This window comes from Desmodus rotundus, chromosome 4, assembly GCF_022682495.2.
Source record: "Desmodus rotundus isolate HL8 chromosome 4, HLdesRot8A.1, whole genome shotgun sequence".
NCBI lineage: Eukaryota > Metazoa > Chordata > Mammalia > Chiroptera > Phyllostomidae > Desmodus > Desmodus rotundus.
Genome location: NC_071390.1, coordinates 47689750 through 47964876, shown reverse-complemented (window position 1 = coordinate 47964876; position 275127 = coordinate 47689750). Strand labels below are relative to the sequence as shown.

At 40.1% G+C, this 275127-nt stretch overlaps 6 protein-coding genes, 1 non-coding gene and 3 pseudogenes across 22 annotated transcripts; 7 read left to right on the top strand and 3 right to left on the bottom strand.

Annotated features, from left to right (window-relative positions):
* Positions 1-29871: 29871 nt before the first annotated feature.
* Positions 29872-32473, top strand: LOC112305524 (COP9 signalosome complex subunit 7a pseudogene; annotated as a pseudogene). Its single transcript, XR_011651166.1, has 2 exons — positions 29872-30019; positions 30729-32473. The product of XR_011651166.1 is annotated as a COP9 signalosome complex subunit 7a pseudogene (transcript).
* A 10413-nt stretch (positions 32474-42886) lies between these two features.
* Positions 42887-42993, bottom strand: LOC112305683 (U6 spliceosomal RNA). The gene has a single exon (XR_002974841.1). It is a non-coding gene; the product is annotated as a U6 spliceosomal RNA (small nuclear RNA).
* Positions 42994-47091: 4098 nt separating this feature from the next.
* On the top strand, positions 47092-74166 carry SLC25A16 (solute carrier family 25 member 16). Its single transcript, XM_024561036.4, has 9 exons — positions 47092-47358; positions 50878-50970; positions 56356-56489; positions 57411-57474; positions 64147-64268; positions 64504-64570; positions 68455-68617; positions 71764-71832; positions 72882-74166. The coding sequence occupies exons 1-9, from the start codon at positions 47235-47237 to the stop codon at positions 73036-73038; spliced, it is 993 nt and encodes a 330-aa protein (XP_024416804.3). The 5' UTR covers positions 47092-47234; the 3' UTR covers positions 73039-74166.
* A 9256-nt stretch (positions 74167-83422) lies between these two features.
* Positions 83423-131327, top strand: DNA2 (DNA replication helicase/nuclease 2). Of its 2 annotated transcripts, XM_024561399.3 has the most exons (21): positions 83423-83562; positions 84867-85049; positions 86597-86780; positions 91848-91993; positions 96954-97085; positions 102612-102831; positions 107142-107259; positions 108103-108268; positions 110008-110202; positions 112695-112925; positions 116965-117081; positions 117160-117269; positions 117546-117655; positions 118287-118511; positions 123626-123819; positions 123909-123998; positions 124081-124285; positions 125764-125853; positions 126457-126639; positions 128593-128739; positions 130040-131327. In XM_024561399.3, exons 1-21 carry the CDS (start codon positions 83489-83491, stop codon positions 130106-130108), a joined length of 3189 nt encoding a protein of 1062 aa, XP_024417167.2. In that variant the 5' UTR covers positions 83423-83488; the 3' UTR covers positions 130109-131327. The 2 variants fall into 2 exon arrangements, with proteins under 2 accessions (XP_024417167.2, XP_053778908.1); XM_053922933.1 differs by lacking the exon at positions 130040-131327 and having other exon boundaries at positions 128593-128832.
* A 6408-nt stretch (positions 131328-137735) lies between these two features.
* On the top strand, positions 137736-181864 carry RUFY2 (RUN and FYVE domain containing 2). 6 transcript variants are annotated; one of them, XM_053923314.2, is made up of 18 exons: positions 137736-137995; positions 139895-140068; positions 142535-142652; positions 146756-146857; positions 148379-148502; positions 148691-148752; positions 149777-149842; positions 153010-153076; positions 155228-155329; positions 155450-155566; positions 156389-156556; positions 157233-157330; positions 159739-159858; positions 168419-168548; positions 168860-168954; positions 175319-175367; positions 180149-180226; positions 180318-181864. In XM_053923314.2, the coding sequence occupies exons 1-18, from the start codon at positions 137992-137994 to the stop codon at positions 180459-180461; spliced, it is 1818 nt and encodes a 605-aa protein (XP_053779289.1). In that variant the 5' UTR covers positions 137736-137991; the 3' UTR covers positions 180462-181864. The 6 variants fall into 6 exon arrangements, 5 of the variants coding, with proteins under 5 accessions (XP_053779289.1, XP_053779290.1, XP_053779288.1 ...); XM_053923313.2 differs by having other exon boundaries at positions 137737-137995; positions 153007-153076; XM_053923316.2 differs by lacking the exon at positions 137736-137995 and adding an exon at positions 138301-138424 and having other exon boundaries at positions 153007-153076.
* Positions 181865-182929: 1065 nt separating this feature from the next.
* Positions 182930-194367, bottom strand: HNRNPH3 (heterogeneous nuclear ribonucleoprotein H3). 5 transcript variants are annotated; one of them, XM_024561192.4, is made up of 10 exons: positions 194182-194367; positions 189000-189134; positions 188338-188476; positions 187641-187825; positions 187115-187201; positions 186693-186808; positions 185632-185767; positions 184458-184553; positions 184292-184384; positions 182930-184184 (listed from the first exon to the last, which is right to left on the bottom strand). In XM_024561192.4, exons 2-10 carry the CDS (start codon positions 189109-189111, stop codon positions 184108-184110), a joined length of 1041 nt encoding a protein of 346 aa, XP_024416960.1. In that variant the 5' UTR covers positions 189112-189134; positions 194182-194367; the 3' UTR covers positions 182930-184107. The 5 variants fall into 5 exon arrangements, with proteins under 5 accessions (XP_024416960.1, XP_024416956.1, XP_071077329.1 ...); XM_024561188.4 differs by having other exon boundaries at positions 194201-194355; XM_071221228.1 differs by having other exon boundaries at positions 187686-187825; positions 194201-194355.
* PBLD (phenazine biosynthesis like protein domain containing) lies at positions 193521-238702 on the top strand. Of its 5 annotated transcripts, none has more exons than XM_024561401.3 (11): positions 193521-193651; positions 204839-204988; positions 220160-220298; positions 230483-230582; positions 230948-231046; positions 232550-232659; positions 232743-232772; positions 234232-234320; positions 234587-234765; positions 236646-236708; positions 237832-238702. In XM_024561401.3, the coding sequence occupies exons 3-11, from the start codon at positions 220215-220217 to the stop codon at positions 237942-237944; spliced, it is 867 nt and encodes a 288-aa protein (XP_024417169.2). In that variant the 5' UTR covers positions 193521-193651; positions 204839-204988; positions 220160-220214; the 3' UTR covers positions 237945-238702. The 5 variants fall into 5 exon arrangements, with proteins under 5 accessions (XP_024417169.2, XP_053779295.1, XP_053779292.1 ...); XM_053923317.2 differs by lacking the exon at positions 193521-193651 and adding an exon at positions 194483-194615 and having other exon boundaries at positions 204827-204988; XM_053923318.2 differs by lacking the exon at positions 193521-193651 and adding an exon at positions 194495-194615.
* LOC112305341 (small nuclear ribonucleoprotein-associated protein B' pseudogene) lies at positions 195388-217377 on the top strand (annotated as a pseudogene).
* A 29052-nt stretch (positions 238703-267754) lies between the features above and the next one.
* Positions 267755-268609, bottom strand: LOC112305340 (tripartite motif-containing protein 5-like; annotated as a pseudogene).
* A 4082-nt stretch (positions 268610-272691) lies between these two features.
* On the top strand, positions 272692-273778 carry ATOH7 (atonal bHLH transcription factor 7). The gene has a single exon (XM_024561035.4). The coding sequence runs from the start codon at positions 272815-272817 to the stop codon at positions 273271-273273; it is 459 nt and encodes a 152-aa protein (XP_024416803.3). The 5' UTR covers positions 272692-272814; the 3' UTR covers positions 273274-273778.
* Positions 273779-275127: the final 1349 nt, after the last annotated feature.

The window sequence follows — 275127 nt, the reverse complement described above, 5'->3', positions numbered from 1 at the left end:
TCTTTAAACCCTGCATTCACTATAAAGCTCCTTTAGTTACTGTGAGAACTGATTAAGTTCATGAAGTTCTCTGAATAAAGGGGTTTCTTGGTATTAGAAACACCACTCCATCTTGTTACATGGAGTGTAAAACTCAAATCTTAATCTCCACAAATTTGGATACTTAAGTTATTTCTTAGTCTCTTTCCTTAGCATTTCACCACACAAGCAAAGGTATCACTGATTTGACAGCAAAGCAGGTCTAAAGCCAGAGGAAGAAGATGCTTATATAATCCAAGAAGCTCTACTTCTTGGAGACCCAATAATATTAGAACCACATTCCAGCTAACAAATTTTGAGCTTTTCACATGCACACAAAAATAGCATAAAGTCGAGGAGGTAGTATTAACGGATTAGGTTACGAGGAAGACTCACTAGTCCAACAAGTATCTGTTGAGTACCTACTATGTATAAGGAAGACACTGTGGTTGGTGGGCAGTGGCCACACCCAGAAATGATATGCCTCTTTCTCTTTCACCTGACTTAACCCAAAGACTGCTGGTTCTAAAATCCCTTCTACCAGCGGTCCCAAAAGTCTCACCATGAATGCCTAAGCAAGGAAATTGGAAATAAAGAGAAAATGAAATAATTAAAACAGCAAAGGATACCAGGCAAGCAAGATAAGCAAGAAAAAAGAAAATGAAAAGGGGCTGACCCAGAGCCATCCTCAGTTGCCTTTTCATCCCCTCAGACTGCCTACCCTGACCCAAAACAAGGCCAAGCTCACCATACAGAATATATCAACAGACCCTCCAAAGATCACAAAATCAACACTCTGACCACAGACTGGGTGATAATTCATTAACAGGCGACAGGTTGTTGGATTTGTGAGAAAGCCTGGTGTAGGAGAATGATTACCAAAAACTGGTCTGCAACCAAGTGATCAGCAGTCTGTGGCAAAATCAGGCGGGAAAGGATGCAGTACAAAGTTTTTCATAAAGTTGAATTGGTTCATCTTACTTAACTCTCCTTTATTCTGAAATTATGCCTTCCTGTTTTCTCCCATTGAAATGTCTTTTCTTAAAAATGTCATAGAAGTCTTTTCCTCTGTCAAAAGGTATGGGATAAGCTCGTTTCTTTTAATGTTATTATTACTTGGCAAAGCAAAAATTTGACAGCTCTCTGTCATTCGCAAATTTTGCTTTTGTTTTTGCTGCACGGACCTCACCCAGGTAATCCTGGGATTCACTGGCTGGTTTAGTGGCTTGAGCTGTGTCACAAAAGCCCTGAATTTGAACCTGTGATCACCAGCTGTGTCCTTCAGCAAACCACTAAACTGAGTCCAGATTTCTGCATCTGAAATGAAATTGTTTGGAGATATCAATGGGCTTCTACAGGGAAAGCCTAGAGGCACTGGTTTTATCCTTGGGATACCTGAGGCTGAAGGGCAAAGTGAGGGAAGGAAGGGTAAGAAAAAGGACTTTGGAACTACGCAGACCTGATTTTGGTTTCCAGGTCAGAACCATTACTAGCTGTGTAATTCTAACAAATTCCTTGATCTCTCTATAACTTCAGTTTCCTTATGTGTAAGTGGATAGGAAGCATATAGTACTGGCCTCCCTGAGTTACCATAAGAATATAAGATGTTATGTATAAAGGCTTAGCACAGGGCTGGCACATAGTAGGTGTTTAATAAATGGTGTTTAATAAAAGGCTACTTATAATTCTAAAATACAAAAAAATAAGAGAGAAAATAGGCTAACTGGTAGTTATCATTAATATAGAACCAGCTTAACCCACAGTCTGCCATATCTTGCAAAGCAAAATCTAGTTCTTTTGTTTGTTCCCCCCTTACACACTGTACAGCATACACTGTAAGGTCCCAAAGCACAACATTTAGAGTCAAAGCGTTTTGCCTGTAAGAAAGACTTTAAGTAGACAGTAATGATAACATTAACCATAAGAATAATAACATTTTGATATATCTGTGCCAAATACAAACACTAAGCCAGAGAATAAATATTTCACTTGAGTTCTTGGCACCTAAGCTTACTGTTTTTCCTTTTTCTTAAAAAAAAAAAAAGTGTTTGGGCTCACACTAACTCTTTGGCTGTGAAAACTTATCAGATATTTTCTCTAAAGACCACTGCTTTTTGTACCAACATTTTTAGAAAACAAAAGCCATTCCAATTGCAATCTCCAGAAAGTTAGCAATCTTTTGGGGTTTTTTTTTTTTCAGATAATGAAAAGCAACCCATTCCATTCTCTAGAAATTCAACAGTAGCAGTATTAGCTTTCTTTATCTCTTGTACTGAGATTATATTGCTAACAAATTATGCCCTGGCTGGTGTGACTCAGTGGATTGAGCGCCAGACTGGGAAGCAAAGGGTCACTGGTTAGATTCCCAGTCAGGGCACATGCCTGGGTTGTGGGCCAGGTCCCCAGTAGAGGGCGCACAAGATGCAACCGCACATTGATGTTTCTTTCCCTCTTTCTCCCTCCCTTCCACTCTCTCTAAAAAAAAAAAAATCAATAAAATATTTTTTAAGATTATATTGCTAAAAAATTATTAGGAACATATAATCGAGGTATTGTAATCAGCCATGAAAATTAAAATTCCTATATGAAGGTAAGTAATCTGGATGTGCCAGAGGGTGTCATGGGATCTGGTTTTGAAAGTACTGTATAAATCAATCTGTCTCATATATTCTTTTATATTTTTTAATTGAATTGCTTAGAAATTCAGACTTGTAATTAAGATAATGTTTACCATTCAAACCTTATCTCCTGAAAAAGAGCCTGGTAAGGAAATGGAAAAGGTATGAGTAACATGGATTGGAAGATGTGGCCTCTTTAAACGGTAACAGCCTTTTTATGAGATCATTAAAGAGGCCAATGACCCCAGAAAAACCAAACTGCAGGGGAGAAACCACTGGGTACCACCAAGCCAAGAAACAGACAATTGAACACAAAATAAGGGTTCCTACAAGATTCTTATTTTATCACCCTTGGCTCCGCTAGTGAAACATAACCTTCTTTAGTGATAAACCAAGTTATCCCCAGAGATGAACTCTGGGAGAAGAAGCTGCAAGATTTTGTTTTTGTTTTTTTGAAATTTTAGAGGAAAAAATGTAGCTTATTCTATTGAATAGGTCCATACTTAAATATGGGATTATTCCCACAGATCTCCTTAAATTTATTCTCCTTAAGGATTTGTAAATGTTATAAAATGCTGTTTCATTTTTTTGGTTCTTTTATTTATTATAGAGTATGTAAGTCCTACAAAAATGTACGTTTACAATGGAATACTAATTCCACTTTTCACTTCTGATGAAAACTGACATTTCAATTATTTCTCAAAATCAGTTTTATCCTACTCTAGAATGTATTCAAGAGCCCGAGTGCTACAGATAGCTACAGGATAACACGATCAAAGCAGAAAACGAGAGAATGGCGTCCCTGTTATTAAGCGTATATAGTAGGCCCATGAGGGCAACCATAGCTAACTAATTAACACAATCTTCTGAGTTCTTATTTTTCTGGAAAACAAAATGAAAGAAACAAAAGACTGTGCGGTGTAAAACATTACTTATTTAACCAATCTTTTTACCAGAGGGCACCAAGACCCCTAACGCGCAATAAAAATTTTTCCTTCTAAAACGTCCTTGTGAGATAGGGGACTGGAATGTATGAGATCCAGATATCATAGGCCAAGCCCAACGATGCCACTCAATCTGAAACGTAGCCGACACGAAACACGCTAGCCCAAAGTAGAGAATGTAAGAAGACTGGAGAAGTGGCAGGAACCGGCCCCAGGGGGAATATAATAAGCATGGCCCGTGCAAGGATCCGCTCACTGTTCACACAGTGTTTAAACTTACCTAACCAAACAGGGTAACAAACTGGATCGGACTTTTGCCTCCACATTATCTGAGCTTACTAAGTAATCAGTCTTTCCCTAAACAGAGATTTTATTTTATTTCTTACAATTATTGAAGTAATCACCTTGCCTAGAAAAGGAGAAGCTGACTTCCTAAACGGTAGCCCTTGTCTGTAACGGACAATATTGACAGCAACATGTCAGCAAGGCCCCTCTGCCTATGTCCCTCCCTCCTCCTCCTGGATGTCCCCAAGTCCCCTGGGCAAGAGTGGCTGAAATGAGGTAACCACCCAGCCTGCATGTCAATTTAAAATTACATTGCAATCCTTCTCACTACCAGCAGTGGCCAAAAAAGGGCTGAGTATTTACATACATAGAGTTATGCTGCAAAAGTAACACTGATTCATAGTCACTCCATTCAGCTCCTGGGAATTTAAAGACTACTGCCCTTGACTGAGAAATACAAGACTTTAAACACTTATTTTTAAAAGGCACCACCTGGCTTAGTTTCCTCCAGTAACTAAGTTCTACATCTGAAGGAAGAGGAGGTGGGCGGGTTGCTTGCTGTTCCTAGATAGTTTTCTACCACAGGAAGTGTGAGAGCCTTCAGCACATGGAAAGGCTGTTCAAGGAAACTCACTAGAAGGCCAGCAGATTTAGTCAAAGGCTCCTTCCATATGTAAAACAACCCAGCTGCCCTGCAGAGAGCAAGAAAAAAAAGGCCAAAAAGGGCCACAGAGAAGGAAAGGGAGAAAAAAATGGAGACAGAATGACCCTTCTAGAAACAAGGAAAGCATAAAACACATTGGGAAGAGGAAAAAGCACTGGAAAATGTCTAAGAAGGGGAAAAAAAAGCCAAAAGACAGAGGAAAGGGAAAAAATTTATAGTAATGAAACTAGAATATTAAAAAGACAACTGGGGTCAAAACACTACAGACTAAAGGTAGAAAAACAGAGGAGGGAAAGAGAAATTTAAGTTTGAAGGAAAAGAGAATTTTAAGAAGAGAGTGGGGGAAGGGAGAGAGACACACCAGATAAGAGTAGAGGAACAAAGGGCAGAGACCACGGTGATCCAAACCTCCGACCCCATCAATTCTGCTAGACCGCGGACGAAGGAGAGTTAACTCTCCCTAAAACGGCGAAGTGGTGGACCCAGAGCTGGAAGTGTGAGCTACTCACCTTCTCAACGAAAGAGGGACACTGTTTGCCACCTCCCAGGTCACTGGCTTCTGAAACTTAAGTGAGCTCAGTGCATGGCATTAAATACTGTCAGAGGTTGTCATCTGACCTTCCTGAAATTCCTTAATTGGGGAGGGCAGGGACTTCTTTTTTTAATCAAGTAGTCAATATCCATAACACTAGGAAACGTTGTGCTATCCAAGTCTTTGTAATACGGACAATCTCCAAACATCTCCTTATCTCCACGCCTACATACTTGCATGCACCCCACCCCCGTTTAATTGTAGTCATAAATTCCTAATATGCTCTGAATAACACTGGCCCAAACTGGCTACCAAGAGTCTCTCCCATATTCTTTTTAACATCCTGAGGCATAAAGGAGGCAACATTTTTATTCCCCTTGGAGATCGCCGGGCGGGGCCGGGCGGAGGAGGGGCGAGGGGAGAGCACATTTCGGGTCCCGCTGCCCCGCCGCTACGGTCCCGCAGCGCCGCCCTTCCACCGGTCCCTGCGCGTCGCGCACCCCGCTGACACTGGCCTGTGCACAAGCTAGTCGTTGCCTTGTTCAAGATCCTGAAGCACTTTTCAAACATTTCTTCAGAAATTGATCATGACCCCAATGGATTATGCAGCTCATCTTGTGCCCGAGTGGAACCGAGGAAGGGGGGGGGGGGTGGAGGCACAGGAGTGACCAGTGCAAGATGGTTAATTTGAGAGGACGAAGAGTTGGGGGCGGGGGACAGACTCCTGGATCAAGCAAATCCGTTCTCTCGGTGATATGTTAATTTTTATGGGGTCAGAAATACCCAGTCGGGGCTCCCCATTCACGTAGAACGGTCACTGAGACACGCCAGGAACCACTTCTTGCAGAAGTATGTGGTCCGCGCACAGGCTCTCAGGAAGCTAAATCGTTGGGAGGGTGGGTGAGAGACGGAGGGGAGGGGAGGAAGAGAGGAGACGGGGAGAGGGGAACGGGGCTGAAAGGGAAAGGGGGCGAGCGAGAGAGGGATTTAACCGGGTCCCAGGCGAGACACCGACCAGAAGCGGCCGCGGCCGCACCGCGTCCCCGACGGCCGGTCCGTGCCGCGCGGCCGCGGCCGCGGCAGCACCCGGCTCCGCACGCCTCCCGCCCTGGGGGCCCCGCGCCGGGACAGCCCCTGCAAGCACTGGAGCAGTGGCAGCACCAGTGCGTTCGGCGACCAGGTGGCGCTTAAAAGAAGTTTTTTGATTTTTGGTTTTTTAAAAAAGACATTTTGATAAAACACGAATTCTATACCCTAGTCCCTTCTTCCCGGATCTGCAGAGGTCCAGGTAAATCCCTGGCCAAAGTTGTGTCTGTGAAGCCCCCTCTCCGGAACGCTGAGGGGAGGCAAGGGCGAAAACGTGTTCCCAGCGACCTGGCCCCTGTATCAGCACGGGGAGGGAGAAAGGTGTTTGGGGAGTACACCTGGGCACAGACACCCCGGGTTCCCCATCCGAAACTTACCCTAATTCTTTTCTCATCTCACCCCGAAGCGCCCTGACCTCCGACTTTCCTAAGAGGCGCCTCAGCTGCCAGCAGTTCAGGGACCCTGGCAGGCCACCCCTGCACTCCCCACCCCAGCCCGGTTTGCAGGAGAGCCCAGGGTCCGAGTCCGAGGCATACCCTCTTCCCCCACCAGACCCCAAAGTCGGGCCTCGGGGGCATTGTTTCCCACCCTCGACGAAAGGTCCCCAAGGGACCTGGAGTGGGGGGTCTCTGCTGGGAGCCGCCCCGGAGGACCCACGGACTCGGAGCCCCAGTCCACGTCCACGTCCAGCGCAGCAGAACGCCGCCCCCGCACCGCCTTCCGGCCTCGGCGTGCGGCTACCCTCTGCCAGCGCCCCAACTCACCACTGACGGGCTCGGGCTCCGAGAGCAGCGCACGTCCCCCCGGCTCCAGCCCCGCTCCAGCCCCGCACCAGCCCCGCACCAGCCCTCGAGCAAACTTTCCAACTCGCGCTGGTCCCCACAACTGTGAAGCTGGGGGCCCTAGCGGCGCGAGGGACACGAGGAGCGCGGGCTGGCCGGGACGGACACCTACCAGATCCTGGGACAGTCAGGACGCGATCCCTCTGGGTGGGTGGCTGCCTCCCAAAGGTCCAGAGTGAAGAGAAGAGGCAGGTAAAGTTGCATGACTGGGGCGGGGCAGGGGCGCGCCCCGGGGGGCGGACCCAGGAGCAGAGAGGCTGGTGGCTGCGCGCACAAAGCGTCACTAGAGCAATCTGCCCTGCCCCTCCCCGCCAGGTCAGCCCCCCGGAGCTGCAGTGTCTCCCTAGGACAGACCTCGGGGAGCGAAGCTGGGGCTCTGCCTTCTCTGGACCCCGCACCGCTGTGCAAGAGACAAAACGCGAGCTGGATTTCCCCAAACTGGAGTTGGACTCCCCCCTCGACCCTTCCCCTTCTCCTTCCCTTTCGCTGTAGGGTCTCTAAATTGAATGTTTGTAGACACATAAAGGGGTGTCAGGTCAGAGATGACACCATGGAGCAGCTATCAGGGTCGCGAGCAAAGGAAAACTGCCCTCAACACCAAAGACAGAGACTCCAGAAGAAGGTTGTGTTCTCTTGACTGAGCGCTGGGTGTCTGCAAAGGTCACCATAACATTTTTGTTAGTTCTTTGGCCCCGTGCCTAGGCGGTGGGCTTATTTTATGGATGAAGAAATTAAGGTTCAGGAAGTAGGTTTTCAGCATTAGGAGTTATAGCCACTGGCATTGTGCCGAAATTAATACTAGAGCATCTGAATTTCTCCTGAAATGTGTGAGATGGATGTTGCTTCTTCAAGCAGTCAATCATTACACAGACATGGGAATCCAGGTCCTTAATGGGATCATCCTGTGAGGGAAAATTGTGTCCTGGAAGACAATTTCTTCTATCATTCTTCTCAGGTCCAACTTCAACTGAAGAGAAAGAGTCATTCTGTCATTGCCTTCTGCATCGTTTTACCCCCATTCCGCACTTAATTTTTATTCTTTGTTACGCTTTCTTTCATTCTTCTTTTGAAAAGATCCTAGATTTTCAACCGTTCTCACTGATTGATTCATTTAAATATATATATATACTTATTATTGATTTTAGAGAGAGGCAAAGAGAGAGAAAAAGATTAGAAACATCAATTTATCTTCACCCAAAGACATGCTTATTGATTTTAGGGAGAGGGGAAGGGATGGGAGAAACATTAATTGGTTGCCTCTCCCAGAATGTGCCCCAATTGGAGCCACAACCTGGGAGCCTGCAAATTTTCAGTTTGCAGGATGATGCTCCAACCAGTTGAGCTACACTGGCCAGGGCTCATTGGTTGAGTTCTGTAGCATCCTGACCAGAGGTGGAGGCTGCAACCTTGGCATATCATCGGGTAGACCCTCGGGTAGAACCAACTGAGCTGCCTGACCAGGGCCAAACAAATTCTTGACGTAGGAACTGGACTTACAGTGCTAAATAAAATTGGCCTCTTACCCAGGAGGAACATATATTCCAGGTTTGCAAGCAAAACAAACTAATGACTTCCCTACTGAGTTTCCAATGCTACACTCAGATAAATACCTTGGTTGGAAAAGTCAGAAATGTAGCATTTGAAATAAATCTTACCTGCAAAAACGGACTCTTCTCAGTCAGTGTTTCCAAAAGCCTAATTGTAAATACCTTGTTAAAAACAATTTCCTTGGGTTTAGATGAAAAGAATGTTAGATGAAAAGAGAGTTTCAGTCAAAACTTGTTTTCATAAAGAACTAAAGGGAAAAAACTATCGTGAAACAGCAATATCTTGGCTTTTGGCAATTAATAAAAATGATTCAATTTTAAAGTACTGAAATAGTAAAATCACACAAAAACTTAGAAAACTGTCCTTGGTAATACTCATTCTCTTCATTCCATAAATGTTAGTTGAGGCTGTGCTATGTACCAGGCACTGTTCTAAACTCTGGGGAAACAGCAATGAACAAACGGAAACCTCTGTGCTTGGAGTGGGAATGAGGGGACAGAAAATAAAGAAGGCAAATATGTCAGATTGCTATGGTCAGGGAGAGAAGAAAGCAGGAAAGAGGACTGGAGGGCTGGGGAACTTTGCAACTTTAAATATAGCAATCAGCACATTGAGGTGATCTGAAGCTGGGAGTTTTTAATGCACAGAAAAGAGCAAGGGCAAAGGCCCTGTGCTATTTCAACAGTTGAAATACAACTATTTCACAACAGTAAAAAATTGAGACTGTCCATCATTAAAAAGTGGCAAGATTGCTCCCACTGGCTAATTTTGGGACAATTTGGAGTTTGGAAAAGAAATTTAACTTGGGAAAGCAAATTTGGGAGTCGTCAGTGTATAGATAATTAAAGTCACCTTGGAATCTGAGTCTTAAACACAGCAACAAACCGGTGTGATATTTGTGATACAAATGGAAAGTTTGAACAAGTGACGGGAAACAATAAAACGAGATGTCTACTCAAGCAGAAGAAAGGAAAGTATAATTCTTTCCAGATTTCAATATCAAAAAATAAATGTCAAGCAATTTCCCACTATCCTTACAACTACCTTTCTTCCTTAATAACAAATACCTGTCTTATTTCCAATACCTGTCTAGAAAAGAGATATGAAATATACATAATATGGGTATTGGAAGAGTGCTTATCAAAATTCCTAAGGATATAACTCTAATGTTGTCTTGGCTGCCTTGCTTACTAATTACACTGGGCAGTGCCCTAGGGAAAAAATATACTCCCTTCAAACACACACATATGCACACACACACACTATCTCTTTGCTAAAGAATATCATTTCCATGGGCAAACAGTTACAAATTTAGCAATACTTTGGGTTGGTGAAAAACTCTTATACATTCTGGAAATATAAATGGTACAATGTCAAAGGAATACAGACTCATTCTCTGTAAGGAGATCAAGGATGTAATATTGCAATATGTGTGTATGGTGCCAGGGGGGTACTAGAAATATCAGGGGGTACACTTTGTAAAGTATGTACTTATCTAACCTACTATGCTGTACACCTAAAACTAATATGAAATAATACTAAATGTAAACTGTAATATTAAAAAATACTTAAAAAGGAGATCAGGGGTAGATAGATAGATAAATAGATGATATATTAGTGGGTAGGAAAGAAGTAGTTGTTCCTTGGGGATCTGGCACAGCACCGTATGCATCATCCTGGGGGACATCCAGGGGTTTTGAAATTCAGGGAGTGTCAGGTAGAAGAAAAGGCAACATTTCTGTCCTGGGTGGTTAGCCATTCCCAAGGACAAGTGGTCGTTTGCCCCTCCCTGAATCACAATAGCCTGGATGCCTCCACTTGTCCCCAGGAGGTCCATCCTGGAGGACAACAGGGGAGGCTGTGCAAGAGAAATTTGCACTAATAGTTTAGCATTGGAAAAGATTTAACGCTGTCATTTCTGCTACGAGTCCAGTAAAGCAAGAAAAACTTAGATTAAAAACAAACCTAGGACTTCTGATCAAGATGGCAGCATAGGCAGATATGGCTCGCTTCGTCACATAACCACAACAAACGTACAACTAAAATATAAAACAACCATTGCTCGGAACTGATAGAAATGGACTTAAATGGAAGTCTGACAACTATGGAATTAAAGAAACCATATCCATCTAGACTGATCTGGCAGACTGGTGCATATCTCAGATTCCATTAAGCTGGCTAACACTATTTGACCCTCCAAGGAGATCCCCAGAGACCCTGACCTGCCTAACTTACTGGCCCACCCAAGCTGCTTTCCCATATTAATGACTGGTCTTGGCTCATGCTTACAACATCCTAAATCCTCTCAAATAAGCAGCAGCTGGCCTCAGTGAGCCTCAGTCCCGAATCTAGCAGCCTAGATTAACAGCTTGTCTTCACCTGGGAACCTCCAAGCCCAGCACAAGTAGCAGCCATCTCCGTTCACTTTATAGCTCAGGCAGGGTGGCCCCAGGAAAAAAAACAGGTGGGGTTTGATCTTAGCCTCTACCACCCGAGAAACCCTAGGGTCAGCACACCCAGTGGACAGCTACAGACCATGTTGGTACACCACCACCCTGCCCCTGCACAGCTGATCCTCCCCAGAGGGTGGAGGTCTGTGGTCACTGGTCACAGCCAGTCCTTGCAGCTGACTCGCCTGGGTAAATCTCTCCCAATTGATCTGCCTTCAGTAACCAAGGCTCAACTACAAGAGGAGGGTGTACTTGAAACATGAAAAGACACTGGAGTTCGGGCTGCCTGTCACTACCAAACCCAATTAGCAATGACAGCGATGAATCTTTATGGGCGCTTTATTCAGATGGCCAGATGGCCGGGGATTTGAGAAGATGGCGGGTTCATACCCTAAAAGGCCATCTTGTCTTTTCTTTCCAGGCCAAGGTTTTTATGGAAGGGATTAAACAAGGTGCAGTTAGGGGTTTTGAAATTCAGGGAGGGTCAGGTAGAAGAAACGGCAACATTCCTGTCCTGGGCGGTTAGCCATTCCCAGGGACAGGTGGTCGTTTGCCCCTCCCTGAATCACAATAGCCTGGATGCCTCCACTTGTCCCCAGGCAGTGATCTTAAGCAGTGCCCCAGGAGGTTGGCTGGTTTCCCAGGAGCCAGGGTGCGCCTTATCTGTAGTTTCAAACAAAAAGCTAGAAACAAAAGCTTTAACATATACATTACTTGCTAGGCTTATAATGATTTACCTTAAATTAAAATTTTCCAACACTCAAGTCCCCAATCATTCTCATCCCACACACAGGGTGCACCTCGAGTACCCAGCTTGGGTGATAGGGGAGGCTGTGCCGCTGGACCCTACAGGACACCTACTACATTAGGCCACACTACCAAGACCCAGAGTCAAAGCAGCTCTACCTAATACATAGAAACAAATGCAGGGAGGCTGCCAAGAAGAGAATACAAAGAAACATGGCCCAAATGAAAGAAGAGATCAAAACTCCAGAAAAAGAGCTAAATGAAATGGACATAAGCAACCTATCCGATGCAGAGTTCAAACCACTGGTAATAAGGATGCCCAAGGAACTTAGTGAGGACCTTAACAGCCTAAAAAAGATCCAGTCAGAAGTACGTGATACACTAATTGAAATAAAGAACAATTTATAGGAAACAACAGTAGAGTAGATAAAGCCAAGAATCAGATCAATGATTTGGAACATAAGGAAGGAAAAAACAACCAATCAGAACAACAAGAAAAGAGAACCCCCCAAAATGAGGACACTGTAAGCAGCCTGTAGGACAACTTTAAGCAATCCAACATTCACTTTGTAGGGGTACCAGAAGGAGAAGATAAACAGCAAAAAATTAGAAATCTATTTGAAAAAATAATGAAAGAAAATTTCCCTAACTTGGTAGGGGAAGTAGACATGCGAGTCCAGGAAGCACAGAGAATCCCAAACAAAACGGATGCAAAGAGGCCTACTCTGAGACACATCATAATTAAAACGCCAAAGGTTAAGGATAAAGAGATGGGGGGGGGGGGTGGCGTATAGGAGAATGGGTGAGAGGTGAGGGGATTAAGTAGTATGAATAGGTAGTTACAGAATAGCCATTGGGGTGTAAAGTGCAGTATGGGAAAGGGAGAAACCAAAGAACTTACCCGCATGACCCGTGGACTTGAACAAGGGCTGGGGGATTGCTTGAGGGAGTGGGGGGTGCTGGGTGGAGGAGGGTAAAGGGGGAAAACCAGGACAACTATAGTAGCATAATCAATAAAATATAATTTAAAAACAACAACAACAACAACAAGGAAATTACCAGAGAATTTGCACTGAGCAGATATGCAGTAACTGACATTTACTGGTCAATTTACCAACAGACACAGACCTAAAACCTTTTCTCACTCAAGTTTCTAAACTGAATCTGAAGATTGTCAAGAATACACAGGTTACGTGCAACACAATGGTATGTACAAACCAAAAAATACCTCAGAGGAGGTGGAAGAAAGAGGAAATCAAATCAATATTCTGAGGGAGAAAAAAATACGATTGGTTTTAGAAGGAAGTGGAAAAATTAGCCTGTCTTCACAATAGAGCATGAAGATATGTTTTTAGGTATGATGATGAAACAAAGTATTTTATATTATAGTCTATTTCCAAAAGGAGCAGACTCCAAATCAAGAACTGAGTGAGTAGTCAAAGTGAGTCTGTTTCAGTGCAAGCTACATCCCTCCCCACCCCCAAAACACACAGACACTTTCTATAACAAGATTGGGCCATTCTCTCCATTTGTGCCTTATCCAGTAATTTCAATGATAAGTTTCCAACCTAATAATTCAAGCTGTCTGATCCCAAACTCAACCTGGATGCACCCACACTTGACCCCTATATCTGTATTATCCATTTTCTCAACTGCTTGCAATGGAGAATTCTATTGGAGCCTTAACCAGCTTCAAAATCTTAAGACCTAAATCCGCTTGAGGTTTTTCACCCCTCCCTGCCCTGAGGTCTTTATTGCTTCTCAGCAATCCTTACTGAGGAAGAGCTTTTTAGCCTCTTCCTTACATGGAATCTGTTCTAAGCCTTCATTTCGCTCACCTCCAAAGCTGCCCAGAGCCTAGGTTATGAAGAGAGACCTTCAAGCAATAGACTTCCTATTTACCTTCCTCAGCAGTACCACTTCCCTCTTTCCCTGAACTTTCTTCCCCGTACTGTGGCTGTGCATTACTTTGTGCCCTTGAGCCCACAGCCTCCACATTACTTTATTTAAACAGCTCTTACTTCATTAATGAGATTTTCTTTCTAAGCATCTTCAGTCTCTTCTTCATTAGCTCTTTCTTCTCTGCTGTTTAGAGGTTTTTTATGTTTATCATGCCCAGGTTACCTCCTTTCCTTGGCCTTGCTCTCCCATCTAAGTTTAGCCCTATTTCTCTCCGTAACAAATTATAATTGTAGCTCTTTCTTCTTCCCATAACATCTACTTATCCCTGAGTCCACTTGACCTACTCACCTGAGGTTACATTCATAGCACAGCTTCATTCTCCTTTATTACCTCTTCATCTTTTTTTTTTTTTATCCTTACTAGAGGACATGCTTATTTATTTTAGAGAGAAGGGGAGAAATAGAGAGGTGGGGAGAGAAACATTGATTTGAGAGGGAAACATCAACATCAATGGCTGTCTCTTGCACATACCCCAAATGGGGACCAAATCTGCAACACAGGTATTTGCCATGACCAGGAATCGAACCCACAGTCCTTAGGTCTACAGGATGATGCTCCAACCAATTGAGCAGCCAGGCTAGGGCCCCTCTTCATTTGGAAATGTCTCCTCCCTGGAATTCTGTGACACTATAGGCCACTTAATTACTTTCTATATTCTATATGTCCAATCAAAACACCTTCACTATCTTCTCCTTCTTGTTGCTCCCTTCTTCAGACCACTCTTGGCACTACAACCACCTCAGGCCTCCTAATCCAGCCAAAAACTTCAAAGGCTGAATCTCCAGCCCTGAAGATTTTGATCTACAGCTCCAGTCCCTTATCTCTAACCTCCCAACCCATATGCCTTGTTCCTGATCTGTTTTCTTTCATTTTTACCTGAGACATGCTGGGGCCTTCTTGGCTTTGAAGTTTCTTTTTCTGTCACATGTGGTAGCCTCCAGGTAGTAGGCACTTTAAAAAAACCGACTGGGACTTCCCACCAAGATGGAGGCTGAAGTAAATATGCTTTGCCTCCTCACACAACCAAAAGAAGGCTGACAACACATTTAAAAACAAAAAAACAACCAGAATTGCCAGAAAATTGAACTGTATGGAAGTGTGACAATCAAGGAGTTAAAGAAGAAACATTCATCTAGCCTGGTAGGAGGGGCGGAGATGGGCAGCTGGGGCAGAGAGGATGCTCTGCAAGGCAAGTGACCGTGCTGGTGAGGCCTCAGCTGGTGGGCGGTCCATGTTTACTTGTGGATACCCCTGGAGGAACAACTGGGGGGACAAGACAGACCACAAAACCCAGGGTTCAGGCATGGCAAAATAAAGCCTCAAGATCTCTGACTGTAAAAATCTGTGGAGGCTGCAGGGGCAGAAAAAAATACCAGCTTCACAGGAGAGTTCATTGGAAATATCCACAGGGTCCTGGAATGTACACAAACCCACCCATCCAGGAATCAGCACCAGATGAGCCCAATTTGCTTGTGGGGAGCAGAGGAAGTAACTGAAAGCAAGGAGAGAGCCAAGCTAGCAGCATTGTTTTCTCTCTTGTGGGTCAATGTATTGAGTGCCAGCCTGCAAACCAAAGGGTTGCTAGTTCAATTCTCAGGGCACATTCCTGGGTTGTGGGCCAGGTTCCCAGTAGGGGGCACTGGAAAGGCAACCACACATTGATGTTTCTCTCCCTCTTTCTCCTTCCCTTCTCGTTCTCTAAAAATAAAAATAAAAAATGAAAAAAAAACCCATGACTGAATTATTTCTAGACATTTTCTTCTTCCCCACTGAGAATTCATTTAAAGCTATTTAAATTACCAGGTGAGTCTCTCCTAACAAACATATTTTCTCCAGGTTTATGAATAGAAGGGATGAAAAGTTTGAGATTGGTACGGGTCTGCCTGGAACCTCCTTCTTCCTCTTCTTCTGTCCTCCCTTTCCTCTCTATTACTCTCATTCTTGTGAACCTGGCAACCTTACCCTCATCCCTCAAGGCCTAGCCCACAGAGCTCCTCTTCTGTGAAGCCTCACATAATTGCCCAGGCAGAATCAGGAGCTTTATAGTTCTCTCAACACTGCTTCAGCAGCATTCCCATATCTCTGCCGTAGTATTGAATACTTCTCACACACTCTACTCCAGTTGTAACAGGGTCTGAGCTGAAGGCCCCCCTAAATAGAGAAAGGCCCCATTGCTATCACTTGGGGAATGAGGGAAGCAGAGCAAGGCTCTTGAGAACTACTTTGTGTATCTAAAGAACTTGGCAGGTGTAATAACATGAAAAGCTGTGCCTGTGAGCCAGGGAGATGGAGATAAGTGTGACTCTAACCAGTGATTTGATGTTGCTGGAAAGGTGTCTTCTGGTTTAATTAAGGTGCCTTCTGGTTTTTGTGACATTACAGAGCTCTGTCTGGTAGAATCAGGGGAACAGCTTCTGTTCCGGGAAACAGCCCTTTGGGGCAAGTTTTGGCTAATTGGTCAACTTATGCGTATAAATCTATGACTAAAAAGAAAGTGGTTTTTATTGTACTGTTTGGCTTATGTACCGTACAGACTCAGGAGAGCACTGGCCACTGAATGGGCCTTTCAATTACTGTGTTATACTACAACTAGAGTTGTTTTGTCAGAGATTGGGGAAGTGGGACAGAATGCCTTACCTAGAAACTTTCATGAGTTTATATAATCAGGATATAGGATTAAAAGGAAACAGATGAATGGTCCAGAGAAAAGGGAATATGCCTGTGAAAGACAGCAGAGGCTCAAAGGAGAGGGCCCAGCAAGGTCTAGATATTATGGCTGCTGTGAGCATGGTCAGAGTTCCCACTGCCCCTCCCATCCTAGGGAATCTTCCTCCTTACTCAGCTGAGGGAACTGGGGGATGTGAGTCTGAACTGGAACCCATCAGGGAACCAAGGAAAAGCCCTGCCAGGGCAGGGCAATACCCTTTGTGAAAACTCCCAGTGGTGGTAGGGCCAGAGGGCCAGCCTGCTGGATATTATGAGCACATGCTCCATTTTCTACATCAGATCTGTTAAACCGGAAAAACTCTGAAAGGACCAGAGTATATCTCTTTAGAATGGATGAAGGAGTGCACCCAGGCTTTTGAGTTCTTGAAGGTGCACCTGGCTTCTGCACCAGCCTGGGGGCTTCCAAATCTGCTAAAGTCCTCTCACTTATGTGCTCACGAAAGGCAGGGCATTGCCCCAAGTGTCCTCACCCAAATGCTTAGTGGTATTTTTCAACCCACCTCATACTTTCCTTGTCAAGGAAACTAGATCACACTGTCCAGGGGTGGCCAGCCTGCTTTCGAGCTGTGACAGCCACCTGTGAACTCTTACAGGAAGCTGGAAATTTTTCTTGGGACAGCCTATCACTGTTTATGCACCCCACCGAGTGTTGAGCCTGCTGGAACAAAAGGGAGATTTATGGCTCACTGCTGGAAGAAAGGGCAGGTACTGAGCCATTCCTCTCCACAATCCCAACATCTCCCTCACAACTGTAAGTTAAATCCTACCTCCCTTCCCCCAGACCCTGACTGGGCTGCACTAATACATGACTGTGCTGAGATAACTGATGAAGTTTATTCTAGCAGAATTGATTTACAGGACCAACCCCAACCTCTAGAAGAGGCAGACTGGACTCTATATGAAGATGGAAGCAGTTATATGGACAAAGGAAACAGAAAGGCTGGGTATGCCATTGCGATTGTTGAAGGAATAGTAGAGGTCAAGGCCTTGCCCCTGGGAACCTCTGCTCAGAAAGCTGAACTGATTGCATTGAGGAGGGCACTGGAATTGTCACAGGAAAAGAGAGTGAATGTGTATATCGACTCAAGGTGCGCTTTCCTAATTTTGCAATCACATGGCTCCACCTGGAAGGAAAAAGAATCATTAACCTCCAATAAAAAGGAGATTAAACATGCAGCAGAAATTTTAAAATTATTAGAGGCTGTTCAAGTACCTTTACAGGTGGCAGTTACACACTGCCTGGGGCATCAGAAGAGGACACTGAAGTGGCTAGAGGAAACAATTTGGTTGACTGAGCAGAGAAAGAGGCTGCTAAAGGAACATTTATAATGCCTTTGGTACCTGTTCTAGACTTGTCACAATTTGACCCTGAATATTTTGACTACAGAATTAGAGAAAGCTGAAAGCTGCTGTTTTGATGAAGAAGGAGTTGATAGTGGATGGAGAAAGAATAAGAAAGGAGTTAAACTGTTTCCTGAACATTTAGTAGAGCCAGTCATGAAGCATTTGCATGAGGCTACTCACCTCATGAGGGACCCGTTAACCGTTCATATTAAACTGTGGCCCACAGGTCCTGGAATTCCTTAAGCCATGCGAAAAGTAATTGCTAGATGTGTCATGTGCCCAAAGAACAACCCCAAGACAGATCCCCATCAAAAGAAAGAAGGGAAACAACGCCAAGTGTCACAGGTGGGGTAACCAGGTTCTTGGTAATCACAGACAAAGAATTGAGCCGAACACACAGAGAGTTTTAGCAGAAAGAGAGAGAGCAGATTTATTAAGGATAGTACATTCCACAGAACATGGGATCCAGTCAACTCGAAGCAGAGATTGACTTCAGGGGCTGGAGGGATTCTATTCTTTTTCTTTTTTTTTTTAAGATTTTATTTATTTATTTGTAGAGAGAGGGGGAAGCAGGGAGAAAGAGAGGGAGAGAAACATCAATGTGTGGTTGCCTCCCACGTGCCCCCAATTGGGAACCTGGCCCACAACCCAGGCATGTGCCCTGACTAGGAATCGACCTCTCAACCCTTTGTTTTGCAGGCCGGCACTCAATCCACTGAGCCACACTAGCGAAGGCAGAATTCTATCCTTATAGGGTGCATATTTGCTAGCTAGTATTGGTGGGGTTGTATTGCGCATGCAATAAAGTAGTAGTTATATTACTTTAAAGCTACTGCTCATGTGGTGTCCCATGATTTTCTTTAATTGGCCACTGGAGAAGGGGGTCCTGCAACGTTAATTTATTATAGTACTATTATAATGAAGCAGGGTCATATAGCATCTTCTGCGCAGGAGCAGTCATGATTCACTATGATTCAGCACTTTTCCAGAAAGTGGGAACAACCTATCTTAGAACAGGGTCTTTGTCCTGTAATGAGGTCTTTTATCTTAGCCCTGGGGCACCTCTGGAGTTTCCTCCTTCCTGACTATCTCCTGGCTCAACTTCTCCCTTGAGAGGCAATAGTTCTCAAAAATCTTTCTGGGGTTGTTGAAGGGCAAAGATCATTCTTTAACTTCTCCTGGCTTAGATAGGGCAGTAGTCCCCACCTATCGAGAACCACAAAACTCTCACCCTATTCTGTCTAGGGGTTCAAGAGGAACTCCTGAGGCCATCACAGATGCTGTATGTTGGTCAGTTGCAACATCACTCTCAGGGATTGTTTGGAAACCCTGGAACATCGTCAATTTGATGTGGAACTGCTTAAGTCTAAAAGATACAAATTTAACAAGTAAATTAAATAAACAAGGTCCTAAAATAACAAGAGCAGCAATGCTATTAGAGATCTAGGAGGGGTAGTAGCCATGTTAAGGTCAGGGTATCCCTAATTCCTTGGCCCAGTTGATTATATTTATGTAGCCACTCTGCCTGTTCATAAATTTTCCTTATGTTAGTTTCAACCCTTCCAGAGCTATTTACATAGGTGCAGCAGGTCTCATTGATAACAGCGCATATCTCACCTTGTTCTGCTAGAAGATAGTCAAGGACAAGGAGGTTATCTATGAGTACCTTTGCCAGTGAATGTACTGATCTTGATAGTCCAGCTAGATTATCAGCGGTATCTTTGGAGACTTCTTCTACAACCTTAGTGAGTTCCCTTAGAGTAGTCTCGTGGCAGGCAGAGCCTCTCCAGAGGCCTGCAGCGGCTACAGGGGCAGCAGCTCTGGCCATTATTAGACCAAAAGCTTGTTTTTTTTCTTCTGAGAGATTGACTTCCAGGACCTTGGGTAATGTTTTGGGGTGCCAAGGTCCCTAAGGTCCCCCCATGTTTAGAGTTGCTGAGATGTGTATAAGCAACAGCTTCTTGAAGTTCTGAGTGATCTGTTAGCCAGTTATGGGGAGTCCCACAGAGCCGGACAAGGCCCGGGGGTGCTGCAATGACTGGCATTGGTGGAGTTATACTTGTTGAGGAGGGCGTATGGCAAGGGGGAAAGGCAATCCTTAAGGGGGCCTAAATTATTTCCCCGATCTTCCTCTCCTGCAGGAGGCGGTAGAAATTTTGCTAATACCCCTTAAGGAGTTGGTTCAATTTCCAATGAACACATTTTGAAGTATCGTTGGTATCTGCATTATGAGTTTTGTCAAAGCAGCAATGGGTACTATTAGGAATGCAGTTAGGATCATAATTCAGGTAGCATCCTATATGTGACCAGTTCAAAGGTTTGAGCATTTCTTGCTCAGAAAGATTCTCTAGAGAGCTGGAACTTGAAAGAGAGACCAGGGCTTCAAAGGGGTTAATGGCCCCTGTGTGGGTATTATTATAAAACGGGGTGCATCCTATAGTACTGTTGCATTTAAGAGAGGTACTGGAGTAACTAAATGACTAATTCTAGTGGGCCCGTACAGAAACACAGAGGAGGGTTCTGCTCCCACCTGACTCAAAGAAAAAGAGGAATGTGTGTAATTAGCAGAATAATTCTAAGTGTTGATTAAGGATTCACTAGCTAGTGAAGGCTTTTATGTAAGTATTATATCTGGAAGGAGTTACTGGGTTAGGATGACATATCCAAAATTGGGCCAGGTTTTCTCGTGTTGCTAAGGTTTGAGAAGCATTTACTAAGAAATTTTCATCCCATTCCCCTATACAGGGTGTAGGTGAGTAGAGAATGGTCAGTATAAACAACAAAGAGATTTTCATTTTGGACAATCATAGATATGATTCCACCCAGAAGAAAGTGAACAAGACTTCATACGGAGGACCAGTACTAATAGAAACGTTCCAAGAAGGGTAACTAGAACAATGGTGATTTTAGTACATTGTCATCAATCATAACTTATCTTTTAGGGCTTCCTCCTTTTGAACAGGAACCTGAAGTCCTCCAGTGACTCGCACGTGTAGTCTTGGCTTTGGGTCTCCAGCTGGTCCGGAGTCAGATCGGGATCAGCTGGGGCTTTACCCTGGGAACATTGAACCCAGCTATCGACCCCTAGAAGTTTTACAGACATAGGGGCACTCAGGGCTACCTGGCAGGGCCCTTTCCATTCAGGGTTGAGTTGGTCTGTTGGTGATCCCTCCTTCCAAGTTTTAAGGAGTACCCAGTCCCCTGGAGATATGATAGTTTGAAAGTTCCCTTTTGGGGCTGGTAAAACTTTATTTCCATATTCCTGTAAAGCTTTCTGTACTTGCCCTAAGTTTATTATATACTCAATTGCTAGATGGGTCTCCGTATCAAATATTAGATCTAGAGCTAAAAAGGGTCAGTCGTATAACATTTCAAATGCGCTGAGCTTAGTATTGGCCTTAGGGGAGCCCCTAATTCTCATGAGGGCTATAGGTAGCAACTTAGCCCAGTTCTCAGAAGTCTCCTGACAATGTTTTGCTAATGTTCTTTTTGAGGTTTGATTTGCCCGTTATACCTTTCCAGAGGACTGTGGTCTCCAAGCGGAGTGGAGATAGTATTTTATGCCTAGAACTTCAGAGACTGCTTGAGTGATCCTAGAAGTAAAGGATGGCCCATTATCACTTTGTAGGGATCGTGGAAGACCAAACTGGGGTATTAATTCCTTTAGGAGAGCTTTGGCTACTTCTGCGGCCTTCTCCATCCTTGTTGGAAAAGCCTCAATCCATCCAGTAAAGGTATCTATCAGGACTAGTAAGTATTTGTATCCTCTGCAAGGAGGCATTTTGGTAAAATCAATCTGCCAGTCCTCTCCAGCATACATCCCTCTTCTCTGAATAGGTTCTACGAGCAGGTGCAGGGATGGCTTTTGCCCAGGGTTGTTGTAGGCACAAAGAGTACAAGCCTGGCAAATATTTTTTATGGAGTAGCTATTTCCCTGCCTATGAATAATTTATTAACCATTGTCATTTTGTAGTATCCCTTCCAATTTGGAAGGAGTCATGCAAAGCCTTTAAGAATTTCCACTGGGAGGCCTGAGGAAGAAAGCCTCTGGCCAATATATTATATCCAGGGTCCTTCATGGATACATACCTCCTTGCTCTAAAGTGCAAGATGTGTCCTCAGATGTATAGCTGGGCTTGATACCTGAGCCATGTACAGAGGGGAATAAGGCCATTTGTTTGTCAGTCCCTAGTGCTGCTTTCTTTGCTTCTCGGTCTGCTCTCCTATTTCCCTGGGAGATAGGGGACATATCCTTTTGGTGGCCTTTGCAATGCATGACTGCCACTTGCTCAGGGAGCCTAACTGCTTCCAACGGATTTAAGGTTTTGGGTCCATGTTTAATGGGGGAATTCTTAGCAGTGATGAGCCCTCTTCCTTTCCATATGGCAGTGTGAGCATGCAGAACAAGGAAGGCATATTTGGAGTCTGTATAGATATTAACCCCTTTTCCTTGTCCTAGAATGAGAGCTTGAGTAAAGGCTATAATTTCAGGCTTTTGGGCTGAGGTCAAGGGTGGAAGGGATTACGCCTCAGTGGTGTTATATAAACTAACTACTGCATATCCTGCTTTTCGCTGCCCATTTGTACAAACCTCCAATCAGTGAACCATTCATCATCAGGGTTTTCTAAGGGTTGGTCTAGGAAGTTAGTCCTGCTGGAGTGAGTAAGATTAATAATGTCTGAGCAGGAATGGGTCAAACCTGGGGATGATTCTGTAGGCATAAAGGAGGCTGAATTTAAGGTGTTACAGGTCTTTACAGTTACTTCAGGATTGTCCAGAAGAAGGGCCTGGTATTTGGTCAGTCTGTTTCCTGTTTGCCAGAGGTGCCCTTCATTTCTAATACCCTTGGTACCTGATGTGGAGTTAAGACCTCTAACTGCACCCGAGAGTTAGCGTAGCAGCTTCCTCGGTTAGCATGGCTGTGGCTGCAACTGCTCTTAGACACAGAGGCCACCTGGTTGCTACAGTGTCCAGATTTTTAGAGAAATATGCAACCGGTTGAGGTTCATTCCCTAGTAATTGGGCTAAAATCCCTAAAGCTATTCCTTTCTTCTCTGCTATGTATAGAGAGAAAGGCTTGTTTTAGTTAGGCATGCCTGAGGACCGGGCCTCGACTGGGGCCTGCTTGATTTTATTAAAAGCCTGACACATTCATTTTCCCATATAATGGGTTCAGTGTCTGGCTCCTTAGGAGCTTTGTATGAAGGTTTGGCAATTAGCCCGAAGTTGGGGATCCAAATCCTACAGAATCCTGCCATTCCTAAAAAGGAACGAAGCGGCTATTTAGTAGCAGGTGGAGTTAATTCAGCAATAGCTTTAATTTCCTCCTGTGATAATTGCCTAGACCCAGGAGTCAAAATATACCCTAAATAATTTACTTTTTGTTGGGTAATCTGAGCCTTCTTTGATACCTGATATCCTCTTTCAGATAGGAAATTCAGAGTCTGGATGGTATTTTGATTGGAAGCCTCCTTGGAGGGGCGGCAGATTAGTATTGTATCTATATATTGTAAATCTATATATTGTAAAATGGTGTTTCCTTGTAACTGTAGCTCTCTAAGGTCCTTTTCTAATATGCTAGCAAAGTGGTGGGGACTGTCCCTGAACCCTTGTGGCAATACAGTCCAAGTGTATTGCTGACGTATCATCGTCTTTGGACCAGTCCACTCAAAAGCAAACAAGTACTGAGAGTCAGGATGCAAACGGATGCAGAACAAGGCATCTTTCACATCTAATGCTGGCTACGACTGAGCATCATCAGGTGCCTGAGAGAGCAAGGTATAAGAGTTAGCTGCTATTGGACGAAAAGGGACCACCGCCTCACTGACTCACCTTAGATCCTGGACTAGCCTATATTCTCCACTGGGTTTTATCACTGGTAAGATGGGAGTGTTGCAAGGAGAGTGACAAGGAATTATGAGCCCATGTTGTATAAATTTAGTTATGATAGGTTATAACCCCTCCAAAGCTTCTCATTTAATAGGATACTGCCTCCTGTGAGGATAATCCCACCTGGGATTTAATTGGATTTTAACCAGTAATGCAGTCTTTGCTCTTCCTGGAATCCCTGACTCCCAAACTAGCAGGTTTACTGCATCCAGAACCGAACTTGGGATTTCCTCCTGGTTTTGGTTATAACTGATTATCATGACCTTGCTTAACTCAAGTAGTTCTTCAGGGAACAACAAGATGATTCCCATTCGGGCTAAAAGGTCCTGGCCTAACAGAGGACTAGGGCACGGAGGAACAATCAAAACAGAGTGTTTGAATATTTGACTCTCAAACTGGCAAGTGACAGGGAATGTATAGAGATAGGCCTTAAGGTTTCCTTTGACCCCCATTATATTAGCTGATTTGTAAGAAAAAGGTCCAGAGTAAGAGTTAAGGACAGAGTAAGTGGCCCCAGTATCAACAAGAAAGTTGATTTCCTTACCTGCCACATCCAGAGTTACCTGGCGCTCCTTGGTAGAGATGGGAGTATTCCCTGGGACCAACCTGTTCCCTGGGCACCCTTAGTCCTCCAGAGTAGCCATGGCCTTGGGTGATGACCCCTTTCCACTCTGGGAACAGGGGCAGTCTACCTTCCAGTGCCATGTGTTAGAACTGATATTCTTTTATTTATGAATTTATTATTATTATTTTTATTTTCAGAGAGAGGGGAAGGGAGGGAGAAAGAGAGGGAGAGAAACATCAGTGCGTGGTTGCCTCTCATGTGGCCCACACTAGGGACCTGGCCTGCAACTCAGGCATGTGCCCTGACTGGGAATCAAACTGGCTACCCTTTGGTTCACAGCCCATGATCAATTGATCATTCACTGAGCTACACCAGCTGGGGCAGAACTGATATTCTTGCAGAGAGGACAAGGTCCCAGAGGTGGTCAAGTGCAGTTCTTTGCCCAGTGTGCTTGCACTTATAACAGGCCTGATCCTTTTGCCCCTGATTCTTTTGAGGCCTCCCCAAGCCCCCCTGATGGGGCTCGTTTCCACCAACAACTCTACTAGAGGATAGTGCAAGGAGCTCAGCTTGCTTCTCCCTTTCCTGCTTTCCCTGTTTTCTTTCCTCCAAATCCCTGTGTTAAAGATCGAAAAGGCCACATCCATGAGCTGGTCTAGGGAGGTCTGTGGGCCTGTTTGTAATTTCTGAAGCTTCCTGCGAGTATCAGGGGTGGGCTGACTTATGAAATGGTGTCCTGTCAAGATTTGACACTCCAGGGAGGATGGATCCAAGTTTGTACATTTTCGGAAGGCTTCTACTCGTCTGTTTCTGAAGAGAACTGGGTTCTCTTCCTTGCCCTGGGTGATTTCCCTAATCTTTTCATAATTACAGGTTTCTTGATGCAGATTCTCATTCCTGCCAGTAGACAATCTATTATTACATCCATCTGCATTCTGGATTCCTGCCTGAGTAGTGTATCTTCACTTGGGATCCTGGTCTGAGACAGCTTGGGCAGCAGGCTGGTTTGTGCCGGGGTTCTTGATATGTAACTGGTTTGCATGCTTACAGGCCTCCTCCCACATCCACTGTTTCTCATCTGGGGAACAACAGGTGGTCAGAATTATGTACAAATTCCTCCATGACATACTAAAGGCTAAAGTAAGAGTCTGGAAATTACTAGTGAAACACGAAGGGTCCTCTGAAAAACTCCCAGCCTGTCTGTACGTGACTGTAAATCAGTTATAGAGAAGGGCACTTGTACTCTTACAGTGCCTTCAGTGCCTGCTAACTCCCTCAAGGGTAGGAGTGTAGGAGTGGTAGGGAGATAAGAATACCACTCCTAGTGTGAGTTTTTCCTCACCTGGTGGCTTTAGGTTGTCCATAGGATAAGGTGGTGGAGAGGTTGATCCCTGTAAGATAGGGGCAGAAATTCCTGAACTCTGGAATCCCCTTAATCTCCCCTGAGAGAAAGGTGGGGAACTAAGGAGGAACTAAGGATCTTCTAATTGATCAACACTTGGGCCTGTAGGTTCTATCAGGGTGGGGCCAGAGCAAAAAGAAGAATCTCGGTACAGATCCGTAGATGCCTGCACCTAAGGAATTTCAGGCCTTTTGCCTTCCCTCTGGCAGAATAGAAAGGAGTTATACTGTTTTCTGAACATTTAGTAGAGTCAGTCATGAAACATTTGCATGAAGCCATAATGAGTCACCTCATAAGGGACTCATTAACCATTTATATTAAAATGTGGCCCACAGGTCCTGGAATTTCTAAAGCCATACAGAAAGTAATTGCTAGATGTGTTATGTGCCCAAAGAACAACCCCAAGACAGATCCCCATCAAAAAGTATGGAAACAATATCAAGGACCGAGGCCATTTGAGGACTGGCAAATAGAATTTACCCAGATGTCAAGGGCCCAAGGGTGGAAATATTTGCTAGTCTTTATTGATGCCTTTTTAGGGTTGGTAGAAGCCTATCCTACGAGAATGGGGAAATCCTCGAGGTAGTAAAAGACTTACTGAAGGAAATAATTCTTTGCTTTGGCCTCCCCAGAAACATCCAGAGCAATAATGAACTTTCTTTTGTTTCAGAAATTAAAACAGAAGGTTGGTAAATTTTAAAGAATCAAGTGGAGACTCCACATGTCATGGAGACCTCAGGTTTCTGGGGAGGTAGAGAAGATGAATCACACCTTGAAGAAAAATATAGCCATATAGCCATATATCCAAGGTGTGCCAAGAAACTCATCTTCATTGGGAACAAGTTTTGCCTATTGCCTTGCTCAGGTTAAGGGTGGCTCCTTGGGATTCAGCTGGGTCCTTATCAAATTGTGTATGGGCAACCATTTCAGGTTATGACTGGGATGAGAGACATGTATATAGATCAAGGAATGAAGATAAAATATACAACATTTAAGTCATACCTTAGCTATAATTAATGAGCTTGCTTGTATCAGAGACCTCTCCCCTGCAGGTCTGCTACATTCCTGTGAGCCTGGAGATAAGGTGCTACTCCAGCCTTGGGTAACAGCACCTCCAGAAAGCTGACTAGGACAAAAGCGAACTGAACCTTGGGATGTACTCCCACCACGGTGAAGTTGGCAGAAATAAAATCTTGGATTCATCACACCAAAGTAAAGAAATCACTGGAGGAACAAGAAAACCTGAAAGTCACCCTTTGAAAACAATAGCTTATATTCTTTATATTACTTTTGTTGAACCCCATATTATGGAGAACTTGTCCTTTCAAATGAGCTAAAAATATTTGGGTGTATTTAGTGAAAATGGTCTGAACATCTCCGAATTTTGTCTTGTAGGAGGAACTTATGTTGAACAGACTTTCACTGCATAGGTGTTCATACTCCCCTGGAAAGCCTTTGAAATTATACTTTGTTTAGACATATCAATAAGAAAATAACCTACTCCAATATTTATAATTGGGAACCTGTGGTAATTCTAAAGGACAAGGAAATGTTTTCCTTAAAAGTCACTAATATAGCCCCAGCTGGAGAGAGTGCAACATTTGTCAATTGTGCTGGAAACTGTTTTGTGCTTTATCAGAAATTGTTGTTGCTACAATGTCCCCCCTTACGTGGATCTGCAATTACATGGATCCCCAAACCCCTTACCAGATGGACTAATGCTGAGATTCCTGCTCAACAACAAAGTAAGTACTTTCATATAAAACTGATCTCATAGAAATAAGCTAGTTTAAACTTACAGTGGGAGAAAGATGAGGAATTCAGATGGAAAAAGTTTAGTTTCAGGTAGTAGCTAATAAACTTAGTAATCAAAGTATGCAAAAAGATACCATTTCAGGAACTGAAGGTAGGACCCACCCTGACTCCGGGAGAACATAAGCATAAGTAGTTCCACCTTTCTGCCCAGGAGGACAGAGCATAAGCATAAGTAGTTCCACCTTTCTGCCCAGGAGGAGGGGCTAGCCATCAGGATGTATCAGGGTCGTTGATGGCAAGCCATTATAATTGTATCTGGGCCATTGAGGCAAGCCATCAGGATGGTATCTGGGCCATTGTCCTCCAGGATGAGACGCCCACCGCCCAGGGCACAGACAAAGACCACCGCCCAGGACCCGGATTGCAGCAGCTTTTATCTGATAAACTTTTTCACTGAATTCCAATCCCTTTACCTACAATTTTCTTCTTATAAAACGGGTGGGTTTAAAATGGAATTTTAAGTTGGTCTGTTAGGGTACAAACCCACTGTCCTCAAAAAACTGGCCATCTGAATAAAGCACCCATAAAAATTCAATCTCTGTCTCTGCTAGTTGGGTCTGGTGGGTGACAGGCAACGGGGACACCAGCTTTTCCAGTTTCCACACGACCCCCCAGGGGTGGAGGGGGCGTCTCTGTAAGAGTGGCTGGTGCCACCGGGCAGTGGGACTGAGCCTGCGACAGACCCCTCAGGAATGGCAGAGGAAGGCTGTGAAATTCCCCGGTCTCTGCACCCCTCCTGAGGGTGTGGGCCCCCTAAACACACCTGGAAGGTAAAAAGAAACTGATCTGGGAAGGGACTGGAGAGGTCAGATGGTTTGGCTGAAAATTTGTTTCGGAGCACTGATTTGGAGTAAGGGAGTTGTGAATCATAGTTTGGTTATATGCTGCTTCCAGGTTGCTGCGGTCTGGCCACCTACAGTTTTGTTGAGCCCAGATGGGACTGAAGGAACCTGGACTCCTTTCCAGGCACCTGGGGCAGACCCACCCTGGAGCATGGCTCTGGGGACTTCCCATCTCAGGGAATTGCTCTGCACCCCAGCTCAAGGTGCCAGTCACCAGGAACGCCAGAATGGTGCAAAGGAACAGGCTTAGGGAAGAAGGGAAACCCTAGGCTCTGTAAATTGAGCCGGCAAGCATGTTAAGGATTGGATAGCAAGCCATGTGGGTGCAACGCCATTTTGGGTAGAATGGAGGGTGAGTCACGTGGGTGCCCCTCCATGGAGGATGGTGTGTGCATGGGCTCTGCCATCTTGGATGAGTCAGCGTGTGTGTGCGCTGCCATTTTGGACGTGGCACGTGGCCACTGCCATCTTGGATGGTGGGTCACATGAGACTTCCGCCATCTTGGAAGTGGGCCAGGTGGTGGGCTCAGGGTTCCCTTCAGACTATGGGCTGTGTGTTGTTGCTGCGGTGGGCGCACTGCACCACTCAGGTTCCCTGTGCAGCTGGTTCTGTAGGGAGGGCTCTGGTTCTGAAGGCCATGAACCGGGGTCCAAGCGTGACCATCTGAGTTATAGGGTGTTTGCAAGGTCTCAGCTTCAGAAAGCTGCAGGATGTCCCTGCAACTCTGGGGACTTTTAGTGCGAGATGCCTGTGCCTGTAAAGACAGGGCTCTTAGGTACGAAGCTGCCAGGTACGAAGTTTAAGTATAATCCTTCCCAGTGGGAAAAAACAAGGGCTGAAAATGTATTATAGTTAAATCTCAATGGGTAAAAACATGTAGAAGGTCTGTGGAAATTTTTTAAAAAGGAAGGAAAGGATTGAAAGTTTCAAACATGGAGAAAAGAAAACCTCGACTACTTGTTTTTCTGATTTTACAGGAATGTGATTTAAATTTTGCTCTGTTTCTGATTGAAATCCTCTGCATCTGAAGCCCGGGAAAGGTCCCCGGTAGCTGGCTGGGGAGCATGCCTTTGCCACCCGGGACCCGGGGGGGTGGGGGGTCACTCATGGCTGGTGAGTATTTGGGCCGGAGGAGAAAGAGCGTGTCTCTGTCAAGAGACGGGGCCTGAAAGGACCCCTCTCTGCCGGAAGGTCAGTGGACGCCCTGGCGTGGGTAAGAAAGTAGCTGTAATCAGATTTAAAGGGCATGTCCCTGCCAGCAGACCCGTGGACGCGCTGGTGCCAGAGAACGCCCCTACCTGTGTCCCGTTCTTCTGGAACTCTGCCTGTGTTTTGGATTTTGCTCTGTATCTGCTCTGAAAAGCAATTGAGGTTTCCCAGGGAAAGTTACAACTTCACACTATTCAGGAAAGCGAACCAGGGAAAGTATAAGACGTGGAAATGCAATCTTAGTGAATATTAGAAGGACAAGGATTTTCTTTCACACTTTGTATTTTTCTCCCTACCTGATCCCTCCAGAATTGGGAATTCTGAAGAAGTAAGTCAAGTCATAATGTTTCTTCGCTTAAAACCAATAAAGCCAGTGGTTAATGGTGGTTTTTGCCAACCGAGATTCTAACTCAGATGTTGTGTCTGAAGGAGGCATGCCTAGGTTCTGGACGTCACCAGGAAGCCCTGAGGAACTGGGATGGACCCGCAAAACTAGTGAACGTCCACAAGCAAAAGCCTGGTTCCTGGGTCAGTTGTGCGGTTCATGGCAGCCTTTCCAGGGGAGGAACGAAGGTTGCTGCTCTGAAAAATGGTTTAAAAAGGAACCTGCAGGCACAAAGGAAACCCGAAGGACTTGAGTGAAACAACTGGTTCAGGTGAAGCCAGGTGGCAGGCGTGTGGCTCAGCTTCTGTGCCCTGACGGGCAGACCGGAGAGGCAATCTAAAGGTTTCTTGTGTGGATTCCAGCAAAGCAGACTTAAAAATCATGTATGATCCATGACCGCTCTTGGTGTGTTTATGCAAACAAATGGGAAAAATTAAAATTGGACTCAATATAGTCCTTTTAATGATAATAAGGGTAGTCTTAAGAAAAAAATTGCAGTTCAAGGAAAATCACAATGCTCAGTGTTGGACACTGGACTGGTGCAGCTGTCTTGAAAGTTTATTTTCACTTAGAAGTTAAAATTGGGTATGTGACGTCATCAAAGATGTTCAATAGACAGGCACGAAGGACCTGTCAAATTGCCACTGTTAAAATTCATTTCAGCAAATGCCTTGCAACTGGGTGTCTTCCCAAAAGACAGTCTCACAGGCACAAAGATTGGTTTGTGGGTTGTTGTGTGAATTAACGTGTGTGTTCTTCCTTCTGTTTTCATAAGGCATGTGCCTATGGCCTTGTTACCTGAGTGATTGGTTGCAATATAGACCTCACTTAAGAAGCCAATTTTTGAGGCAGCCATAGAGTTTAGCGGCCAGAGTGGCCCTGTGGGGAGGTGGCAGGAAAGACTAGAAACAGCTGCCGGAGGTGACAGAGTGGCGGCCCCACCTGGGTCTCTGGAAGACGAAGCTTGCAGCTCCAGGCATCCTGAGCCCAGGTCCCTCCAGCTCAGTGCAGCCGTGAGTGCCGAGGTGAAGGTCACAGGGCAGAACCAGGAGCAATTTCTGCTCCTGGCCAAGTCAGCCAAGGGGGCAGCGCTGGCCACACTCATCCACCAGGTGCTGGAGGCCCCTGGTGTCTACGTGTTTGGGGAACTGCTGGATATGCCTAATGTTAGAGAGCTGGCTGAGAGTGACTTTGCTTCCACATTTCACCTGCTCACGGTGTTTGCTTATGGAACATATGCTGACTACTTAGCTGAAGCCCGGAATCTTCCCCCACTCACAGAAGCTCAGAAGAATAAGCTTCGGCACCTCTCTGTCGTCACCCTAGCTGCCAAAGTCAAATGTATCCCATATGCAGTGTTGCCGGAGGCCCTTGCCTTGCGAAATGTGCGGCAGCTGGAAGACCTTGTCACTGAGGCCGTGTATGCCGACGTGCTTCGTGGCTCCCTGGACCAGCGTGATCAACGGTTGGAGGTTGACTACAGCATTGGGCGGGACATCCAGCGCCAGGACCTCAGTGCCATCGCCCGAACCCTACAGGAGTGGTGTGTGGGCTGTGAGGTAGTGCTGTCAGGCATTGAGGAGCAGGTGAGCCGTGCCAACCAGCACAAGGAGCTGGGCCTGAAGCAGCAGATTGAGAGCGAGGTTGCCAACCTTAAAAAAACCATTAAAGTTACCACAGCAGCAGCAGCTGCTGCAGCCACAACTCAGGCCCCTGAGCAACACCTGACTGAACTGCGGGAACCAGCTGCTGGCACCAACCAGCGCCAGCCCAGCAAGAAAGCCTCAAAGGGCAAGGGGCTCCGAGGGAGCGTCAAGATTTGGTCCAAGTCGAACTAAAGGGACTATCATTTTTTCCCCTGGAGATAGGGGGTCCCAGCTGCCTGCCTGACCCTTAGGAGTCCTCAAGGAGCCTTCCTGTGCCCCTGGCCAGCTGATAATCTTAGGTTCATGACCTTTCACCTCTCTCTCTCCCCTACCCCCAAGCATAGGTCACACACACCTTCTTTAGGGGGAAGGCAAGTATAAGTCATGTTTTTGTTGGTACTTTTTGTTTTCTGTGACTTCCTTATGTGTCCCATTGTCCCCCCCAACCCTTCCTTCCATGCTCTCCCTCCTATATTTTTAAGAGCCAGCGTCTGTCCTTGTGTCATTAAATAGGTGGGGCTGCTGTGTCTCCAGTAGAGCCCATGTGGTCCTCGTCTTACCACCCCACCCCTGCATGACTAATCCCCAATTCCTGCTCCCTACCCCCAGCCCGTTTGGGCAGCATCTGCAAAGCCATAGGGCTTCCGCCTTTGTTCCCACCCTGAGAGTCCTTGGAGCCAGTCTGCCATTCTAGGAGTCACTGGACACTTTCATCCTAGAATTCGGTCACACTACAGTCCTGTCCTTTCCTCTCACCTCCCCTTGGGTCCTGGGAATACTGCTGCCACAGTGACCCCAGAACCTAAGAAGGACAACTGTTTCTTGAGATGTCAGGAGATGGTTCTTTCTTGGCTCTGGCTATCTTGGAAAGCCTGATGGCAATCCTGGAAGAATTTATACTTCCTTTTGTGAGTTTTGTGGGGAAGGGAAAGGGATATAGATTGTATTAAAAAAAAAAGAGCATATATGCATATATTTATATATAACGTAATACCGAAATAAATCTATGAGAAATCTATCTACAAAAAAAAAAAGCGCCAATTTTTATCATCGCCCCCAAGACTCAACGGTTTGGCTGAACTAAGCGGCTGTGTTGGTGAAGTTCCAGGGCAGTCTGTGGGCTTCATTTGAAAACTGATTTTCCTTTTCTGCTTTAATGGCTTGGACAGAAAAGGCCCAGAAATCTGAAAGGGGGGACATCCTAAAACATTCCCCCCAGCCCGAGCTAAGTATAGTGGGCAAAAGGGCTTTGGACAGGTGTAGCATGCCTTGCACACCATCCTCCAGGTAAGCCATTCTTTTCCTAATGCAGGACATTGAAGAATTAATCCCTGCCTTTGTCACTTAGTGGTTATGGTTTAACTGTGCTTTCTAACCCTCTTGCCAAATCTGTCACCTCCAGAATACAAGTATGCCAACTGTCCAGTAATGCCAGCCTTTGGACATCAAGCCTGCTTCTCCCCAGTAACAGCCAACTGACCTGGTCTCTGCAAGGTCCTTCCCCTTATGGGAAGGCCACCCACCTTCTATACCACATCCCACCACTCTTTTGGGGACCCCTGGATCCAAGGGTAGGTAGGACAGTGGCCATGTCCAGCAAGAAGCAGCTACAAAAAGATAATAAGATCTTTGGCCATTGTCCTTTATAAGATTATAAGGGGTTTTATCTGAAAGGGGGGATTATAATGGGGTGCTGAGCTGAAGGTCCCCCAAAATGGAGAAAAACCCCATAACTCTCACTTGGGGAATGAAGGAAGCAGAGCAGAGCCATTGAGAGCTACTTTGCATATCTGACAAACTTAGCCAGAGTTTTAATAATATTAAAACCTGTGCCTGGGCATAGCCAGGGATATGGGTGTGTCTCTAATTCATGATGCAATGTAGCCGGAGTGGATTCCTGAGCCCGTACGAGTGGCTTGGAGGCAGCCTCTGCGTCATGGGGCCACACTTACCCGGACTAACAATGACAGATGAGAATGGCAGAAAGAGCCAGACTGCTGGCAGTTGTAACCCGGTGTGGGAGAAGTCGGAAATGGGGTTACTGAGGAAAATCCACGCCGGAATGTAAACCCAGGCGAGGCAGCCATGCAGGGGCTTAACCACGTGGTTGGGGCACAGAGAGGGGGCTCTCTTGATCATGCAGCTTAGAAAGAAGCAGGAAAGCAGGATGTAGGAGCCATGTGGAGCTCTCTCTCTTGGCCACGGGGTTTGAAAGAATGCAGAAGGACTCCCACTGGCCCACCATGAGGATACGGTTTTGAATTAAGAATGGAAGTCTAGCCAAGCTATGGACTTATATGTCTTTTCCTAAGATACGGTACCTCTGATTTGGCTTGGTTTGGCAAGGGAAGGCAGGACTGTGTGTTTGTGGGTGTTTTAAAAGAAGTTTGGAATTTGACAGCAACATTCTGCCATTACTCTGAACCTACACAACTTTTAAATAAATAATTCCTTTGCTTTTTACCAAACTCTGGCATTAAAAGCCACAGTTCTTAATCAGTGGTGGGAAAAAAAAACATTGTAAGTAACAAGACCCCCGGGGTGGGGGGAATTGTTTCTGTAACACAGTTACCAAATCCCACGTCCCTCAAAGGGTTTATTTTTCATTTTTATATTCCCGGTGCTTAATTCAGAACTTGGCACAGAGCAGACACCCAATAACTCAAGAAATTTTTGTTAAATGCCTCTCTGAAGTCCTAGCTAAACAATATAACCACAGTTATGAAATTCAATGTTTGCACAAATGAGTTTAATTTCTTGGTAAACTTTACAGTAACACAATACTTTGAACATAACAACAAATGTAAAGCACCTGCTACAGGCTTACCCAGGGGCTCTGTGGATCCATTTCCAATCCCCTCCCCTAATATTCAAGAATATTTTCAAAAATATTTGTCATTGCCTTGAAGGTTTCTAAGGCCTTTACCGCCTCTGAAATCCAGTCACAACTCAGTTCCTTTGGGAAATTGTTTTTGAACAACCTTGCTAAATGTAGATAACCTCTGAATTACCACCCTTCCTTTAGCATTCATGAAAAAATACCATTGAACTTTATGAATTTGTACTCACTGATATGTAAATTTTTTAAACATTTCTAATTTAGTGAACATCAATACTCTTTAAGATTTTATTTATTTATTTATTTATTTTTTAGAGAGAGGGTGAGGGAAAGAGAAAGAGAGGGAGAGAAACATCAGTGTGTGCCCCCCCCCCAACCCAAATTGGGGACCTGGCCCCCTACGCAGGCATGTCCCCTGACTGGGAACTGAACCGACAACCCTTTGGTTGGCAGGCCTGCACTCAATCCACTGAGCCACACCAGCCAGGGCTGATATGTAATTTTGACATGATTCATTAGTATTATATCTGTCAACATTTTATTTCCCTAACTGAAAGCTTTAAGGTAAGATTTATATTTCTATTTACTTATTATTTTTAAAAAATATTTTAGATTTATTTTTAAGTAAGGGGAAGGGGAGGGAGAAAGAGGGAGAGAAATATCAATGTGTGGTTGCCTCTTGCATGACCCCTACTGGGGACCTGGCCTGCAACTCAGGCATGTGCCCTGACTGGGAATCAGACCTGCAACCCTCTGGTTTGCAAGCTGCTGCTCAACCCACTGAGCCACACCAGCCAGGGCTTATATTTCTATTTCAAATTTTTAAAAAAATCTTTACCCAAGGGTATTTTTTCATTGCTTTTTTGGAGAGAGGAAGGGAGAGAGAAACGTCAACGTGAGAGAGAAGCATCTGTTGGTTGACTCCCCTGTGCACACAACGACTGGTGATCCTTTGTGCGCTCCAGGACCAGGGATCACATGCACCCAGATGGGTACTAAACCCACAACCTAGGTGTGTGCCCTGACCTGAAATTGAACCTGCAACCTTTTGGTTACAGGCCGATGCTACAACCAACTGAGCTACGCCAGCCAGGGCTTCTATTTCTTTTGTATCTTATATTTATTTCTATAGGACCACATACTATAATACCCTCCATAAATATTGCTGATAGTCCAAATATTGATTGACAGATACAATTGCGTAATATCTCCAAAATGTTTTTTTCTTTAAAATTTTTTATGTATTGATTTGAGAGAGAGAGAGAGAGAGAGACATAGATTTGTTATTCCACTTATTTATGCATTCATTGGTTGCTTCTTGTATTTGCCCTGACTGGGGATGGAACCTGCAATCTTGGTGTTTCAGGATGATGCTCTAACCAGCTAAGCTACCTAGCCAGGGTTCCAAATGTTGTCTTCTGGGAGAAAAAGGCTAAGTAAGTCTCTCAGTGTTATTATTGTTCCTCTGTGAATAATACTTGCTGCTGTAAATTGAGTACCATCTTTATACATTAAATGTGTCTTGAGTTGCAACTTAAATGCTCCAAACTTCCAAATTTTCTCTCTAGCCTAAAGCCCATTTTTGAGCTCCATACTATTTCAACTTAGATCCTTTATAAACCTTTTAAACTTGACATTCCTGATGCCACCTTATTCTTAAAAACTCTTTTTTAAATTGGCTTTTATAGCTTCTGTTTTCCCCTACATCTCTAGCCACCCCTTTCTGTTCCTTTGCCAGCTCATCATTTTCTAACTAACCATTTAGTTTTGCAAGCGCTCAAGGCTGAGTTCTAAGTTTTCTGTCATTAGCCTTCATTTAGTAATGTTATATACAGTCTTGTCAGCCCAGGCAGCTGCTTATTCTTTGCTGTTCAATTCTTTACTATCTCCTAATGGATGTCTCCAAGGCCTCTGCATACTCAGCATGTCCCAACCAAGCAACCCATCCTCTCCTTTCTGTTTCCACCTCATCCTAAATGAACAAAAAAAACTAATCCTCTTCCAGCATCCCTGCCTCAGTGAGTCCATCCAGTTATGTTAACCTAGATATTCTCCCCAGCCCCCTTATTGAATCCATCACCAAGTCCCATCCTTTTAATCCCTTCGGTGTGTCTCAAATCCATCAGTTTCCATGGACTTTACCCTAAACCAAGTGCTCATCTTACAATAGTCTACTCATGTTCACTTTTGTCCCCGTTTCATTACCCAAGCTATAAGTAGAACGATCTTTTTGAAACGTACCTGATCATGACAACCCCATCTCAACACTTCAGCTTCACATGACTTTTAGGAGAATGATAAGACCCCTACACTGGCTACCACTGGCTGTAAGTTTTGACCGATATTATTCTGTCTCATCTCACAAACCTAGGTCTTCCCACTCTAGCCACAGTGGGTTTTTTCTGTACTTGTAAGCCAATAATTCTGCCATTGTAAACCAGTGGATTTCATTTGCAGGTAAGTTTCATTTTAGGCAGGCAAGAACTTCTATAGTTCTTCAGTCTAGTAGCGCCCCCTATTGCCCTACACCTTTGTCAATGTAAGTGACCTGCCTGATCCCGGGGAAGGCCCCTGAATTCCTGAGCCTTGAATGACTGAGTATGGTAAGGCCTCCTAGGTTCTGATCAAACCCTTGAAGACACTGAACTCCCTTACAATAGGTACTGTTTCCTTTTCCTCGAGTGCTTTTTCTTTCTTCTTTCCTCAGTTAACACTTCCCCGCTATGTTCAATCATCACTTTCTTCAGGAAGCCTTCTCTAACCTTCTCGTTAGAAACAGGTCATAGTCCTGTTTCATGGTTTTACATCATTATGAACTAAGCCTCTTCTCAGAAGTGCTTACCCAGTTTCAATTTTACATAATTAAGATCTGTCTCTCCCTCCAGAATATAAGCTCCCTAAAAGGCTGGGACCAAGTTCTTATTTACTATTGTGTCTCTGAGAAAGAAATACCTATGGACAAATGAAAGAACAGATTAGGTCAGTTCTGTAATAATTTTTAGTTCATTGCTATATCTAATTGTAACTACATTGAGATAATGCAGTTCCTCTTCTGAAATATTCTTTCTCCTATAACTTCCTGGAAAATTCTTACTCCTATTTTAAGATTCAGCTCAAGTCTTGAGCTTTTTCTAACCTCCCAAGCCCTCCCAAAGAACTGATCCCTTTCCTCTGTACTTTACAGTACTCCCATGCACAAACCAAACATAGGATAGATAACTGATACCTTGTACTTACTTTTTAGTAGCTGCTTGCTCTTTTACAAAACTTTTTACAGGAGTTTTATGGTACTCATTTTTTAAAATTTCTTGATTTTTAAAGAGGGGGGAGAGAGAGATTTGGTGTTCCACTTATTTATGCATTCATTGGTTGATTCTTTCATGTGCCCTGACTGGGGCTCAAACGCACAACCTTGGTGTGTGGGGATGATGCTCTAACCAACTGAACTACTTGACCAGGGGTACCTTATTCATTTTTATTTTTATATCTTGACTATCTAACATAATGCAGGACACACAGTAGGTAGACAGTAATTGTTTATTGACTGAATGAATAATGATATATTCTGGTCTTGGCTAGAGTGGCTCAGTTGGTTGGTCATAGTCCTGCAAAGTCGAAGGGGTCACTGGTTTGATTCCTGATCAGGGCACATTCCTGGGTTGTGGGCCGGGTCCCTGGTTGAGGTATATGCAAGAGGCAACTGATCGATGTTTCTGATCAATGTTTCTCTAGCATGGATGTTTGTCTCCCTCTCTTCCCCTCTCTCTAGAAATAAATTTTAAAATATTTTTAAAAATAACAACCTGTTCTGCAGGTCCAGGGGTGCACATACTAAGGAAGTGAGAGAAACATAGCACCTACTATGTACTGAGCACAGTGGTAGGTACTATGCCCAAATGGTCTTATTTGATGTTCATGTCCTATCTGGGGCATTTTACAGATTAGAAACTGAAGATCAAAAATTAAAAATAGAACTACACAGGGCGGCTCCAAGGGTCCCTGTGTTTCCCTACCCTGCCAGACCCCTGGCCCAACCTAGGCTTCAGCCTGGGCTTTTCACTCCAGGAGCCACATGTCTTCTGACTTCAGAGACTATGAGCAGAACTTCGGGTGCCTGCTGCAGAGACCACAAGCAAGATTGTAACGGTCCCCCGAATCCTGTCTGCAAAACAGGGTTAAGAGCCATGCTGCCTAGATTCAAGTCCCAGCTCTGCCACTTAGAAGTTGTGACATTCAGGGACATTTGCTTGAAGCCAGAATCTCTGCACTTACACCCCACTCATCTCCCGAAGTCCCAGTTAGTTCTGGAGGAGGTAGATGATGCCTTTATGAGTCGCAGTGAGGGAACAAGAAGAGACAACGAAGTTAGCATGCACCACAGATCTCTGCTGCCTCAGAGATTTTTTTAAAAAGATTTTTATTTATTTATTTTTAGAGAGAGGGGAAGCGGGGGAGAAAGAGAAGCAGAGAAACATTAGTATACAAGAGATACGTCAATGAGTTGCCTCTGACATGTAATCAGACTGGCGACCCTTTGGTTCACAGGCGGGCACTCAACCCATTGAGCCACACCAGCCAGGGCTACCTCAGAGATTTTTGTGGAGTTGGTGGCTGATGGCCTCACCTCATGACACATCACCTCTTCCGTTCTCAGTTCTGCTTTTCTCCACCGCCCAAGATCATTTTGATTTTTCTTGTCGTTATTATGGGAGACTACTGCCTTTGACTTCAGTTCTAGAGCCTCAGAATACCAGGATTTGTGGTTTCAGTTGGATATTTGTTCATTTTTAATTGTAATGATTGTAGCAGTAGAAAAAAATTTTTGTTCGGGCTAATTGTTTTTTTTTTATGGGAAGCTGTTTTATAAAGTAACAAAGTCATCCCTGGATACAAACTTATAAAAACTGTTTCCAAGAAAACAGCATGTGTTACAATTTATTTTTTTCTTGTCCTTATATTTTAATCTAACCATTGTTACCACATAGAAGGAAAATTTCAAATTAATTATCTTAGCAATAAAGGCTTGCTCTGGCTGGTGTGACTCAGTGGGTTGAGCACTGTCCTGCAAACCGAGAAGTCATCGGTTTGATTCCTGGTCAGGGCACATGCTTGGGGTAGGGGCCAGGTCCCTGGCTGGGGACATGTGAAAGGCAATCTATTGACATATCCTATTGTACATTGAAATCTTTTTTTAAAGATTTTATTTATTTATTTTTAGAGAGGAAAAGAGAGGGAGAGAAACATCAAGGTGTGGTTGCCTCTTGTGTGCCCTCTACTGGGGGCCCAGCCCACCACCCAGGCATGTGCCCTAGACTGGGAATCGAACCAGCAACTCTTTGATTCACAGGCCAGCACTCAATCCACTCAACCACATCAGCCAGGGCAAAAATCTTTTTTTAAAAATCTTTAAAAAAAGAGAGAAAGCCTTGACTCTTTTTAGCTGTAGTATAATGTAAAGCCCAAACATATCAGCTACATTAGAATTGAAAGGAGTCTGTGTAGTTGGCACTGGAAGAATGCTTACCAATTTGAATAATTAAATACTAGTAATTCTTTAAAATGCAGTGGTTTCCCTCTTAATAATTACTTGTACTTGCTCACTTTATAATCTGTTGCTAATTCATAAACTTAAAAATGTGAAAAATAGTCCTGACTGCTGTGGCTCAGTGGGTTGAGCGTTATCTCACGAACCAAAGCATCGCTGGTTCGATTCCCAGTCAGGGCACATGCCTGGGTTGTAGGCCAGGTCCCCAGTTGGGGGCATGCAGGAGGCAGTGGATCAATGTTTTTCTCCCTCCCTCCCCCTCTCTCTAAAAAGAAATAAAATCTTTTTAAAAAAGATGAAAAATACATGTATGCAATTATGAATTTCAGATATATGTCTGTGGACTAACAAAAGTTAATATAGCAAGAACTGGCTGAGTGGCTCTGTTTTATTTATTTATTTTTAACTGACTGGGAACTGAACCCACAACCTGGGCATGTGCCATGACCAGGAATTGAATCAGCGACCTTTCTCTTCATGGGATGATGCCGAACCAACTGAGCCACACAGTTCAGGGCTATGGGTTAAATTATATATGATTAAAAAAATTATTGAAATTAGTAAGATGGTACCATAGACACCCCGGGTTGCAGAGTTCATCTCAGAAGTAATCAGCACGTCGCTGTAGACTCTCCCTGTTGCAGACTTCGAATCAGAGCAACCTAGAAAATGACCCTTATATTTTTTAGCAAATGTTATTTATTTTTTAAAGATTTTATTTACTTATTTTTAGAGAGAGGGGCAGGGAAGGAGACGAGAGGAAAAGAAGCATCGATGTGTGGTTGCCTCTCACATTCCCCCCACTGGGGACCTGCCTTGCAACCCAGGCATGTGCCCTGCCTGGGAATCAGACTGGTGACCCTTTGGTTCACAGGCCCATGCCCAATCCACTGAGCCACACCAGCCAGGGTGAAACGACACTTACATTATATAGAAGGTATGGCCCCGCAGCCTTGCCCAAATCTCTGATACCAGAATCCTGACTATAATCCGTCCTCTGTTCCTGGGGCAGGATTCAGAAATGGAAATCTTTATTTTCCGTACTCAGTGGTGCCCAATGAGTATCTGGACTCCCTTGTACCTCAGTCCCCTTTGCCCACTACACCTAACCAAAGACTTATACTCCCTGTGTGTTGTAATCCAGCATGATTCTGGCACTATAGTGGCTATGGGGGAAACATGAGAACAAAATGGGCTCACACTGAGTTTCAGCAGGTGCAACACAACAGGATTTTACAGAGTTCTTGTGGAAGTAGGGGTGTACTTAACGACCCTCGGGGGGCTGGCAATCCTCAGAAGACTGCTCCATGGAGAAAGTATAAAAAGAGAAGTTGGAGAGAGGATAGCTACCCCAAGGGGGCTGTTCCCACTGCTGCCTGGTGGGTCCAGTTTAACAAAGTCAGTGAACCCATCCAGTGTGATATGAGCTGGTGGCAGGATGCAGAGCTGGAGAAGTTCCCTGAGCAAGTGCCCTTGGTAAATGAAGAGTCGTCTCCACTCTCCATAACAAAGGAGGCAAGAAAAAAGTTGAGGAATAGGACATGAAACCAAGTCTGGAGTGTATTCTTATATCACAAGAGAGTGTATTTGAACAAAAATGCTACCTTGAATATTGTACTTCTGATGATTCAGAGGATTGTGAGTTGGAAGACAAGTGTGTAAGGTAGAATCGTTCTCTGAAGAACTCAGTAGTCTGAGTTCTAAAGAAGGGTTTCTTTCGTGAGGCACGCAGGGCAATTAGGTTGTCAGAGAGCTCTCTCTATCCCCAGCTCGTCTGGCCCAGCAGCAATAAGAACGACAACAATAATTATGCTGAATATGAGAACAGCCCTTTGATTAGCGTGTTGAAGAGATGGGAGGGCTGTGGAATCATTTTATAGCAAGCTTCACACAGAACATATCATGGCTGGGCAGGAGGAATTGGAGTCCAAAGAGCATCACAGGAGAGGCTGAATGAAACAAATTGCTGAGTTCCAGCTACAAAGAACAACTAAATGTTGCATCATCATGATGGGCTATAACACGTAATGTCTTGATTTGAACTAATAAAGCTGTCATACCGACAAAGAGGTTAAGCCTTTGGAATTATAAACTGTAAAAGTAAATAAAGTGCAAAAAATTGTTTTAATAATAGGGCATTTGTGATATATGATGCTTACTCCATATAAATGTAAGTAAATGAAAGTTAATAATCTGTGGCCTAAAAGAGAACACCTAGTAATAGAAGACCTCAAGATATCAAAGGTCTGTGATACGTACATTAAAATAGCACACTGACTCCTCTCTGTTTCATGAAATGTCAGGGTGTGTGTGGGATTGGGGGAAGCTTTCAAAGAAGACCTTAAGGTAGATATTATTAAATATGGTCTATATGGTATTCACATATAATCTACATTTTAAAGAAAAAACCTTTGCCAAATAAATCTTTTTTCTTTGTGCTTTTGTATGTTTTCATCAGCTTTACAGTTGGTACCAACATCCCTAACCCCTTTCTATACCTTAATCCAGTTCTTTCTATCTACGCTATTCTGTTAGTGCTATAATCAAGCCTCTTAACCACCCTATCAAAAACTTTACAGCAAATTCGACTTTTCCTATGCCTTCCCCTCAACGTCTCACTCCTCAGCAAGGCCACCAGGTGCTATCTCCTCCATCCCCTTCCTTTCTGATCACTGTGTTTTCATGTTCTCACCAGCCCTCTTGCACGGATTGTTGCTAAAGCTTCACAACTGGCTTCCTTGCTGTCGGATCTGTCAGTGTCTGGCTTCCCAATTGTCCTATTCATCTCTCCCAGATTAATTTTTCTAAAACATAGCTGTCACCAGCTACTTATTATGCACTGAATTACATCTAAACTCTCTAGACCAAGTTTAAAACTATTTGTGATGTAGCCTTGCCCTCCTTCTCCAATGTTACTGGTCGTGGTCTGACATACAAGTGTTCGGGAGTCAAAAAGAGGTGCTCGAGCATCTTAAGATAGGCAAACTTGATTATTCTTTGTTTTTTGCCTGTTATCCTTGAGCAGGGGACATGCTAATCTTCTCTGTATCGTTCCAATTTTAGGATATGTGCTGCCGAAGTGAGCACTGTTTTTTGAATATATTGAATTTCCATGTTTGTGTGTACGTGTGTTTGCCTTGGCCCGTGCTTAGCCATGTCAGACGACAATTCAGTTACCTCTTTCCCTGATGACCACTGAAAAATACAGTCTGTCTTGTGTTATCTCCATTTTTATCTATGTAATATATTTATTTTATTATTAGGGTCATATTTATTCATTTATTTATTTTTTCCAAGGGATAGGGCACAAACAGATTTCACTGGATCTTGGTCACATGGTTAGAGCAGATTGCTCAGTTAATGCTCAGAGGTGCCCAGAGAGTGTCTGGTTAAAACCTCAGGATAACACCAACCTATAAAGAACAGAAAGGGGGGAGAACCAAGGTGGCAGCGTAGGTAGACACACTGTGCCTCCTCGCACAACCAGAACTGACAGAAAATTGAATGGCAAGGAAGTCCAATACCAAGGAAATCAAAAATAAACATTCATCCAGACCGGTAGGAGGGGCAGAGACGGGCAGCCGGGGCGGAGAGGACTCGCGTGGCCGTGGCAGGACCGAGACTGGCGGAGTGTGGGACGAACGGGGCAGGCAGTCTGACCACTGGCAGACCCTGTGGCCCCACATTCCTGCACAGATCAACCGAGAGGGCCGGACTCAGAGTGGCGGAGAATGGGGCGGGTAGCACCCGCGGCCCCACATTTGCACACAGATAAACTGGACAAACGGTGGGGAACAAAGCAGACCGCACAAACCAGGGCTCCAGCACCGGGAAATAAAGCCTCAAACCTCTGAGTGAAAACACCCGTGGGGGTTGGGGCAGCAGCAGGAGAGACTCCCAGCCTCATGGGAGAGGTCGTTGGAGAGACCCACAGGGGCCTAGGGCGTGCACAAGCCCACCCACTCGGGAACCAGCACCAGAGGGGCCCAGTTTGATTGTGGGTAGCGGAGTGAGAGATTAAAAAACGGTGGAGAGTGGAGCGGGAGCCATTGCTCCCTCTCGGCCCCTCCCCCACGTACAGCATCACAGCGCAGGACCAGTGTTACCCCGCCCTGGTGAACACCTAAGGCTCCAAGATGCGCCAAGACCAAAGCGGGGGGGGGGGGGGGGGGGGGGGGGGGAAGGCCCAAATGACAGAACACTTCAAAGCTCCATAAAAAATACAACTAAGCGAGGAAGAGATAGCCAACCTATCAGATGCACAGTTCTAAACACTGGTTATCAAGAGGCTCACAGAATTGGTTGAATCTGTTCAAAAACCAGATGAAAAAATGAAGCCTATGCTAAGAGAAACAAAGGAAGATGTACAGGGAACCAATAGCGATGCAAAGGAAACTGGGACTCAAATCAATGGTGTGGACCAGAAGGACGAAAGAAACATCCAACCAGAAAAGAATGCAGAAACAAGAACTCAAAAAAAATGAGGAGAGGCTTAGGAACCTCCAGGACATCCTGAAACGTTCCAACATCCGAATTATAGGGGAGCCAGAAGGAGAAGAGGAAGAACAAAAAATTGAAAACTTATTTGAACAAATAATGAAGGAGAACTTCCCCAGTCTGCCAAAGGAAATAAACTTCCAGGAAGTCCAGGAAGCTCAGAGAGTCCCAAAGAAGCTGGACCCAAGGAGGAACACACCAAGGCACATCATAATTACATTACCCAAGATTAAAAATAAGGAGAGAATCTTAGAAGCAGCAAGAGAAAAGGACACAGTTACCTACAAAGGGGTTCCCATGAGACTGTCAGCTGATTTCTCAAAAGAGACCTTACAGGCAAGAAGGGGCTGGCAAGAAGTATTCCAAATCATGAAAGGCAAGGGCCTACATCCAAGATTACTGTATCCAGCAAAGCTTTCATTTAGAATGAAAGGGAAGATAAAGTGCTTCTCAGATAAGGTCAAGTTAAAGAAGTTCATCATTACCAAGCCCTTATTATATGAAATGTTAAAGGGACTTACCTAAGAAAAAGAAGATCAAAAATAGGAGCAGTAAAAATGACAGCAAACTCACAGTTATTAACGACCACACCTAAAACAAAAACAAGAGCAAATTAGGCAAACAACTAGAACAGGAACAGAACCATAGAAATGGAGATCACATGGAGGGTTGTCAATAGGGGAGTGGGAAGGGGAGAGGGGGGGAAAGGTACAGAGAATAAGTAGCATAGATGATAGGTGGAAAATAGACAGGGGGAGGGTAAGAATAGTGTAGGAAATGTAGAAGCCAAAGAACTTATATGTAATACCCATGGACATGAACTATAGGGGGGAATGTGGGAGGGAGGGGGTGGGCAGGATGGAGTGGAGTGAGGGGGGTGGGAAATGGGACAACTGTAATAGCATAATCAATAAATATATTAAAAAAAAAAAGAACAGAAAGGTACTGGAGTGGAGCCCAAGGAAAAGTGATCAGAGAAGCACAGAGAATGTATAGCAAAAAATAAGAGTTTCAAGAGAGGAAGCCAGCAATGTTAAATATCACAGAGAGGTCAAGTACCAGGAAAACTGGAAAAAGTCATCGGATCTAGCAGATAAGGTGACTTTCTAAGAGCAGTTTTAGTGAGGTCTTGGGGGAGACACTGCTTATTACTTACCCAAAAGACATTTTTCCCACTCTTCTTCCTTACTAGGTAAGACTACCTCCCACTACAGGGACTCAGAAATGCCACATATTTTCTCAGTACCCCTTCCCTCACCACTTCAAACCTAAGGGTAAACAAGTGACCTAATTTTGGACAATGGTACTTGGGGGAAAGTCTAGAAGCTTCTGTAAAGATTTTCCTCCTCAATACAATTGATATCTTCCACCCCTTTATTTCTTGCCTTGGAAATTGGTGTGTGAGCTCATGCTGTTCAGAGCTGTGGCAGCATCTTAGACTATGAAGGGACAAGCCCAGGAATGGAATAAATACCTGAAGATGGCCAATAAGAAAAGCCTGGATTCTCGATGACATTACTGACTGCCTAATCAATCAAACCTGAAGCTACTTACCTCTGGATTTCTTGTTATGTGACATAAAGAAATGTCCTTATTGCTTAAATCAGCGATTTCCAACTGGTGTGCCACAGGAGTTCCCCCCCCCCCCCGCCCCCAAACTACTGACGCTGTGAGCAGGATGGAGTTTTTAAAACATGCAATACCTATTTACTCAGGGGCTCCGACCTCTTTTCTCTTAAAACATCAAATTAAAAAATGACAACAGACAACACAACAAGAGCCATCCTATGTGAATGAATCAAAATTATACCTATATTTTCGTCAGATCAGCAAAAAAAATTTTTGATGTGCCGCAGGATTTTAGTAATTATGTGTGCCATGAGGTGAAAGGTTGAAAATCACTGGCTTAATCCACTGTTTGTTAACTATTTCATTATTTGCAACCATGATACATGGTGGACATGGAAGCCAGAATTACATTTACCGAAAAAGGAGTGGGAAACAAAAAAGTAAATATTCTAAGGATTGTCCAGTGATTTCCAAAAGCCAATTAATCAACTACCTGCATTAAAACTACATGGGGAACTTTATAAAAATATAGCTTCTGACCTTTTTATCCTGCAATATTGTGATTCAGTAAATCCAGCATAGAATCCAGAGATCTCTCTTTTTAATAAAGGCACCACTGGTACAACATTTTGGAAAGTTGTTGTCACTTTCTTATAAAGTTAAATAAACAATTTCAGGTACCCTAAACCTGCAATCCATTCCTAGATATTTACTCTACAAAAAGAAAAACATGTCCACAAAATGACATGTACGAGACTATCCATGGCATTTTTTATTTTTTATTTATTTTCTTTAAAAAATATATTTTATTGATTATGGTGTTACAGTGGTCCCATTTTCCCCCCTTTATTCCCCTCCACTCTGCACACCCTCTCCCACGTGGATTCCCCCACTTTAGTTCATGTCCACAGATCATGGATTGGGCAGTTATATATCAATGGTCAATACAGGTCAATGGACGAGGAACAGCTTCCTGAGTTGGTGGGTTATGCAGGGACTGTCCCGCGGGCTACGCTTCACCTCTTCGGTCTGAGCAGGAGACTGCAAGGTGAAGCCCACAGCAGTGACGTAAGGCAGAGTGGGTGGGGCGGGGTCGAGCCCAAGGCCCCGCCCCTCGCTTACGCTATCAGCCCGCGCCTGCCGACGGCTGCAGCTCCGCCCCGCCCGCGCGGCGGTCGGTGCCCTGTAAGCACCAGCAATGGCTATGGCCTCAGCCTTTTTGCTAATTGAAGACTAAAGCTCCCGACGCGGCCCAGGTCCTGATGGCGGCGGCGGCGGCGGCCCTAGCAGCGGCCGGCGCCCCTCCTGCGATGCCGCAGGCGGCAGGAGGCGGAGGGCCAACCGCCCGCCGAGACTTCTACTGGCTTCGCTCCTTCCTGGCCGGAGGTGGGTGTCCGCCGGAGGGACGCGGCCACGCCCGAAGTGGCACGGGCTGGTCGGGTGCTTGCGGCCGGGAGGACATTCTTGGACAGTGGCTACTTCAGTGACCTGCCAGATGTTTGTCCTGATCTGCTATAACCTTTTCCTAATAATCACTTTACTAGTAACAGCAGGATCCTGGGGAGGAGGGCCCTGGAGCTGCCGTGGAGCTGCTGGTGGAAGGGCTGAGCCAGTCACCCATTCTTCAGGGTTGGATGGGAAAATAGGGGAGTTTTTTACAAAGACCCGAGGGATTTCAGTAAAACATGCTGGGCTCTCCTTTCTCTTATAAAGACCATAGGTGACTGAATGTAGAATTGGATTTTGTTGTTTGCTTAAGAGAAAACAAATAGCTTTTAAAACATGATTGGAAAATTGTGCAAAACTGTCTACAACCCAAACTGATTCGAACGATTCTAGTAAACTCTGTTACAGTTACTCACAATTACTTGACAGGTATCTGGCGCAGTATTATTGTTGGTGTGACTGTAGGACCAGAAGGCTCACGTTGTCTATCAGAAATTTCCTCTGCCTTCCCATAAAGAGCTGTTTCAGTCTCTACCCTTTCTTAATTGATTATGTGGGTTGTCATCACTTATTAAAGCTAGGAATTAAAAAAATTCCTATAGAAAGATAATGTCTCTCTGCTGCAGTAGTATTAAGAGTTTATTCTGCTGATAGAAGGACATTCATTTATTTATACTGGAACATTTGAGTGCCTGCTGTGTGCACTTTACATGTTCAGTGTACGTCAGGGAACAAAATAATATCCTGGAGCTACATTAGTTGTGGAGAAAGACAATAAACACAATGAAAAACTAAGTTATATAGTTTGTTACAAAGTGATGAATCCAATGGAAAGAAGTAAAAAGAAGAATGGGGCGAGGAAATGGAGAGGCTAAGTGGGTGCATATTAAATAAGACAAGTCATGATAACTCTCATGAAAAGGATTACACTTGAGAAGACTTGAAGAAGTGAGGGAGTTTAACAAGTTGATGGCTAAGAAGAAGCATTTCAGAAGGAGAGAAAAGCTAAAGCAAAGGCTTCAAAGTGGGAGTGGGCCTCCTCTGGTCAAAGAACAGCAGTGGCTGCAGCCAAGTGGCGTTGATAGGAGAAGGAGGTTAGAGACACAAAGGGGGGCAACAACTGAAGGACCTTGCACACCATTGTAAAGAATCTGACTTTTACTTGGAATGAAGTTGGGAGCCATTGCCGGTCTTGAGCAGAGAAGTGACATGATACGACATATTTCAAGCATCACTTTGGCTTCCTGTTGAGAGTAACTGTAGGAAAGTAAATATGGAAGCAAGGAGACTAGTTTGGAGGTTATTGCAGTAATTCAGATGATAAATAGTGGCTTGGATCAGGTGAGTAACAGGAGAAGTGGTGAAAAATTGTGATAATCTGGATACAGATAGAATGAATAGGACTTTCTAACAGGTTAGAGATGGGGTAAGAGTGAGTCAAGAATGACTGACTCAAGGTCTGAGCTGCTGAAAGTTTGAAGCACTCACTCACTGGCTGCAATGGGAAGGCTGTGGTTGGAGGAATTTTCATGATGGTTGTAGGTGGAGGGGAGATGAGCAGTTCAGTTTTGGACACGTTGCATTTTGTGATGTTGATTAGACATTAAAATAGAATCATGGTACATGTTGGTGGAGATAGCAACCAGGTCTCTTTATGTGCTACTGGTAGTAATGCAAATTGGTGCAGCCGCTTTGGAGAACTAGTAGGGCAGTTATCTGTGAAGCTGAACATTTTATGTCATGTGATCCAGTAGTTCCACTCCTAGGTTTATCCCAACATACATATTTCTGTTCATGTCCACAATATTCAGATAGCCCCAAACCAGAATCAATCCAAATGCCCATCAGTATTACAACCTATTACCAAAATATGGTATAATCACACAATGAAATACTATAGCATTGAAAAATGAATAAATTCCTGCCACATGCAACAATGTTGATGAATCTCACAAGCTTAATATTGAACAGAAAAAGCCAGGCACAAAGCAAGCCATTCTATGTGATTTTATTTATATAAAGTTAAAAAACAATAAAAACTGAGTCCATGTTGTTAGAAGTCAGAAGGCCATTTGGTTATCTCTGAGAATGAGGGGCAAATAGTGATTATGGGAATACAGAAAGGACTTCTGGGAGGCTGGTAAAGTTTCATTTCTTGACTTGGGTGGTCCTTATGTGATTGTATTCACTATTCATTAAGTGACATACAATTTGTGCACTTTTTTCTATGTATCTAACAGTTAGTTAGATACATAAAATGAACTTAAAAGCTAATAAAAAGAAGAAAAGAATTGCAGATAGCAAGTATCAGAAACTCTGCAAAGGAATCTTGATTAAGCTTTGTATTTTTTAGAAGCTTGCATAGTTTTTGTTTTGTTTTTATATAGTTTTCTTTCTTTTAAAATCAGGTTTATTAAGGTATAATTTATATACAGTAAAATTCACCCTTAATTTAAATGCATTTTCTATGTATGATATTTTCAGTTTACAATGGGTTCATCAGTATGTAACCCCATCGTAAATCAAGGAGCATTCATGCATATAAGGTACTTTAGAAAAGTGTCTTAGTTCATGTGGACTACTATAACAAAAATGCCTTAATCTGATGGCTTATAAACAACAAACATTTATGTTTCATAGTTCTAGAAGCTGGAAAATCCAGGATCATGGTGCCATCAGATTCAGTGTCCAATGAGGACCTTCTCCCTCATAGACAGCAAATTCTTACTGTGTTTTCACAAGGTCAGGGGTGTCTGGGGCCTTGTTTATAAGAGCACTAATCCCACGGTTAGTTGAATAGTTGACCCATATTGCATTTTATATAAATAAAGATGCAGAGCCCTCCAGATGTAATCACCCCCTAAAAGCCCTACCTCTAAATGCTATCAAATTGAGAATTAGTTTTCAACATGAAATTTTGGGGGGATGGGGCACAAACAACATAGCAAAAGAGCCTATATATTGTTGCCAAGCTAGCAGGGCTGGCCTGTATGGATGCGCTTTTGCACTTTGCTGTCATCTGCATGTCTGCAGGGTCGCATGTAGTAGGGAGCAAATACATAATTCCTGAATGTATGAGAGAATGATTGAATTTTATGGGTAAAAGTTGGTTATTTCCATGCAAAAGTTATACACAGAAGAGGAGGTTTCTTCAAACAGTGCCTTAGAGTTGAGAAAATACCTTTCAAGTGTCTCTATAACCACGTTTAGCAAGATTCCCAGAATTCATCAGGCATTAGGGGACAGATTTACACTCTTCAAACTTATTTTTAGGTATGACATGCCAATTAGTAAGTTAAAGAGAATGAGGGCCAATGATCTGCACATCACTTCTACTGGAAGTTACACCTATGGAGACCAAATTAAAGATCAGAGGGTATGTGTTGGCTGAACAAATGATGGCTTCCATCTGGAAAGAAATGGTATGCAACATCTCCCTGACCTCTTAACATTTTTTAGGTATTGCGGGATGCTGTGCTAAAACAACAGTCGCTCCTTTGGATCGAGTAAAGGTTTTATTACAAGCTCACAATCACCACTATAAACATTTAGGTGAGTTAATAGATGCTAAAGATTAAAATGAATCATCTGGGGGCTTGGTTTCCGTTTGTGAATTACACTGGAAAGAAGATACAAAAGGGAGTTCAAATTTGGTAGCAGATTTTACAAAGGATAGATCTCTCTTGTTTATTTTAATCTTTTAATTTGCCATAGTATTTATAATTGATATCCTCTAAACCAAAATCTTTGAATCATTCAAGTGCTACTATTTGCTTATTGGGATTAACATGTTACATCCTTGACAGACACACGTTAGTAGCTCAGCCAGATTTTTTTCGAAGAATCCAGTCAGACCCTGGCTGGTGTGGCTTAGTTGGTTTGGCATTGTCCACAAACTGGAAGGTGGGCGGATTGATTAATTCCTGGCACATCCTTGGGTTGCGGGCCAGGTCCCCAGTAGGGGGTACGCGTGAGGCAACCACACAGCGATGTTTCTCTCCTCCTCTTTCTCCCTCCCTTCCCCTCTCTAAAAATAAATAAATAAAATCTTTTTAAAAAGTTCTAAAAGAATATTAATTGACTGGGAACGAAGTTTGTAATGTATTAGTTAATTTAAAAATATTACAAAATAGTGGAATTATTTGCATTTTATGGAAATAAACGTGTTTAGACAAAAGACTAGAAAGACTAGACAAACATTAACATTAGTGGGTAATATTCAGTGGTGAGATTAGAGGAAATATTTTTCCTCTAAGCTAATTTGTAACATATGTTGAACATACATGTATCACTTTTTCAATTAGGAGGGAAAAGAGTTTTTAAAAACTTTAATGTGTTGCCCTGGTGGAGTAGTTCAGTTGGGTGGAGAGTTATCCTGATATGCCAAGGTTGAGGGTTCTGTACCCAGTGAGGGTACATGTAAGAAGCAACCAATGAATGCATAAATAAGTGGAATAGCAAATCCATGTTCATGACCTCTGTCTCTCTTTCTCTCTCCTCCTCTCCCTCTCTCCCCTTCTCTCTCTCTAAAAATTAATTTAAAAAATTATTGTGGACAGAGACCAAGAAGGAAATTAGGTCAAGGCAACCAAGTCATATCACTTCATTGCTTTAGTTTTATGCTTCAAAACATAGGAATGATGAGTGTTCTGCATGATCTATGCAAGATCAGTGTAGAAGGAAGATGATTAACAGTACATAAGAATTATTTTTTCAATTGGATTTTTCAAATGTGATGTTCCTCAACAAATGTAATGGCTGTTTATATTTTATATTAATTGCAGCTCACTTTGTTGTCAATATTTTTAATACTAAGTCTGTACTTAATATTGAAAAAAAAAAAGTTACCATCTTTATGTCCAGCAATAAATTCTGTGTGTTCACAGTGTGCTCTTCATGTATAGAAAGAATCAGACTTTTGAACTTAAGAGATCATATAAAACTGGAAAGGAAGGAAATTACTTTCTTTTATTATCTACACTGAGGGTGAAAGGGACATGAATTATATTACCCAATATCTTGGAGCGTTCTGCAGTGACTCAACAGACCAGTGGCTGAGCAGGGTTGTTTTTTCCTTTAACCTGCTCCCCATGCTGATCTGTGTTGTTTTGCTTCCTGATTTGTAATTATTCGATTACATATTCACATTAGATTTCACGCTCTACAGGGCTGCATACCGTGGGCTCTATAAGTGTAGCCTAGACGGCATGCAGAATTTGAAATGGAATTCCTGCAGTGGTGTAGTATATGGAATTTCGTGTATCTTTGAAATATACAAGCTGTAAAAAAAAAAAAAAGCACACAAGCCATAAAAAATGTATTGTTTTTTTATTTTTGAAATGTTTTTTGGCATTTTATTCTAGATACCTCCTTTTTTTATATGTATGCATAAACATTTTTAAAATTTTGGTTTTTTAAAGCATGAGTTTTCACAGTCAAATAACAGATGAAGGTACGCTATTGAATAAAATTTCTACTTTAGCTTCTTTTTAGAATTGTGTGAACCATCTTTTCCTCGGGGCTGCGCTGCCGTCCCCCTGAGCACGTAGTGAGAGCAGGACAGCTAGTGCCTAAACACTCACAGGACAGCATGTGCCTAAACACTCACATCGCCTAGAGCTCTGCTTTACCTTGGTGTAGTTTTCGGAAAAAAAGAGAAAAAATTAAAAATGTGTGACATTACTTCCAAGGCATCAAAACCTACTTTTTATTTTGAATCAAAATTATCGTGGCCAAATGAAAAGTAAGGAGTATGGTAATTAGAATTTTTCCTTCCCTGTAGCTGCAGTTTGTGTGAAGGATTGTTTCCTGTAGTATATTACAGATCTTTCACCTTCATTTAGCTTTTTACAGTCAGATGTGGTATAAAAATAGGTAGATGAATCATAATAGGATTCTTTTAAAATCTTTACTTTTAATTTTGTTTCTTTTACACTTTATTTAAAATTTTTTTTAAATGTATATTTTTAAAAGTTCTTAATTCAGGAAAGTACAAAAGCAAAATGTCATTCTCTGTCCCTATTCCCTCCTTGGAATCAAGCATTTTTCCAAGTTTCTTCCACTTCCTTTCAGCTAATGAGTACATACACAAGCATATGCTTATATTTTACCAACCGTTAGTTCCTTCTAATCCTAGCTTGATGTTAAGTGAAGATACAGAGAAGGATTTAAATAACACACAAGCTTGATATAATAGATACACTGAGGATTTTGCACCCTACAGGAAACACATATTTTTTCCAAACAGTTTCATAACATTTGCAGAAATGGGTCCAGTATTATGCCATAAAGAAAAATCTCTGAAATAACTATGTATGTTGTCAGATTGGTGCTAGACTTACTGCGGTGATCACTTCATAAGTTATGTTACTATTTAATCACTATGTGGTATACTTGAAACTCATAATATTGTGGGTCAGCTGTAGTTGAAAATTTAAAAAATATTAAAAAAAAAATTTAACCCTGGCTGGATTGCTCATTTGGTTGGAACATCGGCCCGTGCACCAGAAGGTTGTGGGTTGGTACCTAAGTCAGGGCACCTACCTAGGTTGCGGGTTTGATCCTGGCTTGGGAGCATGTGCAGGAGGCAATCAATCAATGTTTCTCGCTTACTATCTCTCCCTGCCTCCAGCCCCCCAAGCCTTTCCTCTCTCTCTAAAATCAATGAACATATCCTTGTAAGGATTTTTAAAAAATAAAAGAACGAAAGAAAATTTCAGTTTATTTCCCAAAGTGAAAACAGATTGTAGGTTGAAGGAAAAAAATAATACAATTATCTCAGTAGATATTTAAAAGCCATTTGAAAACATTCAATGTCCATTTTTCATCCGTTTGTCTTTCTCAGTTATTTTGTTTTAGGTGAGATTTTTGTAAACATCTGGTTAAATAATGGCCTTTTAACAGAATTTGAGAATCTTTGGCTTAAAAAATTTTTTTTCCCCTTTTATCGATTCCAGAGAGAGGGGAAGGGAGGGAGAAAGTGAGGGAGAGAAACATCAGTTTGAGAGAAACACCAATTTGTTGCCTGTTGCACCTGCCCCAATTGGGGACCCAACCTGGAACCCCCCAGGCATGTGACCCAACTGGGAATTGAACCTGTGACCTTTCAGTCTGCAGGACAATGCCCAACCCACTGAGCCATACCTGCCAGGGCAAGAATCTTTGGCTTTTCATAGATGACTTTGTCGTTCAGCTTTTCTTTTTTGCTGTCATTGAGTTATTCACTCACATTCTTATTTTATGCTTTCTGTTTATTGTGCCTTTTTTGTCATCTCTAGTTCCCCTCTACAGGTCTTTCTTTCCTAGATTTCCTTTTTTTTAAAGCACTGTATCTTTTTTGCCTATACTAATGGTTTTTCTTAAAATGTTTCCAGTAATCAAAAAGTTTTAAAGAATAATACAGGGTCCAGCACAAATAATGCCCCTTTGTTATTACCAATTTTTTTATGACAAAATCATAAACATGTAAGTCTGTAATATAACAATATTGCACTCAAGCACACCATATGACATTTTAGGTAAAAAGTTCAAATTAAAACTATGAATTATTATACTCACATTATTACTACCAACCACACTCCAGCAAACCTTACTTCTTCCGGACCCTGTATAATAAACATGTGGACTCAGTGCTTCAGAATAAGCATTATCAGTACAACTGAAACTTCCTCTGTACTTCCCCTTCATCATCGTCGGCCTTCCTGTCCCTACTAGATAGATAGTCCTGTTTCTAAATTTAATTGCCCTTAAATTGTTACTAACGCATTTGAATAAATTTAAACAGGACTTAACTTTTGCTCCGTCTTCCTGCAAGGGGACACTATCTTTAATAGAATTTCCTTTCTAGGTGTGTGTGTGAATATATTTAGTTGTATTATTCATGCATTTTGGGAGAATTTTATGTATTATGCGCATAGCCGTATGTCAACATAATAGAATTCTTTTTACTAGACTGTTAGTCCATTTAGATACTTGCTTATTAAAAATGTTTTTATTATCTATTTTGTCTTGGATGTTAAATAAGTAATTTCTGGGAAGGGATCAAAAGGTTACTTGCAGTCTAAAATTCAAAATGAGCCTAGTGATTTACTTTCATATTTGATCAGATTTTTGTTTGAAAAATTTGGGAAGGAACCTGAATTTAAGTGGTTTAATAATGGAAGTATTTAGTGATATGCTTATTGAAGTCTTTACTGGAAATGGGACTAGTGATTAACCTTAATAGAATAATAAACATATGAATATATAGGATCAGAACTGAGGCCTTTGTTTATCAATATTCCTAATTAAAGTCTACTAATGATGAAAAATTGCCCCCCTCCAATTTAAATAGTTTTAATAGTTCTTTGTTTCTTTTAGTTAGCAATATTTTTTTTTCTTATCCTCACCTGAGGATATGCTTATTGATTTTTAGAGAGAGGGGAAGGGAGGAGGTGGAGGGAGAGGGAGAGGTTCAAACCTGTACTGGTTTACAGGGTAACACTCAAGTCAACTAAGCCACGCCAGCCAGGCTGGCAGTATTCTTACGTAAACAAACCACACTTGTATCTGGGTCAGTCTGGGAAACTTCCTTCGTCCTTCCAGAGAGAGTTGATCATCTGCCCTGCAATATACGGACTTTGAATGTATTTCTGTTGTTGATATTTTCAGATAGCTATAGTTTAATATAATTTGTGATAATTATAAATATAATTTATTTGTAGTTCTTGCTATAATGTTTTATATATTTACATGCGATATATTTATATAATTTGAGCAAATGTATATTTTAAGTAGTATTAACTTACATAGAAATTACTATTCATGTAATTTCTCAAACAAAATTATATTATGTATGATGACATTAGTAACCTTTATCTGATTGTCATGAAAATTTGAATTTAGATAGTTTTCTCTGTTTTAATAGTATTTCTCTTCTAAAAATCTTTCTAAAAATAGGAGTATTTTCTACCTTGCGTGCTGTTCCCAAAAAGGAGGGATACCTTGGATTATATAAAGGGAATGGTGCAATGATGATTCGAATCTTTCCCTATGGTGCAATCCAGTTTATGGCGTTTGAGCATTATAAAACGGTGAACTTTTATTTCGTTTTCTTCTTTTGTGTCCTTAACCGTCATACTTAGTTGACGAGGCATTTGCTTTGGCCTTTAAAGTTACTTTGGATGAATGGGTAAAGTAATGCCTTTTTGAAGGAATAAGACTTATGATAGTTTAAAATTTTAAATGTAACTTGGATTTAGAGTTATCTATTTCAGAATTGTTAGTCATTTTTCAGCAAATTGTTTACATTCACACGTTAGAAGAAGAGCCAAAGTATTCTTCAAGTAGATAATAATAAATCCATAAAATATGAATAGCTCTTTAACATTTTTTGTTTCTCAGTTGTAGGAGAGGAACATTGTGGCTTTGGATTTTCTTATATAAAATAGTGAAACCATATTGTAAAAAAATCTGTTTTTAAGTAATGATCTAAGTTAACAGCTTTTCCCATCTTACTCATTGATCAAATTTCCTTTTCTAGCTGAGTGAAAGTTTATCCTGTCAAACATCTTAACATAGAAAGGATTACATATGTTAAATTTCACAGGGTATCTTAAAACGCAAAGTAAACGACAACACTGTAAGCTAGTCTGTCAGATAGGACGGATGCCTTCAGTACATGAAGACTTCATTGTCTGTAGAGGCGCTTTGTTCCTATTTCTCCAATTTACACTTCATTTGTGATCATCAGCATGTAGTATATTTGGTATCCGAAGCTAGACTGCTTCTGTAAAAATACAAAATTAGAGCACAGGCTACAGGGAAAATATCTGACCTGTTTATGGCGTGATATAACACGGTCCAGCTTCATACGATTGTAGTCATTTCACTCATATTTAATATTTTATTTTTACTAGTTCTGTTACTCTTTTGAAATGAGTCTTCATTATTAAACAGTGAAATGGGTAGCATTTTAAAAATATCTCATTTAATTTGATGTTTTTGGTTTCTAGTTGATTACTACAAAGCTGGGAATTTCTGGTCATGTGCACAGATTAATGGCCGGATCCATGGCAGGTAAGAGGAGTGGGTTTATTTTATTTCTGACAAATTTATTTTCTATTAAAACACTTAATTTGGTTTAGGTGATATGTGTGACATTGATTAACAGCATACATTTGTTATCTCTCTATATTCAATCATATAAGAAATTGTTAATGTCCTGCCCCAGCTAGTGTGGCTCAGTGGATTGAGTGCTGGCCTGCAAACCAAAAGGTTGCCCGTTTGATTCCCAGATCAGGTCACATGCCTGGGTTGTGGGGCAGGTCCCCAGTGGGGGGTGCGCAAGAGGCAACCACACATTGATGTTTCTCTCCCTCTGTTCTCCCTCCCTTCCCCTCTAAAAATAAATAAATAAGATCTTTTTTTTTTAAAGCAAGAAATTATTCATATCCCAACTCAAAGTATTTTATAGCAGGAGATGGTAAGGAATAGTCTAAACTTACAACTGTGTGAAAACTATGTCATTTCCTTTGACAATTCTCCTGAAAATGTTTATTTTTTTTCTTTAAAAATTTTTTTATAAATTAGTCCCTGGCTGGTGTGGCCTAGTGGGTTGAGTGCCGGCCTATGAACCAAAGAGTTACCGGTCCAATTCCCAGTCAGGGCCAAATCTTAAAAAGTATGATTTCTTGTATCACTTTTCAATTTTCTGTCTCTTAAATTTAACTTTACAGGTGAATGGTCAAAATTGGGGGTTGTGGGAAAGATGAAGTAGGATTATGAATATAATGAATATGAGTTAAATCCTAAAGGCTTTGTATTATTTCCTTTTCATGACACTTGATTTTCGAATAGCATGTTCATTCAAATGGTGTTTCTAGTTCCATTTTGCTGAAACAAAAGACATGTTAACCTCAAGGTTTCAGTATATATTAGAAAACAATAGTAAACAAGAGGAGCTTCAATTACAAGTTTTTATTTTAAAAGAAGAAAGTTTAAAAAGTTCTAGCTATTATAAATAAGACTAGTGATTCCATTATCCAGTATTTCCTTTTTTTTTTTTTTTTACCATGTTTAAGTAGGTTTTGTTTCTATGATTTTAAATAGTTGAAATGAATGTTCTGGTTAAATTTATTTTTAGCTGGTATCTTTGCTCCTCTGCCTTTGGTGGTGGCCTTTGAATCTAAGTTTGATTTTTGTATTTGCCAAAATAAAAATGGTATGTATGTTTTCACTGTCATTTCAAAAGAGCTCATTTTAGCTCTGGCTGATGTGGCTCAGTGCATTGATCACCAGCCTGCAAACCAAGGGGTTGCTGGTTGGATTCCCGGTTGGGCACATGCCTGGGTTTCTGGCCAGGTCCCCAGTGGGGGGCGCTTGGGAGGCAACCACACATTGATGTTTCTCTCCCTCTCTTTCTCCCTCCCTTCCCCTCTCTAAAAATAAATAAATACAATATATCTTTTTAAAAGAGCTCATTATAAATATTTCTTGAACTTTAATGTTTTCCCTCATCCTGCAACTGGAGTCCATACATGTTGAATCTCAGTCAGCCAGAAAGAGGAGAACCTGGAGACTGAGAATCAGGGTTTGTATATTGAAGGAAGTGCTTCTTCTTTCCTTCTTTATGTTTCAGGTATTTGAAATCAGTCTTAGTTCCTAGGTGTTTGAAATCAGTCTTAGTTCCCACGGAACGAAGCGTGTCAGGATAAAGAGAAGAGGGGGAAAAAAGGAAGTTGTTGGAAACTAGGTGTGATGAGCTGAGCTCTGCTTGCTGTCTGTCCTCTCTGGTCTACTCCAGTGTGGTGTTTTAGCTCAAGGCCAGCAGGGTGAAAGGACAGAATATTTCCTGAGATCCTGGCTGGCCTGCATTTCATACCTGTCCTTTGACTCTCTGCAGGCCATCCAAGCTTTCCACGGTTCATTTATCCGTCTGTTAAAGTGGAGCTTGTGGTTGGTCAGCTCCCTGTCTGTGAAAACACTGTGAAAGATCTAGGTCCTCTGTAAATATGAGGTAATATTATTAAACCTTCCATGGCAATGACTTGTTACATGCTTTTAGCCAGCCACCTAAATTCTTCTTTTTGTCTTGTTTGTAACAAAGGGAAATTTTTAGTCATAAATAGAGGTGGCATTCAAAATATTTAACAACCAGTGTGACGTGGGCAGCAACCAATCAGGGCAGAGCCTGGATATGAGCAGTTAGAATTGCTATATGGTGCGCCCAGTGATTATTAAAACAGATTGCACACTCTTCTTTTGAGAATTTCTACATGGCTTTGAGGCACCTTCCCTAGATAACTTTTATTTAGAAGGGAATTCTCTCTCTCATGAGCCCCAATCCAGACTTCAAAAGCAACAAGCTTCCTATATATTTGGAGAAATTGTTCTTCTGAACTAATAGTCCACCTCTTGAATTTTTTTATATCAGAACTAAGTTTCTTTAGTTAATAGATCCGAGGCCTGATTTGTGCGTGCATGGGGGTGGGGGGGGGGACATAATGTTCAGACATCTGCTCTCTAGCCCTTTGGCTAGACTCACATGATGTAGTTACCCGAGACCTTCGATTTCCACATGAGACTGTTGTATAAAAGGCATCCAAAGTCACAGTTTTTCTTTTGTGCAATAATGATTGCAGATGTAGTTCCTGAATGTCATAATTGAATTATCTCTTCCTAAATATTCTCTAAGAGCACTATTTTAATTACCATACTCATCAGAGGTTGTACGCAGCTATGGACAGGTGTATTTTAGTTATTTACAACTGATAATTACTTATCAGGCTCGAAGAAATGATTTGCATCCAAAGGATAGGATATAGTAGAATTGTATTACCGTGGACATCTACTCTAGGCCGGTTTCCTTAGCTTAGCTTTTATGTTCCTGATGCTGGAGCCCTCCATTTGTCTAAAGTATTTACTTGGAAGTCATTTATTATTGGTTGAACTTCAATCTCTAGATGTGTATATAAATTTTGGATGCTGCTCCCTCTGGAAACCTCAGAAGGGAAAGGACAGTGGTAAGCTGGGAGGAAAGCCAGCTCTGAAAACTCAAATCTACTTCCATATTCATTGATAAATTGGGAAAGAAGGAGATTGATGAGAGTCAGCATATGCTCCTCTACTCCAGCCCTGGGTTCTCCAATTTCTAAAATTTACTCCTCTCTTCTCTCTACTATTTCCTCCTTGTAGTGTTAGTTCTTTTGTGAAGAAATTCTTTATGCTTCTTGCTTGAGCAGAATAAACAATTATGTTTATCATATTTTCAGAATATAATCTCCAGAATTTTAATAACCCAGTGCTGCAGATGGAGACAGGCTCCAGGTTCTTGGAGGTTGCAAACAAAGATATTGTAGAGCAAAGCAAGTGGAAATTTATTAAGGAAAGTACACTTTCCAACATGGGAGTGGGCCATCTCTGGCCAGGAAATGGCCCTCTTCTATTGAACGGCTACAGGCTTTGTAGGGTTTTTACTTAAGCTTCTGTACATGCAATTTCCCACAATCCTCCTTGATTGCCCTCTCGGGAAGGAAACTACAATGCTAATTACTATCAGGTGTCACAAGACGATTATCGGAAATCAGGATGCTGACTGATGACTGCTGCATTGTCTCAGGATTTCCTATTCTATCTCCTGCCTCACCGGGACTGCCTTTGGTGTTGTGGTTAGAAATGTAATTTCCCACCAGAGGTTTTTTTGCTTTCTATTTAACATATAGTAATTTTGGAAGGTAATGTTAAATGCTTCTAAGCTTTCCAAATCACCAAATGTAATTGCTGACTAAAGTATGTTCTTGGGTTACTACAATTCCTGGGATTCTAGGATTTAGAGATAAGAGGTTGAGACTTTAGGGAGAGTCTCATCCTGTAGTCTCAGTTGGTTTGAATTTATCATAAGTCCTCAGTTTCTTGACTGAAGGGAGAAAAAGAAAAGTTTGCACATACACAAAAATTGCAACCACATCTCAGCTTGACTAGTGAGAACGGCCATTCTGCCAACCATGGGTTAGAACAGAGAATGTACCATTAACCTTCCCAAGTGCATTCGTAGAGTGAGCTTCAAGAAACGTGCCCTTGGGCACTCATTGGGGTCTGGGGATTTGCCGTGAAGGAGATGGGAACTCCAGATGTGTGCGTGTCTCAATAAAGCTGTCTGGGCCAAAGGAGTAAGGAATGCCCCATGTCCTTGTGCACATGTGTTCGTGTGCAGGTGTCCAGAAAATGTAATGAGGATGAAGATTCACCAAACAAGCCCTATACTCTGATTACCTGTGTACCAAATAGGTAACCACTTTCAAAAATCTACAGTCACTGTGGATGAGAACTGACTGCTGATTGACAAGTAAAGTTATAAAACCACCACCACACACACAAACAAAGCCATATGAGAAACACGCCAAAATAACAGCTAATGCTTTTTTCCTGTCAATTGTTGGGAAAATGATCGAATAATTTAATCTTTTAATTGTCTAATAGTTACCTAATACTGCCAAGAAGTCAGAGAAATAGGATTTTTATTCTAATGGATGGCATTATAAATTGGCACAATCATTTCAGAGAGCAGTTTTTATTAAAAGTCTTGCCCTTTGACCTAATAATTCTATTGTAGGAATTTATCCATAATGGGAAAGATGCACAAAAATATTTAATAGTTACAAGGACATTCACCAAAGTGGTGTTTGCTGTTACAATATCAGTGGAGCAAACAATGGAGACAACCTAAATGTCTAAGAAGATTGTTTTAATACTATAGTACATCCGAGTGATGTTTTTCTCACATGGGAAGATGTTCACAATATAAAGTGAAAAAGTGTTGACTACAAAATAGAATTGTAAGTTTTAAGTGTGTGTGTGTGTATTTACATGTGTGTAGATGTACACATAAAAAGTTTGGAATATACTAGCCATCAGAGAGATGCAAATTAAAATCACAATGAGATACCATTTCACACTGGTCAGAATGGCCATCATAAACAAATCAACAAACAAATGTTGGAGAGGATGTGGAGAAAAGGGAACCCTAGTGCACTGTTGGTGGGAATGCAGACTGGTACAGCCACTGTGGAACACAGTATGGAATTTCCTCAGAAAACTAAAAATGGAACTGCCTTTTGACCCAGCAATTCCATTGCTGGGATTATAAGAGCCACTGCTAAGAGCCCTGGAATACCAATCCAAAAGAACCTATGCACCCCAGTGTTCATAGCAGCACAATTTACAGTAGCCAAGTGCTAAAAGCAACCTAAGTGCCCATCAGTAAATGAGTGGATCCAAAAACTATGGTACATTTACACAATGGAATTCTACGCAGCAGAGAGAAAGAAGGAGCTTATACCCTTTGGGACAGCATGGATGGAACTGGAGAGCATTATGCTGAGTGAAATAAGCCATGTGGTGAGGGACAAATACCATATGATCTCACCTTTAACTGGAACATAATCAACAAAAGAAAAAAACAAACAAAATAGAACCAGAGACATTGAAATTAAGAACAATCTAACAATAGCCAAAGGGGAGAGGGTAGGGGACAGTGGGGAGAAGGGTTTTCAGGAACTACCATAAAGGACACTTGGACGGAAGCAGGGGAGGGAGGTGGGTTTGGCTGGGGTTGCGGGGATTTGGTGGGGGGGGGAATGCAGACAACTGTAATTGAACAACAAAATAATTTTTTAAAAAGTTTGGAATATGTATTAGGTAGTTATTACTGGAGGAAAAATATGTATTTAATTTTTTATTGTCTTTATTTTCTAGTTTTCCTACAGTAAATGTACATTTCTTTGATTCTGTACAAAAAGATTTTTTTTAATTAAAAAAATAACAGCTGGGTAGTTTATAGAATTTGAAATCATATTGATGAAAATCTAGAACTTAGTATTAAATTTTCTTACCACATAATCTTACCCCTAAAACAAATTGTTTCTATTTCCTAGGACATTTATATTTAATGTGTTTAGTCAATAACAAATTTACCTAAATTCAAAAATGAAAATTATGATAATGTTTTAAAAGTTTTAAAAAGCACCTTTATTTATTTTTATAATAGTTTTATAGGTAGGTAAAGCATCTCTCCATTTTAGGATTAGAGAAAATGAGTCAGATATCTTGTCTAGTGCTATGGAAATAGTTTTTCTTCTGATATCTTACCTTGGAATAGACAAGTAATAGAATTTTTAAAATATTCACCATCCACTTACACTGTACTATTTTGGTGCTAAAAATATAAGTTCACAATGGGAATAACTTGAAGAGATTTTTAGAAACTGACCCTTTATTTACAAGGTTTTTTTCAGCTGATATTATGATACAATTGTATCAATATCACCTTTTTTTAAAAAAAGATTTTATTAATTTTTAAAGAGAGGAGAAGGGGGGTGGAGAGAGAGAGAGAAACATTGATATGTGAGAGATGTGTCATCCATCAGTTGCCTCTGACACGCCCCGAACTGGGGACCAGGCTCACTACCCAGGCATGTGTTCTGACTGGGAATTGAACCAGAGACCTTTCAGTTTGCAGGCCGGCACTATGTCCACTGAGCCACACCAGCTAGGGTTCACTTTTGCTTTCATTGGGTTTTCATCTTTGCTATAATTTTAGAATAAAACAAATGACAGGATATATGTATACACACATACATATATGTATAAAAATGTCTTTTATATATATATATATGATATGATGTAATGATAGGAAAGATATGTATGTGCCAAAAAATTTCTTGTACATCGAAGTTCTTTACTTTTTTTCAGGTATGACAGCAGTTATCTGTACTTACCCTCTTGACATGGTTAGAGTACGCCTAGCATTCCAAGTGAAAGGGGAACACACTTACACAGGAATTATTCACGCATTCAGAACGATTTATGCAAAGGTACATATTTACTTTTTTCATCTATGTAACATGTTTTTTGTATGTAGGGAAATATTTTGAATGTTATAGAAATAATTCTTTTGCTTACAAGTAATTAGTTATAATTATGAAAACACATCTATGCTGCAAGTTTGGTCCCAGAATAATTTTTTTATTATAATGCATGCTTTTGTTCTTTGATGTTTAGCATAATGAGAGCAATGTAATCTTGCTTCTGTTGTTTTCTTCACTCAAGGAAGGCGGTTTCCTTGGATTTTACAGAGGCCTGATGCCTACTATATTAGGAATGGCTCCATATGCGGGTATGTTTCAAATTTGGCAGATCTTTTTTTTTTTTTATTCCTTCTAAGAATGATTTTTAAAGTTTAGCATTTTATATTTAAGTCACTAATCTGTCAGAATTACTTTTTTTCCTCCTGAAGGTTAACCGTTTGATTTATCACCATTTACTAAGCAATCAGTCCCTCCTTTCTCCAGTGATCCTCAGTGCTGCTTTTTAGAACAGGGATAGAATGCAGTTTTCTAAAAAGTCTTTATATTTGGTAGGACGGTCCCTTGACTTTATGCTTTCTTTTTTCAGGAATTTTTTTAGCAGTTTTTGATGTTGCTCAAGAACTTGTTTGGATTTTGAATGAAATTTTATAAACTTTGTGGACATTTTTGCTAGATATAGTCAGAAACCTTGTAAGCTTTGTAGTGTCTTTTAGAAAATTACATTTTATGTTTATGGCTTGATTTAATTTTTATGTGATCTTAGAACTTGCTGTTGTCCTACTTGTTGATACTATAGCCAGCCAGCATGTTACGTGTGGAGGTTTTGAGTTTTCTGTGTGGGCAGTCACGTCCTGTGCAAATAATATTTTTCTTACTTCATTCGTATCCTTATTTTTTAAAAAGTTTTATTTACATTTGTCTTATCTTACTATACTAGTTAAGGACCTATAGTGCAGCAGTGAGTAAAAGTGATAATCCTGGGCATTTTGACTGTTACTGATTTTAAAGGGAATATTTCTAATACTTCATTTAGTATAATGTTTACTGCAGTGTGTAGTAATTACCAGGTTGAGAAAGTTTCGATAAGAATTTTTATCTGACTCAGTTCATTATACTATTGTCTACTGTTGAATTTTATCAGATACCCTTTTCTGGATTTACTGAGGTGATCATATAGTTTCCTCCTTTAATCTGTTAATATGGTGAATGACATTAATGGATGTTCTAATGTCAACCCAAATTGATTGTGATATAATGATCCTTTTATATGTTGTTGAATTCAATTTGCTGTTTTTATAGTCTTACATCTATATTTATAAGTAAGATTACTTTGTAATTTTCTTGGAATATCCTCAAGGTCTCATAGAATGAGTTAAAGAGTATTTCTTCATTTTCCATCCTCAGGAAGACTCTGTATAAAATGCTTACAGTTATCTGTTATCTTGAGTTTTAATTATGGGATGACTTTTAAATACTGGTTTAATTTCTTGAGTGATTGTAGGACTGTTCAGGTTTTTGTGAGTCATTTTGGTAATTCATATTTTTCTTTACCATTATGAACTTGACTGTTTTGTGCTGGTTTTCAACTTTTTGTTAAAAGGTTTTCCTTATTTTTTTGTATCTGCTCTATCTATAGTTGTCTCCCACTTTTCATTGTGTTTATTCTTGCTCTTCTCTAGTCTACCTTTATTCTCCATTAATTTTTGTTCATGTCTTAATTATCTCCTTTCTCTGGGTTTATTCTCCAGTTGGATGCTTACCTAATTAACTTTCAATCTTTAGCTTTATTTCCCCTGATGTAAATATTTTTTCCTAAATACTGCTTTAGCTGCTTTCACTGAGTTTGTTATTTTATTTGTTTTTACTTAAGATTTAGAAATTTTCAAAAATATTCTAAAGTAGACAATAGTATAATGAACTACCATGTACCTATTACCTAGCTTCAATAGTGACCAACTCATGGCAAATATTGCTTCATCTAACCCCTAATTACTCCCTCCACCCTCATCTCAAATTGTTTCAAAGCAAATTCACTTTATTTCATCCACAATGTATCTGTATTTAACTCTTTATGCTTTTTTTAAAAGCATGGCTACATACCATTTGAAACTTGGAAAGAACTCCTGAGCGTTGTCTAGTCATTGTTCGAATCCCCACCCATCTCATAGTTATTTTTTGGCCATATCCAAGTAAATATTTGCCTGGCATATCTTTTTCGATCCTTTTTATTTTCTGCTTTTTCATGTCTTTATGTTTTAGGTATTTCTTTTGTAATTATCATAGAGCTACATATTTTATTTAATCCAGTCTGTAAAACATTTTAGTTGTCAATTAGTCCACTTGATGGTTATTATGATTATTGATGTATTTGGACTTGTTTCTATACCTTGCTATTTGATTTCTCTATGTTGCTGTTCTTTTTTTTAAATTTCTTTCTCATCTTGTTTGCTTATTTTTATAAATCCTTACTCTCTTACTCTTTATAAATATATAAATTTATTTTCTTCCTCCTATGCATGGTGGTCTTTAATTATGAGCTTATTACTAGATCTTAATCTCTGAGTCTGAAAGTCTCTTCTGTAGGACCAATGGAGGATCCATCTCAACGGCTTCGCTGCTTTGGCGTCAATATATAGTTCTTGCACGACTCTCATAAGCCCACACCTCCGAAGTGGCCTTACCTTTTCAGGAGGTGGTGGTTCTGGGGTTCTGAGATACTTTATACTTCCTGCAGTGGGTATAGTTGTTCTGCAGTGACAAAGTCCCTCAGAACACCTAGACTGCCATATGCTGGAAGTAGAATTCTTTAATTTTTTGCTGTATTTTCTTCTCTTTCTATCTTTTATTTTTGTTTTTTCAATTTTTAAAATATATTTTTACACATTTATATGTACATATATAATTTCTTAACTCTTCCTGATTTTCCAAGTATTTTTTATATTTTTGAATACTCTTTACAAATACCATTTTTATTAATTGTGTCATCGTATTTTATTGTGACTCCACATCATTTAGATTGTTCTAATTTTTTTTACTTATGTTTATGTTGTTATGAACCTTCTCGTTGTGAGCTTTTTCTGTATACAGATTAAGACCTTAGACTAGATTTTCCAAATATAAGTGTATGAATATTCCAAAATTGTATATCATTTCCAAATACTATAAAACTAGAAGAATTTTATATAAAGAATAAATGTGTCCAGGATAAATATCTTAATATTTATCCTGGGCTGAATTTTTGTTAGTGCTTATTTGTTCTTAACCATCAAGTATCTCTTTAATAGGTTTTAAAATTTAGTAGATATCAGGATATCTTGATTAATGCTTAGGTGATAGGGATGTTTGAATTCTATTCTTTTATTAAAGGTTTTATTTATTTATTTGTAGAGAAGGGAAGCGGGGGAGAAAAACATCATTGTACAGTTGCCTCTCATGAGCCCCTCACTGGGGACCTGGCCTGCAACCCAGGCATGTGCCCAGACTGGGAATGGAACCTGTGACCTTTTGGTTTGCAGACCAGTGCTCAATCTGCTGAGCCACACCAGCCAGGGCTGAATTCTATTCTTGATTTTATTAATATACAACTTTAATGGGTCTATTATAAACTCATGTAAATTTTCAGCAATACCAACTTCATATTACCAATAACTTAATACAGTGTTCATTAGATTTCATGTGGCTTGTGAGCCAATATGAACATTTCTCTCCTGATCACAACTCTTGAAGACAAAAGTAGATACTCAGTTAAAATAACAATGATTTGTCACTTCTGAATTTTTTTGCTTCTTTCTTACATTGTCACCATTATTGTTATTATAAATGGAAGTTGTCATATTTACTTGTAGTTATTAATCATGAATTTAATATTTATTCATGTAAAACCTTGGAAAATAATTTAATTCTATTCCTGTATGAGGTGGCATTATGTTCACCAACACCTTTATTCAGTGACCTGAACTACTTCTGTTAGTGTGTAAAAACCAATGCTATAATTTTTTATAGGTGCTAATTTTGTTGTCTTTAGGTTAGTTACAGACATTAATTATTTTTTTATCTTAGATTAAGTCATACATCAGGAAACAGGAAATGCATAGGTAGTTCCTTGAGTTAATTGGTTATTTTGTAAGATTGGTATCTTTTCACAGCTCATGTTCTGTTTAGCATCGTGGTGAATTTATATTTTGTTTTTCAGGTGTTTCATTTTTTACTTTTGGTACCTTAAAGAGTGTTGGGCTTTCCCATGCTCCTACCCTTCTTGGCAGACCTTCATCAGACAATCCTAATGTGTTAGTTTTGAAAACTCACATAAACTTACTTTGTGGTGGTGTTGCTGGAGCAATAGCACAGACAATATCGTAAGTTTCTTCATCGACCTCATTCAGTCAAGTTGCCCAGTCCTGATTTTTACCATTGGTTAATCATTTTTTCTAATAGATTATTAAAACATAGTATTCCTTGCAAAATATAAGTATTAACTTAATACATTTTTTCAGATGTGCCTGCACTTTTACCATGTGAGAAATAATTTTGTGCCAAATTAACCAAATTAGTGAACCCACCCAAATTCCTATACATTCATTCAAAATAAAGAAAGGTAGAAAGAAACACAACGCATAGTCTTCATCCATATTTTCTCATGAATTTGCTTTGCCTGTACGAAGTTTCTGAAATTTGAGCCATTTATTGTGTTTGCGTATGCAAGGAGGCACAGCTTCTCTTGCGCTAAAATCTTGAAGGCCTGCTTTGTCAGTGTGCTAGGCATTGGGAGGTTCACTGAAGGAAAAACACAGTTGTTGCCTCAAGAAGACTATATTCTTATTGAGTCAATAGCAATGCAGTGGAATTATATATTAAGTTCTATTGGAAACATAAAGGTACTACTATATTGTAATTGGAAAGGTGGCTTAAAAGACTTTCTCTAGACCAAGAGAGATTGATTAGATGAGATAAAAAGAGGCTGGAATACTCAGGAAGCAGGAACTTTTCAGGAAGAGGAAGAAAAGCTTTCTATGACTGAGTGTCCTGTAAAACAGAAGACAACAGGAAGTGGTAGAGTCACAGACTCAAAAGAATATCCAAGGGAAAAAGAAAAGTCAAATAAGATAAGTACTGAAAAGAAAGTTGTTCACTGGATTTTACAATTAAGTATTACCTTAAAGCCAGTTTGGTATACTTGTGTGAGAGAGCAGATCATACTACAGTGAGGGTAAAGAAGAAAACAGGTGTCTGGTTTACTTTTAGAAACCTGGCTGTGGAACCTTGTACAGTTGCAGAGACAAGATCACCTCTGGCTATTCTAATCCTCTTCTTGGTTTGCCTGCCCTTTTTCTTTGTTGCTCACTTCCAGCTTAGATCCTTAAAATCTGTCTTCTCTTTCCCACTTCTCCTCTTAATCTATATTCTATACCCATTGATTCTTAACAGATCCAGTGGCTCCTTCTCAGGTCTTTTACCTTCCTTCCAATTGTTCTAGTTCCTTGGTTTTTGTAACAGTGCCCTTTCTTGGCTATCATTCTCTCTAGCCTTCCCTTTTCCGGTACTTTGCTGATTCATGTCTTCCTCTTCCAACCTATCTATCTGTGCCAATTTTTTTAAGGCCTAGCCAGATGGTATTCCTTTTGTTCTTCCCTTAAATATCTAGAATAGCTTATCTGTCTTTATGGTTTCATAAAGAGAACCAATTCTCTACAGATAACCAGTTCTATTTAAATCTCCATTGTTGACTCACTATTGCTTCTCCAGCAAGCTCTTGGATGTTTCTACTTGAACTTCTGCAGTTAGTGCCCACTCTGTAATTCAGATATATTTTTCCGCTTTGTGACATCCTCAGCTCCTAACTTTCCTCTTTGTTATTGATGAACATTAATCTTCTAGTCATGATAATGCCTCAAAATCATTTTTACATTTTACATACCCGTATACTCACTCAGTCTTACTGTTTTTTACTTCAGAACATTGCCTACAGTGCTATTTTCTTTCTTCCTCATTTATTTCCCTCGTTCTGATCCTTGTACCTTGTCTCCTCACATTCTGTCCTTTATACTAATCATCTACCCACGTACATCTTTTCCTGCTTGGAAACTGAATCCTTCAGGTTTTGGTCCCTTTATCCCCATAAAGTTTTCTCCTCTCCCCACGTCCCATTAAAAAATAATTCCTGGAGATAGTATTGAAGTACGTAGGGAGTTTCAATTGTTAGTAATGTTACTTCTTGACCTGTTTGGTTCGTACATGGATTTTTAAAAATTACAACTATTTTATAATAAATTTAAATGTATACAAAAGTATATAATTATTTTTGGTATATATCACTTATGTATATACTAGGTACCATGGAGAACTTTGAGTTAGAAAATAGAAAGCAGCTTTGTGACACTAGAGAATGTCTCTAAGACTCAATTTTTGAACCTTTTTTTAAAAGATTTTATTTACTTATTTTTAGAGAAAGGGGAAGGAAGGGAAAAAAGGCAGGACAGAAACATCGATGTGCCAGAGAAACTTTGATTGGCTGCACCTCATAAGTCTCCAACCAGGGAGCTGGCCTACAACCCAGGCATGTGCCCTGACCTAGAACTGAACCAGTGATTGCAGGCCAGTGCTCAGTCCACTGAGCCACACCAGCCAGGGCCTCAATTTTCTTAGCTTCATGTTGGGATAACAGTACCTACTTTATGGAATTGTTGTGGAGATGGAATGAGATAATGTACATAAGTTGTGTAGTACAGGATCTAACATAAGTAGTCAATATTAGCAAAATAAAATTTCTAAAAATCAATAAAATAAAAATTTTAAAAACCTGGGATTCTACTCTGAAAAGAGATTACTTTTGTATATTTCATTTCAGGCAGTCTTTACACAGAATTTCCTCTGTTCTCTAAATGTAATTATCTGTATTGTTCATTATACCCCTTAAAGAAGTTATTTCTGTTGGTCTACTGTATACAGGGGGACTTGGTGGGTATTCTTAAATGACTGGGTCTCAACTGGGGTGATTTTGTCTCCAGTGAACATTTATCAATGTCTAGAGACATTTATTATTGTCACAGCTGGAGGTGTGTTACTGATTTCTAATGGGTAGAAGGCCAGGGATGCACCTGAACATCTTATAATGTACAGGAGGGCCCTTCTTTACCAAGAAGTATCTAACTGAAAATATCCGTAGTGCCAAGGATGAGAAACCCCATCTTAGGGTTACAACTACGAAAAGCACCCAGTTCGCTTTCTTCAGGAGGTGGCATTTAATTTGGCCTTAAGGAATTAATAAAAATTGATAGTGTGATGAGGGAAAGAACCATTTAACCTTGAGGGAGCCACATAATCAAAAGCCAGGAGACCTCTGTATTGTTATTTAACTTTATTTGTGTGCCTGTATCCTGACTCCCAAACAATAAGAGAATAGGAACACATTATTTCTTAGCATATATTGGGCTTTGAATTCAATAATTATTAAGCAGAAAACTAAAAATAATTTTTAAGTCCTTCTGCCTTTTTCTTCTTTTAGCTACCCATTTGATGTAACTCGTAGGCGAATGCAATTAGGAACTGTTCTTCCAGAATTTGAAAAGTGCCTGTAAGTTCTCCATTTATCTTTGTTCATTTTCTTTAGGAAATATAATGTTTAAAGGAAGTAGGGAGATAGCACTGTGTCTCATCGGGAGTCTGGAATACCCATTTTATCTTCCATAGTTTAATTACAAGGTTTCATTCAGGTCCCAGTCCTCCTACTGAGATTTTCACTTCAGAGCAGCTCGCTGTTAAATAGTAATAGAACATGAGCCATGTGTGTATTTTTACATTTTCTGGTAGCCACATTTAAAAAAATGTATAAAAATAAACATGAAATTAAAAAAAATATTTTTCTTTAACCTATTAATCTAAAGTATTATAACATAAACATTTCAGTGTTTACATACTGTTTTTAGACTGAGCATTTGAAAGCCAGGGTGTGTTTTGCACTCACAGCACATCTCAGCTTGGACTGGCAACATTTCGAGTGCACAGGAGCCACATGTGGCTAGTAGCTGCCACTTGCACAGCACAGCTCTAGAGCTCGCTGTCATCTATAGACGTTAATATTTAGAGTCATCCCCTTTGATTGGCGATGTGTTGTCCCTCAGGGGAAGAGCTGGATGTTTGTTCAGGACCCTCGATTGCCTTTATTGACCCAACAGGCTTTTTTGAAGATTTCAGTCCACATTGCCTATTGAAAGGTAAAGGCAAAGCCCAGAATGTTGGTTTGAAAGGAAAAAGAACACCGTTTGGAACAAGAAAGTCTTTACTGCTGAAATGTGAAAGATGGTCCTTCAAGCTTTTGTTATATAACCACCTGCTAGTTACAGTATAAAACTGGAGCTGAAATGAAAGCTTCAAGGATAACTCTTCTTACATCCTTTAAACCGAGTACAACAATATTTCAGATATTATTATGAAATAGTGTTATTTGTACTAGTTTAGAATTCATTACTGCTTTATTGTGAGTTTTTAGCTTGTTTTAGCACTTGCCTTCCAAAAACTATTCAAGATGTCATTTAGCTTGTTTTAAAAGAGCTGTCATGGATCTGAACGTTGTCTCTTCATGAGCGGGCCTAACGGTGTCACCGTTTAACCGTTGTCTTTCAGTACCATGTGGGAGACGATGAAGTATGTCTACGGACACCATGGAATTCGGAAAGGATTGTATCGGGGCCTGTCTCTGAACTACATTCGCTGCATTCCCTCTCAAGCAGTGGCTTTTACAACATACGAACTTATGAAGCAGTTTTTTCACCTCAACTGAAAGAAAATTATGATTTCCCTTCCTTAACAAACTCTCAGAGGGATAAATAAAATGTTACGTTAATTTGGGGGAGAACATTACTTGAAGGGGGATATTTACCCTGTCACAGGAACCACTGGTATTTAGTACTTGACCTTTTTTATTCATCACAAATCAAGAGCGCTTGCTGTACCTTCAGTGCCAAAAGCTGCACCATAGAACATTGAGAAAAAATTCCTAAGCTGATGCTGGCTAATCAGTTAGGTTGTTTGAAATCATTTAAAAGCGTTATTTGAAAGTAAAACTAACTTAAAATGGGATTCAGAAGGTTGCCATTAGCTTATAATGCTGTCCCAAGCTTTTAATTGTAATCATGATTTTCAAAGATTCTACTATTGGTTATTATTATTATAATAAACAGGCATTGCAGCAGAATGATAAGAAATGAACTTTTAAGTTACATAAATCATAGCTTAGAAGCCAGCATTGGGATATTACTATTTGTCTTCTTAAAACTGCTCCATTGGATAAAGGGACAAAACTCTTTTTCTCTTCATTAAAAAAAAAATTGTTGTATTTAAAAAGTAGTCATGTAGAGACTCAGCAATAAATGAAGAATTTTCCAGTATTGCTCTAATGTTATTACCAGGTATTATGACTGATTTATGTATTTTAAAAAGTCAGTGTATTTCCCAAAAGCAGTAATGGTAAATACTGACTTTCTGCTCTAAACACAGATTAGCATTATAGATTTGTTTTGTTAAATGACTTGGTGTATAGTAGGAAATATGTGTAAGTGGACCATGAAATATCCATTAACGTAGACGTGAATGTCAGAGACTGTTTCTGAAGTACTGTCATGACACGTGCACCGACTAGTTCTTCCATGTACAGTAATTTTAGTGCAATACAAACTTAAGTAGCAATGCAAACATTATTTGAGTTGCTATCCTTTATATTAAAGTGGTTTAAAATGTAAGAATTCCATGTATTGTGTTTAGAGTACTTTTTATGTTTTATTATAAGCATGACAAAAATGGGAGGGAAACAGTTATAGTTTAATCCTCAGAAATAGTGATTTGTAGAATTGATGTGTGTTTAAGACATTAGAAAACTAAGTTGAAAGTGTTATATCTGCTTCAATTCTTATTTTTTGCATAAAAAATTTCTTGTCACACCTTAGTAAAAATTAGATGAACTGGTTTCATTTTCAAAATCTTTATTTTAAAACAAATGTGTCTTTGTATGATTTGTAAGTGTATGTGCACATGGAGATACATGTGTTCCTAAAACTGTTTCTTAATTTTTATTTTCTTCCTTTTTATTGAATTTATTGGGGTTACACTGGTTGACAAAATTATGCAGGTTTCAGGTGCACAGTTCCACAACACATCATCTGTACACTGTGTTGTGTGTTCACCACCTGAAGTCAAGTCTCCTTACATCACCATTTATCCCCCCATGCCCTCCTCCACCCCCCCACCCTGCAATCACCCCAGTCCTCCCTCCCCCACAGCTGCTCTCTAACTGTGTGTCTGTCTCTATCCTAAAACTATTTTGTATATTTTAATTACTGGATTACACTGTAACTAAATATTGTCATCAAATCTTAAGATAATTTAAATGTATAAAATAAGTATCTCAGTTATGTATGTTATCAATAAAGAGGACTGAAAATATTTTTAAAATACATTTGCATTTTTGTCTTTTATAGACTATATAGAATATTAAAAATAAATTCACATTTCAACAATTATTCCTCTTAACTATTTATATTGTTAAAGCATAAATGTTAAATATAAGCAGTCAGAATTGAAGAATATATAAAATAATAACTATTTATATCTGTTTTATTTCAGATTGATAACCCAAGTGCATCTTGCCGGGTTATCTTCCATTTAAAGATGGACTATTTCTGTTTCGATCTCCATTATTACTCTCCCTGCCTTTCAGTGGTTACAGCCCTCTGATCTATAGAATGGGACAGTGGTCTGGTCTAGGGATTAGTCGAGGTACTGCTGCCCACTCTCAGTGGTTGCCTGTATGGAAGTACCTGTAAAGTGAGTGGGTATGTATAATATCTTACCCCATGCTCCCCCAGGGAATTCCACATCTGTTTATTTAGCACCTGTATGTGCCAGGAATTATATCAGCATGTTAGGGGGCTTACCTTAGGAGGTCTGTTAGCTTACAATCTGATTTGGATGCCTAATAACATCTAACATGAGGTATTTTTCTAATATAGTATGTACCACACTTTATTGTAACTGCCTGTTTACTTATGTTCCCCCAATTGGTTCTCTCAAGGGTAGAGCCATGCCCTCACCCCCTATAAGGAACACGGGCTCTGGCACCATAATAGGTACTCAGTGATGTTTGCTGATGGGAAGAAGGAAGGGTTGGCCCATTTTTTGGAGACCTTATGTTCTAGTAAGGAGAAGTGAGGCACAAATAGTCCATGGAAAAAGCAATTTAGAAAGAAAGTCATTTGGTTTGTTTCACAGAGATGTTTTGTTCCCAATTTGAGCCAGGAAGAGTGGCAGATAACAAAACCTCTATTATATGAGTGCCAAAACCTATATTATTATAATATTATGTGATAGTATTATATTATCATTGGCCTTACAGAGTTGAGCCAATGATATGTGACACACTCGTATAGCAACTGCACACTAGTCACACTTTCTTGCATGCATTCTTTGTTTTGTTTTTAATCCTCACCCAAGGACATGTTCATTGATTTGAGAGAGAGAGAGGAAGGAAGAGGGAGGGAGAGAAAAACATCAGTCAGTTGCCTCCCATACACACCAGACCCAGGATCAAACCCTCAGTCTTTTGGTGTACAGGGTGACACTCCAACCAACTGAACAGCCCAGCCAGGGTGTTCGGCACGTCCATTCTTTGAACATCAGACACTGTGTTAGGCACTAGAAATCAATGACAAATAATGTCATGTATGTTTTCTGAGGACTTAGTATGTTCCATGCCTTGTTTTAAGTACTTTTGATGCCTTAATCTCTACGACAATACTACTAGGTACTATTTAATATTCCTTTAATACAGATAGGATAATTAAGGCCTAGGGAGATCAAGTAACTTGTCCAAGTTCACACAATAAAAGGTGCATGTAGGATTTAAATCCAGCCAGTTTGAATCTGCAGCCTCGTCTACTAGCTATGATGCTATATTTCAACACTTTAGTATCCTATTCAAAAGAAACTCTTAACATGTCAATAAATTTGAACATGTCAGTGAACATAAAACCAATCAATGAAATGATTGAAGTTTGTGGAAATGCTTATTGAGGAAGTAAATAGATTATGCGATAGAGAATACTTGTGGGATGTAAAGATCACAGAGCTACTTTAGAATGGTCAAGAAAAATATTTTTGATATGCTAAACTTTAAGCTGACACATGGAGGATAAAAAGGAAACAGTCATGCAAAGAATTGGGGGGGGGGGCAGAATGGCTCAAATAAAGAGAATAGCATACAAAAACCCTGAAATAGGAAAAAGCTTGGTGTGACATAGGAAATGTCAAAAAGCCAGTGTGATCGGAGGGTTGTGAGTGAAGAAGCAGCAACAAATTGGATCGGAGAAGTACACAGAGGCCAAATCGCGCAGAGCTCCACAGGACATGGTAATGATTTTGTCTTCTACCCTAAATGCAATGTGAAGCCCTTGAAAGTTTTCAGCAGAGGGGTAAAATGGCCTGATTATGTTTTTACAAGGATCACCCCACTTGGTCAACAATGGTTTGCAGTTAAAAAAGGAAATCAACAAAAAACAGACAATAGTAAAATCACAACCCCCAGAATGAGTTCTTTCAAAAGAACAACAAAATTGATAAACCCCTAGTTAGACTGATGACTAAGAAGGAAAGGATGTAAAAGACCATTACCAAGAATGAAAAGGAGGACATCACCATGGATCCTGTGGGTATTAAAAAGATAAGGGAGTTCTACATAACTTTGTCAAGGAATCTGACAACTTACAGGACAGATGTCTTGAAAATCACAACAAAAGATGGCGTAGATGAAAGAAAATCTGCATAGTCAATTAAAGGAATTGAATTTATCAAAAATCCTTCCACAAAGAAAACTCCAGACTCAGATGGTGAATTCTATTGAATATCTAAGAAAGAAAGAACCTCATACACAGTTTAAGGAATTAAAAGGTAGAGAGCACTTCCCAATTCATTTTATTATGCCAGCATAACCTTAACCAAAACCTGACAAAGTTACTACAAAAAATGAAAATTTCAGACTAGGATCCGTTAAGAACAAAGATGGAAAAAAATCCTTAATAATATTAGCAAACCAAATCTAGCAACATATAAAAAGTTTGTTGCATCATTACCAAGTTGGGTTTATCCTAGGAATGCTAACTTGTTTAACAATCTAAAGTCAATAGTGTAATTTCCCATCATAATAGAATAAAGGAGAAAACCCACAATCCTTTAATAAATGCACAAAAAGCACTTGGCAAAAGTCAACATTGATTCATTATAAAAGCTAATTACATTAGAAAACTTCTAACTGGATACGGGGCATTTTGTCAGATAATAATTTCCAATAACACATCCCATCTCACATGCTCTTCTCGTGTGTCATGTCACACATCGTTTCAAGAGGTAGAGAATGTGTTCCTTCAATCTGGCTGAGTGGGCCTGTGACTGAAGTGGAAGTGATGCTGTGTAATTTCCCAGGTTACTCTCTGAGTAAGCCATCTTCAAAGTGGATCCTCCAGCTCCCAGCTGATGCTTCATGAAACAGAGACAAGCACTCCCATGGAGCCCTGCCCAAATAGAAAATTCATAGACTATAAAATGATTGTCGTTGTTTTAAGCCACTAAATTTTAGAGGTTTGTATTTTTTAAAAGATTTTATATATTTATTTTTAGAGAGAGTGGGAGGGAGAAGGGACAGAATCATCGATGTCAGAGAGATACATCGGTCAGTTGCCTCTCGCAGGTCCCCGAAACCCAGGCAGGTGCGTGCCTGCATTGGGAATTGAATGAGCACCCCTTCAGTTTACAGGCTGGTGCTCAACCTACTGAGCCACACCAGCCAGGGCTTGTTTTTGTTTTACACGTAGCATTAGATAACTGTAACAGGTGTCCATGAAAAACCTACAGCTAGCTTTACAGTTAATGGTGAAATACTGAACACTTTCCACCAAGATCAGGTAGAAGGCAAGGATGCCAGTGTCACAACTTCTCTTTAACCAGTGAACTTAGGTAAAAAAACAAAAAGCATAAAGATCAGAAAAGAAGAAGTAAAACTGCCTCTATTCACAGATGACATGCTTATTTACATAGAAAGTCTTCATGAATTTACAAAATAACTAGTAGGAATTATAAGTAAATTTAGCAAGGTCTCAGGATATAAGGTAATTATAAAAACTACAGTTTTATGTACTAGCAGGAAGCAATTGGAAAATAATTTTAAAACAATTTCATTTATAGTAGCATCAGAAAAATATACAACACTTAAATTTAACAAAAAATGTGTAAAAATCTGCACACTTACAATGACAAAATGTTGCTTAAGGACATTAAAGAAGATGTGATTCTAGAGTTCGGGCAAAGATGGAGGAGTAAGTAGAAACGCTTCACGTCCTTGCACAACCAAAAGAAGGAAAACAAACAATTTAGAAACAGAAAACAACCAGAACTGCCAGAAAATCAAGCTGCATGGAAGTCTGACAACCAAGGAGTTAAAGAAACATTCATCCAGACTGGTAGGAGGGGTGGAGATGGGCAGCTGAAGCAGAGAGGATCCTGGGCAGGGGGGAGGACTGCGTGGGTGAGGCAGCAGCTGGCTGAATGGCAGCCCCACATGTGCACGCAGATAAGCCAGGAGGAACAACTGGGGAATGAGACAGACCACGAAACCTAGGCTTCCAGCACAGGAAGCCAAATGACTCAAAACCTCTGGCTTTAAAACCTGTGGAGGTTGCAGTGGCGGGAGAAACTCCCAGTCTCACAGCAGAGTTTATTGGAGACGTCCACGGGGTCCTAGAACCTACAAACCCACCCACCTGGGAATCAGTACCTGAAAGGGAACAATCTGCTTGTGGGAAGCAAGGGAAGTGACGGAAAGTGGGGTGAGAGCTGAACAAGTGGCACTGTACCCTCTCTGACCTCTCCTCCACAGACAGCACCACATGCAGAAAAGAGGGTTGCCCTGCCCTGGTGGTATATACCTAAGGCTCTGCCCCTTGTGATGTAACAGCTGTGCCAAGAAAAATAAGAATGGCTCAAATGAAAGAACAGATCAAAACTCCAGAAAAAGAACTAAGCAACAAGGAGATAGACAACCTGTCAGATTCAGGGTTCGAAATATTGGTAATCAAGATGCTCACAGAAATAGTTGAATTTGACCACAAAATAAATGAAGAAATGAAGGTTATACAAAGTGATACAAAGGAAAATATACAGGGAACCAACAGTGAAGGGAAGGAAACCTGGAATCAAATCAACGATCTGGAACAAAAGGAAGAAACAAACATCCAACTGGAACAGAATGAAGAAACGAGAATTCAAAAAAATGAGGAGAGGCTGACGAACCTCTGGGACAACTTTAAACATTCTGACATCTGAATTATAGGGGTGTCAGAAGGAGAAGAAGAAGAGCAAGAAATTAAAAACTTACTTGAACAAATAATGAAGGAAAACTTCCCCAATATGGTGAAGGAAATAAAATTCCAGGAAGTCCAGGGAGCCCAGAGAATCTCAATGAAATTGGATCCAACAAGAAACACACCAAGGCACATCATAATTACATTACCCAAGATTAAAGATAAGGACAGAATCTTAAAACAGCAAGAGAAAAGGAGACTGTTACCTACAAAGGAGTGTCCATAAGGCTATCAGCTGATTTCTCAAAAGAAACCTTGCAAGCAAGAAGGGGCTGGAAAGAAGTATTCGAAGTCATGAAAGGCAAGGACCTATATCCAAGATTACTCTATCCAGCAAAGCTATCATTTAGAGAGGAAGGGCAGATAAAGTGCTTCCCAGATAAGGTCAAGTTAAAGGAGTTCATCATCACCAAGCTCTTATTATATGAAATGTTAAGGGGACTTATCTAAGAAATAGAAGAAGATCAAAAACTAGGAACAGTAAAATGACAACAAACTTACAACTACCAACAACTGAACCTAAAAAACAAAAACTAAGCAAACAACTAGAACAGAAACAGAATCTCAGAAATGGAAATCCCATGGAGGGTTATCAGTGGGGAGGGAGAGGGGGAGAATAGGGGGAAAAGGTACAGGGAATAAAAAGTACAATAGGTAGGCACAAAATAGACAGGGGGAGGTTAAGAATAGTATAGGAAATGGAGAAGCCAAAGACCTTACATGTACGACCCATGGACACAAACTAAGGGGGGAGGAATGCTGGAGGGTGGAGGGGGGTGCAGGGTGGAGGGGTATAAAGGGGGAAAAAATTGAGACAACTGTAATAGCATAATCCATAAAGTATATTTAAAAAAAATTAAAGGTCTGGCAGTTTCTTATAACCTGAACATAAACCTACCTATGGCTCAGAAGTGCCACTCCAAAATATATATATATATATTTTTAAAGATTTTATCTACCCATTTATTTTTTTAGAGAGAGGAGAAGGGAAGAGGAAAGAGAGGGAGAGAAACATCAATGTGTGGGTGCCTCTCGTGCGCCCCCTACTGGGGACCTGGCCCGCAACCCAGGCCTGTGCCCCAACTGGGAATCAAACCAGTGACCCCTCGGTTTGCAGCCCACACTCAATCCACTGAGCCACACCAGCCAGGGCATCCAAAATATTTACCCAAGAGAAAAAAGAGCAAAAAAAGTCTTGTACAACAATATTTGTAGCAGCTGTATTTAAGACAGCAAACTACTATAAATAGTCCAAGTGTTCATCCACAGGAGACTGGCCTAGTGAACTACCACTCAGCAGTAAAAAGAAATAAACTACTGATTCATGTAATAAAATGGATGAATCTCAAAAACATTATATTGAATGAAAGAAGCCAGACACAAAATACTAGGTACCAAATGAGTCCATTCATATGAAAGTCTAGAATAGACAAATCTAATCTCTGGTGAAAAAAAATCAGATTGGTGGTTATCTTTCCAGTAGGGATGGATGTGGGAATTACCTGGGCAGGGACATGAAAGCATTTTCTGGGGTAAGGATAACATTCTGTCTCTCAGTAGGGGTTTGAGTTAAACACATTTGTCAAAATTCATCAAATGGTACACATAATATTTGTTAAAAAATTTACATATAAAGCATATTTAAAATTTTTAAACTACCATAAACAACTGTTGAATTCTAGCTAATAACACGCACACCAAGTTTTAGGGGTGAAATGCAGTGATGCCTGCTATTTTGAAGTGCATTAAAAATAAACAAAAAAAATCCCAAATTTATGGATAGAGGGATCAATAGATAGATGTAATTAATCAAAGGTAACAGTCTTAATAGTAAAATCTATGTGATAAGTGTGGGTGTTGATTATACCATTTTTTAACTTTTCTGTACATTTGAAAATTTTCATGATAAAGTATTGGGAAAAAGAACTGAACTGCAAGGAGATAATGACGGAAGCCCTTGTAAGAGTTTACTGCAGTTTTCTAGGTGAGAGAAAACCATGAAGTAGTGACAATGAAGATGGAAAGGCATGGAGAGATTTAAGATGGTTTTAGCTACAAAATCTATGGGTCTGCCTACGCACTGCGTGTGAGTAATAACAGAAAGGAATCAAGAATAATCTCTGAGTTTCTGGCCTTATCCACTGGGTGTATGAGATAGTGCTATTATTGAGAATAATAATAAAAATAATAAAATTTGCCTTTTTGTCCATGTTATAATTATAATTGAGACCCCCTCCCAATAATATTTCTTAAATGTCAAGTAGGCAGTTGGATTCTTGAATTCAGAGGAAAAGCCTTGCTTATAAATATACATTTGAGAGTTGGCAGTACAGATGTTATTCAATGCCATAAAAATGGCTTTAACCTAGACATAACCTAGAGAGCTAGTTGATAAAGTTGTCAAGAAGTGAACTATGAGGACTTGCAACATTTTGAGACTGAAGAGACATTAGAGCAGTTTGAGGAGGGCTGTGACATTGGAGGAAAGCCAATCGTATGTGGTGTCACAGGTACAGAACCTGCATTTATTGCAGGCAAGGTTTTTCCCTTTTTTATTTTGAGGAAGTTGCTTATAATTTTTATATGAAAAAACATGAATGTGAGAGACAACTCTTGATAAAGGTTATTTTTAAATTATGTGACATGCTTCCGAGGTGATCATTTTATTTTCTTACAAGTTTTTGCATATTTTAAATACTCTTAGTATATTAAAGTATATGTAAAATAAATTGCTTTTTAATTAAAAAATTAAAAACAAAAGGAAAATGAATAGCAGTTGAAATTGGAGATAGCCTTAAAAAATTATTTTAAAAAGTTTTAATTTGAGAGTGGCCAAGAGAGGGATGGAATAAGTTCCATCAAAGTAACAACTTTTAAAGAAGGGAAGGGCGCTGGCCAGGCAGCTCAGGTGGGTAGAGCATTCCACCCACACCCAAGGCTGCACTTGGACCCCTGGTTAGTCAGGGAGCACACAAGCAGCAACCAATGAACTAATACATGAGTGGAACAAATAAATCAGTCAGTCATTCAATCACTCTCTCTCTCTCAAATCAATTTTAAAAAGAAAAGAGAAAAGATGGGAGATACTGGGCCACATAACATGCCAGGGAGCAATCCAATAGTGAGGGACAGATTGACGATAAAAGGGAACAAGGGAATAACTGGAGACCAATGGACTTTGAATGGAGAGAGTTGTCCACTGATAAAAGAATTACTTTGTCCACTGTTGAAAAAAAGTGGAAAAGTGTATTACAGGACAGGTAGTTTTGTAGATTTACTCCTAAAATGATGAGAAAGCTCCCGATAGTTTCTATTTTCTCCTAAGTTTTTCAGGAAAAAAAAAAGTGGAAGAGAGGTGGTTTTCCAAAGGGGAAAGAAAAGGTGGGAAACGGGTTGTCTTGCAGAGGAGAAAAAAAAAGATGGAAGAGAGGTTGTTTTCTAGAGAATGCAAAATTCTGATGGCTTGGGACTCCTGGGTTTGGGCAACTACAAATTGGTCTGCTCAAAAACGATCGTGTGCTGGGAACAGGTTGGCAAGTCTACACAGGAGGCGGGAACATTTAGTTTGGGCTAGGGTAGGACGACTCCCTGCTTTTCAAACCTAAGGCAGAACAAGACCGCCTTCTGCGCGCCGGTAGCCCAGACGCGTGGCGCTCCTCGAGGAATGAGTCGGCGCAAAAGGACTGGTCGCGCAGGTCACTTGGGACCCCGGTGAGTCGGCGCATGCGCGCGGCGTCTCACGGACCGGCGCTTCTTTCTCTTTTCACTATAGCTGCCGATTCATCTGACTTTTTACCTGTTGGCAGTTTGCGGACTCCGCACCCGGGAATGGAGCAATTGGGTGATCTCGAGCTTCTGATGGAGAACGGTTTCGGAGAGGAGGCTGAATCGCCCGCGGAGCGGTGAGCGTAGCGGGGGGAGGGTCTGGGAGCAAAGCGGGAAATTTGAAAGAAAGGAGCGGGAGAGGCTGCACCGGGGACCGGAGCTGGGACAGTGACCCGGCTCAGGTCCCGGGACGCCAGACGCGCCTCCAGAGCTGGGGTCTGTCTGCTTCGTAGGGTCCTCTTTGGGGCCACACTCAGACCAGAGCCTGGAGACTCTCCCTTGCTCAGCAGTTCATTATTTCCCCTAATTTCAAGTCTTTCCCTAATTTCAAGTCTTTTCCTAATTTGGAGAATCCCAAGCCACCTTCAATGTCTTATTAAAAGGAAGTTGCAACTGCAAAGTGCTTTTCTGGATGTTTAGTTGGAGAACTTACCCCAGAGAGAACTCTGCATCCTATCTCGGCTTAAATGGTCGGGGAAACTTGACCCACAGTCATGGTGTGGAGTTCTATTCAGTAGCAATAACACTGATGCAGATGATTGTTGATGGATCCTTTGCAATTTGGGTTTTGATCAGCAATACCTTTTGGGAGAAACTTAAGGCGTCCCAGCTGACTTTGGGAAATTCGAGGGGGAGGTAAATGTGGAGATTCCAAAATAACAGAACCTAGAGTGGGTGACAAAGGTAATTTCAGAATAATGTGAAAGGCATTTGTTATTATTGGAGAGAGAATGACTTTGGACTCTATTGGAGTCTTACAACAATCAAAACAGGAAAGACTTAATAGGAATTTAATGTTTTCTAGAAGAGAGATTATTTTGCTTAGGATCAGTGGATAAAAGTGTTGTGACACCCCAATAAATTCAATAAAAAGGAAAAAACTTTAAAAAAATGTACTGTGACATTGACTTGCCCATTCTAAGTACTCTCCTAATTTAAAGATTAATATAATTCTGTTGCCCTCAGTAGGACTTCCAGAAACCACCATGCTATGTTTTTCTATGACAACATTTCTTTTACTTACAAAAAGGATAGTGTCCAAAACATTCCTTTTATTTGTACTTTCAAAGATTTACACCAGCGGTAGGAGTGTGTTGTTTAATGTTTTTCAATTTCTCTTGAATCCTCAGAATCAAGGAGCTCATATTTGGAAAAAAACCCTAAGTGTGTTTTAAATGGCATTGCTCCTGGGAAGTTCTTGCAATAGGAATTCTGCTATGTCCTTGCTCTCTTAATTTTTACCTATTTAGCTAACAGTCATTGTGGCAAGCTTTCCAGAAGAGACAAACCTAAGAACTAGAAGGTTCATTTGTAGATAAAGGAGAAGATAATGGCTTCTTATTTCATGCTTGTGCTACAGTTTTGTATGTGTATGCTTTAGATTTCAGAAGAAGCTGGAAGCTTCCTCTTCTAAAACAGTTCTGAGCCGTGGAATGGATAATCGGTACCTGGTATTAGCAGTCAATATTGTACAGAACGAAGAAGGAAACCATGAAAAGCATTTACTCATCACTGCCACCCGGTCGCTAGAATGTAAAGAATTGTGCATCCTTAGGAATGACTGGTAATTTTTGTGTGACTTTGAGCATTGATCTGGCAGATTCTTAAGGGTATCATCTTAACCCCTCACATGGGCTTGTGTGAATGTCACTGTAATTATTAATAAAGAGTAGTTTCAACCTGAATTAACTCCATATTAATTTTGTGTCTGTTACCCCGCCATGTCAAGTCCCTTATTCCAAAACTTTATTTTATTGTCATTTGAAATTGCAAAGGGACTTATTAAATGACTACTTCCTATTACTTGTATTTTCTGTTTTAAGATTGTAGCTTAAAACTCATTCTCACTAAGAACAAAATTAATTACAGCATACGAACATTCTTTGATCTTGGATTTCTCTCCTCAAGCAAAGTGTGGTAAGCGAGGGGTGAAGGGGTGATGCAGGAAAGGTCAGGTCTAATTTTGTGTAGACTTTGTGTCTAGGCTGAAAGTGGGTGGTTTGAACTAGATAAATATGATTTTATTCTTGTTACATTAGGTTTAGCTCCATGTCTTAAGACTTATAGAAGGTGTAGATACACTGTCAGTCTTAAGAATGTGAGAGTTAATTATTAAAACAATGCCATCCATAATTGGAGCTTTATAGTACGTCATTAAAGATTTAATAACGATGCTAAAGCAGTTTTCCTTCTTGGGATTTAAGGAAAACCCATGAGTATTCTCAGGTGTGTTTCAAAGGTAAGAAGACACGGAGTGACAAGGGGTTGGTTCAAAAGACTATCCTGATTCTTAATTTTAAAAAAAGATCCAGAAACTTAGAAATATTTACTTCTTCAGACAAAATATTTATTTATTGATTGATTGATTGACTTTTCTAAAAAGAAGTATATTCATTGATTCCAGAGAGAGGGAAAGGAAGAGAGAGAAATATCAATGTAAGAGAAACATAGATTGGTTGTCTCCTACACATGCCCCAACTGGGGACTGAACCTGTCACCCAGGCAAGTACCCTAACTGGGAATGGAACCAGCAATCTTTTGGTCTATGGGGTGATACTCCATCCAACTGAGCCACACCAGCTGGGAAAAATATTTATTTTTGAAGCCTCATTAATGAGCTTAACTGTACAAACCTACACTGGCTGGATACCTGAGTTGGTTAGAGCATCATCCAGATAAAACAAGGTTGTGGATTTGATTCTGTCAGGCACATACAAGGATCGACCAATGAATGCATAACTAAGTGGAACAGCAAATCATTGTTTCTCTCTCTCCCTCCCTCTCTCTCTCTTTCTCTCTCTAAAATCAATAAAAAAAGAAAAGAAAAAAATGTAAGCCCTGACTGGCATGGCTCAGTAGGTTGGGCATCATCATGCAAAGCAAAAGATCACTGGTTTGATTCCCAGTCGGGGCACATGCCTGCGTTGCAGGCCAGATCCCTGGTAGGGGGGTTGTGCGAAAGGCAACTGATCAACGTTTCTCTCTCACACACATGTTTTTCTCCCTTTGTTTCTTTCTCCTTCCCTCTCTCTCTGAAAATAAATCAATAAAGTATTTAAAAAAAGAAAAAAGTATAGGAACCTGTGTCTTGACACTTTGCTTTATTTTTAGGTGCTCTGTACCAGTAGAGCCAGGGGACATCATTCATTTGGAGGGAGACTGCACATCTGATACTTGGATAATAGATGAAGATTTTGGCTTTTTGATTCTGTATCCAGACCTGCTGATTTCTGGCACAAGCATCGCCAGTAGTATTCGATGTATGAGAAGAGCTGTCCTGAGTGAAACTTTCAGGGTAAATAATATTAACAGCTAAAGCTGCAGGGTTTTAGAGTTTGTAGAGTACTTCTACACTTTTATGTTACTTAATCCTCCAACAATCCTGTGAGGTAGGTGGTATTAAATCAGCTGCATTTTACAGATGAGGAAAACGAGGCTCAGAATGTAAGTGACTTGCCCAAAGACATGTGGCCAGTAAGTGGCAGTTCGGGGATTTAAGGCTAGTTGCCTGAGTCCTTTGAATCTTGTTCAACACTAATAAAACCTAATGATAAAATTAATTCAGTAATAAATTTTTAAATTTAGTATGTCCAGACATTTCCAAATTTTGCTTCATGTTTTTCCCTATAAACTAGAAATAAATGTGACAGTATCCTTTAAAAAACGTATTATGGAAAATTTGAAGTCTACACAAAGGTGATTATAATAAACCCCCACGTACCCATTCTGCTTTCCCAAACTTTATTTTGCAAATAAATGAAAGCTGATGATGTTAAAAATATGTAAATACAACATTTTTATCATAACACAATAAAGCAATAATTTCTTAAATTAATGCTCAATTTATCTCTAATGTCTTATCAAAAATATTTTTTATTCAGTTGGTTTGTTAGAATCAGTATCCAAACAAGGTCTTTGTATTATGTTTATTGATAAGCCTATTAAGTATCTTTTGATATATATTAGTCTGCCTTCCACTTATCCCCTTTGTTTCAATGCCATTTATTTATTTTTTTAAGATTTTATTTTATTTTTTAAATTTATTTTTAGAAAGAGGGGAAGGGAAGGAGAAAGAGAGTGAAAGAAACATCAGTGTGTGGTTGCCTCTTGCGTGCCCCCAACTGGGGACCTGGCCTGCAGCTCAGGCAAGTGCTCTGACTGGGAATCGAGCCAGCGACCCCCTGGTTCACAGGCTGGCACTCTATCCATTGAGCCATACCAGTCAAGGCTCAATGCCATTTATTTGTTGCAGAACCTGGGCTTTTATTTGTTGAAAGTTTCCTTCACCCAGGGTATTGTTTTCATTATACAATTAATCTATATGTGTATAGAAAACCAAAGTTACAGCTGAGGAAGAAGAGAAAAAGAAGAAAAATACCTTTATAGATTTCCTAAGTGTTAGTTGTTACTTTGTAGTTTATCTTACCCACTTTTTTCCTTCAGTTGTGGGAGAATATCAACTTCTCTTAATCACATTATAAAGTGGACCTAAATATTAATCTATTAAAACCTTTTTATTTTGAAATAATTTCAGACTCACATAGAATTTGCAGAAATAGTACAGAGAGTTCCTCTGTAGAGTTTTAAAAATTCCCAATGATGGTTTGGTGGACTTTAGTGTTTTGAAAACTTCCAGGTAGAGGCCCAGGTTAATAAGAGTTAATTGAATAACACTGATTCTTTTTGAGTGGAGAGAACTTTCTTGTTAAAAAAAAATTTAAGTTTTCTGTTAATTTTTTTGTAAGCTTTTTAAAAATTTTGTATTTTATTGATTATGCTGTCGCAGTTGTCCCAATTTTTCCCCCTTTGCCTCCCTTCACCCAGCAGCCCCCACACCCTCTGGCAATCCCTTCCTTAGTTCATGTTCATGGCTCATGCAGTTAAGTTCTTTGGCCTCTCCATTTCCTATATTGTTCTTAACATCCCCCTGACTATTTTCTTTTACTACCAATTTGTACTTCTTAATCCCTGCACCTTTCCCCCCATTCTTCCCTTTTCCCTTCCCAACTGGTAACTGTCCAAATGATCCCCACATCTATGATTCTGTTTCTGTTCTGCTTGTTTGCTTAGCTTGTTTTTTAGATTCAGTTGTTGATAGTTGTGAATTTATTGCCATTTTAATGTTCATAGTTTTGCTCTTTTTTTTTTTAATGAGTCCCTTTAACATTTCACATAAAATGGCTTGGTGATGATGACCTTTAGCTTTGCCTTGTCTGGGAAGCACTTTATCTGCCTTTCCATTCTAAATGATAGCTTTGCTAGATATAGTGCCCTAGGTTATATAGGTCCTTGTGACTTCGAATACTTCTTCCCTGCAAAATTTCTTTTGAAAAATCAGCTGACACTATTATGGGAACTCCTTTGTAGGTAACTCTGCGTCTCTCTTGCTGCTTTTAAGGTTCTTTCTTTATCTTTAACCTTTGGCATTTTAAGTGTGATGTGTGTCTTGCTGTGGTCGTCTTTGCGTCCATCTTGTTGGGACTGTGGTTTGTGGACTTGTATGTCTTATTTCCTTCACCAAATTAGGAAAGGTTACTTTCATTATTTTTTTCCAAACAAATTTTTAATTTCTTGCTTGCTTCTTCTTCTGGCATCTCTGTAATGTGAATGTTGGTACATTTGAAATTGTCCATACCCTATGCTCAGGACTTTTTTTTTATTCTTTTTTCTTCTTGCTGTTCTGATTGGCAATTTTTTTTTTCTTATGTTCCAAATCATTGATTTGACATTTGGCTTTATCCATTCAGCTGTTAAGTCCCTGTAAGTTTTTATATTTTTTTAGTTAGTGTAGCCTTCATTTCTTTTTTATTTTATTTTATTGATTATGCCATTACAGTTGTCCCATTTTTTTTCTCCCCTTTATATCCCTTCACCCTGCACCCCCCCTCCCTCCAGTATTCCATCTCCCTTAGTTCATGTCCATGGGTCATACATGTAATTTCTTCAGCTTCTCCATTTCCTATACTATTCTTAACTTCCCCCTGTCTATTTTGTACCTACCAATTATGCTTCTTATTCCCTGTACCTTTCCCCCCAATTCTCTCTCTCCTCCTCCCCACTGATAACCCTCCATGGGATCTCCATTTCTGTGATTCTGTTCCTGTTCTAGTTGTTTGCCTAGGGTTTTTTTTTGTTTGTTTGTTTTTAGGTTCAGTTGTTAATAGTTGTGAGTTTGTTGTCATTTTACTGTTCCTAGTTTTTGATCATCTTCTATTTCTTAGATAAGTCTCCTTAACATTTCATATAATAAGAGCTTGGTGATGATGAACTCCTTTAGCTTTACCTCATCTGGGAAGCACTTTATCTGCCCTTCCATTCTAAATGATAGCTTTGCTGGATAGAGTAATCTTGGATATAGGTCCTTGCCTTTCATGATTTCGAATACTTCTTTCCAGCCCCTTCTTGCTTGCAAGGCTTCTTTTGAGAAATCAGCTGACAGTCTTATGGGAACTACTTTGTAGGTAACAGCCTCCTTTTCTCTTGCTGTTTTAAGATTCTGTCCTTATGTTTAATCTTGGGTAATGTAATTATGATGTACCTTAGTGTGTTTCTTGTTGGATCCAATTTCTTTGAGACTCTCTGGGCTTCCTGGACTTCCTGAACTTCCTGGAAGTCTACTTCCTTCACCATATCGGGGAACATTTCCTTCGTTATTTTCTCAGATAAGTTTTCGATTTCTTGCTCTACCTATTCTCCTTCTGGCACCCCTATGATTCACATGTTGGAATGTTTAAAGTTGTTTCAAAGGTTCCTCAGCCTCTGCTCATTTTTTAAAATTCTTGTTTCTTCATTCTGTTCCAGTTGGATGTTTGTTTCTTCCTTTTGTTCCAGATTGTTGATTTGATTCCAGGTTTCCTTCCCTTCACTGTTGGTTCTCTGTATTTTCCTTTACTTCACTTTGGATAGCCATCATTTCTTCCTTTATTTTGTGACCAAACTCAATCAATTCTGTGAGCATCCTGATTACCAGTGTTTTGAAGCCTTCATCTAACAGGTTGTGTATCTCTTTGCTGCTTAGTTCTTTTTCTGGAGTTTTGATCTGTTCTTTCATTTGGGCCATTCTTATTTTTCTTGGCACAGCTGTTTCATCATAAGGGGCAGAGCCTTAGGTATTCACCAGGGCAGGGCGACCCTCTGCTGTGTTGGGGGGAGGGGCCAGAAAGGGAACAATGCGACTAGCTTACTTGCTTGACTTTCATCCCACTTTCCATTACTTCCCTGACTTCCCACAAGCAGGTTGTGTCCTTTCAGGTGCTGATTCCCATGTAGGTGCGTTTTATATGTTCTAGGATCTCGTGGGCCTCTCCAACAGACTTTCCTGTGAGACTGGGAGTCTCTCCTGCCTTCACAACACCCACAGAATTTTACAGCCAGAGGTTTTGGGTCTTTAGTTCCTGTGTGGTCTGCCACATTGCTGTGCTTCTTGCCTGTCATGTCTGCCCAGCTGCCTGTCTGTGCCCCTCCCACCAGTCTGGATGAATGTTTGTTTAACTCCTTGGTTGTCAGACTTCCATACAGTTTGATTTTCTGGCAGTTCTGGGTTTTTTGTTTTGTTTTGTTTTTAAACTGATTGTTATCCTTCTTTTGGTTGTGCAAGGAAGTGAAGCGTTTCTACCTGCACCCTATCTTGTCCAGAACTCTTGTAACCTTCATTTCTGATTGGATCATTTTTATGCTGTTGAAATGCCCACTAAATTCCTTGAGCATCCTTTTAACCAGTGTTTTGAACTCTGCATCTGATAGATTGCTTATCTCCATTTCGTTTAGTTCTTTTTCTGGAATTTTGTTCTGTTCTCTCATTTGGGCCATGTTTCTTTGTGTCCTCCTTTTGATAGCCTGCTTGTGCTTGTTTCTATGTATTCAATGCAGGTGCATTTACTCCCTGTCTTAGTAGCGTGGCCTAATGTAGAAAGGCCACTGTTAACTGCTTGGGTGGTCCCCTTAAGTTGGATGGGGTGGAGCCTTGGGTAATCACCTAAATGTTATGTTTCAATAATATCTTATTTGCATGAGTTTGTGAGCTATACTTTTATTGACTTTTCTCCTTGGGTAAATTATAAAGTGAAATTAGAAATGCATTTATTAAATATTTGAGAATATGTTGAACTTTTTCATATTGATTAATTTTTTAAAATTGAATATATGAGATTTAAAATAAAATGTCATAGTTGTAAAATAATTCAGGTCTTTCCGAATTGAAGAAAGTGAAAGTCACTTATAATTCCACCCACCAGGAAAAAACATTGGTTGATGTTTTGGCATTTGTCTTACCAGTGTACTTTGGCTATAGTAGTTCAATAAGTTAGATAGTAAGTATACATTCATGTCTGTTAATATGTTGTAAAATTTTTTTTTTGCATAGAGCCCTGATCCAGCCACACGCCAAATGCTGATTGGTACAGTTCTCCATGAAGTATTTCAGAAAGCAATAAGTGATAGCTTTGCCCCAGAAAAGCTACAAGAACTTGCTTTTCAAACTGTTCAAGAGATAAGGCATCTGAAGGAAATGTAAGTAGTTATGAGAAAACTACAGGTACAATTTTATTTTATAATTTGTAGACTTTATAATGTATTTGGCCATTAGAGTATTCATTATAAATTAGTGTAATGTTAGAATGCAGATTGCAGAGTTGCAGTACCCTATTGTAGTTCTGTGAAGAGCTTCTGAAATTGCACAATAGGAACTGTTTGTCTAAAAATATCTAAATTTTCTGTACCTGTGCACAGCAGACTCTCAGAAATTGTGAAACCCTTTTTGCCTTGCCTTTAGAAAGTGTGACCTGTTGAAAATTGTTTGGGTTTGGGAGTCAGATCACATTTGAAATGCTAGCTTTGCCAGTTTAATGACTGAAGGAGTTATTTAAAGATTCTGAAAAAGGTAATAATCCCTATTCCGCATTTTGTGGCAATGGAAGTATTGTATATATGCCCACAGATGCTTAATCATTGGTGTTTCAGAGTGGCTGACCACCTGCAGAGGGGTTGGCATGCTCTGCTGTCTGCTTCATCCTTGACTCTCTTGCAGTCCGTCTTCTCACAGAAATGTTTTTATTAGTGGCGATTTTGATTTTGACATCTGTCTACTTTCCCAGATGTAATTCCATGTTTCACTGTTAACTGGGAAAAAACGTGTTTCAAAATTTCACACGACTGATTTGCTATGACGTATAATCTGGTGTCCTGAAATCATTTTATATTCCTGCCATGTGTGAGGCACTAAGTGCTTTTAGACATATTTTGCACAGTCTGATACCAAGTTGTTAAACATGAAGAGACGGAAGCACAGAGAAGTTGTCACTTGTTCATGACCGTATGGCATGCACAGCATTCAGAATATAAATAGATAAAATTTTTTTCTTTAAGAGTTCTGCTTATCACCTTATTTACCACTTTCTACTTTTTTCTTTACAAAATTTTAATTTTTTTCTACACCCTAATCAGCAAATGGTGATACCTTATCTGTTGTGTATTTTGTTGATTATTGCCCTGAAACCAATCACATCAAAATTTAGTGGCTTAGCCCTGACCGGTGTGGCTCAGTTGGGTGGACATTATTCCACAAAGCAAAGGGGTCGCCAGTTTGATTCTTGGTCAGGGTGCATACCTAGGTTTTAGGTTCCCCGGTCGGGGTGCATACAAGAGGCAACTGATCAATGTTTCTCTCCCTCCTTCCTACTCTCTCTAAAGACAAACAAACAAACAAACAACATTAAAAAAAACCTTAGTGGCTTAAATGACAAGCATCTAATGTTATCTCATAGTTTCTGCAGGTCAGGAATTCGGAGTGGTTTAGCCGGCTGGTTCTGGCTCAGGGTCTCCCTGTGGGACTGCAGTCATCTGAAGGCTTGACCAGCGCAGGAGGATCTGCTTCCACGTGTCTCTTTTGTTGAGGCCTCTGTACCTCATTGGCTGCTGGCAGGAGGTCTCAGTTCCTCCCGACGTGGCCTCTTCATAAGGCTGCATGTTATGTCCTCTTGCCATGGCAGTGGCTTCTTGGATTGAAGTGTCCAAGAAACAGAGCAAGCAGGAAGCATAGTGCCTTTTATATCCTAGTCTCCGAATTCCCACACTGCCACTTCTGCTTTTTTAATTTACTAGGTGCAAGTCACTGAGTCCAGCTCTCCCTTAAGGGTGGGGGAACTGCTCTCTTTTGAAGGGAGTGTTAGCAGATTTGTGGACATATTTTAAAGCACCCCAGGTGTTTAGGTATCAGGCAGTCTGATTGATCTATAACCTAACTTGAATATCGGGATGAAAGAAAACAAGGTTTCTGAGCAGCCTTGCTTCGAATTCATGTTGTTTGTGTGTTAAAAAACCCTCGTGCACTTTACGTAATGGAATGTCTCTCTGATGCCCTCTTTGCACGTGTTAGTTTTCACCGGTATCTAACAGTCTTACCTGGTTTCCAAGATGTGGGAGAGAGGCGCCTTCATATTCATATAACATGTGAACTGACAGCTTCATTACAGTATAGGAAAGGGGAAACTTTTAAAAAATGTAGGAACTATGAAGGTCAAAAATTTGAGGGAATGCATTCTAGCATATCCTTGGGCTCCTGAATTATATTATTGTTTTTTTTAAATCACTATATCCTAAGTCATTAAGGGAAAGCTTGTGTTTCACTTCACAATTTTGGAAATATTAATTCTCCTATGAATGTTATCCATCCACAGTAGTGCTAATGCTGTTCAAAAGAATACTTTTTAAATTCCCAAATCCCAAAATAGCAGGGCCAAAGTGCTTTTCTACCCTTTCTCATAGGCCCGTCTCCCTTATTACAGTTCCCAGAACATATTTTGTCTGTTCGTGTTGTACACTGCCGTTATATCTGTAAGAGTCGAGGCTTGAAGGTCCCACCTTCGGTATCTTACTAATCGCAGGAGAGACCAGGCTGTTACATGTCATTTTTCTGTGACTTCACAAATTAAACAGGGAGAGTTTAAATGTAGGAGACATTAAATAACCAGTATAGACTGGTGTGGAAACTAAAAAGAGACCTGATCTGTAGAAAGCAAGACACTGGGAAGATCTGCCTAAGGAGTTCACGACAATGAAGAACGCTCTTGGGATGGTTGGAGAAAGTTATTTAGGAAAACGATTATTCAGTTCTCTAGGATTTTTTAAAAAATGAAAACACTTTCTAAATAGGGTATAAATTCATATATACATACGTTATTTTAATAGTAGAAGAGGGTAAACAGTAAAAAGTTCTTTCTACCCTTATTTTCCTCGTCGCACAGTTCCTCTCCCCAGTGGAAACAACTGTTGTTTTCTTACGTCCATCCGGAGATTTCAAACATTTATGTGTGATAAGTGTGTTGTGGGTGTGCGTATTTACATTTATGTTTTGTTATGGAGATGGTAGCATACCATGCACGTTATTGTGCACTTGAAAGTTAAATCTCGGTGATCATTCCATCTCAGTACTTACTGAGCTATCTCATTTTTAATTAGTAGTGGCATAATGTATCATTGTATGGATAGATCGCTCTTTAAGTATCCTTGTGGCATTTCGATTTTTGCTTTTATTAACAATGCTATGAGAAATACCATTGTACATCCTTTAGTTCGTACCTATGCAGGCATATACGTGGGCTCAATACGTAGAAGTGGAATGGTTGGTCTAGAAGATATATACATTTAAACATTTAAAAGTATTTTAACTTGGAAATAATTTTAAATTTAGTGAAAAGTTGCAAGAATAGTACACAGAACATCCATATATTCTTCACTCATAGTCACCTATTTTGTGCACGTGTGTTTTAAACATTTATTTATTTTTAAAGATACAGAGATGAAGGGAGGCAGAAAGAGGGAGAGAAACATCAGTGTGTGGTTGTCTCTCGTGTGCCCCCTACTGTGCACCTGTTCTGCAACCCAGGCTTGTGCCTTGATTGGGAATGGAACTGGTGACCCTTTAGTTTGCAGGCTGATGCTCAATCCACTGAGTCACACTGGCCAGGGCTGTATGTGTGTGTTCTAAAAGATTTTATTTATTGCCCTGACCAGTGTGGCTCAGTTGGTTGGGCATCGTCCTGCAAACTGAAATGTCATATGGGTTCTGTTCCTGGTTGGGGCACATGCCTGGGTTGGGAGTTCCATCCCGCTTGGGATGCGTTCAGGAGGCAACTAATCAATGTTTCTCTCTTACTCAATGACTCCCTCTCTCTCTCCCTCTCTTCCCCTAACTTTCCTGGCAACCTTTCATTTCACAGGCTGACACTCAATCCACGGAGCTACACTAGCCAGGGCCAGACTTTTTTTCTAAGATTAAGTAGCATTAATCATGGAATACACAATGGTCTGTAAACCATGAAGACACCATCCACAGAGCAGGCCAAACAGGGCCCTGGACATGCTGGGTTGACGTGTGGGATCAGGAGCACCCACAGCAGTGGCCAAAACTGGCCTTGTTCAGTCTTCCTTCAGGCCTCTTCTCTCCACAACGCTGTGGTGACTGGGCCAGGCATGTGGTGACAGCTGGGTGTGGGGCCTTAGTGCCTGCTGCGGGCCAAGGACTTTGCTCATGACACGTTCTTGCTGATGCTCAGGGTTCGTGTCCCTGAGGTAGAAAACGATGATGTATGCTTAAATGTGTATTTCCTAAGAATAAGGATTTTCTTTTAGGTAACCACAGTGCAGTTACCAAGTGTAGGAAATTTAATATTGATAGAATACTTTTGTCGGATCTGTCCACATTTTTTTGTCCAATAATGTCCTTTATAGCATCTTGCCCCCTCCAGGACAGGTTCCAGTCTGGGTACATTTAAAATCTTGATACGTATTGCCCTGGTTGGTGTGGCTCAGTGGATTGAGTGCTGGCCCGGGAACCAAGGGGTCACCGGTTTCATTCCCATTCAGGGCACATGCCAGAGTTGCGGGCCAGTTGGGGGTGCGCCAGAGGCAACCACACGTTGATGATTCTCTCCTTCTCCTCTCTATAGAAATAAATAAATAAAATCTTAAAAAAAAATAAAATTTTGATATGTATTGCCAAATTTGTCTCTATAGGCATTGTCCCCATTTATATTTCTGCCGGCAATTCCTGAGTTCTGTTTCCCCACATTCTCACCTACGTCTTCTGTTATTGACTGGAAGTTGCCAGATTTTGAACAGTCTTGTGCAAGGATAACCTTTGCCTCTGTTAGGACACTTCAGTGTCAGCAATTGCTTCCTGGCTTGAGGAATTTCAGCTTCTCTGTCAACTTGAGGTTGCTGTTGTGCTCAGGAGAAACAGCCTGGCAGAGCTGGGTTGCTAATTTTGTCTTCCCTGCCGAACCAGCCCTTTCAGAGGACTGGTAGGGCTTTGCTTTCTTCTTTTTTAGGGCTGAGTAATAATCCACTTTTCATGTAGACCACATTTTGTTTACTAGTTGGTCATAGGTACTTGGGTTGCTTATATAGATGTCTTTGTCTTTATTTACTGTTTTCATATTTAAACTTTTACATTTAATCTCTTACTTTACAGGTATCGCTTAAATTTGAATCAAGATGAAGTAAAACAAGAAGTAGAAGAGTATCTCCCTTCATTTTCTAAGTGGGCTGGAGATTTCATGCGTAACTATAATTCGACCGACTTCCCTCAGATGCAGCTCTCTTTGTAAGAAACCCAATTTGTTTCTCTGGGGTTTATATGTTTAGAACAGGATTCTGTTCTGTATTTTGCATTAAAGCCCTTTAAAGGTTGAGTTATTACAACTGGCCTTTTGGTTTGCTCATTTTATTTTATTTTTTTAAAGATTTTATTTATTTTTTAGAGAGACGGGAAGGGAGAGAGAAAGAGGGAGAGAAACATTGATTGGTTGTCTGTCAAACACCCCCAACCAGGGACCTGGCCCACAACCCAGGCATGGGCCCCAAGCAGGAACTGACCCCTTTGGTTCACAGGTCGACGATGTCCAACCCACTGAACCACACCAGCCAGGGCTGTTTGTTTATTTTATAAATGACAGTCCTGATATAAATCTTCCCATTTTTATAATGAAAATTTCATTTTCATTATTAAAAAATCTACTTTTTGTATGTGGTTATTTTTTAATAAAATAATTAGTAAATTTTGGCAGGATCCTAATTTTATGTGCATTTCTCTGTGTTACTATCATATGTGGACTGTGTCATATTGATTGTCATGCATTTGTGCTATATAGTTAAATGCTGCGTTTAGCCATTCAGTGCTTTTTGGCATTTGATTTGTTTTTTACTTTTTTCCCCTTAAAGTAGCATTGATATAAATTTGTAGGTTTATAGGTAATACCCTTTTTTCTTTTTAATTACTCAGCAAATATTATTTAGCAAATATTTATTGAGCTCCTGATATGTACCAAGTAACGTTCCAGGAGCTGGGATTACAGTGGCAGGAAAAAAAGGCACCGGCTTCGTGCAGCTTCTGTACTGCTGAATGAGGAAACCACGGTGTGCCAGACTGTGGTAAAGGCAGTGCAGAACAGCGGGGAGGGGGAGGAGGAGAATAGTCCCTGGGACATACCATTTCCGTATTGTGCTCATGGAAGTTGTCTGTATTGAGACCCTGAGCCAAAGCCTGAGAGAAATAACGGAGCTGCGCAGCTATCTGCAGGAAGAGCATTTCTGGCAATGCCCTGTGGCTGACTCACCTTGGCCAGTGTGACTGGAACAGAGTGAGGCTGAAGAGAGCAGAAGTAGCTTTCCAGGGTTTTCCATCCTTGTCAGGACTTTGGCTCTGATTAGACGGGAAGCCACTGGATCATTTGCACAGAGCTTTGCTCTTCATTTGTTTGTTTGTTTTTTAAGATTTTAGTTTTTAGAGAGAGGGGAAGGGAGGGAGAAAGTGAGGGAGAGAAACATCAATGTGCGAGAGAAACATTGAGCAGTTGCCTCTCACACACCCCCGTCCAGGGACCTGGCCTGCAACCCAGGCATGTGCCTTCACTGGGAGTTGAACCAGGGACCTCTTGGTTTGCAGGCCATTGCACAAGCCACTGAGTTGGCTTGCACAGAGGGTTTTGATCTGACAGCTTTTTTCAAATGGGCGACATTTTATTTTTCTTTAAATAGTCACAACTTTTACTTACATCAATATTCTTCTATCAACAGTCTCAGTATTTTATGACATTTTGTGATCTAAATAACTTCTGTTGTTAAGATTTGTGAATCAGAAATCTTGGGAACAGTCAGCTCTATGGACCAATTTGTTCACTAATGTTCTCTGTGCTTTGAAGGACATACTGAGCCTGAATGTGAATTCCAGTTTTGCCACAATTTAGCCATGTAACTTTAGGCAAGTTCCTTCACTTCTCTGTGCTAATTGCTGCGTTGATCTGATTTACTTTTAAAAGAATCAATCTGGCTGCCCTTTTGAGGCTATTTGTAGGATAAAGGCAGAAGTAGACCAATTTGGACATCCTTGCAAGAATCCAGGCAAGAGATGGTGGTGGCTTAGACCAGAGTGAGAGTGGCAGAAGTGATGGGAATTGGTTGGATTTTGGTCAGATTTTAAAGGTTAGAGTTGATAGATTTTTGGATTAGATGTGGATGTGAGGGAAAGAAAAGTAGGTGGTGATTCTGGGGTGAAAATGTGATTAGCATGGGGTCAAGAAAGAGTAGTAACCCTGGCTGGTGTGGCTCAGTGGATTGAGCACCGGCTGTGAACCAAAGGGTTGCCAGTTTGCTTCCTAGTCAGGGCACATGCCTGGGTTTCAGGTCAGGTCCCCAGTAGGGGGCATTCGAGAGTCAACCACACATTGATGTTTCTCTCCCTTTCTTCCTCCCTCCCTTCCCCTCTCTAAAAATAAATAAATAAAATCTTTTTGAAAAAAGAAAGAATGGTAGAAGAGGATTTGGAGACAAGGTGTGTAGCCAACTATATTGAGCAGTTTGCCTCTGAAAGGATATGTAGAAATGGAATGGTTGCCAAAGGCTTATATGGGGGGGGGGAGAGCTTTGTTGTTGTTTTGAGGATGGGAGCTGTAACTTATTTATATGCCACTCGGAAGATTTCCATAGAGGACACAATTAATACTTAGAAGAGACAGGAGATTCTTAGAGCTTTGTCCTTGAGTAGAGGAGAAGGAATGCACATACACCATACAGGGTGGGTATGGGGACAGTTTTTCCTTGTGTTAAAACCTCAGAGCTGGAGGTTCTATCTCATCAAAGATTTTTGGGAATTTTACCTCTTTCTTATTGCTGGAATTCTTTGACAATTTTCAAATCATTTTAGAAGGTTGCTAGCAATGTTTAAATGTCCTGTATCTGCCAGTAGGGTTTTAATTATTTTTATTTTTTACTATATTATATACAATTCAGTGACTTCCACTGTATTCATCGAATTGTGCAACCATCACCACCATCAGTTTGCCAACAGGACTTACATATATATTTAAAAACTATTTAGCTCAGTGGATTGAGTGCAGGCCTGCGAACCAAAGGGTCATTGGCTCAATTCCCAGTCAGGGCATATGCTTAGGTTGTGGGCCAGGCCCCCAGTAGGGGGCGTGCAAGAGGCAACCACACATTGATGTTTAAAAAATATATATTTAGAAGTTAAAAAAAAGACAACTTGCTGTTATGATTAAGTTTATTTCTCATATTGTTTATTTCTTTAGTGACCTTAAATTTACCACCAGCTCTGTACTTTTTAAAAAAAGTAAATAGGTTGTTTAATTTTTCTTGTATTATTTTTTATAAATTCATAATGCTTTGTTCTTTGTTATCATTTTGTTATTTTTTTTTTTGGAGCACAGATTGCTATGTCTGGCACAGGGGGTGGATCTTGTTGCATTAGTTCACTGTGATAAATTGTCAGTGTTCATTAGTTAGTTTTTTTCCTGGTTCTTTGTTTTGTAGTATTTGTGCCATTCTGGTCTCTACTTAAAATGGCAAACTTAATTTTGTTTTCTATTGTTCCTAATTATTTCTTTATTCTTATTTATCTTCTTTACCTCCCTTCCTTTCTTTCTCTCTTTTCTTATTATTTTTTAAAGAATTTATTTATTTATTTTTAGAAAAAGTGGAAGGGGAAAAGAAAGAGAAGTAGAGAAACATCAGTGTGTGAGAGAAACGTCAATAGGTTGCCTCTCGGCCCACAACCCAGGAACGTGCCCTGACTGGAAATGGAACTGGCGGCCCTTCGGTTCACAGGCTGGTGCCCAATCCACTGATCCACACTAGCCAGGGCTCCTTCTTTTCTTATTTCTTTGGAGTTGTTTAAATTTGCTTGAGATTTTAAATTGTGGTGGATATTCATTTTCATGGTTGTTTTAGATATTAAGTTTTCTTTCACTGTCAATTGCTTTAGCATTGTGTATGAGTTTGGGGGACTTAATATTTACTTAATGTTTTTACAGTGAAAACTCATTTTCTCATAGACTCATGTATTCAGCAGACATGTATTACATGCTACATCTGGGCCCAGGATTGCTGTAGGTATTGGTGTTACATGGATAAGAAAGCTGTCTAAGAACTCTGTATCAGTGGTAGTTGAAAACCAAGAGTGGAAGGGACTACTGAGAGAAAACACAGAGGGCAACAGAAGAGGTCCAAAACCCTGGGAGATAACGCAGGGAGAGAGTAGAATCCATCAGAGGAGGCTTAGGGTGGACTATCAAGGGATTGTAGCGCTGAAGAAGTATATTGTAGAAGCCAGAGAAAGTGTGGAATTCAGAAAAATCTTTGACTTGAAAGGGAATTTTGAGACTAAGTTCTAGATTTCAAATAGGGAAATTGAAGTCTAGGGAGTGGTGTGACTTGTCCTGGTTTTATATGAAAACCACTGGTGGAGCCCTGGCTGGTGTGGTTCAGTGGATTGAGTGCCGGCCTGGGAACCAAAGGTTCACTGGTTCCATTCCCAGTCAGGGCACATGCCTGGGTTGCAGGCCAGGCCCCCAGTAGGGGGTACACAAGAGGCGACCACACATTGATGTTTCTCTCCCTTTTTTTCTCTCCTTCTCTTTCTCCCTTCCCCTCTCTCTAAAAATAAATAAATAAAAGCTTTTTAAAAAAAGAAAAAGAAAAGAAAAACACCAGTGGAGATGGGTCTAGCATAAGGAATCTCTTCATTCCCAGCTCAGTGTTCTTTCTCGTCTCTGTATCTGGGTGTAAGACTTTTCTTTGTTTCAGTTATTAGTGATGGAAGCTTAGGTGTGTTTCTGAAGGGCACATTTTCCCAGCAGTTTACAGTTGGGTTTTTTTGTTTTTTGGGGTTTTTTTGGTTAATTTTAGGCCTGGCTGGGTAGCTCAGTTGGTTAGAGCATCGTTCCAGTACGGCAGGGTTGCAGGTTTGATACCCAGTCAGTGTATGTACAAGAATCAACCAATAAATGCATAAATTAAGTGTAACAACAAATTCATGTTTCTGTCTCTCTCCCCAAAATCAATATAAAAAATTTTAACAATAACCTTTAGACTGCAAAGCACTGAATGAGAACTTTAAAAGCCATTTACAGAGACAATGTTTCTCACGCCTATGTAGTAAATGTATATTTTCTTCATTTGTATGACACTGTATTCTCTACCAGGTAGTTCTCAAAGGACTTTTACAGAATTATGTTGATTAAAATCAAAGTAGTTAAATTGAAATACTATCATTTGTTCCACTGATCTAGGTCTAAAATCACATTACTTTTAGAAAAAGTAATGTTAAGTTTTATTACCTCTATTCTATGAAGTATACATGTGACATTGTATAAATAATAAAATTTGCTTTACAAGATCAGGTAACGTTTGGTAAGAGAAAACATTAATATTTAAGAAATTTTAGGTAAGTTGTGGCTTCCTGGAATTCCTCTGTTGTCTTTTTGAAAGACTGCGAAGTATATGCCTAGAGATTTTATTTGAAGTTTCCTGAAATAGTTTTAAAAAAATTACTGAAGATAGCATTGCATTCTTTTTTCTTAGAAAATATTCTTATTTGTTAAGAAATAACTCTGATTTAAACAACATGAAACCATGTCAACTAGATCATGTAGCAGCCAGAATTCTTACACTTTTTAGAGCTTGATTTGTATGATCCTGCACACTTGGAGGGCACTGCTGTGAAGGTGTCTAGACTCTTTTCCATCCCCACATTCTCTGTGTGCAACGGAAAGTCAACAGTAGTGGATGAGAAGTTAGCAAAGTGTTCTAATTGTTTCTGTGTTTTGTTTTTTAGGCCAAGTGATGGTAGTAACGATAATGCAACATGTAATATTGAAGTTGTAAAATCACTGGATATTGAAGAAAGCATTTGGTCCCCTAGGTTTGGGTTAAAGGGCAAAATAGATGTTACAGTTGGTGTGAAAATACATCGAGGATGTAAAGTGAAAGATATAATAATGCCATTGGAACTTAAAACTGGAAAAGAATCAAATTCTATTGAACACCGTAGTCAGGTATATAAATCTTAATAAAATTGAATGTTTAATAGATTTAAAAACGTAGTTTGCTTTATATATTTTGGTTCAATTCAGGTAATGTTTGGGTTTCATGTAGTGCTCTTCAATTTGTGATACATCCAGAATACTCAGATTGTTTTGTAAATGTTACATGGCTACAGTGGATCGGAGGCAAAGAATTTAACAGGTGAACTTGTGAGACAATATTGCCAACTTTATGTTGCCAAACTATCAGTCTAAACAGATACTTAAAAAAAAAACCCCAAGAATTCCTTGGTCATGTAAGCTGGGGAAACCAAGTATATTTGGAGAAATAATGATGCACATTAGCCTATTAAAGTTTCTGAGAAGTCTTAAAGTAATGTGATTTGTTTTAGCAATGTTTAACCCAGTGTTTACTAAACCTAATTCACCATGGAGCTCTTGTTTTCCGGTAACATCTACACAGGACAATCTTTAGGAAACGTCAGTGTAAATTCATTATTCCCTACCATTAATTTGATTATATTGATTTTTATCTAAACTATAGAACTGTATTTTATTATTACATTAAATTCAAGTTTTTAAAATCATCTTTTCTTCTCTTTAATATACATAAGAATCTTCTATTGTCCTTCAACATTTTCTGAAATTTATATTAATTATAGTGACAAAGTAATTAACATAAAGTTCTATTTTTTCTAATTATTTCCATTCCCTCTTCCCATTTCCACATTGGCAATTTGTCGTATGTCCTAGACACTTTTAAATAGGCAAAGATAAAACTAAGAGTAATATTATTATATTTTTATGGTACAATATGTATTAAGGGAATAACGACAACATTTTGTAATATTAGTTAAAATTCCTTTTACCTTTGGAATTTCACTTTTCAGCAGATTTCATATAAAATAAAGTTCAGATTCAAAATAATTGTGTAATCAGGGATTAAAGAGGCAGCTTTCTCTCTTTTTAAAAAAAAATAATTACTTATTTTTTAGAGAGAAGGGAAGGGAGGAAGAAAGAAGGAAAGAAACATCAGTGTGAGGGAGAAATATCGATTGGTTGCCTCTCATACACCCCTTGACTGGGGACCAAACCAGCAACCTAGGCATGTGTCTTGACCAGGAATCGAACCAGTGACCTTTTGCTTTGTGAGACGATATTCAACAAACTGAGCCACACTGGTCAGGGCGAGCTTTCTTTTTTTTTTTCTTTTTTGAACTTTCTCTTTTTTAAAAATTCAATTTATTGGGAATGACATTGGTTGATAACATTATATAAGTTTCCCATATACAGTTCTGCAATACCTCATCTGTGCATTGCATTGAGTGCTCACCCAGAGTCCAGTCTCCTTCATCACCATGTACCTGACTCCCTTTGCCTCTTCGTCCTCCCCTCATCCCCCTTCCCCCAGTAACCACCGTTCTGTTGTCTTTAACGCAACTTCCCCTCATTAAATCTTTCCTGCCATTCTTAACTGTAAACCAAACACCAAAAGGTCTCACAAAAACTTTTTCATTTGGGAATGAAAAAGTAAGGTAATCATGTTGTTTTTCACTTATTATTAGACTTTATAGATATTGGAGGTAGTGGGGAAAAGATAGGTTTTCCCTTTTTAATAGACATGAATTTTTTACTTTGATAATACATAAATGGATGAAATTATGAACTAAAGACTTGGCTAGCTTAAAGCCCTCTTAGGGAAGGAAAATCATGCCAAAAATTTGAAAAAAATGTGTTCTGTGTACATGAGACTGCACATTTTTAACTTTTTTTTTTTTTAAGGACAAATTTGATTGAAATCACTTGACTGCTAAAAGGAAGAGAAATATAAAAGCATTTCAGTTTCTGAAGTGGTATAGTTCTAGAGACCTTTCTTCTAAAATTGCTGCTCTAATTTGTAGTACCTTCAAGGCAAAGAACATTACAGTACTTAACTTTATTCAGTTGGAATTTTTATCTTTGCAAGTAGAGAAGTTGCAAGAAGAACTTTTAAAAATAAAATAGTGCCCTGGCTGGTGTGGCTCAGTGGATTGAGTACCAGCTTGTAAATCAAAAGGTCACTGATTCGATTCCCAGTCAGGGCACATGCCTGAGTTGTGGGCCAGGTCCCCAGCTGAGGGCATTTGAGAGGCAACCAATCAATGTATCTCTTACATATCAATGTTTCTCACCCTTTCTCCTTCCCTTCCCTTAAGTAAATAAACATCTAAAAAAAGAATAAAATAGTATAAAAAAGAATAAAATAGTATAAAAAATAGTATTTCTTATATTAAAAAATTTGAGTAGAACCAGGATTATACAAAAATATTGGAGTTTGTATTACATATTCATTGTGTAAAAAAAGGAAACATTTAAAAAATAGTTATAGTAATTAATTGAGTTCTATAGATAATGGAGATGAAGAAAGAAAGATTTCTTCTCTTAGAAGATTTGAAATTTTCTCTTTGGTAATACAGAAAAAGCTTATGCTATAAACTAATTTCAATTACAGGAGATCTTTATTTTATAAATGGATTATATTGCAAAAGTTTATTTCTAAGTCAATGATTTCATCATTTGAAATACATTTTTAAAGGAAAAATATATGGAGCTGTGGTCCCTAAACCAGCTCATAAAAACTAATTTAACTTGTGATATAGTTGAATTATAGTAATATTGTAAAATTTCAACCCAACTTTCTTTTACCCTAATATTCAGGGAATTTCATTTCTGGTGTTTTCCCCTTCTAGTAAGTCCCAGGAGCGGAGTCCTATGTACTTCTTCCTCCTGCCTCAGTTCCCATTGAGGGAAAAACCTAGCATGGAAGGCCTATTAACTTGGATGACTCCCTAGGTCAGGGGTATCAAACCCATTTTCACCAGGGGCCATATCAGCCTCGCAGTTGCCTTCAAAGGGCCGAATGTAATTTTAGGAGTGTAACTACTCCTTAACAGTCAAGTGAGAGCTCGGCGCTGCTGCCAGGTAGAAACAAGGTGCCAGGCTGAATAAAAAAAGGTGGCGAGGGCCTTGTGTTTGCCACCTGTGCCCTAGGTCCATAGCTCCAAGGGTCTACCCTGACATTTATGAGTTCACTTTAATTTTAAAAAGTCTTATTTGGTATTTATACTGTATCATGGAACACAGTAGGGTGCTTGTAAGAAGCCCTCCCCGCAAAATGCTTCATAGGTTCAAATGTTGAAGAAATAGCCCTTCCTAAGAATCTTATGTTTAAAGATGAATTTAGGATACCAAGCTAAAATATCAAACTTTTGTGTGATTATTTACTAAGATGGAATGTTTCTACATTTTATTTTGTAAACATTTGAGATTACCATAATAAGTATTTCTATAAATGTCCTTGAGCATTGAGGTATCTGGTATTGTATTTTCTTTGCAAAATTTGTATATTGAGATTTCTTCTATATTTCCATTACACTTGCTAAGTAATAGCACAAAAACACAATTTTTGGTAGGAGCAAAAACCAAAAATCAACAAAATTTATTTTTGTTTTTTGTAAACTTGTGCACTTAATGAATTTGTATCTATAATTAATATTTATGCTGCAAATAATACTTTTGACCTTCTATAAATTAATCATTTTAAATATAGCTTGGAAAACCAGAATATAATTAGAGTTTGACATTCTCCTTAGGCATGTTAATTATAATTACTGACTTGTTTTTTTGAATTTTATTATTTAAAGACTGGGCCTTCATAAATCATATAATTTAATATTGGAGATCGCATGGAAAACAAATCAGCTTGTTGTTAGGTTGTATGTGAGTAGGCAAATGACTTTATCTCGCTGCGAAGGCGTTTTCATGGACTAAAGGAGCTATTTGTAACTTGTAGATGGTTTCTCTGAAGAGCACCTCATAAACCTAATGTAGTTACTGATGCTTCAGATTTGAAAAAAATGGTAAACTCTGTAGAGTTAGTCGGATTTAGTTGTCACAGTTCTGTGACGGAAATAATATGTATTTTAGTGAAGATTTATTTTAAACAGGAAAAGTAGTGTCTAAAAACTGTTAACTTCAAAATGTAAAACGTAGTTTAATTTCTCTCTTTAATTTATTGGAAACCTAAAGATTTACTAAGAAAAATTTGAAATATTTCTTTTTTGTCTATGTGAAACTGAGAAGCAAAACTGTTTTGTGGAAGTTAAATGTTTGACATTGAATTTATAGCGTTCCTTTTGCTAATTTGACTCATGTTATTTTCAAAATGGAAATAGCTTAATATACCTTTGATTTTAAAATCACAGTATGTGTTGACTGCAAAACTTGTATGGAAAAGCAGAAATTTAAAGTTTTATTTGACGGAATGTACAATGTTTTCACAGCTTGTTCTGTATACACTGCTAAGTCAAGAGAGAAGATCTGATCCAGAGGCTGGCCTGCTCCTCTACCTTAAGACTGGCCAGATGTACGCAGTGCCTGCCAACCATCTTGATAAAAGAGGTCGAGCTGTTTTCTCTCAGTTTTACTTCTCTGGATTTCGTTTGTTTGTTTGTCTCTTCAGCTGTTGGTGATACACACAGGCACACCTCAGAGGTATTGCAGGTTTGGTTCCAGACCACTGCAGTCAAGTGAACATGGCAATAAAGCGAGTCACAGATCTTTTCGTTTCTTAGTGCATAGAGAGATTATGTTTACATTATCCTGTAGTCTAATGAGTGTCCAATAGCATTATGTCTAATAAAGTAACATATACTTTAAAAATACTTTATTACTAAAAAGGCTAGACCATGCAAGTCATAATCTTTCTGCTGGTGGACAGTTGTACTTTCAATTTGTAAAAAAACACATCTGGGAAGTGCAGTGAAACAAGATGAGCCTGTATTTACACCTGACATAGCTCACTGTACTTGGTAGGCCTAAAAACAGGCTGTAATTTGTAGTTGTGATATCTTTTAAAAAGAACTTTAACAATATGTAGTATAGTTGAAACCATTAACCTTTTAAAATTTTATCGTATAAAACTATTTTAAACTTCCTATCCTTTACTCTAGATAGTTGTATTTATCTTTAGCACTTGGCTGTTAAAACACCAACTTCACAATATGTACTAGATATGAGATACATGATTGTTGAAAGAATTTATCAAGTGAACAAAAATTGGAGAAATTATACCAAAATGTTAACAGCGGTTATTCTAGTGTAGTGGGAAATATGAATGTAGTTCTTTACTTTTTTTAAAAATGTTTTTAAATCTGAAAGTTTTACTTATGCAGTGGGAAAGGTATATTGTATAATAAACTTCACTTAACTTTTAAAAGACACCCGCCTTTTTTTCCCCCACAGAATTACTAAGACTAAGAAACCAGATGGCATTCTCTTTATTTCACCGTATTAGCAAATCTGCTACTGGAGACGAGAAGACAAAGCTTGCTCCTTTGCCACAAATAACTGAGGAACAGCAAACCTGTAAATACTGTTCACAAGTGGGCAACTGTGCTCTTTACAGCAGGTAAGCACGCTGTCCTCCAGCAGCACTAATTTCAGTTACGTATGCGCTCAACTCAGAGTGATTACCATTGTCATCAGGTCTGGCATCGATGATTTCATCTAGTCATTTTTTCCCATGTGTGTTTTTTTCTAGGGGAAAAAAGCACAGTTTATAATTTATAACAAGCCTATTTCCTTGGGGAATAATAGAATGCTTTTTAAATTTTGGTTAAGGAAAATGTAATATGTAGAATAGGCATTGTGAATACAACACAACATAAGTGGCTTTTTCAAGAAATCTTTCACTTCTTAGCTGCTATTTTATTTTCAGGCATTTTGCAGTTAAAAACGGGGCAATTGTTTCTTCCAGACACAGGGTTTAGTACGATGTGATGGACTTGTCTTGTTTACATATGCCTATTGTATTACATATGGGAAATTTTTTAGCTGTCTTACAGACAGTTGTATATATGCTTTCATAGGCCAGTGAAAGTTTTGAAAGACACAAAAAGTAGTTAGGTGTAAATACACACTTGGAAAGATGATCAAATAAGAACCAAAATTCTAATTCAGCCTGAAAATTCACAGAAAGGACTTTAAGAGATCTTGTATCAAAAGATCTCTTAACAGCAGAAAATCATGTATCATGGGAAGTCTGGGCCTAGAGTATAAGCACATTGTTTTGAAATCTTATGTTTTATTCTTAATTTTTTGTAGGCTATCCTATGACATTTTTGCTTCCATATAAAATTTTTAGAATTAGCATTAAGCAAAATTGATATTCTAGACGATTGTCCAACTTATTATGTTGACATTCTTATGACACAGAGCTGGATGTATAAATATTGTGATTTTGAGAAATGCAGTTGTAGAAAAAGCCAAAACTTGCTACCTATAGGTATGAAGACCAGAGTATACCAAATTTAAATAGTTGTTAGGGATGTAGTCACTGAAGGCAAGTAACACAGTATTGAGTGTCTTAAGTATTTTGTTTTGTAAAAAACCGTTTGGCTTGTAAAATATTGAAATGACTTTTTTGGTTAGATTTTATTTATTTACTTTTAGAGAGGGGAAGCGAGGGAAAAAGAGAGGGAGAGAAGTCTTAATGCGTGGTTTTCTCTCCAGTGCCCCCCACGGGGGACCCGGCCTGCAACCCAGGCATGTGACCTGAATGGGAATCAAACCAGAGACCCCTCGGTTTGCAGTATGGCTCAGTGGACTGAGTGCCAGCCTGCAAACCAAAGGATCGCCAGTTTGATTCCCAATCAGGGCACAGGCCTGGGTTAGGGGCCAGGTCCCCCGTGACGGGCTCATGAGAGGCAACTACATATTGATGTTTCTTTCCCTCTCTTTCTCCCTCCCTTCCCCTCTCTCTAAAAATAAATAAATAAAATCTTTAAAGAAAAGAAAGAAAATTAGGGGTTGTAGTGACAAGTTATGATGATCATTACATATGTGTACCTATTTTATTATTTATTTACTTTTAGAGTGAGGGGGAGGGAGAAACAGAGGGAGGGAAATATTGATGTGAGAGAGAAACTGATCCGTTGCCTCTCGCACATGCCCCAACCCAGGACTGAGCCTGCATCCCAGGCAGGTACCCTGACCAGGAATCGAATCCTCAACCTTTTGGTTTGCGGGACGGCACACAACCAAATGAGCCACACCAGTCAGGGCTGTATTTATTTTAGAAATACCTCATTTTATAGCCAGCCAGGGAAATATTTTATACACATCTCTGACTTGGGGCTTTATTTTTAGAGCAGTCGAACAACAGATGGATGACAGTTCGGTCCCCATTGGCATGCTGCCCAAAATAAAAGAAGAAACCCAGCATCTCAAGCTCACCCATTTAGCATATTTCAGCCTGTGGTGTCTAATGTTAACTCTGGAGTCACAGTCAAAGGATAATAAAAAGAATCACCAAAATATATGGTTGACGCCTTCTTCAGAAATGTAAGTGGTACATTTAATGCCGTAAAACTTCAATAGTTTGGATTAGCTGGTAGGATGTCATTCGAAGTTCATGACAAATACAGATTGTGTAGCGTGATAAAGACATGCAGTTTCGTACATTCACGCTAACTCCAGCTGGCCATCAGTGAGTTGTTTCTGAGTAGAGCACCGTTGTTAGCTGTTTTCAGTAGGATAAATCTGCCTCTAGAAATCTTAATGTTTTAAAGGTTTTATTTATTTATTTGTAGAGAGACGGGAAGGGAGGGAGGAAGAGAGGGAAGGAAACATCGATGTGTGGTTGCCTCTTGTGCACCCTGCACTGGGAACCTGGCCTGCAACCCAGGCATGTGCGCTGACTGGAAATTGAACTGGTGACCCTTCGGTTTGCAGGCTGGCGCTCAATCTACCGAGCCATACCAGCCAGAGCTAGAAATCTTTATTAGTAAATCCTTTTTTATCAATGAAAAAAGTATAAAATCGAGTATATTGTAAAGTAAATTTTGATATTGGGTTGGCCAAAAAATGTTATTTAGTTTTTTCTGTACATGGCTCTGGTAGTGCTTAGTTGTTTTTAACTTCATTCGAAACAATTTTATTCGATTGTATTGTGACAGCTGTCATATCAGCGTGTATTTAAAAAACTTACCAAAATTGATGAATTTTTGTTTCCATTTTAATCTTGACGATAGAAGAAAATACGCAACATTTTGCTTTATTATTTCAAGAAAGGTAAAAATGCAACTGAAACACACAAAAAAGATTTGTGCAGTGTGTGGAGAAAGTGCTGTGACTGATTGAACATGTGGTTTGTGAAGGGTCTTGGTTTACTGACATTTTGGCAAGTAATTCTTTGCCGTGGGGCCGTCTCATGCATTGGCAGGTGTTCAGCAGCACCCGTGGCCTCTACCCACTAGAAACCAACAGCAGGACATAGCTGACATACTCAAAATATCCAAATCAATAAAGTTATTGGTGAAAATGAAAACTGTATCTTTTATTTTATGGAAAAAATGTAATGGACTTTTTGGCCAACTCGATATATTAGTAGAGTGCAAATTAATGAAGTTTTTACTTCATAATTTAAACACTAGTATTTAGAAAATTTAGTTTTTTAAAAAAATATTTATTTACTTTTAAAGTGGGGGAGGGAAACATAGATGTGCAAGAGAAACATTGATCAATTGCCTCTTGCACGCCCCCAACTGGGGACCTGTCCCTCAACCCAGGCATGTACCCTGACTGGGAATCAAACTGGCGACCTTTTGGCTTGTAGGCTGGTGCTCAGTTCACTTAGCCATACCGGCTAGGGCAAAAGTTTATAGTTTTAGTATTTTTTGTTTTGTTTTGTAGTCTTCATTTATTATAAAATACAGGATGGAGCAAAAGTAGGTTTACAGTTTTTCATATGGAAAATAATACAATAAATAATAATACAAGAATAAATACTGTTTCGTGTACTTACAACTCTGATCCTGCTTTTGCTCCGCCCTGTATTTAGAGGAACCCTACTATGTTATTACCTCATAGGCATATGAGAAAAAAAAAGTTGGCACAGTCCTTTCAAGAAGCATGCTTAATATGGTATACAATCATGTTGCTAAAAATTTTAATGTATTTAAATAAGTTTAAATAAATAGTTTATTTGATACAGATTTAAAGTCTCTAAAGTTGGTCAGTCTTGTATTTTTTGAGATCTTTTTTTTATGTTACTTGTAAAGTTGCTGTTTTGTATCTCTTTGCATAGTATTTTTCTCTATTTAGTTGCTTTTTATACATTTATTACTCTCCATAATGAATACTGATAATAATGTGACTTTAAAAATAATTAGACCATTATTTTCTTAATACTAGACTTCAACACAGGAAACATTACAGTGGAGAGAGTTTGACTAGTTATCCACAGACTACATAAGTACGGTGAATCGTCAAGAGTACATGCTGACAAGCTTCTGAAGTGCATAGTGTTTAATAGTAGTGCCTGAGAGACAATAAACGCCTAATGCTTGTTTCCTAGAAGGAGTGGAATTACCAGCTTGCTTGCTGTTATTGTATTGACAGTAATGATAAATCCTTGTGTAAACACTGAAGAAATGGCTTAGTGTTTTCTTCACATCAGATTTAGGAAGAGATCATTACAGTTTGTCTTCCTTAATGTTACGGTGTGCCCAGGAGGCGGGGGTGTCCTTCAGGGACCAAAATTCTGACCCACATGCTGCTCAGAGATCCCAGCCTGTGATGCAACAAGGGAGCTGCTCCCTAGCACGCGTCTGGAGGCCTGTGGGTGAGAGATTACGCATTTTAAAGGTAACAGAGAGAATGCTTCCTTAGCATTTCTAAAATTCCAGCGTGGAGTGCGGAGTATGTAAAAATGACAGACTCAATGTTAGCATTAGAGTTTCTAGGGGTCTGATGAACAGGGAGATCGTGGAAAACTGCAAATACACTATTTGTATATGTGATGGAAATGCAAGCTTTATCTTTTTATTTTATAGGGAGCAGAGTGGCAACTGCATTGGAAACCTGCTTAGAACAGAACGTGTAAAGACAGTTGGTGATGGACAATATTTACATAATTTCCAACGTAAAAATGGTGCCATGCCTGTCACAAATCTAATGGCAGGCGACAGAGTTATTTTAAGTGGAGAAGAGAGAACACTATTTGCTTTGTCTAGGGGATATGTGAAAGAGATCAGCACGACAACAGTAACCTGTTTATTAGATAGGTAATGACCTGTTCCCTTTTGGGGGGGAGGGGTAACAGCTTTATTGAAATGTAATTCACATACCATACAGTTCATCCATTTAAAGTGTACAATTCAGTGGTTTTAGTATATTCACAGAGTTATACCCATCACCAAAATCGGTTTTAGAACATTTTCATCACCCTATACCCCTGAGCAGTCACTCATCAGCCCTAGGCAACCACCAGTCTTTTTGTCTCTGTAGACTTACCTGTTCTGAACATTATATATAAATGAGAATATACAATATGTGGTCTTTTTTTTTAAAGATTTTATTTATTTATTTTTAGAGAGAGGGGAATGGAAGGAGAAAGAGAGGGAGAGAAACGTCGATGTGTGGTTGTCTATCATGCACCCCCAACTGGGGACTTGGCCTGCAACCATCGACCCTTTTGGTTTGTGGGCTGGCGCTCAGTACACGGAGCCACACCAGGCAGGGCACAATATGTGGTCTCTTGTGACGGGCTTTTTTCACTTAGCCTACTGTTTTGTTTGTTTGTTTGTTTGTTTTTCATCCTATTCTTTCTCACCATTATTTTTCACCATTAAGTATGATGTTAACTGTACGGTTTTGATAGATATTCTTTATGAAGTTGAAGTTCCTCTCCATCTTGAGTTTACTGAGAGGGTTTTTTTTTTTAATCACAAATGAGTTAGATTTTTGTCAAATGCTTTCTTCTATTGGTATAGTCACGTGATTTACTTACATTAATTGAGGTAAAATTCACATAACATAAAAATCACCATTAATTATTTTAACAATTTTTTAAAATCTTCACCCAAGGGTATGTTTATTGATTTTAGAAAGAGAAGAAGGAAGATAGAAACATTGAGATGAGAGAGAAACATCTATCAGCTGCCCCTTCATGCCCCAACTGGGGATCGAACCCGCAACTTAGATATGTGTCCTGACCGGAAATTGAACCCTCAACTCTTTGGTGCACAGGGTTACTCTCTAACCAGCTGAGCCACCCGGTCAGGGCCATTAATTATTTTAAAATGCACAGTCCAGTGGCATTTAACAGTATTGTGCAACCATCACCTCTCTCTAGTTACAAGATGTTTTTTATACCCTAAAAGTAAATGTACCCATTAAGCAATCAATTTCTTTTTTTAATTTAATTTAATTTTTTTAATCCTTATCCAAGGACATTTTTCATTGCTTTTAGAGAGGTGGGGTTCGGGGTACAGATAGTCAGACATTGATATAAGAGAGAAACATGTATTGGCTGCCTCCCAAATGCACCCAGATGGAGGGATTAAACCTGCAACCCAGGTGTGTGCCCTGACCAGGAATCAAACCCACAACCTTTCAGTTTACAGGATGACACTCCGACCAGCTGAGCCACACTGGCCAGGGGAAGCGGTCACTTTTTACTCTCCCCTCCCTCTAGCCCCTGGCAACAGCCAGTCTGCTTTCTGTCTCTATGGATGCATCTCTTCTGGATATTTCACATAAGTAGAACCATATAATATGTGGCATTTTTTGTCTGACTCTTGCTTATGAGGTTCATCTGTGTTTTAGCATTTATTGGTACCTCATTTTTTCCCCCTTTTTTTAAAGTACTCCATTCTTTTTGTGGCTGAATAACATTCTGTTACATAGATAGGCCACATTTTGTTCATCTGTTCACCAGCTGATAGACGTTGAGTTATTTTCACTTCTCGGGTGTTACAGCTAGTGTTGCTGTAAATATTCGATACCAATTTTTACGGGAGCGTAGTTTTATTTCTCTTTGTACATACATCATAGTGGAATTGCTGGGTCATGTTCTAATTTTATGTTTCACACGTTGAGGCACTTCCAGGCTGCTAGTGTTTTGTTCAGTGCATCACATCCCATAGTGCTAACGTGGACATCGCCTTTTCTAATTCTCACAACCACGAGTGCCATGGGCAGGGCTGGCACCCTGTGTTGAACAGTAGAGCTTGTTTCTCCTTCTTAGCACTCTGGGCATTCACCATTTTATTCCCTCCCTTTTAAAAAATGATTTTCCCCTCCACTTATAGTTGTGACATTTATCTCAGTTAAAACAACGCAGGTTGATTTTAAGAAAAATGTTAAGTAACTAATAGAAAAGTTGCTATAAAATTTTGTGGTAGGGTCTCATATCCATGTTCATCAACATCCACATTCCCCTCTTCCTGTACTGCTAGCCGTCCTTGCTCTGACATGCAGCCTGTGTCACCGTTGCTTAGTGGGTGGAGATCAGTGACGGGTGGCAGTGGCTTCTGGGCACCTGCAGTGGAGATGCCTGGGCTGTTCTCTCCCAGTCATCCCAGTTAAGCTGTAACCAACGCTGGCCTGGGTTTCGTGCTATGGAAGTATAAGCCACATATTTATCTATTAAGATTCTCTGTAGTCTCTTGTAGTATTTATTTAGTGACTACCTTGTAGTATTTATTTAGTGACTACCATGTATTAGGTGCAAATCCTTAAGGAACTATAGTCTTCTGGGTAGACAAATATTTAAGTGTATGTTCAATCTAATATGACAAGTGTTTAAATTTATGGAAACACCAAGGAGAAGCATTCAACCCAATTTTAGGAGGCTCAGGGAAGGCTTTTTGAAAGAGGTCATTATATACCAGAAGGGGAGTGAGATGAGGGAGTTAGAAGAGGGAGGTAAGGTGGGGATAAATGGTGGTGGAAAACTGGCCGTGGAGTGGTGAACATACAATGCAATGTGCTGATAATGTATTATAGCACTGTACACCTGAGTCCTGTATAATTTTACTAACCAATGCCACCCTAGTGAACTCAGTAAAAAAATACCAAAAAAATTAAAAAGAGAGAGAGAGAGAGAAAGAGGTCATTTTGAATCTCAGTAAGTTAGCCTGGTGAAGCAATGTGAGCGGGGTGTTCCAGACAGGGGGGACGTGATACGTAAAGGCATGATGCTGTGATGTAGTGTGAAGTGGAGCACTCAGGACAGTGCAGGTAATTGTTTCTGGAATGTGAAAGTAAGGGAATGATTGGAGAGGTCAGATTGAAGGTGGTCTTATATACCGTGTTAAGAAGTTTTGACTTTATTCAGCTGTGCTGAAGAGTTTTAAACAGAAGACTGATAATCATACTTGCTTTTTTTCTGTGGATACACTCTGGAGAGTAGCATTAGTTGATAGAGGCAAAACTGAAAGCAGAGAAACCAGGAAACTGCTGTAATGGCCCAGGCTAGAGGTGAGTGAGGACAGGGTGGGTTTGGCAGAGGGAATGGAGTGACTTTGACAAGTATTTAGAAAGTCAAACTGGCTGGCCTTTGCATGCTCATTGGATATGCAGGTTGAGAAGGGGGTGAGAAGAGGGAAGCGTCAAGGCAGCAGTGCAGATGCAAGTGCTGTTAACTGACGTCCGGACCAAAGAAGGAGGATCAGGTTCAGCAGGGACGACGCATTGTGCAGTTTGGGATATACTGAGCTTTCTTAGCCAAGGTTTTAACCAGGTGGAAAGACCTTTCTGCCTACTGGATATCCAAACCTGAAGCTTGGGTGAGGAACCAGGTGGGAGAGGACTGTGAGGTCAGGCCTAAAGATGCAGACTTGGGATTTAGAGCCTTGTGATGGCATGGGACCTAAGGGAAAATGACAGGAAAGAGCAGTAGAGAGGATCAGGGAGGGGACCATCGGACACTCCAGGTTTGGATGGGCTGCTAGAGGAGTGAGAGGTGTCAGGAAAGAATCCTGTACTCCAGGCTAGTGGAGGGAGGGCCACGGGCTCAGGGTCCTTCTCGGGTTGTGAGCCCAGGATCTCGAGGTCTAGTGAATTGTTGGCAACTGTTACAGGTTCCTGATTATTAGCTTTTTTGACCTTGGTGCCTTGTGCTCTCCCCTTCTCCCTTTTCTCACTGATCCAGGACTTTGTGCTGTCTTCGATTGCCAAGTATGAATTACAGGCTGGTAGCCATTTTAATAGCTGTCCTGGCCCATTTGCTTTTTTCGCAGACAGTGGTGTATTTCTTATATAGGTGAACTGACTATGTTAAGTGAAAAACATTCATGTACATCTGTTTTCCTGTTTTAGGAACTTGTCAGTACTCCCAAAATCAACTTTGTTCAGACTGGACCAGGAAGAAAAAAATTGTGATGTAGATACCCCATTAGGAAATCTTTCTAAATTGATGAAAAATACTGATACCAGGTTTGTAACAGTGAATGGATCTGAATTTTATCCCACTTCCCTGAGAAATATTACTAAAAGTATTTTTTTTCTTTGCAGCCAAAAACTTCGAGAGTTAATCATTGACTTGCGTGAACCTCGGTTTATATCCTACCTCAGTTCTGTTCTTCCACACGATGCAAAGGATACAGTTGCCTCTATTCTAAAAGGTATGCTACCAGCCTGTCTGCTTCCGTTAATTTTTTTGGTTCTGTTTATAGGTAAATCTAAGTATAGTTTCATGTTTTAATAATTTATATGCAGTTACGGTGTTTAGACAGTCTCTCTGCAAGTAGTTTCTGTATTTTTTTAATATCACCATATTTTCTTACTTTGCAAAGATGTGGTGAAGAAATTTGAATGGCAGCTGCTTTTCTTATAAAATAATTAATTTGCTCGTTGAAATTCAACACACTTTTTCCTGTTATTTTTAAATTTAAATGTAGGTTTGAATAAGCCTCAGAGGCAAGCAATGAAAAAGGTACTTCTTTCAAGAGACTACACACTCATCGTGGGCATGCCGGGCACGGGGAAGACAACTACAATATGTACTCTCGTAAGACTCGTGCTTCTGCTTGGATACTAAATATGGAAGTCAGCTTCTCCTTTGTTCAGAGATTGTGGTGTTTGCTACCAAAAGGGCTGAATTTTAACTCAAAATGCCTTTATTTCAAATTAACTTTTTAGGATGACATGAGAAACAGAAAAGCTAAATCACTAATGGTTGTAATCCCGTCGTAGGTTTCTTGCTTTTAGGATTGTCTAATGTCTCTGTTTTGGTGGTGTGGGTATCATTGCTATGTTTCCCTTCCCTTTAAAAAAAGATAAATTATATAGAGGTGGTTTGAATAGATTTTCTTGGATGTTTTTTTCATATTGGTAAATTTCTTAGTAGTAATTTACTGATTAATCATGATGATAGTAGCAAATATGTATTGATTGGTACTGTGTGCCAGGTACTATTCAAATTTTATATGCATTCAATTTAATTGACATCATTAATAACATAATAATGCTATGTTACCTTCATAAAACATTTTGGCCTTATAATTTTAAAAAAATTCCTTGGTTCAATTCTTAGATAGGCTTCCTATTGAGTTTTCTGATTTTACTAGAAAAATATGAGCATGTTAAAATGATCTGGAATTGAAAGTAATGCTGTTTTCCTTTCTCTTACTCATTTTTAGGTAAGAATTCTCTATGCCTGTGGTTTTAGTGTTTTATTAACCAGTTATACGCACTCTGCTGTTGACAATATTCTTTTGAAGTTAGCCAAGTTTAAAATAGGATTTTTGCGGTTGGGTCAACCTCAGAAGGTACATCCAGATATTCAGAAATTTACAGAGGAGGAAATTTGTAGATCAAAGTCTATTAAATCTTTAGCTCTTCTAGAAGAACTCTACAATAGTCAAGTAAGTACAGTATGGTATAATAATGCTGATTAATAATGCTGATACTAATTTCTGTAGCCAGAATGAGGGGGGAAACAGCACTCTGGAAAATTCAGTCACATTGACCAAATTTGCACATGATTTATTGTGTAAACCACAGGACCAATTTACTAATTTATAGTTTGCTGTTTGCTTCTGAACTGAAATGAGATTTTTGGTTTAAAATATCCTAGTAAAGGAAAACTCTGTCTCTCTCTACTCACAACACTTCCGACAACCCAGTGGTTAACTCTGATAACCACTGATCTGTTCTCCATTTCTATAATTTGCTCATATCAAGAATGTTATATAAATGGAATGATACAGTACACAACCTTTTGGGATAGGTGGTTTTCACTTACCCGGTGCTCTGGAGATTCAGATCATTGCATGTGTCAAAGTTTGCTCCTTTCTTACTGGTGAATATTGATCCATTGCATGGATGTACCACATGTGTTTAACCAGTCACCCACTGAAAGACATCTGAATTGTTTCCCGTTTTTGGCTATTAGGAGTAAAGCTACTATAGACATTCGTGTACAGGATTTTATGTGAATGTAAGCCTTCATCTCTCTGGCACAAATGCTCAGGGGTACAATTTCTGGGTCATTTGGTTGTTTCATGTTTTGATTTTTAGAGATTCACCAAACTGTGTTTCAAAGCAGCTTTAACATTTTACACTTCTACCAGCAATATATGAGTGATCCTTATCAGCATGTTACTGATGTTACTGTTTTTCATTTTGGACATTCTGATTGGTGTATAGTGATATCTCATTGTGTTTTTCTCTAAGGCAGCGATTTTTCAACTTTTTTCATGTTATTGGCACACATAAACTGATTACTGAAATTCTGTGGCACACCAAAAAAATTATATTTTTTGCTGATCTGACAAAAAATTAGGTATAATTTTGATTCATCCACACTGGATGGCTATTGTTGTGTTGGCTTTTGTCATATTTTTATTTGACAATCTATGGGAAAAGATGTCATTGCCCCTGACTAAGATAATCAGGTATTGCCTGTTTTGAAAATTCTTGCAGCACACCTGTTGAAAATAGCTACCTAATGGTTAGTGATGTTTTTGTGTGCTTGTTAGCCATCTGTATATCCTCTCTAGTAAAATGTCTCTTCATATCTGTTGCCCATTTGGATTGCTTATTTTTTTAATGCTGAGTTGTGAGACTTCCTTTTTTTTTTTTTTTTAAGATTTTATTTATTTATTTTGAGAGAGGGGAAGGAAAGGAGAGAGGGAGAGAAACATCAATGTATGGTTGCCTCTCACACGCCCCCTACTGGGGACCTAGCCCGCAACACAGGCATGTGCCTTGACTGGGAATCCAACTGGCGACCCTTTGGTTCGCAGGCCAGCACCCAATCCACTGAGCCACACCAGCCAGGCGAGACTTCTTTATATATTTTAGATGTGAGTCCTTACTGGATATGTAATTTGTGAATATTTTCCCCCACTGTGTAGCTTCTTTTTCATCCTCTTCACTGGGCCTTTTGCAGCAGAAAAGGTTTTAATTTTGATCAACTCCAGTATATAATTTTCCATGCATTCTGCTTTTGGTGTCAAGTCTAAGAACTCCGTCTAGCTCCAGATACTGAAAGTTTTCCCTATGTTTTAATTTTTTTCAAAAAGTTTTACACTTTTATCTTTTATGTTTAAGTCTATTACCATTTGAGTTCATTTTTGTATAAGGTGTGAGATTTAGGTCAAGGTTCATTTGTTTGCTTGTTGATGTCCAGTTGCACTTCTTGAAAAAATCCTTTCATTCCGCCATTGAATTACTTTTGCACCTGTGTTAAAAAAAATTGTTGGGCATATTTGAGTGATACAGGAATTCTCAACACTAGACTCATAAACTGAATTCAGCAGCATATTAAAAAGTCTATATACCATGAACAAATGGGATCATTCAACAAATGAAAATCAATATGATATTCCATTTTTTCACTCTCAACATGATTTTCATTAAATTTGAAGTGATTTCCTTGTAGCGTTTAGCTGGGACATGTTTTTTTATCTACTCTGCCAAACTCTACCTTTTACTTGGTATCTTTTTTTTTTCAATATGAGATTTTATTTATTTTTAGAGAAAGGGGAAGGGAAGGAGAGAGGGAGAGGAACATGAATGTGTGATTGCCTCTCACATGCCCCCTCCCCCAACCAGGGACCTGACCTGAAACCCAGGCATGTGTCCTGACTGGGAATCGAACCGGCAACTCTTTGGTTTGCAAGCCAGTGCTCAATCCACTGAGCCACATTAGCCAGGGCTTTGTTTGGTATCTTTTAATCTGTTTTTTCAAATGTATGTGGTATATAAACCATTGACATTTATGAAAAGTATTGATACATGAGGTCTTATGTCAGCCACTTTATTTTTTTTGTTTTTTGTTGCTTGATTTCTTTTTCCTTTCTTTTAGATTACTTGTGCATTTTTTTAGAATTGCATTTTGATCTACATATAGTGTTTTTGCATGTATTACTTTGAATAGTTGTTTTTAGTGGTTGCTGTAGTTATTACATTATATATACATAACTTGTAGTCTATTGCTGTTGTCATTTTACTAGTACAAGTTAGAAACCTTACTTTCACTTTTTTGCCCTTTACCTTCCCCTGTTAATAATATAATTTGTCTTAAATATTTCTTCTATATTTAGAACTACATAAGACCATGCTATAATTTTTGCTTTAACCATAAAAGATAATTTGGAGGAGATGGAAACCATATTGTATTTATTCATATTTTTTGCTTACTGTGTTTTTCTTCCCTCCTCATGTTCTAAGTTTCCATGTTTTATCATTTCCCTTCTCTTTGGAGAACTTTCTTTATCCATTCTTTTAGGGTGGTAGGTCAGCTGGCAAAAAATTCTCTTAGTTTTCCTTCAACGTGAGAATGTCTCAATTTCCCCTTCATTCCTGAATGGTAGTTTTGCTAGTTATAGGATTCTGGTTAAATAATTCTTTTAGTCCTGGAAAAATCTTCCGACACTTCCTTCTGGCTTCCATGGTTTCTGATGAGAAATATGGTGACATTTGAATTAGAATGTTTTCCCCTATAGCAAGGTGTGGTTTTCTCAGGCTGCTTTCCAGATTTTTTCTTTCCTTTGGTTTTTAGAATTTTAATTATGTTGTGTATTGTCCTGGATTTTTTTCTGAATCTGCAGCTCTCTTGTCATATTTGAAACATTTTTAACCGTGATTTCTTCTAGTACTTTTTTAAAAATATTTTATTTATTTATTTTTAGAGAGATGGGAAGGGAAAGAGAAAGAGGGAGAGAAACATCAATGTGTGGTTGCCTCTCATGCGCCCCCTACTGGGGACCTTGCCTGCAACCCAGGCATGTGCCCTGACTGGGAATCAAACCAGCGACTCTTTGGTTCGAAGGCTGGCACGCAATCCACTGAGCCACACCATCCAGGGCTCTTGTAGTACTTTTTTCAGCCCCTTTTCTAGGACTGTGAGGACATGAATGTTAGATCTTTTGTTATGTTCCACAGGTCAATGATTACATAATTTCTATAATTATTTAAATTTTAAAAATTTTAATTACAGTTGACATTCAATATTATATTGGTTTCAGGTGTACAGTATAGTGGTTAGAAATTTATATAACTGACAAAGTGATACCTACATAACCCTAGTACCCACCTGATACTATACACCGTTATTACAATATTATTGACTATAATCCTATAATCCCCATGACTATGTTGTGACTGCCAATTTGTATCCTAATTCCTTCATCTTTTTCACTGAGCCCCTGCAATAATTTCTATTTTTCTATGTCTGTGTTCACTGGTTCTTTCCTCTGTCCCTCAATGTTGAGCCTATTCTGTGGTCTTTTAAAATTTTGGTTATTGTACAAGTATTTTCAGTTCTAAAATTTGGTTCTTTTATCTTTCATTTCTTTGCTGAGACTTTTATTTTGTTTAAACTTGTAATGCTTTCATTTGATTCAAGTGTGTTCATAATTGCTCATTTAAACATTTTCCGGGGCTGCTTTAAAATCTTTGTCATATGATCCTAACGTCATCTTGGCGTTGGCATCTATTGATTGTTTTTCTTCATTTAGTTTGAGATTTTCTTGATTCTGTGCATAATGAGTGATTTTTTTGGATGAAACCTGAGCAATTTTGTATTATGTTATTTAAAACCTCTGTTTTTAGCCCTGGCTGGTATAGCTCAGTGGATTGAGCTTCTGCTGCAAACCAAAGGGTCGCCAGTTCCATTCCCAGTCAGGGCACATGCCTGGGTTGCGGGCCAGGTCCTCACAACAGGACGCGTGAGAGGCAACCACACGTTGATATTTCTCTCCCTCTCTTTTTCCTTCTCTTCCCCTCGCTCTAAAAAGGAATAAATAAAATCTTAAAAAAAACAACAACTTCTGTTGTTAGCTGGCTTCCTCTGATACTACTCTGGTAGGACAAGAGGATATGCCACCTCGTTACTGCCAGGTGGGAGTTGAAGTCCAGGTTTCCCACTCGGCCTTATTGACTGACACGCAAGGTGGGGGCTCCTCATTACTGCTGGGTGGGGCGGAAGTCCAGGCTCTCCACACAGTCTCTGCTGACATTGCAGGTGGGGGCATACAACCAGCCAGCAGGAATGGAAGTCCTGGCTTCCTGCTTGGCTTTCTCTGGAACCGCCCCAACAGAGTATTGTGGAGCCCTGCTATAACATCCCGGGACAGTTGGGGTCTAGCTTCCTAATTAAGGCTCTACTCGCATTGGTGGGGGGTGAGGGCACATTTTTTTCTGTGGTGTTCGGCTAGAGTAGAGTGGTTATTGTATACAAGTTTTCTGTCTACTAGGCTTCCCCTTATCTGTTCCTTTGGCTTTTGTTGGAGCTGGGTTTGGTCTGCAAATTTGATAATTATTATGGCGTTTGGAAAATTTACTTCATTTTTTTTCAATTTGTAGTAAAAATTAATTTTTTTTGCATGTTATATCACAATTAAATAATATTGGGGGATTCTTCCTATTGGAGATGCAAGTCTTTTTTATATTTTTTAGTTTCAAAAATAGGAAAAAGAAGTTACATTTTTTGGACATATTAAATAACTGGTCTATTTTCTTTGTTTTTTAGCTTATAGTTGCAACAACATGTATGGGAATAAACCATCCAATATTTTCCCGTAAAGTTTTTGATTTTTGTATTGTGGATGAAGCTTCTCAAATTAGCCAACCAGTTTGTCTAGGGCCGCTTTTTTTTTCTCGGAGATTTGTGTTGGTGGGGGATCATCAGCAGCTTCCTCCCCTGGTGCTAAACCGTGAAGCAAGGTAAGCAGACATTGAAGTTTTAATTTTAAATTAGATTCTTTTTAAGGGACAGTTACAGTACACTGACGGGCCTCAATTTATGTTGACAGAGCTCTTGGCATGAGTGAAAGCTTATTCAAGAGGCTGGAGCAGAATAAAAATGCTGTTGTACAATTAACTGTGCAGTACCGAATGAACAGGTATTTGTAACTGGCAGCTGCTTGGGACTTTCATGTTTGTTTTTATCCACCAAAACTAAAATTATTTTTGTAATTCTCTTAGTCAAATCATGTCCTTAAGTAATAAACTGACATATGAAGGAAAGCTGGAATGTGGATCAGACAAAGTGGCCAATGCAGTGATAAACCTACCTAATTTTAAAGATGTAAAGCTGGAACTGGAATTTTATGCGGATTATTCAGAAAGTCCTTGGCTGATTGGAGCATTTGAACCAAACAATCCTGTTTGTTTTCTTAATACAGACGAGGTAAAAAAAAAAAAAAAAACTTTTAAAAAAGTTTTTCTCCTTTTTTCCTATTATTTAAATTCCTCAGTTTTCAATAGCAAATGCCTCATTAGAGCATAGCAGTTAAAAGGTAATGTACTTCTGGTACACTTTGCAACACACACAAAGCGTTTTTTGTAGATCCACTATCATTGGGAGGAAGGTTTTTTGAGATTTGACAGATATCGAAATTGACTTTTAAGTAGGAAAGCTAGAAAGTGAACTCAAGAGTTTAATTACATTTCCTAGAAAAGAAACTGGCATTGATACTGTCCAGGGGCTGGGTTTACCAATGGACAGAAGACATGACAAATTTTTGTCCTTTTAAAGACTTTTTTAAAAAATAGACTGTATTTTCTAGAGTAATTTTAGGTTCGCAGCACAATTGAGCTGAAAGTAAGGAGGTTTCCCATATACCTCCTGACCCCACTTATGCACATAAAAACCTCTTTACAAACTTGGCATTAAACAAAAATCTCCACAGGGGCTTTAAATGACTTTTTCTAGGAACTAAGAACAAAGTTTGGCCGTATACTCCTATAGTTTGTTTTACATAGTGCTTCTCAGCATTGATTAGACATCTTTACATAAGTTCAAATAAAAATATAGTGGCCAATTACATGTATGCATATTACTCTGAAATATATCATTTGTTATTAAGATAGGTGAGGTTAGCTGATTGTTAAAAACGGAGCCTAATGGTACATACACTGTTGGAATTTTCATTCTCTTGGATATTGCCCTAAGCATTTCAGGTTCAAGAATTAACACCTAGGGGCAGGCAGATTCTGGGAAATTCATTCAAATAAGCTGATTTCACAGATGACTGCTTTTATAAACCACAATTCTAATTTATGAGTTATAATTTATAGTACAATTATTTACCTCACTGATGATTGCTCAGGTTCTTTATTTTTGCTACTCAGGTTTTCTATTTCTTAGCATCAGGATTCCAAATACGTTGTATTAAAAATAATCAAGGTTAGTTAGGGATATGTAGGAGCAAAATAGTCCTTGGGGAGTTTTACCGTGTGTTCTAGAACCCGAGGAACTTTATCTGCTCCATTATTTGTGTAAAAGGCAACAAGAAAATGGAAAGAGCCCAGATATTGGAGCCAGATCTAAGTTTTCATTCCCAGTGCCATGATTTATTGTGAGACCTTGCCAGTTTCTTATCTTTTCTGGCCTTTGAGTCCTTAAAATGGGGGATTACAAAGTAAAGCGTGTGAAGCCCAGTGTGTGGTCGGCTTTCATAGAAATTTTAGTCTAAACTGTGGCATGTTTAAGATGGTTGCCTCTGGATGGCTTTCTGAAAGTGAATAATCTCATTCATTTCCACTTACAAGATGAAGAAATTTTTCAGCGGTCTCCACAACTGGCTGTACAGTCTCTTAGAGCTACCTGTGTGCTCTTAACTTTAGACGTTGTTTTATAAGCAGGATGCTTATTTTTCTACATAGGTTCCAGCACCAGAACAAGTTGAAAAGAATGGAGTGAGCAATATAACAGAAGCCAAACTCATCATTTTCCTGGCTTCAATTTTTATTAAGGTAATTTAGAATTTTATTTTGAGGGCAAATTAATATTTGTAAAGTAATAGAATGTTAGAATACAAGGCAGTTAAGTTGTAGTAGCATTGACCCTTGTTTATTAAGAGGACTGAAGCTTGATTGTTTCATTTTGAGGAAATTTATCTCAGACATGTAATTTTTTTATAGTGGCATTTTGGGTTTCCTTTTAGGATAACCTTTGTAACATGAGATAATTCTGATTGTGTCAGTATAGTGCTGGAGTCGGTGTGATTGGGGATCAGAAACGTCGGTGTAAGGGATAGTAGAAAGTGGATGTATATCTTTATCTTTATACTTTTTCTTGTATGGCAGCAACGATCTAGTGGCATGCAAACCATTATACGGCCACGAACTTCTAAAAATCAAGGGAGCAATGTTTGAGGAAATTATTTCAGCTCAGGAAATGTGCATTTTGATTTAGAACAAATTCAATAATTATATTTATTCCTTGTGATAGGAATGTCTATTAGAAACATCAGTTGGGCACATTATGTAGTAAACATGTAATTTAATGAATTTAGTAAAGCTTAAGTAACAAAACTCAAGATTTTAAAAATTCTACATTGTGTCCTTTCTGTTTAGGCTGGCTGTAATCCCTCTGATATTGGTATCATTGCACCATACAGGCAGCAGTTAAAGATCATCAATGATTTATTGGCACATTCTTCTGTTGGGATGGTTGAAGTTAATACAGTAGACAAATACCAAGGAAGAGACAAAAGTATCATTCTAGTGTCTTTTGTTAGAAGTAATAAAGATGGAACGGTAAGTTAAATGTATTTTCTGCTGATTTGTCTGGGACATACTTTTTTCCTTTCTTTTTTTAAGAAATTGTGGTAAAAACATAGAATGTAAAATTTACCACCGTAACTATTTTTAAGTGTATAGTTCAGTAGTGTTAAGTATATTCGCGCTGTCATGCAACAGATCTCCGGAACTTTTTCATTTTGCAAAAAATTGAAGCTCTGTACCGATGAATAACAACTCCCTCCTTCCTTCCCATTCCAGCCTGGCCACCACCATTCTACTCTATGTATGTGTCTCTATGAAGTTGGCTACTCTAGGGACCTTATACAAGTGGAACCTTAGAATGTTTGTCCTTTTGTAAGTGGCTTACTTCCCTTAGAATGATGCCCTCAAGGTTCATCCATGTCGTAGCATGTGGCAGGATTTCCTTCCTTTTAAAGGCTGAGTGATATTCCTTTGCACATATATACCACATTTTGTTATTCATTTATCCATCAACACACATTTGGGTAGCTTCTACCTCTTGGCTGTTGCATTTGGGGCATTTTAAACACAAAGGCTTTCTCAGATATACTTTTCGATTTATAGATAATTCTAGTTTTTGTTTTGTTTTCATTTTTACCTCGATTTTTTTTTCTTGATTATGTGATACTTCCATATGGTTATAAAAATGTACATAGTAAAAAGTCTCCCTTCTACTGTATTCCTTTTCTTCTTAGTTCTTATACTCACAGGCAATTACAGGTAATTTTTAGTTTTTTGAATAACCTTCTGGAATTTCCTAGTCATATACAAGCAGATGAGAATCAGTGTTCATAGTTCCCTCCTTTTTACACAAAAGGTAAAAATATATTATTCTGAACTTTTGCTTTGCCACTTAGTAAAATAGCTTGGAGATGTTTTTGATGTCAGTATATAGAAAGAGCTTTCATTCTGTTCTTATTGTTGCATAGTTTTCCATTATACAGGGTCCAGCACAAGTAATGCCCCTTTTTTGTGACAGAATCTTTTATTACAAAATCATAAGCGTGTAATTCTGTAACATAACAAAATCACACTCAAGCATACCATATGACATTTTAGGTGAAATGTTCAAATTAAGACTATAAAATATTACACCCACATTAGTACCCTCCAGCCACACTCCAGCAGGTGTTACATCTGTGGGACCCTGTACATGTGTGTCATGGTACAGGGTAATTTAACCACTCCCGAGTCTTCTATTTTTATTACTGTAACAAACAATGCTACAATGAGTGGAAGGTAGCTCTACTTTTTATTTTTATTATATATCTGATAATTTTAGATTATGGCTAGGATATGACACCAAAGATAAAATACATGAAGTTGACACTGTGGGCAAACTTTTCCAAAAGTCAAGATTTTTGTGTGTAATTTTTAAAATTGATGTTCAGGTACAGTTGTCTCCATTCTCCCCCCACTACTCCTCTCCATCCCACCCTCAATCCTACTCCCTTTGGCTTTGTCCATGAGACCTTTATATATATTCCCTGACAACCCTTACCCTATTTTCCCCCATTATCCATCTCCTCCCTCTGGTTACTGTCAGTTTATTCTTTATTTCAGTCTCTGGTTATATTTTGCTTGCTTGTTTGTTTTGTTGATTACATTCCACTTATAGGTGAGATCACATGGTATTTGTTTTTCACCACCTGGCTTATTTCACTTAGCATAATGCTCTCCAGTTCCATCTGTGCTGTTGCAAAGTGTCGGAGCTCTTCTTTCTTTTTGCTGCATAGTATTCCATTGTGTAAATGTACCACAGTTTATTGATCCACTCATTTACTGATGTGCAGTATATTTTTTAAAAAGTAATAAAATAACCTTCCCTGGTGGTCTGTTGGTTAGCATTAAAAGTAATAAAATAGTTCAAGACAAATTGTGTTCTTGGCCAGAATAAACTCAAATTTATAAGAAACCTAAAATAACCGAAAATTATATATCTTTCAGCTTGGTGAACTCTTGAAAGACTGGAGACGACTTAATGTTGCTCTAACCAGAGCCAAACATAAACTGATCCTCCTGGGCTGTGTGTCCTCCCTAAACCACTATCCTCCTTTGCGGAAGCTACTTTGCCATCTAAACTCAGAAAAATTAATATCCTTTTTGTTTTCTCTGTGGTCATATTTGATAGTGCTATTTTGTGTATTTTATTTATGTACTTGCATAAATTAAAAATTCAGTGTCTTGTGTTTTCCAGGGGCATATTTCAAAGATCTCATTCTACAAAGGGGAGAGAGAAAACAATTCACAGGAAGTAATTTTAAGCCGAAAGTAGAATAATGAAGGTGATGGCGGATAGTGTGTGAAGTGAGAAAGGGGAGAAAAGGGACTTGATCTGTTGCCCAATGAACAGGGACACATCTAGGAAAACTGGTTCTCTCCTCTGGTTTCTCTCATCCCAATAACCCTTTGTTATTTATAACCCTTTGTTAAAAATATAGTATAGCCTTGGCTGGTGTGGCTCAGTGGGTTGAGCACCAGCCTGCAAACCTAAAGATGGCTGATTCAATTCTTGGTCAGGGCGCATGCCTGGGTTGTGGGCCAGTTCCCTGGCCGGGGGCATGTGAGAGGTAACCAATCAATCTAACATTGATGTTTCTGATCACCGTATCAATGTTTCTCTCCCTCTCGTTCTCCATCCCTTCCCTCTCTCTAAAAAATAAATAACATCTTTAAATATACAGGGTCCGGCAGAAGTAACGCCTGCTTGAGTGTGGTTGGTAGGGTAACAATATGAGTGCAATAATTTATAGTTTTAATTTGAGCATTTCACCTACAATGTCACATGGTGTGCTTGAGTGTGATATTGTTATGTTACAGAGTTACATTGCTTATGATGTTGTAATAAATAAGTATAATTAAAAGGGGGCATTATTTGTGCTGGACTATCTATCTATATCTATATAAAATTATAGGACAAAGCATTATATTAAAAAATAGAGAATTAGCCCTGGCTGGTGTGGCTCAGTGGATTGAGTGCCAGCCTGTGAACCAAAGGGTCACCAGTTTGGTTCCTCACGTGCCTGGGTTGCAGCCAGGTCCCCAGTGTGGGGCGCGTGAGGGGCAGATACACATTGGTGTTTCTCTCCCTCTTCCTCCCTTACCCTCTCTCTAGGGATAAATAGAATCTTTTTTAAAAAATGGAGAATTATTTATTGTCATATTATAGTTTATTTTTAAAATAGATCATCTTTTTAAAAAATTATATGTAGGTGTTAGGCTAACATACATAAACCTTATTGCATAAGTGCATTATTTTCCATAGAATGCTATAAAAATCTTTGTAATTTTTAGCAGTCCTGTAAACCAGATTATGAAATATTAAATAATTATGTCATAAATGTTTTATGTGATTCCATAGTGTGTTAAATATGTCTTCCTTAATTTATTTTACATCATTGATCTGCCATCAGGAGAACATGAAAGTCTTTGTTATGTATTGGGTGATTTTCAAAGAAGGTGAAGCACTGCTTTCCTTTTTCACACTAGCACAGAGCTCTCTAACAGTTTCCTGTTATTGGTAATTTGGGCATGCTCTCAATCAGCACCTGGTTCGTCTGTGGAGATAACTTTTATCCTAAGGGTATGAAATGCTGTAAATGTACTCTGTTCAGAGTTGCAGGTTCTCTGTGTGTGTTTGTATAATCTTGTTAAACACAAAGTTCTATCACCATACAAAATTTAACACTATGTATTTTTCAGTACAGGTATACCCAAAACTGAAAAGTCTAAATTTATACTACCAAATATGTGTTTTTGTGTGACCTGCAAAGAATCTGATAAATGTTTACCAGCTTTTGAGATGGATTTTTGGGAGAATCTGAGGTTTAAACTTTTAAGTTTAAAATTTCAAGATTAACTTGACTTTGTAGATCTTTGTCATATTTTATTTGCAATGTAGATAAAGAAAATTGATTTGTTTTTATCATTTAAGGAAAATCTTACGGTGATGAGAACATAGGTATGAATTTTTTTTTGAGATTCCTGATCCAAATCCATCTTGCTATTTTTCCCTTTTTGTTTTCTGGTGTCAAATATGTTTTCACTTAAAAACCTAGCCTTTTTGCCCTGGCTGGTATGGCTCAGTGGATTGAGTGCTGGCCTGAGAACCAAAGGGTTGCTGGTTTGATTCCCAGTCAGGGCACATGCCTGGGCTGTGGTCCAGGTCCCCAGCAGGGAGCACGCAAGAGGCAGCCACTCACTGATGTTCCTCTCCCTCTTTCTCTCTCCTTTCCCCTTTCTAAAAATAAATAAATAAAATATTTTTTGAAAAAATGTCCTAGCCTTTAAACTATAAGTTGATTATTTCCAACTAATTTCTACTTCTTTCTTGCTCTCCCACTTGTTATTTTTAGTATTGAGTATTCTAGATTATGATATAAAAGAAAATAATTCTTCTTTAGAAATTTTGTTGCTGAATTGATGACAAATTAAAAATGTATATCCTATTTTCACCTCTTTATGTTCACATACCCTTTGTTTTGGGGCATTGCTCAAATTTTCCTCTTTGTATAAACACGTTTTGTGTAACAGAAATACCTCAAAGTACTTATGTATATGGTGACCAATTTCAGCCTCAGCGTATCATCTTCTCCATGGACAGCTCTCATTTCTCTCAATTGCTTCTACCTCACATGTTTTTTAAAAAATGATTACTTGAAGTTTTCATTAAATAAATTGTTTTCTACCGTTCTATTTTTCTGTGTCAATTATTAATACTGAATAATAAATTCAGGGTTTTCCAGCATTTTTTTTCTAGTAGTGACACCTGAAATATTTATAATGCTCTAAAGATGAGACCAAGGGGTGTTGACATTGTGTAACAGGAAGGACTCTAAGATAATTTCAGTTCCTGGGGGTGAAATGAATAAGAAATTTTTTTGATTTAGTCAGTGGTTACTTCTTTACAGGTTTGTATGGCCTGTAAAGTAAAGCCGTATGGAAGAAGAATTTGAGAAGGAGTTCTGTATTTTCTGTCATTTGTGAATCTCTTGCTTACAAGATTCTAGCCACTTACTTATTTGAAAGAGTTAGGATTCATCGTCTATGTATAAGGTGCTGAGTTGGAGGCTTGGGATGAGCTGGAGGTTAAACCCAAACTGGGCACTCAGAAGAGCTATAGTGCAGTGTAAGTATATTCACGCCGAGGACTAAGACAGCAATGGCTACCAAACACTAATGTTACGGGCACTCGCTTTTTGTTCAGTTCCAGACTATAAGCACCATTATTACCCTAAGAAGATCTCGCCTGTAGTACAAAGCCAAGATTTGATGACAGTGTAGCCATTCCAGTGGCCTCATTCCTGAATCAGTTCAGAGTTCCTGCTAACATCTCCCTCTTGCCATCTCTGATTCCATCTCTCTCTCTAAAGGCAGGTCTTCCCCAGACCTCCCTGTTTGGTGTGATCCGCTTCTCTTGTCGTTGGATAGTGATGGCTTCAACTATCACCTGTGTGGCTGTTTACCAAATCTGTACCTCACACTATGTCTTCTAAGTTTTGCCTATAACTTTTCTAGCGTATGCTTTCAGAATCTCCTATGAGGACTGCAGACTCAGTACACATAGAATGTAAATTCCCATCTTCATCTAATGCAGCGATTTTCAACCCGTATGCTGCAGCAGGCACTCTGGTGTGCCCAAGAGTTTTTAAAACATGCAATACCTGACGATTTAGTCAAGGGCACTGACCTCTTTCCCCTTAGACTGTGAAATAAAAAATGACAACAGCCAATGCAACAACAGCCAGCAACAAGTGAGAATGAATTAAAATTGTACTTACTTGTTTTGTCAGATCGGCAAAAAATACAATATGTTTTTTGGTGTGCCACAGAATTTTAGTAATTAGTTTATGGTGTGTCAGGAGATGAAAAAGATTGAAAATCGCAGATATAATGCCTGCCTTCTTGTGATCCCTATTTTGGTTAACACCACCATCTACCTCACAGTTAGTTACCTGAGCTTTAAAGTCTCTGTGTATGTTTCCTTCTTTAAATATTTTTTCCCTTCTAATTATAGAGCAGTACTTGATTGTAGTGAGAATTTCAAACACTGAAGATTTTAGAAAATTAAATTTTTTTGTAATTTCATCCTTTAGTTACAGCTACTGGTAGTTTGTTGTATGATGATATAGCGTGGTGTTTAAAAAACAATATATTACCACAACCCATAAGAAATACATTTATGCCATGACTTGGCATAGATGTGCACATGTGAGCATCTGAAACAATACTGTAACAAAACATTTACCCTTTTTATATGTGACACACCTTAATATTTCCCACTCTATTCCATTAAAAAACAGCTGATTATAAGCTATTAAAATTGCTTTCATATCCCATTGATAGATTGGAACCCATGGTTTGTAATAGAGGGTTGGCCAAAAAGTCCATTTAGTTTTTTCTAAAATAAAAGACACATTTTTCATTTTCACCAATAACTATTGATTTGGATATTTTGAGTATGTTGGCTATCTCCCACTGTTGGTTTCTAGTGGGTCGAGGCCAGGGATGCTGCTAAACGCCTTCCAATGCATGAGACAGCCCCACAGCAAAGAATTACTTGCCAAAATGTCAGTAAGCCAAGAAACTTCTCAAACCACTTTTAACACCTTCGATCAGTCACAGCACCATCTCCATATATTGCACAATTTTTTTGCGTCTCAGTTGCGTTTTTACCTTTCTTGAAATAATGAAGCATAGTGAAGCACAGCTCAAAATATTGCCCGTTTTCTTCCATCTTCAATATTAAAATGGCTGCACAAAAACCAATTTTGATACATTATTTTTAATGCATGCTGATACGACAGCTGTCACAATACAGTGGAACAAAGTTGTTTCAAATGAAGTTAAAGACAGCTAAGCTCTACTAGAGCCATCGTATGGAAAAAACTAAAACTTTTTGGACAACCCAATACAAGTCATTCTCTAACATTTTGTTCATATATTTGTTGTAACTTTAATAAACTACAGGGTCTGGCAGAAGTAACGCCTGTTTGAGTGTGGTTGGTAGGGTAATAATATGGGTGTCATAATTTATAGTTTTAATTTGAACATTTCACCTAACATGTCATAATGTGCTTGAGTGTGATATTATATTACAGAATTACATGCATATGAGTTTGTAATGAGTCTGTGATAAAAAAGGCGTTATTTGTGCCGGACCCTGTATTTTTGCTGTTCCCTATCCATGTGTTTTCCTCTTCCCATTTGTATCCTCTGTCTAGATTTGTCTTTTCCTCCATTATCATTTATGCAACCTTACCCAGTCTGAAAGAGCTTGTCATCTCCAAAACGCCTTGTCTGATTTTTTTCCCTGACAAAAGAATTATTGCCATCTTTATACTTAGACTACATAATAGTGCCTTACGTAGCTTTATTAACACTTACCGCCTTTTAAAACAGCAGTAGTAATATGTAGCCTGCTTTAACGTTTGCCAGCAATTTTCATAGATATTCTCTCAGTTGGATTAAACCCTGCAGAGTACCTAGCACAGATATTCTGTATTAGCATATGGCCCTGGGCAGGTCACCGCTAGAATTCAGGTGTTTTGATTAGGATTCAGCAATTTTCCTAGTCACTATGTGTCCCCATTTGGTGCTGCAGCAGTCTTATAGTTGTCATTGTAAGCAAATCACATCTTAGGCTAGCTGGGTGTATGACTGGAAGTTTGTGGCATGACGCAACAGCTGGTCTACCTGGATTCAGTGGAGAGCTTTGCTGATTGAAAAGACTGCTTCTAGTTATTAGGATAGGCCCATCCAATTCCATTCAGGATAAGCCCATCCAATTCCACTCAAGTCACCGATGACCCTTAGGTAACTGAGGCTCAATCCTGGGAAGTATGAATCAAGATGGATGCAGGGGATGAAGTCTGCATCTTTTATGGGTATTGCTTTGGCACATAAAAGATTTTCACATTGATTTCTTTTTTTTTTTAGCTTTTATGGTGAGCTTTAAAAATTATAAAACTTTTCAAAAATACACGAAATAGAGTAGTTCAAGGAACTGTATTCACCCATCACCCATATTCAGTAGATTTTGCTGCAGTTGTTTTCAACATCCTTGATTTTTAAAAAATCTGAGATGTTGTAAAGCAAATTCTAGACATCTAGTTCCACCCCTATACTTCAGTGTGCGATGAGCTTTTAAAAATAGTATTTTTGTTACATAATATTTGAAAGCTTTTTTTAAAAACCTAGATTCTTAGCTTTAGTAGATGAAGGACTAAACAGATTAATATTCTACTTAACCCTATTAAGGGTAAACATAACACACTAAATTCTAATTCTGTTCAACACAAGGGGGCTAGAATATCCAGCAAAATGTTTACTTTAAGAATATGCCCTCAAAGGGAGAAATGGCTTTTCGCTTTAAATAAACTGGGTTTTTTGCTGAATTAAATTTCTTTTTACATGTTACCTATAGAGTCCCTGTGGGGAAGCAATCTAGAAAATAAAAGTCTTTTCCCTTGTTCTTATTGCTCTATAGAATAATTAAATATATACTTAATTTTACTCACTTTTCTAAATACACTTAGAATTCCTCTTTAAACCATGATTTGGAGAAGAGAAAAATGATGAAGTTAGTTGTATTTCAACTTTAACAGTAAGATAGTAAAAGGGGTTAGACTTGCCACGAATTTTAGACCCCTTGAAACACTGTACAAACCTCAGAGACATTTTCAGGTTATGAAAATGGAGGCTACTTTTGTACTAGTTCAAATTCTGGTTCTGTCACTTAAAAGTTCTGTGACTTCGGGTAAGTCATTTAACCTTTCTGAGACTGGTTTCATTGGCAAAATGGAGATTATTCATTCTAACCAGCATGGTTTTGAAAATCAACTTTGATTCTGGCCTAGGAACATTGTGTTGCCTCCGTTCATGGCCGGACAGGTTCACAGGATTTGGGCAGACAGAAGAGTATTCACGGAGCCATTGAGATGTCTGACCTGCCTTTATTCAAGGGTGGGTGGTCCACACATACTGCAAGCTGCGTGTCCCCCCGTGTCACTGCATGTCTCTGCGTGTCTCCTGCCCCTAGTGGGAAGTCCCTAACTGCCTCATATACTAAATACAGATAAAGCCAGCGGGGTGCCAGGGTATTATGCAACAGAGCTTCATTCTACGCGTGCAGGCCCACTCAAGGCTATGGGAACATTTTGTTAGATCCATTCTCAAGGCCATAGGAACACTGCTTATTAGGACCTTTCTCAAGGTTATGGGAACTGCTTTCCTTAGTTGCCCAGACATCTGGGTGAGGAAGCCAGACTAACTCTGTTTACCCTACAAACATACATGCTTATTGATACTAGAGGGGGCATGGAAGATCGATGGAGAAAGGATAATGCGATAGTTGGCTATCAATATATGGAAAAATCGAAATTTGACCCTATCCCATACCATTAACTAAAGTCAATTCTGGGTGCAATAACAGGCCTAAATATGAAAGGCAAACCTATGCAACTCTTAAAAGAGTTATCTTCATGACCTTAGGGTAGGGAGGACTTCTTAAACAAGACTCTAAAGTATAAATCAAGTTTAACTAAAAGAAAATTAAAGATTTATATTAATCAAAGGTCTTGATAAAGAGAGAAAATATTAGCCAGAAGTTATTGGCAACACGTAACGACACCAAACTTATGTAGAATGTTTAGTAACTTGTACAATCCAGTAAGTGTAGGAAAATAGGCTAAAGCTCTGAACAGTCTCTGCAAAAGGGAATCTCCAAATAGTAAACATGGGTAAAGTGCTCAATGTCATCAGTAATGATAAGTACAACAGAAACCCAACATACAATCACCTACCCACAAGATATTCCAAAAATGAAGAAATTCTCACAATTCGAGTATTAGAATGGAGAGGGAGTTACAGAAAGACTGATAGGAGTGTTAATTTTGAGAAGAGTGTTTAAAACAGTTTGGCATTATCTAGTAAATTTAAAGAAAGGTATACATGATTCCCAGTAATTCTATTCTTAATTATATGCCCTAGAGACTCTGGTGCTATAGGCACCAAGATGTATGTACAACCTGGAAACTCCTCAAGCACATGGATTACGTTCAGCAAATGAAACAAGATAATTCATAGTGTTATTCCATTTTTGAAAAGTTTATAGACAAGCAAAAAGTACACTACATTGTTGAAGGGAACATACTTGAGTGGTAGTAACACAGAAAAAAAAAAAAGGCAAGAAGATTCTCATAAAAGGCAGAATAGTGTTTACCCTCTAGGAGAACTGCGAGTGAGTGGTGACTAGTGGCATTTCCCAGGGATGATGGCTCTGTCCTATGCGCACTCTGGTAGTGGTCACACAGCTGTTTTATTTTATAGTGATTCTTTAAACTGTGTATATGTTTTGTACATTTCATCCCTGTATGCTTACTCACAATAAATAAAATTAAAAACCAAAAGCAGTAAAGCAGCATAACAAAACTTGCTAATGGCCAAAGCAATGACAAGAAAACATTGCTCCATTTTCAAGAAACACCTCGGTCTGTTTCTAGCAACTGCTGATCCAACTAGGTAATAGCTCACTTTTCCCAAACGCATATAAGTTAAACCATGTCATCGGACCATGAGGTTTTTTTTCCTCCTGAAATGAAAAAACACTAGCTTTATCTTGACACTAGTTTCTTTGATTAGTAAAATCGATCCCCATTGCATTTTCTATCACTTAATTTTTTTCAATTATAGTTGATATTCAATATTACATTGGTTTCAGGCGTAGGGCATAGTGATTAGACATTTATATACTTTACTGAGTGATCCTTCCGTTAGTCTGTTATCCCCATTGCTTTTTACGAACCAGTGTATTTAATGGTTTGAACGTCAGGATTTGGGCTGTATGAAGTTTCAGTAGATTCCTGCCAACTGTTAATCGGTTCAGATTTTCTAAACTCTTTTCATCTCCTACCAGTGCGTGAAGAGGAAAGGGAAGGGGTCAGGTGCGTTAAAGGAAACCCCGGCGGCCCGGCGGATGGAAACGTTTGCACGTGGCTCATCCCCGTTGGCACCGGCGTCCCGAGCGCGGCGTCTGGAAGCCCCGAGGGTGAGAGGCGGGCGTTCCGACCGGGGTCCCGCCCTCCGGCTCCACAGACCCTCCTTCCGGTCCACCGGGCCGCAAGAGGGTTAGCGGCGGCGGGAGTCTCCCCGGCTAGCCACGGGCTCCGCGGCCCCCGCCCCGCTCGCGGTGCAGCGGAGCTCCCGGGCGCCCTCCCGCCGCCGGGAGCGCTGTGGGCCGCCGCGGCTCTGCTCGCTGACGCCGTGGCGGCCGCCGCGCGTCTGAAGGGAGCTGCTGGCGCGGCCCAGGCAGTCCCCGCCCGAGACCGCGCCACCGTCGCCGCCGCCATGGGTAAGGGGAGCGGGCCGAGAGCGGACTCTGGGCCCTGCGTCCTAGGCTGACGGCCGCGGCCGGACGAGGAGTACGGGCGGTGGCGGGCACCGAGGCCTCCGGGTCGGAACTGGGGCCGGAACGCGGCACGGGCTAGGCCGCTGCAGCTCGGGACGCGGGGGCGCGCGGGGTCACCATGGCAACGCGCGGCTACCCCTAGTTCCCTCGGGCCCGAGCTCTGCGGCCTAAGGCGAGGGCTGTCAGTCCGTCGACTCTAGCGAGCGAGGACACGGCCGGCCGGATTGTCGGTCCCTGGTCTGGGGAACAGTCGGGGGCGGGCGATGCCATCTCAGGTTTGGGGGTGGCAGCGGGAAGACGCGTCTCAGGTTTTGGCCTGGGTCCCCGACACCGAGGGCGGGGGAGGGGCAGCGATGTCGTGCGGAGCCCCCGGTGAGCCCTCCGCTTGGGTCCCGCGGGCGCCCCGAGCCTTTTGGACAGTCTTCCTCGGGGGAGATAGGTAGGCAGGGAAGGGGCTCTAGGGCCGGGCAGATGCCGGGGCTGGCCCTTGGCTGTGCTTCGGGCTGCGAGCCGCGGGACGCCCGTGCCAGCTCCGGCGGGGCGCGGCCGGTGTGAAGTCTGCGCGGAAGCTGCCGGCGCCCAGGCCGGACCTGCCGCCCAGCGCTGCAGAGGCACCCTTTGTCTAGTTGTCGCATCGTACGTTACAGATCGTGATGGAAACTGTTAGGAAAAATGGAGAATTTCCATAGCTTATGAAACATTAAGTGGTTTCGCCCCCGAAAAAAAGAGGGAGTCATAGCACTGTGCAGATTTGAAGAAGTGACGTGTGTGGAGATTTTCCACCTGCTAGCCAGGTCATTGCCCATGTGGCTGTTTGCATGTTTTGCCTGGCTATCTGAGATTAAAACTAGAATACTAGATCATAGGGAACCCTGGACTTTTTGTTCAGTGAAGAAAAAACGGACCCTTGGTTTACTCGGGGGTAGTAAACTTGTCAGAGATTATGAAACGCTTTACTAAGTGCTTCGTTTTTCTGCACTTGATTTTGTCACCTGTGTTTGCTGAAAATATTCCTGCCACTCAGAACGGTATGAGAGTATGGGGGAGCATCTGAATTTCAAAGTAAACGGAGAATAAAATTTGTGGGGAGGAAAAAATATTTTTTGTGAATTGAAAATATCATTTGAAATCAGTTTTTAAATATATCTGTTGACTTGTTACTCAGCTGAATCAGTTGTGTAGAAGGGCAGGGAAACTTAATGTAAAACCGGACCCTGTTTGTATTTCCTTTTGGAAAATAAAGGAGTCACGCAACACAGAACAACAGTTATGATGAAAAAACAAGATAATTAAAATGAGTGAAAATCGAATGGCTTCCCCTGTATTCTCTTGTCAGTGTGTTTTTATTTATCTGTCATGATTGTTGTGAGTAATACTGGAATCTTAGAATTTTAACTACCTTTTATTTTATTGCCAGTTTATTCTGAAATTTTTTTTGCCTTGGAATTCATCCTTGGGTGGTTCCTGCTCTCCACCTTTCGCATGAGTCGCTTAAACATGTTGTATATTAGTCCAGACTTACCTCTACAGAAAGTCATTTAAAAAACCTCTTCCTCCCTAAGGGGTACCATAAAAGTAAAATAAATACCAGAGAATAGCCACTTTGCAGGATCTTGAGAATAATTCATAAACGTTGGCCGGAGTGGACATGATAGGGTTCTATAGTTTATGTGAGAGAGACATACAGTGAAGTTAACTAGGGGTGTAGGTTAGTTAGGAAGACTAATTTGTTTACCAAGGAAAAACAAGCCACCATTGGTTTTCTAGGGGAAGGAGAGAGTTTGTATATTTTTCAGTGTCATGTCTTGCAAATGATCTTGGACTCCTTTCTTGTGCTTTCAGCTACAAAAGACCCCACCGCTGTAGAGCGAGCAAACTTGTTGAACATGGCTAAACTGAGTATCAAAGGACTCATTGAATCAGCTCTCAGCTTTGGCCGCACTTTGGATTCTGACTATCCCCCGCTGCAGCAGTTCTTTGTTGTTATGGAACATTGTCTGAAACACGGTCTTAAAGGTATCGTGAGACTAAAAAAAAATTAGAATCAGTCCCTCTCCCATCTTAAACATCCTTGAAAATATGTTTTGTTTTGGGTTCTTTTGAGGCCATAATTATGATTACTTTACATTTAAAAATACTTGGTGGGTTGGTTTTGGGAGAAAATATCCTACTGCTTTATGTTTTGAAATGGGTGGTGTTAGAAAATGATTACTTCTTAGTGTTTTGTTAAAAATCACTTAAATTTAACTTAAAAGTTTTTCAACATACTCTGAGTTGTTTTCCATTTTCCAGGACATTTATAGTTATATTAAAAATGTCACGTTTGGTGATTCTGATATGAACTCTTTTTACTAGTCTAAGCCCTATTGAACAAAACACATTAAAATAACTGATATTGAAATACAAACTTCCTTAGCACATGGGAACATATCTAGAAAAATTGTCTTCTAAATTGGGTTATTGTAGAAATGTGAGTGCTCCCTAAAAACAATAATAATAGTGAATATTGTGTTCTTCTATACAGTTCATGTTGAATGATGTTATGTATAAAGTGTATTATATTTAGTTATGTAACATTTGTTACATAATAACTGTTCTTTTACTTATAATGGTTGGACAGTTTTGGTCTCTAATTCAGATGATCAGCAGCTGTGTAGACAGCTATGTGAGTAAAGTTATTTACTAAGGTGATTATTATAAAGCAAAAGAAATGTGGTTTCTTGCACTAGGAGCCTGAGTAGGGTGGGAGGGCTTAGAAGTTTGGTGCATGAGAGTGTGGGTAAATGTAAAAAGCAGAAGGGATTTATCTAAACATGGTTTTAATAAGGTGTACTTCAAACTGAGAAGGAGCCTTGGCACCAAAATTTGAGAAATTCTATGTGATGTTATTAACATACTCATTTCTTTTTTAAAATTCATTTGTTTTTATTGAGATATAATTGACATATAACATTTATTAATTTCAGGTATACAACACAATGATTTGATGTTTGTATATATTGTGAAATTATCACAAGTCTGGTTAACATCCATCTCCACACATAATTACAAGTACTTTTTTTCTTGTAATGAGAACTTTAAAGATTTACTTTCTTTTTTAAAATAAGAAATTAAAAAAATCCTCATCCAAGAATATGTTCATTGATTTTTAGAGGGAGAGAAAGGGAAGGAGAGGGAGGGAGAGAAACATCAATTGGTTGCCTCTCGTATATACTTCAACTGGATACTGAACTGCAACCTGGGCACGTCCCTGGTGACCTTTTGCTTTGGAGATGACCAAACCAACTGAGCCACACCAGTCAGGGCTTGCTTACTCTTTTCATTTTTTTAAAGATTTTATTTATTTTATTTTTAGAGAGCAGGGAAGGGAGGAAGGGAGAGAGAAAGAAACATTAGTGTGTGGTTGCCTCTAGCGCACCCCCTACTGGGGACCTAGCCTGCAACCCAGGCATGTGCCCTGACGGGACCCTTTGGTTCGCAGGCTGGCACTCAGTCCACTCAGCCACACCAGTCAGGGTAGGGCTTGCTTTTTGAAAATTTCCTTTCTATTTAAAAAAAATAATAGTAACATAGATTTTTAGTTTTTCCCAACTTGTTAAAATACAATTTACCAAAAGGTGGCCAAAATAATTAAATTTTAAACTTTTCAGATTTTATTTTCTTTTACTTCACAAAATATCATGAGGCATCTCCTAACAGTCATAGGCTTGTTTTAATGAATCATGATAAATCTACTTGTGCTGTTTGATCTTTTTCCCCCAAGGAAAATTGCCTGGCTTCATGGTTGCCCTTGGGTGGTGCATATGATAGGCACAGTGCATCTGCAGGAGAGAGCTGGTCAGTCTTAAGAAGAAATGGATAGGTGATTTTATGGTATTGTATTACCCAAATCTCAGATGAAATAAAGGAAAAGGAAAGCCACATTTTTTCATGTTTAAAACTAATGTAACTAGCCCTGGCCTGTGTGGCTTAGTTGGTTGGAACATTGTCCTGTAACCAAAGGATCGCAGGTTCAATTCCTGGACCAGGTCTGTCTGGGAGGCAACCAATTCATGCTTGTCTCTTGCATGGATGTTTTTCTCTCTCTCCCTTCCTCTCTCTGTAAAAGCAATGGGAAAAAAAAGTCCTTGGGTAAGGATTAAAAAAAAAAAAAGTAATATATTTATTTATCTTTGCTTTATTTGATAAACTGATAAAGATCAACTTTCTGGGGCCCTCAGCCTTTCTGTTTTGGTACTGGTAAATAGTGAGCCCAGTTTCTTACTGTAATTATCTGCCTACATATTTCTGATGTGGAAGAATGGCCAAGGTACATATTTCTGATAAAGAAAAATATCAGGATCCTGATTAACAGGTTCTTGATAATTGGGTCTCTGAATAATTGTATGTTGCTAGAAATGTTGAAATTAAATATTTAAAAGGAAGTTACTATAGTTATATACATATGTTGAAGTCATATGCATTATATTTCCTTTTTTTCAGTAAGAAAATCATTTTTGAGTTACAACAAAACTATCTGGGGTCCTTTGGAACTAGTGGAGAAGCTGTACCCAGAAGCGGAGGAAATAGGGGCTAGTGTCCGGGATTTACCTGGTCTTAAGTAAGTCATCTTATTACTTGTTCATCTATAACCACAGAAGTATATTTACTGTTTCTTAAAAGTACTTCACATTCTAATTTATCTTCTCTCAGCCTTAAGTAGCCTTCTTCCATTGTCTCCTCATAAAATTCTGTTAATTCTTCATGGTTCAGCTCAAATTTCATGGTTTTTCTTAGCCCCTTCAGTAATAAGTAATTGCTTTTTCTTTTTATGTTCTTTTTAAAAAAAAATTTTTTTAAGATTTTTATTTATTTATTTTTTAGAGAGGAGAAGGGAGAGAGGAAGAGAGAGAGAAACATCAATGTGTGGTTGCTTCTCATGTGCTCCACACTGGGGACCTGGCCCGCAACCCAGGCATGTGCCCTGACTGGGAATCGAACCGGCAACCCTTTGGTTCGCAGGCGGGTGCTCAACCACTGAGCCACAGTAGTCAGGGCTCTTTCTATGTTTTTCACACTATAGTCATGTCTTTATTATATCACTTACTTTAATCCTGCATTGTATTGCAGGAAATTGCAAGTTCTTTTAAAGCAGGATGTATCAATTATGCATTTCTGTTTCCTGAATGTTAAGCTATTTTGCAGTAGTAGCCAGTCAGCAACAATTTGTTGGAGACTAAATTCAGGCAAAGTCTCAGGAGATTTGAGTTCTCCGATAAGCCATCTATATCACATGGGACATGTGCAAATGATGTTCTTCATTGAAAATTGGGACCTATAGTGTCACCTGCCTTTCACTAGGCAAATGTTTATGAACTGTCCTAAAAGCTGAATAGTTTAGCTAATAATTCACGAGTGTTGAAAATTTTTTGTAGGTAGAAAGTGTTGTTAAGGGTAAGGTCATACACTTTTTAGGATATGATTAGGATGTTAGAGCTCCCTTTAGTTTATCTTAATTCTTGTGAATGAGATAATTTTTTTTATGCTTAGTATTTTCTGTCAGACCATTAGTTTGCTTTCTTTTAGTCAGGTTTACAATTTAGGGATTGTATGTTATAGGGAATATGGTAGTGTTTTCTGGCTATCATGACATCTAAATATTTACAAGTTGTTCTTAATTGAGTGATGAAAGTAAGCTGCTATTTATTAAGCACTGTATCAGGGTAATAAGATCATTATTTTACATGGATTATCTCATTTATAAGATTTGGTTTCATGTTAATATGAAAATACATGTTGATATAGTTTTTAAAAAGTATTTATTTATTTTTTGGAGATGGGAAGGGAGGGAGAAAGAGAGGGACTGAAACATTAGTGTGTGGTTGCCTCTCAAGGGCCCCTAATGGGGACTTGGCCTGAAACCCAGGCATGTGCCCTGACTGGGAATTGAACCAGTGACCCTTTGGTTCACAGGCTAGCACTCAGTCCACTGAACCACGCTGGCCAGGGCTCATATTGTTTTTAAAAAGCCAAATTCTACAAAAGTAAAAAATGTTTTCTAAAGAATAGTAGTCATTAAAATGCTAAGCCATAAGAAACTCAAGCTGTTAGAATGAAGGTTAAGTTTCCTCCCATACTACCTGCTTAAGTGTTCTCTGAATAAGAAAGTATAGACTTCCAGCCAAGATGGAGGGGTAGGTAGACGCACTGTGCCTCCTCGCACTACCAAAAGGACAACAGATTTAAAAACAATAAACAACTAGAACTGCCGGAAAACCTAACTGTATGGAAGTCCGACAACCAAGGAGTTAAAGAAGAAACATTCATCCAGACCGGTAGGAGGGGCGGAGACGGGCACGTGGGCAGAGAGGACTTGTGGCAAAGCGGTGGCTGGAGGACCAGGGCAGGCAAGGTGGTGGCTGGCAGACTCGATGAGGCGGTAGCTTGTGGACTGGGTGGTCCCACATTAGAGTGCAGATAAACCGGGAGGAACAATTGGGGAGCGAGACAGATCACGCAACCCAGTGTTTCAGTGCAGGGGGTGGGGGTGGGGGGCAGAAATAAAGCCTCAAAGCCTCTGACTAAAAACCCCTTGGGGGTTGAGGTGGCAGTGGGAGAAACTCCCAGCCTCACAGGAGAGTTTGTTGGAGAGACCCATAGGGTCCTAGAATGTACACAAGCCCATCCACCTGGGGAATCAGCACCAGAAGGGCCCAATTCGATTGTGGGTAGCCAAGGAATTGATTGAAAACTTTTGGAGAGCCGAGCAAGAGGCATTGTTCCCTCTCAGACCCCTCCCCCACATATAAGTTTCACATTGCAGCCATGTGGGTTGCCCCACCCTGGTGGACACCTAAGGCTCCGCCCCTTACTACATAACAGACACACCAAGACAAAAAAAAACGGCCCAAATGAAAAAACAGATCAAAGCTCCAGAAAAAATACAACTAAGCACTGAAGAGATAGCCAACCTGTCAGATGCACAGTTCAAAACACTGGTAATCAGGATGCTCACAGAATTGGTTGAATATAGTTGCAAGTTAGAGGGGGAAAATGAAGGCTATACAAAGTGAAATAAAGGAAAATGTACAGGGAACCAACAGTGACAGGAGGGAAACTGGGACTCAAATCAACGGTTTGGACCAGAAGGAAGAACGAAACATTCAACCAGAACAGAATGAAGAAACAAGAATTCAAAAAAATGAGGAGAGGCTTAGGAACCTCCAGGACATCTTTAAATGTTCCAACATCCAAATCATAGGGGTACCAGAAGGAGAAGAGGAAGACCAAGAAATTGAAAACTTATTTGAAAAATAATGAAGGAGAACTTCCTCAATCTGGCAAAGGAAATAGACTTTCAGGATGTCCAGGAAGGAAGCTCAGAGTCCCAAAGAAATTGGACCCAAGGAGGAACACACCAAGGCACATCATAATGAAATTACCCAAGATTAAAGATAAGGAGAGAATCTTAGGAGCAGCAAGAGGAAAGGAGACAGTTACCTACAAAGGAGTTCCAATAGGACTATCAGCTGATTTCTCAAAAGAAACATTACAGGCAAGAAGGGGCTGCAAAGAAGTATTTGAAGTCATGAAAGACAAGGACCTCCATCCAAGATTGCTATATCCATCAAAGCTATCCTTTAGAATGGAAGGGCAGAGAAAGTGCTTCCCAGATAAGGTCAAGTTAAAGGAGCTCATCATTACTAAGCCCTTATTATATGAAATGTTAAAGGGACTTATCTAAGAAAAAGGTGATCAAAAATATGAACAGTAAAATGACAACAAACTCACAGCTATTAACAGCCAAACCTAAAAATAACAAGAACAAAAATGAACTAAGCAAACAACTAGAACAAGAGAAATGGAGATCACATGGAGAGTTATCAGCAGGGGAGTGGGAGGGGGATAGAGGGGGAAAAGGTACAGAGAATAAGTAGCATAAATGGTAGTAGAAAATAGACAGGGGGAGTTTAAGAATAGTATAGGAAATGTAGAAGCCAAAGAACTTATATGTACGACCACCCATGGGCATGAACCGAAGAGGGGGAATGCAGGTGAGAGGCAGTGTGCAGAATGGAGGGGAATAAAGGGGAGAAAATGGGTAACTGTAATAGCATCATCAATAAGATTTTTTAAAAAGAAAATATAAAAGTATAAATGATAGCTTCTCTAATCATACATATTTTGTAAAACTTGTTTTTATTTTTACTAAATGATAGAAAGGTATGAGATTTAATATTTAAGGATAATTGGATAAAGGAAACATTTGAAAGAGGAGCAAGCAACTTGGTGATTTCTCTCTAATTAGTTACCAGATTGGTACCTTCTTAGCTTTGCTACGATTTTTTTACAGTCGGATATAATGTCAGTTATTTTTTTAGGGCATTATACTGCTCTATTGATTCATTTTGCATATTCATTTTTAGAAAGCTAAGCTCATTCTGACTAAATGTTGCTTGTAGAAATATTCTCACTTTTTAGAGAGTCATTTCTTCCAATGCATAAAATGGTACCTAGACGTCCTACAGATGCAGGTTTACCTTAGGACTTAAATAGTTCACAAGGATTGGTTTGCACCCTTGAAGAGCTGGCTTAAAACTAGAGAAACGAAGACAAAACTGTGATAAATTGCTTTTTTCCTTATTAATGTGGACCTCAGCAGAGATAGAACATGTAGATCTTTGGGCTGGGGCTGTTTTCTTACCAATTGGTTTTACTTTTTAGGACCCCCCTAGGTCGTGCCAGAGCATGGCTTCGATTAGCCCTCATGCAAAAAAAAATGGCTGATTACCTTCGTTGCTTAATAATTCAAAGGGATCTCTTGAGGTTAGTACCATTAAATCATATTCATTTTCTTTTTTTATTTCATTTATATCCTGTCCTCCAAAAAAGATTGAAGATGTAGTAAAAAATGATTCATAAAAAACAATAAGATGGCATAAAATAAAAGGAGGAGCAAAATGAGTGAGACGATCATTGTGGGGGACATACATTGATTAGGAAATAGCCTAAAAAATGAATATTGCAAGCTTTTTATCAGCTGATAAGGGGGAAATTTATTTCTAAGTTTCATTTTTTTTAGAGTGTAGGGTACATTTTTTTCTAAATTTCAGTTAATTCTGTGAATAAAAATTTATAGTGGAATTTGGGGCTTTAGTTCAAGAGGTCTCTTTTTATTTTTATTTATTTTTAAACATTTATTTCTAGAGAGGGGGAAAGGGAGGGAGAAAGAGAGGGGAAAAAACATCAATGTGTGGTTGCTTCTTGCATACCTCTACCTGGGGACCTGGTCTGCAACCCAGGCATGTGCCCTGACTGGTTTTGAACCAGTGACCTTTTGGTTTGCAGGCAGGCACTCAATCCACTGAGCCACAGCAGCCAAGGCACAAGAGGTGTCTCTAGATCTTGAATGCCCAAACTACTGTTTTGATTGTATTGTAAACCATCAGTTTAAATTGAAGGCCAAATGGTTAAGACAGACTGTCAAAACAAGGTAATCAGTTTTCAAAGGAAGTGGGCCGATGGTAGCCCCTTAATTTATTCCTGTTCTTTTAGAGTGCATATCTGATGTCCTGGAGAATTTAGTTGTTTGGGGTTTACTTGTGACTCTAGTTGTACATCTTGGTTTTCCCGTATTTTAAATGAGAATGACCATAGTTTAAGCACCTGCAATTTCTCAATAATATTCTGAAGGTTAATTGAAGTTAATTAAATACTGTACATGTGACTTCTTGAAGAAGGCATGAGACAGTGATAACTAGTTCTTTTAATATAAATTGTCAAGTATTAATTTTTAAACTGTCCAATTTCTTTCACAAGTCTCTTATTTGAACTTTTTTTTTAGAATATAGATATCCATAAGTATTTTTTATTGGTTCTCTATTAGTAACACTTGCAATACACATATCAAATGCTCTGACTAGAACATGGACTTTGAAATATGTCATATGTTCATTTACTCACCTTAGTCTTTATCCCAAGGGTCTTAATAAATCCTAGAATTGAAAATTCAACTCTAATTAAAGTGTTGAAATCAGATAGCGTCAGTCACTGTGTCTTCTGAGAGTCAAACATTCCAGCCCTCAGTGATGCCTCTTTTTCTTTTGATCTTTGTTTGTCTCCCTCAGCGTTCCAAATTTCTTTTTCAATTTTATTGCCTTTGTTCTCTTTTACATTTTCTTTGTAAACATTTAAATTTCAAAAATTTTAAATTGTTCACATATAGAAAGGCTAATTTGAAGATACCTAATATTTATTGCTTTCATGTTTGTAATAAGGTGCTGAGATTACAAAATTTAGTTTTTGAAATAAATTTGTGATTCAGTGTTTTTATTTTAATTTTCACAGTGAATTCTATGAGTATCATGCACTAATGATGGAAGAAGAGGGAGCAGTAATCGTTGGGCTACTGGTTGGCCTGAATGTGATAGATGCTAATCTGTGTGTAAAGGGAGAGGATTTAGACTCACAAGTAAGTGAAAGTGATTAGTACCAAACGCTGAGTGTTTTCAGTTTGCAGTGTTCCTCTTTAATCCAGGTATTACTATTACTTTAAGTTTTAAACAGTAAAGAAAAATTAAGAATGAAATTCACTTGCATGTTAAATGTACTTCAGATATTTCTTCCCTTTAATAGAAATAACTTTATTTATAAATTCAGGTTGGAGTGATTGATTTTTCCATGTATTTAAAGAATGAAGATGATATTGGAAATAAAGAAAGGTATGATTTTCGTAAATTATTTCACATGTATTTTTTTATGTAGGTCTTTACAAATCAGTATGAGGTCTATCTATTTACAGTGTGTTTTTTATTGCCTTTATTTATGTGTAGTTCCTGCTTTATTTAGTTTTCACTTCCATTTACAAGCTTTAAACAGCAAAAACCACTTGGAAGGAGACTTTAGTCTGATGTATATGTATGACTTTGGTTATACCGGAGTTCCTGTAACCCATTTTTTAATTTATTTTTCATCCTCATCCAAGGATACATTTTCATTGATCTTAGAGAGAGAGGAATAAGAGAGAAACATTGATGTGAAGGAGAAACATTGATTGGTTGTGTCCTGCACGAGACTGGGGATCGAACCTGTAACCTAGGCATGTGCCCTGATTGGGAATCAAATCTGCAACCATCTGGTGCATGGGATGATGCTCCAACCAACTGAGCCACCCCACCAGGGCCTGAAACCCATTTTAGTAGTATGCTGTGTTTTATGGTAAAAGCTTATTATTCACAGGCTTACATATACTAGTTTATTTCAAGATCTAATTATGTTTAAATTTAAATTATACTTCAACTACTAAAAAGAAAGGATAATTATGAGATGTGATAGAGCTGCTAATTACTGCTACAATGGCAATCATATCACAATATAAATGTATTGAACTAACATGTGGTATACCTTAAATTTATACAATGTTATATGTCAATATATTTCAATAGAAAATAAATTATACTGATGCAAAATTTTTAAATATACTAATGGTACATTCAGTCTAGTATTAGTGAGTTATTTAATAAATATTATAGTTATTTAATATAATCGGGCAGCTTACTGCTACCCCAATTATAAAGATTATTAAATTTTAAAGGCAAGATAATGTTTTACCATTATGGTATTAAAAAAATTTAAATGACTTAGACATTATTTTTACAGCAATTTTAGATGACTTAGACATTACCTTTGGCACCCACTAAATAAATACCTTTCCAATTAGCACAAAACTACTTTTCCCCCCTTTAGGAATGTTCAAATTGCTGCCATATTAGACCAGAAGAACTATGTTGAAGAATTAAATAGACAACTGAAGTAAGTATTATTGATACTTGGGAATACTTAGTACATTTATGACTATTGTCTTAGGGTTCCCCCCTTCAGGCCAGCTTAATCCTATTCTGTGTATCTTTGAGAAGGTGTTATAGTGAATAGAGAAAATGGAAAGTAAGGATACAGAGAGTTTCTGGAGATAATTCACTTTCAGTAGAAAATGAGAATCACATTTTTAAATAGAATCCTCAGAGAATTTAAAAACAAGATTTCAAACATATCCCTGTACCCTTAAGAAAAAAGGTTAGTAGGGTAGAAGTTTATGTCATTTTGATGCTTCAAAAATTCATTTTCTCCTACTTCAAAGGGCTTCATGTATAAATGGAATATGGCTTTCATATTCCATGGTGCAGGTTTTCTCCTTACAGGGTCACCTGGTCATTGGAACGGAACTGTCAGTGAATACTCTATCTGGGGAGAATTTCGGTATCTGTTTGTAAAGTACTATAGTGCAGTTCTGTCTAATAAAAGTATAATGTGAGTCACATAGGCAATTTAAAATTTCTAGTAAACCTTACTAAAAAGGTAAAAAAACAGCTGAAGTTAATTAAAAATATATTTTATTTAACCCAAAATACTATCATGTCAACATTTAATCACTATAAAAATTATTAAGACATTTTATATTAATTTTTTGGTACTATCTTCAAAATTCAATGTGTATTTTACACACAGCACATTTAAATCTGGATCAGTCACATTGTAAGTGCTTAGTAGTAGCCAGAAATGGCTTATGGCTGCCATTCTATATAACACAGGTATAGTGAATACTTGCTACATAGAAATGGACTGTTCTCATTAGTTAAAAGGAAGAATTAGCAAAACTGGCTAACTCTGGATGATAGGATTATGAACACTTTTTATTCTTTTCTTTATAGTTTTCTGTATTTTCTGCATTTTACCCAATAAACCTATATTACAATCAGAAGATACAAATAAACATTTTCTCATTGTAGAAAAGCTAATAAGCTATAACTCTTGCTTTCCCTCTGAAGTTGGAGATAGGGAAGATCTTGTGTCAGTGTCTTTTTCAATCATAGAGTTTTAATAATAGATATCATAGGAAATGTATATATTGTATTATCAGTATTTTTGTAATTTGTATATCTGAGATTGTATTTTTTTAAATTTTAATTAAAGATTTTACTTACTTTTAGAAAGAGGGGAAGGGAGGGAGGAAGAGAGGGAGAGAAACATTGATGTGAGACAGAAACAATCTGTTGCGTCTCGCACATCCCCAACTGGGGACCCGGCCCTCAACCCAGGCATGTGCCCTGACCAGGGATCAGACCAGTGATACTTTGGCTGGCAGGCCAGTGCTCAATCCACCGAGCCACACCAGCCAGGGCTATTTTAATTATTTTTTAATTGAATTGAGAGAGAGACATCGATTTGTTGTCCCACTTATTTATGCATTCATTGGTTGCTTCTTGTGTGTGCCCTGACCAGGGATTGAACCCACAACCTTGGCATATGGGGAAGGTGCTCTAAACAGCTATACTTCCTGGCTAGGGCTCTGAGACTGCATTTCTAAGGGTAACCCTGTGTTACTTATTTATTTACTTTTAAACTTTTATTCACTTTTAGGGAACAGGCAATATATTCCCATAGTTCAAACTTCAAAAGGAGCATTAAATGAAAGGTCGCCGTCTTCCCTGATCTTTAACCTTCTAGTTTCTCTCTTAGGGATTTATTAATATACTAGATTCTGATGAATGGCTCCACAGATGCTTTATGCAAATCAATAAGAGTATACATATATTTTCTTATATTTCTCATCTTCCTCCAGTTCTTTACACATAAGGTAGCATACTTCTTTACACTATTGTGTACTTTACTATTTTTACTCAACAGTTTATCTTAGAGGCTATTCCATTTGGTTCAAATGAGCTTCTCAGTCTCTCTTAAATTATGTGTTAATCAGTTACTGCAATACTAGTGCCTTTTGTATATTTTATGTATTAAAATCATTTCTTTGTTTTTCATATTGGAAAATAGTTTGTGAACTATTTAGAGTATTTTGAAAGTGTAGAAGCAGGTAAAAAAAAAAATAGAATTCACCTGTGTTCCAAAGAAAACCACTCTTGAGGGTTTATTGCTTTTGAAAGTTATTTTTTAAATTATTTTTTCATTCTCACATAAAGGTAGGGTGAATATTATTGTCCGATTATATAGGAAACAAGCTCAGAAAGCTTTTATGAGGTGACACAGTTAGAAGGTAGAAAAGCAGGGACTCCAAGCTTGCTCTTTCATCTTCTGGTCCTGTGCTTGTTATAGCTCATCATCAGTATGGTGCTGTGTGTGAAAAACTCAAGTTGTGTACCTCAGAATGGTTATATTAAAAAAATGATTTAATATGAATGAAAAAATATTTTTCCTGTTTCACAGCTTAACTAAAATGCCAATAGTTGTTTCTGAGGCTAGTATAAAATTTTTGAATCTATTATACATCTTTACTGTGATGTATACAGCATATTACATTTTATTAGATAAAGTTTGAGATGGTAAAATCAAGCAGCCCTTGAAAATCAGACTCAGTAAAATGTACAGTAATGTCCAGTATTGATTGATTTAAACAAAAATGCAAAAAACCAGTGTGTTAATTGGTGTAACCTGACTTTTGCCTATATCCTTGAAAGCCGAGGTGTTTTCTTAGGTATCACATATTACATTTCTCAACAATGGGTGACTTTGGAAGTCTTTAAGTTGTTGTGAGAGTGGAGAGGGGAAACAGAACGGGACTTCTGTTTGTGAACATTTTTACAAGCATCATTAAGCCACGTAATTACAAAATGGACATTTAAAGTTCACCCTTTAAAAATAAATTTAGTTTTAACAATATTTAATAATCTTTTGTGTGGAATTTTTATTCCTAAATATTAGAAGTTAAATGTAAAAAGGGACCCTAAGAAGACAAAAAATAGTGAGCAGCATCAAATAAAATTTTAATAGAAATATTGGTTCTTTTGCTAGTGTTTATTGTTTTTCTAGATAAATCAGGTTACCCAACTTATTGAAACTCCCACACTCAAAATTCAGTTGGCATTTGGTGCATGTCAGTTAACATAGAGTCCAGGTTAACATACTGTTTCTTGCCTTTGTGAGTTTGTGTGATTTTGAATGAGTTTTTTCTTTATTAATTTCAGCAGCACAGTCAGCAGTCTCCATTCAAGAGTCGACTCATTAGAAAAGTCAAATACTAAGCTGATTGAAGAGGTATTGTCATTCAGCCATGGATAATTGTCTTTCACGGACCTAGTATTTGTGATCCTTTTTCATGTTCAGCACGAGCGTAATAAGCACACACACACACACATTTTCATCATTATGATGGAATACTTATGATATATTGGGTTGGCCAAGAAGTTTATTTTTTTCCCTGAGATGGCTCTAGTAGAGTTTTAGTTGTCTTTAACTTCATTTGAAACAATTTTGTTAGATTGTATTGTGACAGCTGTGTTATCAGCATGCATTTTTTAAAAAAGGCTTATTAAAATTGGTGAATTTTTGTGTAGCCATTTAATATTGAGGATGGAAGAAAACATGCAACATAGTTGTAATTGAAAAGTTTAATGGTAGCCACTGAGATTTGTGGTGGTTTTTGGGCACCACCATCTCAAGAGTGGGTGGCTAATCACAGATGTTTCAGAAGGAGCCTGGAGAGTAAGGTATTTAGGAAGGGTCGCTGGGCTTTCATCAAAGGGCACAGTTATTCCTAGGATCTCTGTCTCTCTCTCCAGGTTCCAATAACTGCCTAACTGCTACCTATGACTTCCTGCTGTTACTTGCCCAGAGTATTGCACTGTCCTTCGTGGTTTCCTTACACCCTGCTCACATCTCTGAAAAAATTCCCTTTAGGAAGGGGGTTTTGGGGACTGGGTGGAAAAGGTGAAGAGACTGAGAAGTACAGATTGGTAGTTACAAAAGTCATAGCAATGTAAAGTACAGCATGGGAAATATACACAATAATATTAAAATAACTGGTGCCAGTTGGATACTGGGAATATATGTTTGGCTAGCCACTATGCTATACACCTGAAAGTGATACAAAACAATATTAAATGCAAATGTAATTTAAAAAATAATAAATGAAATTTGCCTTTGCAAAAAAAAAAGTTTGAAAGAAACCACATATCTCAGGTAAATCTTAATTGTTTTGAGATTCTCACCTTCTAGAAACGAGCCTCAAAGATGAAACTCATACATACTCTTCTATAAGTAAGCTGTGCTTCTCATTTTAAAATCTGGATAGCCTGATTTTAGTTATAGAATCACCTATAATTAGAATTTCGTGCTGAAATGATACTCTCCATCTTGTTCCACTATTCAGATTGCTTTTCTTTTCAGGCATCCACCCTATTTCCACCCTCCATGTGTAAAATTCTTCCTGTTTCCTGCATTGTCAAAGTGGCTCTCTGGTGGTCCCAGAAACAGAGATTTATGTTAGCTCTCTTTTTGATACTATTTTTTAATATGATTAAAAAAAATCTATCAAACCAAACAAGTATTGCTTTCTAGTTTCAGAATTATTTTGAATAGAGGAAGAAAAAGTGCTATTAACCCTTTTTCCATGTTAATTAAAATTTTTATTTCTTTTAAAACTTGCCCAGTGTTTTCAAACCAGGGAACACATGATTGTTTGTATAACTGCAGTTAAGAGTGCAACTTCATGTTGATAGTTCGGGATTGTGAGAGAGAGCTGCTCACTGGTTTGTGCCTCTTCTTTGCCTTAAGCACACTGTGAAGTTCAATTGTATCCTTGACAAATTATTCAGAAATTTATTTGCAAGCCAACACTGGGGAGTGGTCCCTGCTTCCCTTTCCTAGGATCCTTTTTATTCTGGGCCTCAGAGTCAAGCCATTCCTTCACTAGTCATTCAGGTTTAACTCTGATGCTGAGAGCTGTCGCATGTTTGCATTGGTCCCTCAGTGTGCCATGTTTCACAGGGCATCCTGTTTGTTATCAAGAATGTCATTTGCAATGACAGCAAAACCTTTTTTCCTTGTAGATGTTTCTGTTCTTACACAAGTCTTTACAGTTTTATTGTTTACTACATACTTCTTTATATGCTGACTCAGGCACTTTGTATTCAGGGCATGTTGTAAACCGGGTAAGTATACTATGTTTTGATTAACATAATATATATTGACTAACAAAAGGAAACAGTAGAAATTAGTAAATTTCTTTAATTTGGTATTCTGGGGAAATAGGAACACATATTTCTTATAAAAGTTTCTGTAATTGTGAGAGTCATTTTTACTAGTTTTAGGATTTTATTTTCTATTATTTATAGCCATGAACATAACCTGTAAAGCAAGTATAAAGATGTTTACAATGTTTTTTTGCCCTTGTTTCATAATTTTTAGTTAGCAATAGCAAAGAATAATATCATTAAGCTCCAAGAAGAAAATCATCAATTACGAAGTGAGAATAAATTGATTTTAATGAAGACACAGCAGCACCTAGAGGTAAGTTTGCAAACAGACTCTTGTGTCAGAAGTTGTTACTGTTTGGGACTTTTGTATAGATTGGGAATTTCTGTGCTGTATTATTAGTAGTGATGATAGAATTAAAAGTTTTCTTCCTAGGTTACCAAAGTGGATGTGGAAACTGAGCTTCAAACATATAAACATTCTCGACAGGGGCTAGATGAAATGTACAATGAAGCCAGAAGGCAGCTTCGAGATGAATCTCAGTTACGACAGGTAGATTGCATTGAAGTTACCTGAGCTAATAATAATAGTAGTAGTTATTATTTATCCTTAAGCAAGCACCACTTAAAATCTCTTTCGGCCTTATCTTCTTGGCATGGGATGGCAATCCATCTCACTTAAATCCCTCAGATTCTTCAAGCTCCCACTGTATCAGTGTTTTTTTAAATGATGTTTTTAAACTTACAATCTGTGTTTTTGAAATGAATAGATCATGACCAGCATTACATAAAGGAAATAGAATTCTGTATTCAAATATTAGTAAAATCATATTTAAAATTAACTTTTTTACCCTTTTAAATTATTAAATATAATACCTACAGAAAAATGCAGATGTATAGTTTAATGAATTGTAATGTAAATACCTGTGTAACTACGACCCAGGTGAAGAAGAGAGGATTGCGAGCCTTTTCATTACTTTTGCTATGTGTTTTTAATGTTAGGAAACATCTTCTGATGTAAAATTCTTTAAGAGAAGAAATTAAAATTGTGAAATAGGATTTTTGAGTTATCTTTGGCTTTGCTTTTACTTATATGGATTGCTTTATTGTTTTACTTAAGGAAAATCAATACTGAGTTTTTGAGGCATAAAAATACTTCATTCTTGAGCCAGTAGAATAGTGATAATTGACAGTCCAGGAAATGCTTTCATTTTAGTAAAATACGCATTTGAAAATATTTAGAATGTTGTTTCATAACTCAAAAGGAGTAGTCTACATATTGCATAGAAACTCTTTCTTGGCCTCATTAACTATTATGTATCTTATTTTGACATCCTGAAGTGGCATGTGAATTGAGGATATGTTGCAATTACAGGATGTCGAGAATGAGCTAGCGGTGCAAGTTAGTATGAAGCATGAGATTGAACTTGCCATGAAGTTGTTGGAGAAAGATATCCATGAGAAACAAGATACTCTGATAGGACTTAGACAACAACTAGAGGAAGTTAAAGCAATTAACATAGAGATGTATCAAAAGTTGCAGGTAAGGAATGTTCTTAAATTCTTGGAATTTCTTGTTCTATAAATTGAAAATGAATATTTGTATAAAGGGTTTGGTTTTTAAGAGATGAGCCTATTTTAACTGTGCCATATTGGTTATAAAAAGTGAGGTTTTTTTTCTAAATGGAAGCTTCAGATATGTAGCAATGAAAAAGTATCAGAACAAACAAACAAAATCACCTATCTGAATTTGTTTTTTAATGCTGGAAGGTTAACAGTATGAAAGTTAAATCTTTTGGGAAAACTCAATCCAATTATGCAGGACATTTTTCTGAACTTCTCTGTATAGCATAGTCCTGAGAAAGATTGAATTTTGATTGAAATGCTTTACTATAATGATTATGAATTCTCTAGTAAAGTGACAAGTTCAGTAGACTTGTTGCCAAAGTCCCTTTACAATTTAATTTGAAAAATAGCATATTTTACATGAGCTTGTCCTGTTGTCTTCCAAAAACATTGAAGGCTGAGTGTTCTTTCCCTTTATAATATTTTTAAATGAAGACTAGTAGTACTACTGCTTTATATAATGAGAGTATTTTAATCTATAAATAAGCTGCTCTTTGCAAAGTAACAATCTCACAGTAAAATGGTATATAAAACTTACAAATATTCAGGTATAAAAATCAAAACCACTGTAGCTTTTATGTTTTTCTAAATAGGGTTCCGAAGATAGTTTGAAAGAAAAAAATGAAATAATTGCTCGACTAGAAGAGAAAACCAATAAAATTACTATAGCCATGAGGCAGCTGGAACAAAGGTACAGCATTTCTAATCTTAGTTTCTTTTTTTCCTTTCTTTCTCCCCCTTTTCTTTATTCAACTCTGACACCTGCCGCAAAAACCATTAGGGAAATTTAGATTAGAACATGATTTTTTTTGAGCCCAGCAGAATTTTGCCTTTGTTGTTTTGGTTGTTGCATGGAATCAAGTTGCTTTATATTAGGCTGATTCATTTGAACTTGCCATTTTATAGATTTTTTTTAAAAGGCCTAATATCAGCAATTTCATGTGGTTCAATCTGTTACGTTACATAAAGCAAATACACAAACAGAAATGTTGAAAAAGTGTAAAACATACAAAATCCATGGCGGAATTATCCTTGATTGATTTCCATGCATATTGATTGTCATACCCTTTGTCATTCACCATCTCTTTATCCGAAATCAAGCTTTCTGAGTTGACAGTTTAGTTCTGTTTCTTTGAGCTAGGACCCTTAACCCAACCCAAGAAATAATTTTGTTTAAATTGAATTGTTTTATATTGGCATTTTTCACTTTTATTGTTGGAAAATGTAATGTATTTCCATTGATCTGTCATGTTGGTGTCAACATATGTCTTATCATTGCTTTCTTTGAATCTACTTATGAAAAACATAACTATTAATGCTTTATTGACATGAATATTCTTTTATTGACATCCTCTTTCTTCTTTTTTCTTTTTTGTTTTCTTTATCCCCATTTTTACATTTTGGACATCTTTATTACCTTTTTCTGTCTTTGATTTCTGTCCATTCCATTATGAAGTGACAACGATTTGTTAACTCAGACTAGGACAATTGCAATGTCATTGGTGAAATGTGCCAGCAGTGACACTCAGGACCAGTACAAGCTGGTCAAAGATATATCTTTCTGAAAACCACTTGTATTTAAATAGACTGAAAGAGAATCAACAATTTTATAATATATTACACAGAAAAGAATTTATGCTATTAAGTCTTCTAAAGGGGTATTAGGGACCCTGTGCACTTCTTGATCAGCTGCTGCGGTAACACACTGCCATAGGGCAGAGTGGGTGCACTTGGATTTCCAAAAACACATCCCCGGACCTCGTGCACGAGGGCTGATTTTGAGTATTGACCTTCAGAGGTCAGGATTTTCAAATGCAGTTTTATCTTTTTAGCTACTTTTTGATGGAAAATATATACATTGTTTAAAAATAAGTTAACCTTTGGTTTCACAGTGTGTTGGCACAGATTTTCTTTTTCCACCATTGGTCCACTGTTTGCCTAATGGCTCTTTTACTAATTTATAAAATGTTTAAAATAGTTTATAACCCAGACTGGCCATCATCTCGTGCTTTAGCACCTCAAGTTTCTAGTTCCCCTTAACCATCTTCTATGATAGCACAACTTCAAGGCCTACCTCACTTCTTTTTTTTAGTTTCTATAACATTAGACAAAAGCTCCCTCCACCTTAATATTTCAAATTTAGATTTAAAGACAACTTGAATGTTACTCTTTTCCTTGGAAGTGGCATTCATACTTCTGAAATATGTGAGGGTTGCCCCATTGGTATGGCTTTAAGGAAGAAAAGAAGAGGCCTTTTTTTTTTTTTTTGGTTAACTGGATGGAAGTTTATCTTAGGATTCCCTAAAAGGAATTAATATCACTTGAATACTTGGGAGATGTTTTCTTATAAAAATATTGAAGTTAAATCTAAGAAATCCTGGATGACCATAGGAGGCAGGGAGTGGAGCTAAGACAGGGAGAAGCAATGACTTAAAAACAAATGAAAATCACATTTTAGCAAATTTAAAAAATTCAATGACAAAATTCAAAGAACAAAAATAACGTCTAGAGAATGTTGCCAACTAGTTCTAAATACTTTTAAATCTTAAAATGCACACACATATACATACAGCTTTGGCATAATTTAGTAAATGCATAATGATCCTATAAGGAGGACTAGGCTATTATTTAAAGTAGTTGCAGGTCTTTGCTCTTGGCCTTGTTAGTGCACTTGATTCCTGGCATACACATCCTAACATAACAATGGGGCTTCTTCACCTAGGATAGACATAAATACTATGCTTTTCATGGTTTTGTAAAAAGGTAGTAACACACCTATTATACTTTGAAATTTGATTCATTATGCTCTATAAAAGTGGTAAATGCTGTATTGCTTTGCATTATTAATTATGAATAAGAAATAAAACAAATTTGAAGATAGTATTCTGGGCATATTATATGTTATATTGACAAAAATCACAAAACAATTTCTAGACATTGTGTGGCTCTTTCACGTTTGAGTTTGTGAGTTTTCCCCCAAACTTTGTTTTCATTTAGAAATGTTTCTATTTCCCCATTTTTCTTTTATTTGTCTTCTTCACCCTTTTACACCCTAGTTCTAGCCTCAGTTTTACCCAAAGTTGATTTGAATTACACCAGATTGCAGCAAGCAGAGAAGGCGCAAATGGAAGCTGAAGATGAGGACAAGAAATATCTACAAGAGTGTCAGAGTAAATCCGACGGTCTGCAGAAACAAATCTCTCAAAAGGAGAAACAGCTGTGAGTATTTCACTTTTGGAAAAACATACTTGTATTAACATAATGTCTACCCACCCCCCTTTCTTTAGCGCATATGGTAGAATACCTTTATTTTCATTTATTTAATCATGTCAGGTAGATTGTGGAATTCCTAAAAGTATTAGAAAACATACGAGGGGGGTAACCCCCAAAAACCAGAATTATCTTCTGGAGGGCAGGCCCCTTGTAGTGTACATACAGGTTTCCCCTGCTAGGTGAGTGTTCTAGGAACCTATCTGTATCAGTGTTGTAAGAGGCTGCATTTGGCTTCAATGAATTTTTTTGAAGACTCTTTCAAGGTGTTTGCCCATTTCATGATGGGTGATTTACGAGCTCATCTGCCCACACCACGCTGGGTATTCAGCAGTTTTTGACCAAAAAACAGCATGACCTCCATGCCTCATCCTCCCTATTCACCTGATTTCTCCCTGAGCAACATTTTTTTGTTTCTCTGGATGAAAAAATTCCTCAAAGGGAGACGTTTTGCTGATGTGGAAGAGGTAGAACAAAAAATGGCAGAAACACTAAATAGCATCAGAATCGAGGAGTTCAAAAACAGTTTTGCGCAGTGGAAAAAGTCTCGATAGATGTATCGCATGAAATGGAGAGTACTTGGAAGGTGAATGAAGTTTAAATGTAAGAATAAATACACAATTTTTTATAAATAAATTCTGTTTTTTTGTGTCCCCCCCTTGTACTTATGATTAAAACTTATGTTTTTACTACCTTTATTGTTTATACAGCATTTCCAACCATCTTGCTGTCTTTTTGCTCAAGGGCAGTTATATTATTTCTGCTGTTAACATTAATCTCATAGCCATTATGTAACTGTAAGGAACATCTATTATCAAAGAACATGATGTCTTCTGGGAACATTTTTATGAGTACTTCACATGTTACATATGTATGTAGCCAACTAGGAAGGATGTCAGTATATGTTATTGAGTTGAAAAGAAACCAAGTTGCAGAAAATATGCTATGCTAAGTATGATCCTATTTTTTATAAAATTAAAATGGTCCTGCCCTGGCTGGTGTGGCTCAGTGGGCTGAGTGCAGGCCTGTGAACCAGGAGGTCACTGGTTCGATTCCCAGTTGGGGCACATGCCTGGTTGCAGGCCAGGTCCCCGGCTGGGGGCATGTGAAAGGTAACCTGTCTATGTATCTTCTCCACATGGATGTTTCTCTCCCTCTCCTTCTCCTTTTCTTCCCTTCTAAAATACATAAATAAAATCATTTAAAAAATTAAATTAAAACTGTCCATAGGAAAGAGTTTAAAGAATAGATATTCTAAGGAATGATTATCTCAGGGGAGTGATGGCAAACGGACAGGGGTATTTATTTTATTTTTAAAAATATTTTATTTAATTATTTTTAGACAGAGGGGAAGAGAGGGAGAAAGAGAGGGAGAGAAACATCAATGTGTGTTTGCCTTTCACATGCCCTCCACCGTGACCTGGCCTGCAACCCAGGCATATGTCCTGACTGGGAATCAAACCAGTGACCCTTTGGTTCACAGGCCAGTGCTCAATCCACTGAGCCACACCAGCCAGGGCTGCCGGGGGTATTTTAATTTTTACTTTATAAACATCAGTATTTTTCCCCAGTAAATATGTATCACTTTTGTGTTATTAAAAGAAAATAGTTATATGTTATGTTTAACAGATCATTAAACAAGACCACATGCCATATATGATGTATAATTTGCTAAGCTGCCTTTAAGTCTATTGGTTGGGGTGTTAAGTTCTTGTCTGTCCTTACTGATTTTCTCTAGTAGTTCCATCAATTATTGAGAGAGGACTTCTTGTAATTTCCTAACTATATTGTGGACTTAGGTGTTTTTGCTTTCAGTTCTATGATTTTTTGTTTCTTATATTCCAAAGTTCTGTTGTTTGGTATCTACATGATTAGGATAACTGTATCTTCCTAGTGAATTGAACTTTTTATCATTATATAATTTGCCTCTTTGTCTCTGGTAATTTCCTTTGCTCTGACATCTACTTTATCAGAATTAATATAGCCACGTCTGCTTTCTTTTTATTAATGTTTTCATGTAGTAAACAAAAGATTAATGTTTGCATTTTTCTATCTTTCTACTTTCAGCCTAATCTTTATCATTATAGTTGAAGTAAGTTTCTTATAGTTTGGTTTTTATCCCTTCTGCCAGTCAATCTTTTAAAGATGTAGATAGTCCATTATATTTAGTGTAATTGTTGATATATTAGAGCTTAAGTCTGCTATCTTATTGTTTATTTTTCTGTTTTTTATTTCCATTTCATTTTTTCTGCCTTTCCATGGGTTAGTTGAACATTAATTAGAATTCCTTTTTGATTATCTGTAGTGTTTTTGAGTGTATTTCTTTGTATAATGTTTTAGTGGTTGCTGTACACATTATATTATATATTTATGACTTTTCACAGTCTACTGGTATCAGCATTTTATTGTATTTAGTGAAGTGTGGAAGCCTTACTCCCATTTTTATGCCCTCTCCCCTTTATAGTATAATTTGCTTTAAATACTTTCTCTACGTAAGCATGTCAGAATCTTATGCTATGCAGTGCAGTGCAATGTTATAATTTGTGCCTCAACCTTAAAACATCATTTAGAAAACTTTTCTCTTTATTGTTCTTTCTTCATTTCTGATGTTCCAAGTTTCCTTATTTGTATCTGAAAAACCTCCTTTAGCCTTTCTTTCAGGGTAGATGTATTGACAACAAATTCTCTTGTTTTTTGGTTTCTTTTGTTCGCTTGAAAACATCTTGATTTCACTTTCATTTCTGAAGGATATTTTCAGGATATGTGTAGAATTCTGAACTGACAGTTCTCTTTGTTCAGCACTTCAAAAGTGCCGTGCCACTTTATTTTGGTATTCGTAGTTTCTGGTGGAAAAAACCCTGTCATTTGAATTGTTCTATTCTCAAGATTCTTTCTTTGAACTTATCCTTTTTTGGGCTTTGGGAAGCTTCTTGAATCTTTAGGTTTATCTTTGCCAAATGTGGAAATTTTTTGGCCATTATTCAGATAGTTTTTCAGGTCTACCTGCTCTCTCTCCTCCTCTGAGACTCTGATAACATGAATGTTAGATCTTTTTTTTAAATAGTCCCACAGGTCCCTGACACCTTTTTTTAAATAAATTTTTCTATTTTTGTCTTTTTTTTAATTTTGAAGTTTATTCATTCTTTCCTCATCATCCTCATCCTCCCAGTGATCCTATCCAGTGAAATTATTGTACGTTCCAGTTCTAAGATTTCCATTTGACTCTGTATTTCCTTCCTTCCTTCACCTTTTTTTTTGGTAGTACTTTGTACTTTTTCACTTGTTTAAAGTATATCCTTTATTGATCATGGGGATATTTTTATATAGCTGCTTTAAAATTCTCATCAAGTAGGAACTGTATGACATGTTAGAATGTCTGTTTTTTCTCATCCAAGTAGAGATTTTTTCCTGAGCCCTGGCATCATTACCAGACAGCCTGTGCTGTTCCAGAGCAGCCAGTGGGGTCCTACCATTCACCACCCGTAGGCAAAGACTCTAGAGACCGAATCAGGTGGAAAGAAACAAAGGAACCCTTTCTTTAAAGTATACATGACTTGACATAATGGCAGGCTTCTGCCTCAAAGCCTGTTTCCTTTACTATGCCTCAGAGAAAACCACCCTGCCACTCTCTGCCAGCTCAGGTCGAGGCTGCACCAGGAACCTCTCCTCCCACCCAAAGTACCATCCTCTTCATCCTTCAGAGTCTGTGCATCCAGGCATCCTACTCAAGGCTCTGTCCTCCGGAGGTCTGCTAAGCCCCATCCCACTTGTGATGGGTCCAAGGCCCTGCCCGGGCTGAGCGGGCAGAGTGGCAGTGACGGCAGGAACTGCCATTGTTGGGGCCACCACTGGAGGCACATGTGGATGGCAGGCAGGCAGGCAGCTGTAGTGGCACAGCTTCTAGGCAGCAGGCCTCTGACCCACAGGGGAGGGGCACAGGGCCTGCCGCTGACAGGTCTCCTCTGGAGGCAGGCAGGTGGCCCCTGCTAATGGAGGCCCCTGGTTAGAGGAGTGGCCAGATGGGTGGCTGCAGCTGATGGCCCCTCCCTGGAGGAGTGCAGGGGCTGCGGGTGGGTGGCTGCCACCGATGGCTTCCCATGACTTCCTGCAAGGAGGAGGGGTGCAGGGCTTGCTGCCCCTCACCCCCAGCTTCCTCCCCTCCCTTCTTACCAGCCTAGTCACCACAGTAGTCTTGGCCAGGGAGGACTTCTGGACAGGCAGGTCCTGGAGCGCTGGGGGCAGGGAATGATCCCAGACAATCCAGTTCCCCCAAGGCCAGCCTGTTGAGGAGCCTGAGCCCCCAGCCAGGGGAGGGGAGAGCAAAGGTGTGCATTTCCTGGTGTACAGCTTTTTAAAATTGCCTCCAAGATCCCCAGCGCTGCAGGAGTAGGTAGGAAGGTGTGTCCCTCACATCCAATCCCCTCCCTAGCTCCAGTGTCAGCCCTTTTTGCTGCTTTTCTGCTGAGTCATGTGTGCGTCCTCCTGGTTGTCCCAGAGTGACCAATGCACGTGCTGACTTTAGTGCTTTTCCACCCCTTTCCCATTTCGGGGGTGGGGTGGGGTGTGGGAATTCCCTCCCCCCATAGAGTATGTCGTGTTTTTCTATTACGTCCTGAACATTTGGGGAATTGTGAGACTACATCTTACTTAAATCTTGTTTTAGCAGTCCTCTACCGAACCCACACCAGCAGGGGAATGTGGACGTTGACCGTTTATACTAAGTGGGGATGGCAGCCCAGGACCGTAGTGGATGAGATGGAGAGGGGTGCCTGACTACTGGCAGGGATTGAAATGTGGGCTTTCCACTCAGTCTCCACTGCTGTGGAGGGAGCGGGAGGGGGAGTCCAGGTGTCCTGGTTGGTCTCCGCTGCCACCATTCTGGAGGGGAGAGGGAGAGGTACTTCATTACCACAGCACAGGTAGAAATCTAGGCTTCCCGCTGGGCTTTCACTGCCACCGTGGCAAGGGTAAATAATACCTTGTTACTGACTCATGGGGGTAAAAGTGCAGGCTCCCCTTGTGGTCTCTAATACCATAGGGTAGATTAGGAGAGACACCTCATCACTGCTGGGTGTTGGTGAAAGTTCCACTGCCCCCTTTGACCTTCTCTAACATCGCCACAGTAGGGATTGAGACGGACACCTCATATTGCCTGGTGAGGATGGAAATTTAGGCTCCCCACTTGGCCTTTGCTGACAGTGGTCAGGGGTCCTATGGTTTTTCTTCTGGTGTTTTGCTGGAATAGGGCATTTATTGTCAAAAAGGTTTTTTACCATGCTAGGCTGCCTCTTCCAAGCTCTTTGTCAAGGGAAAGCAGGCCTTTCTTGGTGCTTTTTTGTTCGTGCCCATTGGTTTTGTGGGTTGCAGGAGGCTCTAACACTAAGTCTGAGCTATATAAGAGGCAAAAAGAAACCCCAGGTAACTTATCACGGTGTTGTTCCTTGAGTTCTGTGGTTTTTTGCTGCATTCTTTTCCCATTTCACAATCTTATGTTTGTTTATATCTAATGTCCAGGGTTTTCTAACTGTTCTTAGTGGAGGAAATATGTTTATTCCATCTTGTCCAGAACTAGAATTCTAAGTTCCTTTAAAAATGCAGGGAGTATAACATTGGCTGAAAACCTGCATCATTTGTACATTGTGAAACTAAATCCCACCCCCTGCCCCCAAACAAAAACACTCAGCAAAGCATTTTCTCTTTAATTTTAAGATTTTCACAAAAGGACTGCCAGCACTTTCAGGGCTCCCTTGGCAACAAAAATCACAAGGGACGTTTAAATCAACAAGTTTATTAATGATGCCAGGGTTTTGTTGTTGGAATCCCTGTGCCTTGCCAGATGAAAAACAAGAAAAGCCAGTTTGGGACATTGTGTCAGTCAATAGAATACCATCTTGAAACCCTGAAGCTCTGTGTTACTGAATTTCCTTTCTAGAGTTTGACAAACCTGTAGGTAAAACAAATCTGATATTTTTTCTGCAATGATGCAACTCTTTGATCCCTGCCCAAAGGATGACCTAAATAATGCTACAGGGATCCTCAATGAGATGTGGGTATAAGCTGCAGAAAGTAGGTGTTTGTCTCTGCTTGAAACCATGAAAGTAATTTTGTCTCTCAGTGCGGTTATGGAGAGCATGGATGTGTTAGCAATTTGGAGATCAGGAAAGGTCCCTGATTACTCTGAAAAATTGGGACCATTACTATAGAATTGTTGGGACTTTTTAAAAAATAGTTTGGTGAATATCCTTTTTTATTTATTTTTGGTATTACATTATATTGATACTAGGTAGAAACTGTTTTTTTTAGAAAGAGTGTCACAGTATATGCTCTTTGTTGTTTATTGTGTTTACTATATCGCGGACATTGTATCATATCAATAAATACACGCCTACACTAGCATATCATGGTTAACCTGAATGAATCCTTTCGCCTGGAATATCGTGCTTTATTTTTTGAGCTTGCATATCTTTGACTACAAATGACAGATTGCATTTCTTCATTTTGTGAGTTGCCAGTTTATATCTATTTTTCCCATTATGGTATTCACCGTTTCTTTACCCCCAAGAGCTCTTTATGTATTTACTGTGGGTTTTTCCACATATAGTGGAAATGTTTTTTAAAGTTCATTGTTAATTTTTAAACATTGTTAATACTGGGTTTTATTTTTTTTTTAATACTCACTGGAGGACATTCTTATTGATTTGAGAGAGGGGAAGGGAGGGAAAAAGAGAGGGAGAGAAACATTGATGTGAGAAACATCAATTGTTGCCTTTTGTATACTCCCCAACCAGACTGAACCCTCAACCTAGGCATGTGCCCTGCCTGGGAATTGAACCTGCGACATTTCAGTTTGCGGGTCAATGCCCAACTAACTGAGCCACACAGACCAAGACCATAGTGGTTTTTTAATTTACAAATTTATAACTTTTATATAGTTATATTTCCCCTTTTTTAATGATTTTGTTTTTGGCGACATATTCAATATGTGTTCTGAGAATATATTTATAGTAACTTAAAAACAAACCCTTTTTTTCACTTGTTTTGTCACTTGTTTCACTTTTTTGGGGGGCGGTTTTTAGTGTATGTTTATTAAAGCTGGGGTCAGTGAAACAGGAAGAGCTTAGGATAGGGGCAGCAAAGAGAGAGAGCCTAGGCAGGGCGGCTTTGGCTCCCTAGAAATGTTATAGGAAAGTGAGCCATGTAGGGCTGTGTGAACCCATTGAGAAGGAAAAGTCACAGTGACAGAAGCAAGCCAAGGCGGGGCTCACTAAAAGGTCAGGGGAAAAGGGGCCTTGGAGACAGGTTCAGGGCATTAGCCCAGCATGAGCTGCTGCCGCCCATTGCTCCCCTGGTTGCAAGTCTCATGGGGTCCCTTAGAGTTTAGGAGATGCGTGCCTGAGAGGGAAGAAAGGCCTAGGCCTACTGGGTGAGGGCGTGCAGTTTTTTCTGACTCTGGATGATAACCAAGGCACTCTCTAATATGGTTTACTTCAGTGTTAGTAACATTATACCTATCCCTTTGTATTCCTTTTAAATTTGTAGTAAAATGGTATTTATCAACAATTTGTAAATTCTGTTTTGAGGTATTTCTTCTCAAGTCAAATTACAAAATCTGAAGTCTTTTTCACTAAGAAAGAATGTGGCTGTAAATGGAAATGCTAACTTTAATGAGGAAACAAAAGTAATAAAATATTAACACAAAGTATTAAAATAATGTAATATTCTCAGTATTATATATTGTAATTAAAATGTAAAGCATTAGAAACTGTAGCGTTATTACTGTGTACCTCCCCTGCTATACCTACTTATGAGCAATAATTATAGACATGATTTTTTGTCATCCTAAAATGTAGGATGACTTCACTGCTTTTGTTTCGCCACCTAGCACCTGTTGTTAGAATGTTGAAGTAGTGCTTTCAAATGTGAACTAGTATTCCCAGGCAGTGTGGATTCCCACCCAATGTCTCCTCAGTCTTCATCTGTCCTGTAATAATAGGTCAGCTTCCAACAGGAAACTGAAAAGGAGCTCTTTGCACCAGAGCTGATTATTCTGTTACTGCTGTTAAACTGATTTAGTGGTTGCTGTAATTTTTATATAAGAATAGTACTTTTCATTAGTTTGTTGTAAAATTTTTCACACAGCACAGAAATGTAAATAATTAAAACCCCACGTTTCTCAAACACTATATACAACTGGTATAATTACAGCTGCAACCAGTTGTAATAGTATGGTGTGGCCTTCCAGGCATTTTCTATGCTTATATAGCATTTACATACACAGAATTAATAAATGACAAATTATTATTTAGCAAGGAGTTTTTGTGGTTGGCGAATAAACTGGTACTTTGGGATCAGAAAAGCCTGTGCTTCTGAATTTAACCAAAAAATATTTAGGCAAGAAAATATCTGAAGAAATGAATTATAAAGGCACAAAGATGCTCTTTTTAAAGAATATATAAAACTCTCATGTAAACAATAGTACTGAGCTTCTGTTTATTGTTTGTCATTCAAGGGTGCAACTGGAAACTGATTTGAAGATCGAGAAAGAATGGAGGCAGACTTTGCAGGAAGATCTTCAAAAGGAGAAAGATGCCTTATCTCATCTTAGAAATGAGACCCAACAAATCATTAGTCTTAAAAAAGTAAATGGTGGTAAAACTTTTAAAATTACATTATGATAAAAGTTACTTAAAAAGAATCAAATTATAATTTGCCTTTACACCAAGGAAATAACATACTAGTCATCTTTAAAAATATCAGCAAAGAGAGTAAATGAATGGAAAGTAGTTGATAAGTGATAGAGCAGCTATGAAAGAGCTTTGGACATATAAATCTGTTTTTTTGTAAAAAAAACGAAAGGATTTGTGTTTCCAATTAATGGTATGTTTATATAATGTGGAGTTTCTCATTTCTTTCTTTTGAGTTACATTGTCTAATTTTTATTTTTTTGAAGGAGTTCCTCGACCTCCAGGATGAAAATCAGCAGTTGAAAAAAATATATCATGAACAGGAGCAGGCTCTTCAAGAACTTGGCAACAAACTTAGCGAGTAATTTCTCTTTTTTCCTTCAGCTAAGTAGTCATTGACTTTTATAAAGGTATGAGTGTGCCAAACCAAATAGGCAGAAAAGTTTAAATATAGAAAAGAAAGATATGAAGTATTAAAAACAAAAGCAGACTCAGAGAGCAGGATGCCAGCTATGGGCGGGGCGGGGGTGGGGGTGGTGATGGTTAATGGGTGGAGGGATCCAGCAAAAAGGAAAAAGGACTCATAGATATGAACAACAGTGTGGTGATTGCAGGAGGGAGGCAGTATAAGGTGGATAAATGGTAATGGAAAAAATACAATAAAAAATAAAAACAAAAACTTTAAAGACTAACAAATAAGACTGTAGGTTGGAGAGATTTTATTAAAATTTTTCATTGTATTAGCTCTTAGTTCTGAATGTTAAGAGATGAAAGCTAAGTCTTTTAATTTCCTCAAATCATAGTATTCAGGAGTTAATATCTTTTTCTCAGAGCAACAGAGCTAGCTTTTTCAGAGTGTTTTGAGAAGGACCCAACATTGTGAGAAGTGAAGGTGTTTCATCCCGTCTGGAGTGGGGGCTTAGCTTCATAGAGTGCTGTGGGTGGTTCTGTTGCAGTGAAGTGTTGGGACCCTATAAAGACAAGAAAGAAATGGTGTTCTGCCTCACATATTCCTCCTTGTTCCATAGTGTGTGTTTTGCTAAAGATGGGATTCCCTTAAGAAGTCTTGAGACCAGTTTCCAAGGGCAGAGGAAAGAGTAGTTTACTAAAACCACAAAAGGAAACATCAGCCTTCAAAAAGATGACAGGGTTTATTAATACAAATTCAAAGAACAATTGCACTGTGATTCTGATAAGCAAGATTTCAGTTTTATTTTGGCATCCATTTACTGACTCCTTTGAGCCAGACCCTGTGCTAAGTGTTTGTTATTTCATTTCCCATCTGTTCAGTCTACTGGTTGAGCTGCTGCTTTGGGCTAGGCACTGTTCTAGCTGCTAGCAGCTCAGTAGTGAATAATCCCCACAACAAAAAGTATATTTACATTTACTAAGATCATAAAGGCTTAATATTAAAACAGATTAGAATAGTAAAAGAAGGAATATGTATTACTTTGTGCCCATCTCTCATTCAATACTAGAGATTTTATAGTTGTATTAAAAGCATGATCTTTTGGCTGTCCAGATGGCTGACTTCAGACTTCTGTTTTTTATCTTTGGTCTGGTTCATTGTTTCTCAAATTTTAGTTTGCATGAAAATTACTGCTCAAGGTCAGGTATACCTAACAATCTGTAGTGAACTTCATGGACTACTTAAGGAATTCTCAAGGGTTATTCTGACTACTAAATTTTTCCCTTGTAAACCGGCTACATACCTAATTCCTGTGGAACTCCACCATATGCATGTTTTTCTGAAGTTTGTGGGGTGTTTTACTTAAGAATATGCATTAAAGGTTTTTCCATATGAGTATGTAAAGATATTCTTTAGGATAAACATGCTATCATAAAACAGTTTCTAAAAAATTTTAAAAACTATAATTTTAAAAATAATCAGTACTGCTGTGAACATTTGTGTGTGTGTTGATATATCTAGATACACTTTAATGAATATATCTAAAAAGTAAGTTCTAAGAGGTGATTGCTGGGCCACACAGAATGTGCTTTAAAAATTTTTGATAGTGCCAGCTTACCCTCCACCTCCAATGTTAGACCCCCTCCAGAAGTAGGAGAGAATGTCTGTTTTTGCCATTCTGATCATTGAAAATACTATTTGATTTGTATTTCTTTAACTATGAGCAGGGTTGACATCTGTATTTGTGTTCTATTTGCACTTGCAGTTTATTTCCTGAAAACTGCCTGTTCATATACTTTGTACATTTTTTTGATTGAATTGCTCATCTTTTTCTTATGGGACCTTTGTAAATTAATTGTACAGTGTACATCTTTTTACCCTAGTTTATCATTTGTCTTTTTACTTCATTTATGATATATATGTCTTTCCTTGCTAATCTTTGAATTCTTTCTTGTTTTTAAAGATTTATTTATTTTTAGAGAGGGAGAAAGAAATATCAATGTGTGGATATCGTTTAGATATCAAACGATATCTAAAATATCGTTTTTAGACGGGGAGAGAAATATCAATGTGTGGTTGCTTCTCCCACACATTCCCACCTGGGGACCTGGTCCACAACCCATGCATGTGCCCTAGACTGAGAATGGAACCTGTGACCCTTTGGTTCACAGGACGGCGCTCAATCTACTGAGCCACACCAGCCAAGGCGAATTTTCTTTTAAACATTTTTTAAATTTATGATTTGAGAGAGAGAGAAAGGGGTGAAAGAAAGAGGAGAGAGAGACATCAATTTGTTGTCCCACCTATTTATATATATCCATTACTTGATTCTTTTTTAAAAAAGATTTTATTTATTTGGTTTTAGAGAGGGGGAAAGGAGAGAAGAAGAGAAACATCTAGGTGAGAGAGAAACATCGTTAGGCTGCCTCTCTCACTCCCCACCTGGGGACCTGGCCTGCAACCCAGGCCCGTGCCCTTAGTGGAAATCGAATCAGCAACCCCTCACTTTGTGGGATGACACCCAACCCACTGAACCACACCAGTCAGGGCTCATTGGTTGATTCTTGTACATGCCCTTATCTGGGACCCTCAAACTTGGTGTATCAGGAGGGTACCCTAACCAAGTGAGCTACCTGTCCAGGGCTAATGTTTGATTTTTACGGTGCAGCTTTATTAGTTTTCCTTCTCTGCTTCTGAGACTTGCAGTCCCTAAGACATGAGTAGGGCCCATTGTGAGTCAGAACATATTTTATTTTTGTCAACTTTAGTTCTTTTCTGCAGTGACAATAATTTTATCACAGCTGGAGGAAGCACCAATGGCCCTGTGAGTTTTCCCAGATGGTATCAGTTGTTTTTTTCTATTTTTAAGATTTTATTTATTTATTTTTGGAGAGAGAGGAAGGGAGGGAGAAAGAGAGAGAAACATCAATGTGAGAGACAAACATCGATTGATTGACTCTTGTAAGCACCCTGACTGCGACCACGGGGACCAAACCTGAAACCCAGGCATGTGCCCTGACCAGGAATTGAACCTCTGACCTTTCGCTTTGTGGAATGATGCCCAGCCCCCTGAGCCACACCAGTCAGGTTCCAGACTGTACCAGTTTATCTGCTGAAATACTTACTCCTCCTTGTCATCCTCCTTCTCTTATAAAGATTAAGATTAAGTAAAAACAAATTTTTCCCTAATACGCAGGATGCTGAATATCTCTTTAAAGATTTTTTTGATGTTGAGTCCTTGAGGTTGGGTCAATACTTTTTAACCTTTGCTCCTAATTTACCAGAATTGGCTTTAGGCTTATGTAGACCACTTGGGCATTATTTAAAATGGGGAGTGGGAAGGGGAAGGTCATGTAGAATAATATAAAACATTTAATTTTATTAAAAGGGAAAATTACTATTTCAGAAAGAACAGCTTTTAAACTTAGCATTCAGGAGCTGCATTTTCAAGTTATGACTAAATTTAAAAATTAGTATTCATAAATGTGATTCACAGGAGTTCGTATCCCTCTACCATTCATCAGCTGTGTGACTTAGGTTCATTTATTTAACCTTTTTAAGCCCATTCCTCTATTTGAAAATTAGAGTTATAAAATTCCTACAGCTCTTTTTTGAATTAGCTGAGACTGAGTATGTGAGAGCACCTAGCACAGTGCCTTTTCCTCACAGCAGCCAGAACATCAGTGTTGTGTCTGTGAGCTGAGCAGGTCGGATCTGAAAATGACTCTCCTGTGCTTACATTCTGAACCTGCGATTTTAAATGTAAATGATTAATTTTAATTACAAAATATTTTTAATAATGCAGTATTGACTCTTCATTTTTTACTGAAGGATGCTTATCAAGAGAGAATTTCTGATAGTTTTTTTAAAGGTTTTAAATGTTATTCTTCTAAATAAATTATAATTGTAGTAGACAGACTATCTGATTTAGGATAAAGAAATGAAATAAACTTGAACTATTCATATTTGAAGGAAACATGGGGCATATAAAATATTAGGATGGAATATTGAAGGAAGAGAATTTAAAGTAATTAATATATCTGTGTTTAATGAGTGATAGTTTTAAAATACATTAAGGATGATAAACAGCTTTTCCCTTATCCTCACCAAATTCCAACAAGAGTGATTTTTAGTTTAGAAAAAGAAATTCCAGGACTCTCCAAATATAGTATTCTGTGAATGCTATTCTTTTCATATAAATAAATTTTTATGTTTTTTTTTCCCCTCAATAGCAGGGCTTTTAGTATTATCAGAGGCTTGTTATATGGATGTTTTCCTATAGTGTCATAATTTATTGTATCACATTTATCATATTCTCATGTTTTTCTCTTGATACTTCTCTATGCTATTTTAATGCCCATGGTCATTATTTTCACACACTTACATACATGTTCCTAAATAAAAGTTAATTAAAATGAATAATATAGATACTTGTTTCCTTCCTGTCTAGGCCAAGGATGAGGTGTTCTTGTACCTGAAACTGTAACCGATACCCCCTTTCTTTAGGATTTTGGTACTTCATGTCAAGGGGTGGACAAGGTTTCTAGAGTCCATACTTGTGAATAAAGGTATTTTAAAAATTGATTTGAGAGAGATAGAGAGAAAATGCGTCAACCAACTCAGCCATCCAGCGAGGGCATGAATAAAGGTATTTTAACCAGCAGTATATTAACACCAATAAATTTTCATGAAGTATTTCTGTAGTGAGTGCTATTAAGCTACTTTCCTTCCATATTTAATTTTTCTATACAGCACAATTACTGTTTTGGCCATTATTCCCACCAGCATCTATTTTCCTTGGGCACATTTTGCAGATGTGAATCCAGCCAAGAAAATCTGATTATTCTGTTAATATTTTTACAGTTTATAATTTTACATTGATTATTCCAAATGTAAGAGTCAGTATGAGCAAGAAAAAAGACTAACACTTCGTTTTTATGTCTTAGAACAAAGAGCATGTGTAGGGTGAAGCACGTTCCTAATGTTCTGCTTTAGTTCCAGAGACTTCAAGTATTTTATGTACCTTTTGATCCAGTCATTTTATTTCTAAGTTGTTCTAAGGAAAATAGTACAGCCCTGGCTGGTGTGGCTCAGTGGATTGAGCGCCAGCCTGCGAACCAAGGGGGTGCAGTTCCCAGTCAGGGCACATGCCTGGGTGCAGGCCAGGTCCCCAGTACGGGGTGTGCGAGAGGCAACCAAACACTGATGTTCCTCTACTTTTCTTTCTCCTTCTCTTCCCTTCTCTCTAAAAATAAATAAATAAAATCTTTAAAAAAATAGTACAAATGTTTTGGTTATTCCAATTTTAATAAATTTGTGGCAAAAAAATTGAAACAAGTTAAAAGTTCAGCAGTAGGTAATTATATAAATTACTTTATATTCTTTTTCATGGTATACTTGTAATCATTTAATATAATGATGTAGAAGATACTTAATAAGTCAGTAGCTCTGAGCCTTTCAGGTTATATCATTAAATGAAAAGAGCTGGTTATGGAAAACTGTCAGTAATGATTCCATTTAAAATACACACACACTAATCAACATATAGAGATTGTCATCTCTGAGAAGTGGGATCACAGGTAACTAAATATTGCTATTTATAATCTGCATGTTTGTTAACATTTATTTTCAGAAGAAAAAGTATTACATAAAACTGAAACTCATAGACACAGACAATAGTTTGGTGGTTACCAGAGAGAATGGGGTCGGGGGTAGTAAGGAGTAAAGGGAGCCAAATAGATGGTGATGGAAGATGGTTTGACTTTGGGTGGTGGGCACAGAATGCAATACACAGATCATGCATCATAGAAATGTACACTTGAAACCTATATGACACTTACAGTGTCACCCCAGTAAGTTTAATAAAAAAAGAAAAAGGATTACTACTACATATTCCTTAATTTTTCCACTCTTTTTACATCTGCTAGACAATAATGTGCATGATGGTAGCATGTCACCTTTGGGGTCACACTAGACCAGGGTTTGAATCCTGGCTGCCCCAGCTGCCACCTCTGTGACCTGTTACAAGTGACTAAACCTCATGAGAATGCACTGTCTTCATCTTTAAAATAGGTTTTTTGAAGATTAAATGAGATTATGCATGCAAAGTTTATAACATAATGTCTGGCATACCATAAGCCAGTAAATGATAGCTATTATTAATATCATCATGACCACATGAAAATACCAGTATTCTTTAAAAAGCAGTTTTAATATTTTATATACTGTGTAAAAGCAATACTTTCCTAATGAATTACTAGATGTTCTATATTTAAATATATGTACTGAAACTTGGACCTATTTGTAATTTTTTTAGATCAAAACTTAAAATAGAAGATATAAAAGAAGCCAACAAAGCATTGCAGGTGAGTAGAAAGTGTTTTCCTCAAGTAGGAAAGTATAGATATATGTGAAAGTCTTCAATAGAAGGTAAAGCCCCTGTATACAACTAAAGTGTTATTTGTGAATCCCAGGGTTTATCAGAGGCAAAACCACTGAATGGGGAGCCTGGGTGTTGTGGGTCTACTTCACTTTGCCCAGTTTCCTATAAAGTGTGGCATGATGAATGAAATTACCTTTGGAGAATCCTTGAGTTCCTGTACTACTCTATTACTTACTAGTTTTTGACCTTCAGTAAGTCACATATTCTCTTTAAGTGTTTCCTCTTCTGAAATGGTCTTATGATTTTGCATAGAGTTGCTTGGATTATTGGGTAGGTTAAAATATGTGAAAGTAATTGGTATAATTTTATCAGTCTATGGTTCTGAATGTGTCTGGATGTAAGAATCCCTTCTATAACATAGGAGAAAATACAGTCTCTGTGAGTACTTCAATAACAGATGGCTTCTTCTTGTACAAGCTACCCATTAAAAAAAAAAAGACACTTATTTTTAGAGAGAGGGGAAGGGAGGGAGAAAGAGGGAGAGAAACATCAATGTGTGGTTGCCTGTCGTGCGCCCCCAACTGGGGACCTGGCCCGCAACCCAGACATGTGTCCTGACTGGGAATTGAACCAGTGACCTTTCAGTTCCCAGGCCAGCACTCAATCCACTGAGCCACACCAGCCAGGGCCCCATTTTGTTTTTTATAAAAGTATTACAGGAGAATAATTTAAGAAGTTAAATAGCGCTGAAACAAATAATGGTAGCAGCCACTCGTTCTTCATCTTCCTGTCCCTTATCCACCCTAGTTCCTGCCACCTGAAGGGAGCTACTTTCTTTTTTTTCTTTGGACATTTATTCCCCTATATCTAAATAATATGCAGTACTTATTGTTTGCTCTTAATTTATTTAAGACTATTTTAGACCTGTTGCCTGGTTAACGTGCCGGATGAGGAGTTTTGCTTGCTTTCAAAAGTTTTTGTGGAATTCGCTTAATGTATATTCTTTATTATGACTATTTAAGTATTGTTTTTTGCTGGGCCAAGTAGTATATTGTAATTATATTTTCTTTAACTACTTTTATTTCCTCTGGAGTTAATTGCCTTTTATTTTTAAAATTTAGTTGTATTTGAACATCAGTGTTTTCTTAATATCTCTGTAAAATGCTTCTTGATACGAGTTTTGCATGTGGTAAATGAATCCAGTAACTGGTTAGTTGTTTTTTCCTTTGAGTCATCCTTCTTGGAGTTCTCTGCTTTCCCCTCTCCTGTCTTGTCTGTTCACCCCTGTCCTGACATTTCCCTTTGCTGACATCCTTAGAATTCCCTTTACTGTGCTCACATGGTAGAGCCACACCAGCCAGGGCTGCTCTCACTTTTTAAAGAGATCGATAGTGATGTTTGCCTAACTATCACTATTTAAACTGTGAAATTTTTTTCACTGTTAAAGATACCATATAGTACAGCTTTAAAATACTTGCATACTGCTCCTGCTGGTGTGTCTCCGTGGATTAAGTGCAGGCCTGCAAACCAAAGGGTCACCAGTTCGATTCCCAGTGAGTGCACATGCCTGGGTTGCGGGCCAGGTCCCCAGTAGGGGGCGTGTGAGAGGCAACCATACATTGACGTTTCTCTCCCTGTCTTTCTCTCTCCCTTCCCCTCTCTCTAAAAATAAATAAAATCTTAAAAAAAAAATACTTGGCATACTCTCTGCTTTAGTTTGTAAGATAGTAGAACTCATGTGCTCCATCTGCAATCTTCTCCCTATAGTAATAATCTTGTATTTTGTATTAATAATGTTTTTAATTTTATCATTCATGTCTATCTTTAACAAAATATTACCTAGATTTCCATATTTTCACATGTATGAAAAACACGTGAAAATAGATTTACATGTGACGTGCTCTTCTTTTTTGACCAGCTGTTGGGTCTGGGACAGCTATCCTCCGGTTTACCCCACGTGAGGTTTTATGATTACTTGCCCGTGGTAGTCTTAAACTTGTTCATCTGTGCCCTTGTTGCCTGTAAACTGGAAGTTAAATCTAAAGGCTTATGCAACCTGCATTGAGACTTTTTAATTTCTGCTACCATATTTTTAATATTCAGCACGCCCTTATTTGCTCACTTTTCCTTTTAAAAATAGCATCCTGCTTTATCTCTTAGGATATTTATTGTTTCTTTATAAAGTTTTCTTTTGCTACTGCCATTATTTCTTCTGAATTTATTTCTTTGAGGTAGTTCCTGCCGAGGTCATTCCTCAAATGTTGGATAATCCCCCAATTTCAGTAACACAAAAAATCTTGGATGCCCTGTGTGTGATGGTTGGCTGGATTGGGGTGGGTTGTTATAAACGGATAGGCTTCAGCATAGAGAAATCTGTTGCTAGTTAACAGATTTCTAGTTGCTAGTTGGGTACGCTCTCCAAATAAATGGTAGTATCAACAGGACTTTTCTCTGGGGCAGTTGAGTTTCTCCAGAAAAGGATCCTCTAATATCTTGTCCGGTGGTGGTGGTGGGGTTCCGAGTTTTAGTTGGGTGGCTGACATGCTGGAATTGGGCAGAGAAAAATAGCCATTTGTTTTCAGAGCAGTAGTTTGCTTTTCTCTAGTCTTGAAAAAGCTGTGCTTCCTTGAGAAAGCAGCTACAGTTCTCTGGACTTCATCTTATCTCACAGGTGGAAACCCAAGGCCCGCGAGCCAAATCTGGCTCTCCAACTTATTTTATCTGCCCGGTCCCTTGTTTCTACCTGGAAGCAGCGCCGAGCTCTCGCTTAACTGTTCAGGAGTAGTTACATTTGTACAGTCCTAAAATTACATTTGGCCCTTTGAAAGCAACCGTGAGGCTGATGTGGCCCCAGGTGAAATGAGTTTGACACCCCTGTGGCTTATCTGATAAATAAGAGCTATGGGTACTGATCTCTGAGGTCCCTTTCAGCTGACACATTAGGCTTACCCTACAGCTTTTCTCCGTGGCAGACAAGCAGGGTACATTCAGTCAAATTGCAGTAAGTGTGGAAGGCCCAGCCCTGAAGTCAGAACGGTTATCTCTGAACCTAATGATGCTGCTTGGAAATCTGCTCCACAGCAGGTTCCCGGTGCTGCTTCCACTAGGTGGCTTTGGGGCATTTGGCAAGTCACTTCCCTTTTTATGGTGTTTCCCTAAGTTGTATTCGATTATCTTTTAAGGTCTTGTATCTTGCTTTAAATAAAAATTTCTGTGACTCAAGTCATTTGATTCTTTGCTGGTGGTGTTTTTCTGAGCTATCTAGATTTTTTTAACCCTTCACTACTCACAATCCTGTTTTAAGGGGCCTTAGACTGCCTCAAGTGCATTAACCCAGCACAAATTGTCTTGCTAGTTATTAAGACTGTAAAACAAATACCTGGAATTAACCTTCTGATTTTTATCTGTAAATGCTTAGTCCTTTTTCATTTTCATTCTTCTTCAATCAATTGCCTGAAGTCTTTTAAGAATTTTGCTTGGAGAATTTTTCTCTAGTTAGATGATGAAGGCCCCTCTGCCTCAGAGGTATTTTATAGGTGGCACAGTTGTTTTTAAATATTTTTTAGATTTTCTTTACTGCTTTTACAGAGAGGGGAAGAGGAGGGAAACATTTATGTGTGAGAGATACATCGATCATTTGCCTCTTGTTCACCTCCAACTGGGGACCTGGTCTGCACACCCCAGGAATGTGCCCTGACTGGGAATTGAACTGAACTGGCAACCCTTCAGTTAGTTAGCAGGCAGGCACTCAATCCACTGAGCCATAGCAGCCAGGGCCAGGCTGTTTTTAAAAGGAACATGTGATAAGATTAATCAGAAGCATTGAGAACTTGTCCTTCCATCTGGGTCTTTTCATTATAAAACTGGCACCATCTAAACAAAGTTGCTTTATCCGGGGGGAAAATTGCTACCCAAGATCTTGGTTGGTTAAGAATGGGTCAAATTAGAAATTTTAGATACTAAGTTAACTCCCACTTGTTTGACTGCTACTAAAGTTTACACAGTAGCTATTAAATGTGTGAATTATAGAACTTGAGAGAAATTAATGGCCACCTAAAACTAAATTTAATGTGGTCTTAATCAAACATCTGATTTCCAAATTCTCCAAGTTTTATGGAATTACTGTGTATAAAGCATATAAAATGCCAAACTCAAATGCATTTTACAGTGAAAATGTATTCTTAAGTGTTGGACTAGATAATCGTTAAGGTTCTTTCCTTAATGAAAACTCCCATCAGTAATAGATTTCTATTTTTAAAAAACATTTTATCATGAAAATATTTGAACATATGTAATTGTAGTAAAACAAACCATTACCTAGTTTTAGTATTTACCAGTATTTTGTTTTATGCTCAATCCATATCCCTTCTCCCTCACTGATTATTTTGAAGCAAAGTTCACACATTTAATCTACAACTATTTCAGTATTCTCTCAAAGAAAAAGGACTCTTTTTCTTTTAAATTTTATTTTTAGAGAGAGGAAGGGAGGGAGAAACATCAATGTGCGGTTGCCTCTTGCGCACCCCCTACTGGGGACCTGGCCCGCATCCCAGGCATGTACCCTGACTGGGAATCCAACTGGGGACCTTTTTGTTTTCAGGCCAGCGCTCAATCCACTGAGCCACACCAGCCAGGGCTATAGGACTCATTTTTGATTCTCATCTGTATACATTCCTGTAAAATGTTTTTGGTGGAAAATGTTTTTTTAATGTCATTTTTAATGTTATTAATTTGAGCATTAATAGTTACTTTTCCTCCTACTAGGGACTGGTATGGTTGAAAGACAAAGAAGCAACACATTGTAAGCTTTGTGAAAAGGAATTCTCACTCTCTAAGAGAAAGGTAAAGGAAGTAGAGTCCAAAAGTTTTGGTGCAAATATAACTTTTAATTTTACTTATAGTTTTTTCTGATTTTTTTTCCTCCAATGAATAGCACCACTGTAGAAACTGTGGAGAAATTTTCTGTAATGCTTGCTCTGACAACGAACTGCCTTTGCCTTCTTCACCAAAGCCAGTACGAGTTTGCGATTCCTGTCACGCATTGCTGATTCAGAGATGCTCATCTAATTTGCCATGAGACTCCAGAACTAAACCCTCCTTGTGTGAAAGTACCTGTGGTGAATGTTATGTATGAACATGTGCACATATTCAGACAGCCCTTCTGAAGCAACTTTCAGACAGTACTGGTACCAGTTTCACATTTCAATTCATGGGAATTAAGTTGTATAATTTGGTATTTCCTTTCCACTATTATTCAAAACGAATTTTCAACAGGGCATGTTTTAAAAGAACTTTAACCTAATTCCAAATTCATGTAATTATAATGTAACTCTTAATGACACTGAAAGGCTAGATAGCATAGCTAACACTTATCTGCCTTATTTTATAAAGGCCTTCTTAAAAATAGGGCTTCAGATTGCTTTATTCTCCAGATGGTCGAGTTTATATATGATGGTGCCTATAAGTTTTATTAATGCACTTTAAAGCTTCATGGGTCTCAGAGAAAGACTGAAAATGTGTAGAACTTTTTACAAGTGTTAATATTCCAAGTCAACAGATTTTCCATTAGCTTATTAGTAAGATGTCATCTGTATTTGGCCCTTTTCCCCTCCCTTCTTTTGCCCAGTTTGCATTAGAAAAAGCCAGTATTTTATCCTATAAAATTTCTTTTGGTTTTCTTCCTCTCTAAAAGCAATGTGGTAGTTGCTGATACTTTTCAGATACAATGGGATAAAGAGGTTATTTTGCCTCAACTGTTTCCATATTTTGAAAGGTTAAACCATCATCCTGTTACCTTAAGTTGCTACTTTAAGATCTAGTAACTTTAAGAAGCATTACATTGGAGTGGTCTGCTACTACAGTATACAGTAAAAAAATTCACCATGAACTGAGCACCTCTAAGCTAGGGTCAGTTAGTGAAAATATGGTCAGCCCTGCCATGCAATAGACACTTGAACCCTTCAAGCATGAGACTGAATAAACACTAACCTTGTTAACCACTGCTTACAGCATACCAATAATTTAATCTGTAAAAAGTTACCTTTGTATAGTCACTTGAATGACATCACTCTAGGGAACCTACATTTTTGAAAAAATTAGTTTAATACCAGCCATGCACTTTATGCCTGTGTACCGTTTCAAACAATGTCATTATTAGGATAACCTTACATTATTCCTAAAAGCATTATATTTAGTGAATTTAATCATGGCCACCCCCCTGCCCCCTAGGATAGGGGTTATTCTGCAGGATCCTTTCCTCAGAGTACATACTTTCATTAAGCTTAAAAATTATTTTTCTAAATTGCCAGAGTATGAAACTAGTATTTTACTCGAAGATTTTTCTCTCCATAATCCAGTTTGAGGTGTTCAGTTAGAACTGATTTTTAGGTGGTCTTTCTTGAATGCTCTGATAGAAATGTTCTCAAGAGATAAATTATATTCTTGAAAACTTTTGTATTGATGGGATGAACATTTTTATTATTACTGAAAATGAGATTAAGGAAAAAGGAAAATTTTCAAATACCACGTTTTTTACTACTACTGTGCTTAGAACAAATTTTAAAGTGTGATTCCTACTTAAAATTCCAAAGCTGTTTGTTTAACCATGATTTTTAGCCTCCACCCCCTTAGATTCTTTGCCATTTTAAATTCATCTATTGCCATTGATTTGGGATTTTTGTAGGCAAAGCTTTTATGACAGCAATACAACTTGCTCCATTTAGTTTGGCTCTTTTATAAAAACCATTTGTACTAATTTTGAAATTTATGTTACAAACTTTGATTTTGTATTTTGTGGTTTGTGAAGCTACACTTTTACTTTTCAAGTAAGAGCTGCTCTTACAGAAACTCTTAATAAACTCCACATAGCATTCCCTCATCTAGCTAGTACCACCATAACAATCCTATCATGGTGCCAAGAAATTGTGATTGTAATGCTCCTATCCTGTAATGTTTTAACATAAAATGTGAATTTTATAACCCAAATAAAAGATTTGAAAAAGTAGCCTGCTTTAGAAGGGCAACTTTCATTGATAACATTTTGTATTTTTACTCTTAAAGATTTAAGTACTCTTAAAGGCTTTAAGAGTACTCCTGGGAAAACAAAAGCACACGTGATCTCTAAAAAATGTAAGTGGGCCCTGGGTGGTGTGGTTTAGCTGGTTGGAGCATCAGACCAGAGAGCCAGAGGTCATGGGTTCAATTCCAGGTCAGGGCATGTACAAGACTACAACCAACCAATGTTTCTCTCTGTACCCCTTCCTCTTAAAAAAAAAAAGCAATGAAAATATGTCCTTGGGTTGAGGATTAAAACAAATCAAGTGACATGAGACTAATAATTAAATGGGTAGTTAAGGGAGTAGGTACAGCCATTAAGATTCATCACTGCTTTAGCTGATAAACTCCATTTAGGATCACACTACCTTCTCTAAAGCAGAAATCCCTCTAAATTTAGGAGTCATTTTGTCTAATCTTCGGTTAGACATATTTAGTACCTTAATTTATAATCAGAAATTGACACAAAGCATTCTAGGACAGACACCATACTATTATCGCCCACATTGATATTTATTACATTAACATTTCTAGCAAAAACAAGTAACAAGTTCAATAACTGAATTCACATTAACAGGTTTCATTTTGATCCATTAGCCAATTTGGAAAAAAGCCATATTGATCAAAAAGATTTAAAGTAAAAAGCACCTTTTCCTTGCTACATATAGTATTTTTTTTTTAAACACAATGGCTCTAAAACTCCAAACAGATAGCAGATGAAAAATCCAACTGTAGGACTATCATTTTAAGACTACAACATGGACTTCTCTTATGTCTTTAAAGGTATTTATACAGATTAAAAAAAACCTAAACCAAAAAACCCATATGCTTTGACTATTGGGCTGAAAATAAAAATACATCTGTGAGAATTATACTCCATAGTAAGTACTTTCGTATTGAATTCTCATTTCACTTTTAGAACCTTAACCTAGTCTAAGACATTTTTGAGATAACTTACAACTGTCAGTTTTTGGAAACATTTTTTGATACTTTAGTCAAGTACCGAGGGGATTTCATTCTAAAATCTAGGGCTAGAATTTAAATGTCCAACACTGCTATCCTTGGGTAACACAATTATGAAGATTCAGAAATCCAGATACCTCTTACTTAGATCAACATTTCAGAGCTATGCCTGGTAAGTGACATTTGAAAAAAACACTAATATAGAATTAGCAGAACTTTATACTCCCGAAACCATCTAAACTCATCTTTAGGTTTTATATTTACAGTATTGTCCAGGAGAAATTAAAAGTTATACTACTTTCCAAGTTCTATTACAGGTGTCTGCTTACTAAGACTTGCAGACTGTGTAGAGGTGAACCATTCTCCTCTACAATTACACTGTACTACTACTACTTGTAGAGCTAATAATAAAATACACCAACCCAAAGCTTATGAAAGCAGCTCGTCCTTAGGAGTAACTAGTATATAAAAAGTATCAACATCAGTGGTTTGAATATAAAAATTTATTTTTAAGTCAAAGTATGCAACAAATAAAACCTACAGAAAACAGATTTTCCCATCACAATCTGTTGCTTTACCAAATAATATTTTGAAAACACATTCCTTCAGTCATTATAAAGTTCTTAAAATACAAAAGAAATGAAATCTGTAAGAAAGTCTAGTAGACCAGGTGCTGTTGTCAGGACTATTATGTTGGTGGTTATGCTCTAATACATTCCACGCCATCCACCTCCACTCATGCCACCTTGCCCATAGTAACCTCCACTGCCTCCACCACCACGACCTTAGGGAAAAAGACATTAAGAATTTAGTTCAAGGTATCAACCTAGAAGTTAGTCTGCATCGCATATGAGGACTAACAACTGAATCAGAGTCACCAAAGACACTTACCATAACCACCCAGGCCATCAGGAGTCCCATATCCTCCACTGTAATTGTTCCCCATTCCCATTCTTCCAACAGATCCATAACCGCCCTGATTATCTTAAAAAAAGAAAAGAAAAAGTTTGAGGTTGACTGCTAAGTGTCTAACTCCACTTAAAAAAACTTTACATACCCATTCCATCTCTGCCGTAGCCTCCCATTCCAGAACCTCCCATTCCAGAGCCGCCTCCAGGAGTGGAATTCAAGAAGAGTTCAATGTATCGATGTTCTTTAGGGGAAAAAAGGAGAAATGATGGATCAAATTTATCAGAGAATAAAAAAGCTATCTAATATTAATCTAAATGTATGCTTACAAATTCGAAGGGGAAAAATAAAATGAATGGTGAACAGGGCTAAAAAAAAATTAGGTTTCTTTCAAACTGTATAGCCTTGAACAAGTAACAAGTATTTGGGGCCTCAGCTTATCTATCTATAAAAAAACCTGATTCCTTATTTCAGAACCAACTAGTGTATTTCTTAAAAACAGACTCCAGGCCCAGTCATAGAACTAAAGTAGAATCTTAAGAGCAGTGTTCAGGAAAACTTTTTTAAAAAAACATTTCTTTTAGAGAGAGGGGGAACAGAGAAAGAGAGGGAGAGAAACATCAATGTGCAAGGGATACATCAACTGGTTGCCTCTCACACATTCCCAACCGGGGACACCTGGCCTGCAACCCAAGCATGTACCCTGACTGGGAATCGAACCCATGACCTTTTGGTTATTAGCAGGCCAGTGCTCAATCCACTGAGCCACACCCACCAGGGCCAGGAGAACTTTTTATTAAGTACCAAGTGACTGATGTGTAGCCAGATTTGGGAATCCCTGGTTGAGGTGAAATTTAGTGGCTTAAAAACTGATTTCATGACGTGTAAAAATAACTCACCTAAATTGATCAATGTATATAGGTTAAGAAGTGGTACTAATTTGCAAAAGGTATGGGAACTCAGGCAAGTGCATGTAACATACCTGTTTTCCCTCTTTAATAACTTAAGTTCTAATTTGTCAAGTATTAAGAGTGTAAATTAACATTTCAATAAAAAGACCCCTAGAGTCACTGGTTTGATTCCTGGTCAGGGCACATGCCTGGGTTGTGGGCGAGAGGCAACTGACTGATGTGTCTCTTGCACATTGCAGCTTCTCTCCCTCTCCCTCTAAATAAAATCTTAAAAAAAAAAAAAAAAAAAAAAAAAAAAAAAAAAAAAAAAAAAAAAAAAAGGCAGCCCCCTAGAAAACTATTAAAGCCTGAACATAGAAGAAACAAGTTCACACCTAGGAAACCAGATAGCATGCCAAGGGTACTACTTACGCATATTATTCTTATCTTTAGACATGGCAGCTACTGCATCTTCATGTGTTACAAACTCTACATCTGCTTCTCCTGTTGCTCTGCCATCAGCTCCAATATCAATATGCACTCGTATTGGATTTAGTGGTGAGAAGAACTAAAGAAAAGAACTTATTACTTTTCTATTTATAGTACTGAAAATTACCACATGCCTTTGTTTTTCCTTCTCCTTTAAGACAAACCCTTCTATTGCCCTGTGTTGCAAGGCTAATAATTACATCAATTCCAGAGGTTCTAGGAATGTAAGAATACATACACTTAGGAAAACAAGAAATTATTCTCTTCTAAAATAAGGTATGTGATATTAAATTTGAAAAAATATTATCTAACCCAAAGAATAGTTTATCCTAAACAGACGAAAAAAACTCATACCCTACTTTTGAGGAATTTGCTGATTCTCTAGCCAATATGAAACCAACCAGCTTTAAATCAATAGTAGCATCTACTTCCATTACTTTCAGCTCATCATACAGCCCAGAAAGCCAAACCAAACTACTTAAAACATTTCACTTGTTAACAAATTTTTATTTTCAAAACTTCACACAAGGGAAATAATCTCCGAGTCATCACTACTCTTGTGCGGGTCAGTCAGCTCGTACTGATTTATTTTGGTATATATTTTAAAATCCTCACCTGAGGATATGTTTATTGATTTGAGAGAGAAAGGGAGAAACACTGACCGGCTGCCTCCCATACACTCCCCAATCAGGTATTGAACCCACAAGATTTTGGTGTTCAGGACATGGTTCCAACTAACCGAGCCACCCAGTCAGGGCTTTCACTAAATTCTTAATGGGACTTTATCAAGTAGCCTTTACTTGTTTAAATCAGACCTAGGTCAGCACACAATGGACACAAAAATATTCACAAACCACTGAAGACACCCCCCCCCCCCATATAATATATATCTTTTCATATTAAAGGTTTCTGACATCAAAACTGTAAGGATGAGAACATTAAGAATGCCTCAAAATTTAGATACCAGGATTAGTATAAAACCACTAATTACGAAAATTACTCACATTAGCAATGTCATTTTCCGTTGCACGAAAAGGCAATCCTCTCATATGTACAAAATGACCACCATGAAAACCTGAACTTGCATCACCAGCTCCACCATAACCATGTCCTCCCATACCTAAAGAAACATTTCCAGATTATAAACTGATACATGTAGAAATGTATTTTAACATTTCTTTCCTACACGTCTTCCTATTCACACCATTTTGACAACCCCAGGAGATCTAATACTTATAGCTGGTCTAATCATCAAATGGAGAATATACCACTAAGTACACATCTATTTTATAATAAAGCTCTATGTAGAATACACTAAACTATGCCCTGGCTGATTTTATGTAAGTCACTACATTACAACTAAGTGGCTATAAAGCAAATACCAAAATTCACCTAAAAATGAGTATGTTTTTAATATTTAGTTTACCTCTTCCATCTCTCATCCTGTCATCAAAGCCATCATTTCCATAGCCATAATTATTATAGCCACCATAGTCATCAAAACCTCCATAACCTGTGTGATTTGAGAAATACGTGAATATACTTTAAAGAGATACATTTTATAATGTAGTTTACAAAAGCATACTTTGTGGTAAGCAATTTGATTAATCGTTACAAGTTTGCAATTCTTGACATGTGAAAAAAGCCATTGTTAACATCTGGTAGAAATAAAAAATTTCAAAAGGATACATTTAGACATCTAAGTTAATTTTCACCCTGGTATCAAACATGTCAAAACATGCCAATACCTTCATTTCAATTTCTATATATATCATTTAGGGGCCAATATGTGCATCAACCAAGTCCCACAGCTTGCCATGGGAATTCAGTTTCATGAACAGGTTTTAAAACCTTGTAGGTACTGAAATTACTGCCATTTCTGTATTTCTTGACAAAGTGTCAGGAACATTAAGAAAATGACAACAGAACCTTTGTTCATTAGATACACATACCACCATCATATCCATCACCTCCTCGGCGCATTCTGTCATACATACTTCCACGCCCAGCTCCATAATAACCCCCTCTTCCTCCTATTGGTCTATCATATGGTCCTGGTCGCTGGCCCAGCAATCTTCTTGGTGGATCATAAAATCCTTTGATTTCACTCCTGCTACTTCTGAAGATCTCAATATACCTATTTAAAAATGGTTTAAGGTACAGGTTTCAGCTTAAATGTATTAGAGTAAGTAAGATACCGGGCAAAATGCAGTACGTTTTTCTATATCCAGATACATAACCCAATTTAAATTGCCTAAATACACCATAAAGTTAACATTTTTAAAACCTTCAAACTTAAATAATTAATATTTAAGTTTCACATAGACAAATTAGCCATTTGAAATATAAATGTATTTTAGCTTTTCTTTAAGTACATGATAGGTGTTTAGAGAAAATAGTTGATTATACAAAAGCATTTATCAACATCCTACAGAGAAATGAAAACAATCTAATTTTAATTTAAGCAAACTATTAGTATTAATTCCCCACCCAAATCTGTAGTTTCCAAGTTAAATTTAGATAATTATCAATTCTTTTAAAATGAAACTACCCCAGAAAAATGTTACTGTTACCCCCCCATTTAAGCAATAGTGACCCACAACCCCCAAAAATAAAAATTTAACACCATCCCAAACTCTCCATCCCCACCTGTGCCCTATTCTTTCCTTGTGTTTCCCCAGAGCATTTTCTGCTATCTCCTTTGAAGCAAACTGCACGAAGGCCTCCCCTGTGCTTCTCCCCTGGTAGTCCATCGTCAATGTTATCCCATTTGGCACGATTTCCAACCCTTTAACCCAAGGACAAATAACCCCATCAAGGGGAACAGTGTTAAAGGCTGAAACATTCCCATCTGAATCAAATATTTAAAACAAGTCTAAACAAAACAAAACAAAAAACGCTTAGTTCCCCATCACCCCATAATACAAACGGAAGATTTTTTCCAAATATTGGATTACATAATTATTTTTGCGACCAGTGTCTTTTAAAATTACACTCTAAAAGCCCACCTATTATTACGGTACATTAAAAAAGCTCAAATCAAATTTAACTATGTTTCATATGCTAATTCATGGTTCATTTCATCACACATAATTACTTTCAATTAAGTTTATTGCACATTAGTTAGGTTTTACATATTCTACACATTCTGTATGGAATATTAATTGGAACAAATTTCATAACTTTATACATTAACCAAGATATCATACTCAAATTAAAGTCCCCCAAGCAAATGGGTTTTGCAAATTAAAAACTGAGTAATATAATGTACAATTAAAATACTACTAAACTTTGACTAATACTAGAGGTACCTTGAAAGAACTGAACTATTTCCTCTTTGCTGCAACCAAATGGCAATCCACGAAGTCGTACTGTCCCATCACTAGCGTCATTTGGACCATTATGTTTCATAACCCAATCCATCTCAATACCGTTTGATTTAAACGCTATAAAAAAAATAAACAAGCACATAAAGCAGTCAATCAAAATATACTCTTGTCAGAGGTACTGAAGAAACACCTCTCAGTGGTGCACAACAGGAAATGTAACACACAGCTCAGTGACTCCAGTGACAATGCTACACAATACAATGGCACAAACACCCTTCTGTTTTGAGGTAGGCAGAAAGATTGAAAAAAGGCAGTGAAACGTGACGCCTCCCATTCAGAAAAAGTACTGAATTTATAAGGAGCAAATATATACTACCTAATTTTAAAAAATCTTACATAATTCCTCTTAAGTCTTCAAACTCTTCCTATTTCTCAACCCTTCCATTTAACATCAACCCTGCCTCTTCCTAATCTCTCAAATTTTCACTTACAATTTCCAGGTTTTATTATTCACTTGAATAGTTCTGCAAATTCTTTAAAACTTAACCACTCCAAAGTCTGCACACAGTACCACCATCCACTCACAGTAAGAAACAAAAGTTGCACAAGTACTTCTTTGATGTTGGAAAAAATATCACAAAAGTGCAAATTTATTAGATGTACTATAATTTTGAACATATCAAATTGTTTTTGAAAGGGGAAAAATTTTTATCATTATTTTAACTAAATCTGGTTCAAACACTCCACAAGGGTTAATGACTAAATTAGGTTGAATTTTAAAATGGAGGTAGAAAGGCCTTCTGACAATCATCAGTGTTTTTTTTTTGAAGCCACCCATTTTGGAAGTTATTGGAGATAGTGTATTAAAAACCAGTTTACTCCCCGCTTTAAGACAAATTTTTTAAAATGACAATACATTCACATTAAAAAAGCATTAAAAAGAGTACAGTGAGAAGCCCTCTTTCCCCTCCAAAATGAACCCATCCACCCTGTTCCTTTCCCAAGACATCCATCCTGCCTTTTAATATTCCAGAACACTTTTAAAAGGTTAATGCAGAAGTCCTTCAGCTGCAGAAACTTACCAGAGCTTATAAATTTCATTATGCAGCTGTAGGAATCCTACTCACCTGATTATTTCAAAACTTTCCCTCACCACCTCCTCCCCTGTAAATAAAACAATTTGTTCACTTGATTCCTGTATGCTCAAGAATTATATTTCATATAAACAATATTCACTAATATTTAATTTCACACAGTTGAATTATCAGTGCAACTCTTAGGGGCAGCATCTGCAAGGAGTAACACCCCCCTCCCCCCAAGAAATTCATGCATTTAAAAATAAGCTAAATGTAGAAACTTCCAAATGTGGTTATAAATCAAATCATCTCTGTATATCAATCACCTCTAGTACCTGTTCTGTTTTTTTAAACCAAGAATCCTCGGTGCCACTCTAGACAGAGATCCCAAATGGCAAGAATATGCATTTTTATCTGATAGTACAAAACTAATTATGAACTTTTAAGAAAAAAAGAAACTGGGTTTGAATCCCTGGTCTGTCACTCACTGGCTACTTAATCTAAGCAAATTATCCACCTGTTATGTCCAACTATAAAATACAACAGTGGTGCTTATACTTCCCCAGACCATTTTAGGAATTATTCAGTGCTTGGTCTGTGGCATGGTAACCACTCAGTCAACAGTGGCCATTGTTACTACATTTTAAGGGGCCCTGTAGAACTAGTGAAATGTACCACTATAACAAAATAACTCAACCTTAAAGGACAGGAAAGTATCCTGAGTCTTAAAAGGAAATAAATATTGTCACAAGTTTTCATATTTCCTTAGAAACTGTCTAAAGCAGAGAGAAGAAAGGGTTTTTTTTGGAAATGCTTACTATAATATATGTATTATTAGCTAGACAATTTAAAAATACTGGTCAAGTAGCCCTGAAAGTAGGCTCCAAAACAACGGGGGGAAAAGTTAAGAGACATTTTGAGGATCTACCACTTTCTTAAATTAAAAAAAAGAAAAAAATGGCACCAACCTAAGAAATAATAGCTGCTTCCTATAAAGGGAGTTAAGAACAAAATAGGGGAAAAGTGGAGAAGATCTAACACCACGTTACTTCCTCATGAAAAATTTAAGAACTCTGCAAAGTCAATCTGTTGTGAAGCCTTGGCCAGGTAGCTCAGCTGGTTAGAGCATCGCCCCAATATGCCAAGGTTGCAGATTCCTTTTCTGATCAGGGAACATACAAGAGTCAACCAGGGAATGCATAAATTAAGTGGAATAACAAAAATCAATGTCTCTCCCTAAAATCAGTAAGTAAAAATGAAAGAAAAAAGAAACATTAACATGGTGCTTTTTATAACACTTAGCACATTTTGTCATTGTGAAGATACTGTTTTGGGAACAAATACAAAAGTTGAAAATAGATTATTTTACTACAAGAACTCGCAAGCAAACTAGTTTTGACTTTCTGATCAGTCTATACCAATGAGATCTATATAAAAACAACAAATAAAAGTACTACTATTAACCGCCCCCCCCCCCCCCAAACCTAAACAGAATTTTAAACCGGGGAAAACTTAACCAGATTCGGAAGAAACTCTTAAGAAGGCAACTCTCCACCCCATGTGCACTAAGAGAACACACACAAAAAACAAAGCACACTCGCCCTGACTGGTGTGGCTTGGAGAGATGGGCACTGTCCATTCCCAGTCAGGGCACATGCCTGGGTTGTGACAGGCCAGGTCACAGGTTGGGGGCATGCAAAAAGCAGCCTTCTGATGTGTCTCTCATACACCTATGTTTCCCTCCCTTCCTCTCTCTAGAAATAAATAAATACATTTATTAAATAAAAACACTATTATTTCCTCAAAACCCAGAATTTGAGTCTAGAATTCTGCTTGGAAAATAAAACCAAGACGAACTCTAAAGGCATAGAAAAAGACAATCTGCTTTAGTACCTTAATAACGCTGCCTCAGAAACTACCTAAATAGTTTCTACTTTTTCGGGATAATCCAGCTCACCCTTTCTTTGCCACAGCATTATGACTAATCCCAATTCTGTTTTAATATTTCCAAGTGTTAACACCAATTAAATATACCAGCAGTTGAAATATTAGGACAACTTTAGTCCATTTTGTATGAGACTTTAGTTTGTCAGCAAAAGCATCCAAGAGACACCAAATGAAATATAAAATTCCTTTATAGCAGAGATTAAACCATCTTTTATAATGCGTAATGGATTTGATGCATCAATAAATAACTTTCTAAATGACAGCCCACTGGTTCTAAAAAATGAGAATGACCTCCAAATTTTGGCAAGAAACTGGTATGTTTAACTAAAATGGAAATTTTAAGTTATTCCCTCTTCTGATGTGCTTGCTCAATTTCAAATTAAAAAAGACAGACACACCACTAATACCTAAAGCACTATGAATGAGTTCTTTTCCAGAGCAAAGTTACCACATTCAGCTGTTTGTTTACTAGTATGAGACCACCAAAAAGAACATAGTTCTTAAAAATATAAAGGCAATTACATGGATTTCCAGATTATGATGCAGATGAGGGCAGAGAAAAAGATTTCCAGGGCAATTCACTTGGGAAAGCTGTTACATCACATACATACTACCTTATAAGTAAACTCTGGCCTCTTTTAAATGTAGCTAAGAGACTTCTTGTAAAGATTCATATAAATTATTGGAAACTTATTCTGAGGCCTTGCTTGTCCCTTTCCTACTGCCGTCCTCAGTGGGAATTACCCACTCAGTTCTCCTGTATTCTAAGAACCCAAAATCATCACACCGTATGGACTGCATTTTCAGTTTGTCTTGCTGTTGAGTAGGCCTGTTTTTGATCCAAATATTGCGATAGTCCTACATTAAATAAAAACCATGCTTAGCTACCCCCAAACCCCCCCAATTGTATTTTAAAGTATTTATATAGCATAATGCCAAAAGAATCTTAGCACAGTAACTCAATTCCCACACACACATTTTTGTCACCACTGGTTGTTTTAACCTTTTCCTCAATGTAAAACGCCTACTCCAATTCTAACTCAGCGTGTGCCAAACTATAGAGAACCACTGCTAAACCACCCACCCCGCCCCAAAGGTCAGTAAGCTGTATCATCATCACACAGTTCACTGAGCCCAGACGACCTATTTGAAACATGCCCATTTCACATTCCTGTTTGATAAGTCACCCACTTTTCTGCTTACAAAACAATTACCCACAAAGTCTTTACGTTTAAGGTAAGCGTGAAAAAAAAAAAAAAAAACCTTTGGAAAGTGAGTACGTACTCTTTTCGAAGTTCCAAATCTGGAATATAAGGGCCGGCTAAGCGTCCTTTATTCCTCCCCGGAGACTTTTCGTTTATCTAGCTGCCCTGGAGACCAGAGAGCTAGGGAGAGTACGCCCCTTCCCCCGCCTCCCCGTCCGGCAGCCAAGCCTGGCTTAAAAACCTTAGCCACCGGGCGGCGGAGTTACAAAGGAGGACCTCTGCCTGCTCCTTTGTCCTGGATTTGGGAGTTGAGCGCCTTCGTCGCCATGGGCTTTCCTCCCCCAGCTCCAGCCTCTCTCATCTTGAGAATCTGCGTCAGAAGTCACTGGCAGTCCCGCCAGCCCAGGTAGCCCAGCCGAGACTGCGGAGGACGGGAGGCCGCGGCGGGAGGCCAGGCCCATCCAGCGCCATTTCCATCGGGAGCGCGCCCGTCATCCCAGATCCTCCCCCCACCCCCGCCCAATTGCCCGGCGGTTCCCGGCTCGCTTCATTCCCCACCCTCATCCCCTCCGGGGCGCTCTGACCACTTTTCAGCCTTCTAAGTCAGTTTCGGAAACTGAGGGGCAAAAAGTAGAAAGAGAGGAAGGGCGGGAAGCCGAGGCGGCCGCGCCACCGTACCCAAAATGGCGGAGGCCAAACCAGCAGGGAAAGGAGAAAATGCTGGATGACCCCCATTTCGGGCCTCGGCTTCATTCACTGCATTTCACAGTAGCGAGTCCTCCCCCCGACATGCCGCCCCCCTTGAAGTGGGAGATCGCCTGGGAGGCGTAGCCTGGACGCTTCCAAGCGGCGACCTCCACACTTCCCCCCCCACCCCCTCCCAGTCTCTTTCGTCCTTCTCCCGACCCCGCTCACGAAACCACCAGCCCAACCTACCCCCTTTTACTTCAGATACCCTGTCAAACGACAGCAGCGCCGACTCCGGTGTTCGCGGGGTTCGGTCGAGAGGAAGAAGTCGCTCGCCCAGTGTAGCGCTCCCCACAACGGTTCTTCCAACCGTCTCCGACGGAGGGAACCGCTTAGGGAGCTGCGCAGCACAGCGAATGGCTTGGGGGGATGGGAGAGAGCGAGCGAGGAGGGGGTGGGTGGGGCGAGAGCAGCAAGAACCGGCCGCCCCGATCTCGCGAGACGAGAGCGTGCCGGCCACTTCGGCGCGGGCGACGGGTAGTGCTCCTGCGTGCTGCTGGGCTGACCAGTTGGTGGAGAGAAGCTTAGGCAGGTCTGGTTAGAGAAAACCGCGGAGAATTCGTTACCTACTTACTATACGGCCACCAAATTCTCAGAGCCTACATTCTGGCCTCTCTCCGAGGGTGAGTGGTAACAGTGGTGCTGCCAACGTGTTTAAAGGAATAGTGGTGTCGCAGTTTGGAACAGGTCTCCGGTACTCTGCCCCACCAAGAACCAATTCCATAAAGGCCCGCGCTTACCCTAGCGTCACCAGCGTGGAAAAGGCGCCACGTGGTTCTGCGGCCAAACGGGGGGCATTTTCCTTGTCCACCGTGTTTGCGTTATGCAGTAAATACAGTTTTTCAACGCTGGGGAGATTCAAGTGTCCACTAGCCCCAATTTTGGCCCCTGGCACCTCCTTCCTTTGGCCCTGGCGCTGTCCGCACCGTCGTCCACTAGTGGGCCTCGACGCGGGGGCGGGGGGCGGGAGGGGCTTCTTGATTGATTTCCTTCCTACCCGCGTTTACCTGCAAAGACGTACCTCGCTCTCTGCTCTCGCCTTCTCATTCCTCTTGCCTTTCATCTCTCGCACTTTATAACCTGAGTGACCGATTAGCCACTCACGGCCGACTTAGGTTCGTTTTCTAACTAGAGCTTTGCATCCTTGAAAATTCCAAGTACAAGTGACACCGAATAAATACTTGTTGGTTGTACTCTCACACCACCAAGGTTCCTAGCGACACCTAATGGCTTTCTATTTTTAATTAAAAAAAGAAACGCAAGCTGAGTTTCTGGGAAGGATGGAGAGCAATCCTGATAAAAAGATTAATGCAAGTTAAGGTCCAAAAATAGGAAGGGACGCAGTGAGACGGAGAGAAGGAAATGAACTTGAGCGCACGATTGTTCCTGTAGGAAATGTCGGTGAAGCTAGCTTGTATAGAACGTCAGTATCCAGTCAGACTTTGTAGTAAGGGCATTGGGAAACGCGTAGGGGGTGAGATGAGGAGCGCAAGGGGTGCTTGCAGTGAAGAAGCTTACATGTTTCCCCCATGAGATCTCAGTGTGTAGAGTGGACACAGGAATCCAGTTACCTTCGGTTTGCTTACATTTCATGGCTAGTTACTTTACACATATCTCACGGCCGTCATTCATCCTCAAACCTGCTTAACACAAGGGTGGGACAGTATCCTCCCCCTCTCCCTCCCTTCCCCTCCCCCCCCTCTGGCATGCGGAACCGGGGTTAACCTTTACTCTCTTCTAAGCTCCAAGGGCCCCTCCTTTTCCCTGGGCAACTTGTTTCCGGATGCCCATTTCTTCTGTGGCTCATATCTTCTGCCTCTGTGACTTTTAAAATAAACTTTCTGTTATAGTTTGGGGAAAAAAGACAAGTGCGGGACGGTAAGAACTGGTCAAGCCGTAGTGCTGTAGTGCCTTTCTTGAGCCCACTCCTTTAAAATACCCCTTAGAAAAGGGGAAAGTTGGAGTGTGGTCATCATTACTACAGACAGAAACAAAACCAGGATAACGCATTAATAATAGCTTACATTAATTGAGAACTTCATTGAGCTAGGTCCTGTGCTCAATTCACTGACTCTTTACAACCGTGAAATACAGTAATTATTATTATCCCCAATTTACAGAAAAGGTGCCTGAGTTCTAGAAACGTGGAAAAAAATGCCCAAGGTCACACACCTAGTGGCAGAAGCTAGCATTTTGAACTCAAATGATTTCACACCAGTGGCCACAGTTTTAAACAAACAACATTTTAGGCAAACTTATTTCCGGGGAACAAACACTGACATCATATTCACCTCCAGAGACCTGCAGTTAACAATTTATTGGCTGGAGATTTTTGAACAGGCCTGAAACTTGATGTTCTGGTGTTGCTGACACTGTTAGCACCCCCGACCCCTTCTTTTTAAAATAGTTGTTGTATTGGGAAGACTCCAAAATTTCACGCTTCAGATGGAGTTCTTTCTTCGTTTCAAGTCACTTCCCTACTTTATCCTTTCAGTCTTTCCCCCTGATTTGGTAGATGGAATTCTATAATCCTTTTCACCCCTTTCCTGAATTCATACAATTTATTTACTGCCTGATTGAGTTTGGCATTCTTTCCACATGCTTGCTTTGTGCGGTTGTGGGCCACACACCTATAGGCATTGTAATGACTTTTTACTACCACACCTTGATGTTTTCTTTGGCCACAATTTCTTTGTATTGCGCACTCTGCTGTTTGCCATTGTGAATGCTTAGAAAGAACTTGAAATGAGTACATCTATTCCTTTTGCTTTTTTAAATCATTATAGCAAGTAGGAAGTTGTAGAGTTTTTAAAAACGTACATTATGTAGGGGTAAACCTAATGTGTATTTGACTTTCTACTTTACTATTTTTCTTATAAAAAACAAAACAACAATGTCTATCAACTATTCCCACTTGTAAGTTGGATCCTGCAAGTAAAGCTTAGTGAGATAGGCTTACCACTGCTCCCACAATCCCTACAGAATTGTTTCCAGATGGATCTCGGGGAAATTGTTTCCATAGAGATGGTTAGAGCTAAGGGCTCCCAGCTGCTTTCGGGATTTTTTTTTCCCTCTTTGTCTTCCATTCAGTCACTTCAGTGCTTTCCTATTAGCATAGAGATCAGAGGGACTCTGGAGAGGATCTTGTTAGAGGCCATGAGGAGAGAAAAGATGAAAAGGGAGAAGGAAATAGAAGTACCCACACCACCCAGGGGAAAATAAGACAACAAACACGTGATCATGTATTACAGCAAGAGGAGAGGAGAGGAAAATTCCATGCAGAGCCTGAGAAAGAAATACAGAAATCGAAAGAGATTGCACTTCTGGGGGAGGGAAGGCATATTAACTAAAAATTGATTAAGATAGTTGTTCACATACTCCCCAATGACATTCTAAGTTAACATAAAAACTGAATGACCGTAATCTTTTTGCCTATACGAAAAGCATATAGGCTAAACATAGCAAAACTTATAAATAAGTTTCTAGGAGTGTGTTTAATTAAGGTAGTTAATGCCTTTTGAACACTAAATCTGTTCTACTAACGTTTTGTGAAATGCTTGTTCTTGGATTTATATCAAATACATGAGGTCTGTTCAGAAAGTATCCAGTCAGGTAATAGGAAAAACAGACATTTATCGAAGAAGATACAAGATACAAGAAACACTGTACACAGGACAATGACACCTCAGTCCCCTTTTCAAAGTAGGTACTTTGGGACCTCACACAGTTCTCCCAATCACCATCAGCTGCCCTGTTGTATTTTCCTGAATCTTATCAATGGTCTGAGATCTCTTCCCTTTCAAAGATGATTTTAGTTTTGGGAAAAGCCAGAAGTCGCAGGGCACCAAATCTGGGCTATAGGTGGGCTGAGTCACCTGGGTGATTTGATATTTCACCAAAATACTCTGTATGAGACGTGATGGATGAGTGGGTGCGTTGTTGTGATGAAGTTGCCAGTCACCAGTTGCCCAAAGCTGCAGTCTCCTGAATCATCCTAATATTTTCTCCAGAGGAACGTTCAAGCTTAATGCAAAATTTGATGCAGATTTGTTGTTCTGCTGGCTCAGTCTTTTTGAATGCAACGGCCACATTATACACATGCTCACTCAACTGGCGTCTACAGTGAAGTTGTCATAGTTCACACTTAGGCATTCCAGTCCACTCTCCTTGGCTGCCAGGCTACATCGATGTCACACAAACCATTCTCGTTGTATTAACAATGGCTGGACTTCTGGACACACCTCATACCTACTGTCGTTAGAAGTGATCTTGTCATGCTTCAAAATTATTTCTCAAAACAAGGCTTAATTACTCAGTTAACATTCTTAATACTTTTTTGTTTCTTTAAGTCATATCAAGAGGTCATCTGAGACTAGGGAAATTCAAAGGTTTCATCCAATTTTAATAATTATACACTAAGTAAGCAAATTTAAGAGGAAGTTTAAAAGAAATTTAAAAGGAAGAAAGCTAACATACTCTTTCTCTAATTTCTGAAAATAATTAAAATTATTGAACAGTCTCTCTGTTCCAGTGGACTGACGTGAAGAACAGGGAAAACAGCTACAAAGGATAGCTACTTAAGGAATTCAAATTATTGTGCTGCTTTCAATGTGTCATAAGCACATTAATAACTTAGAAAGCAGCACAGATAATAGAGTAACAGCCATTTCCTACCCTCCCACCTGCATGATTTTAAGCTTCTGACTGGTAGATAAAAATATAGGTTTCATTGTATACGTACCTATGCCTCTGAATGTAGAAAACCATCTCACATTTATAACATACATATATAGATATACACAAACAGACACAAAAGACAGTTGGAGGCCTTTTACAATTATATCTGCCCTTGACAAGTCAAGTTCCAAATGACCTTCCTCCCTTTAAAGAAAGGACAGCCATTTTTAATACTGCAGAGAATTGAGTTGGCACCTAAGTGACATTATAGATTGATCTAGTTATCTAATCCTCTTTTTGAAGCTTTGAGAGACCAATAAATATGTTTTCCATTCATTCTGCCTAATTTTATAACCAGCTTGTTCTAATTGTGCACACAAAAATAAAGTCATGGCCTGTACTTAAAGCAAGGAGGCCTGAAATTCCAAGAAAGACTCATCCAAGTTTACTTGGTGCAAAGTGGGAAGCTGGTAGGGCGCAGTAGGCCCTTGCTTGTATCTAGTACTGGGTCCAGGTCTGCAGAGTGGTCCTGGGTGGGCTTTGGAATCCTGCCTGCTACACCAAGTAAATGTTGATGTAAGAAATGTCCAAACCTGTAGAGAATTTGTATGAGTTTATTTGAGCCAAACGGATGATATGCACTAGTTGAGTGCCATGTATGTGCCATGATGATATACACTAGGGAGCAAGGTCTCAAATGCTCCCTGGCTTTTGGTTTTAGGTTGATAATCAATCTCAAATTAGATAATTTTGGCTGAAGTGGGGAGGATGGATATTGAGAGAAGGAGAAGAGAGAAGACTAGGAGAAACTCCAACAGAAATGATGAGCACTTAAACTAGAACAATGGTACGAGGGATAGATATAAGAGGATGTTTTTGAGAAATATTTAGGAGTTCCTTTCAGCAGGATTTAGGGGCTATGGATGGGTGACTTAAAAGAAGTCAAGGATGAATTATTTTCGGTTTAGGGTTGGATGGTGGGGACAATAACTGACATAGGAAATATAGGAATATTGGGTATGTTGATTTTGAGATGTCATGTACAGTCCAAGTGGATGTGTTTAGGGGGATATTAATATGTGCTAATTAATATAGCTATGGCATTTATCAACATATATTTTGCTTTTATATTCTGGAAATTTTGGTGGATAGGCTCAGGCCAAGTAAATTTGCCATAGAATCTGTTGTAAAATATGGAATGAGAACTTATTAACTTACACCGAGGAGTAATGAGGAATACAACCATCAAACAGATGATAGATGCGTTTAATGTAATTACTGATCAGGTAGGGTTTAAGCCTGCCATTTTGCTATTTGTTTCTGTATCTCTTATGTCTTTATTGTTGCTCTATTCCTTCATTACTGCTTGTTTTGCATTAACTAGGTGTTATATATATGAATATGTATAATACATATATTTATAGTACGCATGCATTTGTGAATATACATAAAAAGAACAGAAGGATACATATACGGAGGGCTACAAGGTTTAAGAGTTATTATTATTTTGTTTACTTAGTCATGAGATTGTAATAATCATAACATTTCCAAAACCACTATTTCCCACTATTGCAAAAGTTAAATCCAAATAGTACGTATGTAAAGATATAGATAGTATTTTTCTGTAATGACTTTGTAGACCCAGTTTTCCTCATTTAATTTCAAGATAGAGCAAGATGCTACCAGTGCTTTACAAAAAGATTGATAAATTTTTAACTGTGAGACTGTCCAAAAATTCAAAGTATAAACATGCAGTAGAGTTGGATAGTCAAATACAGCTTCTTCATGGAGTACTAGAAAGAGCGAGCCTAAGGAACTTTTGGCATACACTGAGGGTTTTACTAGTACAAACAGTACTGAATCATGTTTTTCCTACGTAGAAAGGATCTTAAAATCAGTTTATAATTTATTTTGTGGAGTCTGTTCTAATCCCTTAAACTTTTTTAAAAATAAAATTTATTAAATTAGGGGTGACAGTGGTTAATAAAATTATATAGGTTTCATGTGTACATTTCTATAACACATCATCTGTACACTTCTTTGTGTGTTCTCCTCCCAAAGTCAAATCTGCTTCCGTCACCATATTTTGAATCCTTGATCTTAGGTGGGAAGAATGTGGGTCTTATTTTCAAGCAGTCAAAATATTTTTTAAAAATTTGGTTGATAGCTCTGACTGGTGGGGCCCAGTTGGTTGAGCATCATTCCACAAAGCGAAAGGTCACCAGTTCAATTCCTGGTCAGGGCACATGCCTGGGCTGTGGGTTCGGTCCCCAGTGGGGGTGTGCGCAAGAGGCAGTTGATTAATGTTTTTGTCACACATCGATGTTTCTCTCTGTTTCTCCCTTGCCCTCTCTCTAAAAAAAAAAAAAAAAAAAAAAGTTAATGAATGGTCCTTAAAAAGAGGTAACAAAAATTAAAAAACAAAAATTTAGTTGAAACAGTAAGGATGATAAGATGAGAAATGTAAACTTTAGTAGAAAATTGGAAAATTTCTAAAATAGTTGGTGTTTGAACATAAACGTAGTTTAGTAATTTGGAACCAGTCTATCAGTATTTTAACAAAGGCAGTGTTCCAGTGCTTCTATTAAGTCTAAGGAAATATGCATAAAAGTAAACAAAAGTACTTGAGTGCCATGTATGTATGATATTAGTAGCTAGATGAAACTAATTTGAAAATAAATTTTCTTCCAAATTTTGATTTAAAATTTATTTTACTTAGAATTTATAATTTTTATACTTATTCTTTTCACCAGCTAGTAGACAGTGTTCATGTACACTTAGAAAGCCAGTACTCTATTATTAAGTATTTGCCCTTTTAAAGAACTAAACGTCGTTTATTAATGAGTAGCCTAGTTTTGAGGCAGCAGTTGTGGACCAAAGCTAATGAGTTCTTTTATGCTAACAGCTATAGAATAACAGGAATTAACTTTCTGTTGTCTGTAGCCACAGGATACTGTCAACAAACTAAAACTATCATAGAGGAACAAATAAACATCAGTGTTCCCAGGCATACCATGGGGAGGTTTCATGATCCCTATTTGAAGGAGGGAGGTTTATGATTTCTCTACATTTACATGGTAAATGGAACCAAGATTAGAATTCACGAAGTGTCTGCAGTGTTCTCAAAAACAAACCTGATGGACCTCTGAGGAAGGTAATGGTATAGGAAATCATCAAATGGGATTTTAGTTTTTTTTCTTTACTACCTTATTGTTTATAAGAAGATATTCATATGCTAAATTGGTGGTTAAAAAACCAACTTTAACAGAGAGCTGTGGCCAGGTAGCTTAGTTGGTTACAGCATCCTCCTGATACACCAAGGGCATGGGTTCGATCTCCAGTCAGAGCACATACAAGAAGCAACCAGTAAGTGCATAAATAAGTGGAACAACAAATTGATCTCTTTCTCTCCCCCCTCCCTCTCCTGTCCCCTCCCTCTCTAAAAATATCAATAAATAAGACTAAAAAACAGTTATAAAAGAGATGAATACATGAGAAATTATATGATTTCTAAGCTTTACCCTCGGGGTGATTTTTATATAAACAGAATATTTGTTTGGCACTATTGAGGGGCATATGAAGCCACTCTAGAGGTCCAAATGGAATGTGAGTGAAACTAGAAAAGGATAATTTAAAGTATTTGGGTTACTTGAAAAACACATGCCTGATAGCTGCACAGAGCCCATCCTGATAGCTGTGATAGGGGAGGGAACTCAGAGTTCAGGATTTTAGCTTTAGTTATAATTGATAGGCTGTCAAGTGACTAATGCATGTAGAAAACTGTTGTTCTAGGAACTGGAATACATGACCATGTGACTCCAGGAGGTCAACAAACATTTGAAACTTTGTGCCCCAGAGATCTGCAAGCTATCGAGATAGGGGATATCCAAGACACAGACAAAGAATTGTTGATGAGTAGATAAAGAAATACTAGGAAAATCGCTGCCAGACTGCAACTCTTATCTGATTAATCTTTTCCCAAGCTTCTTACCTACGCTTTTCTTCTCATAAAAAGGTTGACTTGAGATGAGATATTAAGATGGTTTTTAGGTTATATAACCTGCCATATTTGCAGATCACCAGCATCTGAATAAAGCTCCCGTAAAGACTCAATCCTTGTCCCTACTTATTGGTTTTGGTAGTGACAGGCAGCATGAACACCAACTTTTCTGGTTTCAGCTGCACCTCAGGTCTAGCCATTAGGTTGACCAGAATGCCAGAATTTGTACATGCCCACTTGGTAAAGAAAGGCAAGTTGCTTAAACTTTACCTGCCTCAAATTTTCCCTCAGTAATTTAGGGAAGGTTAAGGCTGCCTTTTCCTTACAGAAATAAAATTGAAATTAATTTAAAAGTGAGATAGAGGAAAAGATATCTTCAGAAGTAAGTTCTAGCCCTGACTGGTGTGACTCAGTGGATTGAGCATCAGCCTGTGAACTGAAAGGTCACCAGTTCCATTCCCAGTCAGGGCACATGCCTGGGTTTTGGCCCAGGTCCCCAGTTGGGGGTTTGCAGCCTATTGATGTTTCTCTCACACATCAGTGTTTCTTCCCCCCTCTCTTTCTCCCTTACCCTCTCTCTAAAAATAAATAGATAAAAATCTTTAAAAAATAAGTAAAAAAAAGAGATGACAACAAAAAAAATAAGTTCTAGAATTAGATCCTCAGGATAGTGGGCTGTGGCTCTTGCATGAGCCTCTCTCCTCTCCCTGGGTGCCTAGCATTGGACCCTGACACACAGTAGCTGTTGAACTGCACTTTGGATTTCTGACCCGGCAAAGACCAAATCATGAACATTGGCTCAAGCAGGTCTTCATAGCCTTTCCTTTAGTCTGTAGACACAGAAGACTGTAAACAAACTAAAACTATTACAGAGGGACAAATAAGCATCAGTGTTCCCAGGTACACCTGTGGGCAGGTCTTATCTCTACCCTCTCTATCTGCTCCCTGCCCCCTCTATTTCCACATCCAATTGCTTGCCTTCTGATCAATCCATACCTTCTGCCTAAAATGCCCGTTGCCACCTATTGGAACTGCAGGATGCATTTTTGTGTGTGGTTTTGGACCCACTCAAACGTCACTTCATTTCTTGAGCTCCCATTGACATCTCCTGGGTAGAGTTACTACTCTCATTGGGTTCTGAAACATTTTATCTGTATCTTTTTATTTCATATTATAATTTTTAGATAGGTCTCCTTACTGGCTGAGAATTCCTTGAGAGAACTAGTGACTTATCATTTTATCTCCAAAGTCTAGCATATGCCTGGCATTTAGGAAACAGTAATTTTTGAAAATAAAACTGTTAATGTGAGTCCTAACATAAGCATAATCTGTCACCGTACAGTACAGAGATATTAATTGATTAAATGAGTAAAGAAAAAAAACCCTTTCTCTACCTTTGACAGAATAAAAATTAAAATGAAGTTACATAACACAGTTTAGAAATATTTTATACATTTGTGGTGTTAGAAACTTCATGCTTTTTCTATAGTGGTTCTCTAAGTGTGGCATCAGCATCACCTGAGACCTTGCTAGAAATGTAAATTCTTGGGCCCTACCTCAGACTTACAAAATCAGAAATTCTGGGCATGGAGTCCAGCAATCTGTGCTTTAACAAGCTCCCACAGATGATTCTGGTACATGTTAAACTCTGAGACCAGTGTTCCAGAATGAATGAAAATGCTTAGAAATGAATGTTACTGGATGGAGTCTGGGCCCAGTGTACAAATTTTAAAAATAATGTTTGTTAAATAGTCTTCTGAAGTTTTCTTAATCTAATTCAGTACAGAAGAATAAAATTTTACAACTAAGTATTTTATCAGGCCTCTAGAAATACAGGATGGGACAAAATTAGGTTTACAGTTGTAAGTACACAAAACAGTTTATTTTTGTACCATTATTTATTAATTATTGTTTTATTTTCATACAGACAACTGTAAACCTAATTTTGCCCCACCCTGTATTTTTTAGCGTCTCAAATGAAAACATTTCTTTAAAGGGAAGAAATTCTCAAAGACCCTAATAGTCAATACCATTTGCCTGTTTAACAGCTACCTCCATCTGCTACACGCCCGTCCCCATACCTCCACCGATGAATCGTAAGTTGTCTAAGCCAATCAGGGCAGTCTCATTCTCCTTTGTCATATGCTCACTCTTCAGATTCTCTTGCAGGTAGAGATGACCATATGACCCAATTAGGGCAAGATTGCTGGAGGGATTTTGGAGAAAATCTTGCTTTCTGATAAAAAATGAAGACCTAAGAGGACAATGGACTGCCACTGCTGATGCCTGGAAATGCAACCATCATCTTTTGACCATGAGGTGACAAATACGAAGATTAAAATTAACTAAGTAGGCCCTGACTGGTGCGGCTTAGTGGGTTGTGCATCATCCTGCAAACTGACAGGTTGCCAGTTCAGTTCCTGGGCAGGGCCAATGCCTGGGTTGTGGGCCAGGCCCCTGGTTGGGGGCATGTGAGAGGCAAACAACCTCGATATTTCTCTTGCATATGGATGTTTCTCTTCCTGTCTTTCTCCCTTCCCTTCTCTCTAAAAATGAATAAATAAAATCTTTTTTTTTTTTTTAAAGAAAAGCTAACTAAGTAAGAAAGAAAGAGTATGGGTACTTGACAATACACTTAATCTGCTAAACAAATATTAGAAGTTCCTACTTCCAAATTTCTTAAGTAAACAACAAATGTCCTTAAGGTATAAACTATTGTTAGTCTATGTGGCAGCCAAAATAATGGCTTCCCAAAGATGTCCACATCCTAAGTCCAAGAACTTTTGAAAATGTTATGTTACATAACAAGGGGGAATTATAGTTGCAAATAGGAATAAGGTTGCTAATCACCTGACGTTAACATAAGATTATTCTGGATTATCCAGGTGGATCCATTGTCATGGAATTTTTAAAAGTGGAAGAGGGAGGCCAAAAAGTCCAGCTCAGATCTGAACATGCTATGGGGCTGGCTTGAAAACAGAAAGGAACCATAAGCCAAGGAATATAGGTGGCCTTTAGAAATTAGAAAAGGCAAGGAAACAAATTCTCCCCTGGAGCATCTAGAAGGAACAAATCTGGATCAGTCAGTTCAGGATGTCATAACAAAATACCATAGACAGTGGTTTGAACAACAGAAATTTATTTTTTCACAATTAAGAGGCTGGGAATTCTAAAATCAAGGTGCCAACAAATTTGGTTCCTGGTAAGGACTCTCTTCCTGGCTATAGACAGCCACCTTCTTTCTGTGTCCTCACATGGCAGAGAAAGAAAGGGGAGCAAGCTCTCTGGTGCCTCTTTTTGTAAGAGTCCTAATTCTATCATAAGGGCCCCACCCTCATGACCTCATCTAAACCTAATAGCCTCCCAAAGGCCCTCCCCCTTCAAATCCCATCATATTGATGGTTACAACTTTAACATATTAACTGGGGGGGGGGGGCAGTGCACAATTCAGTCCATAGTAGCCCCCTGCCAACATCTTTATTTTATCTCAGTGAGACCCTGAGATTTTAGATTTCTGACCTCCAGAACTTAAATAATAAATTTGTGTTGTTATAAACCACTAAGTTGGTGGTAATTTGTTATAGCAACAACAGAAACCTCATACAGTTCCCACATTCTGTTACGTGCAGCCCCACAGAATTCTAACTGCTGTACAAATTTCCAAGAACAATAAGTTAATATTTATTGAGCACTTACATGCTAGACATGATTCTAAGCATTTAATCCTCAGAACACCCCATGAAACTGAAACTATTATAATCTGCATCTCCATTTTACAAATGAATAAACGGAGGCTGGAAAATTTAAGTAACTTGCCCAAGGTCACACATTTAGGCAATGCCTACATTTGAACCCAAATACTCTAATTCCAGAGCCCATGCTCTTAGTCACTGTGCTTTAGAATATATCCAAGGACCAAAATCTGAGAAACTCTCACTTGAGGAACTAAAATCTTAGTTCCATGAAATTGTAAACCATCACTGCATAACAAATTTTGTCTTAAGTTTTTAAAAAAATATTTTATTTATTTATAGAGAGGGGAGGGGAGGGAGAAAAAGAGACAAAACATTGATGTGCAGGATATTGCTCAACAAAGTGAGCCACATTGGTCAGGGCTGTTTTAAGTTTTAAAATAATTTTTTATACTATCATTGAAATGAACACTCAGAATTTAAAAATTCTTACACTGGCCAGATAGCTCAGTTGGTTAGAGTGTTGTCCCAATACGCCAAGGTTGCAGGTTCGATCGTCATCAGGGGACATGCAAGAAGCAACCAGTGAATGCATAAATGAGCAGAACAACAAATTGATGTTTCTCTCCCTCCTTTCCTCTCTCTCTAAAAATCAATCAGTAAATAAATAAAAATTTTATTTTAAAATTCTCTTTGGATTTGCAGACACTGAAGAATACAAAGGACCCTGATACAAGAAACACTAGAAAACTATTACATTATGTGTGAAAACTCAACAAGATTTATTTCTTTTTTTTTTTTTTTCTTTTTTTAATATATTTATTGATTATGCTATTACAGTTGTCCCATTTCCCCCCCCACTCCACTCCATCCTGCCCACCCCCCTCCCTCCCACATTCCCCCGCTATAGTTCATGTCCATAGGTCATACTTATAAGTTCTTTGGCTTCTACATTTCCTACACTATTTTTACCCTCCCCCTGTCTATTTTCCACCTATCATCTATGCTACTTATTCTCTGTACCTTTCCCCCCCTCTCCCCCTCCCACTCCCTTAATGACAACCCTCATGTTCTAGTTGTTTGCCTAGTTTTCTCTCGTTTTTGTTTTATGTGTGGCCGTTAATAACTGTGAGTTTGCTGTCATTTTTACTGTTCCTATTTTTGATCTTCTTTTTCTTAGGTAACTCCCTTTAACATTTCATATAATAAGGGCTTGGTGATGATGAGCTTCTTTAACTTGACCTTATCTGAGAAGCACTTTATCTTCCCTTCCATTCTAAGTGATAGCTTTGCTGGATACAGTAATCTTGGATGTAGGTCCTTGCGTTTAATCATGGGTAATGTAATTATGATGTGCTTTGGTGTGTTCCTCCTTGGGTCCAGCTTCTTTGGGACTCTCTGAGCTTCCTGGACTTCCCGGAAGTCTATTTCCTTTGCCATATTAGGGAAGTTCTCCTTCATTATTTGTTCAAATAAGTTTTCAATTTTTTGTTCTTCCTCTTCTCCTTCTGGCACCCCTATAATTCGGATGTTGGAACGTTTCAAGGAGTCCTGGAGGTTCCTAAGCCTCTCCTCATTTTTCAAAGTTCTTGTTTCTTCATTCTTTTCTGGTTGGATGTTTGTTTCTTCCTTCTGGTCCACTCCATTGATTTGAGTCCCAGTTTTCTTCGCATCACTATTGGTTCCCTGTACATTTTCCTTTGTTTCTCTTAGCATAGGCTTCATTTTTTCATCTGTTTTTCGAACAGATTCAACCAAGTCTGTGAGCATATTGATAACCAGTGCTTTGAACTGTGCATCCGATAGGTTGGCTATCTCTTCCTCGCTTAGTTGTATTTTTTCTGGAGTTTTGAAGTGTTCTGTCATTTGGGCCATTTTTTTTATTTATTTTTTTTTTGTCTTTGCGCGTCTGTTACTTTAAGGGGCGGAGCCTTAGGTGTTCACTGGGGTGGGGTTGCGCTGGTCGCTAAGCTGTGACGCTGTACGTGGGGGGAGGGGCCGAGTGGGAGCAATGGCGCCCGCCTCACTCTCCTCCGGCTTTCACTCTTTCACTCCGCTACCCACAATCAAACTGGGCCCCTCTGGTGCTGGTTCCCGAGTAAGAGGGCCTGTGCACACTCTAGGCCCCTGTGGGTCTCTCCAACAACCTCTCCTGTGAGGCTGGGAGTCTCTCCTGCTGCCGCCCCAACCCCCACGGGCGTTTTCAATCAGAGGTTTGAGGCTTTATTTCCCGGAGCTGGAGCCCTGGGTTGCGTGGTCTGCTTCGCTCCCTGCCTTTCGTCCGGTTTATCTGTGGGCGAATGTGGTGCCGCGGGGTGCTACCCGCTGTTCTGCCTGCCCCGCTCTCCGCCACTCTGAGTCCGGCCCTCTGGGTTTATCTGTGCGAATGTGGGGCCGCAGGGTCTGCTAGTGCTCGGACTGCCTGCGCCATTTGTCCCACACTCTGCCAGTCTCAGTCCTGCCACAGCCACACGAGTCCTCTCCACCCCGGTGCCCGTCTAGGCCCCTCCTACCAGTCTGGATGAATGTTTATTTTCTATTTCCTTGGTGTTGGTCCCCCTTGCTGTTCGATTCTCTGTCAGTTCTGGTTGTGCGAGGAGGCGCAGTGTGTCTACCTACGCCGCCATCTTGGTTCTCCAAGATTTATTTCTAATTAAATAAAAAGAATTGTCCAAGTGTAAGTATGACAGGATAGCAAGAAGCTAGTGGAATAGGGAAACTGAGACAAAAGTAAAACAAGGCCAAACAATTTGAACGAGTGAATCACAAAACCTTATCTTCCCTAACCAAGGACACTTGAGAGCAAATGGTTAATACCTGTCCTCCCTAACCAGAGAATACAAAGCTTAAATCACCCTGGTCTGGGAAGTAGAGAGCAGAGACCCAATTAATGCCATTTGTGCCAGTGAGACCTAAGGAGAGAGGAAGTGAAGGGAACAAATAACAAAAACTGCATTAGAGCCAGATCCAAGATAAAAGTAAACCAGTAAAGCAAACCAAAGAATTATCCCAAACTGCCCTACACACTTGTTTTGATGCATTAGCATATTAAAAATGCACCTAGAAAGTTGATGAAAAATCTGCTGAAACTCTGCCCTAAGAATCTTACCTGCGGAAGTGAGATAAAGACCCTCAGGAGAAAGGCCTAGTGTGGGCTCGCTGTAGAGCACACCCATGCCCCTTATGGGGCATGAACTCTCTTACTTCCCCTTAAACTCTTAAGTGTCCCCATGAGACTTGCAACCAGGGGAGCAGTGGGCTGCAGCACCTCATCTCAGGCTTACCCCTTGATCCTTTCTCCAAGGCCCCCTTTCCTCTGACTTCCCACTGAGCTAAAAGCATGCCCACCTTGACTCACTTATGTCACTGTTAGCCTCACCTCCCAGTGAGCTAACAGTAGCCCTGCCTTGGCTCATTTCTTTCCTATATAACATTTCTATGGAGCAAAAGCAGAGTACTGCCTAGGCTCTTGTTGTTTCTCTAAGTCCTTCATTTCACTATCCTTAGCTTTAATAAACTTACTCCCCAAATCACCTGGACTCGTGTTGTGAAATCTTTCCCACACAAAGTCAAGAACCAACACACTACAGGTGGGAAATCTATGATCACTATAGAAGAGTCTTTTCAGTGTATGTTTTCTCATTCTATTGAACATGTGGCTGATGGCTAGGACCAGTGCAGTTCAACGAGGCAAAAAACTTGCTCCTTTTGGCACCCATATAATTTTTGTGGTAGTATGAGTCCTATTAAGTTTATAAAAACTGTGTTTCATTATCAGAACTATACTTTGTTCCTGTCCCGATGGGTGTGGCTCAGTGGGTTGGACGTTGTCCTGCAAGCCAATAGGTCACCAGTTTGATTCTGGTTAGGGCACATTCCTGCGTGGCGGCCCAGGTCCCTGGCTGGGGGCGTGAGAGGCAACCGATTGATATTTCTCTTGTACATCGATGTTTTTCTCCCTCTGTTTCTCCCTCCTTCCCCTCTCTCTAAAAATAAATAAAAATGTTTTTTAATAAAAAGTACTATACTTTGTTCCTGTTGTTTGTTCAAATTTCCTAAAATAATGAAGGCAATCTGTAATACAGTTTCCAAATGCATAAACAAACTGCACTGTACTATCAGTGTTGGCAATGCTACTGAGATGGAAATGTTAGTTGGCAGATGCTACCATGTTTAGAAACTCTTTAAGTATTTGTCAATGAATGTATGAATGTCCAGTTTTGAGGTATGCACAGCATATTACTTACCTACTTAATTCAACACATATTTATTGAGTGCCTGGTACTGTTATAGGAAGCAAGACTATAGAAGTAAAGATAAACAAGAAGAGGTTCTGTCTTTATGCTCTTAAGAGTCTAGTTAGAATAATCCAAGAAACACAAAAACTCAAGATATTTTTTACGTGTCAGATTAACAATTGTGGGACACTCCCATATACTGTCTAAAATGGTGCACTCTTTCTGAAGATGAATTTAACTGTGTGTGTAGGTTAAGATGTCCACACACTTTGACCAAAGGATTTCACTTTAAGAACCTATTATAATTAGAGAATCAGAAGTGCAGACCAAATTTTACATTCAACAAGTCTGATCACTACATTATTTTTGTAAGTGAAAAATTAGAAATAACTTAAAATTTACCAAAGAGGAAATGTTTATAACTTATAGCATATCTAGACTTCTGTAAATCTATTTAAATGATGTTTCTGATGCATTTAGTGTATTTAAAGTATTTCTCTTGGAAAATACTCATACTATACCATTAAGAGGGTAAAAGTTATGATTAAAAACTATATCTAAAATAATGTTATTGCTTGGGGTCAAAGAGTACAGACTTACTAAAATTAATGAAGGGGATCAAAAGGTACAAACTTTCAGGTTTTTTTTTGTAATTTTTTAAATATATTTATTGATTATGCTATTACAGTTGTCCCATTTCCCCCCCACTCCACTCCATCCTGCCCACCCCCCTCCCTCCCACATTCCCCCCCTATAGTTCATGTCCATGGGTCATACTTATAAGTTCTTTGGCTTCTACATTTCCTACACTATTTTTACCCTCCCCCTGTCTATTTTCCACCTATCATCTATGCTACTTATTCCAACCCTCATGTTCTAGTTGTTTGCCTAGTTTGCTCTCGTTTTTGTTTTATGTGTGGTTGTTAATAACTGTGAGTTTGCTGTCATTTTTACTGTTCCTATTTTTGATCTTCTTTTTCTTAGGTAACTCCCTTTAACATTTCATATAATAAGGGCTTGGTGATGATGAGCTTCTTTATCTTGACCTTATCTGAGAAGCACTTTACCTTCCCTTCCATTCTAAATGATAGCTTTGCTGGATACAGTAATCTTGGATGTAGGTCCTTGTGTTTAATCTTGGGTAATGTAATTATGATGTGCCTTGGTGTGTTCCTCCTTGGGTCCAGCTTCTTTGGGACTCTCTGAGCTTCCTGGACTTCCCGGAAGTCTATTTCCTTTGCCAGATTAGGGAAGTTCTCCATTATTTGTTCAAATAAGTTTTCAATTTTTTGTTCTTCCTCTTCTCCTTCTGGCACCCCTATAATTCGGATGTTGGAACGTTTCAAGGTGTCCTGGAGGTTCCTAAGCCTCTCCTCATTTTTCCAAGTTCTTGTTTCTTCATTCTTTTCTGGTTGGATGTTTGTTTCTTCCTTCTGGTCCACACCATTGATTTGAGTCCCAGTTTCCTTCTCATCACTATTGGTTCACTGTACATTTTCCTTTGTTTCTCTTAGCATAGGCTTCATTTTTTCATCTGTTTTTCGAACAGATTCAACCAAGTCTGTGAGCATATTGATAACCAGTGCTTTGAACTGTGCATCCGATAGGTTGACTATCTCTTCGTCGCTTAGTTGTATTTTTTCTGGAGCTTTGAAGTGTTCTGTCATTTGGGCCATTTTTTTTGTTTGTTTGTCTTGGCTTGTCTGTTACTTTAAGGGGCGGAGCCTTAGGTGTTCACCGGGGCGGGGTAATGCTGGTTGCTGCGCTGTGAGGCTGTACGTGGGGGAGGGGCCGAGTGGGAGCAATGGCGCCCGCCTCACTGTCCTCCGGATATCAATCTTTCACTCCGATACCCACAATCAAACTGGGCCACTCTGGTGCTGGTTCCTGAGTAAGTGGGCCTGTGCACATTCTAGGCCCCTGTGGGTCTCTCCAACAACCTCTCCTGTGAGGCTGGGAGTCTCTCCTGCTTCCGCCCCAACCCCCAGGGGTGCTTTCAATCAGAGGTTTGAGGCTTTATTTCCCCGAGCTGGAGCCCTGGGTTGCGCGGTCTGCTTCGATGCCCGCCGTTTGTCCGGTTTATCTGGGCAAATGTGCTGCAGGGTGCTACCCGCCTCTCTGCCTGCCCCACTCTCCGCCACTCTGAGTCCAGCCCTCTGGGTTTATCTGTGCAAATGTGGGGCCGCAGGGTCTGCTAGTGGTCGGACTGCCTGCACCATTTGTCCCACACTCGGCCAGTCTCAGTCCCGCCACGGCCACGCGAGTCCTCTCCACCCCGGTGCCCGTCTCTGCCCCTCCTACCAGTCTGGATGAATGTTTATTTTCTATTTCCTTGGTGTCGGTCCCCCTTGCTGTTCGATTCTCTGTCAGTTCTGGTTGTGCGAGGAGGCGCAGTGTGTCTACCTATGCCGCCATCTTGGTTCTCCCAAACTTTCAGTTTTAAATAAATAAATTATGGGGATGAAATGTACAGCATGGTGACTATAGTTAATAATACTGTATGGCATATTTGAAAGTTGCTAAGAGAGTAGATCTTTAAAGTTCCCGTCACAAAAAAAATTTTTGTTATATATGGTGACAGATGTTCACTATACTATGGTGGTCATTTTGTAATATATACAAATATCGAATCATTATGTTGTGTACCTGAAAGAAATATAATGCTATATGTCAATTGTAACTCAGTAAAAAAGAAAAAGAAAAGCAGGCATTTAGCAAGATTAAGCAAAACACTTGCATTAAGAAAGAAAGGGGAACATTTGAGATGCTACCCTTCTTCTTCTTTCTCAGAATATGTCATTAGTTTGACTCAAATAAACTTACGAAAATTCTCAAAAGGAAGGAAGGAAGTAAAGAAAAAAAGGAAGGAAGAGATGTAGGCTTAGGAGCTGCCAAGAGGGCTGGGGCATGGTGTGGGCAGCCAGCAGGGCTTCCCAGGTTGTTTATCTTCTTGAAAATGAGAAGTGTGGAAGCTACTTTCACCTTCTCCAAGGACCAGACTAGAAGTACTACTAAAATATAGAGGAATCAACCTGAATAATCAGCTGAAGACTAGCAGAAGAGAAGTCTTATAACCAAGGATTTACAGAAGAAGCCACATTGAGACCGGTTGGAAGTGTGACGACATCACAAGGGCTAGCCCTGCTCCCACAGGCAGCAGCTGAGATTCTGGAGGAATATGTCAGCTGCAAAGGCTTCCCACAAAAAGCGTGGGGTCTAAAGCCCAAGCTGGGCTCCCCAGCCCAGAGCACCAGCGCTGACGAAAGGTGCCCACGGGCTGTGAAAAGAAGTGGGGTTTCTGTCTGCCAGGGAGAGATGGGACTCCGCTAGAAACACAGGCACCCTCTTAAACAGCCAATGCACAAAGTCTCTTGCAGCCACTCGCCTTGCGCTCGGATGGAGGGAGGGCAGAGCAGACTAGAGTGCTAGGAGAGACTGGGATTTGTGGCTCTGGAGAGAGAGCTGAGGGCACAACCACCAGGACCCCCTGTGCTGAGTCACTCTGAGGCCATCTTTCTTGGGTAGAGCACACCTCTCCATACAGCATCAGCCTGGGGGAATGCAGTAGCTTCACCTCTGGTTTCCCTGGGGATCCTCCTTGTGGAGCTTCTGGCCCTGCTAAGGAGTCAGAGGCCTGTGCCGGGTATAGAAGTCTTGGCAGACTCAGGGGACTCAGTGACTCAGTTATGTGGCTTAGGGGTGGGAGGCATCCCCCCACTTCCTGCGATCTTGACTGGCACCTCCCCCTCACAGTAGATCTGCTAGTCCCACTCTCCAAGCTCCTGATGGCCCCACCCTCTTTTGGTGGCGCCATTCTGCCAAAGTCTGGGCAGACTCCAGAATAGTCTGAGTTGTGTGGCTCTAGGACGGGAAAATTTTCCCTCACGTGTCCAGCTGGGGCAGAGCCCCCCTTCATATGGCCAAATCTTGGTCTGTTTGAGTCTGATAAACATCGCTGGCCTTAGTCTGATGAGACATGGCCCCGCACAAAGATGTGCAAACACCCAGTGAGTGGTAGCTAGAGTTGATATACCCTGGGACATTTGCTGAGTGGCCTCAGACCCAGCACTGGCACCAAGATTGAACCTATATAGATGTGGAGAACACCTCTCGCCCCTACCTGGTAACTCACTGAGAAAGTAATGCATGCCACTTGGGTACCACCAGAGGTTCTTTCAGTGACTGAGCCTAACAGGCAGTTGGCAGGCAGAAGCAAACCTCAGGGTCCCTAGGAACTTTTGCTGACCTGCCTGCAGGCCCAGTGCTGGTGAAAGTGAGCCTTTGTGCATAGCTTGACCCTTCCCACATACCCAAGCCCAGCAGAGGCAGCCACAAACGATAGATTGCTTTGTAGCTTCAAACAGGTTGCCCAGGGCCAGACACAAGCAGTGTCTGATATTGGTGTGCACCAGAGTCCCAATCAAAAGGTCCCAGAACCAACCAATCCAGTGCCCAGCTTCAGACAACATCAGAGTAGGATCCAATTAGGTTCACAGGTGGCATATCCAAAGAGAGTTCTTAGCAGGCCCAGATCCTGATGAGGCAAATTTTACTATGAATGGTCAGCACCTGCACAGCAGCCCATACACTGGTCAGGGTTGATCCTCACAGTCAGTAAGCAAGAGAAACGCCTACAAGCCATCTCCCATATGACTGTCAGCTGATTTCTCAACAGTAATATTTCAGGCCAGAAAGGATTGGCATGAAATATTCAAAGTGATAAAAAGCAAGGACCTAACTGCCAATTAAGATGGAGGCTTCCATCTTAATTAACACTTTGCTTCCTGGCACAAGTATAGAAAGAATTACATCCAGATCCCAAAACTAATAAGCCCAGAACCATCAGAAAATCAAGCTGTATGAAAGTCCAACAACCAAGGATTTAAAGAAGACACATTCATCCAGATGGGTAGTAGGGGTGGAGTTGGGGAGGTGGGTGGAGAGTTGGTGCGGTGAAGAAAGGCGGTGGCAGCAGTGACAGTGGAACAGATGGGAGGGATACCTTGGGAGCAAGTGATCCCAGCACAGCCTTGGGTTCCAGCACCAGGGAGATAGATCCCCATTACCTCTGGCTATGAAAACCAGAGGGTGTTGGGGCAGTGGGAGAAACTGCTGGTTTTTCATGCTTAAAGGGCCACCATGGTTTTAAAATATATGCAAACCCACCCACTCTGTGATTCACCATCAGGACAGCAACTGGAAGGGTGCCAGTTGCACACAGGAAGGGGGTGAAGTGCTGGAAATGGGGTGAGCACTGGGTGAACTGCCAGAAGCCAGGCAGCATTGTCCCCTCTTGGTGCCCTCCTCACACAGCCACAAAACAGTGAAGTGGGTTGCTGTGCCCTAGCAATTACCTAAGGATCCACCCCACACAATTTACAGGTGCCTTTTTATCAAGGTAAAGCTAAAGGAATTCATCATCACCAAGCCCTCATTATATAAAATGCTAAAGGGACTTATTTAAGAAAAAGATCAGAACCATGAACATTAAAATGATGAAAAACTCACAACTATCAGCAACTGAATCTAAAAAAAAAAAAAAAGAAGAAGAAAGAAAAGAAAAAACGAAGTAAACAACCAGAACAAGAACAGAATCATAGATATAGAGATCATTGGGAGGATTATCAGCTGGGAGGGAGAAGGGGGACAACAGAGCAATAGGGAAAGGATTAAGAAGCATAATTGGTGGAACAAAATAGACAGGGGGAAGGTAAGAATATCATAGGAAATGGAGAAGCCAAAGAACTATCATGCATGACCCATGGACATGAACTAAGGGGGCGATTGTTGAAGGGAAGAGGGGTACCAGATGGAAGGGGCAAAGGGGGAAAATTGGTACAACTGTAACAGTATGATCAATAAAAGATACTTTTTAAAAAAGGAAAAAAGAAAAGCAAGGACCTACAACCAAGACTACCTTGCCGAGTAAAGCCACCATTTAAAAGTGAAGGAGAGGAGCCGTCAGGCTGCCACCATGACTTCAGGCGTGACCCGCAGGCTGGTGCAGCACAGTGCCTACAGGACGGTCTCATCTTTATCGGCACCTTCGAGGCTTTCAACAAGCATATGATCCCATGTGATGGTGATGAATTCAGGAAGACCAAGTCAAAGAACTCAAAATAGGCAGAAGAGAAGTGAGTCCTTGGTCTGGTGCTTCTTCAAGGGGAGAACTTGGTCTCAGTGACAGTATAGGGACCTCCCAAAGATACTGGCATTGCCCGAGTGCCACTTATAGAGCTGCTTGGCGCCCAGGGAATGGCAGGGCTGCTGGCAGAGGAATCTCAGCTGGTGTCCCCACGTTCCAGGTCCCTGCAGGTCTTGCTGGGCCAGTTCATGGGGTTGGTGGGCCATGCCAAGAGGTGATGACCCTGCATGGAAGAGGCACTGTTGCAGTGCTGCAGCTGGTGCCACAGCCAATATTGCAGGAGCCCCAATCCAGTCCACCTGGTCATGTGGTGTCCCATACCCGTGGGCCGAGGGGTACCTCCTCCAGGCATGATGGGCCCACTTCTTGGTACGAGACCTCTCATAGGTCTCCCGATGGGGATTCCCCCTCCCCAGACAAGGAACTTTTAATGTCATGTCCCCTCCACAAATGTGGCCCCTGCCCCCAGGAATGCGAGGGCCCCCTCCTCCAGGATGCGCCCACCAAAGCCCTAGACTCATCTTGGCCCTCTTCAGCTCCCTCCCTGTTTCCCAAAAGAATGTACGTAGTCCTTTTATTTCCTTGTGGGCCATGAAACAAGTTTATAATAAACTCTTCATAGGCTCTAAATAGGAAAAAAATAAAATAAAATTGAAGGAGAAATAAAGACCTTCCCAGACAAGAAAAAGCTAAAGGAGTTCATTACCAGCAAATCAGTATTACAAGAAATGTTAAAGGGTCTTCTTTAAGAAGAAGAAAAAGAGGAACATAGAGGAGGGGGTAGGAGGATGGGTGAAAAAGGTGAAGGAGTTAAGAAAAAACCCCCTCAGACAGGCAATAGTATGGTCATTACCAGAGAGAAATGGGGGTTTGGGATGTAGGAGAGGTTAAAGTGGGGATAAATGGTGATGGAAAGAAACATGACTTGGAGTGGTGAACCCACGATATAATATACAGATGATGTATTATAAAATTGTACCCCTTATATATAATTTTATTAAACAATGTAACCCCAATAAATTCAATTTAAAAATGAAAAAAAAAAGAAAGAAAAATGCATGCTAGATGGGTCATTTTCTTTTTTCTTTTCTTTTTTTTTAATCCTCACCCAAGGATATGCTTATTGATTTTAGAGAGAGGGGAAGGGAGGGGGAGAGAGAGAGAAACATTGATCGGTTGCTTTGCACACACACACCAATCTGGGACCAAACCTGCAACCTAGGCATGTGCCCTCAATAGGAATCGAACCTGCGACCTTTAGATTTATGCTGTGGCATTCCCATCAATGGAGGCACACCAGCCAGGGTGGTCATTTTCTTTTAGATGTAATCAAAGTGCCCTCTAATTTGCTGAATTTTCTTTTCTTTAAAAAAAATTTTTGTTATCTTCTTTATCTCCCTCCTCCCTGCACCCTACCACCCTCCAGCATTCCCCCCCACCACTTAGTTAATGTCCATTGGTTGTATATATAAGTTCCTTGTCTTTTCCATTTCCTATACTATTCTTAATTTCACCCTATTTTGTGCCTACCTATTATACTTCTTATTCCCTGTACATTCCACCCCCCATTCTCCCCCTTCCCCCTCCCCACTAATAACTCTCCATGGAATCTCCATTTCTGTGATTCTGTTCCTGTTCTAGTTGTTTGCCTAGTTTTTGTTTTCTGGGTTCAGTTGTTGATAGTTGTGAGTTTGTTGTCATTTTACTGTTCCTAGTTTTTGATCATCCTCTATTTCTTAGATAAGTCCCTTTAACATTTCATAAAATAAGAGCTTGGAGATGATAAAATCCTTTAACTTGACCTTATCTGGGAAGCACTTTATCTGCCGTTCCATTCTAAATGATAGCTTTGCTGGATAGAGTAATCTTCCATGTAGGTCCTTTGCTTTCATGACTTCAAATACTTCTTTCCAGCCTCTTCTGGCCTGTAAGGTTTCTTTTGAGAAATCAGCTGATAGCCTTATGGGAACTCCTTTGTAGGTAACTCTCTCTTTTCCTCTTGCTGCTTTTAAGATTCTCTCCTTCTGTTTAATCTTGGGTAACTTAATTATGATGTGCCTTGGTGTGTTCCTGCTTGGGTCCAGTTTCTTTGGGACTCTTTGAGCTTCCTGGACTTCCTGGAAGTCTATTTCCTTCACCAAGTTGGAGAAGTTTTCCTTCATTATTTGTTCAAATAAGTTTTCAATTTCTTGCTCTTCCTCTTCTCCTGGAACCCCTATGATTCGGATGTTGGAGTGTTTAAAGTTGTCTCAGAGCTTTCTCAGCCTCTCCTCACGTTTTGAATTCTTGTTTCTTCATTCTGTTCTGGTTGGATGTTTATTTCTTCATTTTGTTTCAAATTCTTGGTTTGAGTCCCATTTTCCTTCCTTTCGCTTTTGGTTCCCTGTATATTTTCCTTTATTTCACTTTGTATAGCTTTCATTTCTTCCTTCATTTTGAGACCGAGCTCCATCATTTCTGTGAGCATCCTGATTACCAGTGTTTTGAACTCTGCATCAGATAGGTTGGCTATCTCCTCCTCACGTAGTTCTTTTCCTGGATTTTAATTTGTTCTTTGCTTTGGGCCATATTTCTTTGTCTTGGTGCACCTATTTTGTTGTAAGGGGTGGAGCCTTAGCTATTCACCAGGGCGGGCAACTCTCTGCTTCATTGTGGCACTGTCTGTGGGGGAGGGGTCAGAGAGGTACAAGGCCAAGTCCAAGTTTCTAGTAAAGCAAAAGAAACACCCAGAATTTTAATAGAATTTATCTCTAGGATGTGAAAGTACAGGAGATTATTTTTCCCCTCTGCTTTTCTGTATTTGATAGATTTTTTAATAAAAAGGAAGTACTATTCTTATAATGACAAGCTTTTACTAATCTATATCATTAGCTCAAAAAAAGTCTCCACTTGCAGGTTTAATAAACTAACACAAAATTAATTAAAGCATGTGGTTTCTTTGACTATGTTAAGTTCAAAATTAAAAAAATGTTATTTCATGGTTATGGGTCACTTTTTATTTTGCCAAGTTTTTTTTTAATCAATGAGCCTATTTTTTATAATAAGAAAAAATACATTCTTTTAAAAGGGTAGTAATATTCATTGGGTGACTATTAAGCACATATAAGCCCCTTGGATGTTTTATTCACTTCCTCAAAAACATAACCTAAGCTAGTTTCGGCTACTCTAAGTAAGAATACAATTATGTTGTTAAGTATATATACAGTATAAATGTTAATACAAAATTTGAAAAGAAAGTGTTCTATTCATCCACTATTTTAAAACAAATTCAATTTAGAGGCTTAAAAAATTAGAGATCACATATCTTTAAATGTAGGTGTGTTAGAATATTGCTTGACTTTGTATCTGGGAACTGTTAGTTGCTTCTGTACAGCAAGTAAAACATTAACTTTTTAAAATTTTTTGTGACAACAAGAAGTAAAGCAGATTACCAGCAATTCTGAGAACTACAGAAACAGCTTACAAGGAGAATGAAGCTCCCTATTTTCATAGCAGATGCATTCACAGCAAAAGCGTTTTACGGGAATCCTGCTGCTGTTTGTCTCCTAGAAAACGTAAGTATTGGTTTGGAAATGCAGTGTCTGGAATTCTAAATTCCTGTAGAACCAAATATTTCTTTTAAAAAATCAGATCTAGTTTGTTTGCCTCTTTGGGTTTTTTTTCTTTTTGGTTAAATTATATCAGCAATATTCATATCTGCAAGTTGATTTTGGAGAGAATGCTTACAGCTATATGCTTAATTCCAGGGAAATTAAAATTTGGGTAAAGAAGAACTGGAGCTCCCTTTTAGCTGTTAGATTTTCATTTAGTTAGTACTAAATACAGAGGAGAGTAAAATTAGATGAGTTTTATGTAACTGGACATGGCTGATACTACATTGAGCATGAAAAATTCAAATTGGATTTTTGAAAGTCTTATTTAAAAATGGCTTTTTCATTAGGATAAGTATTAACAGAATAGTTAAATATTCCTTGACCTTAGCGCTTTGTGTTGATCCCTGGGTATTAGGTAACAAGCCAAGGTACGCTTCCACTCAGAGAAGTTTGTGTGAGGGTATGTGCGAGAATTACTTCAAAAACACAGTAAGCAATTCATAATCTTAAATACGTATTATACTAAGTTGGACAAGGTGTGTTGGGGCATCCGTGTGCCGTGGATCTCAACCTGGCCTGCACGTTCGAATCACCTGAGGAGCTCTAAAAACTGTGCTCAGGCTGCACCCCAGCCAACGACAACAGAGTGTGTGGGAGTGGGACACAGCCAGCGCTGTCTGTCAATCTCCCTGCAGGATGCTGCTGTGCAGTCAGAATGGGGGGTGCAGGGGGTTCTCCTGAGACAGGTGAATACTGTTAATTGAGTCCTTGGTACCCCTATTTTATCTCTCAAATGGGGCAGCAAAATGGTGATCAAGAGTTCAAGAGTCCTCAGCTCACTCTAACAGTGCATTCATTATGCAACGTTGCAGCTGGCATTTTTTCAACTACAGAATGAAGAAAGAAAGTAACAAAGTTATCAGGCTCTATCAACACAATGAGTTTGCGAGGATTAGTGAGAGAATGATTACCAACCAGGTTCTAAATTGTGAATATGTTTTAGAAACAATCTGGCAAACACAACTTCACCTCAAGAAATTGTGAAATTGACTAGATCTGCTTGTCAAGAGTCTTAGCGTATTTGCCCATGTTTCCATATGTAACATCCCTGAAGAGTTCTGAAAATAGTTTTGAGTGATTTTTGTACTTAATTTTCACCGAAGACAAGGCTTAGCACTCTTCCTCAATTTACTCCTTTTATTTCCAATATACTCACTAAACAACAGACTTAAGGATCTGTCTCCCTTTATCTACCTACCTAAATACATATCTCTATCTACCTCTGCATTAAAATATATTTTACATGTTATTTATATATTTGGAAAAACTAGGAAATAAAATTTTAAGCAAAGAACTTAATATAATTCAAAGCCACAGGCTTCAGTACAAATGGCAAAAAGAAGATGAAGTCTGTGACTTGGGGACACTCTCTGAAGAGTCCCCCGATTCACTTCTTCTGGGCCTGGGGCCTGTGAGACCATTCTAACTTGCTGGCCCGTCAGGGACAACTGAATAGGTACCTAAAGACTAGTTTGCTAGTTTTCTATTCTGAGGACATGAAAATTCTGTTCTCCTGGAGGCAAATTTAGCGCTTCCCCTAATTCATAATCAATAAAAATTACAAACTGTTTTCTGCCCTTCGATTCTCTTATCCATGGCTGGAGGCAGTGGATACCTGAAGTGCCTAGAGAGAACACAAGTGAACTCTGGAAAATACCAGAGACAAATAGTGTTAAATCTTATAATGCTGGCCACAAATATTTATCGATATCCACCGTGAGCCGGGCTCTGGGCTACCAATAGGAAATACAAAGATTAGGAAGTCTGTCTGCCCTTCAGATGCTCACAGTCTAGTGAGGGTCGTACTCACAGACGCGTTGGCCTGATCATTATTCGGTGGTCGCCACAGAGGCGAAAAGACCTAAAGGTGCCAGGTACAGAAGGTCTCGGAGAACAAAGTTGGATTTTATGGAGGAGAAAATACTTCAGATTTTAAGGGCAGGGCTTTAAAGGAATATCCGTTTTGTTTTGTTCTTTTTAAAAAAATTATTTAAGATTTGACCAAGATGAGACTAACCACAGAATAACTTGGTGGACAGACCAAAGACTAGGTTATTGCTTTTTAAATGCTTGATAAAAGACTCCTGGAAGGAAAGTAAAACATTCTGGATAACAGAGCTCCAAGAGCTTTTGCAATATTCTAAAGTTGTGCTTTTCTTTAAGAACAAGTACATTTTTCATGTTCTCACATGAGGAACTTATAACACTGTGTATTAGGTGAAAACAAAAGCAGATTAAGGAATAAATGGAACATATATTTGAATAAAATATTTAAAACCCTTTTTAAAAATTTTATTTACAGATCTTACAGAGAAAGGAAAGGAGATGGGGGGAGAGAGAGACATCAATTTGTTGTTCCACTTATGTATGCATTCATTGGTTGGTTCTTGCATGTACCCTGACTGGGGATCGAACCCACAACCTTGGTGTATTGGGACGATGCTCTAACCAACTGAGCTACCTGGCCAGGGCAAAATATTTAAAATCTTAAAAAATTGATGGTGTCCCTAAACATGTGACAATAAGTTTGGCAATAAAGACCATGTAGACACACAGAAAATGTATGGAAACAATATCTTAAAAATGAAGTAGAGACGTTACGATAACAGCTAAGTAAGGAACTGTAAGAACTCACGGCCAACCATCGGATCGGTCAGAGGCCTGTGAGGGTGCTGACGGGTGATGTTTTGTTTACTTTTCTGGGAACCAGCTTTAATATTTTGTGAAAAATAGCATGTCTTCAGGGCTAGAGAGCCCTATTTATTCTTCATGTTCTAAGAAAGCCTCAAATTTTTTTGTTTTGTTGTTGCTGGTCGTGTGTGTGTGTGTGTGTGTGTGTGTGTGTGTGTGTTGAGCACAACGTTTCTTAATCGTAGCACTACTGACATCTGGGACTGCGTGGTTTTTGGTTCTGTAAGGCCGCCATGTGCGCTGTAAAATGTTTACCGGTGTCCTTGGCCTCCAGGCACTAGATGACAGTAGTCCCGCCTCCCCGGTTAGTCCCGGCGATCAAAAATTGCCCCTAGTTGAGATCTGTTGCTTCAGAGAATACCTTTTCTAACGAAGTTTATTCCTGAGTTTTTCTGTTGAAATTCTCCATTAAACAATTTCTTGTGTGCCCAATATATACATTTATTCTAATTCAACTGGCATTTACTATTTAAAATAATTATTATTCTTTTAAACATTAACAATCATTTCCAGTGATGGCAAGGAGGATTGGTTTTACATTTTTAAAGAAGAATGCTTAGTTTTTAGTTCCTGAACTATTTGCTGTTCCAGTTTTATATTTAGAGAATACCCAAAACCCCTGCACAGCTTAGTGGGTTATGTATTTAAGGAAAGAAAGAAGTGTATAGCAATACTGTGTCCAGCCCACGCTTTAACTCATGTCGGGAAGCCTATGGCGCACCGCCCACCTCCAAACTCGGTGCCCTTCCTTAGCGAGAGGCTCACAGGTGTGACCAGTTCGGTCAGAGGCTCCTGGGGCTTCTAGGGTGTTTCAACCTTATACCTCATATTTATTCCCAGAAGAGAGATCGGGAAGTGCAAAGAAGATTTTTCTAGGGTACTGAACCGTTTTCTTTTGTCCAGCATTTGTGGAAGAAGAGCGATGCCTAGGAGGAGGAGATGTTAATGTAGGAATTTCTGCTTCCCAACTATCCTCACCGACTTCTAGAACATAACCCTCAGCTTTGGCTGCAGTAACTTTGGACAAATTCAGCCCAAAACTGTGCTACTTGGCTTTCATATGTTATGTCATTGCATCCTCACAACTACTCTGTGAGTAGGTCTTATTATCATTATCCCCATTTTACAGACGGGGAAACAGAGGCGGAGGAAGCTTGAGTACTTTGCCAGAGGGCACACACTCCTAAGCGGCTGACTTTAGGATACCACCCTTGGTCTGCCTGACTATGGAGCCTGTGCTTTAACCATTGTACTCCCTATTCAACTACAAGTTCTCCTCTTCTATGTGCCCCCTCGGCACTCCTTACTTCCCAGGTGGTAACAAGTATCACTCCGGTAATTCACTCAATGCCTGTCTTCCGCACTAGACTGCACATTCTATCCAGTCTTAGATCCACTTAGACGTGTTCCAGCACACTTGGCCTAGCACATGGGAGGCACTAAACATCTGTTGAGTGAATGTAAAAATTATAATCAATTAAATTCTCTCTGAAGAGTTCTAGATAACCGAGAATTATTGGTCTCTGAAGAGTTCTAGGTAACCGAGAATTATTGGTCTTATGTTCTTATTGGGGGGGCGGGGTGAGGGGCAGGGAAAGTGAGTGTGAGCTTTGGGTTCGACGACGGAGCTGCAGACACTAGGCCTTCATAAGAACCATTAGGCACAACTAAAGATGGCCTACAGTTGGAGAACTGCATTGCACGGACACAACTTCACAATAGTTAAGGTGCCTTAGAAGGAATCTTTTATTTCTTCCTGGAGGATTTAGAACTTTCTACATCCAACTGCTTTTTCTTTGCTGGACTCTATCTGCAGCAGAGGGCTGAGAGCAATAAAGACTGAGAGCAAGACTGTTATGTTTAGGCTGTCATATTTCAAAACTGCCACAAGATGGCACTATTTTAAAACTTTACTTTGATTTACTTTGATTGGGAGGCTTTGATTTTTGTGGGCCTTAATAGTGATGGAAACTCGGTGTCTTGGTACAGAACATTGGATCTCAAAAGAAAAAAAAATCATAGCTCTGTTTTTGCTGTTGGAAATTTGTCTCACGTGACACTGCCAAAGGAAATAAGATCTTAAAGCAAGAGAATCAAAAGCTGTTGGTTTGTAACTATTTTGACCTGAGTTTGAAAATAAGCTTGTAGGGGGTTCTGGCCAAGATGGAGGTATAGGTAGAAATGCTTTGCTTCCTCACACAACCGCAAAAAGGATAACAACCAACTTAAAAACAATAAACAACCAGAACTGCCAAAAGAGCAATCTGCATGGAACTCCGACAAGCAAGGAGTTAAAGAAACATTCCTTCAGACTGATGCGCCATGACAAAGAAATATGGCCCAAATGAAAGAACAGATCAAAACTCCAGGTAAAGAGCTAAGCGATGAGGAGATAGCCAACCTATCAGATGCAGAGTTCAAAACACTGGTAATCAGGAAGCTCACAGAATTGATTGAGCTCAGTCGCTAAATGAAGGAAGAAATGAAAGCTACACAAAGTGAAATAAAGCAAAATATGAAGGGAACCAAAAGTGAAGGTAAGGAAACTGGGACTCAAATAACGATTTGGAACAAAAGGGAGAAATAAACATCCAACCAGAACGGAATGAAGAAACAAGAATTCAAAAAAATGAGGAGAGCCTTAGGAACCTCTGGGAAAACTTTAAATGCTTCAACATCCAAATCATAGGGGTGCCAGAAGGAGAAGAGGAAGAGCAAGAAATTAAAAATTTATTTGAACAAATAATGAAGGAAAACTTCCCCAACTTGGCGAAGGAAATAGACTTCCAGGAAGTCCAGGAAGCTCAGAGAGTCCCAAAGAAACTGGACCCAAGCAGGAACATCATAATCAAGTTACCCAAGATTAAACAGAAGGAGAGAATCTTAAAAGCAGCAAGAGGAAAGGAGACAGTTACCTACAGAGGAGTTCCCATAAGGCTATCAGCTGATTTCTCAAAAGAAACCTTGCAGGCAAGAAGGGGCTGGAAAGAAGTATTTGAAGTCATGAAAGAAAAGGACCTACATGGAAGATTACTGTATCCAGCAAAGCTGTCATTTAGAATGGAAGGGCAGATAAAGTGCTTCCCAGATAAAGTCAAGTTAAAGGAGTTTATCATCGCCAAACCCTTATATGAAATGTTAAAGGGACTTATCTAAGAAATACAAGATCAAAAACTATGAACGATAAAGTGACAACACATTTATAACTATCAACAACTGAACCCGGAAAACAAAAACTAGGCAAACAACTAGAACAGGAACAGAATCACAGAAATGGAGATCCCATGGAGGGTTATGAATGGGGAGGGGGAGGGGGACATTAGGGGAAAAGGTACAGGGAATAAGAAGCATAATTGGTAAGCATAAAATAGACAGGGGCAGTTTACGAATGGTATAGGAAGTAGAGAAGCCAAAGAACTTATATGTAAGACCCATGGACATGAACTAAGGGGGTGGGGGATGCTGGAGGGTAAGGGTGGGTTCAGGGAGGAGGGGGGTAAAGGGGAGAAGAAAACTGGGACAACTGTAATAGCATAATCAATATAATATACTTAAAATTCAAGTATAGAAAAAGGAAAATAAGCTTGTAGTATAAAATAGAAAAATTATTGGAAGCAAAATTCAGTATTTTAAATGAATGCAGCCTCTTCCTTTTGTTTCTAAAGCTCTCAAAGTAGAACCAGTATTACCCTTCTCATGAGTCACCATTATCTTGACCTTTAGTTCCAGAGCAGAAATTCAGCCCCATATGGTGCATAGTGAGGGCTGCTATTGTGAAGCTTTCTACATTATGTCTTCTGACCCCTCAGGCAAATAGCAGGTGATTTTAAGTGTCCTGGGACAGAGAATAGTTACAGAAATTGAAATTGCAATTGGTATAATTCATCAAGGTAGAGAGGATGAAAGAGCTGATGGTCAGTAAAGTATGTGTTCAGGCTGATGTGCAAAACAGCCCTTTGGCAAGGAAATTTATTACCAATAGGTGGTAAGTTTGGCTATAAAGGGGGATGCTTTAATGCTTTCAGAGACTGTTGTCCTGAAGGTCGAGGGAAGCAATAGATAAAGAAAGGAAGGACGAGGGTAGGGAGAGTTTGGCTGGATCAGAGAGAGGAAGGACTGGCAGGCACTGCAGGTTCCTGCAGTCAGGGAGGCAAACCCAGGAAGACCCGCACAGGCTTTTCTTCGTCACCCCTCCATTCACCGCTGAGCCCTGTGACCGCAGATTCTGCATTAGGGAATTGAATGGCTTCTAGTTTCTCTCAGGTGTTGTATGCACAGGTGTGTGGGCCAGTTTCCACAGAGAACATTGTACAGGCCAAGGCAAGTGCTTCAGGGTTTTGGTTTTTTTTTTTCAAATTATAAGAGAAAGTTTATTTAGAAAGTTATAGAGGTAGTAAAAGTTAGCCTGCTGGGCTGTGTAGGCTCAGGAAAAAGGTTACAGAAGCAAAAGAAGGGCCCTTGGAGCTTAGGAGAGGGAAAGGCAACAGTAACACGCTGGGGGGGAAGAAGAGGAAGGCGCGGCTATGCTCCCAGAGGCAAAGCGAGCCTGAGTTCAATTCTTTGCGCTTGCCTGGTTGGCTGGGACGCCCCAGCAACCACCCTTCCTCTGCTCAGACGGGGCTTCTCATTCTCCAGGCCCACAGGTGTGACCGGGGCTTACTTCAGTTCATCCTCACCATCCTAATTCTCCTCGCCTCGGAATCCTAGAGTGTCCAAGACCTAACAGACAGGTGTGAGAGCAAGTAACCTTCCCAAGAAGCATCCCCAATGCAAAGCCCTTTGTACACATTGTCCTGTCCAACTCACCAAAATTTGCCCTTTTTCTAGGTCCACTTCAAGGCCTCATCTTTAAAGGCCTGGCGTATTTATTGTCAAAATCTGTGTATCTCACTGCACACTGTACACACGTGTACGCGCCTCACGTACACAGGTACTCTCTGGCGGTGTTCACTGTCGCGTTCTGTGTCTGCCCTGACTCCCCACCAGAACACAGGGCCGTAGCTGACGCAGCAGGGCTTCTCAAACTGCAGTGAGCACACGGGTCATCGGGGTGGGGGAGGGGTGGGGGGCTGGTCAAAGTGGAGCTTCTGGTTCAGAAGGCCCGTGATGGGGTCTGAGACTGCATTTCTGACAAATTCCCTGGGTAGTGCTGCTGCTGCTGCTGGCCCGGCTCAGGAACTGATTGCTGCTTTCCCGCAGGAACATTGCAGGGGTCCATTTGGCCTGATGCACATTGGTTTTCCTGTCTGCAGTGTGCTAAAGGGATAATAACAGTTTGTCTTTGTTAGGGGAGGCAGTGCAGTGTGGCAGGTTAAAGCATGGGCTTTCAGCCGCTCAAAATAAAAAGCTAACATTAATCAAGTACTTGCCTGTGTTGGGCTCTGTTATGAGCACTTTTCACGCGTTACAAGGTTTAACCTTTTGAAAGAAAAACCTTAAGTAAAAAACAAAACCAATTTATTTTTGGGTTTTCAGAAAATAAGTTACCGATTTCTTAAGTGATTTCTCTTTCTATAGGCCTCCAGAACTTCTGTAGATTTTGAATATAGTGCTCCTTTGAGAAAACCTTAGTAAATCTCTTGCTAGGATTTGTATAGCAGCTGATAGTTTAAAATTCATGACTGATTTTTCACAATAACCACTGTTCGATGCCTTATTCAAGTATATGGAAAGTATTTCAACAGAATTTGAAACAACTAAAAAACCAAGTGCGCTTAACTTACATAATTCAAATACGTGATTATGAATTTAGTAGCATAAAGTTGTAATTCTTATTTCTGGCATTCAGGATCTCAAGAAGAGTACTTTGGCCAAGCAAAAATTCATTTGTCTTTAGAATTCAAAGTCTGGCTAGTAAGCAAAAGGAAAACTCATATTTCTGACCCATTTTTTTCTTGAGGTAAGAGGAATGTGTCTGTGTGTGAAAATATGATATGTACACATGTATTTTCACAATAATTCTTTGATTTAATGCCATCATTCTCATTTGAAAGGTGTGGAAACTGAGGCTCCACGGGAGTAAATGATGTGCCGACTCTCGCACGGCTACGAGGGGCTGATCCAGATACAGCCCCAATTCTGTCTGTTTCCAAAGCCTACGTTATTTTTATTAAAAATTTTTTATAAAGCCTTGTCTAAGGACATGTTTATTGATTTTAGAGAGAGAGAAACACCAACATGAGAGAAAATATTGACCGGTTGCCTCTGGTACTCACCCTGACCGGGGATCAAACCCTAAACCCTTTGTTGTATGGGATGATGCTCCAATCAATTGGGCCACTCAGCCAGTGCAGAGCCTACTTCATTCATTCACTCATCCACTCATTCACTCATTCATTCCTCACCCGAGGACATTCTTATCATTGCCTCTAGAGAGAGAGGAAAGGAGAGAGAGAGAGAAAGAGAAACATCAATGTGAGAGAGACAACGGGCTGCCCCAACCAAGTGAGCCACACCTGCCGGGGCCCCACATTATTTTTAACATTTTATTTTGGAAAATTAAAAACCTACAAAAAAGTTTCAAGAGTGGTACAATGAACATCCATATACCTTTCCTCTAGATTCTCCGGTTGTTACCTTTTGCAAAGCCCACACTCTTAGTCACTCTACCATTGATTAGGCATATCGTGATCTTAGGGTATTAAACAACCTTTCTGTTTAACTTCATCTGTAAGTGGATAAAATATCTATATTGAGGATTTTTAAAACAAAGATTAAGTGAGTAATGTATTTATTCTTTCAGCAAATGTTTATTGAGCCTCTTCCATCCTTGGATGAGTACAATGCATTGTTCTAAGCCAGGACAAAGCAGAATAGCAGTCTGCGCCCTCTTAGAGCTCTGGGTCAGAGGTGCGGGGTGGGGGGGGCACAGACAGCGAAGGGCACGCTAGGGAATTTCAGGTTGTCTAAGCGCTGGGGAGGAGACGGTGCTTGCGGGCAGAGCAGTCTGGAAGGCATCCCGCAGGAAGTGACCTCTGGCCTGAGGCCTGACCCAGGAAAGGGAGTGAACCTGCATAGATGGAGACAGAGTGGTCCAGCCTGCCTCAAATGAGTGCCAAATATCTCTTCATCCAACAAGAAAGGGAGATTGTGACAGTTCCATTTGTGGAGATTGTTTTAGGTAAAAATCTCACGAAGGATAGGCTGGGCCAGTTGGGTTTTCAGGGTCTATTCTGGCTTCACACACCTATACAGCTCTTCATAAGGCGCTCGAACATGGATTTCTAAAAAGCGATCTTTAGAAAAGTGCCTAAATTCCTTGGCAATTATTTCCTTTTACGCATGCAAGTTTTAATATTAATAAATTGTGTTATTAATTAACTACTGGCAGTTGCTGTCCGAAGAAGGCTGACTTTTGTTTCTGGAGTCTCAACAACTTTTTGTTTCTAATGTAGAAATTGGATGAAGACATGCATCAAAAAATTGCAAGGGAAATGAACCTCTCAGAAACTGCTTTTATCCGAAAACTGCACCCAACTGACGACTTTACACAAAGTAAATAAGCATTTTTAAAAACCATTCTTGAATGGTACCAAAAGCTGCTTTTCCAGTGGGGGAATGATATATAAGGGTAACGCTCACTTGCTATTTGCATGCAGCCAGGCGAGAGAAGGGGAGATTCTGTTTTGGGGGAGCAGTGAGTCTGGGGGAGTGGGGTTGGTTAATTTGAATGGTTCAGCCCCAGACCTAGTACCCAGGAGCCCCAGGATGCATGCTAGAGTCCCTCCTCCTTCCACAACATGCTTCTGCAATTGATTGACACTAATGAAATACTTAGAAAAGAATAAGAAAATGAAAAGTTTGTGGCTCATTTGCATGAGAATGACTTTTGTCTCTCTTTGGTTTGTCTTTCTCTGAAGGCTCCCGCTTTGGATTAAGGTGGTTTACACCAGTGAGTGAGGTCCCTCTCTGTGGCCATGCTACCCTGGCTTCTGCTGCTGTGCTGTTTCACAAAATAAGTAATGCGATTTTTTAAAAAATGAAACTATCACTTAGCAAATAGCAAACATGTTTTAAAATTCTCATACTCTTTCCAGTGAACCAAATGACTGCTATAAGACAGTGCAGGACCACAGCATCCACTAGAGAAGGAGACCTTCAGGATGAAGAATATGAAGCCATCTGTGCAAAGAGTTAGAGTGGGAGGAAGAGTATTCCTGGCAGAGACAGCAGCAAGTGCAAAGCCCCTGTGGCATTTTCTGTATAACCTGAGGGCTGGAGCTTCCTGCGGGAGAGGGTGATTGGCAGGAGAGGACATTGAGAGTTAGGCCAAGGCACCTCTGTAATGTAATCCATTATGTGTTTTAAAAAGATAATTTTGGTTTCAGTGGTTAGGGGATTAGAATGAAGACAAGCAAACATCATAAAATATTGTTTAGGAACTCAGTCTTGAAAAGCAGACTTTACTGAAGTTGGATTTGAAAACCCCAGATTGGTTGGTATGAGGCTGAGGTTTGTAATGATAGCTGTCAGATTCCCATTGAGAGTTTTAAGATTAGATGAGATAAGATAGGAAAAACTGCTTTGTAAATAATAGTCTTTCACCAATTATAATGAGAAAATTAAACTTTGAGCTCTGAAATGTAAATTTTATACTCAGTGAAAGTTAATAAGCAATGCTGAATTTCCTCACCTTTGAGATATGTTTAAATTTTACAGAAATATTAGGGGGGAAAGGAATTATGTCACAAATCTTTGTTTCACCAACAATGTTATGCACACTGAAGTTAGGTAAGTGGCTCAAGTTGTATTAGAAACATGGAGGGAGGGTTATTATATCAGCATTTATAGTCCGATCTTTAAATCAAAATTTTATGTATAGCTTGGTTTAGTTAAAATAGTCTGACTTGTTCATGTCAGATTGTTGTTTATAACTGGTATGTTCTCTTTATCATCACTTGGCATATCTTAGACCAGTAGAGCTTATAATTCTACAGTTATTGTAGGTTGATATAAAATCGCATTAGAAAACATAGCATCTCTATGAGGTAGGCTTACTTATTACCCTTTTTTATTGGTAAAATCAGTATAGATTTAATTAATACCTCATTTTATTGATGAGGAAATTGAAATTTAAGGAGGTTAAATAATTTGCTCAAAGGTACAGCTAGGAGGCAGTAAAGAGCTGGAATTTGAAGCCTTGTAGTGTGTTCCCAAGACTAATCAGCCACGTTCTTAGTTCTCAAGTTAGAATCCACTGAGGGTTTCCCCACTGTGGAGCCCAGCAAACCAAACCTGGGCCCCCCTTGCACAGAAGGACAGCAGTGCCAGAGGATCTCAGACAACAGTGACTGAAATAGGCATACACACATAAAACAATATAACAAAGTTTGGGAAAACTTCGGGAAAAAGTTTCAGGTGGGAAAATCTGATCTGTCTCCACAGACTGCCATATTTTCCTATTTCTTGACTCATTTGCAAACAGTTTTCTGATTGACAAAATAAGATTTTTTTTTTGTCAGAAAATGTGAATAGCACTCTAACCTTTGTGACGCTGAGTGGGGAACTAAAGGCCAGAAAAGCAGAGGATGGCATCGTCCTGGACTTGCCTCTTTATCCAGCCCAACCCCAGGTCAGCTCCTTCTAATTAATAACCTGTGTACAACCAACAGCTTGCCTGTTTTCCAATGATTTTTGTCTTTTTTCCACATCTAGGACTTTCATGAAGTAAAGGACTTGATAAAGGTTAGTGAAAAGAATCAAAACTGAGCTCATGATTTTGAACATTTGTTATTGTTTGAACACAAAGATGGAGTACCATCTGACCCCGAAAGACAGGCCTGCTACCAGTATCCGTGTTCCAGTCTAAGCTGGGATGAATAGTGACCATGCACTTGAGGTTTGAATTCTCATATTAAATCTATTTGGTGAAAAAGTTAACCAGTTTTCCCTGACTCTTCGTTGTCGGCATTAGCCTCCATGGCAGGAGCAGGGCTAGGGCAAGAACCACTTTAAGCATATTGGCAGGAGAAGGAAAATATTCAGAGCTCTTTCCACCTTGTTCACGGTAGAAAGAACCTAACCTGATCTCTCTAGGCCTCAGGGTCAGCATTGTGAGGTGAGGATGATACAGGGTTATTATCATGAGTGTTGTCATTTTGTATTCCTAGAAACTGGCAGTAAGATTCTCAGCTGAGAATTAAACTTTCAAATCAACTAAGAATCCATGCAGAGAAGGGCTGGCTGACCCTTTAGAGAGATTGGAGGGTTCCCGAGAGAAAGTGGGATCTGGCTGGTGGAGCTCCTGTTTCTAGAGAGAGGGACACAGGTTCGCTGTGGTCACAGAGGCAGACAGCCCAGGCACCCAAGGTGGAGGGAGTCTTGCCCTTGGGACTTGGGGCATCTCAGTCCTTGACCTGAAGCCACCTAATACTTGCCAGACAATGCCTATGTCATCACCATTGTCATCTGCTTGGCTGGCAGCCCGTGGTAGTGCCTGGAGGGGCTTTTGTCCCCTCAAAATCTCCCTCGCAGTGTTACATAAAGGGTGAATACCTGTAGAGAATGTGGCTATGTTATTGACCTGCAACATCCCATCTAAGTGAAAAGAGCGTGCTTGCCAAGCAGAGCGACAGCATCAAGGTGAGTCTTTTGGTCCCCAAGCCCAATCCAGCTGCCAGCCCCGAGTCCTCACCATGTGGAATGTTCTTATCACTGCTGCGGGAACGCCACATGTTCTATTTAATCCCCACAACAACTCTAAGACGCGGGCACGAGGGCTGCCCCCCATCACTGAGGACAGTAGGCAGTGGTGACTCAGAGCATTGAATCCAGGGCTCCCAAGACCTGTGTCAAGAGGTGTGCGTGCACGTGTGTGTGTGAGACCTTGGGCCAAGTCTTCCTTCTGATCTGTGGGGAAAATGCCCATTTGAAGGAACTATATAGAGGCACGTATTAACACTTTGAATAATGCCAATATTTGGCTCCCAGAGGGTGAGTTCAACACCTGTAAAGGCCTCTTTAATCAGGAGAATGACCTTCCTTAGGCAACACCTTAAGCCCTGAAACCGAACTAAAGCTTGGGGACGAGAGACCAGGAGTGTGCCTGGCACACTGCAGATGCACGTGAGAGCTCGTTTACCACGCAGGGGATCAAGGACTCGGCCCAGAGCACATTCCTGGGAAGTCTGTTGTGTCTCCACAGACTGCCATAGGGGACACGGTGGTCCAGGACGTCCGGTATTCTCCAGACACCCGAAAGCTCCTTGTCCGGCTCAGTGATACTTACGACAGGTGAACGCGAGTTTTGGCTTTGTCAGCACTTTGGGGAGGGCCAAGCACCCGGATTTTTAGCTCCGGCTTGGGCTGGCCATGCTGCGTCCAGTCAAACCATGATTTATGCAGCCAGAGTTTTGTTCTCCGGTGGGAAGATGTTTCATTTGCTTTTCCCTTCCTGCTGATCTGTTTGGGTAAGCCACACCCTGGCCTGCTTTACAGAGTCTATATAGTGGGTGGTCTGTGGAATGGGTTTGTCCTAATCCATCCCGTTTATGAACAAGGTCATTTCTGGAGAAACTGAAAGTGAACACACAGAATCTGCCGCAAGTAGAGAAGACAGGGAAGGTGAAAGGACTCATTCTCACCCTTAAAGGACAGCCTGCTGGGCAGACCCAAGCGTTTGACTTTTACTCCAGATATTTTGCACCGTGGGTTGGTGTGGCGGAAGACCCTGTAACAGGTACTTTTCGATGTGGGTCCTGGGGAGGGATAAACAGTGAGGAGTGGGAGGATAACAAACAGCTGTTCAAGTGCCCTTCCTGTGACTTGCAGATTGCTTAGGCTGTGAGCTGCCTTTGTTTCCCTATCTCCCCGCCCCCATCCCTTCACTGCCATCTCTGGTGACAAGCACAGAATAAGGAAGCAGTCTAGCAGAGTTAACCTTAATGCCAAGATAGCCTGCATGTGCATCCTAGCTTCCTAGCTGTTGACCTTGGGAAAATGGCTTAACTGTTAAAACTATAATATATAGATAATATATTCTCACCTCTATAATTCATAGATAATACCCATAAGGTTATGTAAACCCAATGCAAGTTAAGTACTTATCACAGTGCCTGGCACATGATAAGAGCCCAATAACTATTAGCTATTTTAATAATAACCATGAAACTGGCTCCCTGAGCAAACACTTCCAGACCTGCTCTTTTTCAAATTCAGGGGCAGATGTCTTTTGTCCTTTCCAGTGACCATCTTGCATGATCACTGACATCCAGATAAAATTGGTTTTGAAGGATAAACTCCTGGGCTGCAAGTGGGAAAGAGGGACAGGAATAGTGTTTCTTTTCCTCCCCTCTACCTTTCCCAGACCTGCCTCCAAAGTAGGTGGGGTGAATTTGGGAACAGGGTTATTCAAGATCTTCTACCAGCCAGAAGCAGAGCTGTGAGATTTAAGATGGGCAAGAACGCGAAGCCTCCTACTTTCATCCTCTTCGAGAAGAGTGGGCTGAGCAGCAAAAGTGGGCAGTGCTCCATGGATGGGATGGTGGCCAGGCCGGAGGAGGCTGGGCGGAGACAGACGTGCAGGCTCCTGTCCCGGTCAGATGGCAGGGGCTGGGGTGATGTCAGGACCTTGACTTAGTTACTCTCTAAGGAACAAAATATGTGAAATTCAAACTCAGTAAGCAAGCACTTTTAAAGACTCAGGAAAATGCCCAAATGACATCCACACAGTCCAACTCAACCCTTCCCCCATGGACAAGAAGTTCTGAGTCGGTTTATACACATACAGCTGCTTTACAAAGATTTTAATCAGCACAGAGGACAAGTGTTTTTCCCCGGGAATAATGCTTTTCTAGAGAGGAAAAGTCTTTGGACAGCGATGACCAACCATCTCAGCTTGCTCGAAACTGAGGGATTTTCAGCGTACAGAACTTCAGGGTTAAAACCAGGACAGTCTCAGGCAAACTGGGATGGTCGCTCACACCTTGTGGATGGACTTCCCGTAAGTTTTCCTGAAAGAGGGGCCTTTTCCAATCTGAACTTTTCTCCCTCAAAGGATTTTCTGGCAGTTATTACTTTGTATTTTGTTCTTCATTTTACGATCTATTCCCTGATCTAAACCTAGGGTACAATCATGTGAAAAAATACCTCACTGAAAGAAAGTGCTTTGGCCACCAGAAGTCTGGGACTATGCGCTGGGTGGAAAATTGGCATTTTGCCAGAGCCCCCTCCTGTCTTTGCGAGCGCATCCTTAGGAGGGAGCGGATCTTTTCCCCGGAAAGATATAGAAAGACTTTTGTGAAGGACTTGATTTTCCTGCCATGGGCTGACTGACAGTGAACTAAGGCAGGACAAGAATTAAACCCTGCAGTTTAATCCAGCCTTCAGAAAGTACAGAGCATAGCAAATGTGTCATTTGGAGAAGTTTATCTGTAAATTCTGTGTCTTCCTTTCTATCTCCATTCATAATTCCACACACGCCGTGGCCAAGGCAACACAATGACTAAGTCATCTAAGGTTTAGTCCAACTGCGTAGTTGATTGCGATTGCTTATAAATGTACCACAGGGTCTCCACAGTTTCCTTTGTGACTGCATCATAATTTGTCATTTCTTTTAAGGGTCTGCGCATGCAGTTCTCAGCAGCTACTGGTCCCAGCAGCTGGGGAAGAAATCTATGCACGGTAGGACAGCTCTTTTTCAGTTAAAAAAAAAAATGCCTAACCTTAAGCTAGTATTCCTTCTCATGTGTACTCTCCACGTGAGGATATAGTAAACTGTTATGTATCCCCCATGTGAAAATGAAAGGTTTTAAATTCCCTCACCTTGAACCCTCTGCGCAAGAGAGCCTGTATCCCAAACATCTTCCACCTTTGCCCTCCCCACACACAGACACACTTCTAGTACAATAGCGCCCCATAAACGTTTGTTGAATAAAACTAACCAGCTGTGTCACTTTGGCCTGGAGAAATTACATGTGACGTGACCAGTTTAGACTGGATGATCAGTTAGGTTCCTTACTGCTATTGCTAAATCACAGGATTGACTGAAACAAATTGCTTTTGGACCAAGTCCCCAGTGATTAATGTATTGCTCAGGGGGAGGAAAAATGGATCTCAGACATTTGAGGCTACACGGCCATAATAATTAAAATGAGTCCTACCCTGAAGGGTGGAGGTCCCACTTAGTGGGACCTAAGTGAGGACCTCTTAGTGGGACCTCCGTGACACTAATTTGGGGGATAGCAGGGTGGGGGTGGCTGTTCTTTCTTAGGTGAGACGAGTTACTCCCTGAAGCATAGAGCTCCAGGGAGGCGGAGGCCATGCCTCCTGTTTGCCTGACACAAGTGTTTGCTCGATGACCACAGTGAGCGCGTGGACTCCCTTCCTTGTACTCAGACCTGGAAAGGTGGGGCCTTCTCAGAAGGGCCAAGACCATTCTGCCTGATCTTCTTAGACAGCTAGTTCTTGTGTCTGTCTTTTCACATGTCCTTGCTTACTCCTGGACAGAGCTGGGCGGGAAATTGTGGGTGCGGTGTGTCTGGGGCGTTTCAGGAGGTGAGAGAGGAAGTAGCTCAGGAAGGGAGGACATGGAGCTGTGCGCTTTGTGGACCCCGTTGTATTTGTGGCCCCTCAGTCCTCAGGAGAACCCGTTGGGCTGGGCTGTGCAATGGACAGATGAAGGAATTTATTCTTTTAACTGACCTGGGAGGATTCTGGAACTTGTAATAAGAGGTGTCTCACTATGTTCTTTTAATTAAAAAGGGTGAAAACAATCTTAATCTGGGATTCATTTTGTCTTCTTCAGCCTTTCAGTGCTCCTGCCGAGGAGGAGAGCTGGAGATTTCACTGCGTTCTGATGGCCGGGTTGACATCAGGGGCGGCGCTGCCGTGGTTTTAGAGGGCACGCTGACAGCCTAGACGTGGTTGGGCCGAGACGCCGCTATCCTGAATGACTTTTCCTAAAGAGAAACACAGGGGGCTGCCTTTAGCAAACTTGCATAGTAGTCTCCTTAACCTCATGTTAGAAATAGAAAAGTGAAGACATGTTGATGGAGATGTAATAACAAGCCCTGACTAATGAACTGTTGAGTTTTGGTTCTACCTGTGTTCGAAATGTGAGTTACCAGTAACAAAGAATAAGGTTGTTCTTTGTGACTACTGATCACAGAATGAGGGACAAATTTATGAGGAATAAAATCAAACCATTTAAACTTAGGTTAATGTGATAGAATATTTTGCAGCCATTAAAAAGACCTGGTAACTATGTAGAAATATAGAAAAATATTTTATGATATAATACTAAGAGAATTACATTAGGCTATAAAATGTTAGCAATGTTATGTTGTCTATGAGAATATGAATTTATGCGGACAAGGGTGGGTCATGGAAACAGACAGTGAAAACTATTCATGTGTGAGGATTGTGTTTGGGAATAATCTTAATGTATCTAAAAAATTACTTCCTTTATTGGAATACACTTGTGTTCGATAACTAAAAATCAGGACATATAATTAAATAACTAAAAAACCCAGTGATTTAAAAAAATGTGTATGTATTGGTGCGATAATAAAATTAAAACACTAAAGGTAATTTAATATATTTATCTGATATATAGCTTTAGAGTGATAAGTTAAAAGGGATTCTTCTCTTACCTTAATAAAGGATTTTAACATAACTTTAAATTCTCTTAAATCTAGAACATTAAATACCTATAACTAACTCTGGGATGGGGACTGTTTCAAGTCATTAAGAGTGTTTCTTGTGCTGGCTGGGTGGCTCAGTTGTTTAGGGTGTCTTTCATGCACCAAAAGATTGTGAGTTCGATCCCCGGTCAGGGTGCATACAAGAGGCAACCGACTGATGTTTCTTTCTCACACTGATATTTCTCTCTCTCCTTCCTTCTGTCTTAAAAATCAATACATATATTCTTGGGTGAGGATTTTTTTTAAAAGTGTTTCTTTAAGATGACCTCATTGATGGTAATTCTTGGCCATCTCAAAAACTGCAAGCTGATCAGTTAGAAATTCCTGTCCCAATATTTTTTACCTTAACGCTACCATGTTTTCTATATTTATTTATTTTCGCTAAGGCATGTGAGAGTGCATGTGTTACACAAGTAACCTTGTGTTTCCCTTAGTTTGCAATGAAGAAAATAATTCACTAGCTTCAGTGCTTTAACTTACCAGGAACCAGTGACCCATCACACACTGCACAGGCAGCTGGTCACAACTCATCTGTTGGTTCTGACACCGAGGGCAAGAATCGCTGGAGAGCTCTCGCCAAATGCAAGGTTTTCCCAACCTAGAGCTGAATTGTATGAGTGCTTTTATGTAAATGTGCAACTGAAAGTGTCTGGATTTTATCTCTTAAATGTATGCTAAGTTCTTTATAGCTATTTTGGGGAAGCAAATCTTTGAGATGACTCTAAATTCTTTTTTTGCATGAAAGTTGCTATTTGAAGCATCTGGGTTGACTTTTCAGCCTATATTTTCAAGCCCTATATTTACTTTTATAAGTAACAATTTTCCATTTAGCAATAGACAGTGGAGTCAGAATAGCCAGGGCAACTGTAATATTTAATGTGTTTACTTGGTCAGCCTGCTGAAGGCTGAGTGGCCACAGTGGCCGCAGCGCTCCAGAAGTGGCCTATCAATTATGCTTCTTGATCTCTCCCCATTTGCATTTCTCCCCATTTGGTCACTCCCCATTTGCCTTTCTGTTTGGGAAGCCAGATTACAGTGAGGAAGCTGTTTGGTAACTACGGAGCTAAAATAAGGAGTCGGCAAAGTGGACCCACGTGGAAGATGTCATCAAGACATGGTAAGCTCTCTCACTTGAACAATGCATTAGAATCCCATCATCCTGCACTTAATTCACTTGAATTTAACTTTATATGCTCAGGGCAAGGCCAAATGTGACTTCAGTGTTTAAACATATTTATTTTGGGAACAACCATGATCCCTACTTCAAGCCAACAATTTTATCTAGCACGCAGTAAAACAGTGGCGTGTTCCAGCACTGGAGGAAAAACTCGCAGTGTTGGGCTCGTGCGCTGGTGTAACTGCGCACTATGTTTTAGGTTATTGATAGGATTTTCAAGGATAATTTTGACAACACTCAATTTTTGCCTTATACAGCATGGTAGCCTGACTTCAAAATGGCTCTCAAGGATCCCCGCCTTCTGTTGTTGAGACCGGGCGCAGTCCCTTCCCACACTGCACCAGGGCTGGTCTGTGCGACCAACAGAATATTCAGAAGTAGTAGTATGTCACTTCCACTAAGTTATAAAAGACTGCATCTTACGTTTTGATCAACTTCTGTGCGTGTGTCTCTTTCTCTTTCTCATTTTCTCATCACTTGCTCTGTGGGAAGCCAGCCGTCCATTATGAGCCAGGAACTGAGGCCCCTGAGCAACAGCCACATGCGTGGGCTTAGAAGCAGATCCTCTAGCTCACGGAGCCTCGGAGGGCTGCAGTCCCGCTGACTCCTTGATGGCAGCCCTGTGAGACCCTGTGCCAGAAGCACCCAGCCAAGCTGTGCCAGATTCCTGACCCACAAGAACTGAGAAAAATACATGTCTGTTTATTTTATTTAAGTCACTAAGGTGTGAGGTAATTAGTTTTGCAGCAATAGATAATAGGCATGGGATCTTTTTATTTTTAATTTTATTATGAACATTTTAAGCATACACAAAAGTAAGGAGAATAATATAATGAGCTCCCATGAACCTACCAGATTGAACAATTTTCAGCTCACGGTCCATTATTTATACCTCCATCCACTTTTCCTCTGTTCTGGACTGTTCTGAAGCAAACCCCAGACACACATATACTTTAGTTGCAAATATGTCAGTATTTAGATCTAAAACATAAAGACTCCTAAAAAAAATAGCAACCTCAATACCAATATCACATCTGTGGAAGACAGACTTTTAAGGTAACCCCATGATCCTTACCTCCTCTAGAAGCTGCGGGCAGCCTCTACTTGAGAGCCAGCATGAAAATGAGGCCCCCCAGTCCTTCCGCAGCAAGGGGCTGAATCCTGCCAATGACCTGAGTGAGCCTGGGAGCAGATCTGCCCCTCAGCTGGGTGTTCACATGAGACTGGGACCGCAGCCCTGCTCAGCACCTCGACTGCGGCCTTGCGGGGGACACGGCCCGGCCGCAGACACGGAACGAGCGCGTGTGGTCTCCAGCCACTACGTTTGTGGCGATTGCTACACAGCCATGGAAAACTACTGCAACACTTAAAAACTAGAATATTATTGTCTTACACATTTTTTACAGTATTTTTTCAGACACGGTGACATTAGCCTGCACTTGTGTGAGATGTGAGCCCACTGCATGCGACCTGCCGCACAGCACAACGCACCCCTCTCCCGGCCCAACCGGCTGGGCCCTCTTGTCTTCCTGAGTAACCTTTCCCGGGGCCTCCACTGCTGACCAGCCCTGTCTTCCTCTTCGATCAGAATATGGTCAAGCCATTCCATTCCTTTTCAAAAGAAAATCCTCGCCAGAAGATATGCTTATTGATTTGAGACAGAGAGGAAGGGAGAGAGAGACACACACATACACATCAATGTGAGACAGAAACACTGATGGGTTGCCTCCCCCATGTGCACCCTGGCCGGGGATTGAACCCTCAGCCGTTTTGGTGTAGGGGAGGGTGCTCCAACCAACTGAGCCACCGGCCAGGGTAAGCCGGTCCATCCTTCAATGTTGTTAGACATTGACAAATACCCCTGAGGTGGGGGCGGGGGCGAGGGCAAAAATCTTCGCCCTGGTTGAGAACCACCGCTTTAAGTTGACCATGTTTTTCACTTCTCTTTGTTGTTGCTGTTGTTTTGGTATGGTTTAACTCTCGGAGGGTGCACTGCTTCTTTCCAAGTTCTGTTCAGGGTGGGAGTCCCCCTTGCTGTCATTCCCATGTATTCTGCAAGTTAGGTGCCCAGCTGGGATCCCATTCACAGCCTGTGGGACAGACTCACTGTTCGGCAGTCTGGCATGGTTGGCGAAATGTAATTTGCTGTCTCCTGTGTATAAGACACCCTGCTAGAAGCTGGACAGGTGGAGAACTGGGGAGCAGGCTGCAAAGACGATTGGAAAGGGAGCTTACAGAAGTCTCAAGGGCCTGGGGAGACCAGGCTCAGCCTTGCGTGAAAAGATAATGAGCACTTGCCACGGTCAGTGATTAGGGCGTACACAGGGCACAGACACTGAGTGGGATGGCACAGTCAGGGGAGTGTTGAAGGGCAGGGCTCAGCAAGGCAGGGGCAGGAACAGAGCTTCAGAGATGAGTGCACAAGGCACGTCTGGGGCTTGTCTAGAGTTTCTACGTCTAGAAAGTATTTGTTAGGTTCTGTGGTGGCTGAAAGAGAAATAAAAGAAATTAATTCTTCAACAATCCAGTTGAAGAGATAGCATGTAAACACAAGGGCAGATAACTCATATTGAAAGATAGTTTAAATTTTTTTAATTGCAAAATCTATAGAAAGGACTTGGGGGTCATCCCCGGTGTATGAGAAAGGGTGGAATTATGCTTCTCTAAGTGTGGTCCCCGAACAAGCAGCATCCATGCCACCTGGGTGGGAGCTTGTTAGTAAAGCAAATTCTCGGGCCTTATCCCAGACTTACTGAATCAGAAAGTCTGCAGACGGGGATCAGAGATTCATTTTTAGCCCTGGCTGGTGTGGCTCAGTGGATTGAGTGCCGGCCTGTGAACTGAAGGGTCGCCGGTTTGACTCCCAGTCAGGGCACATGCCTGGGTTGTGGACCAGGTCCCCAGTTGGGGACATGCAAGAGGCAACCTATAGATGTTTCTCTCCCTCTCTTCTGCTCTCTCTAAAAATAAATAAATAAAATCTTAAAAAAAAAAGAAATCTGGTTTTTAATAAGCCCTCCAGGTGATTCTGGCGTGTGCTGAAGTTTGAGAATCACTGGTGGTCAGGACTCGAGATTTAGCCACTGTTGTCTTTTCGCCCAAGCAACAATTGTTTATGTAGCTCAATAACTTGAAAATGTGCATTGTCTCAAAATCTCCCTGACCGTGCCCAGATACTTGCTGCTTAGTGCAGTTTTAGAAGACCTGTTTTTTTTTTAAGCTTCCAGTTCTGTTCAGCATAGAAAAATTAGCTGTGCTCAGGTGGGAGCTGTTCCGTAATGTGTTGGTAATAAACAGATTAGTTAATCAGCCATGATTTATTAATGATGAATTAATTATACCTGATTGTGCAGTTCTGCTAGCTAAATGGAGCTTTAAAGGAGTTATTTTATTAATCATCATGGTGCTAATTGCAGACACTTACAGAAGGATCACTAATTAAACATGCCACCATATGCAGAACAAGTTGGGCTGCTGAGACCTGCAAGAATAAGAAATACTGATGTTTAGGGGAGCTAAAACAAACTTCATTTTATGCAATATTAGGGAGTTGGCGATGTTAATCATTCACTTCAAATTTATACTGTAATCTTTTCTCATGGGAATTGATCCCTCTGTCAAAAAGTATATATTACTCTAGTGAGATTCTGTTAGGGGGAAGATTGATCAATCCTACTTTCTATTTTACACACATGCAAACAGCCATACTGAGTCTTTGCCAAACAGACTGTTGATTGATGGGGATGGGATTTGCAGCAGAGAGAGCCAAAGCCGCACGCCAGTCCTGTGTACCAGAGAGCTTCAGGTAAATGGGAGGTTGTGAACTCAGAGACCAGGCACGCCCTGTGTACTGAGTCACAGTAAGCAGATCCATAGCTTCGTGCTATAGGAGCAGAAAGAACTGAGGCCGTTAGGTCAAAGGGGCACCAGGTAAACTCAAGGACAGTCAAGTAACAGGAAAAATTGTTTGCAACTTTTAGCTCAAGATTAAAGCCAGTTCATGATGATTTTGTAGTTATAAGTATTTGTTTGGAGTTATGCAGCATCTGAACACTGTCCTCCTAGCACCTTGGACTGGGAAATTTTCACCGTGAGCAGTCAAAGAGGTAGAGCCCAACTCCCACCAAGAAACCAAAGCAGCCAGGTGCTGCCTCTCCCTGTCTGCAGACTAGGGGGCCGTACTACTCAGGCTCAGCCAGATCAGAACCGCTCTCCTGGGGATTTGGACCCTGAACAAGGGAAGCAGTACTGTGGAGGTGGCTGGGGGCCCTTGCAGGCGCTGCTCCATGAGCTGAGCTAGGCTTCTGATAGTTGAGAAGCTGCTCAAAATAATGGATGCAGGAATATTTGGGTAATTGTGGTCTATTAGGAAATACAGTCAAGTCTGTGTGGTATGAGCACTTATGGTAAATGTGTGATGATAAGGATGATGGTGATGACGGACTTCAAGGTTGTCCTGATGTTTCGGGAGAGCCCCATCCTGCACATTCCCGAGCCTGTTCATTGGATTAGGATTAGGCATGTGATACAACTCTGGCTAATGAGACACGAGTAAGTTCTCAGCTCAGGGAGCCAAGTGAGGGAAAGAACCTGGAGTGGGGTAAACCAGCTTTTGGCATGCATAAGTTTATTTAGTCCCCCAATTTTTGGTATGGCATCCCACCCTCATATGTGTTTGGTGCCCCCAACTCCAGCGATCTTCTGTTTTATATTCTCCAAAGAGAAAAAATCTCCAACTTTTTCCAGAGCAGGGAGAGGGAAATTTGGGCACATATATATGTGTTTTAACATATGTATACAATGTATATCTACCATCTAGATATAGAATATTTCCACCACCTCAGAAGTTTCCCTCATTCTCCTTCTCTGTAAAAAAACAAAAACAAAAATGAAAAATAACTTTTTATCCCTCACTGCATGAGAGAATCATTATTCTGTGACTTATATCACCATAAATTAGTTGCCTATTCTTCGGCTTTCATAAATGGAATCATAGAGTGTATACTGTTTGGTGTTAGGTTTCACTCAGTTCACAGCGTTTTGGGGTCTATGCTGGCTGTTGAGTTATTTCTTTTTATTTCTATACAGTAGCCACTGTATAATTATACTGCAATTTGTTTATACCCTTTCCTGTTGATGATCGTGGGGGTGTGAAAATTCCTGTAGGTCTTTTGGTAGACACAGGCATTAATTTCCCTTGGACAGCGTACCTAGAAGTAGAGCTAAGTTAACTTTAGCGTATGTTTTACTTTAATAGATACTGCTAAGTGGTTTTCCTCTATAGCTGCATTTACACTTGCACCAGTAATGTGTGAGAGTTCTTGCTCTACAACCTCACTCTCCTCGACACTGCCATCTTTTAAATTTTAGCCTTTCTGGGGCAGTGTGTAGTGATGTCTTCCTGTAGTTTTAAGTTGCATATTCCAGGGGGACTGGTGATGAATCCCTCTTCATAGGCTTTTTGGACTTTTGGAGAGCTTCTGTGAAAGTGCCTAAGTTTTTGCCCACTTTGTAATTAGGTTGTCATTTTTATTGATTTGTAAGAGTTCTGTATCTATTTTGGACATGAATCCTTTGTCAGATGTATGTATTGTGAATACATTCTCAGTGTAGGGCATACTTATTCACTTCTTTTTTTAAAGTATATTTAATTGATTATACTGGTACAGTAGTCCCAATTAATTTCCCCTCTTGACCCCTATGCCCGGTACCCTTCTTCCCTCAAGCAATCCCCCCCTTAGTTCATGTCCCTGGGTCGTGCATATAAGTTCTTTGGCGTCTGCATTTTCTATACTGTTCTTAACCTCCCCCTGTCTATTTTGTAGCTATCAGTTATGCTTCTTATCCTCTGCACCTTTTCCGCCATTCTCCCCCTTCCCCCACCCCACTGATAACCCTCCATGTGATCTCCATTTCTATGATTCTGTTCCTGTTCTAATTGTTTGCTTAGTTTTTTCTTTTTAGATTCAGTTGTTGATCGTTGTGAGTTTGTTGTCATTTTACTGTTCCTAGTTTTGATCTTCTTTTCCTTAAATAAGTCCCTTTAACATTTCATATAATAAGGCCTTGGTGATGATGAACTCCTTTAGCTTTACCTTGTTTGGAAGCACTTTATCTGCCCTTGCATTCTAAATCATAGCTTTGCTGGATAGAGCAATCTAGCAATCTAGGTAGGTTGTAGGTCCCTGCTCTTCATCACTGACTATTTCTTGCCACTCCCTTTTTGTCTGCAAAGTTTCTTTTGAGAAATCAGCTGATAGTCTAATGGGAACTCCTTTGTAGGTAATGGTCTTCTATTCTCTTGCTGCTTTTAAGATTCTCTCTTTATCTTTAACCTTTGTCATTTTAATAATGATGTGTCTTGGTGTGGTCCTCTTTGGGTCCAATTTGTATGGGACTCTCTGGACTTCCTGGAAGTCTATTTCCTTTGTCAGATTAGGGAAGCTCTCTTTCATTATTTTTCTCAAATAAGTATTCAATTTCTTGCTCTTCCTGTTCTCCTTCTGGCATCACTATGATTTGGATGTTGGCACTTTGGGAGATGTCCCAGGTTCTTCTTATGCTCCTCTTGTTTTTTTCAGTTCTTGTTTCTTCATTCTGTACTGGTTGACTGTTTATTTCTTCCTTATATTCCAAATTGTTTACTTGAACCCCAGCTTACTTCCCTTCACTGTTGGTTCCTTGTGGATTTTTCCTTATCTCACTTAGTGTAGCCTTCATTTATTTCTTTATGCGTTTGCTGTGAGTTCTCGGTGAGTTCTCTGAGCATCTTCATCACCAGTGTTTTGAACTCTGCATCTGATAGTTTGGCTATCTCCATTTCACTGTTATTTTTCTTGAGCGTTGATCCATTCTTTCATTTGGGCCATATAACTTTGTCTTCTCTATTTGGCAGCCTCCCTGTGTTTGTTTTGTGTATTAGGTAGAGCTGCTTTGACTCCCTGCCTTGGTGCACCTGTTACATTGTAAGGGGAGGAGCCTTAGGTATTCCCCAGGGGGGAGGAACTTTGGGGCTTTGTGGTGCTATATGTGGAAGAGGGGTCAGACGGGGAACAATGCCGCTTGCCCAGCACTCACCCTGTTTCCCATCACTTCACCCACTTCCCAGATGTGACTAGCACTTCTCTGCGGGTGCCCTGGTGATGGTTGCCAGAGTGGGTGGGTTTGCGTACATTCTAGGATTGTGGGGACCCTTAAAATGAACTTTCCTGAGAGATTGGCAGTTTCTTCTGCTGCCCCACCCCCACTGGGTTTTTATAGCCAGGAGTTATGAGGCTTTATTATCCTGGCACTGGAACTGTGCTTCGTGCTCTGGCTTGGGGGTGGGATTGCTGGCTCCTCAGGTGTCCCCCCATGTCCCTCCCACTTTTTCTCCATCACACGTGAATGTGGGACTGCCAGTTCTGCTGACCGCTGCCACACTGCCCCATTGGGCCCACCTCACCACCGCCACACTGCATCCTCTCTGTCCCAGCTTCCTATCCCCACCCCTCCTACCGTTCTGGAAGAATATTTCTTCTCTAAATCCTTGGTTGTCAGACTTCTAATACAGTTTGATTTTCTGGCAGTTCTGGTTGTTTTTTTGTTTTGAGGTTAGTTGTGATTTTGTGCGAGGAGGTAAAGTGTATCTACCTATACCTCCATGTTGGCCAGAAGTCTCTCACCTTCTTAATGATGTCATTTACTGACAGAAATTAATTTTAACAAAGCCTAACTTATCAATTTTATCTTTCATAGTTAGTATTTTATGTCCAGTTTAAGAAATCTTTGCCAGCTTTAAGAATATGAAGATTATCTCCTACATTTTCATTTAGACAATTATTTTGCATTTCATGTATAGACTTATGATTCATCTCAAGTGAAGTTTTATATATGTGTGAAGTGAAGATAGAAGTTCATTCTTTTTCCAAAGTCTCCAAACAGACTTCCTAGGTTCCTTTTTGATAGCACCCTCCCCAACCATGCACCTTTAATACCAACAGACCTCCCGGTCTTTAACTCTGATGTCTACTTCCTCTGACCAGTGAGAGAACAATTCTCTGCTCTACTCCATGGCCCCACGGTCTGGCCTAGAACGTGTCCTGTGGGAGAAACTTGGATGAATGTGCAGCGTCCCCTTTCTCAATGATCACAGCCCTGTTATTGGTCACTGCTCAGTGTCCATAATATGTTTTGCATATTTTGTCCAGGTTTTAAGTTATAGAAAATTGTTTTTTTACAGAAGGAGGTTAAGTTTGAGACCAATTACTCTATGCTGGCCCAGATTTGGCACTCTATAACCACTTCTTAGAACTTCCAACTGGTCCTGGCCTTTCAGCATCCACAGCTTATCTTCACACCACTAGCCACCCCTAACTTTCAGGACTAACTTGTGCCGCCAATTTCTGAGTCTTCTGAGGGTCCAGTCACGTAAATTAGATTGATTCTTTTTCCCTACTGCTAGTGTAGAATTTGATAATCAGTTCAGCTAAGTCAATTACCACTTGATCATATGTTTTTAGCTTCTAAAATTACACCGTTATTCCTCACTACTCTCTTGACCCTTTTGAACTATGCCTTTAAAAATATCTTTATCAGCCCTGGCTGGTGTGGCTCAGTGGATTGAGTGCTGGCCTGCAAACCAAAGGGTGGCTAGTTCGATTCCCAGTCAGGGCACATGCCTGGGGTGCATGAGAGGCAACCACACATTGATGTTTCTCTCCCTCTCTTTCTCCCTCCCTTCCCTTCTCTCTAAAAGTAAATAAATAAAGTCTTTTTTTTTAAAAAAAGTATCCAGTCCTAAATCACATGTTTTATTTAGTTATTCATGTTTTCTTGGTTCCCAATTTGATTAGTTGTCTTTCCTTAACGTTCATGACGTTGACACTTTTGAGGATTATAGGGCCAGTTTGGTCTGGAGTGTCCCTCAGTTCGGGTGTGTGTGATGCCTCTGTGGTTCGGGTCAGGACGGGCCCCACCGGCAGGGACACCACAGAGGAAGCACTGTGTCCCTGTTGCCTCCTATTGGGTGGCATATACAGGTATTAAAGCTGATGCATCATACCTATTATAGCATCAGCTATAATGCCTATTTGCTTATATATGCCAAGGATTTGATGGCATATATAATCAAATCATTATGATTTTGATCAGCCCCAGGACTGATGACCTTCACTCTGATTACTTGACTAAGGTGGTGTCCACTAGATTTCTTCACTGTAAAGTTACTCTTTCCTCTTTTGTAGTTAATAACCATTTTGTAGAGAAGTACTTTGAAGCCATTTAAATATCTTATTTCTTAACAAACTTTTCAATTTGTTCATTCATTTATCTATATTTCTATGAATTCATGGTTATCTATTATGTAATGGACTATAATCTATTACTATTGGTATTTGTTTTGATGCTCAAATGATCCCACGTGTGGCAATAGAAAGCCCATTCAAGCTGGCTTTGTCCACAGGATTCTTTGAGCACTTCCTTGCTTTTTGGCACAATGAGATTCCAGCTCATCCTTTTTTTTTTTTTTTTTTCTATGTCCCAAACCTGGAATCAGCCATTTCTCCAAGGAGCCCTGATACCTTCTGGTGCAAAATAGCATATAGAAGCCAGGATCGAGTTGTTAGGTCTATTGTTCTATTGGGCGTTGCTGCTCCAGCATCTCTCAGTGAACGGCGTTAGGGAATAGATTATTTTACCCCCATAGTTTTACTGAGAACTAACGACATGTATACTGAATAAGTTTAAGGCATACAGCATGATAGTTTGATTTACCTATGTTGTGGAATGATTAGGGAATATACGTTTTATACACATTTATTTCTAATCTATCTATATATGTTGAGAACCATGAATTCAAATGAATACCTCCAATTCTAATCCAACATCACTAGCCCTTTCTGTATTTGTGACTCCTTTTACCAACAGGGAGAAATATCACTTCCATTATCATGAACACATTTATTTGATCAATCCCCCTCATGTAACCATCTGCCAGCTGTCCATCCCATAGCCTGCAGGGAAGCCCTGTCTTCCCCGCGTGGACTCTCCAGGCCACCTCCACCACCACACGGACACCCTCCTCTCCGTGCTTGCATTCTGTGCCTGGGGCCCCTTCCGTGTTGCATGCCCTGCATTAGGGGTATTCCACCCTTCCGCACTGATTTCCTCCTTATGTCAAGACTTTTACCGAGTGCTGAGTGCTCAGTTTTCTACTCCTGCATTTACTCAGCATTCCATCTGTAAATACTGAGTCTTTTTCCTTTTCTTGACAAATCTCACCCCTTTCTTCTCCAACTAGTACTCCTCCTTCCCCATTCCCCACCCAGGAAACTGTTATTGATAACCTGGTATATTCTTCCACACTTTTCTTCACGTTCATATAACCCATCAGCTTATATGCACACATATATACAACTTTGGTTTTGTATATGTTTGTTTTAAAGCAACAGTGTCATACTACATAACTCTCTGCTTCTTCCTGTTTTTATGTAGCATTCAACTGCTGTAGATCTTTTAGCTCATTCTCTAGCTACATATATTCTCAAGGCTGAACATTCCACAGTACAGCTGTTCCACAATTCATTCCATCAGTCCCCCTCAATCTCCCACTGAAGATCTTTTACTTTATTTCCAGATTTCTACCATTATGAGCCATAGCACACAGAACCATTTTATTTTGTTGATTTATGTCCTGGTACTTTTATTTCCATAGGCTAGATTTGAGAGGGATTTCTTGTTTGAAACATGTGTGCATTTTTTCATTTTGGTTTTTAGCCAGATAGCTTTCCCCAAAAGGCTGCATGTAGCTGCTCACATTGCCATTCGCACCGTGTCCTTCTCACCACAACCCCACCAGCAGGGTCTTGGTAATCCGATCACGTCATACTCATTGTTACTTCATTTGCACTTACCTGCTGGGGAGGTTAAATATCTTTTGATATATTTACTTAGTGTTCATATTTTCTCTTTTCTGAACTGTCTATTCATATATCTTGCCTATGTTAGATTGCATTTTGTCATCAGTTTGCAAAAACACTGTATATGATGACTTTTTATGCGTCATAGGTGGGGGAATATTTTCCACCATGTTTTGTCTGTATGACTTTCATCAAACATATTTTAAAGTGTTTATGTAGTCAATCTATTACTTCTTTTATAGCTTCTGGGTTTACACTTTTGGTTAGGCTACTCTTACCTACACCACAGGTGGTGTATATTGTATCCTATATTTTCTCCCAAGATTGTTAGTGTTATAATTTTTACATTGTTTTTAAAAATCCATCTGAAAATACAGGGTCCAGCACAAATAATGCCCCCTTTTTATTGAAAAATCTTTTATTACAACATCATAAGCATGTAATTCTGTGACATGACAATATCACACTCAAGCACACCATATGACATTTTAGGTGACATGTTCAAATTAAAACTATAAATTATTACACCCATATTATTACCCTACCAACCACATTCAAGCAAGCTTTACTTCTGCTGGACCCTGTATGTATTGTGCTCACCAATTCTGAGGGTCAGCAATTTGCCCAGGACATAGTGGGGAAGGCTTGCTCTTGCTGTACTTGATGTCGGGGCAGAGCTCAAAGGAAGGGCTGTGATCATTAATGGCTTGTTCACACACGTTTGGAGCCTGTGTTGGGAACACTCAAACAGCTGGGAGCTGGAATGGTTTGGACTCCTTGGACAGGCTTTACTTTATATAGTCTTTTCACCTGATGTTTCCAGGATGGTGGGTTTAGATTAGTTGGATTTCCTCCATGTTGGCTTGGCTCCCAAGGCTTTGAGAGAGCCCAGCAGAAGCTCTATCATCTTTTATGACTATACTAGGAAGTCATACGATTTCACTACCGCTACTTCCTACTGGTTGAGGTACTTACAAAGGTCTGCACAGGCTCATGGGGCAGGAACACAAATCTCACCTCTTAATGGAGGAAAGCGAATGTCACATTGTAATAAGAACATATGAGATGGGATATGTTTAACTGCAGCTATCTTTGGAAAAACACAATCTACCACAAGAGCCTTTAGGAGAATTTCCCCTATTCTCTAGAAACTAGGGACATTAATGGTTAGCAGGAACAAAAAATATACCTTCATTTAAAAGAACAAAACTTGGTGTAAATCCCCCATTTTTTTTTAATAGAGGAAAGGCAACTCCAGTCATTGAACCATCATCAACAAACACATGGATGTGCTTACAGAACCTCATCAAACACTTCTGAAATGTTCTTAGACTGCTGAACCAAAAGATACTTTCAAGGAACCAGAAACATTTAAGTATCGGCTCTGAAAGACTTTGCAGGCTCTCAAGCGTACTCTGCAAAGTGGATGGACCAGACTGGATTTGTTCCACACTCAGAGAGTGAAACAGTGTTCCTTGGCTTAGAGCTCTTTGTCTTTATCTGTTCAGGCTGCTATAATAAAGATGCCATACACTAGGTGGCTTATAAACAACAAACATTTATTTCTCATTGTTCTGGATGCTGGAAGTCCAAGATCAAGGCACCAGCAGATTTGATGTCTGGTGAAAGCCCAGTTCTGGTTCATAGATGACTGTCTTTTTGTTGTGTCCTCACGGGGTGGAAGGGGCGAGGCAGATCTTTAGGATCTCTTTTTATAAAGGCACTAAGCCCATTCATGAGGGTTCCACCCTCATGGCCTAATCAGCTCCCAAAGACCCCCACCTCCAAGTGCCATCACACTAGGAATTAGGTTTTAACATAGAAATCTGGGGGGGACATGAGCATTCAGTATGTATAGCCTTTCTGGGGCAATGCCTTGTAGTCATTGTTTCCTGATGGGGCCAAATGCTTCTGGAGAGGCTAGAGTGGCCATTCCTAGGGATGAGAGGTTTATGACTTTATGCAAGAGCCGAATGATGTTATCGCAATACCTTTGGGCTAGGTTATTTTAAGTTACAGTAGATAGACAGCTTGTGAATTTCGTCAACCAACTGGAGGCTCGTTCTAGCTAAAATCATGAGTTCAGCATAAAAGAAAAGAAGAGGTAAGTTAGAAGTGAACACCTGTTCTTCTAAAATTGCTCTACTGCAGGTACCAGCCCTAGAGAGTTGGCAGATGGTTTTATGTTTCTAAGCCTGACCTTAGCAGCCCTTCATCAATCTTGAGCTGATTGATTCTCGGGAAATAGGAGACTCCGGCTTCCTAGTGTACCCAAGACACCTTTGATTTAGTTACTACCTGAAGACCAATTAATTAGCCCACAGTGGTTCTCCTAACAAAGCTAGGAAACGCTGGGCACAACCTGGCTGGGGCAGTTTTTTTGCTTGCTCATTAATTACTGTCACCCCAGACATGGATAATCCTAAAAGAAAAGATAAAGGCATCATTCTGCACCAGGGAAGCCGGGCGACCTCCAAGGCCTGCAGCTATCCTGCACTGTGATGCCTGTAGACAAGGGCCCCCCATCCTTAAAAAATCTCCACCTCTAGCACTGAAACCACGAAGTGCTTCTTCCCTTTCATCTTAACTCGTGGCTGCCAAGGGGCAGCTTGTTAATAATGAGAGAATTTGCTCCTTCCCTACCGGGCACTGTACTTTTTTAAATTTAAGAGGGTTTACTTAAGTTCTTCTTCTTTTTAAGTCAAACAGGATTGTATATATGTTTATGACATAGAATTAATAATTGATTCTCAATTATCCTCTAGACAGATTATTTGGGGACCTCATCCATTCAGCCAGTTTCCCCTCCTCTGTCTCTCACCCAGACCCATTTCTCTCTTAGTTTCTCCTCAGTCTTTGCTCTTCATTCCAAGTTAGGGCAAAACCGGGAGGAGTCAAGGCTGGATCTGAGGCGTGATACGAATGGGATAAGAATAGAACAGCATGCTCGTTTTAAGATCAGGCACTCTATGACTCTTCTTCTCCTTTAAGAGGATAATCCTAAATTGACTTTTATTACTAAGAACTTCCTCCTCCTGATGTTGTATTTTGGTAGACAAACTGAGGCATATTAAATCTTTTAGTTTATTTGAACAAAAATTGATTCCAGTGGGGCAGTGCCGAGCCAGAAGCGGTTAGCAGCACTCCACTGACGGGACACGGGGGCAAGGCTTTTAGAGAGAAGACTTGGAAGCAGAGCAAGGAAAGTATTTGATTTGTCGCAGCTGAAGCCAGTGTTGCATTATGCGGCTGCTCGTGCTTACTTGTCAATGAGGTGTTGATTTCTTAACCTTGATGTATTTCCAGGCTTAGCTTTGGCGTTACTTATGTAGGTGGCTGAGGCATTAGAACCTCCTCAATCTAATGGCCTCCTCATTTAATTAATTTAACAGTAATTATGCATTAAATTTTTTTATTATGGAAAATCTCAAATAAAAGCAAAGCAAATAGGGAGAAAATGCAGACAACTGTAACTGAACAACAGTAAAAATAAAAAAAAAATAAAAAAATAAAAATAATTTTTTTTTTAAAAAAAGCAAAGCAAATACTACAGCTACTCTTTCTGGCTTCCCCACGCGCCCTCCCCCCACTCCCACGTACCCATCGTGCAGCTGCTACATTTATTAACCCGTTACCGATTTTGTTTCCTGTATGCTCCCCAAACCAAGTGTTCTGTGATCCATGTTTGGATTCACCTGAAACCCCGTTTCCTCAGCCGAACAGACCCAGGAGGTGGCCCTGGATGTCAGTCTGTGTCTTCCAGTCCATCTTGTGGGCCAATTCTTGAGAACACCTCGAGTGCCACACTCCATTATGCTTGATGGGAAACTCTAGGCGTCCTGGTGGCGGGCAGGACAAAAGGACAGCTGTGCTAGGCTGCCCGCAAATTAGGGCATCTTGGGAGACTCTCCTCCAATTCCCAATTAATTTTCAGGAGAGCTTTAATTATGCCATCAACAGTCCTCACCTAAACAATCACAGGCACTCTGGCTGAGGGGGGACATGAGTGACTGACTAGATTTGCATAATCATTTACTCTAATTAGAATGTCAAAAGTTGGTGGCAAAGAGGCCAAGTTGTGCTGTGACTTAGTATCATTTTAATTTAGTCTAATTCCCCATTATTACAACTGTCCCTCTTTGCATCTCAGGTCCTCTGTCTAGAGGATTTGTAGTAAGAATAGAATGGAAAAAGAACGAATAACTCACTTGTAGGCTGAACTCCTGAAAAGCTCTAAAAGTTTCTTCCCTTAACCCAAACCATGGCTTTAGCTTTCATCTAAATTTGCAATTGCAAGGCCGTCTAGATTGGGCACTGGTAATTTCGGCAGACTCTTAGCTTTGACTCCAGAAGCCTGGTCTTGACGTGTGCGCGCTCACACTTTTAAGGTGATAGAATCACCTTCGGGTTGTCCCAGGAGAAAAAATAGTGTCTTTTAGTAGTCACTTTCATTCTAATGTTTTAACACAAGGATTTTGGTGGGCAATAATAATGATTATAAGATATACTCATTAGTAGATAGTATTTACAGTAATGTGTAAAACTTCTATGACAAACGTTTTGAACTGCAAGATTTGAAAACTACAAAGATTGCTAAAAATACACAGAACTCCAGGTCTCAAGCATAGAACCACCCTGACCCCTGACAGACTGTTTAGGCACGCATGGGTGATTTCTGGGTCTGGCTGGTGAGCTACTTACCCAGATCCTAGTTAAATCAGGCATCCTCTGTTTCTTCTGCCCTCATTCCCTTTTAGCAGCAGGAGGCCACCTACTTAATTAGTTGGGGGTGGAAGCGTCTGTGTTCTCCTGGGGGCAGCTTTAGCCCTAGGGTTGGATAAGAGGGTGAATCCAACGCATGGGCGTGGCTAGCCTCTCCCCTGCAACATATGGGGAACCCGCCACGCCTTTGGCCCAAGTTCCAGCAGCAAGCGTTAATGGGGAGGACTTCCCCGCTGGGAACACACCCTGCAAGCCAAGGGCAGGTGGCTTCACTAGTAGAGGTCAAGCAGTTCTTAGACCAAACAGCATCTGGTAACTATGCCAATTGGAAATCAATGTCCCTCTCAGGGCCTGTTTAATTTTATGGTTGTTTGCACAAACTTATAGCCGCTAATGGGCAGGGCAGAGCTCAGCGCATCCTCCCAGGATTGTTCCAGTCGAGTCAGCTGTCTCCTCAAGCCATTGATAGTTGAACTAGAGTCTGTTTACTAGAGGCTGGTGTTAGAGCCCCATGATCAGGCTAAGCCAGACTAACGGTGGGGTTAGCCACTATTTATCCAAGGCCTGGAAGTCTGATCACAAATGCAATACGTGCAAGCCTCCAAAGCCTTATCACAGCCTAAGGGAGACAAGTGGCTTCCTCTGCACGTGGCACCATTGAATCATGACATTCAACATTGCAGCTCCATTTTAAAATTGGAGTGATATAAAATTTTTAGTGCTTAAAATGTTATGTTCTGCAGTCAGATAAATTCTGGTCCATCACTCACCAGCAGAAGGACCATGGGGTAAGTTTATTAACCTTTCTGGACCTCACTTTCCTCATCTGTAAAATGGGGGTAATGACTGTATCCACATCACTAGGCTGCTAAGAAGATCAATTAAGATAATACGTTGAAAAGTTTAATGTAGTGCCTGGTACATCGATGCACTTTTAACAAATCTTGACTATTAAAAATGACAATAAAGGCCAGTCCTCTCAGATGAGCAGGGAACAATGGTGGTCGGAGAAATGTGCTGTAGCCAGAATCACAGTTTCCACGAGATGCTTGATTACCTTCCCAGCTTCAGCTGGACCCCATCACTGGGGCAGTATGGAAGGGTCCTCCTTTCTCTGACACCAACTACAGTGCCACCCGACCAGCTGGCCATTCCAATTCTCTCTCCTCGGTATTTGAAAACTTGGCTGGAATAGACAAGTAGGTTGGAGCAGAGTTATCTCACGACAGTTAGTGCTTCGGGGCCAAGAGTAATGGCTCCTAAGGTCCCAGGTCACCTTCATTCATGTCTTGCCAGAGAATTGGTTTAAGCTTCCTTTGATTTAGGGAGCTGGTCCTCATGTCATTCCACATCTCCTTTTTGTTTAAAGACTGGTTTCATTTATTTTTTAAAAAAGGTTTTATTTACTTATTTATTTTTAGAGAGAGGAAGAGAAACATGGGACCAATCGGTTGACTCTCGTACGTGCTCTGACTGGGGACTGAACCCACAAGCGAGGCATGTGCCCTGACAGGGAACTGAATCGATGACCTTTCACTTTGCAGGATGACACCCAACCAACTGAGCCACACCAGTCAGGGCCTCATTTATTTTCCCCCCCAATAATCTTAAGTGACATCGTTTCCTACTAAAAACTTAAAAACAACAAAAAAAGCAGAGAGCGGTGAGTTCTGAATGTAGGCTTGTGATGTTTTGCAAGTGGTTTAATCTAAACCCTCTGGGTTCTCCAATTTGGGAATATCATAGTAACAAAATCTCCCCCATACAAGGCTTCTTCAACCGCAAGAGCTCTAAGGCTGCATGCATATGCCAGGTAGTTGGCCAGCTCAGTCTGCTCCTTGGCTAAGTCATTTACATCTACCTGTGACAAGCTGGGATTTGAATTTGTGCCCATACGAAATGACCAAGAGGGCATCCACAAGAAACACCAGAGCATTCATTTCTTTAAACGCCTAAGGCCTCTGAGAAAAGGCCCCAGGCTCCTTTAAGCTGCACAAACCAGAGCAGCTAAATACGTTCCTTTTTCTTTACGAACTACAGTATTACCTTTAGTGATTAACTGGAACAGCATCGGCTATGCTAATCATCCAGTGAGGCGGGCCATGGATTTCCCACTTTACTACTGGAAGTGGTTTTTCCATAGGATCCATGCTACTATCCACATTTGGGCACTGATTTAGATTGCGACGGCTTTAGCCTCGTCTTCTGGGAAGGGCTTCCTCTGAGGATCCAAATGTGAGATTAGGTCCCTTTACCAGTGACAGCTCTGAAGCTGGGCAAAACCCCTGAGCAAGAGATGATGAGTCTCCCTCCCAGCTCCCTCAGATCAGGAGATTTTTCCATCGGATGTCACCAAGGGGTGGGTAACTTTGTTGCAGAACTAAAGGCACAAGTCCCTGGAAGGTCCAGTTCAATTTGTTCTCTTTTCTGGCCATGGTGTACATCCTCCCCCCACGGCTATGACCAGCCTCCTCCCGGATAGCTACCCTCGGCACAAACCTATCCTCACTTCATTCCGGAGCCATTTAGGGCATCAGTGGTATTTCTGTAGCTTATGACAGACTTCACGATTCACCAAAACTCTCTGCAAGCTCCCTGGAGTTTTCATGTTTCCACGTCATGCATTAGCAGTTACAGCCTTCTCACGGAGCTTCCCCCTTGAGGACTAACATGCCTTCCATTTGTCGGTCTAAGCGTCCCACTCTCCCCCTCTGCCCCACACGGAAGGTAAGGGAACCGGGATCAGACCAGGGGTGAAGCAGCTAGGTGTATCTCCAGGAAGGTCTTGGGTAAAACCAGAACAAAGTTGGGTTAACATCTGGGAACCCAAAAGCAGACTCTGGTGTGACTGGACGGCAAGAGGGTCCCCTCCTTGACTCAGGGCACGGACACTGACCACCAGCACCCGAAGAGACATACTGCTCCTATTCTGCATTGTGTTCCCATTTCCAAACTAGCACCAAATATAACCCTGAAAGAAAATTTTCGACTAATTTCTTTCTAATTTCAGGAACTCATATTTTATGATCAACTTGCTCCCCCCTTTTTCACTTTGTATTATGGAGAGTTTCAAACAGGGAGAAGAGTATAATGAACCACAAAAACCCTATCATCCAGCTTCCACAATTATCAACTCAACGGGCAATCCTGTTCCACCTCTACTTCTACCCATTTCCCTCGCCCTTGATTATGTTGAGGCAAATGCCACACACTGTATCATTTCTTGTGAATATTTCAGTATGTGTCTCTAAAATACAAAGACATAAACAATATAACCATGATATCTTTGTTATGCCTAAAATAATTAACAAGTCCAAATGATCAAATTTACAATCAGTGTTCACGTTTTCCTCACTGCCACATAATAAATATTTTTAGAGTCGACACATTTGAATCCGGATCCAAACGAGATCCACACGTTGCAGATGGTTGATACGGTTCTAGTCTCTTATCTAATTCCACAGGTTCCCCTCTTCACTTTCCTCCTCATATAGTATATTTGTGGACAAACCAGTCAACTGTCCTGTCGAGATTCTTAATTCTGGATTTTGCTGATTGCCTCTACCTGGTATCACTTACATGTTTCTCTGTCCCCTGAATGCAAATTTGTTAGATATGGAGGCCTAATAAGAGTCAGGTTCCATTTTTTAGTAGGTGTAGTGAGTGCTCTGTTTTTTCATCGGGAGGCATACACTGTTTGATTCTGTCTCTCCTGTTTTAATTGGACAATAATTAGAAGCATTCAAATAACAAAGACAGGTTATTCACAGCCATGTGTCTACCACCAGGCCTTGGACAATAAACGGTGGGTCAAACCAGAGTTTGAATCTGAGCCTGACACTGAAGCCCTTGTCTCTGCTGACACTTTCTTCCTTCCCTGGGTTCTTCATACACATTCTGGGCTGGCTGCCAACTGAGCAGGGAGGCTCTGACCATCTTCCTTGCCAGCCAGGTTTTTGTCCTGAAAGTTTACCTAAGCCCAGCAGGTTTCTGAGCACCACCCAGATAATTTGGCTGCTCACAGGTAACTTTATAAGAGATATCTTCAGGACTGGAAAGAATGACTGGAATGTAGGAGAAAAGGAGTTGATGCATTGGTTTCAAAATTGTGAGTTAAAAGACCTGAGTGTAAAGATACATAGATTTTTTTTTTGAAAGCAGGCATTAAAATGTTTTAAGATGGTCTTCTCCTTAATGCAAAACTATGGGTTCAGCTTGCAGTTTTCCAAAAATGTTTTCTGTACATACTGCTCTATGGATATCCTCTGAGATGAAGAGGTCCCATGGCCATATCATTTGGGAAACTGCATGTTTCATCCTAAAGGGGTCACAATCATAGTAAAGGCTTTGTAAAGTCCTGCAGGAAACAGTCTCCACAGCTTTGTTTAAGCCAGAACTTCCCTTTCCTTCTTGAAGGTAACAGTTTCAGAACACACTTTGGGAAGACATTTTATGGAACCAATAAAGCTGACCTTCTGGGTAAAGTGAGACATGGGAGAGAGGGGTCACTGACAGCTACAGCCACCATTTCTCTGACCCATTGAGTCTGGGACACCTGGGAGGTCGAATTAGTAAGAGCTTCCTATAATTGGCTTCTGCAGAAAACTTGTGTGCTAGCGGTGTTTCTTGGCCTAACATTGTCAAGTATTTCAGTAAATGTTGGCTTCCCCTCGGGATGACTTATCTGCCTCCTGCAGATCACCAGGGAGCACGGAGGCAGGAACGACGTTACCCAGGTAGTTACCCACGAACACTGAATGGACCCCAATTCAGTGCTCATCAGTTAGCAGCAGAGAAAACTTGTTAAGGTGAATCAAGTGACCCAGAGCAACAAATTATACGGACACTGGGCATTAGCCGCTGGGGAACAGGACAGATATGCTGCAAGAAGATGGTTGTGGCTGTCACTTACCATCTGAGCACTGCAGTCAGCACTGGTTGTACGACTAGCAAAGTGTGGGTGCTCGGTTGTCAGGCTCAGCTGTTGGGAGTCTCCAAACAGGCAGTGGTGGGGAGGTGAACATGCAACCGATGGAAGGTCGGGGCTGGAAGGGCTGACTCGGTGGTGAAATTGGTCTGCGAGGAGGACGGTCAGAAGCCCAGTGTCAGAGGAACATTGCAGACTTGGGTTCTGTCTCTCTGGGTACTGACTTCCAAGGATCTGATATTGTGTGAAAAGATGCAGAAGCAGGAGGCTACATGTACAGTGAAACGTGGAAATGATCAAGTGGTGGGTCCCGGGGGTAGCAAGGCACTGGCAGGTGGAAGCAGGCTCCTAGTCCTCTGCTGAGAGAAGAGCAGGCGTCCAGGTCTTGGGAAGGAGAGAGCTCATGGCATGAGGGACCCACTAAGCAGACTGAGGGTCAGGACAGCCCTTTGGGAACCCGAGGAGAAGGACATGCAGTGGGCAGGGGGGCAGTTTGCAGGAGGATCCGAAGAAGCAGCATAAAACCATGAGTCCTCAAGTGCCCCTGATTCACCCCCAGGTGTATTAGACACCAAGCTCAGGGACAGGAACTAATTCTAAACCACTAGTGGGAGGTGGCACTCCCAGGAAACCTCCGACCTGGTTCACAGAAATAGCTAATCTGTGCCTGCGGATTATTAGTCCCATTTAGCAGGGCTGGGGTAGGCTGGGCCTGGCACGGTGCAGCATACATGTCTCAGTACATTTAATGAGTATCTACTATGTGCCAGGCATCATTCCAGGTACTAGGAGCACAGTGATGAAGAGGCCTTGTCCCTGGCATCAAAGCTCTTCCAGACAAAACCCAGTGCAGCACAGAGCATGGGCTCTAGAAAGAGAAATGCCTTTCAAATATAGTTGTTGACAGTGTAGCTCAGTTTAATAAGCCCAGCCCTTGGTTTCCTTGGCTACAAAATGAAAACTTTAAGTCTCTACTCAAAGGGTAGTATGAAGATAGGAACGACCACCTGGTAAGCATATGGTGTTTCTTGAAAGCGTTAATTTTTTACGGCGATGGAACTGGTTTCCTTAGTTTAAGGTAAGCCTCAGTAAGAACTTCAGGCAGACAAGCCAGCCAAGCAGCAAATACAGATTTAATGAACACTCTAGCAAGACCCAGACATCTAAAAATTGCCCCTTACTTCAAAGAACTTATAACCTATTTAGAGAGACAGAAAAAATTTGTAAGGTACTAACAATACCAGTTTAAAATATTCACTGGGATAGAGATATATACAATGTGGTCAGTTCTATTTCTAGTGTCTACCACAGTACCTCGTATATAGTAAGTACAATACGTATGTGTGGAATAAAGGAATAAATGAAAATCAGTGTAAAACAATGAAATACAGTAAGTTGGTACAAGGTTGCCAAATGAGTAAAAGGAGAGCGCACACCCACACGGCTACCAATGCTGGATTCCACTTGGAGATGGCCTAGGAATCTGCCTGGTGCAGGGCTGGTCATGGAGGCATGGTACCTTTTTGCCCCTCCCCGCCTTCATGTGTCAGTAGGAGGCTGGGGCATAGGTGGGGAAGAATCAAGATGGTGAGGAGGGATGGAATGAAAAGACCTGGGTGTTTGGACATTTAGAGTAACTTGTTCAGCCAAGCTGCTGAAATTGCAGAAGGAAACAAAAAAGCAACACCAACTAAAATCAACAGAAAACTGCTTCCCCCTGGGGCAGGGAGCCCGCATCAGCGGCTGGCCTGGGCCGGTGAGGCCTCTGGGCTTTTACTCTGAGCTGACTCAGGTACCGCCTGAAACCTGGATTGTAATGAGAGCCACCCTTTGGGGAAGTAAGCCACCTGCTCACTGCGAAACAGCGAATACCACAATTTCAGAGCAGAAACAAAAGCAGCAGGGCCATAGCCACCGCTTTTGGAGGGCATAATTTACCCCCAAAGGGTCCATATTAGCAGAAGAAGAGAAGAGAGCTGTGTGGATCAGGTGAGATCGGGCGTGTTCAGGGTGGGATGGCTGCAGACAGAGCTGTGTTGGTAGGGGAACAGTATCTACTCTCCCTTTGTGTGTGGGGTCCTTCTGTCCACCTTTCCTCCTCTCTTCTTTCACCTGATATTTCTTGAGCATCTATTATGCGCTAGACATAATTCTAGGTACTGGAGACACAGCTAGGGATAGTACAGAGGAAGACCCTGAATTCCTGGAGTTTCCAAACAAACAATGAAGGACATAAAGCATCTAACAGATCAGGAGCTGAATAACACAATGGAGCCAGCTAGAAGAAATCTGGGGAAATTGCATTCGAGACTGAGGGAGCAACCAGTGAGAAGGCCCAAGGTGAGGGTGAGCATGGGGAGTGGAGGAGCAGCCTTCTGAGGGGGCAGCATTAAGAGGTGATGTCAGAGAGTTAGGGCTGTCAGCCAGAATCCTTCTCCCTTGAGAGCACAGTAAAATCCCTCTCCTCTGAGCTCCTACTGGCACTAATCATGTATTGCCACATGCCTAGGACAGGGGTCCCACCTTTTCTGATCACACGCTCCTATCAGGAAAAAAAAAGGATTGGCATATACTCACATATATGTATTTATACTTTGTACATTATAAAACACACCCCAAGGTAGAAATAAAAAGAATGAGATAAAAGTCAGTAAAACTTCTAATCTTTTCCCATACTCTAATGGACTCTCCTGTGCCTCTCGGGGAGCATGACCCTGGGTTACCACTCAGGATAGTTTTTTGATGTGTTGGGTCCACAACTGGATTGTGAATTCCATTAGGCTAAAGGCTGTCTTATCCCTGATGTTGCCCGGCACCGGCTGAACAGAGGAAAATAGTAATTAGGGTCTAAGAGACGAAGGCTCTAATTCTGGTGGATACATAGACAATGGGGCACCAGCGTGGAGGGTCTCCATTGGGAGGCAGGGATAGGTCCTATGGCCTTACTGTGGCCTGGATGAAAGGTTCCTCACGTCAGAGTTCACCCAGGGGAGTAGAGCCACTATGAGTATTATGGAAGAAGGAATTTAATACAAGGATGGGGATTTACACAACTGGGGAAGGAAAGAGGAACACAAAAGGTCCAAAAAGGGTTGTTTAAGGATCAGAGAACAGTCACTAAGCAGCCCAGACCCCAGTCTGGAAGCCAGGCAGGTCCAGCTGCTGAGATAAAACCGGGTGGGGACTCTGGTGCAGGAGTCAGCTTCTTTGAGGCTACACCTCGGTGAGTTCGCAAGAAGCATCTGATAGTGGGCCTGGGGGCCGCTGTTGGTCTGCAGAGCTGGAAGGGGGAAGGGAGCACTGGATACACAAAGAGAAAGAGCAAGGAGAAACTGGAATCCACCAGCCCCTCTGCGTCTCCCTCTCATGGCCTCCAACCCACAAGGTTGCTCAGAGCCTGGTGGCTTCATTTCTGCCTCCCAACACTCAGCTCATGCGAGTTCACTTTTGCTGAACTCAAATCTGGAACCACACAGGGAAGGCATTCTGAAAAACGTAGCTTCCACCCCTAAGACTGATTCCTTTTGTTCTGCCTCTAAACTCATGAAAAGAAACATGATTATTGATTTGTCTTCTCAAAAACCCCAGTACTAGGATGGGAAGGGCCTGGATGGTGAACACAAAAATTTCAGTCACTGGAAAAAGGAGCATCCCCTGAAAATTAACACCTTAAACTCCAAGAGCTCACTTAATGGCACTTGGTTCTTGGAAACTGCGACTTTAAGCAAAATGTTGTATAACAAAAGCAATCTTACCATAGTCTAATTGATATAAATAAGAGTTAAGTTCCCACAGCATATTTTTGGTCACAAAAACACCACGAAAGTTCTAAAAGACCCCGAAACACTTCCAATATTAAACACTGAAATAAATGTAAGCTGTCTATACATTTAAGAAGGATTAATAAAAGCAAACAAGATCATTCTTTTCCAACCTGCTTATTCCAGTTCAGGGTTGCAGGTGGCCAGAGGTTCTCCCAGCAGCTCACGGGGATAAATTGGGCACCCACCCAGGACAGGATGCCCTTCCGTGGCAGGGCACATCACACCAACACCCACTCAGACTGGGGCAGTTTAGACACGCCAATTCACCTAATGTGCACACTTCTAGGATGTGGGAGGAAACTGGGGTGGCTGGAGAAAACCCACACAGACATGGAGAGAATGTGCAGACTACTCATATATACACAGTCGCCTGGGCTGGAAATCAAATGTTTTTCCTCACCAATGTTATGAAACGACACTGAATGAACAGGTATTAGAGGGCCTGCTGTATGTGTCTGCAACTGCACAATCAAACCTCACACTCTAACGAAACCACCAAACTCACTGCCCACTAAATTTGAGCAGCGGTTTTTTGTTTTTTGTTTTTGGCTTCTCTCTTGGTATTGCAAACTTAGACAGTTCCAATACCAAAGGCAAAAGGAACTCCTTTGAATTTGCCCTCCTCTTCCTGTCCCTGCTCAGTTTATGGGACAAACACTGAAATGAAGGGAAATACAAGAAAAATGAGCATAAGGAGGGATGGCTAGTCTATCACCTAGATAATTGCAACAGGTCATTTTGTTTAGCTGAACAAGCACCTATATTGCATTTAATTGCATGCCAGGCATAGATGTAAGAGCTTTACGAAGAATAACTAAATGAAGCCTCAGCCGGTTGGTTCTATTATTAACCCTCTTACAAATAGGATAAGGGGCATAAAGATGTTAAGTAAGTTGTCCAAGGTCACGCAACTGGAATTCCCATCATCACCAACTCTAGTTTTATGTGTAAAATGTTCAAAAAATATTCCTTAAATCCAAAATCTGCAGAAATCGATGAGTTCATTTTCATTATCATTTGTAACAACTATTCACGATATGTAATTTTAGCTGTCCCTTAAAGAGTGACTTTCTTAGGGACCAGGCAAAGTCCTTTACAGGTACAATCTCATTTTAATGCTCACTGCTGCCCTGTGAGGTAGGTATTATCATTCCACTTTGCAGATAGAGAAGCAGAAGTGATATCTGCAAGAGCATACAGCTAGTTATAGGGGATCCAGGATTCAAAACTGACTTCCAAGGTGGGCCTTAGCCCAGATGCTAAAAGGAGCCTAAGATCCACTATCGAGAAAAACGAATGTGGAGTCCAAACCATGCAGGTCGGTTTGGGTCATGGTGACAACGAAGCCTGCCTGCCAGGCCAGAATGCTCGTGCAGTGCGCAGGGACTGGGGTTGGACAACCACCTGGGGCCCTTGGGTGAGCTGGTCCTTTCTGGGTCTGGGGCAGGAACCCCCGACCTTTTTCTTGGCCTTACTATTGGTCTCTGTTCTAAGTTTCTTCCCCCCACTGGGGTTTCTCTTCTGTGGATCTTTGAGGGGCAGAAAACAGAGGTATAAGACACTGCCTCTCCCTTCCTTTCTTTAAACATATAAATCCTTTGGTGGGTTTTCCCACCAAAGTAACTGCATAGTAATTATAAAATTATAAGAACTTTTAACACCTTGCATTTCTGGTCTTTAACGAAATATAAGTGGAACTTGACTTCATCATTCCTTTGTCTTTTGCTGACTTACCTGAGTCTTTCGGGGACCCCCCCCAATTGCCACACCTCCAGGAGGAAGCCCAGTTCTTCACTTTCCGTATTTTTCTCTGCAAATTTCAGAAACATTTTTTGCCAAGTGTTTTCCTCTCTTTATTTATTTTTTAAAATCTTCACCTAAGGCTTTTTTTTTTTAAATTGATTTTAGAGAGAGGGAGAGAGGAACATCAATTGGTTGCCTCCCATATGCATCCTAAATGGAGATCGAACCCGCAACCAAGGTATATGTGTTGACCGGGTACTGAATCTGCAAGGTTTTGGTGTACAGGATGACACCCCGAGCAACTGGGCACCTGGCCAGGGCTCCTCTCTTTATTTTAATGATGTGTTTACTTGGGGAGTTTCCATTTTTAAAATTAAATACGGTTTTGGATAATAAAGGAATGTTTACCCTTGAACCTATTCTACATTATTTATTTATTTATTTATATTGTTCAGTATTAGTTTATTAGCTTGAGACTCTTACATGTTTTATACTTAATGACATTTTTATTCTCACAAGGATCCTAACTGTGGTGTGTTTTTGATACCAGAACTATTTTTAGTAAATAAAGTCAGCATTCAAGTATCTCATTCAAGGTTGCATTGCACGTATTTGGAGAGACTGGACTTGAATTCAGACGCTCTGGACAGAAAACTTCCACTTAATACATATTATTTATGATGTTCTCCCTCACTCCTTGATGAATAAGGAACATCATGGGTAAACAGACACATCCTTGAGAACTCATTCTCTAGTGAATGACCCTTATAGAAGGTCTTGAATTAAAAAAAGTTGTTGAAAAGCTTTCCTTATTCTTCCCAGTGGCATAGGAAATGAACTTGTAAAAATTTGGCACAGATGTCATCTCCATACAGGTCTTTTTTATGAGGCATTAGTCCTTTTCTTTGGGATTACAGAAAATAGTGAGTTAAGATTCTTTACTAATGCAAGCAGGACATGGGGAGGATATGCACGACACAAGGCAAACTGTACACACTGTTGTGGAATGAAGGATGTTGAAATGAAAAAAAAGGGGGAAGGCAGCAATAAAAAGTTGGTGAGAATGGTGCGGATAAGCTCAGCGCGTCGGGTGCGCCCAAGGTCAGAGGCGCAACAGAGAAGTGGGTGAGGGTGTAAGAGGTTGAGAGCTTGGAGAACAGTGTCATGGGGGCAGTACCTGTCACAGGATTGAAATACGGAAAATCTTTCTGAGAAAAGGAACATGAAGAGAATTTATAGATGAGAAACTCATGGTCTGTAACATTTAAAATGAGAAAGCGTCAGCGTGGTAGTCTAGGAAAACCCCAACATGACAGGGAGGAACAGTGAGGGAGAGGGTTAAGATATAGGCATCCGAGAAGGGTGAGTCCACAAAAGCCTTATGTTCAAACTGATTCTGTAACCTTATAACCCAATGGCCATTTTTAGATTGATAACTAGAGTTAACAAAGTATTTTCCGCCATATACCCCCAAGATCCAGGCACGTTCCTCTCACACATCTACCTCCCAATAATGTTTCCCTGATGTGATGATCGGTATACCGAGTACAGCATAACTGCTCTGTACTCAGTATACCGATTGCTCTGATTTGTATGTAGTATTCGTATCTCACTTGTCTCTGATCCACAGCAATGGCAACATTTGGTGTGTTCTTGGGAAGGTCCAGGGTAATGTGAACCCAGTAGCAGCGCATATGTGTCAGCTCATTAAACACCTTCAGCATACCACTCAGGTTAGGAACTTGGAACACTCTCCTTTGTTCCTTGGAGATAGTTTTTCACTTCTTCAGAGTGAGGGTCTTACTCCTGTCCATAATGTCATTCACATCCTGTGGCATTTTCATTGTTGACCCCTGTACCTGATGCTCCAGATCTGAGATGAGATCTCTCAACACCTGGCTCTGCTGGACCAGCTCACTCTCAGCCTGTTCCAGGTCATGGAGAATATCTCCCTCCTCCTTCTCCAGCTTTGCAGCTCCTTCTGCACCTCAGTGTCCAGGATTCCCCTCAGTGTTTTAAAACAATCTCGGATACTTTGTCTCTCATTTTATATTTGATCCTTCCAGGAAGTTCTCTCTTCTCTGATGTCAATTTCCAACTTTTCAGCTTCCTGGTGTTCTGCCCTTACCCTGTCCAAAGCTGCCTGGAGCTTGTCCTTGTACTCCTGGGGCAACCTCCTCCATGAGGAAGGTGCGGTAACCTCGGTGCTCTTGAGACCACTTGCAAAGCCAGCAAACAAACTTCCCATCCTCTACACAGAAAAGCAGGAGTTTTTCTCCATGGTGCACACAGAGATCTCTCTGTTGTTCCTCCCCTGGGCTCAAAATGACCTCTCTAAGTGTCTCCACTATGTTGGCCACATGCTGATTAGGCCTCAGGTTTCCAGGCTGGTAACTGACTCTGTGCACAGGGCAGCTGCTCTCTCCTTCTCTGCAGATCATGGACTCCTTGTTGTCTGCAGTGATGCAGGCTTGACAGAAGCTGTGCCCACAGTCCAGGTTCAGGGGTTCTGTCAGGAAGTCTAGGCAAATGGGCAGTCTAGGCAGAGGTCACTTCCTCCTTTATGTTCACCAGGATTCCTGAAGCCATTGCAGCTGCTCCCCTGTTCCTATTTGTCCTGATCTGAAGCTCTTCTGGCTCACAGATTTCCCCAGTCTTCCTGGGGAAAAGGCCTATGCACTTTTTGGAGTTCCAGCCTGAGGGGCAGACATGGTCAGGATTCAGTCTCCAAAGTAGGGGCCCAGGTCCACCCTTTGCAAAACGAGGAGCCAGGGAGGCACAACGGGCCCCTGCTGGTACCTAACAGCAAAGTCAGGGTCTTCAAGGTGGTCCTGGGTGGGCTTCTTTGGAATCCTGCTGCACTATGCCAAGTTAATGTCAACGTAAGAGACATTTGAACCTGTAGAGAATTTTTGTTCAGTTTATTTGGGCCAAACTGACAATTGCCGGAAAGCAAAATCTCAATGGATTGACAAATGCTCCCCTATTCTACATATTTCATGTAATAATTTCCAGTCATTCATCCTTTACCTCTAAAATAATATTTCCCCAATTTTTCTACTCCTACAGGTGTAAGCTCCTTCTATCTTCCCCTCTCTCCCATCTCCATCTGCCAGTTTTGATTTCTGGCCGACCTCCAGGCCTATAGTAACTGCCAATTCACCTAGCAGGATCATACCCTGAGTATAGAAACACTGTAGAAGTTAGTCTAACATGCATGTTCTTCTGGCTCAAATAGCTATGGATGTGTTTTTGATGAGAAAGAATCCATTTTGCACTCAAAATCTGTAGCTTGTGTGTGTTTGTTACAGGATGAGGGAAGAAAAATAATTCTTATGGGCTATTCACTGGGAATGCACTCATTCTTCTTCTCCTTTTTTTTTTTTAAAGATTTTATTTACTTTTAGAGAGAGGAGAAGGGAGGGAGAAAGAGAAGAAGAGGAACATCGATCAGTTGCCTCTCACGTGCTCCAGCCAAGGACCTGGCCCAAAACCCAGGCATGTGCCCTGACTGGGAATTGATCTGACAACCTTTTGGTTCGCAGGATGACGCCCAATCCACTGAGCCACACTGGTCAGGGCAGAATGCACTCATTCTGATCGGTATCTATCTATCACTCATATAATTTATTTTCTAGCCAATCAGTCTGGGTCATTTATTACCTATTATTTTCTAGGCAGTGTGCTAGACACTAGAATTATAAAATAAATGACACTGTCCTTCAAGTGCAAAAAATTCTAATTCTATTCCTAAAGCTTTTACTAGTGACTTGTTTGAATTTGGGAAGTCACTGGTGAGTCTCAGTTGCCCCACCAGTAAACTCAGGGGATCGTATTAAGTAATCTCATAATTTCAAAGCCTCTATAATCAAAGGACACAGAAGACTAGACTTCTCATCTTAATCCAGACATTAAATTGCTCAGTGCCGTTGAGCAGTGTTTAGTTTCCGGATCTCAGTCTCTTTCTCCATAAAATAAGTGGGACATCCTAGATCCGGTTTTAAAAGTGTGTTCCAAGGAACTCTGCTAATAGGACTGTCTAGGAAAAAAGATTCTGTTCAAGAAAGTTTAGGAAACGCTGGAGTCAATAGGCTCCTTTACTTCTGGACTTCCTAGAAATGTTACCAATTTTGCTTCATGATTCTCCAAGCAGGAGATAGCAAATGTGTTTCCCGAACTTACTTGACAATAGAATCCTTTTCTCCAGGAGCATCTTTATAGTACTAATAAATTGTCTTTCAGAATACATTTGAGAAATGTCTTATCATATACCTCCTAAGACCCTTTATTGCAATAATACTCTATCTTTGGATCGATTTCATGTCATAGATATCTGCTAGTTTATGTTCTAATATAGCTGCGCTGTGTGCAAACTGCTTGCTATGTTTCTCTTTTTATGCTTTTGATTCTTTTTAAAAATTTTATTTATTGATTTTATAGGGGGGGAGGGGAGAGAGAAATATCGACCAGTTGCTTTCTGTATGCACCCCAACTGGGATGGAACTGCAACCCCGGCATGTGCCCTGACCAGGCATGGAACCAGCAACCATTCGGTTTATGGAATGACACTCCAACTAACTGAGCCACACGGCCAGGGCTGCTTTTGATTCTTTTGGAGCACAGGCCATATAATCTTACCAACCCTGAGTACATGCCCTGTCTGCAAAATCATGCATCTCATTAGCCCTTTGGTCATTAGTGTCCAGAGTAAGTACATAGTATGTAGGGAAGTACTCCAAAGCGTAGCACAGAAGAGGCTCCTTGGGGGAAAGGGACGAGATAAATGAACATGAGATATAATAGCATTAATAGGGCAGATTTCCAGAAAAACTCAAAAAAATATATGTGACATCTTGATGACTACATAACATAGACTTTTCTGTCACGAGACTACTGTTCCTTGTAGTCACGAGACTACAAGCCTGCTAATACCGAGTAACAGAGCTGAGTGGCTCCGTGCAGAAGTCTGTGCAACATCTGTCACGCTGCACATCATTAATGTTCAATTCCATCCTATTGTCTTCGTATCACTCAACTTCATTTCACTGTCATTGCTTCAGCTGGGGATTCGTCCACTATTTATGGGAGGCTGGACTCGGAGTCATGGCAGTTACAGTGGGGTTTCAGTCTGAGGCGACGTCAGGGAAGTGAGTCGCAGTTAAGAGACTCCTGATTTGTTGAAAGTTTGTTAGTAATGTAATTAAACAAAAATGGTTAAGAATAATGCTGGCAAACCCATTATTTAAAAAGGAAAAAAGAACGTATTTGGTCTTCCTGAAGAATCCAGAAGTAGTCCTGGCTTGAATCTGTTTGGAGCAGGGTTCTTTGCCACTTTATTCTCCCTTAAGAGCTAGAAAGAAGCTGTGATGAGAGAATCCAGCTAATGGATTCTCTGGATAAATCAGCTTATCATTATCAGGAGTGGAAATCATGCTTCATTATCGTCACTGAGGACAGTTGACACCACTGAAAACGAAGTATTTAGAGCTTTATGAGGTGGGGGAGAACTTTCATTAAGAACTATTTTAAAAAACCTCACAAATTCCTTAGATGTTTCTATTTTGCACATATATGTTCATTAAGATTAGTTTTATTGGACTTAAATGGCAAATTAAATAATTAAGTGACAATCATCATAATGTATGTCCCCAAAACATTTATGAACCTGTGGCAGGAGAAATGGAGTATAAAGTCTGAACTAATTTACCTAAGTTTCCCAACTCATGCAATCCAATTATATAATGAGAATAATATAATTTTTTGACATACCATTAATCTTTTGATTGTTATGATAAATTATTCTGCAGAAAACAGCCAAATTATTTGCACAGTAAAATTCCAGGTCTGCAATATTAGGACCTGCTAATTTGCCCCGACTTAATTGCTAAAATTAAAATGTCAACATATGAGATCGGTATTATCCAAAGTTGGCACACATCTTGACAAAGCTAAATCTTATACTAAACTGATACAGCGTATCATTTCAAGACCAACATATTCAACGCAAATGATTTCTAAGAAATTTAAAACTTCGGTTGTTTGATATGTAAGCTGCCCGTTGACACGGGAAAAGATGGACCAAGCTCTCCCCCCACGCCCACCCCACCCCCACCTTGTTATTCTTTTGGGAACAGCCAGGCCCCTCCAGATGGTGTGTTACTGTTGGACATAGCTTTGGAGAAACTTCAACAGACGAAGGCTGTAATGTCAGGATTTTGCTGTGCATCGTCCCCCTTCCCCCCCTGCAGTTCCCAGGGTAGGAAGGTGCTGAGATGGAAGCCGAGGGACGCCTGCCCACCTGCCACCACCTGTTTCCTCCTTCAGCCCTCCGCTATAAATTCTCCTCCCTCAAAGATTTATCCAGCATTCTCCCACAGCTACAGCGGAAAATGCGCTCCTTCCCTAGCTGAGCTTCGAGAAAGATTTCGCCTTCCGAAAAGAAGTCTCGGGCTTTCCCAGAGGACTTGAAAGGCCTTCCCCGAACCAGCTACACTAAATTCTGCGGCAGGAAGGCTCCCTTCTCTTTTTCAACTTCACATTGGGAAAATGACTTTCTCTTCAGCATTTCGATTTCCCCTAACTTTGAGCAAGTGAAGAGAAATCACTCTGGTTATCACTTGGCCAGAAGGCGGAGGCCCGTACTTTGCAGTGTAAACTCTGATTACACGCGAGTTGCTGTGTGTACAACTTACTTGCTGAGAAAAGCCACGCTGGGGAGCTGCTCAACAGACCAGCCCACCGTGCAATTTCTGAGCCTACGAGCGAGCTCCGCGCCTCCCTCCCTCCGGCGGGGAATGAAGTCCTGCAAGCCCAGTAACCCCGCGGCCGGAGCCCGTGCCGCGCCCCCGTGCGCGGGCGGCGCGGAGTGCGCGGGCACGTGCGCCGGGGCTGGCCGGCTGGAGAGCGCAGCGCGCAGGCGCCTGGCGGCCAATGCGCGCGAGCGCCGCCGCATGCAGGGGCTCAACACTGCCTTCGACCGCCTGCGCAGGGTGGTACCTCAGTGGGGCCAGGATAAAAAGCTGTCCAAGTATGAGACCCTGCAGATGGCGCTGAGCTACATCATGGCTCTGACACGCATCCTGGCTGAGGCCGAGCGATTCGGCTCGGAGCGGGACTGGGTCAATCTCCACTGCGAGCACTTCGGCCGCGACCACTACCTCCCGTTTGCGGGCGCGAAGCTACCAGGCGAGAGCGAGCCCTACGGCCAGAGGCTTTTCGGGTTCCAACCAGAACCCTTCCAGATGGCCAGTTAGGGCGCAAGGCCTTGCTCGGGATGCAGGGGGCCAGGAATACCCAGGGATCTAGCTCCGGAGCCGCACCCCTTTCCCCAGTGTCTGCAGGGGCTTTCGGTGACCAAGGATGCGTTCTTAGAAAATTAGCAAACTTTCAGGTTTCTTTTATTCGCATCACTAGTCTATGGATACTGTATTATTGCCTGTCTTTTGCCCTTCTTATCAGTATTTTGCAGAATTCATTGATGGATCTTATGAATGGTTTTGATTGCTGTGAAAATAATTCCCCTTCTCCCTTTTCTGGACTACTTAGAGGGAAAACAGTCTTAAGAAAAGATAGAATTAGGCTATACTGCAGTTTTAGTCCTCAGAGAAATAATCATTTGTTTAAACTTTGTAAGTTGGTCCTATTCCGGCGAAGTTACGGTGTCCATTCCTTGTGTATACTTAAAACAGAACTACCTTCCTGTCTTGTAAATGCATTTATGGTCACTGCATTGCGCGTGCGTGCATGAAGTAGTCAGACTTTTTCCTGTAGAGTACGTGGGCATGAATGCTCTGTATTTTTAAAAACTGTGTACATTATTCAAATATAGATTTTGTAAAATATAGATAAAAACGTGAGTTAGTTTTTTGTGCCAGGTCCCCTGCTAGTTTCTTGATGGCTCTAAAGGCCTAATTGGGGGTGCTGATACTGAGTGCTTCCCTGAGCAAAGAATGTTGGAATGTGATCATGCCAGTGGCAAATGTGCGGTTTTGTAATGCTCCCTCAACAACCCGTCCCCCCCCACAAGCTATGTGAGTCCAAGTAATTAATTTGAAAGTTTTCTCTGTTAACTTGGAAATACAGATGTATTTTCCATGTTCTTAATGATTAAATTAGTTGAAATATTTAGTTTTAAGTAACTAGATATACAATTCCTCAATATTTTCTTTATTAAGCCAATTACTATTAATTCCTTCAAGCACCCAAATATATTTACATTGTTCCTATATTTGTCCCTATACATACACACACATAAACTAACACTAAGATAAATTTAAAAATGTTGCTTTTGGAAGTGATTTCCTTTTAATCAGTGCAAATTGAGCAGTAAGAGTTTCACTACCATCACGGCTATTCAAGATGGGAGCAAAATAATACCAGGAGTATTTGGTTGAATTACCTTGATAAATTTGCTTACCCATTGGATGAATAAACCAAACCTTAACAGAAAGAGTGGCTTTGTGGTCAACAACACTGAATGCATTTGGGAGAATGAGTGTCTTGTTAATAATTAGAGTAAGTGGGACTCAAAGTTACCTCTGGAAGTCTCACAAGTCAAAAACAACAATGCCATCCCCAAACTCTTTTATTATGGATTCCAATGCCTAACATCAAATACAACCATCTATTTGCAATTGAGAGTCTCCAATAAAATTTTTACTTAGTTAGAATCATCAAAACCCATTTAGTTTGTAATGAATGTGTCTTCCCCAGCACATAAATTTAAACTTACAAAGTCACAAGTGTATCTTTAGAAGTCCGTTGCAAGACTAATGAGAAATTTCCCTTCTGATAGCTGTTAAGAAACTGAGGAGGGCTGAGGACTTTGCTTCTGCACTGCAGATTAGAGAGTAAAATGTTTAACTTCTTGACCTCAAGAGCTGTTAGAAGATACTAAGTCTAGCAACCGACACAGTTCTAGAAAGGTGATGCCCGGACCCTTTCTGGTCGCACTCCCCTCCTTAGTGTGCATTTGGGTTAATGACAAGGCTTCTGGGATCTGCCTGCCTCACTATTTAAGTACAGTAGCTTAATTATTTAGACTTCAAAGGCTTCACTAATAACCCCAGTAAGTTTGTAGAGTTTGAGAATGAATAAAATCAGTGTGG

Excerpts from the sequence above, each read along its gene's own strand:
- RUFY2 (XM_053923316.2), top strand. The coding sequence starts at position 138,316 with ATGCCATCTCAGGTTTGGGGGTGGCAGCGGGAAGACGCGTCTCAGGTT. Across the intron at positions 142,653-146,755 it reads CGGGATTTACCTGGTCTTAA|GACCCCCCTAGGTCGTGCCA; the intron begins GTAAGTCATCTT and ends TTTACTTTTTAG. Across the intron at positions 148,503-148,690 it reads GAGAGGATTTAGACTCACAA|GTTGGAGTGATTGATTTTTC; the intron begins GTAAGTGAAAGT and ends TTATAAATTCAG.
- HNRNPH3 (XM_024561192.4), bottom strand. The coding sequence starts at position 189,111 with ATGGATTGGGTTATGAAACATAATGGTCCAAATGACGCTAGTGATGGG. Across the intron at positions 185,768-186,692 it reads CGGAAAATGACATTGCTAAT|TTCTTCTCACCACTAAATCC; the intron begins GTGAGTAATTTT and ends TCTTTTCTTTAG. Across the intron at positions 184,185-184,291 it reads TGATGGCCTGGGTGGTTATG|GTCGTGGTGGTGGAGGCAGT; the intron begins GTAAGTGTCTTT and ends TTTTTCCCTAAG.
- PBLD (XM_024561401.3), top strand. The coding sequence starts at position 220,215 with ATGAAGCTCCCTATTTTCATAGCAGATGCATTCACAGCAAAAGCGTTT. Across the intron at positions 232,773-234,231 it reads AAGTAAAGGACTTGATAAAG|ACTGCCATAGGGGACACGGT; the intron begins GTTAGTGAAAAG and ends GTGTCTCCACAG. Across the intron at positions 236,709-237,831 it reads GGGGAAGAAATCTATGCACG|CCTTTCAGTGCTCCTGCCGA; the intron begins GTAGGACAGCTC and ends TGTCTTCTTCAG.
- DNA2 (XM_053922933.1), top strand. The coding sequence starts at position 83,489 with ATGGAGCAATTGGGTGATCTCGAGCTTCTGATGGAGAACGGTTTCGGA. Across the intron at positions 112,926-116,964 it reads GTAACCTGTTTATTAGATAG|GAACTTGTCAGTACTCCCAA; the intron begins GTAATGACCTGT and ends TTCCTGTTTTAG. Across the intron at positions 117,082-117,159 it reads ATGAAAAATACTGATACCAG|CCAAAAACTTCGAGAGTTAA; the intron begins GTTTGTAACAGT and ends TTTTCTTTGCAG.
- ATOH7 (XM_024561035.4), top strand. The coding sequence starts at position 272,815 with ATGAAGTCCTGCAAGCCCAGTAACCCCGCGGCCGGAGCCCGTGCCGCG.
- SLC25A16 (XM_024561036.4), top strand. The coding sequence starts at position 47,235 with ATGGCGGCGGCGGCGGCGGCCCTAGCAGCGGCCGGCGCCCCTCCTGCG. Across the intron at positions 47,359-50,877 it reads TCGCTCCTTCCTGGCCGGAG|GTATTGCGGGATGCTGTGCT; the intron begins GTGGGTGTCCGC and ends AACATTTTTTAG. Across the intron at positions 68,618-71,763 it reads GCAATAGCACAGACAATATC|CTACCCATTTGATGTAACTC; the intron begins GTAAGTTTCTTC and ends TTCTTCTTTTAG.